The sequence below is a fragment of the Dermochelys coriacea genome, chromosome 16 (genome assembly GCF_009764565.3).
Source record: "Dermochelys coriacea isolate rDerCor1 chromosome 16, rDerCor1.pri.v4, whole genome shotgun sequence".
Taxonomy (NCBI): domain Eukaryota; kingdom Metazoa; phylum Chordata; order Testudines; family Dermochelyidae; genus Dermochelys; species Dermochelys coriacea.
The window spans coordinates 20539187-20763451 of record NC_050083.1 but is presented as its reverse complement, the minus strand read 5'-3'; the positions used below and the strand labels follow the sequence as shown (position 1 = coordinate 20763451).

At 44.7% G+C, this 224265-nt stretch overlaps 1 protein-coding gene across 9 annotated transcripts; it reads left to right on the top strand.

Annotated features, from left to right (window-relative positions):
* Positions 1–20865: 20865 nt before the first annotated feature.
* On the top strand, positions 20866–223210 carry KCNT1 (potassium sodium-activated channel subfamily T member 1). Of its 9 annotated transcripts, none has more exons than XM_043498810.1 (32): positions 20866–21157; positions 45345–45506; positions 138558–138637; positions 144245–144344; positions 151648–151707; positions 152781–152829; positions 156422–156481; positions 160122–160196; positions 161278–161361; positions 162596–162690; positions 166611–166791; positions 167975–168139; positions 169150–169286; positions 172957–173020; positions 177141–177249; positions 179906–180014; positions 182649–182798; positions 183120–183358; positions 191719–191935; positions 195250–195355; positions 197970–198142; positions 198419–198490; positions 199246–199380; positions 200001–200112; positions 204751–204852; positions 205891–205974; positions 206480–206608; positions 207920–207940; positions 208877–209174; positions 212593–212655; positions 219696–219780; positions 220386–223210. In XM_043498810.1, the coding sequence occupies exons 1-32, from the start codon at positions 21003–21005 to the stop codon at positions 220504–220506; spliced, it is 3792 nt and encodes a 1263-aa protein (XP_043354745.1). In that variant the 5' UTR covers positions 20866–21002; the 3' UTR covers positions 220507–223210. The 9 variants fall into 9 exon arrangements, with proteins under 9 accessions (XP_043354745.1, XP_038230766.1, XP_043354747.1 ...); XM_038374838.2 differs by having other exon boundaries at positions 20867–21157; positions 208871–209174; XM_038374832.2 differs by lacking the exons at positions 20866–21157; positions 45345–45506 and adding exons at positions 91506–91756; positions 120366–120407 and having other exon boundaries at positions 208871–209174.
* Positions 223211–224265: the final 1055 nt, after the last annotated feature.

The following is a 224265-nucleotide window of genomic DNA, read 5'->3' as shown; positions in this document are numbered from 1 at the left end:
ACTTTGTGGGTCACCAGCAGCCAAGCAGCATGTGTGGACATACATGAGAGACACGCAAAGAAGAAGCTGAGGTGTGTTTTTTCACCTCTCAACTCAGTGCTGGGTGGAGGGTGGGGATGGTTGCCTTAGTTTTTTATTGCTAGTTCTCCATTCCAGCTCCTGGCTACAAGTCTCCAGAGACACATAATTTGAAACACCAGTGCAACCCAGTATGGTGCCTGGCACCGTACCTTTGACCGTAGCCAGGATGATAGGCAAACTGGAGAACGCTTCTCAGTCACATTCTGACATTACTCCCCCAATTCCACATACAAAATACTGCAATAACCAAAACACTATCAGTTACATTAGGGTTTCGGCTATTACTATTGGTGGAGCAGGTAATGATGCCTATAGTTGCAGTTCCCTAACACCTTCCATTATCCCACACTTTTTAGTTTCCTATAATTTTGCCAAACTATAACTGCTTGGGCTGTAGGTTTCCATAAGAGGGGTCTGCCTAATCATAATGATGATATTAGTTTCAGTAAAAGAAATAAAATAAAAATAGTTCAGCCATTTCCAAAAACAAGGTTAGGGGAAAACACAAGGTTTTGCCCTAAAAAAATTCTTACAACTATTTTGTTGAGAAGCTCTAGCTCCAGGCATTGGAGCAGGGATCTGAAATCTGGCAGAGTGGGGGGTCGGGCATCACCCTGGTGTCAGGGATGTGCCTTTTGCCAACCCTATGAAAATCCATCCCAAGTTAGTCAAGTTAAAAACTTTGGAAAAATCTTCATTCAGACATGCTCAGTAGAGCAAGATGCTGTCTGCACTGAGCATGCTCCAGCCAAGCCGGCTTTTTTCGTGCAATTGGGCTTCCTGGCTACCACCACGATGCTGAGCGTAGCAATGGAGAGGAGAGAGACTGGCTCTCTCCTGCGCTCTCAATGGCTCCAAGGACAAGGAGCCAGACTGGAATGCAGAGGAGTGAGGTGGGGCAAGGGCAGCCTGGAGAGGATGGGCAGAGACAAGCTGCGATGGGTTTGGGGGAAGGGGCTCAGACAAACTGGGGGGGAGGGGGAGATTGAGGGAGGACAGAGTCAGGCTGGGGAGGAAGGATGGGGAAGACACAGGCTGCAAGGGTATGTTGTAGGAGCAAGGACAGAAGGGTGGTGGGGTCTAAAGGTCCAAACTCTGCTGATGACCCACTTGGGGGTTGGTATGGTTCCAAGTGAGGCCTTTTGATTTTTGTGATTTTTTTTTTAAATCTGGAAAATGAAATTAAAAAGCTACAGTTAAAGAACATAAAGGTTGCAAAGTCCAAGCACTCAAAAACTAGGGAATGTCAGAACTAAGGTTACCTGTGTCACCATAATTCAGTACTTGTGCATTATGAGAGAGTCTTATGTGATCACATACTATTTCCTCCCTCCCCCACCCCCCGCCACAAGACTGCTGCCTCATTCAGTGCACAGAATGGCTGGTGCTCAGGAAATGAATCCGAGCTGTTTAGTGAAGGAGGCTATTGTATGTAGGACTCCTGCCTCATTGATTACAGAAGTTTGTGCAGGGAACAAGGTGGGGAATTGTTGCAAGAGAAAGATGGTCTAGTTATTTAGGCAGTTGGAGAACTGAATTCTATTCCTGCCTCAGCCACATACTACCTGTGTGATGTTGGGCAAGTCATTTAAACCAAAGCTTTTCTCAGTTGACACTGCTTGTGTTCCTCGTTTTCAGAGACCCACTTTGGGATACCTGGGGTCAGATTTGCAGAAGTTCTGAGCAGTCACAGCTGCAAGTGAAGTGACTGGAAACTGCGCTTTGAACCTACAGAGTGCGATGGAATGCGAAGCACTTTGAAAAATCAGGCCCCAAGTGTCTCAAATTGGGCACCAAAATTAGTGGAGACTTCTGACAGTTTTGGCCTGCATTGCTCTGTGCCTCAACTCCTCATCTGTAAAATCATGGTAATATCACCTCCCTGGCTCACAGAGGGGGTGTGAAGATAAGTTCATTTATGTGGGTGAGGAAAAGGGAAGGAAGGGTGGGGTGAGGGGGACGGGGCGGGGAAGAGAGGGTAGGAGGGGCAGGTGTAGAGTTGAGCTGAGCAGTCGGGGGGAGAGGGGGAGCAAATAGCATAGGACAGAGAAGTCACAAAATGTTCTGCAGTTTTGACTGGAGTGTCCAAAGGTTCCATCTTTGGCTGCTTCTGTTCCTACCAGCTGGAGCCATTTAATTCCAAATCCGATTTTGGTCTTCTCATACATACCCTGGGATAGTCTGTCTACCGCTGTGCAGTGCTGTCCGATGGCTTTCCATGGGTTTTTATGACCTGCTGGTTTGCCTGGACTTAGAGTTGTTGTCCTTTCCCTCTGCGTATTTACTGAAATGCTTTTGATCTTTACCAAAAACTCGGGTCAGTTGTGAGCTGTGACAAAGTATGAATTACTACCCCGAAGCTGAGGAAGCAAAATGTAACTGTGAGGCTGCAAAGCAACCTTTTCTTAAACGCCATCTTTCAAGGCGTAAGGGAGCTGATCTTTTCTGATGGAAAAGAGATGCCCAGATGTGGAAATGGCAACAAATTGAAAGAAGGAGGCTCAGCATGGAGTGGGTAAAGTAAATACGACAAGTGACCTGTTTTTTATTTTATTAATGAGATGTCTATTGTTCAGAAACAAGAAGCTGCACCATCATTATTGTTTCAAAGAACTCTTACAATGATGCAGTTGAATGCATCCAATATTATGCCTCAGCTTGAACAGTTTCTGTAAAGACTTTGAACTGTGTTTTCACCACATACATTTTGCCTGCTCTCATCTGAGTTTTCTAATTTTAATGAAATGACTTTGAGAGTCATACTTGGACTCTATAAGTTTAGAGATCATTATGGCCAGAGATGAAATACATCCCGAAGCCCAGAGGATCTTAAAATTATTTAAACAGGGTAATGATAGTAATGTGCACATTCAGTACTCCTTTCATCTTGGGCTTTCAGAGTGCTTTACAAACATTAAGTAAGCCTACCTTCTTGTGAAGTAGGTAAGTATTGTAATATGTAATGGGTAGTGTGAAGATGAAGTGCTTTCCAGTCCATTAGTAATTTAGGAGGGTATTAAACAACATCTACTAGGGATAAACATGTTTAAATTGGCAAGCCCAAATAACTGGTATCCAAGAGTCATCAAAGAGTTGGCTCAGAAGATCTCGAGTCCACTAATGTTAATTTTGAACAAATCTTGGAATAGCAGGGAAATTCCAGAAGGCTGGAAGAGTGATACTATTGTGCCAATATTCAGAAAGAGCAGTGGCATGGCCTGGGTAACTGTCTGCCAACTGGCTGGGGCAAAATAAATGGAAAAACTTGTACAGGAATCAGTTGACAAAGAATCAAAGGATAGGTATGCAATTAATGCCAGTCTACAAGATTTTATGGCAAAGAGGTCTTGTCAAGAAATCTGTTTTCGTTCTTTGAGATTACAAGTTTGGCTAATAAAGGTAACTGTAAATATACAAAAAGAAAAGGAGTACTTGTGGCACCTTAGAGACTAACAAATTTATTAGAGCATAAGCTTTCGTGAGCTACAGCTCACTTCATCGGATGCATTTGGTGGAAAAAACAGAGTAGAGATTTATATACACACACACAGAGAACATGAAACAATGGGTTTATCATACACACTGTAAGGAGAGTGATCACTTAAGATAAGCCATCACCAACAGCAGGGGGGGGAAGGAGGAAAACCTTTCATGGTGACAAGCAGGTAGGCTAATTCCAGCAGTTAACAAGAATATCAGAGGAACAGTGGGGGGTGGGGTGGGAGGGAGAAATACCATGGGGAAATAGTTTTACTTTGTGTAATGACTCATCCATTCCCAGTCTCTATTCAAGCCTAAGTTAATTGTATCCAGTTTGCAAATTAATTCCAATTCAGCAGTCTCTCGTTGGAGTCTGTTTTTGAAGCTTTTTTGTTGAAGTATAGCCACTCTTAGGTCTGTGATCGAGTGACCAGAGAGATTGAAGTGTTCTCCAACTGGTTTTTGAATGTTATAATTCTTGACGTCTGATTTGTGTCCATTCATTCTTTTACGTAGAGACTGTCCAGTTTGGCCAATGTACATGGCAGAGGGGCATTGCTGGCACATGATGGCATATATCACATTGGTAGATGCGCAGGTGAAGGAGCCTCTGATAGTGTGGCTGATGTGATTAGGCCCTATGATGGTATCCCCTGAATAGATATGTGGACAGAGTTGGCAACGGGCTTTGTTGCAAGGATAGGTTCCTGGGTTAGTGGTTCTGTTGTGTGGTGTGTGGTTGCTGGTGAGTATTTGCTTCAGATTGGGGGGCTGTCTGTAAGCAAGGACTGGTCTGTCTCCCAAGATCTGAGAGAGCGATGGCTCGTCCTTCAGGATAGGTTGTAGATCCTTGATGATGCGTTGGAGGGGTTTTAGTTGGGGGCTGAAGGTGATGGCTAGTGGCGTTCTGTTGTTTTCTTTGTTGGGCCTGTCCTGTAGTAGGTGACTTCTGGGTACTCTTCTGGCTCTGTCAATCTGTTTCTTCACTTCAGCAGGTGGGTACTGTAGTTGTAGGAATGCATGATAGAGATCTTGTAGGTGTTTGTCTCTGTCTGAGGGGTTGGAGCAAATGCGGTTATATCGTAGCGCTTGGCTGTAGACAATGGATCGAGTGGTATGATCTGGATGAAAGCTAGAGGCATGTAGGTAGGAATAGCGGTCAGTAGGTTTCCGATATAGGGTGGTGTTTATGTGACCATCGCTTATTAGCACCGTAGTGTCCAGGAAGTGGATCTCTTGTGTGGACTGGTCCAGGCTGAGGTTGATGGTGGGATGGAAATTGTTGAAATCATGGTGGAATTCCTCAAGAGCTTCTTTTCCATGGGTCCAGATGATGAAGATGTCATCAATGTAGCGCAAGTAGAGTAGGGGCATTAGGGAACGAGAGCTGAGGAAGCGTTGTTCTAAGTCAGCCATAAAAATGTTGGCATACTGTGGGGCCATGCGGGTACCCATCGCAGTGCCGCTGATTTGAAGGTATACATTGTCACCAAATGTGAAATAGTTATGGGTCAGGACAAAGTCACAAAGTTCTGCCACCAGGTTAGCCGTGACAGTATCGGGGATACTGTTCCTGACGGCTCGTAGTCCATCTTTGTGTGGAATGTTGGTGTAGAGGGCTTCTACATCCATAGTGGCTAGGATGGTGTTTTTAGGAAGATCACCAATGGACTGTAGTTTCCTCAGGAAATCGGTGGTGTCTCGAAGATAGCTGGGAGTGCTGGTAACGAAGGGCCTGAGGAGGGAGTCTACATAGCCAGACAATCCTGCTGTCAGGGTGCCAATGCCTGAGATGATGGGGCGTCCAGGATTTCCAGGTTTATGGATCTTGGGTAGCAGATAGAATACCCCAGGTCCTGGCTCCAGGGGTGTGTCTGTGCGGATTTGTTCTTGTGCTTTTTCAGGGAGTTTCTTGAGCAAATGCTGTAGTTTCTTTTGGTAACTCTCAGTGGGATCAGAGGGTAATGGCTTGTAGAAAGTGGTGTTGGAGAGCTGCCTAGTAGCCTCTTGTTCATACTCTGACCTATTCATGATGACGACAGCACCTCCTTTGTCAGCCTTTTTGATTATGATGTCAGAGTTGTTTCTGAGGCTGTGGATGGCACTGTGTTCTGCATGGCTGAGGTTATGGGGTAAGCGATGCTGCTTTTCCACAATTTCAGCTCGTGCACGTCGGCGGAAGCAGTCTATGTAGAAATCCAGGCTGCTGTTTCGACCTTCAGGAGGAGTCCACCTAGAATCCTTCTTTTTGTAGTGTTGGCAGGAAGGTCTCTGTGGATTAATATGTTGGTCAGAGGTGTGTTGGAAATATTCCTTGAGTCTGAGACGTCGAAAATAGGATTCTAGGTCACCACAGAACTGTATCATGTTCGTGGGGGTGGAGGGGCAAAAGGAGAGGCCCCGAGATAGGACAGATTCTTCCGCTGGGCTAAGAGTATAGTTGGATAGATTAACAATATTGCTGGGTGGGTTACGGGAACCATTGTTGTGGCCCCTTGTGGCATATAGTAGTTTAGATAGCTTAGTGTCCTTTTTCTTTTGTAGAGAATCAAAGTGTGTTTTGTAAATGGCTTGTCTAGTTTTTGTAAAGTCCAGCCACGAGGAAGTTTGTGTGGAAGGTTGGTTCTTTATGAGAGTATCCAGTTTTGAGAGCTCATTCTTAATCTTTCCCTGTTTGCTGTAGAGGATGTTGATCAGGTGGTTCCGCAGTTTCCTTGAGAGTGTGTGGCACAAGCTGTCAGCATAGTCTGTGTGGTATGTAGATTGTAATGGATTTTTTACCTTCAGTCCTTTCGGTATGATGTCCATCTGTTTGCATTTGGAGAGGAAGATGATATAACCTACGATATAACCGCATTTGCTCCAACCCCTCAGACAGAGACAAACACCTACAAGATCTCTATCATGCATTCCTACAACTACAGTACCCACCTGCTGAAGTGAAGAAACAGATTGACAGAGCCAGAAGAGTACCCAGAAGCCACCTACTACAGGACAGGCCCAACAAAGAAAATAACAGAACGCCACTAGCCATCACCTTCAGCCCCCAACTAAAACCCCTCCAACGCATCATCAAGGATCTACAACCTATCCTGAAGGACGAGCCATCGCTCTCTCAGATCTTGGGAGACAGACCAGTCCTTGCTTACAGACAGCCCCCCAATCTGAAGCAAATACTCACCAGCAACCACACACCACACAACAGAACCACTAACCCAGGAACCTATCCTTGCAACAAAGCCCGTTGCCAACTCTGTCCACATATCTATTCAGGGGATACCATCATAGGGCCTAATCACATCAGCCACACTATCAGAGGCTCCTTCACCTGCGCATCTACCAATGTGATATATGCCATCATGTGGCATATAATAGCCAAAAATAGCCGGAGCCTCGCGAACCAGCTGAGCGGCAGCGAACCAGCGGAGCAGCGGGGACAGCAGAGCAGCTCACAGCAGGAGTTTGCCTGGGACTGGTAAGTATCCGAGTGTGTGTGTTTGCTTGCTGAGGAAGTATCCGAGCGTGTGTTTGCTGGGAGGGAGCCTGAGTGAGTGTCTGATTGGCTGCTAGCCTGCAGGGGGCGGGCATTAGGGTGTCTGTGTGTTTGCGTCAGGGAAGCCTGGCTGTTTAAAAATAGCCGGAGCCTCGCGAACCAGCTGAGCGGCAGCGGAGCAGCGGGGACAGCAGAGCAGCTCACAGCAGGAGTTTGCCTGGGAGTTCACCTGGAGTGAGCCCATTGAGGCTTACATCTTGCCAACGTCTCTGAGGAAGCTCCGTAGTAGGTAGGTGATATGGAAGGGGGGAATTCAGCTGTTGTGACCTGCACTGGATGTGCCATGTTTGTCTTTCTTCCACAGGACAGAAGCGACTTTGTCTGTACAAAGTGCAAGCTGGTCTCCATATTGGAAGAGAAGATTGAAGGTCTGGAGCAACAGGTAACGACCCTGCGTTGTATACGAGAGACTGAGGATTTTCTGGACCAAACTCAGGATAGCCTTCTAGGGGCACAAAGCTCTAAAGATGTAGAGCAGGTTGCACAGAGGAGCCAAGAGGCCAGTGAAGAAGCTTGGCAACATGTGACCTCCAGAAGAGGTAAGCGGAATGTCCGGGTTCCAGTAACACAGACACAGGTAACTAACCGCTTTCATGTTCTCTCCACAGGTACCAATGCGGAGAGTGGACCAGATGATATGTCTGGGGGGAGAAAGCAGAAGGAGACTCCGCTGGTTGGGAGGCATGAGATGCGATGTCCTGAGGTTGGAGGTTCCACGACCACCACTCCCAAGAGGAGAAGGCGGGTGGTGGTGGTCGGGGACTCTCTCCTCCGGGGGACTGAGTCATCTATCTGCCGCCCTGACTGGGAAAACCGAGAAGTCTGCTGCTTGCCAGGGGCTAAGATTCGTGATGTGACGGAGAGACTGCCGAGACTCATCAAGCCCTCGGATCGCTACCCCTTCCTGCTTCTCCACGTGGGCACCAATGATACTGCCAAGAATGACCTTGAGCGGATCACTGCGGACTATGTGGCTCTGGGAAGAAGGATAAAGGAGTTGGAGGCGCAAGTGGTGTTCTCGTCCATCCTCCCCGTGGAAGGAAAAGGCCTGGGTAGGGACCGTCGAATCGTGGAGGTCAACGAATGGCTACGCAGGTGGTGTCGGAGAGAAGGCTTTGGATTCTTTGACCATGGGATGGTGTTCCATGAAGGAGGAGTGCTGGGCAGAGACGGGCTCCATCTTACGAAGAGAGGGAAGAACATCTTTGCCAGCAGGCTGGCTAACCTAGTGAGGAGGGCTTTAAACTAGGTTCACCGGGGGAAGGAGACCAAAGCCCTGAGGTAAGTGGGAAAGCGGGATACCGGGAGGAAGCACAGGCAGGAAGGTCTGTGAGGGGAGGGCTCCTGCCTCATACTGGGAATGAGGGGCGATCAACAGGTTATCTCAAGTGCTTATATACAAATGCACAAAGCCTTGGAAACAAGCAGGGAGAACTGGAGGTCCTGGTGATGTCAAGGAATTATGACGTGATTGGAATAACAGAGACTTGGTGGGATAACTCACATGACTGGAGTACAGTCATGGATGGTTATAAACTGTTCAGGAAGGACAGGCAGGGCAGAAAAGGTGGGGGAGTAGCACTGTATGTAAGGGAGCAGTATGACTGCTCAGAGCTCCGGTACGAAACTGTGGAAAAACCTGAGTGTCTCTGGATTAAGTTTAGAAGTGTGTGCAACAAGAGTGATGTCATGGTGGGAGTCTGCTATAGACCACCGGACCAGGGGGATGAGGTGGATGAGGCTTTCTTCCGGCAACTCACGGAAGCTACTAGATCGCATGCCCTGATTCTCATGGGTGACTTTAATTTTCCTGATATCTGCTGGGAGAGCAATACAGCGGTGCATAGACAATCCAGGAAGTTTTTGGAAAGCGTAGGGGACAATTTCCTGGTGCAAGTGCTAGGGGAGCCAACTAGGGGGAGCGCTTTTCTTGACCTGCTGCTCACAAACCGGGTAGAATTAGTGGGGGAAGCAAAAGTGGATGGGAATCTGGGAGGCAGTGACCATGAGTTGGTTGAGTTCAGGATCCTGACGCAGGGAAGAAAGGTAAGCAGCAGGATACGGACCCTGGACTTCAGGAAAGCAGACTTTGACTCCCTCAGGGAACAGATGGCCAGGATCCCCTGGGGGACTAACATGAAAGGGAAGGGAGTCCAGGAGAGCTGGCTGTATTTCAAGGAATCCCTGTTGAGGTTACAGGGACAAACCATCCCGATGACTCGAAAGAATAGTAAATATGGCAGGCGACCAGCTTGGCTTAATGGTGAAATCCTAGCGGATCTTAAACATAAAAAAGAAGCTTACAAGAAGTGGAAGCTTGGACATATGACCAGGGAAGAGTATAAAAATATTGCTCGGGCATGTAGGAAAGATATCAGGAGGGCCAAATCGCACCTGGAGCTGCAGCTAGCAAGAGATGTCAAGAGTAACAAGAAGGGTTTCTTCAGGTATGTTGGCAACAAGAAGAAAGCCAAGGAAAGTGTGGGCCCCTTACTGAATGAGGGAGGCAAGCTAGTGACAGAGGATGTGGAAAAAGCTAATGTACTCAATGCTTTTTTTGCCTCTGTTTTCACTAACAAGGTCAGCTCCCAGACTGCTGTGCTGGGCAACACAAAATGGGGAAGAGATGGCCAGCCCTCTGTAGAGATAGAGGTGGTTAGGGACTATTTAGAAAAGCTGGACGTGCACAAGTCCATGGGGCCGGACGAATTGCATCCGAGAGTGCTGAAGGAATTGGCGGCTGTGATTGCAGAGCCCTTGGCCATTATCTTTGAAAACTCGTGGCGAACGGGGGAAGTCCCGGATGACTGGAAAAAGGCTAATGTAGTGCCCATCTTTAAAAAAGGGAAGAAGGAGGATCCTGGGAACTACAGGCCGGTCAGCCTAACCTCAGTCCCTGGAAAAATCATGGAGCAGGTCCTCAAAGAATCAATCCTGAAGCACTTAGAGGAGAGGAAAGTGATCAGGAACAGTCAGCATGGATTCACCAAGGGAAGGTCATGCCTGACTAATCTAATCGCCTTTTATGATGAGATTACTGGTTCTGTGGATGAAGGGAAAGCAGTGGATGTATTGTTTCTTGACTTTAGCAAAGCTTTTGACACGGTCTCCCACAGCATTCTTGTCAGCAAGTTAAGGAAGTATGGGCTGGATGAATGCACTATAAGGTGGGTAGAAAGCTGGCTAGATTGTCGGGCTCAACGGGTAGTGATCAATGGCTCCATGTCTAGTTGGCAGCCGGTGTCAAGTGGAGTGCCCCAGGGGTCGGTCCTGGGGCCCGTTTTGTTCAATATCTTCATAAATGATCTGGAGGATGGTGTGGATTGCACTCTCAGCAAATTTGCGGATGATACCAAACTGGGAGGAGTGGTAGATACGCTGGAGGGGAGGGATAGGATACAGAAGGACCTAGACAAATTGGAGGATTGGGCCAAAAGAAATCTAATGAGGTTCAATAAGGATAAATGCAGGGTCCTGCACTTAGGATGGAAGAATCCAATGCACCGCTACAGACTAGGGACCGAATGGCTCGGCAGCAGTTCTGCGGAAAAGGACCTAGGGGTGACAGTGGACGAGAAGCTGGATATGAGTCAGCAGTGTGCCCTTGTTGCCAAGAAGGCCAATGGCATTTTGGGTTGTATAAGTAGGGGCATAGCGAGCAGATCGAGGGACGTGATCGTTCCCCTCTATTCGACACTGGTGAGGCCTCATCTGGAGTACTGTGTCCAGTTTTGGGCCCCACACTACAGGAAGGATGTGGATAAATTGGAAAGAGTACAACGAAGGGCAACGAAAATGATTAGGGGTCTAGAGCACATGACTTATGAGGAGAGGCTGAGGGAGCTGGGATTGTTTAGTCTGCAGAAGAGAAGAATGAGGGGGGATTTGATAGCTGCTTTCAACTACCTGAAAGGGGGTTTCAAAGAGGATGGCTCTAGACTGTTCTCAATGGTAGCAGATGACAGAACGAGGAGTAATGGTCTCAAGTTGCAATGGGGGAGGTTTAGATTGGATATTAGGAAAAACTTTTTCACTAAGAGGGTGGTGAAACACTGAAATGCGTTACCTAGGGAGGTGGTAGAATCTCCTTCCTTAGAGGTTTTTAAGGTCAGGCTTGACAAAGCCCTAGCTGGGATGATTTAACTGGGACTTGGTCCTGCTTTGAGCAGGGGGTTGGACTAGATGACCTTCTGGGGTCCCTTCCAACCCTGATATTCTATGATTCTATGATTCTATGTGCCAGCAATGCCCCTCTGCCATGTACATTGGCCAAACTGGACAGTCTCTACGTAAAAGAATGAATGGACACAAATCAGACGTCAAGAATTATAACATTCAAAAACCAGTTGGAGAACACTTCAATCTCTCTGGTCACTCGATCACAGACCTAAGAGTGGCTATACTTCAACAAAAAAGCTTCAAAAACAGACTCCAACGAGAGACTGCTGAATTGGAATTAATTTGCAAACTGGATACAATTAACTTAGGCTTGAATAGAGACTGGGAATGGATGAGTCATTACACAAAGTAAAACTATTTCCCCATGGTATTTCTCCCTCCCACCCCACCCCCCACTGTTCCTCTGATATTCTTGTTAACTGCTGGAATTAGCCTACCTGCTTGTCACCATGAAAGGTTTTCCTCCTTCCCCCCCCTGCTGTTGGTGATGGCTTATCTTAAGTGATCACTCTCCTTACAGTGTGTATGATAAACCCATTGTTTCATGTTCTCTGTGTGTGTGTATATAAATCTCTACTCTGTTTTTTCCACCAAATGCATCCGATGAAGTGAGCTGTAGCTCACGAAAGCTTATGCTCTAATAAATTTGTTAGTCTCTAAGGTGCCACAAGTACTCCTTTTCTTTTTGAGAATACAGACTAACACGGCTGCTACTCTGAAACCTGTAAATATACATAGACTTTTGTAATGGGTTTGACTTAGTACCACACAACATTCTGATTAGAAAAAGAGTACTACACAATATCAATAGAGCACATTGTTAACTAGATTAAGAACTGGCTAACTGATGGAACTCAAAACATATAGTGCAGTTCCACAGGGCCGGATGCTATTCAACCTTTTCACAATGATCTGGATGTAATTATAAAGTCACTGCTGATAAATAATCTTTGTTGATATGCAAAGCTTGGAGGAATGGTAAATGATTCTGAGGACAGGACAATCAGACAGAGAGGTCAGGATTGCTTGGTAAACTGGGCCCATTCAAAAAAAATATGTTTTAATGTAGCCAAATACAAAGTTATACATCTAGAAACATGAAATACAGACCAAGCCTGTAGATTGGAGGACTGTATCCTGGAAAGCAGAGACTCTGAAAAGGATTTAGGGGGCCATAGTATGTCACACAACTCAACCTGAGCTCCCAAAGTAATGCTGTGGCAAAGAGGGCTAATACGGTCATTGGATGTCTAAATGGGGGAGTAGTCATAAGAAGCTGGGAGGTGATTTTATTTTGGTGTACAATATTGGTGAGACCATACTGGAATACTGTGTCCAGTGCTGTGTCCACACTTTAAAAAGGATGTTAAAAATTGAAGGGGTGCAGAAAAGAGTCACAGAAATGATTCGAGGTCTGGAGAAAATGCCACGGAGTGAGAGATTATAGAGCTCAATCAGTTTATCAAAAAGAAGGTGGAGAAGTGACTTGATGTCAGTGTATAAATACCTTCATAGGGAGCAAACGCCAAGCGTTCTTTAATCGAGTGGAGAAAGGCATGACAAAAACCAATGGTGGAAGCCAAAGCCAGACAAATTCAAATTAGAAATGAGGCGCAAACTGTAAGGGCAATTAACCACTGGAACAACTACCAAATGAATTGGTGGGTTCTCCACTCCTTGATGTCTTAAATTTAAGTTTGGATGCCTTTCTGGAAGTTATCCGTTAGCCAGACATGAGTTATTTAATGGCCTGTGGTATACAAGAGGTCAGACAAGGTGATATAAATGGCCCTTCCAATCTTAATTCATAGAGTTCATCTCCATTTGAAATAGAGGCAAACTGAGGCACAGAGAGTTTGGGTCTTGCCCAAAATTGCTCAGTGAGTCAGTGGTAAAGCTGAGATGGGAACCTAGAAGTCCTGATTTCCAGCCCCTTTTCCTAAATAACTACACTTCCCAACTAAATGAAGCCATAAATGATTGATTCAGTCTATAATTTTATTTTAAATTAAAATCAAACTCTTGCGTATAAACAACTACAGAAATAACAAGTAACTATAGGACTATTAACGGAGGGTACAATGGTAATTGGCCAAACAATTAGACAGAAGCCAGGATATAAAAATTTACCAATAAATCAGTCATCTTCACACTTTGGAAGAACAGTATCATGGAATCACTCAAGAATGCATGCCATGGTTTTCAGTTACTGTCAATTTTAGACCTATTCTGTCCAAGTTAGTTGCTGTAACAAAACCATGTTATTTTATAAGAGCCAAAATTGGTGTAGAAAAGTTTTGACTGTGGAGAAACAAACTGATTCTAAGGGAATGAGGGATGGGTGGGAAGGATATCAAGCAAACCACAAGGTATGTCTGAGCAAGAGAGAAGCTGAACTGTCCAAAGGAGGAGTGGGTAGATGGGAAGCTGCTAATATGAAGTCCCATGGCTCTCATTGTAAAGCAAGTGGCTTCTCCTGTAGAGATTCGATTCCTGGAGTAAATTGATTAGCTAGCTGACTTACTGTCACTTAGCAGGCTTCTTTGAAGGCTAGAGACTGGTTCTGGGAAGTCCCCTGGCTTTTAATTTTCAGAATCATGGTCAAGTATGGTTACGGGCAAGACCTGTCACGGGCAGGGGACTGACTTGCATACACCATGTTTGGTGTTAGGGGCACAACTCTCCTTCTGGCAAGTGGACTTTGTGGGCCAGATCTGCCCTTCGATGATGTGCACATGTGGCTCCTATTGACTTTGGCCCCAGCACTGCTACAGACTCTGAACAGGTGGCCCTTGCATCTGTATGGAGCCCCACTGAAGTCTGTGAGTTTGGGTTCAGGGATCTGCCCAGGCAGAGCAGCTTGCAGGACCAGGGGTGTCACTTTTAATATTTACTGTGCATACTGCTTACAGAACAAATGAAAAGGTAGGTGATTGTCCCAAGGCGTTCATAATCCTCTTTCTTAGGTGCTTCATTGGTGCATCTTGCCAGCATGCTCAGGGTCACACTGATCACCAGATCTGGAGTTGAGAAGGGATTTTCCTTCAGGTCAGATTGGCAGGGACTGTGGGGGTTTTTCGTCTTCTGTGCAGCATGGGGCATGGATCACCTGCATGGCTCATTTGGGCATATCTCACCTAATCAGTTCTCTGCCCCTGCAGTGGCCTCGGGCTTTGGTGCTCCTCGGTGTCTCCTTGTCTTGGCTTGGGATACGTAACAGTTTGGTCTCCTAGGGACTGAACTGCTTTGGTCTAACTCATTATTTGGCTCAGTATTAGGGGGATCTGGGTGGTGTTGGAGGCCTGTGTTAAACAGGAGGTCAGTCTAGATGATCTGGTGGTCCCTCTGGCTTTAAATTCGATGAAACCTAAGTGCCCAATCCTGCAAATACTTCATTAGGGGATTGATCACAGCAGTAAACACTGCTCCAGTTAACAAATGTTTGTAGACTCAAGGCCTAATTTCACTGGAATTTCACAAGGAGGCCACTGTAACCATCTGAGACCAGAATTTGACCCTGTTCTTCCTGCCTATAACAAAAGTATTTATTGTATACATGGGAGTCTCATCCCTACTGTATGTCATGTGTTTCCAACCAAAATAGGATACTGACAATCTAAACTTCACCTACTTTTTGGCAAGCTTCCAAAGCACCATTAAAACGCACAAAGTGATTGACTGCTTCTAATTTAACATAATTGTCCTACTGGCTGAAATTAATCATGCAGATTGCCATTAACATGTTAATACACAATCAGGACACAATCCTCTACAGATGGTTCTAAATGTTATAATTTAAAATAATAATCATTTCCATGACAAGGAGACTTTCCTTTGTAGGTTGCATATTTTTGCAGTGGCCGTTCTCTGAAATTAATAATTCCTATTGTCTGCTTGGTAAATTGGTTTTGTTTATGTTGGTTGTGCCCTAAGGTGCCAGTCAGGAGCAGAGCCCATTACCCTGTACAAAGTCTTACGGAGACATGCCCTGATCTCAGAGCCCTACAAGCCCTGACACCTTAATCCTGGCTGAGGGAACCATCGCCCTGGCAGCCCTGCTGGCCCTGACCCTAACCCTAACCCAGGCAGCCGTATGACCTCCACCCTTACCCTGCACCAGAGAGGGTTTCCTGCCCCGATCCTAACCTTGTCCCCAGGGCTGTGTCCTCTCTTTTCATGGTGGTGTCATTATCTCCTTTTCTTGTGAGATTTTGTCATTCATCTTTTCCTTCCCCTTTTCCTTGGCTTGTTTAGGGCGATGGATTTGGATTGCTCAGCTGAGTCCCCTGGAAGGTTTATTTGTAGGAATAATTCAGTCGCCCAGCCCGCGGGGCGTGTCATCTCTCCCTCTAATACAGGCCTAACTGGGCAAGTCACAGCTTCCCTTCCCATTCGTATGGAACAGGCAATCTTCACCCATTGTTACCCTATATCTGTGTATGAGCATACTAACCATCTCCCTGTTCATAAGCCCCCCCAATGTTCTGACACCAAACCTGCAGGTGGCATGGCAGAGCTGATTGAGGCATATGGGGAATGTAGGGAGGGATGTGGAGTATCAGGATTCACTGCACATCCAGGGCTGGGAAGAGGCCAGTCTGACTTGAGGTGGTGAGGGGAGCCAAGGCTCCTCTGAAGCAGCCCTCACAAAGTGCTGGGCTCATGCTGCAAAATGGGGATATGGGATTTTGGATGGGTTTTGGCTTGGGACCCTTTCACGAGAATGTTCCCTCCCTGGATCCCTTTGGGTGGGGAAGGAGGGATCTGAGGTGCATGTCCACACAACCCATGCTTGACTCCTTTGCTGCACTGACAGAAATAAAGCTGTTCCTGGACTGGAGCCGTCTCGTCTAGCGTCTTGATAGTGCAGAGATGGTGACCATTTTCACAGCACTTTCCCAGCATAAGACTTTAAATACCACCCCACGCACACTGCCTCCTTTCCTCAAATCATCTTGCGAGCCAAGCTGAATTTATCCCCTCCTCCTCCAGTTGCACCGCAGAAATGCACGGCTCTCCACAGAGGCTGGGCTGTGTACAACGGTGCATGGGCCAGTGAGTTCTTTGGTGGCTGCTGAGTCCGATATGTGAGTGACATTCCCGGCCACTGTTCCCTCTAAGCTGTGCACGTGTGCGCACGCACACAGATTCTAAATCCTGCGCACACGGCGAAACACTGCACGCACAGAAATTTGCACAGAAGAATTTTTTTGCGCACATAGCCTGTCAAAAATTAGAGGGAACATTGCTGGCCACAGGTAGGGGGCACACCCACGCACTAACGATACTCTGCAACTCGGATTCAGAGCATTGCTAGTGTGGACTGGATGCACTACAATCCTATTAGCGCTTCTCGTTGTGTAATCATCTCGTATAGGTCAGTGGGTGATTTCCGTTTGGATTCCTTATCTAAATTATGTCTTTTGAGGTCTGGGTGTCAGCCAATTCTTACTGCAAGGCTAAAGATGTTAATGGAATGGGCTGTGCCTAGCAGCAGTGCATGCTGAACGCTGGGAGCGTGATGGCGTCTGAGCGTGAACCCGCAACATGAAACAAGATGTCAGAAAACGAAAAGCAGAAAGGAGGTTTGCTCTTTCACTGCAAAAAAACACAGCCTGCCCTGCTGGAGCATCTTTCACACAAGCCCTAATGCACTTTACAGCATTAAAGAAGAGCAGAGTGGGAGAGAATCCCCAGATGACCACAAGAGAGGCTCAGTCTGAGGGAGAATAATGCTTAGCTTTTTTATAGTGCTTCTTGTCCACACATCTCAAAGCACTTTATCAGGGAGGTCAGCATCATTATCCCTATTTTACAGATGGGGACACTGAGGCTCAGAGCAGGGAAGTGACTTGTGCAGGGTATCTCAGCAACTTAGTGGCAGACCTGGGAAGAGAACCCAGGTCTCCTAAGCCAGCAGCCTGTCCACGGACCAAGATGCCTGTCTCTGTAACATGGGATTTTTCACAGTCAAAAATGGAATAATTCATAACAGGGAGAACCAGACCACACCACCTGTGTCATCCAGTCTGTCTACTGCAGCACAAGCCTGTAACCTCCTACACAAACGGTCTGATCCAACTCCTGCTGAAGCCAGTGGGAGCCTTTCCATTGACTTCAACAGGATTTGGATCAGGTTCTAAATGCTTTACTTAAACTGTATCTGAATCCAGTTAGAGCTGCTGGCTCCAGGATCTGTGTAAGATTTCTCTATAGTACCTAAGCAACCTGCCATGGAAGATCATTCCACTGTGTAACTGACGTGATGACTTGAGAGTCAACATCTGTGTGCAAGAGTTTTCTGGGGTTTTCTTGTTTTTATCCCTAGTTTCCAGCCATTAGTGCTTGTTCACCTAACCACCCCCACTGTAGCCATTTTAAATAATTCCGCCTCCACTTCTGTGTTATCACCTTGCACCTTAATAAGCCGTTACGTTACCCACCTCCTCTCCTTACAGATCAGCGCATTAACAGTTGGCACTTGATAATGTGAGGCAATTGGTGAATGAAGAATATTGTTGCTATTAGCAAAGCACCGGGAAAGATGTATAAAAACATGATGGGGCAGGAAGTGTCACATGGCTGGACTGGTCATGCAGCATTAATCACCTCTCTCTCTCTCTCACTCTCATTATTCCTAGTGTCAGAGAACCCATACAGACAGGAATGAGGAAGAAGAGAAATTGTGATGCCTTTTCCTTTCTGGCCCAAATTAGAGAGACACAATATACAGTCCCAGTAAGACTCATACACCCAAGAGCATTTGCGAGGGTGTTTTCCCCTGCAGCCAGTGGCTGATGCATGTCGGGAGTATGGGACGGCTGCCTCACGAGAAAGTGCAGGAACGAGGATGACGACGTGTCACTCTTGATGGGAAGCGGATGCTCTGAAGCTGGACAAGATGGCCATGAGTACACGGTCCCAGACTAGCCTCAGGAAGGCAACGCAGGTAGGTTTGGGGAGGGCTGCTGTTGCTTCCCAGACATTCTGTTCCAAGAATGTTAGTTGGATGTCTCCTGAAGCCAGACATCTTTGGTACCTGGCACAAATCTACAAACAATGACGGGCCCTATGTGCGTTGAGATTTTCCTGCGGCCTTCACCTTGGGACAGTGTCGCAGGTGCAATGGGTCGCAATACTTTAGCTGGCAGTCCATCAGGTGACATGGGGAAGGCAGGGTTTGCAGGGCATTTGTAGCAGCAGACCCTCAACTCTTGAACTTGCTCCCTCCTGGCCTGACGGTGTGGACAGAGCATGCTCGGAGGCCTAATTCTGTCTCAGCCTTTTTCTCTTTGGGTGTAACTGTACTGGGAAGTGGGGGGCGGGGAAGGGGCTGTTGTTTAAGCTGCTTTGGTACTTTAGTGGTTGTCAAGCCATTCTATCTTTGTGTGGGCTTTTTTCCTTATTATAAATAAGCTATGGTTTGGAATGGACATTGCTCCTCCTCTAATTGTGCACCTAATGATCCTACAGTTGTGAACTCACCCACACTCCTGAGAGAGTAACTGAAGTAGCATTAGCCCCTTTCTTAGTGGGAGGGAAACTGGCACAGGAAAGTGAATGGACTTGTTTGTGTTGAGACAGAAATGGACCCTGGCCATCCTGTTTCCCTGTCCCCTGCTCCGACCACTAGACAACACTCCCCTCCTTTTAGAGCTACCTCTGAAATGGGCTTTCTCAGCCACAGTTCTGTTTGTCCTCTATCTCTCACGTCTTCAAATGCCCTGACACCCTCTCCCTTCTCTGACAGCTTGTCTCTCTCACTCCCCTGGCTTTGTGACTCCTGCCCCTTGACAGCAACGATTCCCTGCAGCCATCTTCCTCTGTGCACAGCCACATTATTCCCTGTTGTCTCCAGGTGTCATTCCAGACAGCTCCCTGCACTTCACTCTGATACCTCGTAAGCAAGCGCCTTTTGTGGCTGGCAGCATTGGAAAGGTTCTTTCGCTGGCAGCTGCTCAGGTCCAGCTGTGAGACTTCCCATGCTCTTAAGTTAAGGGATGAGTCTGACTGTACGCTCTTTGGGGAAAGGACCCTCTTGTTGATTTGTGTTTGTACGCAGCCTATCTGATCTGTGATTGGAGCCCTTAGGTGCTACCTTAATACAAATAATATTTGTCCCCCAGCAGCATCTACAGTAGTAGGGTCCCTTTTCACAAGGACTTAGAATCTGAGTGATATTACCACATAACCAGCTGCAATTCCTGTGTTCATATCCATGTTCTTCATACCATTGGAACAACTGCTGCCCTCAACTGCACCTATACAGTGCCACTGGCTGCAGCGACCCGCTGATTTCAGTCGGGTCTCACAGGCATAATGAGGGCAGGATTTGGCTGACTACATCTGAACGCCCTTGGATTTGAAGCTAATTAGACCGAGCAACTTCTCAAAAGTGGCTTTGCTCATTGAGTGTCAGTATGTCAGACTGGGCATTGCAGCAATGTTCATGTTAGTCTGAACTTCGACTGGAGGGAAAGTGCCCTTACACTGGAGCCTTTAACCCTTTCCAGATCAAAAGTAGCTTTGTTTCCAGGGTTTCTTTTTTGTGTGTTCACACAAAGCACATAATTCAAAAAGGAATCCTCTGTCTATATCCCACAGCAAGGCAGAGACACTGTCCAGGAGTCTAGCAGCTTTTTGGTGGGGGGGGGGGACGGGGACAGAGTGTTAACCAAAATGCTAGGCTAGGCTCTAAATAAAAATATACTTTTCTCAGGACAGTGTGGAGTGGCATGGAGATACCATTAATTTGGTGGATGATCTTGTATAGCTCCCCAGGGAGAACCATAAGCAGTCCCAGTGATAGCAGTTCCACACTCTCCAGAAAGGAAGGAAAAAGGGAACAGATTTCTGCAGTCCTCTTCCTTTCCTGTCCCCTCAGCAACCTCCATCCCGGGGGCAGGGGCCAGGGCTACAACAGGCTACTCTCCACCCCCTCAGAGAAGGCAGCTAATAAAAACCACCATGGTAGGGGGGATGATTGATCAGAAACCTATATTCATATATTTAAAAGGGTCTATCCTGAGCTGGGAAAGGCCACGGCACTTTGCATGGCAGAGATGGCAAAGGGATGCTGGCTTTGTTGCCTATGCAATTCTCACAGTGGCCTGCAGATGGTGCCATCGTGCAGGAGAGAAATGCATCTGAAAAAGCTGTGAAAACAGGAGGGGAGAAAAATCAATTTTGTTAAAAAAAACACACACAAATATTTCAGGGAAAATGGAGCAAACTGGTATCTCCCGCCTCCTTTCCAGCTTTGTCTGGTGAGAGCAGCTGCTTGCAATGGACTTTCTCTCCTTGCTGAGCCTGCAGCTCTCCCAAACACCCCAGGGGAAAGTGGAGACAAGCTTGGGAGCAAAGATTTGGATCATCTATTGCATTTAAGGCAGTGAAATCAACCTGATCTCTGCGTTGTTTTTTTGTCCTTTTTTAAATTTAAATGAGGCTCAACTTTATGCTACTTGTTGCTTTGCAAGGAGAAACCCAGGCAGGGAAGACACCAGGGCCGTAAGAGCTGCAGCCACAGGCACTGCCTGCACCATGAAATCTACCAGGCGAGGGGGTAAGGTGTGTTAGTGACCAGTGGCAATGGCTCACCTGGAGCCGGACTCTCCTTGTAAACAATAGCCCTGGGCAGCCTCCAGCCACGCAGCACTCCCATGCTTGGCTCCGTGTCGCCTGACCGGGCACCCTCGCCGCTCTGCAGATGCCTTTCTCAGGGGAAGAGAGGAGCCTTCAGGGGGTCTACAAGTCAACGGTTCAGCAGCAGGATGGGCAAGCCCTGGCAGCTGGGGAGGTGTCTGTGTGCGCCGAGTGCTACACTAACCAGACCTTCGTCTTCGATGATGGCAGCTCCCACAGGTAGCCTCTTTAATGCATCCTGCCCCTTGGTAGAGGGTCAGACTAGATGTCCCTTGCAGTCCCTACGGTTCTGTGTGCCACTCCCCTCCCACCCCGTTTCCCTTCTGCTCTGGACACTCGGGAGATGGGCGAGCAGTGAACCTGGGAAGCCACATCAAGACTCAGAGAGACCCCTGCTAGCCCTAGAGCCATGCCTGGTTCTCTAGCTCAACCTCTTTGATACCAGGGACTGGCTTGCTGCCTTGCTAAACTGTGGCAGGGAGATCTGAGGGACCGGTGCCGGTTCATGGACCGGTCATGGAGAAACACTGCCCCGAGCTCTCCAGCAGCACAGGTGACCTCCTTGGAGTGAGCCCCTCTTCTTTGTAAGGAGTGCTGCAAACCCCTGCTGGGGGTGTATTTAGTTTGTTTGGTTTGTTGTCTTTTAATTTGAGCATTTGCTGAGCCAGACTCATGTGGTTTGCAAGAGGAGGCAGAAAAACTAACACCCACTACCAAAAACAATAAGCACTTTCTCTGCAACAACCTGCCCTAAGACATGCATATCCTGAGGGACATGCAGGACGCACTTAGGGTTGCAATGCAAGGGATCTCTAACTGCTTCTTGGTTCCTAACCATTGCCCTGGGCTGCAAAAGTGTCCTCAATTGTGGAAAAGAAAAGGAGTACTTGTGGCACCTTAGAGGCTAACAAATTTATTTGAGCATAAGCTTTCATGAGCTACAGCTCACTTCATCGGATGCATAGGAAGTGAGCTGTAGCTCACGAAAGCTTACGCTCAAATAATTTTGTTAGTCTCTAAGATGCCACAAGTACTCCTTTTCTTTTTTGCAAATACAGACTAACACGGCTGCTACTCTGAAATCCTCAATTGTAGAAAATGCCCTCATCCCTTTCCACCTTTCTGCCTTTAGTATTAATGTTGTGGAGGCATTGGTTGCTGCCCCATAGCTAAGGCTGAGTTGTTTTCTATTTAAAGCAGAGATTTGCAGTCTTATGTTTATATATTAGACATAGGAATATTTTTGATTTTTAAATATATAAACAGATGCCATGTTCCACAGCAGAGGTGGCTGCATTTCAATGGCTGGAGAAGTGATCCCTCATACAGAACAGTCAGGGTGAAAGGAGCTAGAGGAATGGAAAGATGCTGTTTGCAGTGGGCATTCATGAACTTAACACTAAGAATCAGGGTGAAAGACGGAGACATCATGCTTATTTTGTTCCTCTGTGCCTCAGAATTGCATCTGGTGAGGATTAATAGTTGGGATTTGTATTCTGGTAGCACTTAGAATGGACTGAGCACTGTCCACACACATGAAAACAAAAGCTTGAAATCCAAGGGAGTTTAGATGTAGTGCACCAAATCCTGCACTCCATTATGCCTGTGAAATCCTATGGAAACCAGCAGGTAAATCGAGCCAGAGGCATTGTATGGGTTAAATTGAGGGCAGGATTTGTTCCAGTGGTATGAAGAACACAGGTGATATTCACATAGGAATTGCATCTGGTTACATGGAAATACCACCCTGGTTCTAAGTCCTTGTGAAAAATGACCCTACTAGCTGTAGAGGCTGTGGGACAAATATTATTTGTATGAGGGTAGTGCCTAAAGGCTCCAATCATAGATCAGCTGACAAATTCTATCCTTCATTACCCGTGTAACCTTATTGCCTGAAGTTACACCACTGACCTCCAGGGGGTCGTGTAGGTGTAAGGGAGGGCAGAATCGGGTCCAGTGCTATCAGTTAGCGACAGAGTTTCAGTCTTAGCTGTCAGCTCCTTGGCTGTTGTTGGCTTAGGGCAGAATGAGGACATTTTTTGCCTCTGAATTGGATTAAAAAAAAAAGAGGGGAAGGAGGGGGCTGGAATGCTCTGTAACAAACAGATTGCAGACTGTTTCTATAAACTCCCATGTAGGGATTGGGGATTATGTTTAAGGCCAGAGCAGAGCTCACTGTGAGGGGATGGTGTATACCTTGACTTTTAAAAACCCATGGATTTTAACCATCCTGCTAATGCTTAGGTAGACAATTTGCATAACAAAGGTTATGAAGAACTTTCAGCTCCTTCTCATAAAATGCACAGTGTGATTTTTTCTACTGCGGACTCTTAGCTTAGATTATAAAGAATCCACACTCCTCTACTTCAGTGCTCAGACAAGCTATTCCGGCAGACTGTTAATTCAGATGAAGTAGGAAAGAGTGTCTAGGGATCCTTCATATTAAGTCTGTCCTTGGAGTCATTATAGAGAAAGTTGCTATTACCGTGTGTCACAGTCAATACTGAATGGTGAATTAAAAGCTTTGGTCCGTATTGAGCTAATGGCCTGCTGTACTTTATTTAAAGGTGCTGTTTGAGCTACAATATATGAGGAACACAGAACATCCCCAAAAGCCAAAGTAACTTTCTTTTTGGGGGCATCCCCACAATTTAAGAGAACAGCAGCTGTTAAAATCTACAGGGGAGGGGGAGGTGGAATGCAGCCTTTTTGCCAATAAGTTCCTGTGCCAGGTTTTTGCTTGGAACAATTTTTATGCCAAGGTATAAGTTGTAGCACAGAGGGGCATTGATGTAAATGCTGAAAATCGCTCACCTATGAAACAGTTAGGAGGCCACTCTGTGTGTGTGCAGTAGTAAATATGTTCACTGAAACTGAAGCTTGTTCTTGATGCATTCTACCTTTTCCTAGTAGATCCATTCTGATAACATAGATACAAATATTTACTGCATTGCTATTCAAATTGCCTTATACTCATCCGATGATAGGGTAATTAGGCACATTAAGCTTGCATAAAAATTAATTCTAATTGGACAAGGAAATCTGGATGTGTTGTGCCTACTGGTTTATCATTAGTGAGGATGGATTTCTTCAGAGCCACATCTGCTCATAACAAGTCAAGGAGATTTTCTTTCACTCATAAAAGGTTAAATGGGGGAAGAAGAAAAAATATTAAATAAGAAGTCAACTGAGCGAGTAATTTGTAAATGGGGCTGGACCCTGGATCATGTGAACGACTCATTTATTCGCTCTCCCCATTTTTCTCTCTCACATAACAGTAATATCTGATGAGGATAGGATACCATCATGTATTAGAAAAGGAGAAATACTTCCCCTCCTTCTCCACACCATGTGTGTCTCGGCAAACCCATGGTAGCTCGGCTTCCTCTTGCAGCTTCATCATTTAAAATGTTAACAAAGCCAGTAAAATGTGTGGGTTTTTTTTTTCGTTCTCTGGAAGGAAAAATGTCTTTCTCTGCTCCTAACCCTCTGAAGGTCCTGTTCAATTGGTTTTCTCTTTTGCAGGTGAGTCTTGTTTTTCCCTGTGGCTCTCTGACCTGTCAGGATGGCTGCATTGGCCATCTTGCCTTTAGCAAAAACAGATTCCTAAATTTGCAACTGGGTTCTGTATGAGAGAGAGATTGGGATGCCCCTCTAGTGGCTGCAATTTATGGAAGACTTAAATCCTAACATTACTTGCCACTGATAAGACTTGTACCTCAAGAGATGGACTCATTTGCTGCTGTTTGTATTTCAGTAGCACATAAGAATGGCCATAGTGAGCCAGACAAATGGTCCGTCTAGCCCAGTATCCTGTCTTCAAACAGTGGCCAGTGTCAAATGCTTCAGAGGGAATGATGAGAACAGGGAAATGTATTTAGTGATCCATCCCGTCACCCAGCTTCTGGCAGTCCAAGGTTTAGGAACATCTAGAGCCTGGGGATGTATCCCTGACCACCTGGGCTAATAGCCACTGATGGATCTATCCTCCATCAGCTTATCTAATTTTTTTTAACCTAATTATACTTTTGGCCTTCACAACATCCGTGAGTTCCACAGGTTGTGTGAAGAAGTATTTCCTTATGTTTGTTTTAAACGTGCTGCCTCAAAATTTCATTGAGAGATTCCTAGTTCTTGTGTTATGGGAACAGGTAAATAACACTTTCTGATTCACTTTCTCTACTCTATTTGTGACTGTATAGACCTCTATCATATCCCCCCTTAGTCATCTCTTTTCTAAACTAAACAGTCCCAGTTCTTTAATCTCTACTAATATGGAAACTGTTCCATACGCCTAATCATTTCTGTTGCCCTTCTTTGTACCTTTTCCAATTTTAATATATCTTTTGAGATGGAGTGATCAGAAGTCCATGCAGTATTCAAGGTGTAGCCGTACCAAAGATTTATATAGTGGCATTATGATATCTTCTGATTTATCCCTTTCCTAATGGTTTCTAACATTCTGTTTGCTTTTTTGACTGCCACTGCACATTGAGCAGAGATTTTCAGAGAATTATCCACAATGAATCCAAGATCTTTCTTGAGTAGTAACAGCTAATTTAGAACCCATCATTTTTTATGTATAGTTGGGATGATTTTTTCCAATGTGCCTTACTTTGCACTTATCAATGTTGAATTTCATCTGGCATTTTGTTGTCCAGTCACTCAGTTCTGTGAGATCCCTTTCCGCAGTCAGCTTTGGACTTAACTATCTTGAGTAATTTAGTATGAACTACAAACATTGCCACTTCACTGTTTATCCCCTTTCCCAGATCATTTATGACTATGTTGAACAGCACAGGTTCCAGTACAGATCCTTGGGAGACCCTGCTATTTACCACTTTCCATTGTGAAAATTAACCATTTATTTCTACCCTTCGTTTCATATCTTTTAACCAGTTACTTATCCGTGAGAGGACCTTCCCTCTCATCCCTTGATGGCTTTCTCTGCTTAAAAGCCTTTGAAGTGGGACCTTGTCAAAGGCTTTCTGAAATTCAAGAGCAATATATCAACTGGCTTGTGAGGCATGATTTCCTTTACAAAAGTCATGTTGACTCTTCCCCAACATATTGTGTTAATCTATGTGTCTGATAATACTGTTCTTTCCTGTAGTTCCCACCAATTTGCCTGATACTAAAGTCAGGCTCACCGGCCTATAATTGCCAGGATCGCCTCTGGAGCCTTTTTTAAAAAATGGGCATCACATTAGCTATCCTCCAGTCACCTGGTCCAGAGGCTGATTTAAGTGATAAGTTACGTACCACAGATAGTAGTTCTGCAATTTCACATTTGAGTACCTTCAGAACTCTTGAGTGAACACCATCTAGTCCTGGTGACTTCTTATTGTTTAATTTATCAATTTGTTCCAAAACCTCCTCTAATGACACCTCAATCTGGGACAGTTCCTGAGATTTGTCTCCTAAAAAGAATGGCTCAGGTGGGAGAATCTCCCTCACATCCTTGGCAGTGAAGACCGATGCAATGAATTCATTTAGCTTCTCCACAATGGCCTTGTCTTCCTTGAGTGCTCCTTTAGCACCTCTGTTGTCCAGTGCCCCACTGACTGTTTGGCAGGCTTCCTGCTTCTGATGGACTTACAAAAAGTAACTGCATTTTTTTTTTGGCCTTTTGATAGTTGCTCTTTAAATTTCTTTTTGGCCTGCCTCATTATACTTCTGCTTAACTTGCCAGAGTGTATGCTCCTTTCTATTTCCTCACTAGGGTTTGATTTCCAATTTCTAAAGGATGCCTTTTTGCCTGTAATTGCCTCTTTTACTCTGCTGTTTAGCCATGGTGGCGTGTTTTTTTGGGTTTGAGTCCTGTAGGTTTTTTTCCCGTTTGGGGTATATATTGAGTTTGAGCTCCATTACGATGTATTTAAATAGCTTCCATGCAGCTTGCAGCACGTAGGAGCTCCTGTCATGGGCAAGGACTGCCTGATCCTAGGCGCTACACAAAGGACGTTCCTGCCTCAAAGAGCTTACCTTGCATTCTTTTACTTGAGCAGCCAAGGGTCTTTGATTTCATTCTCCCTGTCTCACGCTGTGGCGTATTTGTCTGCCAGGGTGGCTGTAGATTCGTACCCACTTCTGTGTGCAGGGGAATGAAAGACGGAAGATGTTTTAGGAGCAGAGGGCAGCCTCCTGGCCTAACACGCCTGTCTTCCCCCTCCTGAGTTTTCGGTTTCTCTTAAATTCCCCTGCGTAAATGCTCCTGGGTATCTGTGTACAGAGATCAAACACTGGCAGGGCACCTCTCCCCCCAGCCCTCTTATTTATGTTAGAACAGCAAGGGAATGATCCTTTGCATTCACCATCCCCTTTATTTACATGACGGAGTTAGACCAGGAATACTTTGTCTTCTTGAGCCTTTATCTAAACCATGTAATCCTGTGTCATCACATTCCTGTCTAAATGGACTTTGGCTATGCTATCCCCATTAAGGTCAACAGCAGGCACCTGCCCAAATTCATCCCCATTGTCTTGAAATGTTGGGGAAAATAAGAGCAAGTGAGGAAATCGGTCATTTCCCTCTCTCACAATGTCTGTCTCAAATGCTATCCTGCATGCCGCTCTGGGTGCGTGTGTGTCTTTATCAATTTTTTTTGTTCCTCTTCGTGCAACAGTAATGGGATAAGAACCCCATTCCACTGCAATACTTCCCAAGGTATTTGCCCTGCGAGATTCCTCCAAAGAGAAAGCAAAGAGTTAATTGTAAGTGTGCTTTAATTTGTAAAATATGTCCGGCCAGGAACATCCTGCTCAGCAATTCTTGGCTCCCACAAGGCATAAGTAACTTAAATTTTGCCTTCCTGTCTCACGGGAAATGTTGTGAATGTTTATACAGCGAGGCGGTCAGCCAGCCAGGGGAGTGCACTGTCTCCTCTGGGTTAGAAACTCTTTTCTCCTTCTTGACCATGTAAGGGAACTCGGGTAAGTAGTGACGAGGACTTAGCAGCAATAAGAAAAGGCTCACACAAAAATAACCTACACAAATATAGAACCAGAGAGAGAGGGTGACTCAAGCAGCTGGAGAGTTGGCTTTTCTCTATACTACCTCCAGTGCATATGGTTTATTTCAGAAGAAAGAGGTGGAGCAAGATGACACTTGTGACAGGTGGTGAAGCCAAGGCTGTTTCTGCTGGAGAAGCTGTTTAGGAAAGTTGTATCTTTGCATAAGACGTATGTGGCTTTTTTCATGTCTTCTCACATATTTTTAGCCTCTCTTACCGAAGATATGTCAGTCCGTCCCGAAGATTTTGCTGATACGTCTCGGGGAATACTGGATGCTTCTATTTATATTTGGAGTACATTAGGTAGAATTATGTGTAGTCAGGAAGGATACAATTGGGCTGGTTTAAATACTAACCATTAGCTTGGAGAGCAGGGTGTTTTGGGGAGACGTGCAGCTGTACTGACTGAGTCAACTGTTCCAAAGTAACAGCTTGAGAATTAGGTCCCAGAGCGGCAATAAGAGAGGTCTTTAAGAATTATTGAAACTGCACCTCTGAGAATGGTGCTATTGACTACAATGGTCCTGCTTTCCCAGGATTAGATTAAAACATGTGGTAGGTTTTTCCCCTCTTTTGGTTTGGTTTGGTTTTGTGAAGTGAGTTTAACTGATCAAACAATCCTCTATATCAGCAGAGGAGATGCAGCAGTGCCCTTCCACTGTGTTTAACCCTCATTCAGAGGTCTGCTTCTAGGAGCCAGAAGGCAGTTTGCTTGTATGTTCTTCCATTTTTTGCTCTCTGTTGATGGTTGTGCCTATTAATGCTGGCTGTGGTTGGCTTTCTCCACTCGGCCACCATGAACTGGACAGGAACCCACTGAATTTATTTCATGTAGATCATCAAGCACCCAGTAGATGATTATGCTTTTTATTCATTCATGACCGTGGTAGGATTCAAAGCAGTGTCCTTCAGGTAAAATGCTCCATATCTCATTAGGAATTTCCTGGGTCATCCAGGTAAGGCTAATTATGGACCCCGAGGAAGCTGTTTGCCTGCTCTCCTAGCTGTAGTTGAAATTCTGCCATCACTTGAGTCTTTAAGTCAAGAATGAGTATCTTTCTGAAAGATCTGCTGTAGCTCAACCAGAAATTATGGACTTGATGCAGAAATTACTGGGTGAGGGTCTTGGAATAGACTCTCTGGTGCCCAGTTCATTAGACCATGCAGCTTCCAGTACTTTGTATTTTAGTTGAATATTTATCTAACTTGGAGTCAGAGCTGTGCCAAGGGCCTGAGTGGGACAAAGCAGCTGTTTTATAGAGTCTTGCATGCATGTTAGTGAAGGATAGTTTTAAAATTGTCCCTTGTCCCTCTGCTGTGTCTGGGCTGTTCAGTGAGGTATAGAAATTCCCTAGGAAGTCATCCTGCTCCTACTGAGGTGTGTCTCACATTCTGGGACACAGTGCAGCTGGTCTTGCACAGATGATGTAATAAACACCTCTGAATGGTATCTATAGTTGGGATGAAGGCACACTCAGTGGTCTTTAAATTTTCCATTTTCTGAGTAGCGCAAAGTCCATCTGGTAGAATTTGCACTGAATTAAACTCTGTTACTTGTTAGTAACTAACTATTCCAGGCATAATTACCTGCTTTCACCTTTATTTAAAAAAATAAAGGAAGATTTGTCAGCTTCTCTTCCTTTGGCTGGCAGCTGGGATCTCAGTTCTTGGAATGGAATCTTGGTCTTTTCTTGCTTCAGAAATAATTGCAACATAGGGGATTAGCTGTTGAGAACACCATAAAATTACAAGGCCAGTCATTGCTGAAGTGTGCTTGTAAAGCAGCGATAAAGAGGAATTGTGGTCCTTTCTGCCTGAGTTGGTTTTCTCAGTCATGCTTGAGATCACCTGAGCCATCTGATATTCACATTGCAATGAGCTCACCAGTAGGTGGAACTGCTGAGGCTGAAAATGGAATACATCCTAACACACATGTATATCTCTGGGAAAGGACTTCTGGGGTTTCCCTCGTATTGAGTTACTTTCACCATATTGGTTCCATAGCGTTAAATGTGCTGAGTTCCAGTTGTTGGGTATTGTTGGGCTCTAGAATGGTCTTGTAGCAGCTTCAGTAGAAGAACAGCAAAGTAGGACGCTGCCCCTGCTCAGAGTGGCTATGGCCCACAATAATGTTTTACACTCTCCCAGTTCTCCATGACAGTGACGTCTTCCACCCTGGCCTTCAAGGGCTGCCCGAGATTCTCTTTGAAGCCCATCAGTGCTGCCTTTAAATCAGCCCAAGAGGATGCTGGAACGACTGACTTATTCATTCTTCTCCGGCAACTTCCTGGGCTTATGTGTAGGTTAGAAAGCCAGCCTCCCACATCTTCCCAGCTTTGTTCCTTGCTGTAAAGCTGAACACACATGCCTGGTCAGGGAAAGCACTTCCCCCTCCCATTTCCCTCTATTATTTGCTGACTTTCAGTGCCCTTTGCTTACTGGAACAGGTTGCACACGCTGGATCTGTAGCTCTGAGGCATTGGCATGGTGCTCCTTGCCCCCATCTATGTGTGGTTACAGGGAGAGAAGGATTTTCCCAGCACAACAGTCACAGAATTGGCACTTTATAGCTTCTCTGGGTGTGTTTGAGTTAGACTGTGCATTGGCAAATATTACTGGAGCAAATTACCCCACTCGAAAAAGCAAGGCACAAGCAAGATGCTTTCTGTGCTGTGGGAAGTCAGACGTGCTCTTAGCTCCTGGAATAAATGACCCAAGGGACCAGGAAACTCCGTTTTGAGATGTGTTTGTAAACACTGCTGATAGAGCTCAGTGGTTTGAACATTGGCCTGGGTTGTGAGTTCAATCCTTGAGGAGGCCATTTAGGGATCTGGGGCAAAAATTGGGGATTGGTCCTGCTTTGAGCAGGGGGTTGGACTAGATGACCTCCTGAGGTCCCTTCTAACCCTGATATTCTATGACTTTCTATGGGACCAGTCAGAAAAATGGATGTAAATAGGAAGGCTGAGGAGAGCCAGGCCTGGTGGGAAATTGCTGTATTGCTAATAGGATTTATATCCCCTTTATCCTCTTGTGCAGGTAGTGGCAGCAAAAAGGTTGATCTTTGTGCCAAGGCTGTATCAGAAGCTTCTGACATGCGAATTGCTGTCTTTTTACCTTAATCATCTGTTTAGGGCTTAAATTCATTAGCAGTTGATTGGCATGGAACTTAATCCTGTTATTAGAGCAGCGCATGCTAGCACTCCTCTAACGAAAGGCCTGGCAGCATTTCAGTTCTGGACCTGCATGATTTTCAAAGGGTCTGGCAGCTATCAAAATCTTCTCTAGGGTTTAACTGGATCTGGAGAAGAGCTTGTTGGTAAGGAACGTGCAAATGGCGGCTTGTCTTTCAGTTGCAGCAATGTGAATCCTTTTCAGAATTTGCCTTCACAAGGTTGCTTGGGAATCAGCTCTTTATTTTTAAAATGAGCTTGTACAAACCTATTGGCTTCATTACAAACTGGACCCCATGCTGAGAACAAAGGCCCCTTGCCCTGTGCAAGAGGGCTACATGCACTGCACAGGTCTCTAGCTGCTCAGAAAAGGCCTAGAGCCACAGTGCTGTGCACAGGGCAGCCTGCATTTCAGAGGGTAGGCTCATAAAAAGCAGATTTATTTTAACACTTAAGTGGCACTCGTGGCTTCTAGGGTGGGCATTTCCTGCAGCCGCGCACCTTAGAGGGAACACCGGTTGTTGGCCTATTGCTCAATCCCCAGCATGGAGGACCAGTGGGCTGCTTTTCCTCTGGTCCCCCCTTTGACTTGTCTGGCTTGAGTGGCCCTACCAGAGTTAAAACTCCTAGCTGTCAGCGTCATGGGAACACACAAGCCTTTTTGCTTGCTTCAGGGTGCAGCCTTCAGGATAGGCAGGGATGGTTGAGCCTTATTCGTACCCTAAGCAATGTGTGATGTTGCGGGAAGGATTCAGATTTAGAGGTGATCTACACTGGTACTGCCCCTGTTGGGAAATTTCAGAGTGAAACAGACACCTAGGATAGACAAAGCCATGCCGCTGAGTCTGTGATGGTGCCAATATATGGTGCATTTCATTAGTCACCTTTTTGCCTAAATACATGAGCTGTGGACTGTGTGTATTTTTATTTCACTATTGTTAACCAACAAAAGGGCGTTTTATGGTTGAGATGTTCAAAGGATTAGTGATTTTGGGTGCTTCCATTTTTAGCTACCCACCTTGGGACATCTCAAAGGGACCTCAGGGCAGGAGCTCGCACCATCTGAAAATCAGGCCCCTTTTTAAGGTGTCTTGCATTGGGGTCTCTCACAGTCGAAGCACCTGGAATCCCAAGTCACTGCTGAAAATTGTGGCCTGAAGTTCTACCTGCTCCTTGTCATTACAGGGTGAGATATTACCTGTAATACGCTCCACTACAAAATCCAACAAAGCACTCTACCAGCCAGATTGTAACAAACCCCCAAAATCCCTCCCCCAAATGCTCTCCCTCTTCCTGCTGCAAGACCTAGAGAAATAAATGGTCTTTGCAGCCTGTCCAGAAGGCTCTTTTTGGGAATGAATCCCAAAGTCAAAGTCTTCTCCTGAGAAACATTTTGCCACCAATGCTTCCCTTTTAAACCAGGGGTTGGTGGCTGGATCTCTTATGCTGTTTGCTGGTGTGGGTCCAATGGGGGAATAGGTGCTCTCTGTTATATGGCAGAAAGGTTGGTTGTATGGATCCCTTTGGGCAGATTCCACCCTGAGCGTTATACAAGAATGATCCTTGTATGCAGATCTGCTGCACAATGAGCTTCCCGAATCAAGTACTCAGAACCTGATCTTGACCTTTCAAGGACAGAGAGAATTCTGCTAGGAACGTTTTAGTGCCAGGGCAGGTCAGTCAAGTTTTAATTGGCTCTAATTAGCATCCCTGCAAGCTGTCTTCACTCCAGTTGAGTTCCACTCAGCTGCAAAAGTGAGAACATCAGAGAAGTCCCTTCCAATCTGACCCAGAAGGGTGAAAGACAAACATATTAAGGAATGTGGCCATAGGAAAATAAGGGTGCAGGAATTGATCAGTTAAACTGAATTGCACTGTATTTGCATATTTACACAATAGACTATAATGATTGCGAATGAACCATTATGCGCTATTGTCTGCCTGTCATTCTGATCAACTGTATTAGGCACTTGCTTCGCTCTGTCATTAACTTTCCTGGGAGGTTGGGGGATGGAGGTTTGGCTGATTATTTAACAGTACACTGAGAAAGCTGTGTAGTTCAATGGATAACGCACTGGGCTGGGAGTCAGGAGACCTGAGGTTGTTCCCAGCTGCTGCACTGGTATGCGTCCTTGGGCATTGGTTTCATTGTTAGGTTGCAGGCTCTCTGGGGGAGGGCCATATTTTGGGCAGCACCCAACATGATGGGAGCTCAATCCTGATTGGGACCTTTGGGCGCCACCCCAATAGGGTCACGTAGAATCTATATAAAATATGCCAGGTGGAAAAGTTCAGGTTCAGTCATTTGGCTCCATCTCACTAATGGAAGAAATTAACCATGACTCCTTCCTCCCTTCCCCAGCTATATTCAAATAACATTCCAGGCCTGAGCCACAAAAGCAAAGAGGCTGAGAATTAAAACTACAACTCTAGAAAATCAGCAAGGCTGGAAATTTCTAGGCCCCTGTGTTAACTATTAGACCTTTCTGTGATGTTGCACTCCATATGTTTTATGGAAATGTGGTTATGAGAGTGAAATATGATGTAACTGGAATATGCTGTATGCAAAAGGTCTCTATCATAACGAAGGTTATAACCTACTGAATATATTCCTCCTATTTGTATGCATGTATCATTCTTGTATCTGAAGCTAGAAATATGAAGTATAACTCTGAGGTCCTATTGTAATTATGCAAAGTGTGGGTCATTAATGATGGTTTAGAATCTTGATGGCTCCCATTGACTCAGACAATTAGTTGTAAATGGTTTATTTACCTGCAAACCTTCCTGTGTACATATGGGCCAACCCAGGAAGAATGGAGACTAGGGGGTCTTACAGTGACACGTGACCATCATGTCACATGATGCTGGAAACCATTTTAATCCTTGTACTTTTCCATTGATGAGGCGGGGTGGGGACAAGCACAGACAAAAGATTCCTGCCTGATGCCAAAGCTATAAAAGGGGGTGGAGCAGGACAAAGGTGGTGGCCAGTCATGAGAAAATCCTGGCTTACCACCTGAGAAGTCTGTGGATCTAACAAAGACTGTACCGGGGAAAGGATTGAGCCCAGACTAGGAAGGAGTCTAGTCTGTGAAAGAAGCTTATTGGAACATCTTCAAGGGTGAGATATTACCTGTAATCAGTTTCTTAATGTATTAGGCTTAGGTGCTCGAGAGAGGTAACCTGCTGAGCTGTTTTTAGTTAAAGTCTGCAGCTTTAGGGGCATGGCCCAGACCCTAGGTCTGTGTTGCAGCATGTCTGTCTCAACAAGGCAGGGTTCTGGAGTCCCAAGCTGGCAGGTAAAATGGGCTCAGAGGTAATTTCAGTACATCTGGTGACAGTCCCAAGGGGGTCTCTGTGACGGAACCTGTCACACTTTCTTTTAGTGCTTTCCTACCAAGAAAGGTTTCTGAGCATAAAACACAGAGTCATTTACTTTTCAGGAGGCTTTTCATAATTGCTCTTACCCTGTTTGCTAATTGCCAAAGCCCTTTGGGTTGATTCCAGGGTATGCGTCTTGAATTGGCCTCAGGACTGCATCCACAGCTCCCATTAAGGAACGGGTGCTTTGTGTGTGCTCTCTAGATTGTATTTTTCCCCCTGTAATATCTGCTCCAATGCTGCCTAATGCTTTTTATCCATCCACCGGAACAAATGTCTTTTCCCTAAGAGCATGAATCTGCCTCCTTTAGGCAATTTGTGGAGATTCCTGCTGGGGCATGGGAGCTGTGCAGAACCTTTTCAGAGAGGTGGGGATGATGCATGCGGAGCCCATATCAGGCCTGTAAACACATATGAACCTTGGAACCATTATCTTAGTGGCAATTACACATCTGGGTAAGGCGCTGGTGAGGCTATACACTCTTGCAGATCTCCCATAGTGGGATTTCCTTAATGAGGTGGATAATGCAATGACCCCCCTCCCAATGGCATGTACAGTGAGGTCAGCCATGATAACAAGAGGAATTAGTCCTCATGCTGCAGAGCACAAGTGGGGTCAGGAAGGCACCTTGCACCAAATCACTGCCCTGCATAATTGGTGTGCACCTAAACAGTTACACCTGGGTGCCTGTGTGTAGGTCCCACTTAATAAGCACTTCTTAGGCTCTGATTCTGCCCATATGGATCACTATTGGAGGGGGAAGGAGTCTCACTGTTTGCTCCAATCAGCAGAGAGGAATGCATGGCTCGAGTTCAGTCTGCTGACCTCAGTAGTGTCTAGGCTTGAGGCTCTTGGGGAACAGCAGAGGCATCTGCTTTGCCTCTCCTCTCCACGCCCAGCTGCTTCTTCCATGGCTGCCCCCTAGCATCTGCCTGGGAGACCTGGAGAGAACTCTCTTCCCTGACTTCCCCCCAAATCAGTATTCTCAAATACCAGATGTGAGTGCCTGGGTCATTCCTGTCTTTTAAAATATTCTCTCTCTTTGGGAAACCCCAGGTATAATTTTCCTGTCTCCTTGACTTAGTCCGCTCTGATGCCCTGGGTGAACCTCCGTTCAGTCCAAACAGTGCTCCAAGGCTTTATAAGGGATTAGCGCTCTTTTCATCGGTATCTGGGGCATGCTTTTTATCTGCCTATTTCCCTTTGCCTTTTGTAGTGAGGAGCTGTTTATTCTTAAAGAGAAGAGTCCAGTCTGCTGCCACTATGCATGGACCATCCCTTAGCCGAGGTGGGAATTGTGGCGCCCATAGAAAACAGATCAGGCACCTTTTTAGTATTGTGCTTTCTTATGGAACACGGGGCAAAGGGTATATTTTCCTTCTCTTTGAAACAGGGCAAGAGGGACTGTAATGTGTAATAGGTAGAGGCGGAAACTGGGATTCAGGACTCCTGGTTTCTATTCTAGGCTACGTAGCGGACTCACTTTGTGACCTGGCAGGGGATGGGCACCAGGAAAGACGCTTAATATGACTGTGGTTTAATGTCTCTCTAGGAAAAATGGGGATAATAATACTGACGTGCTCCTTTCACCTGCTGGGAGATTTGATTAATAGCTTTTTGAAGGACCTTGAGATGAGGCACTCATACTGCTGTGGTGATGGCCCTGTAAATCCTTAAATGAAAGATGCTATGGAAGTGCATTTTGTCATTAGAAGTGAGTTAGCAGTGAGTTGGGGAGGAAGGATGCCTTTGGGGTTAAAGCACTAGGCTGGGATCTAGGAGATCTGGGCTTCAATTCCCTTACTTCACCAAAGATTTCTTTGGACAAGTCTCTGGTTGGTGCCTCGCATCCCAGTCTGTAATTGGCACGGTGAGCCATTCCTCCCACAAAGGGGTGTTGGGAGGCCAAATCCCTAAGTGTTTTGGAGATGCTTGGATACAATGGTGACGGGGCTGTTTAAGTACCTAGGCAGATCCTAACTGCCGCAACAGTGCAGTAAATTACCTTATCACTTGGACAGTAGGTAGCCATGAAAAATGAGTGCATTACTTATCATGAAGTGAGTAATGTACTCAGCTCAGTAGCTTTTTATATTCAATCCTAATTATGGCTCTTTAAATATTTGAAGACCTCCTCTAATAGAGTGCTGGTGGCAGTATTAGCATCAAGGCACTGGTGGACTTCTCTGCAGGAACATCATCATCAGGCACACCCCACTTTCAATCAGTGCCTTTACATTTCCCCCCCTCTTTTTAATAAAAACAGGTTTTACTCATTGGGCAGAAGGCAGGAAAGCCACAATTGTTTTAATTGCCTGATAGACAAGAAAATGTTTCCCAAGAGGGTGCTGGATTTCGTTTCCATTCCAGTATGTAATATATCAGCATGGTTTTAAAATTCCTGTGCTCTTCAGCTCTAGGTAGTTTCTTAATACCGTAAACTGACTCAAGGGAGAGTACAGCACAGGAGAGGAGACTTTTCTTCTCTTTTATTTTGTCTTCTTTTGGTGGCCATAGGTATTGGCCTCTGATACATCTCCGTGGTTTGCATATAAGTTCTGACCAGCAGGGACAGTGTCGCTGGCCACACTGCCTTCATCAGAACAGCCCTTCTGGGCACACACAGGCAAACAGGCATCTGTGTGGGAGGCTGACTGACCAGTGTGTGACTCTTGGATCTGGGCCATGTGGACTCGAAGCTTTGTACCATGCAAATGAACTCCATATGGCTGCTGGGAGCCTGGAGCATTCCACGCAGCATTCTGTGCTCCGGCTCCAGCAGCATGCGAGAGTCAGCGATGGGCTTGACTTCTGTGTGCACTACATACAAGAGAGCTGTCTGAGCCCAGACTGCCTTTCTGCTGACGCACCTGATGCTCAGACGGCCTCTGTGTTTTCATGTTGTCCGCGCTGTGTTTTGTCGAGCGCTTGCTGGGTGATGGGAGAAGAGGCGAACTCTGGATCTTCAAAGAGAAACTGGTAGGGAAGAAGCCATTTCTGTCTCTCCCCCAAACAAACAGCTGCACCTGTCAGCACACAGGGTTGTGTAATACAGCCCTGCCTGGCACTGGAGGCTGTGTGGGGAATCAGGCAGTGAGGATAAGAGCGTGGAATTCATTCCTGTGCTTCAGTGCTTGGGTGTGTTGTGGGACCGCTCGAGAAGTCCAATGCACTTAGCTGCTGGGGGACGGCTACAGTGGAAACTCCGGGTTCCAGCCTGCTGTGGGGCAGCTACGGGAGAAGCTCAGTGCGAGTGGAGACTGGAGTTTTCATTCTGAACAATTAAAAGGGAGGTGGAAGAACATGTCCTGCCAAGACAGTGACAGAGGAAACCTCTTTGTGCCCAAAATGATTGTAAGGAATTATTCACTGAGCAGTGATCCCTGTGGAAATCTCACTCCCATAAAGCTGCCAAGGTCAGTGTCTGTCTAGGTGACATGCTGAGGCTAAGCTACAGCTGCCCAAGGGGCTAGTCTAGCTTTCACTCTTGACTTTTCCATTCATTGTGTGTGTGTGTGTGTTTGCTGCTTTTCTCAAGCTTCTCTGCCCCTACCCCCCACCCCTTTCTTGTTTGGGCTGGTGCACCCCAACTGCCTTCTGGCATGCCTGCTCGTTGCTCCATTCACTGCCAAGGAGCCTGCATTGATGGTTTTAGCTAATGTGTGTCACTTACACAGGAGGAGGGTGCTGTCTCGTTTCCAGCCTAACAATTGGGAAGGAACGTGTTTCCCCTCCACACTTGGCCACTGAGAGACCCCCCACAAGGATGTCACTCAAAAGGAAGGGGAAAAGCAACTGTAATCAGGTAACCATAAGAGCCGTGGGAGGAGAAGCCAGGAATGATGGTGATTTGTACGTATTGTTTAAAACGCACAGAAAATTAAAGGCGGGGAGGCAGAATTTCCTGAATAGCTTATTGTTCATCAGAGAGGCCAGGGCCGATGATGACTTTTTGAGAGAGCCCAGCACCTGGAGGATCTATTTTTACCAAGAAGTCAGAGCGAAGAGTAGGTGGAAAGTGAGAGATGCCTTGCTGTGACGATGGAGAAGAGAGATCAAAAAGGAAGCCACTCCAGTAAATCCAAGACTCACCTGGCTTAGCATACCAAGGTGCTGAACATCTGCAGCTCAGGTGACTTCAAGAGGAGTTGACATTGTTCAGCATCTTTGAAAATCAGAATACGCATGTGGAAAGAGGACAGGGCTGGTGCATTGGTGTGAATCTCTTTGTAGGTACTCGCAGGATGTTGGGCCCGGTCTTGCAATACCAGAGTGCCCCACAAACACCTCTCTTGGGATAGGGCAGTATCATCCTCATTTTACATATGGGGGGGAAACTGAGATCCAGGGAGAAGAAGTGATTCCCCCAAGCTGACACAGATGGACTGGCAGAGCTTGGGACTGAACGTGAGTCACCTGAACTGCAGGCCGGTGCACTGACCACAAGACCCACCCTTCCTTAATGGAAGTGGTTGGAAACAAAGACCAGAAGGGGGAATCTCCATCCTTAGAGGTTTTTAAGGCCTGGCTTGACAAAGCCCTGGCTGGGATGATTTAGTTGCTGTTGGTCCTGCTTTGAGCAGGGGATTAAACTAGATGACATCCTGAGGTCTCTTCCTACCCTGATCTATGATTCTATGAAAGGTGATGGCGAAGCCCTGCTGCTGTGTGGGATCAGAATGGCCTGAGTGATCTCTGGTCCCGCTGACATGGCTGCTCTCTGACTGAAGGAAAAAGCTGGAGGGGCAGTTTGTCTAGTGAACACATTGGCTGAAATTGGGGTTGAGAGCAAACCAGTCACCAGGAGGTGTCAGAGTGTGGGGAGGGCTGCCGTAGCAAGTGGGCCATCTGAGAAGCCATCTTGAAAGGCCATGGCTGTGAGGGGTGATGGGAGGCCAGCCAAAGGGAACCAGAGCCTTGGAAGGACGCCCTATCTCAGGGTTCAGCCTAGTATTTCCTTCTAAAAAGACTAAGGTGGAAGACGGCCTTCTGCCCTGCAAATTAACCCTTCCATGACCACTTGATTAAAAGAGGGGTGGGTGGGTGTCTTGGGCTTCTAACAGCTGCCGTGTCTTAAAGCCAGGTCTGGCCATTTTGAGAGAGCCCCCGAGATCATATCTCTGCTCACCCTGCTGACATGAAAGATGCTCTCTGCACAGGGAATGGAGAGGGTCAAGGGCGGGCCCACAGCTGAATGAGCTGTTCTGTGCTGTCAGTGGGCTGGGGCCTGCAGAGGCTGCTTGCAGCCGGTGAAAGGCAGTCCAAAGAGAATATTCTCCTGCTGTTTGAGGGGAATCTGGACACGTTGCCCTGAAGAGTCAGCAGCTGCTGGGACACAGGTCCTGGAATGACACAAGAAGGGCAGTTTGTGAATGGGGGTGTGAACCCCTTACATCCCACCCACTAGGCAGACATCTGATGAATGTACCCCTTATGCCTAGCAGGTAGCTCCTAGCATAGCCGCTCTGCCAGCCAAACTAGTGAATTCAACGGTAACAGTGCTTTGTGCTGCAGACACAGAGACGTGTCTGTCATCAGCAGGGATGGAGGCCAAGCCGTCTGGCTCCAAACTCGGACACCCCTACTGCTCCACCATCAGTCACGAGTGACTAGCCTTGTCTCTCTGTAGGCTACAGCCAGTCATTAGAGGGTAACAACAGACACCCCGCAATGTGTCATAGCTTTACAGCATGCACAGTGGAATGAAGCCGAAGACAGTGGTTCTGTTTTGGCCAAGTAGAGCTGGGTTGGAGTAATAAGATCAGGTGTTGGGAGCTCACTTTCTATCAGATGCACACAGACTTCTTGGACTGAAGCTGGTGGAGGAGAGAGGGAGCAGGGCCCCTCTCCCTTGGCTAGAGGATGGTACATGCTGTCCCAGTGAGATAAGGCTGGTTAAGTCTCGGTGCTAGGCATTGGTTTCCCACACAATACTGGTTTTGTTCCTCTGAGTTCCCAAACTAAACAGGGTCATAACAGAGGGTTGTTTTGGCAGGTGCATCAGACTCAAGTCCAGAATGTTATTAGAAGGAGGCAACAGCCTCTATTCTGTTTGTCCTCTGGCTCTTGTGGAGGGGGGCAGTCTGGTGAGGTGCTCAGAGCTTTCTGCTCCCACTTTAAATCTTGTCAGGTGGACCCAGAAGTGCATTTATTTAACAGCAGTGAGGAGAGGGCACTTGACACTTTGCAGTATCCCCAGGCCCTATATTACTGTTGAGGATTTAGAAGCATGTCCTAACAATGGGCATGATCCTGAGAGGTGCTAAGCAACCCGGCAATGTTCATGGACATCCATGGAGTTGGAGATGGTCAGCCCCTTTTAGGAGGTGGGTCTGTTTATTGTGTAGATAAAATAGGAATTGCCAGACTGGATTAGACCAGTAGCCCATATAGTGTGGTGTTCTCTCTCTGATGATGGCTGGAACCTGATGCTTCAAGGTAAGTGCAAGAAGCCCTATAATGGACAATTATGGCATCTGTCAAGAGAGGAAGTTCCTTCCTGAGCTTAGGCAGCTTGTGATTGGTTTATGCTCTGGAGCATGAGTGCACATCACTCTGCATGTGGTTCACAGCATGCAAAGGATTGACTGAGATGGAGTCAAGGATTCCTTGTTCCTGTTTCACTACCCTTGCCTTCATCCCTTGTTACCGGTCAGTGCAACATCTGGATTAAAAAACTTCCCTATGCCCCAAAAGAATCGATGGCTTTTAAAACAACTGTCTGAGCCCTGAGATGTTTTCCTACAAACAAAATTGGACTATTGGGTCCTGACAAGCTCAGTGCTACTTTGACAGCACTTTAAGGGCTCCCGTTGGCATCACAGATGCATCGGATGAACACTCTGTGGGCCAGAATATCCTTGGCTCAGCACCAAAGAAGTCATTGGAGTCCTGCAAGGGATGCATGTGGTCCTTCGTATGTATTTTCAGTCTCTGATGATGGTGCTGTCAGCAGCATAGCTGCTGTTTGTGCCCTGTGTTCAAATACAGCAAGAGAGGAGCAGGATTTCTGCCAGCCCATACATGAGAAATTTTATTGACGAAAACCAAGGCTGATGCAGCAGTCAGTTTCCTCTTAAATAAGACTCTAAAAGATCATGTTTACAAATACAGGAAAATGACTGACTGTGTCTAGCTCCAGATCTACAATAAAACAGATTAATTTCTCTCTGATCATATTAGCTTCAGTCCAGCCATCTCCCTGCTCCCAAGACCTCAAGCTTCACTCTATCCCCAGTCTTTGTGTGAAGTTATCACTGCTGGGGAGTAAACAGACTGTGAGTCGGAGCAAAATTACATCTCATTAATCGATGTTGTTATAACTCCTTACACTGCATGCAAATTCTAACTTGCACATGGTTCTGGAAGCAAGGATTGAAATTAAACCACAATAAATCATGTTAAGTTGTTTTCCACTGCTGTTTGACTACTAGGCAATAAATGCTCTTGTCTATGGCACTTTGATTTTACACTCCACTAGAACTTGGAACACGATTTGACTATTTTGTGACATCCCAACATCGTGGAATTCCCAACTTGCTGGAGAGACTGGCATTATAAATTCCTTATTCTTATGAATGTTATGCAATGGACCTTGACAGGGTTATCCTTGGGTCTAGAAAGCTCTTGTATTGTGTTAGTAGCACTCTCTCCAACAGTGAGATGCACACAGCTTGCCAGGGAGTGATCTGGATGCGCAGGGGCTTGTTGTGGGGTTCTGGGTGCAATGGTAATGGGACTCTGCAGGGGGTCCAGGTGAAAGTGGTTGGGGCTCAGTGTGGGGGGTGTTTGGGTGTGGGGGGGATAGAGCTCGGCAGGGGGTCCAGATGCTGGGGGAGTGGGGCTCAGTAGGGTGGGGATCCAGGTGCAGCTGGTTGGGGCTTGGTGGGATAGGGATCCGGGTGCGGGTGGCTTGTCAGGGTGGTCCAGGTGCAGAGGGAGTGGGGCTTACCAAGGGGGGGCAGGTTCTGAGTGCTGGGGTGAGGTTTGACAGGAGGGTCTGGATATGAGGGGGTCTGGATGCATGGGGATTGGGCAGATGGGGGAGCAGCTCCCTGTACAGGGATCCCTTCCCCTGCAACTGAGGAGTGATGGGCACAGGAAGCGGGGGGCAGGGAGGGAGTTTGCAGAGCTTCCTGCAGCTGGGGGAGAAATCTGGGGCGTGGGTCTGACCTGGCCCCAGATGCCGTGTAGTGGAAGAGGAAGTCCCGTCCTCCCCAGCCCAGCCAGGACTAGCAGCTGAGCCTGGCGCAGAGTCGGAGCCACCAGCCGGGTCTTCCCCAGTCCCTCCCACTGCCTCTCAGTGATTTACATCTCTGCTGGCTGACCTGGTACCCAAAACATTCTGCTGGGGAGGGTCACAACGACCGCTCTTGTGGCTTCCCTTTGCTTCGCTGTCAGAAAGCCAGTTTTCTGCAGGGAAGCAAAGAAATATGTGGGGGACATACATTCTGTGCATGCACAGTGGTGCAGAATTCCCCCAGGAGGATTCTCTGCACCCTGAAGTCTTTAAACCATGATTTGAGGACTTCAGTAGCTCAGACATAGGTGAGAGGTTTATTGCAGGAGTGGGTGGGTGAGATTCTGTGGCCCGCATTGTGCAGGAGGTCAGACTAGATTATCATGATGGTCCCTTCTGACCTTAATGTCTATGTGTCTATGAGTAAATTCTGCATCAGCTCAGAGCTGCAACCACTTGCACACATAAGTAACTTTACACACGTGAGTAATTCCCTGAGTTCATGTATTTCAGTTGAACTCAACGGGAGTATATATGTGCATAAAGTATTTGCAGGATTGGGGCTTTTATTTGCCCACTGGAAACTAATTAGTGGAATGCTCCCTTTCTGCATGGCACTGTGTATATCTGTGTATGGTCTTGGAGCCTTAACAGTTTATGTGCCCTCTACGGAAGGGAATGTTCCTTTAAACAGGAACTTGTTCAATAGATTTCACCCTTTGAAAGAGGAAATGCCCTGCAGGTGGAATTGTAATCTTCCAAGACTGAAGAGAGAGCTTTGACTCGTCTAGTTTTATGTGTACACTATCCTATGCAGAGATGAAAAAATCAATAACCCTAGTATTTCCCTTAGCATCCATTCTAGGGGTGAAATCCTGGCCCCACTGAAGTCAATGGGAGTTTTGCTATTGGTCTCACTGGGGCCAGGATTTCACCCTATAATTATTAAATACAGCTAGGATGTGGCTGAATAAAAGCAACTTGCTGAACACCAGAGCTAAACTCTTCTTGTAGGAAAGCCTCAGCTTGGGCCTTTGCCATTAAATTATAATTAGATCTCTCCTTAGGTTGTAAGATGAAAGAAGTTGGAACAACTTCTGCTCTGACACCAGTGTAAACCCAGAGGGACTCCTTGATTTCAGTGGAATTTGGCTCAACTTCTCACTTCAACCTATTTCAATATACAAGGCCAAATTCTGAATTGATTTATACCCCTATATTTCCTTTCTGAGGCCCAAGGGATTGCATGGAGTGCAAATCAGTGCAGACTTTGGCTTTCATTGTGTGTGCAGCAGGTAAAAAGAGTTGGATGCTGGCATAGAGTGACTTCCTCGGAGAGCTGATTTAAAGGGACAATGTCACATAGTTTATATAGACATGATATGATAGACAGGATTTTTTAAAATCTGGGAACAATTTTGGCTTGGTTTAACCATTCGTGCAATTTCTGCAACTCAGACTCTTTAACTGGCAATTAGTAGCTCACAGCTGAATGGAGAGCAATTTAATTCCCCTCGTTTTAGCCCTAAAGTTTGTTTAAAAATGGCCGGGTTTCTTTTTTTTTTCCTCCTCAACCTTTTGGAGGTGGAGAGAAGAGAGCGTGTGTAGGCTACAGAGATCACGCACACATTACTGATGTGACAGGTTTCAGAGTAGCAGCCGTGTTAGTCTGTATTCGCAAAAAGAAAAGGAGGACTTGTGGCACCTTAGAGACTAACAAATTTATTAGAGCATAAGCTTTCGTGAGCTACAGCTCACTTAATGCATCCGATGAAGTGAGCTGTAGCTCACGAAAGCTTATGCTCAAATAAATGTGTTAGTCTCTAAGGTGCCACAAGTACTGCTTTTCTTATTACTGCTGTGCGCACTGTCGCTAGCTGCAGCACTTTCCTTCGGAATAGCCTGTTACTGCACATTCCACACAACCACAACTTTTGATCAGTCAACTGGCTTCCAGACAATCGCAGGGCAACCCCCCGCCCCATTCCCGTTGTCCGAGGCCGCGGGCTGCCAGCAACGGGGGGAATACACCCTCCGAGCCAGGGCGTGTGGCGGATGGCCAGGGGACTGACTCATGCCTGTTAGCGGGATGCTGGTTTGCTCGAGTGGCTGAAGTGCCGGCGGCGCCAGCGGGGAAAGTGCACCTCGGTTTCCCACGCTGCAGCTATGGCTCCCCCAGCCCCCCCTTCCCTAGGAGCGCGCTGCCCTGGATTTGCCGGCCGTCTTTGGTAGGCTTGTCCTTTCCCCTGAAGCCCGGCCCTGCTCACCGTGCCGGGGGAGGAGATGGGGGGGCCGGGCATAGCCACACAGACCTGAGCGGGAGCCGCCACTTTCCTCTCCCTCCCCACGGGGCCGTGCCGAGCGGGGGGCTGGGGGAAGCCTGCGCCCCCAGCTCTCCCCCCTCCCCACGTCCAATCCTACATCGCTGCTGTCCCGGCTCCTCCCGGGGCTCCTGAGCGAGGCGGGCTCCCGCGGGCCGGGCAGGCGAGCGTCCCGGCGGGGCTGGGAGGGGGGTAGTTGCCCGGTGATCCCCGGGCCGGGGGCAGCTGGGGCAGAGGCTCCCGCCCGGCTCCATCCGTCCCCTTCTCTCCGGCAGGCTCTCGTCGCCGGGGGGCTGCGGCGGCAGCAGAAGCGGGGTCATCCTGGACATCGCCTCCCTGAAGATGAACGAGCTGGAGTCCGAGGTGCTGCCCCTGCCGCCCCGCTACCGGTTCCGGGACCTGCTGCTGGGGGACCAGGCCTTCCAGAACGACGACAGGTAGGGGAGGTTCCCAGGGCACGGGGGGGGGACAGGGGGTGTCAGCCCCCAGGGCACGGGGGACAGGGGGTGTCATCCCCCAAGGCACGGGGGACAGGGGTGTCAGCCCCCAGGGCATGGGGGACAGGAGGTGTCAGCCCCCAAGGCACGGGGGGACAGGGGGTGTCAGCCCCCAAGGCACGGGGGGAACAGGGGGTGTCAGCCCCCAGGGCATGGGGACAGGGGGTGTCAGCCACCAGGGCACGGGGGACAGGGGGTGTCAGCCCCCAAGGCACGGGGGGACAGGGGGTGTCAGCCCCCAGGGCATGGGGACAGGGGGTGTCAGCCCCCAAGGCACGGGTGGGACAGGGGGTGTCAGCCCCCAGGGCACGGGGGACAGGGGGTGTCAGCCCTCAAGGCACGGGAGAACAGGGGGTGTCAGCCCCCAGGGCACGGGGGACAGGGGGTGTCAGCCCCCAAGGCACGGGGGAACAGGGGGTGTCAGCCCCCAGGGCAGGGGGTGTCAGGGACGGGGAGGCAGGGGGCTGGCACAGAGAGTATGGGGTGGGCAGGGCATGTTAACCCCCAGGGGATGGGGTTCCAAGAGGGAGCAGGATTGGGGTGTTGCTGGCCCATAGGGTAGAGAGAGGCGGGGGGCAGAGGGAGCATTGCCAAAGCTCATTGGGCTGGGGGGTAGTGGAGGAGAGGATGCTGGCTCTAAAGGCTTGTGTGTGTGTGTGTGTGTGGGGGTGGGGTTTGCTGGCTGCTTTCAGGGAACTCTCCAGGGTGCTGAAGGCACGTTCCCATCACAGGGAATCTTAAGTGGCATCGGCCGGCTGGAGACGAAGGGGGATTAACTGGGCGGTGGGGGGGTGGGACACCATCTTTTTATTGACCCACTGAGAGTGGGATTCCGTGCGGGATCTAATGGAGACGCGCGAAGGTTCTGGGAGCTCCCTTAGGAGCTCACGGTGGGTGGAGATCCCCCGGTGTATGGATTTGGAGGCCATGCGGTTATTAAGAAATCGTGGTTTGGGTTGAAGAGTTTGCATTTATTTAAGAGTACAGTGCTGGCTGCACTTAACTCCGAAGCTCTGTCTGCAGCGATGATGCTAATTTGAACTGAGCGATTGCAAAGGACTGCTGGAGATGTTGCAAAATTGTTTGCTTCTTAGACTGGCTTGGGATATAGCCTTTTGGATTTTATTTGAAAGCTTCCTTTTCCTCCTCACTCGCAGTGATTGATTAACAGGTCTGCAAAGCTAAATCAAAACGAAGAAAAGACTTAAGGGATCTCCTTAAGGATATCAGTGAAAACAAATTAATAAGGAATTGCCCTCCAGTGAAACGTAAAAAGAATCAAGAAGCTATAATGCCAGGGGATAAACTACAATATTGTAGGTTGTTTCCCACAAATTAGTTGAATGCCTAAACAGCTAGCCCTGTCATGGTGAAGCAAATCTTACGTTGCTGGGTTGTTAACTCTTGGATAGTTATGAATAACGGGGTGTACCTTTTTAAAGGCAGCCATGCAGTCATGTCACAATGCCGCTTGGAATACCTGAAATACTTAACAAGTGAAACTATCAGGCAACAGAATTAACTTATTAATGTCTGAAGTTGGGAATTAAAATCTCTTTCTAACAGTGTTTAAGATTTCTTTCAAACCTCTAGATTAAATTTTTAAAGCTATATTTTGGAGGTCAAAAAGGGAAAGGGTGTGTGCTGGTGTGTACTAGATATAATTCAGAAATTATATTTTAAATTTTAAAACAATATCCCTCACATAATAGCTGCATAAGAAGAACTGGTAATTCTCAAGAATGAATGCTTGATTCACAATGTTTTGAAAAGCCCTTAAAAGTCACTGCTTAAAACTGATGTAGATGTATCATGTCCATTAAGATGAATTTATTCAGGGAAAATGGGGATTTGATTGGAAATAGACTATCACACAATAAAATATCTGAATTTAAAAAATATGACAGTGATTTTTGTAAGGATGAACATTACAGTTCTACTGTTTTCCATCTTTAAATCATTGTAATGGATGTGAAATACCTTAATTTTTGAGTCACTGCAGATTTTGTGTTTATTCTTTATTCTCATTTGGCACTGGTCATTAGTCTCTGCTTTAGTCTGGATACAGGTGTCTCAGATTCAGAAGTTAGCTTGAGTTTTAGTGTGAAGTTGCTCGCTTGAGAGTGATGTTTCTGTATTAACTTGGCAAACCCATTAGCTTTGTTTCTCAAGATGTTTTTAATTCACTTGCTTTTGGTGCTGTTCTATCCAGTTGTTTGGCTTTCCACCTCAGCCTGGCAGTATTGAAAACTCTACACTGTAGTTGGAAATGTTTAACTTCTTTGATAGTGTCCAGTCCTATCATCCTTGCTCATGTCAATAATCCATGCTCACATAACAAGGGTCAAGTCAATGCTCTTATTGATTTCTGCGGCAGCAGTTAGATCACTCCAGAACACTTCTGAAAATTCTACTCTTCTGGACCAAGTACAGTTCAAGGGACTGATGACCATAGTATCTTGGAGATGAATCAAGCTCTCTAGAGTAATTTTGTCTAGTAAATTAGCCTATTCCAAACCAGGTTAATGTTTAGCTGAGTTAGACTAGCAGAGCAAAGTGGGGAAACATTTTTGGCATTCCTATACTTACTCATAAATACCAAGCAGTTCAGATATATGCCTTGAAATGCTTTGGTATAATTTTGACAGGAATGTGATGTTTTATATCAGATGAAAAGTCCCTGTGAGAACAGCCCAGGGCATTATGAACAATTTAAATAATAATGTATGCAGGCAACATTCCTGGTCTTAGAGTTGGAGTGTGAATAGCAAACTCTCAATGGAACAAACTATCTGATTATTTAAAAGAGCAAAGTAAAAGGATTAGTGTTGTACCTGCCTTTTTGGAAGCTCCCTCAGAATGTTAATGTTTTCAAAAAATGATGCACACCTATGGAGCAGCATCAACTTGAAAGGGCTACAAATACCCTGCCTCAGAAAGGAAGCCAGCAATTAGCTTTCTGTCTTATTAGAAAGCATTTCTGTTGGCTGGAGAATTATTGAACCATTTTCACCACAGAGGATGTTGGGGAGATACCTACACTGGGTTTAGGTAAGAAAGATGAGATTGAGGCACCAGAAGAGAAGGTGTCAGAGCAAATCACTAAGTAGCTAAATTAAAGAGCAGTAGGAGCAGAGATTGCGTCCAAAAATTCTGCAGGAATTTTGGAATGAAATGACTGAGCTGATAACAAATATATGCAAAATCTCATTGAAATCAACTACCAAATTGAAGGGTAGCAAATATTGTACCTATTTTAAAAAGAGATGAGGGGTTGAAGATGAAAATTCTACACAATAAGCCTTCAAACAGGTAAACTGGTTGAAACTGTAATTGCAAAATAGAATTGTAATATGCCTTGATAGAGGATGGGGATAAATCAAGCAGGAGATAAATAAGAAGAAATATTATGGGAGTAGAGAAAATAATGAATGATACAGAATTGTTATCTATATATCCTTTCTCCTTCTGCACAAGGCAAGGGGATATTTAATGAAAGCAACAAATTTAAAATGGAAAAAAGGAAATGCTTTTTCACACGACTCATAATTAATCTGTAGAACTCATTGCCACAGAGTATCATTGTGGCCTAAAGATTAGTGGGATTCAAAAGCAGGACTAGACATTTATATATATAATTAGGACATCCACAATTCCTAACATAGCATTAAATTTCATTTAGAAGGGACACAATCTCCATGCTTCTGGGTACAAGCCAACTGCTAAGTGGCGTAGATAAGAATTTTCCTCTTAGGGTAGGTTGCTCTATGAAGGCCCTTCCACTGACCTTAATAGATTTTGGGTCAGGCCCTAAATGCCCACTTGCACCTTATTCTGAGGGATTTGATGTTAGCTACTGTCAGAGTCAGGTTTCAGAGTAGCAGCCATGTTAGTCTGTATTCGCAAAAAGAAAAGGAGTCCTTGTGGCAGCTTAGAGACTAACAAATTTATTTGAGCATAAGCTTTCATGAGCTACAGCTCACTTTATCAGATGCATTCAGTGGAAAATACAGTGAGGAGATTTATGTACACAGAGAACATGAAACAATGGGTGTTACCATACACACAGTATGGAGAGAGATCACTTAAGATGAGCTATTACCAGCAGGAGTGGGGGGAGGGGGAGGAAGAAAACCTTTTGTAGAGATAATCAAGGTGGGCCATTTCCAGCAGTTGACAAGAACGTCTGAGGACAGTGGGGGGGGGGGGAAATAACATGGGGAAATAGTTTTACTTTGTGCACTCCCAGTCTCTATTCAAGCCTAAGTTAATTGTATCCAGTTTGCAAATTAATTCCAATTCAGCAGTCTTACTGGAGTAAACAGACCCTTGGTCTGATCTGGCATGGCATGGCAAGTCCGTAGTTTTATGGTTCACTGATACTCTGTTGCCATGCAGGCAGTCAAAACAATCAGAATATAATAAAGCTGTGCAATAAAACAAATGTTATTGAACTCACTTATATCTGAGCCAATGCCAAAAGGACAAAACCTGAAGGGAGTTGAAGTGAAATCGGGAGGGGGATGCTCATTGCTTATGTTTTGCTGCCTTTTAACTAACTTGGCAACATGGTAAAGTTCTGACGCTGCTTTACTTGGAATCCTCTGTTAGATGATATTGCAAGCATGGCCAGCTGGGGTGCTGGAGGAGAGGAGCAGGGACTGAGCGTAACAATCCATTGTTGATGTAAGACAGGAATTTATAATGAAAGTTTCTGGTTCTAAAGTGAAATTGATATTTACTGATTAAAGTCAGCTGAGAAAGCACATCTGTGGAACTGATAAATATGGATATATGACACAAGAGCTTCCCTCTGTATCTTTGTACTCTTGACTATATCAGTGTTTGGCCTCCAACACCCCACTCTTTGTCAGTTTTATCCTGGGCAGAGCGGTCAGCTGGGGGAGTGGGAAAAAGAAAAAAAAATCAGAACTGTGTCTGAAAAGCAGGTCCATTAGGATCATGTTCTTTGCCCAAGTTAAACAGCCAGCAATATTTTCAGAAAATCAATGCAGAGAGCCACAAGGTCCATTTTATAGTAGCAAGAAGTAAGGATGTCACTTTGATTAAGTGTCTTTTTCTGAATCTAATTATCAACCAAGAATCCTTTTGGTATATGCAAGGATTTTTATAACAGCTTTTTTGTGGAAGGTATGCAGTGCCATCTATATAAAAATTTCAGCATCTTCTGCTTTGAATCTGAGATTCTCCTGCTGCATAACCAAGAAATAGCAGCGCTCAGAGGGATTTAACATCAGGCAAACTCTTCTCATTTGTTCTTCCAGGTTAATGGGTCTGTGATGCATTTTCTTCCTCCTTTCTCGGGATTATCTACATTCCAGTTTTTAAATTTGTCACTAAGTGCTATGTCTAGATCATGGGCCAGATTATGTTTATAGATTCATTTATCTGGCTACAGGGACACCCTATCACTACAAGATCTGCCTCTTGCACTCTGCAGTTTTGCAAGTTATCCCTAAAAAGGAAATGATTTTCTTCTTGAATGCATCATTCAGTGTAATGCTGGACAGTACTGCACAATTCCTTATCCTTCACCAAAAAGAAAAGGAGTACTTGTGGCACCTTAGAGACTAACAAATTTATTAGAGCATAAGCTTTCGTGAGCTACAGCTCACTTCATCGGATGCATTATCCTTCACCAATTGCTCTGAATCCTCACTCATTTTCTCTGTAGCTAAAGCTATCCTGTATATACGTGATTGTCACTAGGCACACTGGCAAATTTCTGTGACTTATTTAGAGAATATGACTGCTTCTTTGAAAACACTGAAATGTATCCTGAAGTTAATGACATTTATTTCTGTGATGACACGGTACTGAACGGTGCTTACAAAGCTACATTTTAACAGTACTTCAGACTATGCAGCCTCTTCCTCATTGGTTAATGTCCTTTTTTATTAAAAGAGGCAGGATGCTCTTAGGGTGAAGGCCCTGGACTGTGACTCAGGGGATCTAGGTACAATTTCCAGCTCTGCCTCCTTCTTCGTGACCTTTTGGGCAATTCGCTTCACCGCTGTCTGCCTCAGTCCCCACCTGTAAAGTGAGGCTCACACTCCCTCTCTCCTGCCTCTTGTCTAGATGATGAATTCTTCAGGGGAGAGCCTGTCTCTTATAACATGTTGGTACAGTGCCTAGCACAGTGAGCCCTCAGTCTCATTTGAGACCCCTAAATCCTGTTCCTATACCAATACAAAATAATACAAATGACAGAATTAACAGTAAGATCATATTTTCTTGAATTTCAGATATAGTTCAAATCACAGTGTGCTGTCTACCTCTTATGGAAAAATACTGCCAAAGTGTGGAGAGATCACACAGCATGAGGTTAAAATGACTCTACTCCCACTAAACCAAAAATTATCTGCTATCTAGTAACTAGTCAAATGCTTTCAACAGCTGTCATGTAATGAAACATAAATAAGTTGAGAGCATTGCTTGTATCTATCACTGCACTTAAGACTGAAGTTTGATTTCCAGCTGTTTCTGAATGATGCATTTTATCAGACATAACAGGCAGCACATTTTAGAAGCTGGAACTGTAGGAGGTCACCTGGCAGGCTAACCTCCCCACAGAGAGGGAAATTAAAGGGAAGAATGAAGGGCAACTGTGCATTGAGACACCAATGCTTTTAATAATGTCAAGGTTTGTATTTCACAGGGAAAACCAGTAGCTTGGAAAAAAGCTAATAGAAGCAATTTAAATACCTGGAAAGGAAAATTTAGAACATTTATTAATAATTGAGATTATATTATCCTAAATCCTTACATCGTTGAGAAGGTTCTTATGCTGACAGTAATCTAGCAAGGGACTAATACTGAAAATAATTAAGCAAGTTTGATTAGTAATAATAAACTGCATGATATTTCCAGTTTAAGTGAAGTGGTGTATGGCTTATATTTCTTAATGTTTCCAAAGTCTTGTGAACAAGCTTCTGATACATCTGGTAGCAAAATAGAATAATAGAATATTAGGGTTGGAAGAGACCTCAGGAGATCATCTAGTCCAATCCCCTGCTCAAAGCAGGACAAACACCAATGAAATCATCCCAGCCAGGACTTTGTCAAGCCGGGCTTTAAAAACTTCTAAGAATGGAGATTCCACCACCTCCCTAGGTAACCCATTCCAGTGCTTCACCACCCTTCTAGTGAAATAGTGTTTCCTAATATCCAACCTAGACCTCCTCCACTGAAATTGAGACCATTGCTTCTTGTTCTGTCATCAGCCACCACTGAGAACAGCCAAGCTCTATCCTTTTTGGAGCTCCCCTTCAGAAAGTTGAAGGCTGCTATCAAATCCCCCCCACTCTTCTCTTCTGCAGACTAAACAAGCCCAGTTTCCTCAGCCTCTGTAAGTCATGTGCCCCAGCCCCCTAATCATTTTTGTTTCATAAATTCATAGATTCATAGATACTAAGGTCAGAAGGGACCATTCTGATCATCTAGTCAGACCTCCTGCACAACACAGGCCACAGAATCTCACCCACGCACTCCTTGTTGCCCTCTGCTGGACTCTCTCTAATTTGTCCACATCCCTTCTGTAGTGCAGAGACCAAAACTGGACACAGTACTCCAGGTGTGGCCTCACCAGTGCCAAATAGAGGAGAATAATCATTTCCCTCAACCGGCTGGTAATGCTCCTACTAATACCGCCCAATATGCCATTGGCCTTCTTGGCAACAACAAGCCACAAAGCAGTTAGAGTTAGTCAAACTGTAACTTTAATTTTAGCATCCTTTTAAAGATGCAAAAGGAATTTCTGATGGCATGATAAGAAGCCTTTATTGGATGAGTTTTGGATGGCTGCATTATGACTCTTCATAGCATTCTTTGTACCACCAACACAGGCAAAATCAAACTGTGTTATGAGTGCATCTATGCTGCAAATGGCAACATGGCTGTAACTATAATGCAAATGGCACCCAAGCAGTCAGGGAACTTCCAGAAATACACTTATGGCCTATCTTGCTGTAAGTAATGCCAAGGGCATACATTAATTTGCTGTACCCAACAAAGAGTACAAGGTACAGTGCTATCGTCTGTGGTGGGAGTGGGGAGAAGTTGATCTCAGCAGCTGTATTGACCCGGCACAGTGTGTCTCAGAAATAAAAGTTAAGACACATTTAAAAAACAAATTTCGTTGTGAGAAATACTGTACATTTTGTGGTATGCCTAGAATATTAGGGCAGGATGGTGAATCAGGTAGTACACAGGCCAGGGATTTGGGAATCTTGGGCTCTCAGCTCTGACGTTAACCTGCATCGTGACAAATCACTTGCCCTGTCTGTGCCTACCCTTTGTCTGTCTATTTAGATTGGAGCTGGGACTCTTTCTGACTCTGCCTGGCACAATGGAACCTCGTCTTACTTGGGGCCTGCAGGTGCTACTAAAATACAAGTAATTAATAATAACTGAGAGCTTAGGATGGAGTCATGGAAGGCCAGGAATGTTGCCTTTGGATCAAATAATGCCCCTCCATATTTCTATGTTGCACAGTGCTAAGTTCACACGGTAAACTTTTTATTATCGAGCTTTCTTTTACCCTTCTCTGTGTCCATATTAGAGATGCACATTTAACTTAATATCTATGTTCCCAATCAGTTCTGCCTCAGTTTCAGTCTTCAAAGCTGCCTTAACCCAGTGGGGCTCAGTCTTCCAGAATTGCCAGTCCTCTCTTCTACACCCTGCTCCCACTTGTGATGTTTTCTATTGCTTGTGTTATTATCCGTGTTTTGGTATCAGGGCTCCCACCTTTTGCCAGCTCCTTCTCAAACTCCAGCAATGTGGTTCTTAACTGTGCCTCATTTAACATGCTTGCACCTCTCACCGTTAATCTTCCTCTGAGAGAAGTGCTTGGTGGTGACAAGGGATAATTGTGCTGTTATCCTGAGTAAATACAAAGCTATTAGTACATTTAATATGGGCTACGGGTTATTCTTTCTAATGGAGTCACGAGTCATTTCAAGATCTCATATTGGGCACAGAATCTATGACTGCCACTGCAGTCTATGTGTTATGTACACATACATACTAAATGAGGCTAAAATTGCTCAATAAGTCATTGTGATTCTCTCCTAAGCAGGTTTCAGAGTAGCAGCCATATTAGTCTATATTTGCAAAAAGAAAAGGAGTACTTGTGGCACCTTAGAGACTAACAAAGCATAAGCTTTTGAGCATAAGATATTTGAGCATAAGCTTTTCTGAGCTACAGCTCACTTCATTGGATGCATTCAGTGGAAAATACAGTGGGGAGATTTATATACATAGAGAACATGATACAATGGGTGTTACCAAGGAGAGTGATCACTTAAGATGAGCTATTACCAGCAGGAGAGCGGGGAGGGGGGGGGAAAGAATCATAGAATCATAGAATCATAGAATATCAGGGTTGGAAGGGACCCCAGAAGGTCATCTAGTCCAACCCCCTGCTCAAAGCAGGACCAAGTCCCAGTTAAATCATCCCAGCCAGGGCTTTGTCAAGCCTGACCTTAAAAACCTCTAAGGAAGGAGATTCTACCACCTCCCTAGGTAACGCATTCCAGTGTTTCACCACCCTCTTAGTGAAAAAGTTTTTCCTAATATCCAATCTAAACCTCCCCCATTGCAACTTGAGACCATTACTCCTCGTTCTGTCATCTGCTACCATTGAGAACAGTCCAGAGCCATCCTCTTTGAAACCCCCTTTCAGGTAGTTGAAAGCAGCTATCAAATCCCCCCTCATTCTTCTCTTCTGCAGACTAAACAATCCCAGCTCCCTCAGCCTCTCCTCATAAGTCATGTGCTCTAGACCCCTAATCATTTTCGTTGCCCTTCGTTGTACTCTTTCCAATTTATCCACATCCTTCCTGTAGTGTGGGGCCCAAAACTGGACACAGTACTCCAGATGAGGCCTCACCAGTGTCGAATAGAGGGGAACGATCACGTCCCTCGATCTGCTCGCTATGCCCCTACTTATACATCCCAAAATGCCATTGGCCTTCTTGGCAACAAGGGCACACTGCTGACTCATATCCAGCTTCTCGTCCACTGTCACCCCTAGGTCCTTTTCCGCAGAACTGCTGCCGAGCCATTCGGTCCCTAGTCTGTAGCGGTGCATTGGATTCTTCCATCCTAAGTGCAGGACCCTGCACTTATCCTTATTGAACCTCATTAGATTTCTTTTGGCCCAATCCTCCAATTTGTCTAGGTCCTTCTGTATCCTATCCCTCCAGCGTATCTACCACTCCTCCCAGTTTAGTATCATCCGCAAATTTGCTGAGAGTGCAATCCACACCATCCTCCAGATCATTTATGAAGATATTGAACAAAACGGGCCCCAGGACCGACCCCTGGGGCACTCCACTTGACACCGGCTGCCAACTAGACATGGAGCCATTGATCACTACCCGTTGAGCCCGACAATCTAGCCAGCTTTCTACCCACCTTATAGTGCATTCATCCAGCCCATACTTCCTTAACTTGCTGACAAGAATGCTGTGGGAGACCGTGTCAAAAGCTTTGCTAAAGTCAAGAAACAATACATCCACTGCTTTCCCTTCATCCACAGAACCAGTAATCTCATCATAAAAGGCGATTAGATTAGTCAGGCATGACCTTCCCTTGGTGAATCCATGCTGACTGTTCCTGATCACTTTCCTCTCCTCTAAGTGCTTCAGGATTGATTCTTTGAGGACCTGCTCCATGATTTTTCCAGGGACTGAGGTGAGGCTGACCGGCCTGTAGTTCCCAGGATCCTCCTTCTTCCCTTTTTTAAAGATGGGCACTACATTAGCCTTTTTCCAGTCATCCGGGACTTCCCCCGTTCGCCACGAGTTTTCAAAGATAATGGCCAAGGGCTCTGCAATCACAGCCGCCAATTCCTTCAGCACTCTCGGATGCAATTCGTCCGGCCCCATGGACTTGTGCACGTCCAGCTTTTCTAAATAGTCCCTAACCACCTCTATCTCTACAGAGGGCTGGCCATCTCTTCCCCATTTTGTGTTGCCCAGCACAGCAGTCTGGGAGCTGACCTTGTTAGTGAAAACAGAGGCAAAAAAAGCATTGAGTACATTAGCTTTTTCCACATCCTCTGTCACTAGCTTGCCTCCCTCATTCAGTAAGGGGCCCACACTTTCCTTGGCTTTCTTCTTGTTGCCAACATACCTGAAGAAACCCTTCTTGTTACTCTTGACATCTCTTGCTAGCTGCAGCTCCAGGTGCGATTTGGCCCTCCTGATATCTTTCCTACATGCCCGAGCAATATTTTTATACTCTTCCCTGGTCATATGTCCAAGCTTCCACTTCTTGTAAGCTTCTTTTTTATGTTTAAGATCCGCTAGGATTTCACCATTAAGCCAAGCTGGTCGCCTGCCATATTTACTATTCTTTCGACTCATCGGGATGGTTTGTCCCTGTAACCTCAACAGGGATTCCTTGAAATACAGCCAGCTCTCCTGGACTCCCTTCCCTTTCATGTTAGTCCCCCAGGGGATCCTGGCCATCTGTTCCCTGAGGGAGTCAAAGTCTGCTTTCCTGAAGTCCAGGGTCCGTATCCTGCTGCTTACCTTTCTTCCCTGCGTCAGGATCCTGAACTCAACCAACTCATGGTCACTGCCTCCCAGATTCCCATCCACTTTTGCTTCCCCCACTAATTCTACCCGGTTTGTGAGCAGCAGGTCAAGAAAAGCGCTCCCCCTAGTTGGCTCCCCTAGCACTTGCACCAGGAAATTGTCCCCTACGCTTTCCAAAAACTTCCTGGATTGTCTATGCACCGCTGTATTGCTCTCCCAGCAGATATCAGGAAAATTAAAGTCACCCATGAGAATCAGGGCATGCGATCTAGTTAAGAAAACCTTTTGTAGTGATAATGAAGATGGGCCATTTCCAGCAGTTGACAAGAACGTCTGAGGAACAGTGGAGGGGGGGGGAATAAATATGGGGAAATAGTTTTACTTTGTGTAATGACCCATCCACTCCCAGTCTCTATTCAAGCCTAAGTTAATTGTATCCAGTTTGCAAATTAATTCCAATTCAGCAGTCTCTCGTTGGAGTCTGTTTTTGAAGTTTTTTTGTTGAAGAATTGCCACTTATTCAACAAAAAACCTTACAATTAATACAATTAATTTAGACTTGAATAGAGATTGGGGGTGGATGGGTCATTACACAAAGTAAAAAGTCTAAGTCTCTAAGGTGCCACAAGTACTCCTTTTCTTTTTGAGAAGACAGACTAACATGGCTGCTACTCTGAAACCTACATGAAGTAAAACTATTTCCCCGCCCACACACTGTTCCTCAGATGTTCTTGTCAACTGCTGGAAATGGCCCACCTTGATTATCACTACAAAAGGTTCCCCCCCCCACCCGCTCTCCTGCTGGTAATAGCTCATCTTAAGTGATCACTCTCCTTACCGTGTGTATGGTAACACCCATTGTTTCATGTTCTCTAGATATATAAATCTCCCCACTGTATTTTCCACTGAATGCATCCGATGAAGTGAGCTGTAGCTCACGAAAGCTTATACTCAAATAAATTTGTTAGTCTCTAAGGTGCCACAAGTACTCCTTTTCTTTCTCCTAAGCAGGTGTATAACTGTTTGGGACAGCTTCAGAAAAAAGATATTTTTGTTTTGTTTGTAGATTTTTAATGAATACATGGCATTCTTAATTGCTATTTACTTTATAAATTGTTGTGAAGGGTTCAGGTGGTAATTATTGACTTGAAGTGTTAATTGAAAATGCCATTTCAAAAACATTTTACTTGATATTTTCTACATACATACTGAATATGCCAGATTTCCCTTAGATTAGGAAAGCAGTTGTTATCTGTAGGAATATTAGTAAAATTTATTAGGATAATGGATGAATAATAGAAGTGCCATTTGCTTGTAATTATATATAAAATTCTTACAAGCAAGATACCATTATTCTTTTCATAAATATTGTTCACACTTTTGTTACTAGCAAGGGCCAGATACTGAGAATAAGTGCAACACCGAGTCCAGTGGAGTGAGTGGAAGTTGTCTTTTGAGAGATACCTTGTATACATCAGACACCATGAGGAAAAGGAAGAATATTGATTTTCAGTTGGTTAGTATGACCTAACCTAACTGGCTCAAATATCCCTCTTTCCATGGTGTATTTTCTTGGTACATCTAGCATTATTTTAGTTTTTATAATTTATGTTAAATTTGTTTTCCCCCCAATGAAAATCTAATGTCTCATATAACTGAGATCTAGGTCTAGATGTAGAATATTGGAAGACAGAAGGCTAGCTCCTCAACTGGGATAAACTGGCTAGTTCTGTTGAACTTATATCAGATGAGGATCTGGCCCCACCCATAGATCTGATAGGTTGAAGGGCGGAAGGAAAAGAATACAGTCATAGAAGTAAAGTGATAAAGATCAGATATGGACAAAGGGCACTTATGGTGCTAGAAGTACTAAGGAGTCAGGTGGCAACCTTGTGAAGTAACATTGCTGTTATATGTAATTTCTAATGGTTATTTTATGTCTGATTTCAGTAAAAACTAATCTATCTTGCATGAACAACACTGGAATTTTATTGTCCTTGGTTTTTATATAACATACAAAGAATATTTTAATTGGAGAGTTTAGTGTAGCAAAGCGTCCTGTAGCTATCACTGTGCATACAGAAACTATTGGAATGAAAACTGACAGCAAAGAAATCTTTTAGACTGATGCTGTACTCCCCAAGGTTAAATGCAGCATAGTAGTTAAATAATGCCAGACTTCCTCGATTGATTTAGGCATGTGATTACAGTCCATTGAGAGTATAATCAATGGTTCCAGCTGTGCACACTCCTGCTAAAGATGTGACTTTCTTCCTGGGACTTGTCAGAGCTGATGCAGTCTGAATGACAGCAGTTTAACTTGCTTACAAAAAATAGTGGATGATGGCACATTTCATCCTTGAGGCATGAAACATAGCCATGAACCTACCCCATAAAATGAAGCTTAAATGGTTGCACATAAGGTCACTGCGCAGATCTATAATGGCCAGGTGTGAAAGGCTTCTCTTGTGCCATAAAAGAATCCCGGGCACAAGGCCATATCCACAAACAGTGTCAAGGACAAACCTAGGTGTTTGCCCTTTCAACAATGTGTGAAATCCTGGCTTTATTGAAGTCCATGGAAGTTTTGCCATTGACTTCAGTAGGGGTAGAATTTCATCCCAGGACTCTTGTAGAGCTATGCTACTGGTGGTACACAAGGTAATTTGGTGGCAGTAGCTCTAACTTAGACTTTTCTCTTACTAAGTGGGAATAGTCCAAGGTATAACCCCATTTCCTCCCCCCATTTCACTCTAACTCGTAGGTCTATCCTGCCCCCCAACTTGTTCTCAGGAAAAGTAATTTGTTGCAGCCCTGAATAGGGTGGCACTTACTCCCCCACCTATTGAGCTGTTCAGATCTGCTGGCTGGTGTGTTGGGAGTGAAAACCAAGACCCTGGTCCCTCCCTAACCACCTGTTCAGTAGCCATTATGCAGCACCTGAACTTCCACCCTACTCCCACCTAGACTGAAGATGTGGGGAGCCCTACTACAGTCATGCAGGGGGTATGTGCGTGCATGGGTCTGATTCTCCCTTACTCCTCTGTGCAGCCATGTTGGGATGAGACACAATCTGGCCCTAAAGGAAATAACCAAATCCCCTCTCTCTGCAGAGGAGCATGTAGCCCTTGTACCTGGTTCCGGTGCATGCATGTGTAGAGGGGTAGGAGGACAAATAATTTGAATCAAAGGCCCAGTGTTTCTAGGAAGCCCAGCTAATAATAATCAAAGAATTAATATTCCACTTGTCTAAAACTGATTCCAGCGCCACTTTATCCGGAGAAAAGAGAACTTATTCCATGCTGAAGCCTTCCAGCTACTACAGCTTTCCATTTCCATGTTGCGGTTGCCTCTGATTCCAGGGGCACCAAGCTGGATCAATATCAAAGACATCGCTATTACTTTGCATAGCAAATATGGTGCTGTACTAAGAATCTCTTCTGCGGCACTGTATACAAGGACTTCTTATTAATTTAAATTTGATTAGTAGCAGTTACAGTAAATTATCGAACAGCTTTAGAACGCTGGACTGAGGTGTAACTTTCTGATTTGCTTAGCAGAGATCTAGTAAACAATTATCAAACACTTTCACAGTAAATTAAAGCAACACACTTTGCATTTTATAACATCAGTAGACACATAAGAGAATTAATCCTCATAGTATATCTGTGTGTTGGGTCATTATCTCTGCTTTAGAGACAGGGGAAACTGAGGCACAGAGAGGGTAGTGACCTACCTAAGGTTGCAAAGTGAGTCACTGGCAGGACTAGGATTAAGCTCCAGAGTTCCTGGGTTTTGGTTCTGTGCATGGTTTCTCCACTACCGTTTTGCCTCTCTTGTGCTATGCTTTTGTCTAGAATGCTGATTTGGAGGGGTTTTCCTTTGAAGGAGTTTCTCAGCTGGTTACAGTCCCTCAGCCACAGGCCTTTCACTATCTTAACGCTATCTGAGGTACCCAGAACATACTACCTGTGTCATTTTATGGTGTACTTGTGCTTCAAGTGCACCTTATCTGTCAAAAGAAAAGGAGTACTTGTGGCACCTTAGAGACTAACAAATTTATTAGAGCATAAGCTTTCGTGAGCTACAGCTCACTTCATCGGATGCATTTGGTGGAAAAAACAGAGGAGAGATTTATATACACACACACAGAGAACATGAAACAATGGGTTTATCATACACACTGTAAGGAGAGTGATCACTTAAGATAAGCCATCACCAACAGCAGGGGGGGGGAAGGAGGAAAACCTTTCATGGTGACAAGCAGGTAGGCTAATTCCAGCAGTTAACAAGAATATCAGAGGAACAGTGGGGGGTGGGGTGGGAGGGAGAAATACCATGGGGAAATAGTTTTACTTTGTGTAATGACTCATCCATTCCCAGTCTCTATTCAAGCCTAAGTTAATTGTATCCAGTTTGCAAATTAATTCCAATTCAGCAGTCTCTCGTTGGAGTCTGTTTTTGAAGCTTTTTTGTTGAAGTATAGCCACTCTTAGGTCTGTGATCGAGTGACCAGAGAGATTGAAGTGTTCTCCAACTGGTTTTTGAATGTTATAATTCTTGACGTCTGATTTGTGTCCATTCATTCTTTTACGTAGAGACTGTCCAGTTTGGCCAATGTACATGGCAGAGGGGCATTGCTGGCACATGATGGCATATATCACATTGGTAGATGCGCAGGTGAACGAGCCTCTGATAGTGTGGCTGATGTGATTAGGCCCTATGATGGTATCCCCTGAATAGATATGAATGAATATGAATAGACACAAATCAGACGTCAAGAATTATAACATTCAAAAACCAGTTGGAGAACACTTCAATCTCTCTGGTCACTCGATCACAGACCTAAGAGTGGCTATACTTCAACAAAAAAGCTTCAAAAACAGACTCCAACGAGAGACTGCTGAATTGGAATTAATTTGCAAACTGGATACAATTAACTTAGGCTTGAATAGAGACTGGGAATGGATGAGTCATTACACAAAGTAAAACTATTTCCCCATGGTATTTCTCCCTCCCACCCCACCCCACCCCCCACTGTTCCTCTGATATTCTTGTTAACTGCTGGAATTAGCCTACCTGCTTGTCACCATGAAAGGTTTTCCTCCTTCCCCCCCCTGCTGTTGGTGATGGCTTATCTTAAGTGATCACTCTCCTTACAGTGTGTATGATAAACCCATTGTTTCATGTTCTCTGTGTGTGTGTATATAAATCTCTCCTCTGTTTTTTCCACCAAATGCATCCGATGAAGTGAGCTGTAGCTCACGAAAGCTTATGCTCTAATAAATTTGTTAGTCTCTAAGGTGCCACAAGTACTCCTTTTCTTTTTGCGAATACAGACTAACACGGCTGCTACTCTGAAACCTGCAATTTAAATGAAGCTTCACAAAGGTGAAACTGGAAACTCCCCTGATATCAATGGAGTTGCACCAATATAAAATTGGAATAAAGCAGTGGTGAATCAGCTCTCCTTTCTTTCTATGGAGCTGTTACAAGCAGCTGTAGGGGTCCTGTTGCCAGCCGCAAATATGCTCATGAATGCCATTTATTTGTTAACTGGGCTTGTGCACAGTTTCTTCCCCCCTCTCCCCCCAGTCTAGTTTGACTGTTCTCCTAAGCGTGCCTCAGGTTCCTTCTATTTAAATGTCTCCTTTGTCCCCTTGACTAGCTCCCAGAATATGCTCTGTTGCTCTTACATTTTAGGAATAACTAAACAAAAGTGCAGTTGTTTGCTGCGGCTGGAAGCAAATGATTTTCTCTGTAGTGATGCCAACGCTGTTAGCTGACTCAGAGTGTGGGCAGCTTAAAAATCCCCCATGCTCACATTTGTTTTGTGCATCCTTCTTCCCTGTATAAACATTTACTCACTTGCCCTCACACTGAGCACAGTTATGTGATTATATTTTTAATCTTCAAAATTTATCCCTGCTGTCACTGTTTTAGTAGCTAAGCTACAACTTGACATTTTAGGTCTCCCAATATTATGTCCGGCCTCACCTGCGAGGCACCACTGCTCTGATCATATGGCACCTGTCCCATATATAATTGCTCTGTCTCTGCACCTTAACAAGGTCAGTTTACTTAACCATATTTCATGTCTACTGCTGCAGTTGTAATTTTTGTTAGAAATTATTTCTCTCTCTGTTCTTTCTTATCGTGGCAGAGCCCTCTTGAGGTTGATGCAAACATGACATATATGTCCAATTAAGCTCCCTGAATTTGTAGGAAGATTGCAATTTTTATTATAGTGTGCCTGACTCACTGCCATCTTGAAACATCTTTCTGGTTTTGGTTGTAGCTTTACACAACTCCAGTTGGATGTGCATGCATTTAAATGTTAAGCAGTGGATAGTCCCTGAAATGTTAGAGGCTCTTGGGAGATAACCTAGTGAGATTACATCAGCTTTCTCCTCTGTACTCCTCCAGGAATAATAGTATTTAGCACTTTCTCTGATACCCCTACTCAACCTGAATAGTCCCTTCCTCAGCAAGTAGTCCCATTTATTTCACTGGGAATAATCACAGCTTACTCAATGTGGGTTGGTGTGTCATGGTTTTGCCCATAATGCTTTCCATCTGTATATTTGAAAGCACTCCATGAAGTGAATATACATGATTGGTTATGGGTTGTTATCTTGGTCTCCTCTCCCACCTTATAGGGAGAAGCTGCTTTTCAAACAGGTTGTGACTGAGGTGAGCTTTGTTTTAACAACCTTTTTGTGAGACAGTAGTCTTGCTCCAGTTGCAGTTTAGCTTCTATTGTGCATCGGACATGCCTTGTAGCCTCTCCAGTGAGCAATATGAATAAGGCAACAAGTGTCAAAGTGCTTTATGTGGCAGATGCGAGGCCTTGGACATGTGGAGACTTAAAAAACCCCCCGATTATATTGGGATGGGCCAGACATCATAGGCACCAGGATTAGTCATAAACTTTTGTATCTATAAATGTTTATGAACTCAGGATCGTGTGCTAGCTCCGTGGGGGAGGGTTACCGAGCTTCTCCCAAGAAGTAAAATCAAAGGCCGTGGGAATTACTGCACATTTTGAGACTGGGAAAAAATTTGGATGAAATACCACTACCTGAGGCAATTGCATAGACTGATTCAGACCAGGTTCAAGAGGCTTACAATATAAAGAGGCAGCCTGAACTGGCTGAGCGTCCCTCATTTTTGATCCAAAAACTGACACATGATTGTAACTAAGAGAGCAAAACCCTGCTGGATGGGTCTGAAGAAATGGAACCTGCCAGGGTCTCCATGTGGAAGTGGGGTGACGCGTGGTAAGCTAGCATGCACCTAGGCTGATTATTGGTTTGTGAGATGTTTTCCCTGTGGTGCTTGTGTCCTAGAATAAATATACCATGCTCTGTGAAAGCTGACTGGTCACAGGTAACCCTGTCGTTGTCCCTGAGAGAGAGAGAGAGAGCCAGCTGCAGGTGCTGGATGACACTGGCAAAAAAATCCTATTGCTGATATAGCTTATTTCATTCGGGGAACTGGTAAAAGCCACCCCGGCAAAAGCGCTCTGTCACTGGTCTTAGGTATGTTACACTAGAAGGATTTGCTGGCATAACTATGCCAGTACAGCAATAGTGGCAAACCGTTTCAAGTGTAGACAAGGTCTTGGAGTGGCACCTTGCTCCTGGTCTCAGTAGTTACTGAAAATCCCTGGAGTTCAATTTTCATAAATTGTCTCATGTTCCCCATACCTGCTGATTTTGTTCATACATTGTGTGTTTTCATGAATCTAGATCGGGGTGGCCAACCTGAGCCATAGAAGGAGTCAGAATTTAACAATGTACATTGCCAAAGAGCCACAGTAATACTTAAGCAGTCCCCCATCAGCTCACCCCCCTGCTCCCAGCGCCTCCCACCCATCGGCAGCCCCGCCGATCAGCGCCTCCCCCTCCCTCCCTGCACCTCCCGATTAGCTGTTTCGTGGCATGCAGGAGGCTCGAGGGGGGAGGAGCGAGGGCATGGCAGGCTCAGGGGATGAGGTGGGAAAGGATGGAGTGGGGGCAGGGCCTGTGGCAGGGGTTGAGCAGTGAGCACCCCCCGGCACATTGGAAAGTTGGTGCCTGTTGCTCCAGCCCCAGAGTCGTTGCCTAGACAAGGAGCCACATATTAACCTCTGAAGATCCGCATGTGGCTCCCCAGCTACAAGTTGGCCACCCCTGGTCTAGATTGTGCGCAGTCATGAGACCGTCCACATCTCATGCTTGTTAGTACAGCCCCAAGCACAGTGGGACCCATATCCTTTGCTAGGGCCCCTTGGTGCTATATGTAATTCATAATAGATGGGATGACTCAGTCTCTTGCGGCCATGAGGTGACTTTAGCTTTTCAGCATTTAATTTGCACTGTTCAGTAACCAGCGTCAAATTGAGGGTTGTGTTGAGAAATGGCATATAACAGAGTCCTATGCAATAATATTGCATCTCATAAGATGTGATACAAAGCCAGTCCAGCTCTGTGTGGCTGTTTTTAAATAGCAAGTAAAAAAAAAAGGGTACAGGCCCTCTCCTTCCAAATATTTGCAGGGAGCTGGGTTGTGTTTAGAGCTCTGCTGAGTTTTGATAAGAGAATCCCTTTTGGGTGATTAGTCCAGTCCATCCAGGTGGTGGAATCTGGGACACATCCAAGTCAGTGAGCTTTGCACAGCTCTGGTGGTTACACACTTGACTGGGAGAGAATGAAAAGCTTGTGCATTTCATTCGTCACCGTGCATATGGTAGCTGGGATCTGGCCAGGTGTGTGTGGCTTGCAAATGCTTTTCATTGTTGCATTTCAGCCTCTCTTGCAAAGACAGGTAAATGTAATTCCTTTGTTTCCTTTGTTTTGGGGAAACTGAGGCACAGAATGGTTAAATGACTTCTCAAAGCTGCATGGAAAGATGACAGAACAGATAATAGAACACAGGTCTCCTGTTTCCTTGTCCAGGGTCCTGGCCCATGTTACTCCATGCTGCCTCCCTATCATACTCTTCATAAAGTGAAATGCAACGCACATTGCCAGAACTATGGGCATTCTCCAGGATGGGGCTACATATGAATTATCTGCAGAATGAACTACACTAAGTTCTTCTCTATTGGTGCAATGACCGGTGTAATATAAGAACTGAGAGAGATTTCTGAATACATATGTATGTTTCCCACACCTGCTATTTCACCAATCACTCTGCTGAAGTTCACTGTTATGTACATAAATTACTTCATCTCTGTTATGGTCTAATTAGCAGCTGGGGGGTTATCCCTTGTCGGGAAACTATTTCCAGTCTCTGCCCAGGCCAGGTTTAATTTTTTGTTGTTGCCATCTCAAAAAGTCTGTATGTAAATATTAACATGAGCTAAGAAGTTCCCCGTGGGGAGAGAGATTATAACTACCCCATAGTTGAAAGTGTTGTGTGATTAATATATGATAAAATGAGGGGCTATTAGACCTCATAATCCTTTTTGGAACGGATGCTAACATTTCTGCCTTTATGTCTTTTCCCAAAATGCTTTTAAAGCTCAATCTAGTCATTTTGTTTGGGTTGTTTTCACTCCACATGTGGCATCTTAGAATTGCCCAACGTCTGTTGAGAGGTTGGCTGTCTAGGGCTAGTGTGCCAAAACTGAGAGACAAGCGAGTTTTGGTCTCAAACAGGACATATCTCTCTTTGTTTGTAAATGTGTTTTGGTGCAGGGGACATGCTTTCTGACTGGGAGCATTGTAATACTGCAAAAAGGATTTACATGCCCAAAGGGTTCCATTCACAGATGTATCCAGAGCAGGGTCTGCTGGTCTTGAAGCCCTTTGCATGGTGTTTCCCAATAACATGAGTTGAGCAAAGTTGGGAGAGAGGACAAAACTCAGTGATCAGCGCAATTTTTTTAAAAAGCAAAAGCTTGCCCTTTAACACAGAGGGAGACTCCCCTTGACAGCTCTTGTGAAGGAGTTCCAGATGGCGGGGCTGTAATGCAAGGAAGGCTAGTCACCAATCGGTATAAATTTGGCTAGTGGAATTAAAGTGAAAAACAGAGCGCGAGCCAAATGGTGCTCCCAAAAGTAACGTATGGTGCTGGATCTGAGTAAGATGCATTATGTATGTCTGTACTTTGATGCATATTTTAAAATGGATGCAAGGAAAGAAGGCATTTGGGTGGAGCGTGTCCAAGGCCCATGTGTTTCTTCCCATTCCCCTACTTCAGAACAGCTCTCTGCTGGCAGTCAGAAATGCTCCTGATCTTTTCCCCACTGTGGATGGCGTCTCATGTCAATGACAGCAGGCGTGAAGGAGTGAGTGGAGGTAGCGCATGGGAAGGACCTCCCGCAGAAGACATGACTGTGACGCATGTCATACAAGCTGCCCAAGTCAGAACTGTCTTTGTCCAAATGGCATTCAGCTTTACGGAAAGGCAAAAAGCCATGCTAACAGATGGGCAAGGCGTGCCATCTGACAACTGACCAAATGAGGGCAGCAGACATTGTTTTGCTGATAGCAGCACTCCACCTTGGGAACATTCAAATGGCCTGAGGTGGTTGAATTGAGAACGAAGATTTTTGTGGCCCTGTGAGTTAGTGAATTGGCATTAGTGAAACAGGGAGAGAGCTCTGCTGAGAGTCAAGGCCTGGGGAGACCTCAATGGACTTCCCAGATGTGGCCAGGGCAGAACTTGCGGGGGAAAGAAAGAGTCCAGTAAAACGGCTGGATCGATTAACGAAATGAGTTCCAAGGCAGCCTTCTCATGGACAGATTGCTGAGCCTTTCTGCTGCAGGAAACCCCAGGGTTGCATGAGCTCGGAAAATAGTTGTCCAATCTGTTTGTAATGTGCAGCTTCTCTCCTATAGCTCTATGAAAGATGAAATTCTTCCCAGTGCCTGCCAATGTGGGGGTGGGGAAGGCATCCAGGCTTTGAACTTGCTGGGCTACATTTTATTCAAGGTATAACTGCACTGAAACAAATGGCATTGTACCAGGTATGAATTTGGCCTGCTGAATTGAACTGAAATTGGCACCCCCAGGGATAAATCTGCTCTGTGTGTGTGTGCATGCTACATAAATCTAGAGGGATTTTACTTCATTAACATAAACAAAACAATCAATAGAAATCTTTGGGGGGAGAGGAGTCCATTTTTCTTGGGGACGAATTGCAGTGATTGTGGAAAAAGCAAGATCAGAACACGTTCAGATGTGTCCCAAACCCTCTTAACTTTGTGGGTGCAAAACCTTTTGTGCCAGATACATTTTCACAGTGTGTAAACCTGGGTTTCATTTTAAGTGATGGCAGTGCTTTGAGACATGCACACTGGATGTGGCCACATTTTAATGCGTGAAAGTTGGTGTGTCAAAGCGAGGGCTTAACCCAATATTGGTGATAGCTGGGTTTTTTTTTTTAAACAGCTTGTCAAGAAACTGGAGCAAACTTTAACGTCTTTTACAGCTTTCTTTCATGTTGCCCGCTTTTCCCACAGCCAGATGTTAGGAGAATAATGGAACACAAATAAATAAATGGTTGACGTGACAATAGAACTTAGGCCTTGATCCTGTAAACAAATCAGCACACACAGATCCTTGTGCCCATAGGATGCCTCATTGTTTTCAATGGTACTACCCCCACCCCCACTTAACTTAGGGAAATAGATTTAATATGTGGTTTCAGAGTAGCAGCCGTGTTAGTCTGTATTCGCAAAAAGAAAAGGAGTACTTGTGGCACCTTAGAGACTAACACATTTATTTGAGCATTATTTATTTATTTCCACCGAATGCATCCGATGAAGTGAGCTGTAGTTCACGAAAGCTTATGCTCAGATAAATTTGTTAGTCTCTAAGGTGCCACAAGTACTCCTTTTCTTTTAGATTTAATATGTGTAATGGGTCTATGTGTAACTATTTCCCTAAGTTAAATATCCTCACACCTTCTTGTCAACTGTCTAAATGGGCCATCTTGATTATCACTAAAGTTTTTTTTTCTCCTGCTGATAATAGCTCATCTTAACTAATTAGCCTCTCACAGTTTGTATGGCAACTTCCAAATTATCTTTATGTGTGTATATATCTAATCTATCTATCTATATATCTTACTATATGTTCCTTTCTATGCATCCGATGAAGTGGGCTCTAGCCCACGAAAGCTTATGCTCTAATAAATTTGTCAGTCTCTAAGATGCCACAAGTACTCCTATTCCTTTTGCGGATACAGACTAACACGGCTGCTATTCTTATACATATTATAAGTAAGGTCCATTGTAATTACATATTGATGATGATGATTTATGTGGCTACAGTAATATTACAAAAAACCCAAACTGTGTTTTTTGCCCTTTAATTCCTCTGGCCCCGAGCCTGCAGTGAGCTGACTATGCAGGGTCCCTTTGTTCCAAATTCATTGCTGGATTGGGCCTTGCTTGAGATTTTTTTAGAGGCATCCAGCAAGTTACAGACATTAAATGCCTTTTTGTTTTACAACCTGTAGCAGAAAATTGGGCCATATCATGCTATTGATCTTAATGCTGAATTTCTCCATTGATGTAAAAAAGGTGAGTTCTGCTTAAAAATCAGTCACAATTCATTGTATGGCTCTGTCCTTGAAATAACCCTAAACGATCAGCCCCAAAACGTGCTAATAAAACTATTGCAAACTGGAGTGTTTATGGGTCACTTCTGTGAAATGCTGTGGGTTTTTCTTTGCAAGGGTTTGCTGCTTTCTATATCTTATATGCTGTCATTTAAAAAAGAATTACTATAGAAATGGGGAATGGATGGTAAAGGGAAACTAGAATGACAGAGGGACTCTAGACCTAGTGAGCTGGGGAGGGTGGATGGTGGTTGGAAAGAAAGCTGAAGATTCTGTGACCCAATACACGTGTCTAACTCCCATTACTAGAAATGATTAAATTTTTGTAATATAAGGACATAAGAATGGCCCTACTGGGTCAGACCAAAGGTCCATCCAGCCCAGTATCCTGTCTTCTGACAATGGACAGTGCCAGGTGCCCCCGGAGGGAATGAACAGAACAGGCAATCATCAAGTGATCCATCTCCTGACTTTGAAAATTGGCCTGTTTGCAGAAAAGCAAGTTTTCAAGAAAAGTTATCAAGATAAGTTTTCCATTTCTTGTGATTTTCCCCCCCTCCTGAAACTTCTACAAGCACTGTAATCAAAATCATACCTGAAAATCTGGTTCTTAGTTTAATTTAAAAGCCCCCCAGAAACCTTATTTTTGATTTAAAAAATGATAAAATTTTTGTTGAAAATCACTATAGAAGATTTAATTAAACAATGAAAAATGTGTCCTCTGCAAAATGGAAACCACTTTGATATTTTGTAACTCTTCATGAAATTATTTTTCCCCACCAGCTCTGCTCTTTAGCTTTAATGGGCTATTTAGTAGTTTCAAACAAACTGCCTGTGTCAATTGCATACTTGTTACAGCTGATATTAATCATTACCCCTAAAGATCTGATTAGCCTTCATTCATATCCTCCTAAGCAGTCACTTAGCTGGCATCCTGGAATATGCAAAGTGTCATAAGAGTGAATGAGAGAGGCTGTGTGAGAAGACTTAATGCCGCAGCCCAATATGCTAGATATTTACAGCTCTTGCTAACAAATTTATTTGAGCCTAAGCTTTCGTGAGCTACAGCTCACTTCATCTGAAGTGAGCTGTAGCTCACGAAAGCTTACGCTCAAATAAATTTGTTAGTCTCTAAGGTGCCACAAGTTCTCCTTTTCTTTTTGCGAATACAGACTAACACGGCTGCTACTCTGAAACAGCTCTTGCTGATTGTTACATGAGCTGAGACAAGCTGGGATGTGTCCCTGGGGGATGGGAGAGAGCAGAAATTCTTCTCCCCAAGCCAATGCTAGCTCTGTAATGCATGAGTACCATCTGCTGGCTGCCCTAGGAGCAGAATAACAAGGCAGGTGAGGAATATCTTTTATTGGCCCCACTTCTGTTGGTGGTGGAGACAAGCTTTTGAGCTTCACAGAGCTCTTCTTCAGGATCTCCCCCCCTTGTCTCTGTCATATCCTGGTACCGACATGGCCACAACAACACTGCAAAACACTTAATTGATAGAGGTGCCAGCACATTATGGAAGGATGGGTTAGACCAGGTTTGTAGCACATGTCCCACAAGATCCATTTGATGAGCTAGTAAGGTTAGAGCTTTTACGAGTTCATCAGTCTCAAAGGGTATCTGTCATTCAAAGCTGTTGTCACTGCTAACATATATGGGTGATGTGCATAACACCACTTTCCCCTGAGCTGCCACTAAGTGGCCTTGCTGTTGTTCTATTCTTCTGAAAGAAAGTGGGAAGCACAGATGGTGCTTTGGGGGGCTATAAATGCACACGGTCGCTGCATTGTGTCCATGGTACCCTATGTTATTACTGCAGAGCTGTAGGTGCCATACCCTGAAACCTCTGGTGGAGTCACTCTGCAAGGCTGGAGGATTTTCCCCTTCTATTACAGCAGTCCCTTAGGAGCTGTGTTACTAGATATTGGGTGTACGTTTGGAGAGTGTTGTAAAAACTCCTTTTGTTTTCTGATTTATTTATTTTTGTATTTAAAGATGCAGGTTTAATTAGATCAGTAGACATTGAGGTCTAGTGGTTAGAAGAAGAAGCTGGGAGATCAACTCCTTTTTTTCTCTTCACTTTTGAGCTATTGGCTTGCTGTGTAGGCTTCATTCTTTATTCTCTGTGTCTCAGGTCACGCTCTGTAAAATACTGGCGATAAGTCCAAGGTACTTGCCTGGAAGGGGAGATGCGGGGCTTAATTCGTTTACAAAATCCTTGACGAGCCTTGGGTGAAAGGCTTTACAGAACTGCTAAGTCAGTTATAATGATGTTTTATTACCTCCTAATGATTAGCAGGATGTGTGACTGTTGGACCTTTGAAATTCCAGGTAGATTTTTCTAAGGATAATAAGGACTAACTGAACCAGTGTGGGGCACACCAAGACTGCCTCTAGGCTTTTCATGTGCTAGGTATTGTCCTATCTGAACAAAAGCCAGGTCCTGCCCCTTTATGGTCATTTGATGATCTTTGGCACTTTCCAATAAAATACGAATGTCAACCCTGTGGTCCTGGCCAAGTTCTAACTTGGATAAGTCTGTTCTGCCTCCCTACATTTCTTCTGCATTTGTTCCATTGGATATGGTATTCTCCCCTGCTTATCATAAAGTGTACTCTAGCAGTGCTGCAAGCGGTGTGCTATTAAACCGCATCTACGTTCCACCCCAGAGGTGGTTGCAGTTAAGTTGCAAGTGAAATAAAGCTTCTTCTGTAGATCCCTCACAGAGGTATTGTAAATATTAATTAGTTAATGTTTTCATAGTGCATTCAGACCCTTGGCTGAAAGGTGCTATAGAAGTGCTTTGTATAAAGAACTCTTATTGCACGATGGCCGTGAATTGCTCCCTAATAGTAGTTAGGGCCAGTTATCTGATTGGCTGCTGGTCAGTCCAGTTGCCTTTGGGAAGGAGTGCCATTGGGAGGTACAGAGTCATGGAAATATGAGGGAGTGCGAGAACTTGCCACTCAGATTGCAGGTGACAATTATGAAGAAGTTTTTGCTGTGCACCAATGTGGGCAAATTATAGTATGTACTTGTTCAGGCTCTTGAAAGATGCCTCAGGCTTGCAAATCCGAATAATACATGGTGCACTTGGGAATGTGTGTAGAGGGTCTTATAGAATCTGTATCAGAGGAGTGGCTGTGTTAGTCTGGATCTGTAAAAGCAGCAAAGAGTCCTATGGCACCCTATAGACTAACAAGGCTAACAAATGTATTGGAGCATAAGCTTTCGTGGGTGAATACCCACTTCGTCGGATGCATGTAGTAGAAATTTCCAGAGGCAGGTATAAGTATGCATGCAAGAATCAGGCTGGGGATAACGAGGTTGGTTCAATCAGGGAGGATGAGGCCCTCTTCTAGCAGTTGAGGTGTGAACATCCAGGGAGGAGAAACTGCTTTTGTAGTTGTCTACAGATTATAGAATCTGTGGCTAAAAACATTTGTGCCCAGATCGTGAAGGGGTCTGTTTGCCTCCAGGAGAGACTGCAGAGGTTTGAATTCAGACGCAGCCCAAGACACACTTAAATGTTCACTTGCTGGCAATCTCCAGGATGCCAGTGATCAGAGGTAATGTGTGCACCTGCGTCCCATCAGTGAGCTGTTCACAGGGCTGCACAGCTTGCAGAGCGTGCATGGAGGGCGGAGAGAGAAATGGACTGAGCATCATTTCAGTTTTAATGGCGTATCGGCTCCCCAGTGTATTCAGAGAGTCAGCGTTCTGCTCACAAATGTGGTTGCTAACGGTCTGTGTGTCCCATGAAGAGCGGATCTGTGTGGATGGTGAGCTGAAATGCACTTTTATTTTTCATAGTGCAAAGTCCCAAATATTCAAGGTTGATATTAGACTCAAATTAAGAAGGGTTCACAAAGCTCACAGGAGCTGCTGTGTTGTTCCCAGAAAGATCCCCTCCGACCATGTGATGGTGCACAGAAAATATAGGATTCTACTCTAGTGGAAGTGGTCACAGCTGTTTGGCCCATAAAATCAACAACTGCTGGGCTCTGTGTGAGTTGCCAAAAGCATCGCCCCAAACCCCTATTGTATTGGCTGACAAATATGACACATGAAAAGTCCAGGGGTCTGCTCCAGATCTGTGGTGTAAATGGATGTAGCTCCATTGAAGCCAATGCAGCTTTGCCCAGTTTATAGCACCTGAGGATCTACCTGAAGGTTTTAAAGGTCACATTTATATTTTATTGGAATGGTTTAAAAAACACAAAGAGGTTAGCGGAATAATTCTGTAGTTTTTAAGGCTATCCCATTAAATGTCGATAATACCCTATAGATTTCATCCCTGTTCAGTTCGATAGAATTCCTCCAGAAGGGTGTTTTCCTCCAGGTCAATATTTAAAACAAAAAGATATGAGAATAATCTGAAAGTGAACAAGGCGCAAAGGCTGACCTTCCCAAAGCTGCTCTGTCCCTTTGCCTTTGTCTACACACAAGCAAATATTGCAAATGTTTCCCACCGTTGCTTGCAGTGCTAAAAAGACACCCATGGCCGCAGAGCGCTCAGCAGGGTGAGGCAGTCTGGGCTTGCCCCAGGGAGCTCTGGCCACACTTGTACTACCAGCATTTCTACCAGTGGTGGCTCACTGCCTGTGCTGTGCCATTAGAGTGGTCCCGTGGGTAGGCAGGGCACTGGCCTGGCAGTTATAAGATCTTAGTTCTATCCCTGGCTCTGCTGCTGGGATACCTGGGGAAGTCCCTTCCCCTCCCTGTGACTTTTTCCTTTTCAAACCTGTCTCTGTCTTATCTGTTAGGAGTGCAAGTTCCTCCGGGAAGAGACTGCCTCTGATGCAAATGTAGACACCCTACTGTTACTCACACCTTCTTGTGAAATGTTTGAAAGGAGCCATCCTTATTATCAGTACAAAAGTTTTTTCTCTACTGCTGAAAATAGCCCACCTAATTTGTCTCATTAGAGTTGGTAAGGCAACCCCCATCTTTTCATGTTCTCTGTGTGTGTGTGTGTGTGTGTGTGTGTGTATATATATATATATATATATATAATCTTCCTACTGTATTTTCCACTCCATGCATCTGATGAAGTGGGTTTTAGCCAACGAAAGCTTATGCCCAAATAAATTTGTTAGTCTCTAAGGTGCCATAAGTACTCCTCATTCTTTTAGTCTGTGAAAGAAGCTTATTGGAAGATCTCGGAGGGTGAGATTTACCTGTGTTCAGTTTCTTAAATGTATTAGGCTTAGACTTGTGTGTTTTGTTTTATTTTACTTGGTAACTTACTTTGTTCTCTCTGTTATTACTTGAAACCACTTAAATCCTACTTTTTATACTTAGTAAAATCACTTTTGTTTACTAATTAACCCAGAATAAGTGATTAATACCTGGGGGAGCAAACAGCTGTGCATATCTCTCTATCAGTGTTATAGAGGGCAGACAATTTATGAGTTTACCCTGTATAAGCTTTATACAGAGTAAAATGGATTTATTTGGGGTTTGGATCCCACTGGGAGCTGGGTGTCTGGATGCTGGAGACAGGAGTACCTGCCGAGTGGTTTTCAGTTAAAGTCTGCAGCTTTGGGGGCATGGTTCAGATCCTGGGTCTGTGTTGCAGCAGGCTAGCATGTCTGTCTCAACAAGGCAGGATTCTGGAGTCCCAAGCTGGCAGGGAAAATGGGCTCAGAAGTAGTTTCAGCAAATCATGTGACAGTCCCAAGGGGGTCTCTGTCACAGGGATGTATTCTCAACCAGCACAGAGGGTTTACTCAAAGGAAGGAATCCACCTCTGTGCAGAGAGCCAGCAGATGGCTGCCACCTAGGTCCCACTGAAGCCCTGTTTGGAGGGCTACATTGCGTCTTGGTTTTTGGCATTTTGTACTACAGATTTGTGACTTTTCTCCCCCTCCCACATCAGCTGGGTGGAACTTTTTGCACATTCTGCTATGAGGAGCCACTGTGAATGGTCCTCCATTCTGCTCCTGGTGCTGCCACTGATGGGAGAGCAAGTTGGTCAGGGATCTTCAGTGAGAGGAAATTTTCATAGCTCCATTGACTTCAAATCCAAGGCGAAACTTTGACTTCTGTGGAGCTATGGCAATTTACACCACTTGAGGATCTGCCCCTCCACCTCTGTGTCTCAGGTTTCTCTCGCTCTCAATTACAAATGATACTTACTTCACTGGCAGGAGTGAGAAGTGATGCAGAGAAGGCCGATCGCTTATTTATTATTCATGTTTACAAAGTGCTTTGAAAATTTAAAATCGATAGTCGTGCTAAGTCTCGTGACTATTGTCCTGTGTCCTAAGGTGCTGAAGGGGCTAAGGGAGAGAGATGAAAAAGCATCTTTATATTTATTTAGTTGGCTGAGTGCTATCCACCCTGTGGATTACACACTGGAGCCAGATCTTAAACTGGTGTAAATTGGAGGAGCTCCATGGAGCTCAGGGGAACTTTGGCAATTTACCTACCTTGAAGATCCAGCCCTGGATCTTTTTGGTTTGTTTTTATATTGACAATTCTTTCTATGAAATACAGTTAGTCCTTATAAATGTGCTTTTTTTTTTATCCTGCCCTTCACACCGGAGATCGAGCTATCTCCCCTGTTAATCACAATTCTACACTTCAGTTTCATGGCGCCATTTAGGCCAGAGGTACTGAAAACCTGTTTAGAAAGCTGCATGCAAAGATTCACCCATCCATCTTGATGGAGTCCCCATCTCCATATAAATAAATCCTTCTCATTTGTTAATGAGACTTTTATTTGCTCACCTGTAATTGTGTTGAACTGGCAATGTTTGACTGCTTTGCATTATTTGTGTGATAGCACAGAGAATATATTTTTTATTTCCCTTGCAGATGTATACTGAGGGTTACCCAGAGGCTCTTTGTTTTCATCTGTGCAGCAAGATGTCTGTTCTGACAGTCGCCTGGATATCATTCCTTTTATTTTTCCCTCCTGCAACTTTAATCTGTCAGCAGCTTTGTTAAGAAAAAGTTGGAAGACCTTTGCTGACTCAGTGAAAAGCCCTGAGATCCGAGTGTTTTCCGTGGAATTATGTCAAATGCATTATAAAAGTAGGAAGCTATTGGCTGGATCATCATGAGTTTGTAGTGGATATTTATCTAGCGTATAAGCCGGGTCTTGTCTATTTTTTCCCCCAAAATGACTTTTTTTAAACAAGTCCAAGCCTTATATACTTATTTCACAGCTTTTATGTGCATTATTGTTGAGCCAGACTCCAGAAGGCATAAATGCATTTGTAATGGGTGTGATGATGGTTCTGTGTTCATAATTTATTCAATACCCAGGGCACTCGCGTCTCCATTATATAATGACTTCTCTCTAACTTTCCTGCTAGATGGGGAGCTGTTTTAGAAAGTGGAGCATGTAACACACCCGCGATAGCTAAATTCAGTCATCCGTTAGCTTCTGCAGCACCAGTGCCTTTAATGAAATCCAGTCCTGCTCTCAGTTACACATGGGAAGGGAGGTGAGGCCCTCTTCTAATGAATACATTCGGGGAGCCTCTCAGAGCACCCCGTGATGAGGATTGTCTTTGATACATTTATAAAACCACATGAGCTGTGAGCTTGCAGAGCTCAACCTGGCCCCTCTAATGACTGTTCAGGGAGCCAGGGAAGATGGGTTTGTGGGTCTTGGCATGTTTTCAAACAGGACAGATCTTGACATCACAGAAAGCACTAACTGGCTCTCTTTTGCATAGGTGGCCTCAGCAGAAATGCCTGATTAGATCTGGAGACTGAACTGTTATCTTGCTGAAAGATTTGATCCCCCTGCGTGTATACTGAGGCACATTGGTTGCCCTGGTGGAAACTGAGTGGTGGACAATGTTCTAGTATTTTTACCATCATGTTTATCCCCTTGGGACTCTTTGATTGCCAGCGTAGATGCACTCTTCAGCCTACCCCTTGCGGCTCCCTCTGTTCTGCTAACTTCACCCCCTCTGTCCCATGACAGAGCCTTAGCAGCGACAAAGTGAGAATCTTCTCCTTTGCAACTCCTGTGCCCAGAACAGCTTCCCTGTATCACTTCGCCTCATAGACTCTCCATTTCCTTCCAAATCCTTGCTCGAATATCTTTGCTTCCTTGCAGAAACTGCCTACACATGCACTGTCTCTGCTATTTTATTACTTTAGCTCCATGATGATATTTATTGGATGTTTTACAATGTGCTGGAATACTGTTTACGTGAATGAAGTTGTAAAATACCCAGTTGTATTACTGGATTGCTAGGAAAGCCCTATGTTTTGTAAATGGGATGTTCTTCCCCCGCCAAGCAAAAGTCCTGAAACAGCATAAGATACCTGTGTGGAGAACTCTGAGTAAGTAGCAAGATGCACCTGAAATAAGAAGCTCTGCTACTGGCAGACACACCCTTCCCTCCTGCTTATCTGCACACTCTGTATACGGTTTCTCACTTTACGTAATTACCCCTACTCATCAACCCAATTCTTCAGAGACCTCCTTTAATTTCCAGCTCCCTTTGCTATCACTAAATAAACCCTGCAACCTCTTCCAGGTTTTCTAAAATGTCAGGTCTTTCCCAAACTGTCCAGTGCTCCAGTTTTTAAGTGGAGGGAGGGGAAGAAAGAGAGACAATCTGTGAGAAATTGACAATGACCCTTTCTCTGCTGATACCTCCTTGCTGTGTTGCCCATTAACATTCTACTGATATCAGTTCCCACTGGCACTGCTGCTGCGATCAATGAAATGTTCTGGGGGCACAAGCAGAGAAAGGGTGAATGTCAGTTTCTTACAAGTTTTTTTCCGCTCTCCTCCCCATGGTTAGAAACTGGAGTACTGGACGTTCCGGGGAAGATCTGACATTGTAGAACACTGAACATGAATTTGTGGATGAGGAGTGAGGATTCTCTCACAGTGAGCAAAATAGCAGCATAGCCATCACAAACTGCAGTTTCAGGAGAACGGAAGAGAACTGATCTGGATCCAGAAGCAGTCTTTGCACAGAACCCATGCTGCAATGGCTCATATATTTTTCATTAGCACTAACTTGAGATATGCATAATGTCAATGCAAGATCAAATGGCTGTGGCAGTGAATGGGATTTTTTCCCCAAATGCTTTTGAATAAATGTAGCTTGAAAAGCATTAGGGAAAATGACTGTCTTCCCGACCTCTTTAGGGTTCTTTCCAAGTTTCTCTGATCCAGTATTTTGTTCTTGGTTGAAGTGTTTTGTTTCTGGCCAAATGCATGTGACACTTGGGGGAACTTGCAAATACTCCTGTCTATGCAGGTTGACAGTGGTGGGCTAATGAAGGAGGTCTTTATACAGCACCTAACACAGTGGGGCCCTGGCCCATGACAGGGACTCCTCAGCATTAGTGCAATGTTAATCACAATGATCTCAAGGTGTCACCCTTGGAGGTCAGTCTGTGGAACTCCCTGGCACCTGAGGGGAAGACAGATGTTGGTGGTTATTTGGCCAACACATCATATATCATGATAAAATGTAGCCTCTTTTTATATAGCATTCTGCTGTTTCCAGGTGCTGAAGTATTAACATCAATGGGCATCTGCCCCTCTATAGCCTCAAAGCTCTTCACATACATCATTGAATTACTGCTTCCAGCACCCCCATGAGGTAGATAAGAGTGGTGCCTGGGTTGGGGGAAACTGAGGCCCAGAGAGGGGAAGTGACTTGCTGAAGGACATCCACTGAGTTAGCAGCAGAGCTGGAAACAGAGTTTGGGAGTTCCTGATTCCCAGACTCAAGCCCAGTTTGCTAGACCTCTCTGCCTGGAGGGAGCTCAAATGAGGCTCGCGAGATAAGTCTTGTGTTAGCCCGATCCAGCCGTTTTTTTCTCTGTCTGTATAACTTCCCCCTCCCCCCATTGTTGGTACTGCTTTGATTCACTCCCCCGATGCTCAGCACCTTGTGGGAAAGTTCTTACCATACGTGATTCTGTGTAACTAGTTGGGGGTGACCCTGACAGCTCCTGCTGCCCTAGCTCATAAGTGTAAGAGCCAGAATGGGCAGCAGATGCTATAAACTTTTTTTAAAAAGGCCTAGTCACTAATTCTTTTGCCATTTCTTGTAATAACTTTCAATTGTGGTTAGCTCATTCGATATTGATGCTGTCTTCTCAAATGACTGTTTTGTGGTATTCCTGCAGGAAATGTAAACCTTTATTCACTGGTACATCCATTTAAAACTGTAACTGAAAATCCACTGATCAGATGTATTAAACCAAATGTAATGGAACACTATAGTGCTTGAAAGCAGGTTTCAGAATGTAGCACCCCATTACAATTACAATTGGCAAGAGCCAGGTGCTTTCTCTTTAAAGTTGCTCTCTGAGGGCTTTGCAATTGTTTTCAGGATAAGCTGCAGAAAAGTACATAGGGCAAGTAAGCGAATGTCATTTAGCCAATTAAGTTGCCGCTTGCATATAGGTCTGTCTTGAACGCCTTCACACCTGTGTGGTGCTATTCATCCAAAGATCTCAAAGTGCCTCAGAACAGTGGGAGATTACTATTATCATCAAGTTACCGATTCTGTTCTATTTAGCGTCTTATACCACTCTCATCACCACAATATCTGATTGTGTTTCAGAAGGACGTTAAGTGACATGACTAGCTTCTCCCCCACAAATGGTTTACGGCTGTGTCCCTATAGGAAGGGAATCACCATAGAGTGCAAATCACTAGAGGTGATTGTTCTTCCAAAGGGCACCTAGAGATAGGCCCTGGCATTTAACTGTGCAGTAAACAGAACCATTGTAGGCTGCTAAATGGAAACCCAAGTCTCCAATATGGTTCATATTTTTAGCAACAACCATTCAGGTTAATCGCTGTCTCCTAAGGTTTTGTACTTTCCCCTGAAATGTTTTTAATGGCAGTTGAATAATAAATAATACTTTGCACTTCATACAGAATTTTCCCACCCATAGATCTTAAAGGGCTCCGCAGAGGTGGATAAAAACAATTATCTCCCATGTTCGCTGATGAGGAAACAGTGGGATATTATTTGAGAGCATAATTACAACCGGTAAAATCAGTCAGCCTTTAGTGTGGGTGATGGCAAATGTGAGGGAAAAGGCCCATACTCAGAGGGCAAATCACAATGGGCAGAGACCCCTCTGGTTTACAGTGAATTTTTAGTGGCCTGTTGTGCAAAAGAAACTCACTGAGCCTCGGCAGCTTGCTGGGAGAATTGAACTGTGGGGAGAAATGCAGCAGAGAGCATAATCTGCACTCGGCATGATGATCGGCAGAGCACCGCGGGGAAGCTGCACTTTCAGCCATTAAAGTATATATATATTCTTTAATTAATTTAAAGAGAGAACAGCCTTTTAAAAGTGCATCTGTTTGGGAACTCTTAGCTGGCTAACGATGTGACTTAACTGCCTTGGGCGCATTGTCTGTGCCTCTCTTTCTGCCTCTGCTCATTGCACAACGTGTTAAGAACCAAAACACACCTCTGGTGTAATTGCTTTATCTATTTCCTTGATCCACAGGCTAACACCCACCAGATGCCAGTCACCCTTGTACCCTTAGTTTACCCCCCACATGACCAGTACAGTTACCCTTGTCTTTCCTTTCCTTCACCCTAGTGGTCTAGTAGTATTATATGCATTACTATCCCAGCACGTCGAAGAAGGGACTGGCTCTTCATTCATCTTTGTACAGAGCGCAGCATGGGAGGGCCCCATTCCTGATGGGGACTCTGGGTGTTACTGTGTTACAAATTTGGGATTCAGGTAAGCGGCCAAGACATGGATTCAGCTCAAGACTGCCTGCCAGGGACACAGAAAGGGTCTGACCCAAAGGCCATTGACGTCAATGAGAGTTTTTCTGTAGACTTCAGTGATGTTTGTACCTAGCCGTAGTAACACAGCATCATGAAAGGCCATAGCAATGCCTCGTGAATACAAGTTATAAAGTGTAGCTTACATTTAAATGCAGTTCACATGCAGTACTTCAAATAACAAACCAAAACAATGCCCTAAACTTGCCTGGAGTTGGGAGGAAACTGGGTCAAAGCCATAGCCAATGATTTTAGTTTATTGTTCATTTATGATCATTTATGATTTATATAGCCTGCTACGGCCTATATAATCTCTGAGTGCTAAATAGAGTTAAATTGTAGGATTATAGAAGAATAAGACTGATCAGTAGTTCCGAGGCCAACTATGTATTATGTATCTAAGTATGGCTGAAATGCAAGGCCTACAGGCTGAGGCTTGTAAGATTTTAACTTAGCCATACTAGTCCTTAGTTTAAGAAATGCTTGACATAAGTAAGTGACCAAAGAATGACCTTATGACACAAGATTACGGGTTTTAGAATTGTGACCCTATGCTGCAAGATTAGTGTTTCTATATGCTTGGGTGATCATAACTTTAACTGTAACTTTAATAAAACTTGTAAAACAGAATAGACCTTGTAAATGTCTGTGTGGTCACTATCCTTGGGCTTTATGTGTTCCTAGAGACTCTAAATCTGCAGTAAGTAGCAGAGGTGACTTTCACTCTGAGCTTGAAACTAGCCACCAGAGCCGAACCCATGGTGGTGTCATAAATTCACTTTAAATAAAATAAAGAGCTATAAAGTTTTGTCATTTGCCTTACTTTTCCTGGAGGATTTCTCTCTCTCTCTCTCTCTCTCTCTCTCTCTCTCTGTGAAACCCATGGCAGTAGCAGGATTCTGTTTGTCTGTCCTGTTGAGAATAATTGGTTAGCTATTCTGTCTGGGGATTTTAGCTTCTTATCTCATTCCTTCTGCTCATTTCCTTGAACTTTGTTGTGTGTCATACTCAAATACAAGATGTTTTTTTGCCACCAGTTTGGGGAAATTTGCATAGCTCACATGGCAGCTGAAAGGTCCTTGTGAAAACTCCCTGTACAGTGGGTGTCAGGCTGTTTGCTGAGTGACCTCCTGCTGCTATTATGTGCACACTCATAACCCAGGGCATTGGAGCAGCTGCCTCGCTAGTCTGCTCTGGTAACACCTCTCAGTGGCACCCTAGGACTGGGATGATGGCAAATCTATGTGACTCTGTTTTTGCCTTCTTCTCTTCTGCATGGCATGTTGCCAGCTGCCGCAATCCATTCATGGCTGCGAAGTGTGGGTTATGACACCATCCCAAGGTTCATGTCAGTATGCTTGATAGCACTCCACACAGTAGTGCTGGAACAATTTTTGTAGTGGGGGTGCAGAAGGGGAAAACCATGTATTTGGGTTGTTCCTGTTATTTCAAGCCAGGGGGTGCGGTAGCACCCCGAGTTCCAGTCCCTATGACTCCACGCCATGTCAATCCTGGGCATTCTCTCTTCTTCCTCCTCCGCACATCATACCCCTCCATACCTAGCCTAGGCAGGATTGTTCTTTACTACCTATATGAAGAAGATTTTCTCATTCCCCACCTTATTCCACAGCTCACTCTGCTAGGGCCAGGGGACAGAAGCAATTGTTAAGCTACACATGTGTACACTTGCTAAGGGATTCCTGCTGAGCAAGAGGCAGCTTGATTCTCTCTGCTGCAAGAGTAGAATGAAATCCTTGTTAAGACGCTGATACAGAATGAGGTAAATATTTTTACTCCTGCATACTCGTTTCCCTTGGAATTGACTTTCATCTTAAATGATGTGTGGATATTAATTAAACTGCTTGCTGCAGCCACTTGCTCCCATTAGCAAATTTCTTCACAGCTGGAAATACCAGCCATAATTTTTCCTCCAACAGAATTCTGGAGAAATTGGCCAAGTTAGATATGCCCAAGCGCTCCATCCTGCTGTGGAGAGTAAGCAGCTGGGGCCAATGAATTTACGAAGCTGTGATCCTGGTGTCCGGCATGTCTTGTGTGAGTGAAGAATGGGGGGGAAGAGAGTGAGGAGAAATGTAGGATTTATAAGAAATGAAGAGGATATGTCTCATGCTCTGTGGGAACTCTCTCTTCAATAACGACTTTTAACCTTCTGTCCCAACAATTGCTCTGCACGCATCCAGTGCATGCAGGGACATTTACAACCTGCATTTTTAAGACATTGCTTTATTTTAAATTCCTTTTGCATTGATTTATATCAATCCTTTCTCACACTGCCAGTTTCTTTATTGCAGGCTATATGTTCTGCAGAATCTCGTGAGCGGTTCCTTCCCAATCAGATATTCACAGCAGTAAGTTAAATTTCTCTGCCAATAAATATTACCAGCATCTAAGCAATAAAGTCTCTCTTAAAGTCACATTCATCAGCTGGCTTTGGCTGAGTAGCCAAGCAACTTCCAGTAACATCAAAGGCCATGGAAATTCTCTGTTTCCGTGGCATGCCACATACACATCCTGCGTTGCGGTGCAAATCATATGAATTTGTGGCAGTTCCCTGATGCTGCAATAGGAGGTAGTATAATGCTGACTTATAGAGTATTATGATACAGATTAAGTTGACTAGCTGATCTTCCTGGGATGGCAGAAGGAGATAGTATGCTGCAGAAATAGTAGTAGTTTATTATTTATTTGGGGTATCATAGCGCCTTGTTTTAGCCACGGTGAGCTTGCACTGGCTATTAAAGGTCCACAAAGAGATGTCAGAGAGATGGGTGGAGATTTTAGTTTGGCCAGAAGGTGACAGTTCTGTAGTAGCTAAGTAGATCTGTGATTATGATGTAGTTAGTGCTGTCTTGTTGCAGTTTCTTGATGTTCCAGCAGAAGGTGGAAAATTGCACGAAGGCTGTGTCTAGGAGAGCATATTTTTATTTTAAGTAACAGAGAACTTCCTAAAGATCTTTCCTTCTACTACACAAGAAAACACACTGAGGTTTGTACTTTAAAACACAAAACACACCCACCTCCCCTAAATCATCACACCTGAATGAAGAATTTCTAAATGAGAACGCTGACTCATTTCTGTCAGTGGCGGAGCTTCACATTAATAGACACCGACAGTAACTTTTCTGTTGCTTTAGATTGTCTCTCCAAATGCAAACCAAAATGTCCTTAAAGACCCAGCTTGTCATAATTTTGTGTCTTGTGCATATTAAAATACATACACTAGTAACTCTGTAATATCCACTCAAGTGGCACACATACCAGCATCAAGAAAGAGAACAGTCTCCTGGTGCAGCAAACAGAGGTGAAGTATGCTTCCATTCTGAATGTTGCAGGGGCTGCTGTTGTTTTCCTAAAAACAATAATATATTCCAAGGAGAGAGAATATTTCAACAGTAATCTAAGAAGCACACTGATGTGTTTTCTTCCATTTATGCATGGCATCCATTGGAGGACAGAGCCCTATAGCTGTTTAAAAAAATAATTGCATGAATCCAGGATTCTTATGCCAAATGGGTCAGATTCTGAGGAGACTTTGTGGGTTCTTAGCACATTTGAGGATGTAGCCTATTGATAACACATTCTCCAGCGTGAGGTAAGTGCAAAAGTTAGGCATCTCTGCAAATTGTGCTTTTTAGCAGGTTCATCCTTTTACAATGTGCTGCTGATGAATTGCATATTTCTGACTATGTTGTGCATCACTTTTCCTGTCAGTTGCTTCTGTGCTTCATTTGTTGTAACCATGAGGAAAAGTGTTGTTACACAGAAGAATAATTTGTTTGTAGTTATTTTATCATACTGCTGGTAACCAGCTCAAGTTCAGGGGTTAAAGTGATGCCAGAGTGTGTGTGGTACTTTAAGTAGTCATTAGCCTGATTGCTGAAAGCTAGAGAATGGTTGCATTATTGCTGTGATAAGTCTTGATTTATTTAGTAAGGATCTTGGAAAGTACAAGCACTCACTGAAGATTTCCATTGTCTGGATGTCAATTTTCCTAGTAGCTCAGCCTAAAGTTTGGTTTCTTAATGTTCTCAGGCTTCTTACTGCCAGAAAACCTTCTTTCCACCCTATTAGAAACAGGGCCGGCTCTAGGTTTTTTGCCACCCCAAGCAAAAAAAATGTTGCCCCCCACCCGCCTTTTTTTTGGCTTTTACACGTTTACACTTTTCAATTTTGTTTTGTTTTGTTTTTTGACTGTTTAAAATTTAAGAAAAAAAAAGAAAACAGAGAATTTGTAGTTAGTGAAATAAAACAATTTCCTACTAGTGTGCTCATTTACTCACTGGGCCAGCCATGGAGTGAGCTGGGCAGAGCTAGGGCTGCCCCTGCACCGGAGGTCTTGGCATAGGCAGGATGTCAGCGCCGACCCCAGGGTTCATGTGGTCCCCGTGGGTCGGACCAAGTCACGCTGCTGGCGGGGTGCCCAGCCTGGCTGTCACTGCCGAGTAACCAGAGGGGCCTGGAGCTGCGTGGAGGCACCAAACAGCTCTGCCTCCTGTCTCCTTCCCTGCGAGCATGCCCGGGGGCTTGGCGCTGCCCTCCGGAGCTGAGCGTTGCAGTCCCGTGCCGGCAGGAGCAAGCAGCGGGCGTGGGGGGGGGGCTGCCCGATCCCTCCAGCCAGGGCACAATCATCTCTGCTCCCCTGGCACCAAGCCCAGTCTGAAATGACTGGGATTGGTGTCGGGGGACACTCCTCCCCCACGCTGCATAGCAAGACATGAGGCCGTGGGAATGGCTGCTACAGCCATTTCAGACTGGGACTGGTGCCGGGCGTGTTAGTGGTGCCATCCACCAGTTGTGTTTGATATACAGGCAATTGCAGAGGTGCTTGAAGCAACGACTGTTCCATATGCCCCCCATTTTCCACTCTTTCAGTTTTCTGATATCGCGCCCCCCCAAAAAAACCCCAAATGAATGGAGTTCTGGCCATTGGTGCCTAGAACATTTCCTGAAATTTTGGAATTGATCAGATGTGGCGTTCAAAAGTTGTTGCGAAGTAGACACAGAAATGCTGTCATGCTGAGTAGGAAGCTTTCTGCAAGTTCAGCCAACCAGACTGTTCTTCTCTGCCCATACCATGTGCTTTTACACAGTTCCTTTTTTGCAAACTTACTTGACGAACCCAGCCAGGAAGTAGCTGGAGCACAAATGATAAGAGTCTGTAGTTATTTTTGCAGGGCTGCACACTGGCTTTCACAAACAGCTTGAAAAACTCATTTCAAAATATATTCTGAAAGTCCAGGACACTGTACCTGGTCAATAAATGGCCAGTACAGTATGGTATGTACTTGTTGCAAAATTCTTGAGCCAATGGGTAGCACAGAGTGATTTAGGCCAGTTTTTGAAATATTTTTAGTAATCGCTGATGTGATTAAGTATTTGCACGTCACTGTTAAATTTGAGGCACTTTGCCAACATAGGTAAGTCGCATTCCCTGTGCTGAAGAGCTTGCAGTTAAGTGAAATAGTGTGCAGTTTTGCAGCAGGGCAGCAAAGCAAGGCAAAACCTTCTCCATGAATACGATGCCAATGCAAAGAAGACTGACTGCAATGGTTGAGTATGTAGCATATTCAGAGGTGACAGTATGAACATGAGTCGACAGTGATGGATTCTTTTGTAGACCCTATGCTATGAAACCAACTAGCTGTTCTGGGCTGACTTTTTGTAAATGTAGATTGCTGTGTGTGGGTGAAGACATAATAATACTCTTAAAATGTGGGAGCAGGAATGGTATGAGACTATTCAAATGACTGTCTGTCTGCCTCATTCCATATGAATGATCATATAAAGGGAGATCTGCAGATGTTGGATTTGATCTGAAGCCCATTGTAATCAATGGGAATCTTTTTGGTGACTTCAGTGGGCATTGGATGAAGTCCTGAGTTAGCCAGCATGTTTCACTGCTGTGACTGTTGTAGGTAAAAATCCAGTCTGGATTTTTCTGCACTGCTGCAGGGGATTCTTGCTACAAACCACATTGCATTCCAAATTAATCTCACTGGAACTCTGCACTCCTCTTGGCAGCTGCCAGTCCCCTTCCCAGTGCCAAGACCAGCAGTCCTATGCGACAGATTAGGAGTTTGTTTTTCTCAGATGACTTGTGGGAGGTCAGCCTGAATCTTAAGATTTGCTGATTATTTTTTCTCTCCAAATTAGTTATTTTAAACTGCGTATAAATGTTTTAATTTTACTTTTCGTCCCTCCTTCCAAGGCTAAGCCTCTGATCTGGTCAGAGCTGTGCTTGTGTCTTGGGTGCCTTCACTGCCCAAGACTGCAAAAGAAAACTGGCTTCCTGGGCTCCATTTTCTTGTTGATGCTTCCAAACCAGACCTTTGTACAGAGCACATTTCTAGCTAGCCAGGCACGTATCTCTGAGTAGAGCCAAAGGAAGATTTTAGTATAGCAATGGGGTTCGGGTGGGGGAAACCATCCAATTCTCTGGCTGTTCAATAGAGTTTACATTCAAATTGAAGCGTGAGGCCAGTTTTCAGTTTCAGATAAGTTATTCTAATGAGTCATAATTAGAGTATCTCTTTAAGAGTTTGTAATATCTATTTATTTTGGACAAAGAACCCAACCTTCCTCCATGGAGAAGCACACATAAGAGAAAAATATATGACCACAAAGTTAAATACTAATGAATTCAGTTGCATAAAAGTATTCGAGCAAAATGTAGTATATAAAGGAAAGTTCTTTGTTATTGCTTAAAGTTTTGCTATGGGCTATATAGCTTACTTAGAGCTCCATATTTTTAAAAGATTTATTTTGAAGTTGCTGTACTTGCTGATTTTTAGAGAATTTCTCCATTCCAACAGCTTTCAATAAATACTAAATGCATTTATCATAGTAATTTTTAAAGCCCTCTTATTTCATTGAATAGCTCTAACATGCATGATCACATTTATTATTAATATGTTGAATGGCTGCACAAAAGGAGTTTTGACAGCCAGTATTGGAAACTACTTAAACAAAAGCAAAATATTAAAGGATGCATTTGCCATGGATTCAGTTGAATCTAATGAGAAATCCTTTCTTTTCAGTCACATTTTCAGCAACTGTTATATCCATCCTGACTTTTTCTGAACAATTCCATCTCTTTTCTCCAGCCTGCCACTCAGCAGTGTGGTCTCAGGGTAATGCAAATGTTGAAATGAAAAATTAGCAGTTTGTATTGCGCTTGCAAAGTAATAATTAAGCATTAAATCCTGGTTTGCAGTGTAGCCAGATGCTAACCCCAGAATGGCTTGGCCTCCTCCAGGCAGCAGCAGCTCCTGCTCATGGGGAGGAAGGGAAGCCCATGCCCCCGCGCCTCCAGCATCTGCTCTTTCAAGCAGTCTGAACAGCTTCCTGTTATGCCAGTTACCTTGCTCTTGAAGTCGGTTTGCACGGTTTCCTGTCAAAACTACAAACAGCAGCAGAAGTCCCACTGATGTTAGGTGCTTGCTTAAAGATGTATATCACCAATTGTATTCATGCTTATGAATATGTAATCAATTAATGTAAGGAATGAGTGGATAGTATGAGTGTAAGAAACCAATTACAAGGCTTGAACAGAAATATTACCATGTAAGGATGATCAAGGTGTATATGGGACTGTTTAAGAGCTGGCAAGTCAGTAACTGGCATTGCTTTTGTATCTATTTTATGTTGGGGGAAAAAACTTTTATAGAATATGCTTAATAGTGATGTCCCATTAAGGAATGGGGATGTGGTCTTATCGTTAGAGTAGGGAACTGGATTCGAGCTCTCATCCCAGCTATGCCATGTACATCCCTTTGTATCTTAGTAAAGAGCCTCTCTGCACCTCAAAATAATAGGAATAACAATAACCAGGGCTTAAGTTTAATATTTCACAGATGTAAGTGAAGGAGGGTGAGGAGTCTGCATTTTTCTCATGGTTTTATTTGAATCTGTTGTAGGTTGGTGCAAATCCACAGTGGTTTATAAAGTCATGTATAGATCAACACTCCTTTATTATTCTCAGATCAAATCCAATAACTGGAGCTGGCTGGAAAATGTCCCCCCAGCACATTTTTGACTTTTCATTGAAAAACAGCAAACAAAACCTTCCGTCAAAACACCAAGATTCAGTTTGTTGGGGTTTTAGATTTTTGATTCAACATCAAACTTTTCTGGAGAAAGCAGACACCTTATTGTGAAAACTCTTGATTATTTGGGAGCCCAACTTTCTTTCTTGAAATGTTTCAACCAGCCCCGCAAATCACCTGCAGTGACAAAAGAAATATAATCCCCACCAGAGCTCTACACTGCAGCTCTCTGGCCCTACCCATTCCTCCTGTCATTCCGGGTGAGTGAGGAAAGATCGCCTCTGCAGTATTCTCCCTTCTCAAGCTCTTTCCTCATCTTTTCAGATATGACTGGACTAAGCCGCTCAACCCTCCTGTGGAGGAGGGATAATTTTGACTGCCAATGCAACCAATCCACCTTTTTGCAGTGAAACAGCACAGGGCACAATGGTTTCAGGGCAGGGAGCATAGAATAACTTGCTATAACACTGAAATGGCAAAAGGAATTTTAGGTGACCCCAGTGGAATTACCAGAGTGGGAATTTGGCCAAGACAATGGATGAATGAAAAATGAAGTGGAAGCTCTAATAACCACAAGTTGGTTTTAAGTCTGCTCCAGAAAAGCACCTCTTGTAGCACAATGCGCCCTGGCATGGTGATGTCGCAGTGGCACCGCACCGACTCAGAAGGTAGACCACCATCTACTCTCTCAAGGATATTTCATACAGCACCTACGTCTTCCTAGAAGGTCTTCCATCCAAGTATTTGACTCGCATTAACCTTGCTTAGCTTGTGGAATCTTGATAGCAGTTCAGCAACACACAGGATATGGTAGGGCCTCAGACTTGTTCTCACATATCATCTTAAATATTTGTTTAAAGTAAACAGTGTATAAACGTTCAATAGGCGCCCTCGACGCTGTCCTTGGTGCTGAAACTCCCACTGCACACTTGGCTGGCTTAAATATATAAATTCTGCACAAACCTGGCCAGAGTTCTTTAACAGAATCCTGAAGGCAACTAGGGCTCCTGCCCCTGTTGTTTGATGTTTCAAACTGACCTATAGTGAGGAATATCAGTGGGAACCTCCTGGATGATAACTAAAATGTGAGTGACATTTTTATTAGTAATTAAGATTTATTTACTTTTCTGCATTCTTGGAGAACTTGCCTAACAAAGTTATATTTTAACCAAAGAAACACAGGTTACATTGGTAGTGGGATGAAGAGCGAGTTACTTTAAAAGTCATTGGTTTGAATCCAGCCTAAACCAGTAGTGTCTGAAAGCTGTTAGCAACTGATGGTAGCTCAAGGGACAAGGAGCAGTGGGGTTGATGGGTGAAAGTCCAGTTTCATGGGGATAGTGCCCACATCACCAAAACCACCACTGTGATGGGTGCTAATGAATGGTAGCATTCTCAGTAGTCAGACCAAGGACTTAATGGCCCATGTTGAATGGACTTCCCCTTCACCCACAGAGGTGCTCCTTTTGAGTCCGGATTAAAGTGTGTAAACAGGGCAATGTGGGGGAAGCCTGTGTTACTTCTCCTTGTGCTGTGTGAGGACTCCGCCTCTGGGAGTGTCATTTACCAGCATTAAATTCACACTCTGACATTTTACAGAAAGAAACTGGGGGGAGGGAGGGGGAAATAACATCTCCCATGTACTGGAATGGAGAAGAATTTCTGTGATCCCTTGCCCCACAAGCCACTGCTGTCTTGAGCGCAGTCATAAAACCAATCACATCATTTTAATAATCAGCCAGCCAAGGCAAAGGATATACTGCACTACACAAATTATGCTTTTTATTTATGAAGTGAAACCATTATACAGGCTTCTGCATTATGAATCTCTTGTCATCTCTGCTGTTTTACTGGATGGCACGCGATTCATAACAGCAGCACAACCATGGACTTTTCCTTAATTTTCCTCGCTACCAAGATAAATCTACAGGGCAGGATTGTTCCACTGAGCAGCTACCAGTGGGGAGAGTGACTAGAGGAAGGAGGTGGTACATGCCGACAGCTCTGAACTGCAGGCAGTATGAAGATTGCTATGTATGAGAGATATCAGGGGGAAAAGAGGAGGAAGTAGGAGTCATCCAAAGCTCTTAGAATGGCAAGAGCCAAGCTGAAGAATTCCCCATCCGAGATCAATTCGCATGTAAAAACTGTCCCACCAGCAACGACAGAGGATGTCCATGGGGTCAGCCCCTTGTTACCAGCTCGGAGGATGGGATCCTTGGGGAGTGATGTCGGACAAAGGTATTGCAGGGCTGCAGTGTTGCATGAGGTTTAGGGGTGGGGGTGGTGGCACATTTTTGTTTAAATATAAGGAACAAATCAGTGCAGTCAACAGCTCTCGGGGGTGGCGGAGTGCATTGCTTTTGGTAGACATGTTAAAAACCCACCCCAACCCCTAATGTTCAATTGTGAATTAGGCAGCAGGATCAGGAGAAAGCCAATTGCTTTTGAAAATTTTATAGGCACTCACATCTCTTTGACTAGCAAAAGCAGATCTGAAAGGCAGCACTGAGACCTCCAATGCTGCTACCCACAACTGTTAACTTGCACTGCACCTTATCTGTGCAGTATAAAAATGAAGCTTATTTTATGGTGATAACACAATACTGTGCTTTGTCCCTATGCACCATATTTGGAACTAGAATCAGAGATGCATGATCCCACATCTGAGGAATAATTTATGTACAATCACACATGAAAATAATCAAAGTACTTGCATACACAAATGCTGCTGCCTCTTTCTGTAAGCACACAGCTGCTATGTGCATGGAGCTATGAGCCATTTCTTAGACTGGTCAGAATACTGTTCTATATTGCACTTGCATTATTCAGTTCCTGGCTTCTTCCTCCATAGTGTTTCCTGATCATGGTAAAGATGCAGATGTGGTCCCTCACTTCCTGTTCTGTTTATTCTGTTTTGTATTCCTTTTATTCTCCCTTTATTTTCAGCCTTTCACCCCATCAGCACAAATGGGTTATCTCACAGTAGGAAAGCTTCTGCCCCTGTCAGGTTTTACTTGTTTGGCATTTGCTTGGGAGGAATTAGCCATTTCAGAAGCAACCTTTCCCCATATGTCACTGGGCAAGGGGGGAAATAGCAACACTTGTGGAATTAGCCGACGTGGTCCCAGTTGGAACAGACGGAGAAAGTAACATACCCTCGAAGCAAGGCTCCTCTCACTGGTGGCACGAACGGGTGGGGGATACCATAGAGAAGTGTGCTGTGTGCACACTGCACTCCCGAGGGTCCGGAATGGAGGGCTCAGTATCTGGCTTTCTGGCTGAGCTCAAGTGCATGTCTTGGCTTCCTGTATACATTCCCTCTCGGGGGAACATGTGCCCTCCACCTGGTGATCTAGCGGGTCTTTGCCATCTGACTTGGTGAGGCATGGTCTTAAATATCTGGGAAGTTGCAAATAGGCAGCACGCAGGTAGATTAGAACCAAAGCAGGCATGCTTCTTTGGTCTCAGCACGCTGTAGCCATCTGAGCCTCTCTTCATTTGGCACCGTTCTTCCACGCCCTCCGTGGTGCAACAAGGATCGTTTCTTTCCCCTCTGCCAGTTTGCTTGTCTTATGCCCCCTTCATCAAAGGTGCTTACAAGCTCTGAATGACACATAGTCCTGTGGGAAGTACACCTAAACGCCTAGAAGGGTAGGTCTGATTCTGTGTTGGCAGAGCTGCCAACGCAGCTAGCTTCACTCTCTGTGGCTGTTCATGCCCTGCCAGCTTATTCTTCCCAATGGTGGTGGGGCTCTCGGGTTACAGCTGTATTGTGGCCTTAAAGGGTCTTGCACTTACTGCTGGAATGCCCTTAGGAGCCCATCTGCTGTGAATCAGACAGAAAGATACCAACTGAGAAGTACAAGGGGCATCCTCCCTCTGCCAGGCTCTGGGACTCAATGCTCCGCCTGCCCATCACTTCTGGCCCAGGGCTGGGAGCCAAAACCAGATATCCAACCCTTCCTTCCTTGTGTGATACGAACTCCGCACCCCCCTTTGGGGCAAACCTGTCACAAGGAAGGAATGTGTGTGGGGGCGAGATCCAGTGTCCCACTGGGGGGAAAAGAGCCATTTCAGAATTAATGAAACTGCAGGGGTTCTAGAGGAGACCATCACATGTATCAACATTCCAGAGGATATCTGTGGGGGCGCTGCCTCTGGGCAAGTGGGAGGGGTAACAACAAGAAAACATGTTGGACCCAATTCCCCTTGTAGGCCTTGTCAGTGGGCTTGCAGCTGGTCAGTTCTGCAGTTTGCTAAGGTAGGCATGGGGTCCCTGCACCAATGCCAATCACAGGGCCTCAAATCTCAGTATAAACAAGGGCTTAGCTGCAGTTCCACTGAAGTGAACTAAGAGATGATTTTGACGTTCTGTAGGTTAGATGTGGAGCGTGAAGTATTAGCTGGAAACTGCTCATAGCCTGTGGGAAGAATGGATTGATCTCTTGAACCCTTGTCTAGCCCTCAGAGCTTGTACTGACCATGGCTTTCTGAATTCTGTCTCTGATTTGCTTCCTTCCTGTGTGTGCCACTTCCTGATAACTAAGTTGGCAGTTTGAATCAGGAGTTTTACACATCACTGTTGCTGCTTACAGGTAACAAAAGAGGGAAGATTGCTTTGAAGTGGTGAATGGCGGATTTAAGATATTCCATCTCCTCCAAAGGCAGATGCTGCACAGTCTCTGGCAGTCCTGCTAAGCCGAGCTATGAGAATTGTTGCTGGGAGTCTGGGCTGAAATAATAAAGTGGTGGTGGAAGTTAAAAACAAAAATATTACAGACTGTTCCCAGGGGTGCAGATTAGTTCACTGTGAGACTGAAGCCTGTGGCTTAGACTCGTAGGCTTTATTTTTCTCTGAATATTTCACATTTCAGTGATTTCAGCCGTAACAACATGGTGGCTCGGGATCCAGTGCAGAAAAGTGGAGATGGGGCTTGTTTCAAAATAATATATTCTTCAGTTGTTTGATATCTGAACATCTAAAAGTGAAGAAGTGGGAGACCTGTATTTTCCCTGGTGTACAGAACTCAGAGCACTTTTTGTTGGGACATTGAAGGATTGGCTCAGTTCATGCCCTAGTACATAGGAGAGTCATTGGAGTTATTTCTATGTCTCAAAGGGCTGATCTGGGCTGATTGTATTCCAACCTGGGCAACCTCCCTGAGCCCAGCAGGGTGGAACAGAGTGCAGAATCTGGCTCTGTCTAGGACACGTGTCTTTAACTGTTCCTAGAAACAGAGTTTTGTGGAGCTTGGCTATTGAATGTGGAAACCAAAATGGGGAACTTTAAACAGATTCAGCTGCAGCCATTCATTCCTGTATTGAGTGAAGTTAATGGTGCAGGGAGGACTTCACAGAAGGGAACATATGACAGGAAAGAACACTGAGAAGCCACAGTAAGAATCCGACCAAGTTTGTGCTTTAAATACCTAACTGCATTGGTGCAGGCTTAAGGCGGCTGTGTTTGGTAGGCAGCTGCTGGCAGGCTGTAGGACATAAAAATACCTGCACTTGGATGTACCTTCCCATTTCATGTGCTGCTGATTTCCCTGACATACCAGATACATGGATTTTTTTTTAATACAAAAAAGCAATTTTGCAACAGAATCCTACCCTGTGCATGCACCTGGTAAAGAGGGAAATTTTTGGCCAGTTGCCCTGAGGCAATCTTAGGAGATCAAAAATGAGCATACAGAATAGTTAGTTTTTAAGGCTTCTTCTGAAATACCCTCCCTTCTCTCTCCATGGCACACTGGAGAGAGCTCAGTTTATTGGCTTGAAAAGGACAAAGGGCTGAGCAGAAGTAGCTGTGAATTGAATCCGAGGACTCGGAGCCATTGTTTAAACCCCCTTTTCTAACAAAAGCTAAATTCTAAGTGAAAATTTGCTTTTTCTTTTTTCAAAAAAAAGCTTTGCTTTGGCCACTTGCCACCATGAGCAAAACAGCTAGATTCCTGGCTGGCATCTTCCCAGCACTCTACTGAGGAAAATAGCAACAGTCTAACCTCTACATCCCTTAAAAATCAAGCACTTCAGCGGAAGGGAGAACCATCCCAGAGTGTTTGGGTAGCGTAATTTCTAAACAGCCAGTGATGACTCCTCCCCCAGGGAGCAGCCAGGCATTAACAAATGGCTTGTACTTCTCTGCAAGCTCCCAAATGCAATTAGACCAGCAGAGAGGTTCACTGTGACTGTAAAGTCCATTAAAGCCCTTTTATATTAACAGCCAAGCTGCTGAGTAGATGTGTGTGTGTCTGGGTGTGTTTTCCACCTGCTGTCAAACACATTTCCATGTCACAGTCAGTGTTAAAATTCCCTTTTTTGGGTAGTAACCCCCAGAGCTATTTTTTTTTATCATTTCTTGAGCAGAAGGTTTTCTCCGGCAAATGTGGTCTTGTAAGATTGAACTCTATTTGCAATATATTAAATGGACTCTTTGGCTTTTTTAATATCAGCCTAGGGCATTTGGTGCAGAAAAGAGAAACAGGATCACCAGCAACTGACAGGTAGAATCCTGCTCCCTCCCCTGCCCCTTACAGAGTCTCACAAAAGCTGGAGATAGGTAACAGGTGTGTCACACAGTTATGTCAGCTGCTGAGCTCCCTAGAGATGGGCCCTTAGAGCAGCAAGTATCTTGTTATGTTACAGGGTTCACATCCAACTGCATCAAGACACTTTGGGAACGACACCTTGCGAACAGAGACCCATACAATAGCTACTCTTTGGAACCCCTAGAGGACTGAAACACCGACACCTGAACAATATTTAGGTTGCTGAGTCAGGAGGTATTGTGTATCCCAGCTCTGACCCTGTGTTTGGTAAGACTTCACTATATACATTTGCTTTGGCTTTCCTGAGTCACGTTCACTGAGCTGCATCTGGCTGGTAGAATCATGTCTCTCTTCCCGTGTCTTTGGCATTTCACCTCCCTTTCCCCCAGGCCCCCATCTTTTCGGCTTTGAGGCAATGGGAGACTGGTCTGAACCCACCCTCCTGAGCTTGGGGAATGCGGATGTTGGAATCACAGCCCTGATTGGGATTTTGGAGCTGGGTCTAGCACTGTTGTGGATCAAGGCTGTGACAAAGATGGCTTTTTAATTTGCTTTTTTAATATATCTGTCAGACAAGAACCCTGCAGCCCTTCCTCTGATGCAGGGGCAGTCACACAGGTTTGTTCCACCTCTAGATTAGATTTCATGCAATGCAATGTTCATACACCTCTAGATTAGATTTCATGCAATGTTCCAACTCTAGATTAGATTTCATGCAATGCAAGGCTGCTCAGAAACTGAAGTGAGCAAAGAATGCTGTAGCCTGCTTCCTTCGTGTGGTCTCCATAGCAGGAATTTAAGTAGATTCCCATAGTGTCTAACCTACAAAATGGATTTGGCATTGGTTATTTGAGAAATTGCCTCTCCCCCTGGGCCAGATGGCCCCAGTTGAGATCAGCAGCGATGCTCAAGCTGCTGGCAAAGTTTTGTCTGTGAGAGTTCTGTTTTGGAACTTGCTTCCCCCCTTGGTTCTCCAGAGTTCAGATCTGTTAACGAGGCCCATCTTTTTCTCCAGGCTGTGGGGGAGGGCATGGGCTGAGCATTGGAAGAGTTGAAATTTATGACTGGTAGATATTTCTGTGTGCAGGTCAGGTGAGCCACCCTTTATGTTTTATTGGTTTCAGAGTAGCAGCCGTGTTAGTCTGTATTCGCAAAAAGAAAAGGAGTACTTGTGGCACCTTAGAGACTAACAAATTTATTAGAGCATAAGCTTTCGTGAGCTACAGCTCACTTCATCGGATGCATTTGGTGGAAAAAACAGAGGAGAGATTTATATACACACACACAGAGAACATGAAACAATGGGTTTATCATACACACTGTAAGGAGAGTGATCACTTAAGATAAGCCATCACCAACAGCAGGCGGGGGAAAGGAGGAAAACCTTTCATGGTGACAAGCAGGTAGGCTAATTCCAGCAGTTAACAAGAATATCAGAGGAACAGTGGGGGGTGGGGTGGGAGGGAGAAATACCATGGGGAAATAGTTTTACTTTGTGTAATGACTCATCCATTCCCAGTCTCTATTCAAGCCTAAATTAATTGTATCCAGTTTGCAAATTAATTCCAATTCAGCAGTCTCTCGTTGGAGTCTGTTTTTGAAGCTTTTTTGTTGAAGTATAGCCACTCTTAGGTCTGTGATCGAGTGACCAGAGAGATTGAAGTGTTCTCCAACTGGTTTTTGAATGTTATAATTCTTGACGTCTGATTTGTGTCCATTCATTCTTTTACGTAGAGACTGTCCAGTTTGGCCAATGTACATGGCAGAGGGGCATTGCTGGCACATGATGGCATATATCACATTGGTAGATGCGCAGGTGAACGAGCCTCTGATAGTGTGGCTGATGTGATTAGGCCCTATGATGGTATCCCCTGAATAGATATGTGGACAGAGTTGGCAACGGGCTTTGTTGCAAGGATAGGTTCCTGGGTTAGTGGTTCTGTTGTGTGGTGTGTGCTTGCTGGTGAGTATTTGCTTCAGATTGGGGGGCTGTCTGTAAGCAAGGACTGGTCTGTCTCCCAAGATCTGAGAGAGCGATGGCTCGTCCTTCAGGATAGATTGTAGATCCTTGATGATGCGTTGGAGAGGTTTTAGTTGGGGGCTGAAGGTGATGGCTAGTGGCGTTCTGTTGTTTTCTTTGTTGGGCCTGTCCTGTAGTAGGTGACTTCTGGGTACTCTTCTGGCTCTGTCAATCTGTTTCTTCACTTCAGCAGGTGGGTATTGTAGTTGTAGGAATGCATGATAGAGATCTTGTAGGTGTTTGTCTCTGTCTGAGGGGTTGGAGCAAATGCGGTTATATCGTAGCGCTTGGCTGTAGACAATTGATCGAGTGGTATGATCTGGATGAAAGCTAGAGGCATGTAGGTAGGAATAGCGGTCAGTAGGTTTCCGATATAGGGTGGTGTTTATGTGACCATCGCTTATTAGCACCGTAGTGTCCAGGAAGTGGATCTCTTGTGTGGACTGGTCCAGGCTGAGGTTGATGGTGGGATGGAAACTGTTGAAATCATGGTGGAATTCCTCAAGAGCTTCTTTTCCATGGGTCCAGATGATGAAGATGTCATCAATGTAGCGCAAGTAGAGTAGGGGCATTAGGGGACGAGAGCTGAGGAAGCGTTGTTCTAAGTCAGCCATAAAAATGTTGGCATACTGTGGGGCCATGCGGGTACCCATCGCAGTGCCGCTGATTTGAAGGTATACATTGTCACCAAATGTGAAATAGTTATGGGTCAGGACAAAGTCACAAAGTTCTGCCACCAGGTTAGCCGTGACAGTATCGGGGATACTGTTCCTGACGGCTTGTAGTCCATCTTTGTGTGGAATGTTGGTGTAGAGGCTTCTACATCCATAGTGGCTAGGATGGTGTTTTTAGGAAGATCACCAATGGACTGTAGTTTCCTCAGGAAATCGGTGGTGTCTCGAAGATAGCTGGGAGTGCTGGTAACGAAGGGCCTGAGGAGGGAGTCTACATAGCCAGACAATCCTGCTGTCAGGGTGCCAATGCCTGAGATGATGGGGCGTCCAGGATTTCCAGGTTTATGGATCTTGGGTAGCAGATAGAATATCCCAGGTCGGGGTTCTAGGGGTGTGTCTGTGCGGATTTGTTCTTGTGCTTTTTCAGGGAGTTTCTTGAGCAAATGCTGTAGTTTCTTTTGGTAACTCTCAGTGGGATCAGAGGGTAATGGCTTGTAGAACAACAACATTCTACACCAGTCCACACAAGAGATCCACTTCCTGGACACTACGGTGCTAATAAGCGATGGTCACATAAACACCACCCTATATCGGAAACCTACTGACCGCTATTCCTACCTACATGCCTCTAGCTTTCATCCAGATCATACCACTCGATCCATTGTCTACAGCCAAGCGCTACGATATAACCGCATTTGCTCCAACCCCTCAGACAGAGACAAACACCTACAAGATCTCTATCATGCATTCCTACAACTACAATACCCACCTGCTGAAGTGAAGAAACAGATTGACAGAGCCAGAAGAGTACCCAGAAGTCACCTACTACAGGACAGGCCCAACAAAGAAAACAACAGAACGCCACTAGCCATCACCTTCAGCCCCCAACTAAAACCTCTCCAACGCATCATCAAGGATCTACAACCTATCCTGAAGGACGAGCCATCGCTCTCTCAGATCTTGGGAGACAGACCAGTCCTTGCTTACAGACAGCCCCCCAATCTGAAGCAAATACTCACCAGCAAGCACACACCACACGACAGAACCACTAACCCAGGAACCTATCCTTGCAACAAAGCCCGTTGCCAACTCTGTCCACATATCTATTCAGGGGATACCATCATAGGGCCTAATCACATCAGCCACACTATCAGAGGCTCGTTCACCTGCGCATCTACCAATGTGATATATGCCATCATGTGCCAGCAATGCCCCTCTGCCATGTACATTGGCCAAACTGGACAGTCTCTACGTAAAAGAATGAATGGACACAAATCAGACATCAAGAATTATAACATTCAAAAACCAGTTGGAGAACACTTCAATCTCTCTGGTCACTCGATCACAGACCTAAGAGTGGCTATACTTCAACAAAAAAGCTTCAAAAACAGACTCCAAGGAGAGACTGCTGAATTGGAATTAATTTGCAAACTGGATACAATTAACTTAGGCTTGAATAGAGACTGGGAATGGATGAGTCATTACACAAAGTAAAACTATTTCCCCATGGTATTTCTCCCTCCCACCCCACCCCCCACTGTTCCTCTGATATTCTTGTTAACTGCTGGAATTAGCCTACCTGCTTGTCACCATGAAAGGTTTTCCTCCTTTCCCCCGCCTGCTGTTGGTGATGGCTTATCTTAAGTGATCACTCTCCTTACAGTGTGTATGATAAACCCATTGTTTCATGTTCTCTGTGTGTGTGTATATAAATCTCTCCTCTGTTTTTTCCACCAAATGCATCCGATGAAGTGAGCTGTAGCTCACGAAAGCTTATGCTCTAATAAATTTGTTAGTCTCTAAGGTGCCACAAGTACTCCTTTTCCTTTATGTTTTATTGTATGATGTGATTGTTGTGCTGAACATATCAGCCTTATGTTACAGGTTGCCCAGAACAAAGAATGGTATCTATGGAGCTTTTTAGACCTATATAAGCAAACAAAGGGTTGATCCAAAAGCCCAGATCCAAACAGCTCTGAATTTGGGGGGCATGAGTGGTGTATATGGGTACATGTTTGCCCTCTAGTTCCTGATCCAGAACTGAATTTAGCAGCTCAACTCCATCTCACTTGAAAATATTTTTAATTTACCATTGTAAAATTAAGCTCTTGTATAGGAGTTAATTCCTAATGGTGTCAGACTTTCATGCACCTCCTCTCTGTCAGGTTCTGTCACTGACTCTTCCCTTGTGAAAGTTTCTAATCCTTCCAGATGCAATGCCAGGAGTAAGGACATGGTTGTGTGGCTAAACCCCTGCAGGTGGAATCAGAAAATCTGGATTCTTTTCCTGGCTCTGAAATGGACTCACTGAGTGAACTTAATCCTTTGCAAGGACCAAGCCGCTATTCCTCTCTGCAGCTCAGTTTCCACCTCTGAAAAGTATTTCTCCACCTTACAGGGATATTGGCAAAGGGATCTTGGAGAGGAAGGACAGCCCAGTGGTTATGGTGGTAGTCTGGGATTTGGGATTCCCAAATTCAGTTTCCATTTCTACCACAGACTTCCTGCATGACTGTGGGCATGTTGTTTAGTCTCTCTGTGCCTCAGTTTCCCAACTGTAAAATGCCTCACAATGTTGTGAAGATGAATATTCAGGCAATCAGACACCTTAGGATTGGGGGGCCACAGAGTGCTGCGGACGTTTATAAACATTTTGAATATGCTGCTGCAAAGGATTAAGAGCTGTTCTAGTGTTCATACACATTCTTCTGTTTTCAGGCTGCATGTTAGTGATGGGCTTACAGACCATTTTTTCCACAGTGGCTGAGATGGCTTTTTTAAAATTCTGCTTGATCCAGTTCCACGGGGAAAATTGAAGAGAGTGAAAACTTTCTTAGTCACCCTTAACGAATTTGCTGGTGCATGCTTGCCACCTAGAATCTAAACCATGTGCTGTCAGACCTATATGGCGGAGGCAGTTAAAAGATGGGTATGACATCAGCAGACCATGATAATACTTGTAGCCAGTCAGAATGCATCTATGAACAGTTAGTGCTACAAGCCAGGCATATGGGAGAAAAGGGGCAGCCAAGTTCCAGGCTTTGTCAAACTCTGAGGAGTTGACATTTCAAAGGTTATCTGCAACTTGGTTATTCCGGACAGAGTAACCCAGGTGTTTGGGTTATGATCAGTGTAAGTTTATTTCAGATGCTTGTTTATTTACTCCCCACATGTCTCACCCCAGTCGTTCTGGGCAGGAGCTGTACTGGAGACCATAAGAAGGCCAGACTTTGGGCCCAGAATAACAGTGTCTGCTGTGTTGAAGGTAGGCCTGTCACACAAATGAAGAAGATGCTTGGTGTCTAAAGTCCGGTTATAATATCTATGTATACACTGGGTAGGTGGTAATGAACAGCAGATAGTCTAAGTTTCTGGCTATAAGCAGAGAGAGATGACAGCCATAGTAATTCACACTAAGAACAGTTAGTAAATAAGATGAAGGATTTCATCACCTGCCGTTGACAAGCATATACAATACAATGGTTTATGGTATCTATTAAACGATTCTTGGTTATGAGTCTGGCTTTCACCTAACATCCATCTCATTGCTGTCTATTAATGGGCACATTTCCATATAGCATAGCCTGTGCATCCTCTCATTATGTACTTCATTGCATGAGAACTATATGGGATATTCAAATATATGTGACCAAACCTTGGTTCTGAACTTTCTTTCCTGAGGATTTGGATCTAGGCTCAGTGATTTATCTATGTTAGTACTTATATGGCCCCTAATACTATAGGGTCTGTGTACCTCACAATATTAAATCCATTTATCCTGCATTAGTGTGAGGTAGGGAAGTTCCGCTGTTTTGGGCCAAGGTGCTCGAAGCACCACAGGTCCGGCAGGAGGACTCTGAGAAAAACGAGGCTTACACACAGCTGTGAGTTACTGGCTTTATTGAAGATTAGTGACCCACCTGCAACAGGGACTTCAAGCGTTGCAGTTACGGAGGCGAGGAACCCAGCACACCAGAGTTCTGCCTGGGACGAAGTCCAACGGAGGGGCAGACAGTTAGTGTTAATAAGCACTATACAAAAACAGCTCATGAATATAGAATTAGGTACTTTTTAAAAGGGGCTTTTCGCTACCTGGCGAAAGGCCATGCAAAGCAGCTGGGACCGGTCAACGGCCGGTTCCAGCTGTTTTTTTGTGTTTTTTAGTAACTTTTTATGTTTTATAGTAACTTTTTGGCTCAAGAAAGTGGAAGTTTCCTAGCTAGGCCGTAACGAAGTCTTTTGCAGTCCCTTACACCCGCTATCCCCATTTTACAGAGGGGGAACTGAGGCAGAGGCTAAGGGACTTGCTCAAGGTCACACAATACATCGGTGGCAGAGCAGGGACTTGAACTCAAACCCTAAGCTAGTGCCCTGACTACTGGACAGTGGATTGCTTTCTGGGATCAGTCTCCCTCTCCTCTTGGTATAACTATGATAAAGGCAATGTGTCAATTAAAAACCCCGCAAGTTAAGCACAATAATAGTGCCATTTTCTGTACTGGGGCTTTTGTCTGGTAAACAGAATCTGGTAATGAACTGAAGTATTGAAGACAACACTGGCAAGTTCGTATAACCCCTGGAGAACCAGACATTTCTGCAAAGTAATTCAAAACCATTCCAAGAGCATTGGGAAACATAATTTTTTGCTTAGCTAGCTTGCACAATGCTGTTTGTAAAAATGAATTAACATGAAATATTTTGAGTAGTAATTTACATTTATGACTGAATCCCAAGGAAAAGGGCAAATTTCTGACCACTTCTTAAATATCTAAATGTCAGTGTTTTGTGGCAGTAATGCAGCCTTGTCTTGCCCCCAGTACTTTGTATTGATATATTTTGGTGCTGGTGCTAAGATTGTTGTCTGACACTTCTCAAAATGATCAGAGAATTCTCATTTTGTTCCATTAATTGTCAGCATACTTGATTGATGTATTGTAAACCTAGCTTGTTACACTTCCTGGTGGTGTACAGTTCCACTAGACCAGAGAGGCATGTGACTGTCAGAAATGATAGCTGTGCATCTGAGGCTATGCATATCTGGCCAGGGAGTGGTGCACCAAAATGAGGTCTCTTGCACAGAGACGTGTGAATCAGAATGCCCTTTGAAGAGTACATATCTCACACAAAGCCTCATTTCATGGCAGCTGTGTAACCTTTCACTTGTAAAGCCCCTTCCATAGGGCCAAATCCTCTTGCCAGCCCACACCCCGTGGGTACTAAGGAAGTCTCTAATGAACATCTTTGTGGGGAATCTGAGAGACAATAGAATTATGGCTCCAAAGGACTGTTTTCTACATCCCCTTCTTGTAAGATGTTTCCCTCATCCTCCTCTTTCCTTTCTTTTATGTCGTCTTCTGTCCCACACCAAGCTATTCTTTTGGACAAACTACTGGCTTAGAACGTGGTGAGGTCCATGGTCCATCTAATGCTTTAAGGAAATGGGTTTTTCAGCTGTAGGCAGTCTGCAGTCTGATGAAAGCAACACCATTTCATGTGCTGTTCCCCCGCTCCCCTCCCACACACACATTGGAGCAGAATTCCCACAACCTTTGTATGCCTAGAAGGACTGGGAGTTTTACGATCTCCTGACTGGCATGGTTCTGAAACTAGCACTGGTGTTCTCTTATCTTTGAAAGTACCAGGGATACCAAGGTGTAAATTTCTCCTTTGAAATGAAGGCAGTAAATTGGAGAGTAGTTGTTCTGCAGGAGAAGTGTTTTTTTAATGTAATGAATTTACCAAAGTGTGTCTTGGAGCATCTCTAGGAGAGTGGAGAACCTCCAGAGTAGTAAGAAAATGTATTGCGGGAGGGAACAGCCTTCTTGAACAAGAGCAAACATTGTCTGTTTGCAAAAAGATACTACAGATGTTCCAATTCCCCCCTTCTTAAATGGAAAGAAGGCCAAACGCTCCAAAGTTAGCCCACTAAAATGTATCCAATGGGCAAGATGTTGGAGCAGAAACCTTGACTCATCGTAGCAGAAGTGCTTCTTTATAGATTCATCCCTGGGATTGAGTACTTGACTCTTAGGAGGGGTTCTTTCAGATTACTGCTCTCTGAACCTCTCCTCATTTATTGGGAATTAATTTGTTTTATGATTGCTACGTTGTATTTCTGTAACATCTGCCATCTGAGGATCTCAAAGCACTTGGAAAAACACTGAGGAATTTAGCCTCCAAATGTCCCTATGAGGTAGGCAACTGAGGTACAGAGAGATTCATGTGACTTGCCTGAAGTCGCATGTAATTTCTGGCCAGAACCAGGACTATAGTCCAAGTCTCCAGAGTCACAGTTCAGTGATCACCGCCCTTAAATGAAGGAGTGTCCTCCGTTAGCCTTTTTAAACAGAAATGTCCCCGTGTTGCTACTACTGATGTTGCAATAGAGGGAGCATAAGTACTCAAGGGCTAGCTGTGTTTTGACCATCATGTCAACTAGCCCTGTTCAGAGCAGACATGGAAGTTTGGACACTGCTGCTGCTCCCATCTTGACTATCCCCACAAAACCTGGGTGTGGAGGGACCCACAAAGCTGGGCTCTGTGATGCATGGCATTTCTTTTCTCTCTGCTGCCTCGATTCTGCCCCAGAATCAAATTTGTTCTGCTAAGGCAGGGCTCTCCCTGCTTTTGGGGTCTCAGAGCCTGGGCTCCAGCTCAAGCCTGCAGTTTTATAGCCCTGTGAGCTTGAGCTGGCTGAGCTGGGCCAGCCATGACCATGCCATGAGTCTTTTATCGCTGTGTAGACATGCGCATAGCCACAGAATAGGGGGGCAGAATTACCCCAGTGCACTAGTGATGGTACAAGGCTCCCAGATACCGAGACACTGCTGTGCAGTGTGGGCAGAGGTACAATTACTTTTCCTCATCCATAAGTGAGGTTTTGTTGTTCCTTTTGTTCTAATAATCACCTAGTTGTTGTCTTTAAGCTTATAGTAAATCCCAGGCCTTGCAAATGACTGCCATTCGGAATGCAGCGGACAGCATTCTCTCTTTACAATCTCTCTCTGAGTTCGCTGCCCTTGTGGCTTCATCTACCAATGGTTCTCATGTCAGCCAGTAGCTACAAATTAATCTTTTAATGTTTGTCAGCAATGGCTTCAGAAGCGACAATGCCTTCTGCTTACTCTAGGCAGCAGTTAGCTGTCAAACCTTGGGACCCTTTCAAGTAACTTTTCCCTCTGCTGTGTCCTGAAAGGCAGGTTTTGATCTCATGCATTCCAGCCAGATGCAGAGACCTGGGCTTGGCTGACAGGGTGGCATGGGACCAACGGATTGGCGCATCCATTTTTCTTTCCTCATAGTGCTGTAAGGCTGCAGTTATGGAAGGGTGGAGGCAGGTTGCACAGACACCCAGTAAATTCAAACCGCATTCATGTTCTCCCAGGACATCTTAGCAACCCTGAGTCTGTGTGTTTAGGAGCTGGTGATTCTATCCAGCAATGCTAATTGATTTTGAAGCACGAGGTAGAAGAATGCCCAGTGTTACCTCCCGCAGATCTCCAAAGGTGGGAGGTGTCTGATGTAGAATTAACAATTATTCTATATTCTAACAAGAGACAAGGTGGATGAGATAATATCTTTTATTGGACCAACTTTGGTTGGTGGGAGAGACAAGCTTTTGAGTTTCACAGAGTTCAGGTCTAATAAAAGATATTACCTCACCCACCTTATCTCTCTAATAATCTGGGACCAACATAGCTACAACAACACTGCAAACAGTACTCTAATAATGGCCACAATGCGGAACATGGCAGCTGTGGCAATAGCAAGTAGTTGGATAAGGTTCCCTCGCCAACACTGGATAATGCTGGCCCTCAAAATCTTTGAGAGAGCAGATGAATTCAAGCCAAAGGAAAAATCCCCTTTGTTTTACAATAGTTTTCTCTCTGGTGATTCCAAGACAGAACTTAATTTGCTTCATGGCTGGATTTTATTTTTATTTTTGTAGCTTGTGAGACTTGCTATTTAGAATTCCACCCCTGAATTCTACTGCTCAGGGCATTTATCTGGAGGGCTCATCTGGGCATGGTTTGGATGTGGCTAATGTAGTTGTAGGATCCTATAAACTAGAGAGGGAAAAGACCTCCCAGATCATCTTGCTGAGTGGCTTGAGCTAGTCTCTTGTATCCTCAGTTTCCTCACAAGAATTATTCTGCTACACCTACCTTTGCAGAGCTGCTGTGAGAATCAGTTGTGATTCGTTTCTGGGACAGCTGCAAGGCAGGAAAAGAGCCTTCCCTGTAGCCCCAAACTGGAAAACTTCAGCTGAAAAATGAAAAAAAAATTGAGGGAAGGAGACACTTTTTTACATCCACATTTTTATTTAGCTGAAAATTTAATTTTCAGATAGTGGGGGAAGTTTTGATGGAAAATTTTCAACCAACCCTAATATTTTTCCAATATTTTTTCCAGTTTAATGTTGACCTATTTTTTAGAGGGAGAGGAGGGTCTTGCGTCCGTATTTTTAAATCTACCTGTGGTCTCAGAATTTGTCCCGAGAAAAGTGGCTAAAGCAAGCCCAGAGAGAGTTACTTTTCTATCCATTACACTCAAGTACCTGTTCAGAGGTGCCATTTTCTGAACAAGATGTTCTTTTGCTTCGTGGGCCTGTTCCCGTTGGCATTCTGTGAGGCTCACAGAAATGGGCACTTGGCCATACAAGAAGCTGGAAATAAAATAAACTGTAATGGATAATTTCTGCCTCTGACTTCCCCCGCACACACCTCGGTGGCACGTGAGAGGACTCCACAATTCAGCATTCACCCCTCAGGTTATTTAAGTGTCAGTTTTTCCTTGCAGTTTGTATAATAATTTCACTCCTGCTAGATTTTTTTCAACTTGTTTAATTTTCATCCATCTCCGTCTGTTTGGGATTTGGACAGTGCTGGTCAGTGGCTTGAGTTAGGCTTTGATAACGCTGAAAGAAGGGGAGTCGTTAAATCAAGATTTGTATTGGAAATAAAGCTGCATAGCAGCTAGGTGAAGGTGCATATGTGTCAAATCTAGTAGAGAAATCCTGGCAATTGTCATGGCTTATCCTGATAGTCTGATGGATCTGCCTCAGGGCTGGACAGATGGGTTCTCAATTTTTTTCAATTGTGTTTAGTTTATTATGAGCATTTTTCTCCTTCCTCAGGAAGCTAGGGCTGATATAATCCTCTGATTTTATAGTTTTCTCATTGCATATTAATTGCCCAGGAATATATTTGGAGAAAACCAGATCATCTGCTGTTTTGTCCCCATAAATGTGTCCCTGTGGCATTTTAAAAAGTCAGTGGAAAAACGAACACAAATGGAGGGCCTGGAAGAGACCCTGACTGCCAATGTGTATAATCTAATTTGCAATGAGGATGGCTGAGCTTGTTGGATCATTTCATACATGTGTATTTGTCTCTGTTTACAGCTGGGGAAATTCCATGTGGCTTCTCATTAACAAATTATGGTTCTCCTTTGAGTGCTCTACTAATTTACTGAAACCCTACACTTAGGTTTATTATCTCTGTGAGTAGTAGCTAAAAAGGCCAATTTTTTATATGAATTAAAGTACTTTTTCTTGGAGCATCACAACAGCAAGGCTAGTGTTTCAGCTGCATGGGGCAGGAAAATGGTCAAGTCAATGTGAATGTATTTGCCAAAGATACTGAATTCACAGGCTCAAGGACTGATGACACGTATAAAAACAGCTCAGGCTTTGTTCATGTGTCTCCACTGATGTGCCTCAACCCTGTTGCACCGGAATTACCTCTAGAAACAACAGGGGAATCCAGGTTCCTGTCCTCTTGTTCAGAGACTGCCCACAAAAATGCCAATTGAGAGATGAACACCTAGCCTTTCGGAATCAGACAGGTCTTGTTATGTCGGCCAAGAGCCAGTCATCTCCATGATGACTTCCAGCCATTTTTTACTATCCTTCAACTCGCTAAAGAAAATGAAAAATTATCTTTAGTTGAGTATGGGGCAACTGGATGCTCTGTCTTATTTTGGTTTGTTTTTCTTGTACATTGAAATCCATCAGAGGAAAACTATTGAAATCTCAGTAATGGATCAATACTACTCTCCTTGGTGAAAAATGTTTCATTTCTTAATAGCTTATTTTAGTTACCGAGGCTAATCGAGTGACCATTCCACAGCTGTTTTAAAGCATCTACATTGACAAACTTCATCGCTGCAATTCTCCATGAATGCCAGCAATAGTGGAGACAGAATTTAAGCATTTACACAGTGGTAACAATGCTTGAGCCCTGCCTATTCTCTGGCTTCCACCATTGTTACCTATCACCAATGCAGAATTATAGCTACAATATTTGGTAGTGTAGGTAAGGTCTTGGAGTTAGGAGATCTGCACCACAGGAAGCCAGAAGTTCTGGGACTGATAAAGGAAGCTTTGTTTATCCGGGAAAAAAATCATTGAAACTTCTGTGCAAAGAGGGTCCTTTGGAAGTGGATCAGGGTGTCTCTGTCACATCACAAAGAATAATTGACCCAGCGTGTTTGCTTATTACAGGAAGGGAGTTTGGGGAGATTAAACTTTCTGCTGGCTTCTGTTTGTGGATTATACATCATATAAAGACTAAAACCTTCCCGCAATAAACTAAGCAGTTCTGAGGAGAAGAGAAATTAAGGCCTGATCCCAAGAAGTGCCATTCCCCTCAACTTCCATTGACTTCAGCATTCGGTACCTCTCAGGATCAGGCCCATAGTTTTGAGCTAGGTGAGCTGGATGATTGGTCTGCCTGGGGAATCCTGCTCCGTAAAAGCTGTTCAGTCTGACTGACTTCCTGACCGGCATAACTCCAACACTGTGTCCCTAAATGCCCTTTATTCAAGGACCCTAGATTTTTTTCCTTTGCCGGATCTTGTGGCCTGGAGTTGCCTGTTAATTAATTTGTGTATATTTTAGTTTGACAGATCTTTGTCTACCTTGATATATCTTTGGAAATGTGTGCTGCAGGAGAAGTTTTGATTAGCATGGGCTGGTGTGTGAATGGAACTTAATGATGAATGACTTTGTCAATGCAGTAAATACTAAATTGGTGGCAGGGCCTAATATACAGCTTCAGGCACTAAAGAACTTCACCGTTCAAATGGTATGTTTAAGCCCTACTGATTTTGGGTGGCTACTGTAAGGGGCTACAAATGATTTATGGAATGAGATTAGTGGGCTATACGGTTATCTCAGTGCAGTCAGTGCACCATGAAGGATTGGTAGGCCTGGATCACGTTTTAATTCTTGGCTAGCATTTACTGCTGCTGCTGCAGTTTTTCAAGAGGCATTTGCTGGACAGCTACCTGTTGAGCTCCAACCTGACAGTGGCCTGGAAACAGTTTGAGAAGTGTTGTGCAACTCTATGGGATTTTCAAAAAAAAAAGAAAAGGAGTACTTGTAACACCTTAGAGACTAACAAATTTATTTGAGCATAAGCTTTTGTGAGCTACAGCTCACTTCATCGGATGCATTCCGATGAAGTGAGCTGTAGCTCACGAAAGCTTATGCTCAAATAAATTTGTTAGTCTCTAAGGTGCCACAAGTACTCCTTTTCTTTTTTGCGAATACAGACTAACACGGCTGCTACTCTGAAACCTATGGCATTTTGATACCCTGTTTCAGAAGGGACAGAGCCTCTTGTAATACAGCCATCAGCAGTACCCCTGTGGCTTCCCCTTTACATTTTGGAATGTGCTTTATTTAAGTAGTAGTATCAGGGCTGAAGTGATGACCCTCCAGTGCAGGATAGTGCTCCCTTTTCTACCTCCAGCTCCAAATCATTCATCATTGCAATGAAGTGTTTTCAATAGCTTTTGATTAAATGAAATCAGCCACTTAAATGCTATAGGCATTGCCAGAGACCTACATACAGCAAGTGCCTGTGTTATGTATTTGTACAGCACCTAGGACAGTGGGATTCTGGTCCATGACTGGGGCTTTTAGGTGCTACCACAACACAACTAATAAAAGACAAGAATAATATTAACCGCAGTGACACTAGACCAGGCAGAAAAGCACTAACATGCCCGCTTGATGCCCCCAAATTTCCCAAAACCAAGAATCAAACTAGCTTTGAATAGAATTCCACTCCACTCGCTCCCCACTAACAGCAAAAGCGGGGCTGAGAACTTGCTACATTTAATATTAAAATACAAAACAGTGTAAAAAGTTTGCAAGGAGGCAGGAGGAGAATGAGTGCTATGAAGAGAAGTGATATGGAGGTGTCAATATTTACCACTGAGTTACCGCTCTAATCTCCCCCCCCCCCCCCCGTTTCTCAGTTCTAGTCACGGATCGAGCTGCTATCCCGCTGTGAACCACAGAGCTGGGTACTTGCATTACTTTTTAATGTAAAGAAATTGATGGCTGCTGCTGGAGATTCTGGGAATAGGGAAATAAGAGACTGACAGACCGTTCCCCTTGATGGCAGAGGGGTTCAAATCCATAGGCCAACCATAGGCCGGAGATTCTAGAGGCCACTGCCTTTTGTTATACTCTCATAGGCCATTGCTGCTTTTTAAAGCCCATGTTCAGCAAAGCATTTAAGCGGGTGCTTAGCTTCAAGCATGTACTTGATTTCTGCTAAAAGTCAATGGGGCTTATGCACGTACTTAAAGTTAGGCACGGGCGTAGGTGCTTTTGTTATTCCAAGCAAAGCACAGATGGCATTAATAGCGGTGCTCTGAACGGAACCATTGACACTGAAAACGCTGAAGACCACACTTAACAAAAGCAGCTAAAATGTCAGCGCAGCAAGTGTTTGCAGTTGTCTCCCTGTTTGTTTTCATTTCAGTGTCCATTCTCATTCCAGCATCTGCCTTTCAGTGGTCCCAGCTTTCAGAAGTGCAAACGGCTTCCCTTTAGGTTCCCCGTGATGTAAGGGTTAGATCATTACTCTGGTAACATACCCAGGGAAGGGCGGAAGAGAGCAGATGATTTGATTCTACTCTGGCTGTATAGACCTTGCCTCTGGGCACATAGGAGTAGGTGGCATTATGCCACCCACTTCCTCCCTGCCCAGAGTAGATGAATGGGGAGAGAATTGTCTCCACCCAGCTTGTCTGCCAGAGTAGCTGAGCCAACGTGGAGAGAATGGTGATTTCTGCTGGTATCAGCCTCTAGAGCAGGGAGGAAACAAGGCAGGAGTTGTGACTTACATGGGTGTCTGAGGCTACTCCCGGAGTGATGCAGCTCACGCACCAAGCCTTGTTCAGGGCTGTGTCTAAACTCACGCTCTAGCCCCAAGTGTGCCACACCAGGGTACAGCATTTCTGGCAGACTTTTTTTCTCCTGTAGAAATATTGGGGGCCTCTGAGTGTCTTGAGGGAAGCAGAAGTGGGCTGGTTTGTCAAACTGTAGGCAAGTAGAGTCTGGAACAGGTACCCCAGAGCTCGGTGTCCGTTGGCTTCCTGCATCCAGTCCCTGAAAGCACCAGCATTGTGCCTAAAGTGCCTGGAAAATCTCATGCCATTCAAAAAGTTCCTCGAGCATTGCTGGTTCAATACTTTGGAACTGAGCTGGGGATATGGCAGCAGTCTGGTGGAAAGATTAATCGCTTGGCTGCCCAGCAGCCAAAAAGCAAGACCGGAAGATCCATTCTAGACCAAACACCCATTCAGCAGCCCTGGGGTCTGCTACTCAAGGTCTTACACCAACTGTGACTCATGGGCTGTTAAAGCCTCTGCGTCCCTCATCACCCAACAGCCTGATCATTGAGGATGTCAAGTCAAGCGCACCATCCTGTCGCATCAGGAATATCTGCCTTTAGAACAATTGCTACAGCCGCATCTGTTGCCTTGTTGGTGATTATTACCCACATGATCAAAATCATCACTATTCATGTCAGCAATTGTGACTCTCTTGCCACCAGAATTAAAAGCGGTCACCATGGCTGGCAAGCATGGAGAGTCATAAAGGCTAAATTAAACCACAAGGGGGCACTTCTAGAACCCCTAGATTCCATTTAGCTGAAGAAGCTATTATCTTTCCCTTTGACTCACTCTTTTTTTTTTTTTAATGCAACTTTGTTTTTTTGTTAGTTAACCTAAACTGTGCTAGAGGGAATGGCTCCTAAAGCACAACTCAACGACACTAAACCTCCCCCAAATGGCATTGTTATGTCTTCTCTTGTTGTTTTCCTTGATGGGTCTGTCATGTGTTTGGTACAGCTGCTATTCAGTAGGGGAAACAGAATAAAGCGCGTTTTCCAATATTGATTGTCACACGGAGAATGATGAAAGGGAAACCAGCAGAGAACAGTGCAGAGTCCTTGCTTTTGCACAGACAAGATGTCTAAAAAATATCAATTAACCTCTTCCCCCCCCCACACACACCGTCTTATGGATTTTTTTTTCTTCCTTCAGGAAAAAGCAATTGTCTATTTCTTTTCCTCTCTAAACTGATGAGTGTAATTCTGCAAAAAGAATTAATTTTTCCCCTATAGCCTGAGTCACTGTATTTTAGACACCCAGGCTGTGGTGTTGGGCTTGCAGCAATTTAGAGCACTAAAGGAGGGATGAAGTATCAGGGGGTAGCTATGTTAGTCCACAAAAACAACGAGGAGTCCGGTGGCACCTTAAACACTAACAGATTTATTTGGGCATAAGCTTTCATGGGTGTCACCTCTCTGAGCCGTGGAGGACCATATGGGGGAACCTTGTGCTGTCAATTTCTCATGGATGTGAGCTCAATCCAAAGCCTCCTGGAGTCAATGGGCACCATCCCATTGACTTCAGTGGGCTTGATCAGTCACAAAGTGACTCTTCTGGAGATGGAAGCTGAGTACCTTCTTGAAAGCACCAAATTTATAGAAAAATGGACTTTTTGCCAAGTGCTGTATGTTCCGGGGACACTCCAGTAGCATGGGACACTGGAGCATCCCTTTCATCAGAAATTCCGAGCACTGTCTGAACAACAAACCCTGATGTCTTTTGCATTTCCTCCTTCCAAAACCACCTCAGTATCTTCTTCTGTGATACCCCTTATGCCCAGAACACTTTCCCCCATCTTGTTCACCAGCCACCCACCTCTTCTCATTCAGATCCCATCTAAAAACTCACTCCTGCTGGTCTCCTATTAGAAGTGAGTTAATTAACATACATGTGTGCATGTTATACAGTAACGGAGCCATCTAGAGGTACCCATAACCGAACTAGTAACTGTCTAATGTTAGCACTTACAGCCCTACTTTTTTTTCCCCACAGCCCTTCCTGGTCTTTTGTTTGTCACTCTCATTTGTGGTATCACATGTAATATTATAGTGTAAGCTCTTCATAGTAGGGACCTTGTCTTGTCTAAAGCATCTAGCATGCTTCTGGGTGCTGCAATGATCACAGCTTACCGTGAAAGAATGCCAACAGGAGAACGTACTTGCAAAGCTAATGGTGCACTGTGGTGATCAGAAAGTAGAATGGTGCAAATTGACAGGACATAAAATATAGACAGGAGAAGAAAAATGACACAGTTTTCTGCCTTTAATCGCTCTTATTTTCTCCTAAGGGAGGAGGAAAGAAAAAATCCATGAGAGCATGGCTGACTGGCTGCTATTTCCCAGACATCTAAAGTATACAGAACCAGGTGATCTGTATAGAGCTCTCTTTAGTCCTAGTGAGATCACTTCATGGAAAAAAAAATCCTTTTTCCCTAGTAACTGATGTAACCTTACAACATATGACAGAACAGCTGGGAAACAGAATCAGAGTTAGAGCTGGATAAACTTCATCTCTTCTAGTACATACATGAATAATAATGAATGGTAATACATGAATCCAAATCTCTGGGGGCTTTATTTAAAAACAGCATCTATAGGAAAGTGATAATGACATTAAAAAATTCCTTAAGACAGATTCATGGTTTGTATAGAGATTTTATTGCACCTAGATCTGGAAACATTCCCTTGTGGTTTAATTTAACCTTAATAAGGCAGTTACCATGTTAAAAAGGCCACCTGAGGAGTCCGACAGTGGCCGTCAGAGATGCTGGTATTACTGAGCCATATCCTGGACACAAGCAAGTAGGAGGTATAGGTCTGGCTCTGAACATATTACTCCGAGATTAGGGTGTGTATTCTAACTCCATCTCATTGCTGTGTTACCTTTGAAATATCCAGAGCTTTGTGTGTGCTGGGCTGGAACGAAGTATCAGTACAATTAGGTATGCATAAACAAGATGACTTGACATGTCTCTCAAATTCCTTTTCATGCTGTGCTCGTATGGGACACATGAATTATTTTGTATCCTCATTTAGGGTTACTAATGAGTGTTGACACCAGCTCCGGGTTTTATTCTCTCTCTTGTAAATGACTATAACTCCTAATAATTATGCGCAGCAGTTTAGCTCAGCTCGTAGCATTCTCATTGTTGGGTTTGAAGGTCCTGGATTCAAGTGCTCTGCAAGGAACTGAGCTCATTCCCCTGCCACTTGCTGGGATGCTTCACAGCCTTCGAAGGAGGTATTAAAAATGGGTCCTTTCTACCTACCTCTGGTTACCATCTAGGAGGAGTTAACCCCAGGATTCCTGCTGAGCCCATTCTCCCTGAATCATGAAGATTCTTATGTCCAAAAGTAAGGAAGAGCCATGGTGAAGAGACAAAGGCTTGGTTCCTAATCCACAGGGAGTCTGGGATGCCATTGTAGCAAGGGTCAATCCTGCAACCTACTGGTCTGTGTTCTGAACTGATGCTGAAGCCATTCCATGGCAGACAAGGCAGTGAGCTGTCGCTAAGGTTTTATAGATCTTGGTCATCCGAACATCCCACCGCCTTAGGCATTGGTTAGGTGTGCTCCCAAGACTCTAGTGCAGGGGTGGGCAAACTTTTTGGGCCAAGGGCCACATCTGGGTGGGAAAATTGTATGCAGGGCCGGGGCAGGTGGTTGGGGTGCAGGAGGGAGTGCGTGGTGTGGGAGGGGGTGCGATGTGCAGGAACGGGCTCAAGGCAAGGGATTGGGGCAAAGGAGGAGTGTGGGGTGTATGAGGGGGCTCAGGGCAGGGAGTTGGGGTGCAGGAGGGGTGTGAGGTGCAGGCAGGGAGCTCAGGGCAGAGAATTGGGGGGCAGGGGGCAGGAGGATTCGGGGGCAGGCTCTGACCCAGCACTGCTTACCTAAAATGACTCCAGGGTGGCAGCGGCGTGCACCAGGGTCAGGGCAGGCTCCCTGCCTGCCTGCCCTGGCCCCACACTGTGCCGCTCTGGGAAGCGGCTGGCACCACAATGCTGCGCGGCCCATGGGGGAAGGGGTGGGGGCCACAGGGCTTGGCGCACTGCCTTTGCCATGCCTTCAAGTACTTCCCTCGAAGCTCCCATTGGCCACGGTTCCCTGTTCCTGGAAGGCAGTGCCTGGAGGCAAGGGAAACGCATGGAGCCCTTTCCCCCGCCCCTCGGGGCCCCAGGGACATGGTGCCGGCCACTTCTGAGAGTGGTGCAGGCCCTACGGCACCCAGGGGGCAATTCCGTGGGCCGGATCCAAAGCCCTGAGGGGCCAGATCTGGCCCGCGGGCCATCGTTTGCCTACCCCTGCTCTAGTGAGTTGCAGTCACATTGGGCTCAGTGGGACATTAGCTGTTTGTGCATAAGATAAAAGGACTCTGGTATTAGATGATGGTAAACAGTGACCATATGTCATTGGAGGGAAATGATGTAGAAGGTTTCCAGAAGTGGAGCAGAGCCCATAAATGGTATATAATCTTGGATGGAATTGTAATCAGTGTCCTGTATTTCTGTGGTGAAGTGGCAAGGTTCAGTTGGCAAGAATGGAAGAATGCAAAGATCAGTGAATGGAATATGCAAGTATCTTTTATTCGGCATGATCCTTGCATGTTCTTTGCATGTGTGACTCTCTTTTGCCTTTAAGAGCAGGTTCCTTGGCCTGCTGCACCGAGCCCTATGGGCTGTCTGTTCTTTTGCTGGCAAAGAACACACACACAATGCTATCTGTAAAATAGTTTTAGTCCTTGTAAGACCTCATTTGAATCTGTCTAACAGAGACGTGCCAACTTGGGCTCCAGGCAGGAGAAATGCTGCCCCTTTCTGGCTAACGCACTTAAGTTATAAATAGTTCACATAGGTGGAGTTTTGCAAGGTACTCATCTTACTAAGAGGCTAGATGCCAAAGCACAAACAGCTAATTCAGCCTTCAGTGAGAGTCAAGGTGGGTGAGGTAATATCTTTTATTGGACCAACTTCTGTTGGCGAGAGAGACAAGCTTTTGTCCAGCACTTTGTCTCTGTTGTGACCACGTATACAATCTCCAGATAAAATCGTATGTTGTTTTGTGTAATTTTGCTTGCTTAAGCCTAGGGGAAAAAACTTGGAACCAGGTATTGCCAGAAGAAAGAGGAGGTGATGGGGCCGGGAGGTAATTTCTATCCAAACCAGCTGTGAGCTAGTGCTGTGTATCATAAGGAATGCATGAATCAATAGATGGATTGTTCAACCAACAATGGCATCTACTGCCTAACAGAGGGCTTGTCTATGTGTACAGCACTGCACCATTTAGTGAAGACGCTAGCTGTGCTGACGGGACAGCTTCTCCTGTCCGTATAGTTAATCCACCTCCCCAGGGGATGGTAACTATGTCAGCGAGAGAAGGCCTCCCGTTAACATAGTGCCATCTCCACTGGGGGTTAGGTTGGTATACCTACAGTTCTCATGGGTCTGGATTTTCCACACCCCGGAGCGGTGTAGTTATACCTACATACATTGGTAGCGAAGCCCAAGCCAGAGGCTCAGTGGCCTCTGGTAATACACAAACACTGACATGCTTACTCTTTTATCACACAATTCTTATGTATTCTGAGTATTGATCCGTGTGTGGTTTGTGCATTTGGCGTGAGGACTTGCAATCATCTGAAGGGCGCTGGCCCATTTAGAATACAGGCTAGAGTCGAATAGAGTGGTGCTGGTGCTCAAAGCACTATGTTCCACTTACCCAAACACTACTGCATGTACTACAAAAAGGGCACCCGAATGTAGTATCTGGCCTCTACTGGGAATTGCTGGATGCGTCTGGCCCTTGTCATGTGACAGGAAGAGCTGGTTGAAATTGTTTTGAAATTTTTCCTTCTGAAATTTTCATGAAAACAAATTGGCAGATTCTTTACCGGGATACAGGGCGGCAGAAATATTTTGAAATGTCAACAAAAATGTTGAGTTTTCCTTGGCATTTTCTAACCAGCTCCCGTGGCTCGGCTGGTAGCCCTGACCCAATCAGGAGTCTGTATCCACTGACACTTATCCCAGGGGTCTCATCTCTGCTTTGCTTACTCAAGACTTTCTTCACTCTCTCTCCCTGGGACTCATCTGGCCCCTGTTACTGTGGTACCTGAGCACCTAGCAGTCTTTAATGGATTTATGTTTCTCTACTAACAGCATGGGGCAAGTTGGGGTGTAAATCTACCTCACACTGGCCTGCCAAGCTGGCGGGGACCCCTCACTGTCTGGGGGGACCCCATTGCCACACACACAGTCCCCTAGCGCACTTTGAAATGGAGAAGATCCAAGTGCACTAGGGAACAGTGTGTGTGTGGCAGGCTGGTGTGAGGTAGATTTACACCCCAGCTTGCCCCACTCTAACTGTACAGACAAGCCGAAAGTGACTTGCCCAGGGTAACGCAGACAGTCTGAGGCAGAGCAGAGAATTGAACCGGGGCCCCCCACATCCAAGCTAGCATCCTGATCAAAGAGACCATCCTTCCTCCCTCACTTGTACTAATCTACCAGGGACTTCAGTAATGACTGTAGATCCAGGCCCTTTCACTCACGGTGCTTGGGCTACAGCCATGTGAGATGTGTCTCTTTCAAAGGAAATGAAGCCAGTGAAATTTTACCCTGATCCCACAGTCCTTACTGGAATTAACGATCATTTAGCCAGAGTGAACTCAATTTCCTCCCACACACATGCTAGGGAATGAAGAGGAAATGGAGAGCAGTTTATGGGAGATTCATCCCAGCTCTGTTTTACAGCAGGTGAGGGACATGGGAGGAGTGTTGTGTGGGGACTGGATTATTGGGGGAATCCCCCAGTTGTGCTAATGGAAGCCCATCATGGAGTCTTTCCCTGAGATCTCCTCTTTACCTTGGCACTTTTCCTTGGCACCGGTTTATGTGAAATTCAGCTAATGGACTATTTGAATTTAAGCTACTCTCCTTGAGGGAGATTGTGTTCCCAGGAGCCAGTGATGGAGCAAAAGGCCATAGTGTGAGCTCTGCAGGACCATGTTCAAAAGGATCTGGGGAGATGAATCTTGCCTGGGTTTTGTGGCAAACAAAACTGGGCCCCAACTGTAGCAATCTTAATCTTTGCTACGTGGAGTAAGTCCTCAGCAGCGTAAGATTGTTTGTCAATTTTAATGTTCTTCAGCTTTTCCTGAGAAGTATTAAACAAAACCACACCAGTTTTTAGGTCCTTGTGGCAACTGATTGATTACGGTGTTTTGCTTCACACATTCTTCAGGGGGCTGGTCCAGTTTCAGCGTTCCTGATTGTACCAAGCAGAATCTTGATTAAACTAATAGCCAAGGGATGGCAGCCCAGAAAGTGTGAAGACAGCATAATGGTTTGAATGCCCTCTGGAGCCAAATTCAGCTTGGCTTTGGGTTTTTTGAAGGCCCTGGGCTGGTGCAGACAGAATGCCTGGAGACTCTGTCATCCCCAGAGCCTAAGAGCCCAGTGCAGGCTGTTGGTTTTCTGGCAGAAGAAGCAGTTGTGTGGATCTGCCTACAGATTAAAGATAGTGGGGACTTGTATTAATGTAGCAGAGCCTTCTGATCTGTGACTTTTTATAGTACCCTACAGTGCTGAGGAATAGGAGCTTTTGATGGAGCTGGATTCTGAACAGAACCAAGACACTTAGCCATTACAAAAAGAGAGATGGGTACCTGAAAACTGGCACAGGTAGTGCTTAGCTACACTTTGGAAATGTACAGTACATGAACATTCAAATCCCATAAGGGCTGTTTGGAACTGAATGTTTCCTTTGACTCCTACTCTCTCTTTCGTGTGCCTTGTGTTCTTACCCCATCTCCTCTTTCTATCATTAGTGCCATTAATACCACCCTCATTGTTCTTCTTTGTTCTGTTACTTGTCTGTCTTCCTTTTGTCTAATGCACAGTGAATGTAAAATAAAAACAGATGCATTCAGGATCAATCCAGTGTGTAACCCATGAGAAACACCGAAAAGGGCAAAGTTATTCCCAACAGATGTGACGTATTAAAATAGTGCAGCAATATAATTTGCAAAAAATATAACATTTTATTTTTTTCATGTGTAGGAATATAGTATAGCTGGGCCTTTTTTAAAAAAAAGTAAACACCCCCCACAAAAATCTCATTACATAATATTCTTTGATGCCTAACATCCAATACAGAGTAAATAGTATGTTCATCAGGATATTAAGAGACACATGGCCAAGTTCTACCCCAGATAATTGCATACAGCTCCATTGATCTTGATAGCATATCTTTGAATTTGGCCCATTATAATGATTTGGTTTTGTCTGTTTTATGTTAGTTTCCTTTAACAGATCTGTACCCCTCAGCCCTGTCCATTCCCCCGGTAACCCTTATGGTATAATTGATGTTTGTCTCATTTGTTATGATGCTTTTACTCTGTGTCTGTAGGCCACATGCAGAAGATTTCAATATGGATTCCTCACTTTCACAGTAAGTTTGCAGCTGCATGAATTTCATGAGTTTCTTGGTCATGCAGGAGCTGTGTTTAAGAAACTTTTTTAGGGGTTTTAGTCTCCTTTTCATGTGTGCCTTTCACTCCCCTTAATATTACTGGGGATTTGACATGAACGTTGACTGGACACTAAGCCACCCAAAATGGGACTTCTCTTTGCCCTCAACTGCCAGTGCTTTGTGTTCCCACACAACTGAACCTATGCCATTTCAGGTTATGAAAATATACAAATAGAAAAGAAATGGATGATGTGGTTTTCCTTGTGACTCGTGTCTGCACATTCTTTGCTCAGTCAAGTGTTTATGGTAATAGCTACTGCAGGCAGCAATGGTCAGTTTTAATTTTAACAGCTTGTAATGGATTATTCTGCTTTTAATAGAGTCTTTGTGAACCTGATGACAATAGCTGCTGTGCTCTCGTGACTGAATCTATGCAGGTATTTCATGTGAATGCACCAAACTTAAAGAGACACTGAATGTAATACTAGGGGCCAAATCCTGCTTAGTGCTGAAAACCAAGGATGAAACTTACCCGTGGGCAAAAAGTCAGCACAAGGCTCATATATTGCTTAAGTACTTTGCCGAGTATCCACAACTCACAATGAAGTCAAAATCAGGTCACAAGAATTCTATGTCACTTCTATGCCACTTTACTGGGCAAGGGTGGGACTGCTGATGTCTGTGGCTCTTTTGTTGAAATTCCTGTAATGAGATCCAGGAACACATCGGACATGCCCGTCTCCAAACTCACCAGTAGGCAGCATTATTAATTGACAGCTCCACATTGTAAATTCCCTACTCTTTTCATTCCACATGGTACCGATTTCACAGTGTCATTTGTTTTTGTGGTGAGAATGGTTCCTTTATAATTAACTGTTGGTACTGCAGTAGCACATAGGAGCTAGCACCCTATTGTGCTAGGTGCAGTACAAACAGAACAAAAAAGAAGCTATTTGCTATTAATGAAGCTTGCACATGCTCAAAAATATTCCAGTAAACTGTACAGGCGTTGATACCATGGTGGTGGGTGATCTTATAAAAACTTAGATAGATGGGCCATCAAGTTAGAGTCCATTGAGACCTTAAAGTGAGGTCCAATCTGCCTTTCCAGGTGGAAATAACAGGTCCCCTCCTAAGAGTTTTTTCCAAGAAGAGTAACCCTGAATTCTGGCAAACGTTTTTTTCCTTTACTAAAAAGTATGCAATGGCCAAAGCTATTCATGATGAATTCCTGAATGTATAACAACATCTTCATTGTTCTCAGCCAGTGCTCTGCCTATAACTGACTTATTACTTTGTAAATGCTTTGGAATACTGAGCACACGCGAGTAAATATAGAACATCAAAATCTTCTGCTTAGTACCACTGGTTTACATTTATTTGATCATCTAATAGCCTTTGATCTCTTGGTTCACAGAAATTTACTCTTTCCTCTGAAGTACTGCAGAACTCCCAGGCGTTTGCCAAAACCTAATTATTCATCATGCTAGATGGCTGGAGCCATCGTTGGATTTAGGAAAAAATCTAAAGGGAGTTAGCTGGGAAAATGAAAGGAAAGCTACTTTCAAACTCTTCAGGCAGAGCTGCACCAAAGCTGTCAATTATGAGGCTCAGGAGGTTTGGAGTTTAAAGGAGCAATTTCTGCTCCCTGAGCACCCCCTCCAAAAGTCTCTTCCTCCCTCCCCCCAAAAAATCACTTAATAAAAGGCATTTTTATAGCCTTATAGCTTTCTTTATAATAAGATTCTGCCCACAAGCAGCCTACAGATGCAACAAAGCAATGAAGGCTAGTTATTTAATCACGTCAATGTTGTTTCTTTAAACTAACTGGATTTGATATTGGCCAATATACACTGATCTTTTTGCTTGTGCAGAAGGGGAGCAAATACCAATTGCAACCGATTAGTAGAGGGTGGCACTTCTTCAGACTATAGAATGTGTTTTTGCTAACCAATAGCCTAGGGGTGAAATCCTGGCTCTATTGAGGTCCATGGGCATTTTGCCAGGATTTCACCCTATAGAATTTTAGGATTATTTATTATTATGATGTTCATTCATCTGCTTTGTGGTGATATGTAGGAGCCCCAGTCATAGACCAGGATCCCACTGTGCTAGGCGCTGTACAAACACAGAATAAAAAGACTGTCCCAACTCCCAAAGAGTTTACAATCCAAGTAACATAAGGAATATGCATGAGTGAGGGAACTGAGCTCACCAGAAGAGCTGGATGCAGACCCACAGCCCAGTTAGGGGTTTTTGCTTAGGCCAGGGTTGGAACTGCAGAGTTTGCCTCTGTATCTGAGCTTCCTGAAAGGACAGGCTCTTTGGATTCAGTTTTTTGGATTAAGACTGACTTTAGTATAAATATAATAAGCACTCACTATCTTTCGCTGCGTAATGCCTGGGAGTTAGCGATAGTACTTGTATCGTTACCATTATTAGAGTGTCTGAGCTCCTCACAACCTTTATTGTATTTCTCCTCACAAGGCCCTGTGGGGTTGGGAAGTGCTGTTAGCTCTATTGTACAGATAGGGAGATGAGGCCCAGAGAGATTATGGGTCACGTTTTTCAAAAGCACCTGAATGATTTATGAGCCTCAGCCCTATTTTCAAAAGCAATGTAGGGATTCAAGAGCCAAATTCCCGTTGACTTCCAGTTGGCTCCTAAATTGCCTGGGTCACTTTTTAAAATGGGGCTTAGGCTCATAAGTGTTTTTGAAGATGTCATGCTCAGTGACTTGCCTCAGGTCACATGTGGAGCAGAGAACTGAGCTCAGCTCCTAGACCTCCAGGCTGGTACCCTCACTGGGGAACCGTCACCTCTGAAAGCTCTCTTTTGAAGCCCCGCTTGTAGCATGTCTGTTACCATGAGGAGCTGTCGTCTTTGGGCTGAATGAGCTGATTTGGGCTTGGATACGTGCATCAGCTTTAAGTTTCCTTTTAGTTCAGTTTGCACTGTGCATGTGTGTCTGTTTAAATGCATCCCAGAGATTCAGTGGAGAGACTGCCGCAGTGAGAAATGTTATGGGCTCTTTATGGCACTCCTCTAGGAGTCGAGAAATTCAGAGTGGATGGGAAGGGCTTTGGTCTGGGAAATGTCCATCAGTATATTTGCTGGGTGGAATGGTTCATTGAGAGAGAGAATACAGCCAGGGATTCTGAGTTCCTCACAGACGCCATTCTCTGCAGACTCCCTGGTGAGCCGAGAAAACCCAGGCATCACACCTGTTTCTATTATTTTTAAAATTGCGAAATGCAGCCACCAGCACTACAGAAAGAGGAGTGTGAAGGTGTCACACTCTGGGGCTTCAGGGAGTGAAAAGTCTCGTGCACCATGGACCTGATCTAGCAGAACAACGTAGTCTGCAACAACTGAACCACAGCAAGTTCATGGGCCTCCTGAGCTAGGCAGGACCCACACAGAGCATAGGAGGCACGGAGTAATGTGTATGATCTCTCCCTGTGTGCCCCCAGGTCCCACTGAATCTGCACTCTCTGGCTACACAGCCAGCACGGGGGAGGGGGGGAGGAGGGAAGGGCAATGGATATAGGCCTGATCCGGCAAATGCTTCATCGTGGAAGTAAGCCCATGGATTTCATGACAGTGACTTCAGTGGGGCTGTTTGTGTGAGTGAGGACTGCTCATGAGAATCTGCTTACAGGGTCAGTCCTTGTATTTCTCCTTGATGGCTCCTATGGCCTTCAAGGGGGGTATAGTGAAGGCAGGTAAGGCAGCATTCTGCTGCCTCCAGATGCCAAGGCTGAATGTATTCCTGACACAGTGGAGGGTGCGTGGGCTGCTGAATGGGGGACAGGGCTGGGCTCAGGAGAGTTGGGTTCTATTCCCCACTTTGCCAGTGATGATGGTGAGCATATCACTCCTCTCTCTGGGACTGTTTCCTCTCCCAACCCTTGGGTATTTAGATTTTAAACTCATTGGAGCAGAGACTCTCTCTGGTTACAGAACTGTACATCTCCAAGCACAATGAGACTCTCATCTTGGTTGGGTCCTCTAGGTGCTACCGTAATACACCTCATAAAAATGTATCCTATGTCCCACTGCTTCTGTCAGTTTGCCCTTTAAATTTTTTTTTCAGTGACACTTTATTTGAAGCTGTACCATAGCGAGTTGATGTAATTTCATTGAAGCACATAGCCTCCTTTATTTCAATAATTGTTCAATTACCGCTTATTTAAAGTGTGGGCAATCTGCAACAGTGTTTTAAGCTTTGGCAAACTCCCAGGTTTGAAGGCTTTTTTTTTCTTTTAAGTCTTAAAATGTGGATTTGGAAAGGCTTGTTTAACAAAAGACTCTGAAAGTGGGATTGCGTGGGCTTGTGTGTCTGTCTGTCTTCCCCCTTATACTCCATTCCCTCTGGGTTAATGTCTCTTGTTCTCAATTTCCCAGCTTGTGCTCCTCCAATCATACATCTTGGCATAAGACTTGGCTTAGTTGGCTATGTCCCTGGCAATCCCCTTGTGGGTTCTGAACGTTTCAGCTTACGCCTTGTGCCTCTCCTCCTGCTTTTTCTCCTATCTCTGTACTGTCTTTCTCCCTTCATGTTCTGCTATGGGATGGTATAATGAAACTGCCTACAATTGCACATAGCCGATCTGTGACTGCTAGCAGCCAATATCTCCAGTTCAGTGTCTTGGCTTGGTGCTTACATCCCAAAAATCACTGCTGTAGTTGACGCTTACTGGCATTTCCCATGGCTGCCTCCACCGAAGCCAAATAATAAATAGGCATGGAGACTATCTTTTCACTTCAGAGAAGGTCAAGGCAAGCTTCTCTACAGAGCGTTAGTGATGGGACGGGATCTCAGGTGATAGGCTGCCAAGCTGGGGCCTTTCACAAGCATAAACACATGATATTTCTCAGAATGTTTTCTGTTTTCCCCTTTGAATTAGACTGCCAGTGCTCGGTGAACATACCTGCTCAGGTTGGAAGAATCCGATCCCCAGATGGAGTTTGAGATGCCCAAGGTTTTTGTCTTTCCTTGACCCCCTGGGATTATGAAGCCACTGCTTAGCAGTGACAGGATCAGATATAACCTACCAGCTGCTCTATTAGAGTTAGAGCATGTGGATGATGTTGTGCTTCATGGAGGGTTATACTGACACTTGATAGAGCCGCTGCTGTTGTACATGGATGTGCCGGCCATGACCAGATTGCTCCCTAATGGAGCTCTGTGGGATTGAGCTGCCTCTCTTGGGAAATGACAGTAGGTCTGACTCTCTCTTTCTGCTCCATCCTCGTTTCCACCTAAAACAACCTGGCTCTGCCCATAAAATCGGCTTTTAGAAGTCATAAATTCCTTCCTAACCTGGGAATCACTAGCTTGGAAGAGAAATTTCCCCTGGCATTTACAAACCATTATAGAATTTTGCTTGTGAGAGGAAGCCTTAGCTGCAGCCCATCACATATCAGACAATAACAGATTAAGCTTCACTTGCCAGGTTTTGCAGTATTTACATTTTAGAACTGGGTGATTGCTGCTTGGCTTTGACTATCAGTGACGCAAGTAACAGGGTTGCAAGCTGTTGCTTTGCAGCATGGTGTAGGTTAGGGGTTCTGAAACTGGGGGTCATGACCCCTCAGGGGGTCATGAGGTTATTTTGTGGGGGGTCATGAGCTGTCAGCCTCCCCCCCGCCAACCGTGCTTTGCTTCCAGAATTTATAATAGTGTTAAATACATAAAAAGTGTTTTTAATTTATAAGGGGGGTTGCACTCAGAGGCTTGCTGTGTGAAAGGGGTCACCAGTATAAAAGTTTGAGAATCACTGATGTAGGTAATATCAAGAAGCTGCCATGCAGCTTCATGCTTGGTGGCACCATCTCATTTCAAACAAGCTCTCTGTTTTGGTCTGTAGTTGCAAACTCAAGGCTAGGCTTACATTACGTGTTCAACAAGTGCATTGCAAAGCCTCAGCGTATACAGCAAGCAGCTCACCTACTGAATGCAAACAGCACAATTATTACAGCTAAAACAGACAAACAAACAAACCTAGTATATATCCAGGCACAAATTTCAATCTTGTGAAGAAACAAGAATAAAACCATTTAAATAATGGTTAAGCTGCAGTGTACTGGGGCCCTCTTACACCGAGGGAATGGAGATCCGTTCATATGAAAGGAGACTGGAAGAGCTTGGCTTGTTTAGCCTAGCAAATCAAAGGATGAGAGCAGATATGATTGCTCTCTAGTCTCGATAAATACATGGAGGGAGGAAGAAAGGCTGGAGGGCGGGGGGAGCTATTGAAGCTAAAGGGCAATGTTGGCAAAAGAACAAATGGGGATAAACTGGCCATGAGTAAATTTAGACTGGAAATCAGAAGGTTTCTAACCATCAGAGGAGTGGGGTTCTGGAATAGGCTCTCAGTAGAAGTGGGGGCAAGAAACCTAACTGGTTTTTAGGGTGGAGCTTGATAAATTTTAGAATTGGGTGATATGCCAGGATTGCCTGTGATAGCAGAGGACTGGACTCAGTGCCACAGGAGAGCCCTTCCAGGCCTATGTCCCATGTTCCCACACACTCACAAAGGCTCATGTATCTCTGCTCCTCCTTTCTGGTTGGTTAACTAACCAGCACAGTTCCCGGATTCACTGTGTTGGTAACTTGCCCAAGGTAATACACAAAGTTGGTGGCAGAGCCAGATCTCCTGAGTTCCAGTCCTGTGTTTTACACTCAACACCTTCTTTCCTCTTCTGAGAGTATTATAAAAATTGAATTTAGAAAACATCGTAAACTAGGGATTAAATGAACCCCGTTGGCTGTAGCTCACGAAAGCTTATGCTCTAATAAATTTGTTAGTCTCTAAGGTGCCACAAGTACTGCTTTTCTGTGTTGCTAATATCAGAGGATGATCCCCAGTGGTGAGATAATGGGATGATTTGTTGCAGAAAGATGTTGTGTGAACTGCTTGTTGGTGGTGTAATTAAACAGCCATGTGCATATGAAAAAATGTTTGAACTAGAGAGAGGAAAATTTCAGTGTTTGCCAAATTGGGAGGGGGGAAAAGAGTCTTTTAAGGTACAATAATGATTCTTTGCATTTATTCCCTCTCACCTTCCAGTCAAGAACTGCAGAGAGCTTTACAAATATTAATTAAGCCCCACAATGCCCAGTGACAAAACTTCTCTGTAAAAGTGGGATAAAGTAACTTGCCCAAGGTAATACACAAAGTTGGTGGCAGAGCCAGATCTCCTGAGTTCCAGTCCTGTGTTTTACACTCAACACCTTCTTTCCTCTTCTGAGAGTATTATAAAAATTGAATTTAGAAAACATCGTAAACTAGGGATTAAATGAACCCCATTGCAGCTCCACTGGTTTTCTAGGAATGAATTTCCCCCTGTCTTTTTAAAAAAATCTGTATCCAAGACGAGCAGTATCCAAGGCGAGCTGGCATTATATTAACCCCACTCTTTTAATTGGTCAGTAATTTTTGGAGCCTTCTAGGTTTTCAAAACCTCCCCAGCTGTCATTGCAGTAAGGGAATCAATCTGATGAGGGTTGTGCTGTGCAGATCTGCCAGTCAGTCGTGGCGCAGGGCCTGAGGTGGGACAAGTTTGTAAGCAGATTTTCCAGTCTGAAATATCCATGTAAGTCTCATGGAAATAAAAAATCCTGGATTTCATGTTTCTGCTGGAACAGTGCATCTTCTTTTTAACCCTCTCTTTCCCATCTCACCTGGGAGAGCTCTGCTGTATAGCTTTATGTGCGGTGTCCTGCTATTGTTTGTGTTGCATATTAATTTGTATTAACTTTTCAGCCCCATTTTTCCTTAGGAAAGAGGGCTACATTTTTTTTGTTTCACCTTCTCCCGAAATATCTAGGGATGATACTGTTATCATACAAGAGATCTGCAGAGATATGAAACTGCTTATTTTTTGTAGTTATCCAGACAGCTCCTTTTTAGTTCCTGAGATTGGAGCAGTGCTCATTTATAGCTTGTGTTCTGTACTTGTTAGGATATGTAAATGTCTTTTGTTGGAAGCTCATCTTCTTGGAACAAATTTCCTGTAATCCTAGGTTAGTAAAGTACAAAAAACAAAACAAAACCCTGAAACAGAAACCAAGCCTGTACTACGAAAATGAAGTTGCTCAGGCCTTATGAAGTGCATAATGACAGTAATTACAGTACTTCCAAGCAATTGGCTTTTAACTAGGCTTGTTTTGATTATTATCCGAGTGGGTCAAAACAAGTCCAGCTAGGGTAGATCCAGGCTGGAAAGACTGGGGGAGATGCTGCAAGATTTCTCCCAGAAATAAAATCTCCATGGGTTCAATTTCAAACTCTGCTTGGTCAACAAGTGAAAGTGAGTATCCAGATCTTTAGATGCATCTACATCGAAAAGCCATTGCATGGGTGGAAAACACTGTGGGTTTGCGATGGCAGGGGGACTGTATGTCTAGTTTGAGGTTCATTAGGAGGTCTATGTTGTGGGGTACTTGTCCACATGATGCCCAGCTCAAGTTGATGATGTCAGATCCTGATTTACATAGGGATTAAATGTGTCATTTAAAAAAAAATCTTTCTACAAGCCTCTGATAAATAATCAGTAAAGATAGATAGGAGAGTCCAAGGACAAAATCCCATCCTGGTGTAAGTGAGCACAATGCCACTGACCCCGGGACTGAATCACTGCTCCAAGGGTCTGGTGTTGTCATATAGGTACCCTAATGTCCTCTCATTGTTTCCCAGTGCTTTTGTTGATCAGGTGAATCTTTCAAAGCGCTAGCCATGAGCTTTAAAAATGACTATAGTGATTTTAGGCGTCTCAGGTTTTTTTTTGGGGGGGGGGGGGTGTTGGTGCAAAGTCCTGTGGGTAGCTCAGGGCAAGGAGGCTTTTTTAACCTTAAGAACACAGCTGCCCTGTTGTCTTCAAATCGCTGAGTGACAGTTTGAGGAGACTGGTTTGGTGGGGGTATTTTACTGATTATGGTGCCTACTCTCTTTGCTTAGTGCTGTACGTGGGAGGCTCTAAGCAGTGATTGCCGGATGCCGGCTGGGGTTTGTACAGGAGCAGTGGCCCATGTTTGCCTTCCTGATGCTGCTAGCTGCGGGCTGCAGGAGTTGCCTTGCCTGGTGTAAATGTCAGCCCCTTGCAGGTACTTACCCCAGCCAGCCTGGGGTAGAGGAGGGTGCCCAGAACCTTCTGCGCCTCAGTCCCCTTTACCAGGCCTCAAGGTGGGTGCCCAGAGAGGGAGGCACCTGCAATAGCTGGTCCCTTTCGCTCAGCTCTCTCTCTTTAACTCAGCCCGAGGGCGTCTGCTGAAAGGAGGGGGCAGAGATTGAGGGGAAAGGCAGCCTAGCAGCTCCTGCTATTTATGGTGACTTACACTGAGCTACCCACAGGACTTTGCACCTTTTCCCTTTTAAAGTTCTCGCCTTGTGGCAGTGGCAGCCCATTCATTTGAGTTGGGCGCTTAACGTAACTGTTAGATGGTAACCTGCCAGCTTGCAGCTGCTGGAAGTGACCTTCAGCTTCCTACCTGAACAGGTAGCACCAGACAGCGCACGTATCCATGTGTGCATTAGTCTGAAAGCACCAGGTGATTTAACAGTGGGGCCTGTTTTTTTTGCCCTGAGTGTGCTGCTTTATTTGCCATGCTAACTCACCTTCAGAAAGATTGCCCCCGGTTCCCTCTGAATGCATCAATAATATACCCATCACCTGGCAAATCCTGTCCGTGGAAGGGGCGTGGTGACTTGGAGCAAAACCTTCCTCCTTGCTGCATCTTGGGCTTTGCCTTCTTTCTTTCTGAAAGACAGCTCGATGGTTTTTCTCAGCCAGCGGTGGCAGTGATGGGAACCTCCCCACCCCATGTCATTCTGCCCTGGACTGTATTTGCAGCAGAGGTGGGTTTATATCTCTGCTTTTCCCACCCCCCAAAAGAAATCCTTTCTGAACAATCCCCTGTGTGCAAATGACTCCTAGAACAAAGAAGCTGCCTGGGAGCCTCGATCAGGCCTTTCGGCTAACTGCTGATGTGCTTGAAAATGCCTGCTGAATGTGCAGCACAAACGGTGCCTGGCGGTATTTGTATCTCAGAATTGTGCAAACCCCACCATTGTGTTATTCCAAATCAGGACATACCTGGTTCTGGGTCAGACCGAGCTCGATGCCTTTGCTGGGGCTGCTGCCCTTGGCATGCTTGAGTGTGTGTAGAGTACCCATGTGAGGATTTGCCCCCTAGTTCAGGGAGGAGGGGATCATTTGCCCAAGAGGTAGACCTTTGCCTTTGCAAGGGATTTAAGTGAAGTCAAGCAGAGGTGACACCTCTCATTTATTTTCCCACCTAAATGCTTACTAAACAGACTCATCAACTTTGTGCTGAATGTCGCAAGAAGCAGCGAGTGGCAGTTTGTGCACCTGTGGACCTCTGGGAGTCTGTTTTCATTGTTTCCTCCTCTATTCTCCATCTCCCTCCCAGCAGGTTTATACCTTCAGGGAGTTGAGGTCCTGCTGCCCATGATGCTCGAGCATTTATGGGGGAGCACCTGCTAATCCACTCATCCCTGGTTGCAGAGTGTAAGGGGGTACAGACATTTGGGATGGGTTTTAACTCCATTTCCCCTCCAGAGACTGTGTGGGGTCCCTTCACCTCATCCCTGTCATTTCCCTTATATATTTGAACACACTCAGTGCTGCCTGATCCCAGAGCCCAGGTTGTGTGGGTTGCTGGGATGGCCTTCTCCTCTTGCCCAGCAAGGTTGGGGTGCTGAGATTTCAGCTGCCACCTCCTCCCCTCTCCCATAATTATGTCAATAACTTTCTGATGATTACCCCACTTCTAAATTCTCTGCTTCTGGTACAGACATGAAAGGGGGAGGGAAGGGTCTGTGAGAATTCTAAACAACTCAGCTGTTGAATGATACAATTTAATTATTCTATTTATTTAAGAATGGAGAGGCACTTGAACTGCCAGTGCTAATTTCCCAGGGCACTTGGAGTTTTGGTTCAGGAACTTAGGAGCATTACAACTGTGAAATTTGGTTCCAGACCCAAAGAACAAGAGTGTGTAGACCCTGCGATTTTGTCTTTCTGTCTGCCTTTCTTTGTCTTGTTGAAAGAAAGAAAGAAAGAAAGAACAGTCGCTGCTGCAGAGATCTTGTCATTTTAGCTTGCCTTAAGAGCATTTCTTTGTATAGTTGCAGTTATAACTGATGAATACATACAGTCATTTGTCACATAGAGAAATATCTTCTATAATCATTCAGTGCTTTCATCTATAAGTGTTTATATTCATAATTTTTAAGTGACTAGTACTGCCATAGATCAGCTCGCCATCTGTCTGAAACCTAAGAGTGATATTGCTGCTGGTTTCTTCATTACTAACGCAAATGTTTCTGTAAGACAGGCCACGTTTTTGGAAAGCGTCTCTTTTGTACAGACGTGTTTAATTCTCTGCAGCTCTGATGAATTAGCATATATTGATCAGTGCCCTAGCTGGGGACCAGATGCTTGCCATGTTCTACGACAAGTTTTAACAAAGACAGAGAGCAGTGAGCTCATGCATGCCGTATAGTGAGTAGTTCCAGCCATCTGATTTATTTGTAAAAAAAATGTGCCCTGACATAGATAAATTATTTTGTGAGTCTAACTTTGGAAATAATCCATCTTAACACGCCTGAGCTTTCTTACGAAGCTTCTGATTTATTTCTGCTTGGAACTGACGCACCATTTTGACTGTACTGATGTAAATACTTTCAGAAATTCTGCTGATATTTTTTCCCGGCAGTTTTTCTGTGTGCATGTTGTTTAGCAGCATATGGTTCTCGGAGTTCTGCTATATTCATCATCTCAAAAAACCCATTACAATGGGAGTGATGTCACATTTTTCAGAATTGTATTGTACCATCTGAGCATTGCAGGCTGTTGGTCTGTTCCCTGTCTCCATTTCTAACGTGTGAGCAACTGACAAACAGGCAAAATGGGTTTTAGGACAAAGTTGCTTGCAGGTAGCTTCTATTATTCCAGCTGTGTTCAATTCAGATCCTTCTTTCCATTATAAAACTGCAAACTGCTTGGAGTTTCCAGGAATTCTGTTTGCTTTCTAAACTCCAGCTTCTCAGCTTTGATTATGGAGATTGAGCGGTGCATGGTGCTTGTAGTCACAGCTAGCCCTGTACGTTTCTCCTCCTGCCTTCTTTCAGGGCATTAATATTTTGGGCCTGCTGTACACTGGGAGAAGCTCCATGGGCTTACAGCATAGGTGCATTTGGCTCTTTGCGTGTCTTATAGATTTCCTTGCTTAATGCTGTAAATTTTCCAGCCCTTACTCCTGATGGGGCATAAATGTCTGTTCAAATCTCTTTCCACCAGTTGCTCAGTTCACCCAAAGCTGAGATCTGCAAACTGTCTTAGTGAGCACATCCCGCCTTGCAGTATGAGCAGTGTGAATGCCAGATCTGCCAACTGCTGTCTATTATTTGTTATCACCTGTGCTATGGAGTCCATCTTTCAGTAATATACTGCCAGTGAAATGGCATATTGCGCAGTCTCTCTGCCAGCATCATTGGAGTCACAAGTGTATATACAGGCAAGTTAGCGGGGTGGTGTTTCTTTAATTAGCTCGGCCGGGAAAACAGCATCTGCTCTCTTATAAGGTCCTTGGGTTCTTCTCCCCAGTTTCCACCTGCTTTGGCTGAGGGACACAGAGAGGTGAAGTGATTTGCCCAGTGACTTGGTGTCTGAGGCTGAATGTAGCTTGATGGCCCAGAAGCCTCCGGCTTTGCCTTAAATGCAGTCTTTTCAGCAGTAGCTTTGGGGATGTGGCAGGATTAGCAGCAGTGTGCTTTGGTCTAACTTGAGGGCTGATGCCTTTAACTCCCTCCGGGCCTGACTTATCACTGTGTTATCTAGTTCCACGTGGCATAACCCAATTACTGCCAAAGGAACTGCCGTCCTAGACCAGACCAGTAGTCCATTCAGTCCTCCAGTCTGTGCTAGTGGCTAGTCCCAAATCATTCACAGGAAGGTGTGAAGTGATGAGGCATAACGTTCCTGAGAGGGAAGAACGTTTCTTCCTGGGCCCAGGAAGTTAGTTGGCTTGTGGCCTGAAGTTTGTAAGGTTTTCTATCCCTTCCACATCTTCATCCTGGCTACTGTAACTGGGGATGATGATCTTACCATTAATACAGTTATATTTATACATGAATTGAACAGTCATAAATTCACCAACAATCCTTTTAATTTAGTAAGAGAGTTTTACCAGAAAACAGCTCAGAGGAGCTGATCTCTCATTCACTCCAAAGGTGACCTTTGCTTCCTATACGTCTCGTGACTTCCCAGCAGAAGGGTTGGGGACAGTAACATCAAAATGTCAGCGCTCACTGGTAGACCCCTCTGGCTGGATAGGGATTCTGAAACAATGACAGGGTTTTCTAAAAAATCCCTCTTGCTCTCCACTCCCTCAGCAGCTTGGCATTCTTGCCTAGTAAGTATTTATTTAGCTGTTAGAGCTGATAGCCCGGCTTCCTTTTAAATCATCTTCCCATCCAGGGTATGCCAGGCCTTGAATTTCTGGCGAGAGCTAACCCCATATGTGCAGGCGGTTACATAGGTGCAAAGGAATGGGATAGTGGAGGATGGCATGACAACTGCAGCTCTCCGCTTTCATGCCCGGGTCATTTCATTCCTCGTCCCCAATCGTATTTCAACTATCTCTGGTAATTTGTTGTTGTTTTAAAAAATAATAATAATAATAATAAGACGAAGAAGAATAGCAGTTATTCTAAGGACAGCATGCAGTGAAGCACAGAGATTGCTAATTCACTGCACTTGGCTGCTTTGCTAGGTTTAGTAATAACTAATGGGCTCCTTCTTACTTATAATATAAAACACAGAGCCATTGCTAATCTGCAGAACAATCCTTTATGCTCTGATTAGCAAATCTAACTGTAATTTACAACCTGGGAAGATGCAGTAATGCCAAAGAGAGGTGCTTCAAGAGTGTTTGTAAAGGCCTCTAGGTACTTTTACTCGAGTTGAACTCTGCTTCACACACAGCCTTGGGCAACTTAGAACAAGTCTAGGATTTCAGTTCCCTCACTTTTGCAGATAAAAATGGAAATAGTTGCAGTTGTCATGCAGGTATTGCAAGGGAGGGAACTGTCTTTGGTTGCACATCCTGGATAACAGAGCGATGGATTCCCAGATCTGCACCCTCAGGTTGGTTCTTAGGCTTGTGACTCTGACTTCTGCCAGACAGTCTCAGTTTTAGCACCAGCATCCAGGCGTGAGATTTGCATTTCATATTAAAATCACCTCCCTTTTCCCCATTGTGGCATTTATTCAGGTGACTATAAAGTCAGCCAAAAACAATGGCTGAAGTACAGGGCATTCACTGAGTTGCCTTCTTGATCTTTAGGCAGAGGAGCCAGGATAAAATTCAGACTTTGCTTGAGCCTTGGCTTTGGGTTGGACTTTGGCCTTATAAATTCTGAAATAACACATGTAATTGAAGAGAAACCTTCCTTCCCACGGCTTCTGGTGCTTAGGTATTGACCTGCCTGACTTTGATCTCTGCATTTGATGCACTTGTGCTTCCATCTCCCTTTGTCATGAGGCAGAACAATCTGCTGAGTTCTCCTCTCTGTACAACTTAGAAACAGGGGATGTTGAGCCAGGCCTGAGTGAGCTGGGGTGGACTGGGACTGACCAAGTGAGAAAGAAGCAAATCTATAGGTGGGGACAGGAGATAGGATTTGAAGGAAGTATCTTTCAGGGGTAGTAGAGGAGAAGAAGGTGGCCTGAGAGGTTTTGTGGTAGAATAGTAGCTGTTGTGGTGAATCTGGTCTTTATTTAACATTAATCGCTACTCCTTCCCCTCAGGGCCTTTAAGCAGCATCTGTAGCCGTAAGCCTGATGAAGGTCCCCTGGAGACTCCCTGCCTGTCAAGCGTTGTTATTCTCTTGATACAATAAACCATCAACATACCCAAATGTCAAGTAAAATTCAGAGGCAATTGGCAGCAATTGGAGGTTTGGTTGGAATGGTCAAATAAGGTATCTTAGCAACAGAGGTAATTTTGTCTTCTTGTAGACTGGGTTTGTTTTGTAATAGCTTCAGTCCTGCTGAACATAGCTGCTACAAGGGGCAAGCCCTGCCTTTCATACGAGGACGTTCCTTCAAATCTCTGACGCCTCATGACCACTCTCCTTCTGTTGCAACAGTGACAGTGTTAAAGACCCTCTAAATCTTTTCAGCTTTGAGTGTACAGGAGCAAACTCAGAATCCAGAGCAAGGCTGGGTGGTCAGGAGAGATGAGGTATGAGTTGGGGAGGTTGTAATGGAAATGAAGCTATTTGGAGAAGATTTGAATATGGTAAATCTTGCAATAAAGTGAAAACAAAACAAACCAAGCCCCATCTAGTTTTACCTGGGTGAAAGTCACGATGCAAAACCAGGCACCACCCTCTACCTGAAATAGAAAGACATTCATATTTTATATGTAGTACTTTGGAAGTCAGTGTGTGAAGCAACAGTGCTCCAAATTTTTGGCTTGAGGTCTAGTATTTCTTGTAGACTGTTGAGTCCCTGGAAGCTCTTCAAATCTTGGATGGCTATTTGCACTGCACTCACTCAATTCCTAAAATCCTTTCCCAGCTTGTCTGGGCTCAACGTAAAACCTGGGGGAAATTCTCAAGGGAAGCAGGTTTCAGAGTAGCAGCCGTGTTAGTCTGTATCCGCAAAAAGAAAAGGAGTACTTGTGGCACCTTAGAGACTAACAAATTTATTAGAGCATAAGCTTTCGTGAGCTACAGCTCACTTCATCGGATAGCTCATGAAAGCTTATGCTCTAATAAATTTGTTAGTCTCTAAGGTGCCACAAGTACTCCTTTTCTTTTTTCAAGGGAAGCAGTGTTTCTTTGGTTGCTCCAAAGTTCTGGTCAGGAATTCAGAAGGATTATCCCTGGAACATCACACAAAAAACAAGTTATTGGTGGCCTTTAACAAGATTAGATCCGCTATCAACATGCCGTGTTAAAGTATGGCATACAGTGAGTTGAAGCAATAACCTCCTAATGGACTGAATAGTAGAGAAAATAACTGACTACATGATGAACAAGCAACAATATAATAACACTGAATCCAGCCAGTCTCATTGGAGATTTACATACCATTCTTGGGCAGAGCAGTCTCATCAGACTAAACATTAATTGTGTTTCCATAATGAAGTTAACATGTAGCTAATTATGCTGAAAATGGCCAGCAAAGAAGACAGCTGCTCTCCTTAGTTTGGGTAACAGTGCAATTTTCTGGTTAAACTATAAAATATTTTCACCTGGGAGTCCTAAAGGAACACGGGCAAGTAACTTTTAAAAACGGTTTTAGCTCTCTGGTGGGTATCCTCTTAGGAACTTGAAAATGGCACATGTTTTTCTTTTTGAAAACAAGACATGGATGTATTATTACCTGAACTTGCAGTCCTCACACAGGCAAATCCTCCAGTGAAATCCATGGGGTTGGGTCTGTAGATCCTCTCACATTCCTCTCACCCACTGATGCTGCAGCAGCTCCCTTTGTGGTTGAACTGTCTTCACAGGGAGATTTATTGTGCTGTGTTTCAGAGGGCTTCAGATAGCGGGAAGGGCTTGGTCAAGAGGAAGGCACTTGTAGTTTGCTCCAGAGAAGATAGAGGTAATGGTAGGGTGTGGGCAGGAATGGGGACCGCCTCCTCTGAGTGGGGTGATCTGTCCTTTGCCCAAGAAGTTAACAGTTATGCAGAACTTTTGGATTCCCAAGTGACTTTGGTTGACAAATGCATCCATTTTTGTTTCATTTGCCAGTTGTCAGGCAACCAGGGCCATTTCTCTGTGCTGTGGCCCTTGCCATGTGTGACATGGTGCTGGGTCTCTAACGGGTTGCCAAGGAGTGAGGGGTTATTGGTCGCTCTCTTTGCCCAGGTGCTGTAGGAAAGGGCTGTGAGAGCAAATGGCTGTTGGAGGGCAGAGAATGCCTTTGGGAAAGTCAGGCTCCACGCTGCAGCAGGGAGGTCTTTCTTTACTCTCTGGTTATGTTAAAACTTATCCATTATCAACACTAAGGGCCAAATCTTCAGCTGCTGCATATCGTCATGACTACACTGATCTGTGCCAGCTGAGGAGGAGATCTCATCAGTTAGGGATCCTTCCCCTGTATGGCCCATGGATTTTTCCACCCGGGCTAGCCATGTCTTTGTGACTGCCAGACTAGGCCACTACAGCGTGGCCTGCGGGAGGCTCCCCTTGATTACATGGCAGCTGGAAGTGAGTGCAGAACATGTCTGCCCACTTGCTGTGAAGTGATGGCCATAAGGAGCTGGTCACACCAGTTTTCTGAATGCAGCAGCTTCTAGGTGCCACGCTCGGTATTAATGTGGATCTTCTGACTTGCTGAGGAACTTCCTTTCTTCCCGTGTGCTGCTGTCGCAGGTCAGCTGGGGCTGGAGTCAGGGCATTCTCGCTGGAGAACTTGGTCATTTGGGAATTTGCTTTTGCCTCCTAGCTTAGAGGAGCTAGAATCTGTTGTCCTGCGGGACATGATGGAGCGGCTTATACCGACACGGGGTGATTGGGTTAACCACACAGATTGTTTGTTTAAGAGGCCGTAGTCTGTCTGGTATGATACAGGTTAATGCGTTGCTATGACTTTTTAAAGTATGTGCATGCGGGTAATTATCATGGCTCCATTTTGTCACCGCAAGGTCTCATTTCCAGTAACTGATCAGTGCAGGAGGGCCATCTGCAGCTTCCCAATTCTGGAGCCAGCATAGTTCAGCATAGCCCCAGGCCAGACCTTGCAACACCCTGGCACATCTTCTATTTTTCGGCTGTAAATATTTGCGTAGGAGTTTTGGCTGCTTTCCAGACCTTTTGTGCTTTAGGAGCAGCACAAATTGAGCAGAATCTGGCTTGGGATCGGGCCCCAGAGTAACATCTGGTTACTGCTCTGTGCAGCATTCTAATGGTTTCTTATTTAAATCTTGTTCACAGGGTGGATTGTTGGAAAAGGTGGGTGAGAAATATAGAAACAGCACCTGGTGGTATGGGACATATTTAGAGGTGGGAAGATTTTGAGATGAAACCTTTACTAACTACAATCCCAGTTAATTCAGTTCTCTTTCCTTTCTGCTCACAGGGTACAGGTTGAGTTCTATGTAAATGAAAACACCTTTAAAGAACGTCTCAAACTGTTCTTCATCAAAAACCAAAGATCAAGTAAGTGTTTGTACCAAGACACTCCATGACAGTTTTATTTTCCAGGTAATTACAATAATAACCAGGTTGTCTGTAATGAAAGGGATGAGGGGGGAAAAAAGAAAAATCTAACTAGCTACAAAATAGAAAGAATCTCTCTCTCTCTCAGGTCTATTAGCCACAGCAAATCTGTTTGAGCAATATTTGTATGGAGGTGATGGATAACAATGTGTAGGGTAATATATTTTTTTGCATACTTATTAACTTGAGCAATAAATTGCTGCTCACGTTGACCAGTCTCCATCAGTCCTAGGATGGAAAGTAAGTGCCATCTAGTGGTTGCAACGTTTCAGCACTGCTTGGTATCCTTGGCACTGCTGCCTCAAGGATTCTTCTGTATCCTGATGTCAGAGTGCCGGTTCCCAGCACTGAGGGCTCTCTTTTTGCGTGTTAGCCTGAGACGGAGCTGGGTTAACGAGTTTCATCTGTGAAAGCAGACTGGTGTGGGAGTGGGTTTCCTTTCTTGAGAAAAGCGTGATTCCACAGGGAGGATAGGAAAGAGCACCCTATATTTCTATTGTCCGCATCACCAGCATTTATAGAGTGTTCACTACTATGGCACCTAGCTGCATTTTACAGGGGTGATGCTCAGCACCTCTAGATTTACAAGCGAAATGACTAGCCCTGTAATATGCAGTATTGTTGTAGCCATGTTGGTTCCAGAATATTAGGGGCAAGGTGGGTGAGGAATTATCTTTTAATGGACCAACTTCTGTTGTCGAGAGAGAGACGTTTTCGAATTACACAGCTTTCAAGCTCTTCCTCTTCCTATTATCTGATCAGAACAACCCCCAGCCTCTCCAAGCTCATCATCAGAGCATAAGTAACTAGCAGATATTCTGTCTGTTCAATCTTGTATTTAGCTGTGACACTCTCAGTACCTTTCCCAAACCTGAGGAAGAGCTCTGTGTAGCTTGAAAGCTTGTCTACCCCAGAAGTAGTGAGCCACTAAATTCTATGATGCCCACAGCTTAGAGGGAGACCCAAGACTAAGGCATTTGTTACTGGGATATCAGATCTGGCAGCTTATCAGAAAGGTTGGACAGAGCAGGGCAAGTTCCAGTGAGAGGGAATATTGCAGGTGATGGCAGTGGTGCAGGACAAGATGTAAAGCGGTTTTAGTCTCTGCATTGCTTCTCACCCTGATTGTATACCCGATCAGCATGCAGGGCAGTGCAACATCTGATGGTTGTGCCATCAAGGTGGCGCAGTGATGTGTACTATGGGAGCAATCTTCTGATTGGGGTGAAACATACATGTACGTGTGAGTCAAGGAGCATGTGCACGCAGTGAAGCTGGAATCTGGCTTAATGTCCGCAGGAACAATATTCATGGAAGCTGGTACATAAGTTCCCTGGCACTATCTTGTAGATGGCTATACCTGTCCCAGTCACTGTTCCCTCTAAGCTGTGCGCATGTGTGCACGCACACAGATCCTAAACCCCGCGCACACGGCGAAACACCACGCACTCAGAAAATTAAATACTACATCGGAGCCAGGCTGAAATATCATTGACTTTTAACATTGTTTGCCCACCATCTATCAACACAGCCAGATTCTACTAGCTGGCAAGGGGAGGAAAGGGAAAGGAAGTTAAATTTCCTTTTTCTAAGTATTTAAAAATTACATTTACAAAATAACATGGTGTAGAAGTATTATTATTACAAATTGCAAATTAAAACTTTTTAAATGTATAAGCATTTTACTCGCTTGGGTGCATTTGCCTCATGGCGCACAAATTTGAACTCTGCTTCAAAAATTTGCACATAAGAAATTTTTTGCGCACACGTCCTGTCAAAAATTAGAGGGAACATTGCTCCCAGTGTCAGCCACGGGTCAGCCATCTGTCTGTTTACTATTTTGTAATTAACTGGTTACTCCAGGTGTTTAGGATAACCACGTCTGTCCCATGCTTATTAAAGCTGAGGACTTCATGTCGATCAGAGGCAGCAGAATGGGAAACTAATTGATAATTACAGTTTTATTTGGGCATAAGCTTTCGTGGGTAAAAAACCCACTTCTTCAGAAGCATGGAGTGAAAATTACAGATTTTCTGTAATTTTCACTCCATGCATCTGAAGAAGTGGGTTTTTTACCCACGAAAGCTTATGCCCAAATAAATCTATTAGTCTTTAAGGTACCACCGGACTCCTCATTGTTTTTGTGGATACAGACTAACATGGCTACCCCCTGATAATTAATAATTAGTTACTGTGAGTAATGACCACCCATAGATATAATATAACAGAGATGAAGAGGGTGATGTGGGCAGCTAGATGTGCAAGAACCTCAATATTACATCACTTAATATTCACTCATGATGATAACCACAAATCAATATTCTGTATATATGATACAGCCAGGTTACAGTACTCTGAAATGCATTTGCTGAGTGGATCTTTGACAAACTCATTATGAACTTGTAATAAATTTGCATCCTTTAAAGCTATTATGGGGCTCTCGTTTCTCCTTGCTGTGTACACCTACAAGTTATTACCCAGTTCAGGGCTCCTGTGTCTTTCTGTCTCTTTTCTTCAGGGATTCCCAGGTTAATAGGAAGTGATTTTCCATGTATTTCCCACCCACCCCCCTTTAAGCTATACATTCTTGTACAAGTGAAAGAGCAGTACATGTTAGGACATCCCTGATTCCCAGTTTAACGTTGTGGTTGTGTTGTCTTAAATGCCATGTTACAAAGGGAAGCTCTGCAAATGTTAGGTTGTCTCGATGAGGTTCTATTCTGTGTGGGTGAAATTCACCCCTGTGCGGAGAGGCCAGCACAAGGTATGTCCACTAATTAAATCCTTTTAAACCCTCAGAATAGTGTTTAAGTGGGCAGGTCATGCCCACCTACCTGAACTAACTTTAATGTGGCTAGGGCAGGTACTGGAAGAGTGAAGCTGTAACAGCGTGAGATGCAGCGTGGGCAACCCTACAAGTCATTACCCAGAGTTTTGGGTAGGTTTGTACAGGCCAGGCTGCTGCAGCTTCACTGCTCTGGTATCTGAGTTAGCTAGTTTAAAGCTAGCTCAGGTACGTCTGCTTGAGCAGCCATGACACCAGTGATGGCCGTCTAGACATACCCTCACGAGAGTCATATGCCCTCTTTCACCCTTTATTAAACTTGGCACAAACATTAATGAATGTGCCCTGGTCACTTCCATCAAAACAGAAGCACTATTATGTCTGCTGCTTACCAATCACTAGTGAGACCTCAGAAAGTCTCCCAGATGGGATTCTGAGTGACAAAAATAAAATAATTGATTGCTCCTGGGAAGTTCTGGCAATGGACGACTTCTTGTGGGATGAGAATGAACTGACCTGCTGTAAATCATTATACAATATAGCATGAAGCTGGATTTATTTTGTTAAAAATAGTGGCATGTTTATAGGGCTGGGGCACCCTGATTGAACTTCCAACAGTGTTGGAACTCTACGTGACCTCCACCTCCTGAATTTTCTTGTCTAGGGACAGGAACCTCCAGCCTGCTGCTGCTCCCACCCTTCTAAACATTTCAGGCCATGGATTCCTCTCGTCTGTATCAAAAATATCACCTATTTTCTTTGACTCCCCAGATTAATTCCACTCGAAGAATCAGGCTTTTATTTTCTGCCTGAGGGAAGGCATTAGCTGCCCGCAGGGAATCTCTAGGAGCTAATTTTATAATTTCACGCTTTCTTTTGTTCTCTGTGGGTCATATACTTGTTAAATAGCTGGTGTGTAGCATCAGAGCGGCTGCCCAGGAGAGGAGGGTTTTAATGGAAATGTGCTAAATTTCTCACTGGTAATTTGAGTAATAACCTGCTAAACTGGCTGTGAAGAGGAGGGAGTTGATAAAGTGGCAATTTGAATGTTCTGTTCCTCCTCCTACAAACCACTGAGCCATGTGATGAGCAAAGATTGGACCCTAGCTTGGTTGTATGAGTCTTATTAAATGGATGCTAGTTGATTCTGGGGATAAAAACCTCAACAGCCCACATTCCTTTCTTCCATACTAGGGAAGGGGTTTGCAAAGAGCCAGCTCTTTTTGTTTAATTATTTATGTTGGTCTTGTAGTTATTTGAAGCTGTATAGGATGTGAAATGCACCCTACAAGACTCGAGCAAAGTTCGTACAGCATTCCCGGTCTCCTGCAAGCTCTACTAATAGCCAGAAAAGCAATCATTACCCATCCTACCACGCATGCTATAACAAGCAGCATAAATTACTGTGTTTGTTCATTCTCATGCTTAAAGGATAATAGGTGTTTAAATACTATTGAAACAGATGTTCCAAGGATGCAGTAACATTGACGGGACCTCTGCTGCATTGTTCTCCCTCTCCCCATTATGGGCACCATGTTTTCTAAAGATTTGGGGCCAAATGATATCCAATGGCCCCTAATTGTGTGTCCATCACCAATTCCTGGCACAATCAACTGTGGTTGCAAACAACAGAACGTAGGAGTCTATTCAGACATATAGGGCTAGAATGTGGAACTATGCCATTGACACAGATCCAGCACATTACAGGAAGGATGGTCCAGTGATTAGAAGCTAGCTTGGGACTCAGTAGGCGTGGGTTCAATTCCCTGCTCTGTGAGGTGGAGATCCTCAAAGGTATCAAGGTGCCTTACTCCCATTGAAATAAATTGGAGTTAGGTGCCTAAATACCTTTGTGAATCTGGACCCTAGTCTCTCTGTGCATGTTCCCCACTTGTACTATGGGCATAATAACAATTCCCTGCCTCACAGAGGGGTTGTGGGGATAAATACAGAAACCAATTAAGATTCTGGGGTGGTAAAGAAACTGTGGTAATGGGGACCATACAAGTTCCTTAGCTAGATACATTGCTATCATTTGCAGTTGATTGTGGTTGCAAAATTAGATGCCTGGTTGAATTCAGCTTTTTTAAAAATATGTCCCATAATAATGGTTTCCCAATGCACCCGATGACAATTCCACAGTCTTGCATGTGGCTCTCCTGGTGGAACGGGACCATAGTTACACTTCAGGAGAGATTTTGTAGTCACCAAGGAGTTGGGATATTCTTTTCAAAAATGAATGTTGAAAGGGAAAGTCTGTAAATTCAGATCAGATCAAGGCAAAATCCTTTTTCACTTGTTACGCAATCAGCCTGTGGAACACACTGCCACAAGATATAACTGAGGACAAGAGCTAAGCGTGATTAAAACCAGATTAAACATTATTGCGGGTAATCAGAGTTATAACAATAAAGGTTAAAATATTTGGAAGGAGATATAAAACCTCTTGCTTCAGGCCTCTAACTAATGGGAGTCATGAGAGAATTTTCCCTGATAGCAGGTTATCTGATAACTACCTAGTGGGAGGGTTTCTTGTGTCTTCCTCTGCTGCATCTGATACCTCTGTGAGTGACAGGATATTGCATTAGGTGCTGTGCTAGTCTGATTCAGCAATTCCAACTTTCTTATGACCCCCCTCTTTTGCTCTGAATGAGTATTGCATCTTTTTGTGTGTCTATCATACATCAGAAGCCCTGCAGTACAGTCAGAGGAAGATGTTTGTTTCTTTTTAGCCTCTTACCCTGTTGTCTTTTCTATTGCAGGCCTAAGGATACGGCTTTTCAACTTCTCCCTGAAGCTTCTCACCTGTCTTCTCTATATTGTACGTGTTCTGCTTGACAACCCAGCAGAGGGAATAGGATGGTGAGTGTCTATTAGCCGCAGTAAGGTGGATTTTTATCTGTCTGTCTAATCCATCATCGGATATTTATTAGGCTCCCATCATGATTGTTTCTAAGCATCTTTCAGAGTTACTGGTCTCCAGACAGCACTTCTTCATGTTAAGAGCCGGTTTACTAGCAATTAAGTGGCTGTGAGGGTGACGATACCCTCAGAAGTTCCACCATAGTCCAGTCCCAGATAAAGGGATCTCATGTTCTGCTCTCCTCACCGTAGAGCTGAGTCTCAGTAGCTGCTGCAATGGGGAATAGTACACAGCGAACCGACTTTCCCCCTCAAAGAGTGGTTTCTGTCCAGAGGCGAGGAGATTTCTGCGGGCAATAGCCGTGCATCTGCTCTTGCTTCTTTTCCTTTTACCAAGGTGAAAAGAGTGCTGCTTCTCCAGCCATGTTGTGTGTTCTCTTCTGAGTTGCTATTCCTCTTATCCGATAACTTATTTCACTCCCTTTCCATTTGGACGCTTAAATGCTAACTTAAATTTGAGGTACAGTGATATGGCTGGAAACAGGACACGATCACCAGCTAATCGCACACCTGTGGCATGGGGAAACCTGAACTCGTGTCCCGCTCCAGAATCACAGGCCTTCAAACTTTGCTAGCTTGTTGATCAAAGGGAACCTGCTGGTCATACATATAAGCAGGTCACGTTTTGTCTACTAGAGGGCAGTAGTGGACATAAACGGGAACATTTCACCTTCCTCCACCTTGATTGAATCCCACAACAATTCAATGAGCAGTGGTATGTGAGGAGTGATATTATCACCTTCTGTCTTTTCCCTGCCTATTGTAAACATTATTTCAGAAAATTGCTAATTCTTCCTGCTCTGTTTTTTCTTCATTTTTAATCAGTTAATTTAACAAATTTGTCTGATAGAATTGAGAATTCCTAAAAACCAAACTAATGACAATCCACCAGTCTATATCTGCCCCTCCTACCTCTCAGAGTTTGTTCTGTCTTATTTATTCATCTATTTACAGCAGTGATGGGGGGGCTGTAAATCTGGCTGAGTTCTTCTGCTCTGAATGCATCCTTTATTATTATTATTAGCATACGCTGCAGAGGGAACAAAGCAGGGTATTTTGTTTAGGCCTCTTGTGGGATCGCTGAAACTCTTAGAAGTTGTGGCATATTTTTTAGTGTACATTTGTTATCCTTATACTACTGTTGACAGTGAGGGGTCCCAAAGAATGCCATGGGGAAAGCAGAAGGGTTAGAACAGGCTGGTGGTGGTTGTGTTGGAGGGTTGGGCTGGGCATTGGGACCCCAGTCCATAAAATGATCTGTTTCCATATGTTAGTCTAACTGAACTAACACAGAACGATTAGTCTAAATGTATTTTGCAATAGAGCTGCCATTGCACATCCCAGGGTGCCTTTATTGTAAGCCAATGTTTCAAACTGGCTTGATTTCCCAGAAAACACTATTGATTTCCCAGAGCCCCTAGAAGTTCTGTCTGAAATCCATATAGATGCTTCTGATATAGTTTGACAAAATCATCTCTTCTTCATCTCATCAGAACTGCCAAAATATCTGTGATGCACTGAGATGAAAAATAAAGCTGTGAGCTTTACAACTAGAGATAAAGAACTGTCTCAAACAGAACTCTGTGCAGTGGGAAATAACTCTTATGTGTGTGTCTATGGATACCTGCGTACTGTGTTACTTTATCAATTAGCTGTCAGGTCACCATCCTTGCAGATGGTTAATAGGAGAGGCAATAGTGAAAATTATGTTAGTACTACAGCAAAGATGAAGGGTGGATGTCTCAAGAGGTCTTGTCTTGCTTCATTGTTTGAAACTCTATGATGTAATAACCTGTATGTTCACTAGCCCTGTTCAACCCCACTGGAAAATAAAGCTGGTAGAGAAATTTAGAAACATTTTCACAGAAAATTTTCCAAATGCTCTGGGAAAAATTTTCATCTGAGTTTCAGAAATGGAGATTGCCCTACAAGCTGGCTGAAAAACAGCAACATGTTTTGGTAAATTCAATCAAAAAGTTGAAACATGTCTCATTTGAGTTGTATATCTCCAATACTGAGTGCCGATGGCACCACACTGCTCTCTGACAAAGAAAAGATGCTGCAAAAGTGGGCAGAACACTTTAACAACATCCCCAATCAACAATCATCTATTAATGAGGAGGCAATTGATCGACTGCTGCAGATCAATATCAAAATCTCTCTTGCTGATCCCCCAATGCTGACTGAAACTGTGAAAGCAATTGACCTGCTGTCAAATGGTAAAGAACCAGGAGCAGATGCTATACGAGCAGAAGTCTACATGTCCAGAGGCTCTCACATGGCTCTGAAGCTGACTGAATTTTTTCAGTCAATGTGGTCTCAAGGAACTATACCCTAGTTCAAGGATGCATCCATTGTCCACTTGTACAAGTGGAAGGCAACAGATAATCCTGCAACAACTATCGGGGCATCTCCTTGTTATCAGTAGCTGGAAAAACTCTTGCCAGAATTCTGCTGAATTGCTTTGTGCAACATATTGAACAAGGGCTCTTACCTGAGAGTGTGTGGCTTCAAGAGAAGACGTGGGACCATAGACAAGGTGTTTGCAGCTCATCAACTTTAGGAGAAATGCCAGGAACAGAACTCCAACCTGTATATGACATCGTTCACATTACTGTTGTGCTGCATTACCTCCCCTCCCCAAAAGAGGAGACCCTGGTGCATCATGGGAGATGGGTGTTGACCAAAGAACTTGGCCTGTAGAAAAGAATGGGACCATGAAACTGCAACTCCCATGAGGCACCATGGTGGTATTTCAGAATCAAAATACTTCAGATTTCTATTTATTCACGGACACCTCTGCATTTTCCATCGACTTCCCTCCATTTTCTGACCAGCTCTACTTTGTATCCAGCTCTTAAGTGATGCTGCTTCATGTATTTCAGGTGGGGTGGTAACTTCAGTGCTTTGTAACTTTCTTCTGACAGTATTAGTTTAGCAATGCCAATAACAATATTCTAAGTGTGGATTCCTTTCATCTGTAGCTTTAAAAATTACTCTATTACCTTGCTGCAGACTCACAGTTCAAATTGCCTTCAGACATGAGACAAATGTTCAAGCCTTCAGTGTAGCCTGCAAATGTTTTCTATATGTTGACATCCTTGAAAGCACTTGCCCTAAATCCTGTTTAAGTCTTTCGGGAGGAGATCAGCATTGTCATTTCAAGAGCTGAACTGACAGATGATTAGATATGTCAGCTTTGCTCAGTATTTGAATGTGTGCCGTCTTTGCGTGTGTCCTTTTTTTGCCTTTTATCTGTATATAATTTCTCCCAGCACAGAATGCAAGTCAATTAGCATTTTGATTCTTCTGTTTGCCAAGGCTGCAGGCTACTTGTCTGGGTGTGAAGTCAGGGAAAGGAGAAACATCTGACACTTAGCACTAATACAGAACTTTTCCATCTTCTGTCCTATCCCTCACAACCCCTGTGAAGGTTTCAGAGTAGCAGCCATGTTAGTCTGTATTTGCAAAAAGAAAAGGAGTACTTGTGGAGGTGAGTAGGCAGAAAGTGAAATGACCAGAGTCCATGTCGGAGCCAGAACTAGAACTCTGAGTTCCTGGATTCACATCCTATGTTTGGACGATACCTCTTATTTTTGACAGTATTTCACCATCTGGGTTGCTGGGGGATGTTGATATCAGGCCAGTTCTCTTAGGAAGCTGGCAAATCAATTGACTCTTGGAAGAAGGAGAATGTCTCCACATGTCTCTGAGTAAAATGAATCCCAGCTTCTCTTGCCTGTGAAAACCCAGCCCTATAGAGATCCTGGTCTTTTAAGATGTTCTCACTCTTTCTAGATGGATACAGTTCCTTCTGTTTGTCCATGCCAAAATGTGATTTTAAAAGAGGCATTTTATTGTCAGATATATTTGCATTATCTCAGGGTATCTTAACATGTTTAGGCCTCCATTGGCATGAAGAATGAATATTAACTGGGGTGAGGCTTAACATACCATACTCAGTGAAAGAGGCTGAATTCTTGCATTCAATTTCCCAGACTGCTTGCAGCAAAACTCCTTTCCAGTCCAGAGAGAGTCTTCAGCCTTGTGGGGGTGGGGTGAAGTATGTGTGCAATAAATGTTGATCAGCATGGCTGCATCCTCCCATGGTAATAGTGCATGGCTTCAATACTCTGTGTGTGCCTTTCATTGCTGTCTACCTGGCTAGTTGTTCTGAGGAGCAGCTGGTTTGTCCTAGAAATGCAAGTTCAATGGCTTGGGCTCTATTGTGATCTCCTGTTTATTAATTTAGAGGCAGCTTCTGCTATGCTGCATTTTTTAGTGATAATAGCCATCAGTGGGGAACATTGGTATGGTACTCTGAGCTCCCCCTTGCTCTGCCAACTTATTTTGGATCAGTGGCAGTGGAGAGTAGGTCTGCGATTTGTTTCAGTGCCCGTGTTAATGATTTACTGATCGTTCCTTCAGTCGCCATGGGTAAAATTTCAAAAAATACTTCTGTGACTTGGGCCCCAAAGTCCCACTAACTTTCAATGGGATTTAAGCATCAGTGAGAGTTAGGCACTTCTGAAAATTTTATCTCGTGACATTCCTCAGCATAATTATATAACAGAGATAACATGAGCCCAGAGGGGAAATCACACCTGCCACTCACTCACCTCCCACCCTCAGGAGTTTCTAAGGATGCCCTAAAATGTGCAGGAGTGAATTTCAGTGAAGATGCAAAAGTCTCTTTCATTCTTGTATAGTCAGTTTGGACCCATCTACTGTATTATTTATAAAATAAATTGCTATCAAGAGTCGTTGGCCCTTTAAAATTCTTCTGACCTTTTAGGATGCATTCCACCAGATAACAATACTGAATTCTTGTTGAAAGACACCTCTGTCCTCTGCAACAGGAAGACGTTTAAAGAGCTTTGTATATAGAGGGGCAGCACCTCAGCTTCACTGACATTGGTGGAACTATGACAATTTATGACAGCTGAGGATCTACTGAAATGAGTACATTTCAGAGGGCATCAGAGTACATCATGGAAATGTAGCTTGGTTGAAAATATTGGTGTTAGACTTTTCTGGGCATGGGGAGGAATGTCCCAAGAAGCTCCGATGCAAGGCAGGTGGTGATTGGTTTTGGATGAGGTGTGACCAGTTGGATGTGGAGAGTGGTGACAGACAGATGCGGCTTGATTAGACGTTTCTCTAGATGTTATTGCTTTACAGATGAATTGATGTTTGTTTCCAGAACTCAGCCCATGGCATAATTTGAGATGAAGGGCTTTTATATTTTGAGATGCGAACATGTCACAGGAGGACATTGATACTAGATTCCTTACTATTGTGTTGCTAGACAATGGCATTTGGGAGGTATTTTCTAGGACTGGCTGGAGAACAATATTCCATTTTGCAAAAAAAATTGTGGTTTTGACATTTTGTTTTCATTTCTCATTGGAACAAAAATGAGACCTTTTGAAATATTTCATAAATAAACATGAAAAATGGACTCTCTAGCCTGTGATTAGAGAACTCATCTGGGATATTGAAAAACTCAGGTTCATATTTCTATGCTGAATCAGGTAGAGGAGGGACTTCAAGCTCAGTCTTTCATATGCTAGGTGAGTGTCCCAACTGTTGGGCTATTGGCTATTCGGGGGGGCCAATGACAACTGAGTCAAAATCAATATGTTTCCAGGAGACATTTCAGTTTTGCTGAAAACTTTTTTAACTATGTCAAATAGACTTAGTGCAATGCACTTCAAATCCAAGAAATGCACCTTATACCCACTTATCTCTGACTTCAGTTTTTAATGTTATTCAACCTAACCTTGTACTTTAAATTTTTAGCTGGTCTTTTAAGTCCCCATTAGAATAATAAAAGTATCCTCAGAAATAACCTACTTCATCAGGCAGGTTCATCAGAGTCTTGCACCTTATGGCATCTTGCTTGGCGTGTTTAACATTTTACAAATAAAAGGCAATGGTCCAACAGTAATGAAAGACCTAGCTGATTAATGAGCCTAGCTTCTGCTAGACCTGAGGTTCCAGCAACAGAAAGTATATTTGTAATTAACTTTAGCCATTGGTGCTTTTATGCAGGAAAGCCCAAGGTTTAGATGGGACTTGACCCAGGAGAAATTTGTTTAAAGTGCGTTCCAATGGTCTTTCTATATTATGTACCCTCTCTCCTGTAGTATCTAAGCACCTCTCAGTCTTCAGTGTATTTAGCCTCACACCCTCCCTGTCAGGTAGGGCAGGGCTATTATCTCCATTGTAGAGATGGGGAACTGAGGCACAGAGAGACTCAAGTGAGTTGCCCAAGGTCACACAAGAAATCTGTGGCAGAGCAGGGACTTGAACCTGGTTCTCCCATGGGCATGGCTAGTGACTGAATTACTGGGCCAACGTTCCTCTTGGTAAGTCAGTAGCTCACTTTGAGCATCAATACCAGAGTCCTTTTCCCATTTGGCGACTTTACCTTTCCAGACTTGTGCAAAGCAATTTGGTACCATCTGAAACATTGCATTGTTGCTTTGCAGTCTTCTTCCCTCCCCACCCATCCCAACCCAACCCACTTGTCCAGGATGCTTAACTGTGAAGAGCTATGCTACCTGGCACCCACACTTGTGTTTCCTGGTTGTGCAGTATCGTCACTCTGCATTGTGCCAAACAGAATGATTAATGACTCGCATTCATTTCTGTTTCCACTCATTAACATCGTGGCGGTCCTTGAACTTAGCTCTTGGTTAACTGTTCTGGAGAGCGGGGAGCAGAGGGTTAGTTTTAGTGCTACTGGTCAGAATTTGAATTGGTGGATTAGCTTTTAACCCAGTTTGTCCTAGAAGTCTTTTACCTGAAGTTGGTTGGCTTTTATTGATTGATTTTAGCCTGCCAGAGTGATAAAGCAAAACTGCCTGCTTTAGCCACACCTGGGGGCTGGTCTTTATAGGTGCAATGTCTGCAACTCGCAGTGAAGTCAATGGGCCCTGGCCCCCTGGATTAAAACCACTCTAATTGCTGGGTATTATTAATAATATTATTATTACTAGACTGTGCTGTATATATCAGCTGAAAGCACAGCCAGCACCGACAACCAAGTTGGTTTCTGCAGCTTCCAGGCTCTTTCTCCTTTGGGGAACAATGGCTTTGGTATCATCCTGCATCACTTTCATGAAGTTAAGAGGCAGGCTCGGACTTGGAGTATTCTTTATCTCTCACTGGCCCCTTGGGCTGCTCTGTTGCATCATACTGATTGTCTCCCTCTTAGTTTGTGTTTCTCTTGTCTTAGCTGGGGATGCGAAAAGCAGAATTACTCAACCTTCAACCAGTCGTCTACAGAAATAAACTGGTAAGTTGCTAATAGTACTTAAATCCTGCTCCACTCTAACCAGTTGTTGGGGAACCTAGTAATATGAATTTCTGATGTTTGTGGCTACCTGTAGCCACTGGTTGTCCATAGTGATGCAGCTGACAAAGGAAGAGAGAGAATATGAATCTCAGTAACAGAGGGATTGAGATGCACAGTTAGAAAAGCATCCACTGTTCTGCTTTTGGAAATGAGTAATTCTCCATGCAGAGGGTATTCTCAGTAATCTGTTTAACAAAACTCTCATACAATTCAGCACGCTCACTCTTGCTTGCAAGGGTAGGACTGGTTGTGCATGGGAAATGAATTTCACCTCAAGCGGGTTTGTGTTGTCCAGGGTCAAAACCATCACGTAGCCTGTGACAGGTTTCATACACAGGTTTGCAGTTCAAATTCTGTCTAGTTTCTGCTAAACAAGTCTAATGGACAAAGTTGTCCTGGAGTGAGAACAATTGATGGTTCCAGCTAATGGATCCTGTCAGTCTTTCCCACTGGAATATGCAGGGTTTTAGGTGGCTGAGCCTAATTGTAGTTCACCAGACATTCTGTTCTGGAGCTTTGTGAATGTCAAGATTTACAGTTGAGGGTTCTGCAATCTTCTCCAGTTTGATTCCCTTTGCACCCTGAGTCTTTGAAATTTGCAGGAGTTATTCAACTCATTCAAAACCTGAATTTACTCTCAAACTGCTTAGTCCTAGATGGTTTTTACCTGAATCCATCCATTGGTTCAGGTTCACCAAAAACTCATTCCACATTCATGTATCTGGCCTAAGTTTGGGATTTCTAGAAGTGAGTCTCACCAGTTTACAGTTTTATTACTGAAGTTTTGCAAAAGGGAATGACACAGAATTAGCTGGTCCTGAACCAAACTCTAGGCTTAAAGCCCCATGATTCTGAGGAAATTCAGATCTGGATGCAGACTTTGCATTTTTGAATAATAATAATGAATTTGATAAAAATATAGATCAGTAAAGGTTGACATCACACCTGTTGTGTAAAACATTGAATGGCTTGTTTAAAACATATTCCAATTTAGGGCCACTTTTTCTTTATAGGGCTCCAATCTTATGGGTGGACAGAAAAATGCCATTATGGGCAATACAGGTAAGTGTCTGAACCTCTAAGGCACTGTCACACAAAATCCATCACACAAAAGGCATACAGTATTTATTTTGTGCAAGGTTTGTTTTATGTCATCCATGTTTCTCTGTGCATCTTTCTTCCTGGAACAAATCCTTGAAGACTGATAAACAGAGGACACTGATTTTCCTGGTGAGTGGAAATAGATTGTGTTTTTCTGCTGTGAGCAACTAGATGACCCTAGGTGAAACTTACAAATGCCAATGGAAAAGATAAGAGTCTGTTTACGCAAATGTTTGTGACGATAAAACAGTGAGTTTTGCACAGCTCTACTCTCCTGGCTCAATAAAGCCTGGGATAATGTGGGTCTACAGTGAGCCAAATAAGGTTCAGGGGATCAAGGACCTCTGGGAAGGTTCATCCCCTCCTCCCTCTCCCCCATACTGCCCCAGTCTTTTTATCTCTGATCTTTAGATGTTCTCGGCTGGGGGAAGGGACGGCTTCATGGGTCCAACATGTTTGGCTATTTTTACTCTGAGTTATTTTATTGGTGAAAAATTTCCCTGTGATGAATTTTTAAAAAAAGGTAAACTCCCATCTCCATTAATCTCAATAGTAAAACTCCTCTTGTCATCAGTGGGGCCAGGATTTCACACCACGGATTTGTCTAACCCCGAAGTGGCACTGCTTTATCTATACCCGTACGATTAAAACAGCACAGGTCCTTGTGTGGATGCAGTTTCATAGATTCACAGATACTAAGGTCAGAAGGGACCATTCTGATCATCTAGTCTGACCTCCTGCACAGTGCAGGCCACAGAATCTCACCCACCCACTCCTATGAAAAACCTCACCCATGTCTGAGCTATTGAAGTCCTTAAATCATGGTTTAAAGACTTCAAGGAGCAGAGAAGCCTCCCTCAAGTCAACCATGCCCCATGCTACAGAGGAAGCGAAAAACCTCCAGGGCCTCTCCAATCTGCCCTGGAGGAAAATTCCTTCCCGACCCCAAATATGGCAATCAGCTAAACCCTGAGCATATGGGCAAGATTCACCAGCCACATACTACAGAAAATTCTTTCCTGGGTAACTCAGATCCCATCCATCTAATATCCCATCTCAGGGGATTTGGCCTATTTACCCTGAATATTTAAAGATCAGTTACTTACCAAAATCCCATTATCCTATCAAACCATCTCCTCCATAAACTTATCAAGTAGAATCTTAAAACCAGATAGATCTTTTGCCCCCACTGCTTCCCTTGGAAGGCTATTCCAAAACTTCACTCCTCTGATGGTTAAAAACCTTCGTCTGATTTCAAGTCTAAACTTCCTGGTGGCCAGTTTATACCCATTTGTTCTTGTGTCCACATTGGTGCTGAGCTGAAATAATTCCTCTCCCTCTCCTGTATTTATCCCTCTGATATATTTATAGAGAGCAATCATATCTCCCCTCAACCTTCTTTTAGTTAGGCTAAACAAGCCAAGCTCCTTAAGTCTCCTTTCATAAGACAAGTTTTCCATTCCTCGGATCATCCTAGTAGCCCTTCTCTGTACCTGCTCCAGTTTGAATTCATCCTTTTTAAACATGGGAGACCAGAACTGCACACACTATTCTAGGTGAGGTCTCACCAGTGCCTTGTATAATGGTACTAAAACCTCCTTATCCCTACTGGAAATGCCTCTCCTGATGCATCCCAAAACCGCATTAGCTTTTTTCACAGCCATATCACATTGGCAGCTCATAGTCATCCTATGATCAACCAATACTCCAAGGTCCTTCTCCTCTTCCGTTACTTCTAATTGATGCGTCCCCAATTTATAACTAAAATTCTTGTTATTAATCCCTAAATGCATAACCTTACACTTCTCACTATTAAATTTCATCCGATTACTATTACTCCAGTTTACAAGGTCATCCAGATCCTCCTGTATAATATCCCGATCCTTCTCCGAATTGGCAATACCTCCCAGCTTTGTATCATCTGCAAACTTTATTAGCACACTCCCACTTTTTGTGCCAAGGTCAGTAATAAAAAGATTAAACAAGACTGGTCCCAAAACCGATCCCTGAGGAACTCCACTGGTAACCTCCCTCCAACCTGACAGTTCGCCTTTCAGTAGGACCCGTTGCAGTCTCCCCTTTAACCAATTCCTTATCCACCTTTTGATGTTCATATTGATCCCCATCTTCTCCAATTTAACTAATAATTCCCCATGTGGCACGGTATCAAATGTCTTATTGAAATCTAGGTAAATTAGATCCACTGCATTTCCTTTATCTAAAAAATCTGTTACCTTTTCAAAAAAGGAGATTAGGTTGGTTTGGCACGATCTACCTTTTGTAAAACCATGTTGTATTTTGTCCCATTTACCATTGACTTCAATGTCCTTAACTAATTTCTCCTTCAAAATTTTTTCCAGGACCTTGCATGCTACAGATGTCAAACTAACTGGCCTGTAGTTACCCTGATCACTTTTTTTCCCTTTCTTAAAAATAGGAACTATATTAGCAATTCTCCAATCATTCGGTACTACTCCTGAGTTTACAGAGTCATTAAAAATTCTTGCTAATGGGCTTGCAATTTCAGGTGCCAATTCCTTTAATATTCTTGGATGGAGATTATCTGGGCCCCCCGATTTAGTCCCATTAAGCTGTTTCAGTTTCGTTTCTACCTCAGATATGGTAATATCTACCTCTATATCCTCATTCCCATTTGTCATGCTACCATTATCCCTAAGATCCTCTTTAGCCTTATTAAAGACTGAGGCAAAGTATTTGTTTAGATATTGGGCCATGCCTAGATTATCTTTAACCTCCACTCCATCCTCAGTGTTAAGCGGCCCCACTTCTTCTTTCTTAGTTTTCTTCTTATTTATATGGCTATAGAACCTTTTACTATTGGTTTTAATTCCCTTTGCAAGGTCCAACTCTACTCGACTTTTAGCCCGTCTCACTTTATCCCTACATGTTCTGACCTCAATTAGGTAGCTTTCCTTGCTGATCCCTCCCATCTTCCACTCCCTGTATGCTTTCTGCTTCTTCTTAATCACCTCTCTAAGATGCTTGCTCATCCAGCTTTGGTCTACAACTCCTTCCTATGAATTTTTTCCCCTTTCTTGGGATACAGGCTTCCGATAGCTTCTATTGGAAGAGATACAGATAGATACAGATAGATCTCTCAAGTATCGACAGTTCTATGGGTATAAAGGGAATAAGCTATATCAATATAATTGCCTCCACACTAGGGACCGTATCAGCATAATTATTATTTGTTAAATCAAAATAATCACCCCCTCCCCCCAACCGGCATAGTTGCACTGATACAAGCACTATCTAGAGCAGGCTGACACCTCTGAAGTTTGACAAAAGAAGTGTGAAGTGGAAATGGAGGATTTCCCATTGTGATCCCCAATCTGTGCCACTCCCGTATTTTCCTGGGGTTCAGTAAAGTCCTCACAGCCTCCGTGGTTGGCAACTTTCATATTTGTTGTTTTGTAAACCAGGTGGGAATTTCAGTTGCCGAGACCATTTAAGTGGCTGGATAGCCTCAGACCTCTTCGATGATGCTTCAGATCAAACCAAGGCATTTATATTCTTTTATATTTTTTTTCAGGTTAGCGTAGCTTTAATCAGCTTCCTAGAGACCATGCTTCTCATCTATCTCAGCTACAAGGTAAGAGCCCTCCAAGTAATGGATTTAAATTTTAAGGCCCAATCAAACACTCCTTGAAATCAATGGCAGTCTTTCCTTTCTCATTCCCTCTCACTCTGCAGCAGCTGCTCTTCTCAGATCACTCCCTACACAGCTTTACTGTGGGCATTTGAAATTCATCCCTGGACAGGTCTCGCTAGCTGAGCTCTCCCAGACCTGTATGGAAATCACCTGGCTTTTTTTTTTTTTTAATAGGTCTAACAAATCTCAGATCCAAGCACCCACTGAATATCAGAATATTAAAAACCTGGATCTGAATTCTGCAGCTTGAATCTCATCTCTAATGCGCATGAAAGTCTCCTAGCTCTCGCTCATCACTGAGCTCGCTGAACTGAAACAAACACTCTTCGGTAGGCACACAAGGGAAATATTCCTGCAAGAGAAGGAAAGTCAATTTGTTTCATACAGCAAATAAAAGATGCTTACCAGCATTTGGCCCCTGACACCTCCAAGCAGCTCTCTTGCTGAGTCCTGTCACAGGGATTGATCCTGTATGGTGCTGAGTGTTGTGGACTTCACCAGCAAAGCCTGGAAGCAAGTGACTGACTTTAAGCTCACAATGAGTCTCACTGACTTCAATCCCATGCTTTCTTCAGGCCAGAGTGTGCTGCCCCTTGTAGGACTGAGCGGCGTGAATGCTTGTTGGAGTACATGAGAACATAAGAGCTGCCATGTGGGGACAGTCCATGGCCCATCTTGTCCAGGATCCTGTCTCCAACAGTGGCCCATCACAGAGTTTCAGGGGGAGTGTACAGAACAGGGCACTCATGGGGTGATCGTCCCCTGTCTTCCATGCCCAGCTTCTGGGGAGTCTAGCCGCAGCCATCAACATGATCCGAAATGGGTGGAAGATCTGGGAAGAAGTGGTTCCCAATGGACGGACCTTTGTAAAAGGGACTGTGGCAGCATCAGCCCCCACAGCATGCCCTGGTGTCCGGTCTACCTTCCCTTAGGGAGGCTTTGTCTGGCAGCTGTCCCACTCAGTCCTGGAAAGGAACTCAGCAAAGGAAATGAAAGGGCCTTCCACTCTCCTGGGTGACCTTTCACTCTGCTGTCTCACAGAGCTCTGTCCCTTTGGACCCAGCCCCTACCCAAGCCACTGACCTCAGGACTCCCCCCACAAGTCCTTCCCCCCCACTCTGGATCCTTATTCCCAGTCTGCCTCCGTGCCACCTGCCTTTTCAGGAGCCTCCTTCTCTACTGACACCCTCTCCCTTCAGAGCTAGATCCTGGAGGCAACCTGCCTCCTGCAGCTGTCTCGATAGCTGAGCTCTCCCAGACCTGTATGGAAATCACCTGGCTCCTTCCCAGCTAGGTGTGATAACCAAACAGCCACCTGATCCCAGCCAGTCAGGGTCAGCTGCAGGTGGGTAGCTTAGCCCTCAAAGGCGAGACTGAGCCCAGCTCCCCGTAAAGGGCCAGCCAGCCTGTGACAGGAGCTCAGCTGCGATGTTAAATCTTCCTTGCCTTCAGAAGAGAGGCTGAGCACGCCAATGTCTGTAAATTCCGCTTTTGCCACAGAGCTATTAGATTCATAACAGCCATTTTATCTCCCTTCTGTCAGGTGCCTGAAATCCCCTTGGGCCAGTTTTCTGCACATTGGCATAGCTGTTCACCGCTATTCTCATTACAGCCCAGGCAGAAGGATTATGTTTTGTATCATTTACTGAGCTTTCCTACAAAGGTGTCTCCAAACTAGCACAAATGGGGCACTTTTCAAACAACATGGATTTTCTTTTCGTTTTGTTGATTGAACTTCATTCTCCCTTTCTCCCCCAGTCACCTTGTGTGCTACCCTTCCGGTCTGTGCAGTGGCAGAGTCATTTGGTTTCATGCTGTCTCATAACTGCCACTTTTTGTGGCAGCCTCAGCTTAGAAGCCACTGAAATAGAAATACCCTCTTACCCATCGCGGTTCTCCTACCAGCTGAGGGTTGGGGGCAGCATGGTGGGGACCATTCCCTGTTTCATCTGTTCTGTGTAGGAGAAGAGGACTTCTACCTACCGGACTGTCACTCTGGCTCCTTTTACCCTCCGAGAAAGAAGGCCTCAATAAAAGTCATCTCAGAGTCCTCTGGAGCATTTTTCTTTTGTTCTTTCTAGCCTGTGATATTTTTCTGGGCAGCTTAGTCATGCTGTGTGTAGATGGGTACATCAGCACTGGCCTTTTTAGCCATGTGTTCTTTAGAGGGAACCCCATCTGGGTTTTTAATAAGGTTTGCAGAACACTGGATGCCCTCTCTCATCCTCAAGCTTGTAGGCAGATGAGCTGATCCCTAAAATCCTGTCGCTTTAATCAGATGGTTCTACAGTCTTGTGTCTGGTGGGAAGGCTCTGCAAACTGGCTGCAGAGAGAGGGAGACAGGAGCGGCCTGATTCTCCATTGCTGACCCTTTGTGCATCACTTTCACCAGTACAAAGCGGATGCAAGACATTGATTTTTGATGGCATTTGCAACCACTTTGTGCTAATGTAAATGAGGCAAGAGGGAATTAGGCCTAGAAATTCTCTTCTCGTCTCTGTTGTAAGAATTTTTCAGCCAATATAGAGGTTATTTGTCTTTTCTTCTATACCTTTCTCTGAGGCATCACAAGTTCAAGTAAATATATTGCAGTAGCTGGGCAGAAAGGGAGTTTTTTCCCTTGCTCACATTTGATTTCATGTCCTGCCTAAGCCCTCCATTGACTCTTGCTGATGCACCCACCTGAATGAAGGAAAGACGCACAGAGCACAGAATATTTTGGAACAGGGGGAATCCAAAGAGATATCAGTATAAAATTGCCTATGGCCAGCCAGGAAGAACCATAGAAGTGCTCTCATTTTACTCCTTCTCAAATCGAATCTGGAGTGTCTCTAAAATAGAACACCGAGGAGTCCTGGGAAAGCTTGTCTGTCCACAATCAGGGGCCTCCCAAGTTAGAATTCAATGCTTGGTAGTGAGCAGGATACAATGGTTTGTCAGAACAGGGCTCTGTTGTAAAAAGACGTCTCCCATTCTTTTCCAATGCTCAGCCCACCCCAGAAGGGAACAGAGGGAGGACAACCCTAGGGAGGCTTTTAAAAAGCTCTAGTTACCTTGAAAAAGACAGAGCTGGGAGAATTGCTCCTGAAAGCAGAATGGTTCCCTGGAAATCCAGAGGCCTCTAAACGGGGTTAGAACCTGCTCCATTCAAGGTGAAAGGCTAGTGCACTGGCACTCTGTTCTCCTGCTCTTCTTTATAGTGTCCGTTGCATTGTTGTTGTTGTGTGAGTGCTGACAGTGTTCTGGCAGAATACGACATGGTCCTGCTTCAAGGAGGTGATAGCCTAATGGTCTTTGCTGACTGTGTCATAAACTAAGCTTCACTCAGAAATAATCCATAGACCTCCCACATCTCGTCCCCTTCCTGCTCGCTCCTCATGTCTTATCTAAAATGTAGATCATAAGTTCTTTGGGAAAAGGACCAGGGCTGCTTCTGCCGTCTGTGAAATGCCCAGCATTCTCCTGGCTGCTACAACATCGTAATAGCTGGAAATGACCCAAATCGGAACCTTTTAAATTGTCCTTTTCAGTATTCTTCTGGGATTATTTAATTAAACGATTAATTTTTTTCATTCTGCAGGGAAACATCTGGGAGCAGATTTTTCGTATTTCATTCATCCTTGAAATGATCAACACGGTGCCCTTTATAATCACAGTAAGTGTTTGCTCCTGATATTTTTAAACCAATCACATTTCAATAAATGCTATGCTACAATGTTTTCATTATGAAACCATGATTAATGGGCATCTATTCAATGACAGGAAATGTTAAGAGTGGGTCAAGTCCTCTCCCCCAAATCTCTTTTTCAGTAACAAATGACTTTCTGTGGAGAATGTTCATTTTTGTTTACATTTTCCAGTTTCTTGATGGGTTCAAAATGCTTTTCATGAAATTCAGCTGGTTTCATTTCCATGTCAGAACCCAGGACTGGCTGCATTTCTCCTGGTTCCATGGTTGGTTGTGAACATTTTGCATAACTCTAGGATTGTATGGAAGACGGTCTGCCTGCCATCAGCCCTGAGACCGCAGTGTTTGTGACCTACTCAGATACTGGCAGATGTAATCAAGACCCCTGCACCAGCGCAGAGCTCACTGCAGGATCATGGCCAAACTTGGTAGCCATAATTCAGCTCCACCAGTGTCAGCAACTTTGGAAGATGTAGCATAGACCAGTCTCAGGTGTTTGCATCTAACCTAGTTTGCAATGCTGCTCAATTATAGCCATGCAGTTGGCTAGTAGAGTCACAGCTACAGAGACTTGGGCCAGATCACGAAAGCTCTATTCTAAGGTCTGGAACTTGAACTGATGTAAATCAATGTAGTTCCATTGAAATCAGTAGTGTTATGCCAACTTGCACCAACATAAAAATGGCCATACTGGGTCAGACCAATGTTCCATCTAGCCCAGTGTCCTGTCTTCCGACAGTGGCCAATGCCAGGTGCTTCAGAGAAAATGAACAGAACAGGTAATCATCAAGTGATCATCCCCCATCACCCATTCCCAGCTTCTGGCCAGTTGATGATCTGACCCTAGCTTTGCAACAAGCAAAGTAATCTGTAATCTTTTGAGGCCAATTATCCTCATATATTCCTCTGCCAAAACTTTGGAATTTAGATGCTTAGGAGTAGGGCTAACAATTGACTAACTGTTAATGACTTATTTAATAAAGGAGCATTGATTTTTTGAGCATTGAGTGTTTTTCAAGTAAACCCGCAAATAACTATTGTTTTCTAGATATTCTGGTCCCCTTTACGGAATTTGTTTATTCCAGTTTTTCTGAACTGCTGGCTGGCCAAGTACGCCCTGGAAAACATGATAGTGAGTAGCCAAAGATCACCCGCTCCCTTCCAGTATAACCAGAAGAGAAGCCTGGCAGTCTCCTTACTGTTGTTTTCTGCATGCTTGTTTTAAACTAATATTGAGAGAGAAACTGTAAATTTCAGACGTCCTTCACCATGCCCCATCTTTGGAGAGTGTCTCGATGCTCTCCACTTGCCACCTTAAATCAAGAGGTAGCAGGCTCTGATGTGCTCTAGGACCTATTGTCCTGTGGATTATGCTGCCAAGAGGGTGACTCAAAATTATACTTAGGGCCAGATTTTCAAGTGCATGGGACCCACAACTAGGGCCAAATGCTTAAAAGACCCTGGCACCCACCAGCTCCCATTGTGACCCTTAGTACCAGATTTAGAAGCTTTTCTGAAAATCTGGCCACTTACTGAGGTGCCTAAATGGGATTTGAGTTCTACTGGAGATCTGGGTCCTTCTGAAAGCTCTGCCCATGGGGACTATAGATGAATTCTTAAGACTTTGTTCACAGAATGCTTCTAAATTGCATGTTAATGGGTACTTTGAAACTGGATCTTAGCCATGTGGCACAATTCTCTGTGCATTATTTATTATTATTATTTTATTTAGTTAGTTAGTTAGTTATTGGTTTATTTCATGTTTATTATGGCTGTGTATAAGGGCCAACCAAGAATGCAGCCCCACTGTGTCAGGCATTGTACAAACACAGACCCGTAGACAGTCCCTGCCCCGAAGAGCTTGCAATGTGACAACACGACAGAAACGGCTTTTCCCATTTATCTTCCCATTTCCCTCCATCTGCCATCTCTACATTCTCCTCATCACCCAGGCTTGCTACCTCAAGGCCTTAACTGCCTCCTCCTCACCTCCCATGCACAGGATCGCTCCAGTCTCTGTCCCTAGATCTTCTTCATCATTGGTCTCTTCCACACCATCCCTTGCACTAATGCCCTTCTCCGTGACTTGCCCCCCCCCAACTTGGCTGCATTCAGAAGTGATGCCTCACGATGCCATTTTCAGAGCTGCACTCTGCAGTGTTTTAGATTCGGGGACAGAATAGGCCAATACTTATTCCTTACAGAAATGCATGTGATACTTTTTAAAAGGGACAGATTCTGGCCTGACTTGCTTCCTTCACAAACTTTTGGAAGTCAGCAAGGTTGCAAGGGTATAACGGAGGGACAGGTTTGCACCCAAGTATTTATCCTTGTCATCCACCAAGTGTGACTTCTCCTTTTTTCAGAATGACCTGCACCGAGCAATACAGAGGACGCAATCCGCCATGTTCAATCAGGTGCTGATTCTGATTTGTACCCTGCTGTGTCTTGTTTTCACAGGGTAAGGAGTTTTGTTTGGTTTTTCTAAACCCTTGACCTGGCTGCGTGCCACATTCATTCATGAAATAAATAATGTGACATAAGGCAGTGATTAAATAGATCGAGGGAAAGGCTAAGGCCCTGATCCTGCAAAGGCTTACATATGGGCTCAGCATTTTACTCTGTGAGGAGTCATGTGCATGCCTGCATAACTTTGCAAGATCGGGCCCTAACAGAGAGTGGTGGACTGTGGTGGTCCGAAATGTGATAGGCAGAACTTTATTCTGTGGGTGTCACTTACTTTTATCCTGTTGTTGTGGCAGGAAAAATCATGTTAGAGGCTCTTCTGGCTGCAGGTTGCCTAGCTTTCTGGAGCAGAAAGTTGTGTAGGGAGGCTGCTTAGCAGGCTGTAAGTTTCACACCCATTTGACGTGAAGATCCAGCCCAATGTGCAATGAGACAAACAGACTCAGTCATGTCATAGGTCAGAGGAGCTGCTCAGGATAGTGAAGTCCCATAAAGGCTTTTGACCCTCTGCTCCAATCCTCACTATTCTAGGGCCACACATTCAGATTACTTCAGTAAAACAGCTTTTGTTTGCGGCATGCTGCTGTGGTTCTGGAAGGGGAGGGAACCAAGTCACAGGAGAGAGCAAAATTGCTAAGGAATTAGCTCAAATGAGCAGCTGAGAACCATAAGTTTATTATGGGCTTTAAAGAGCTGCCTCTTGCAGTGTTTTTGGCTTGAATTTCATCAGTTTCTTTCATGTTCTTTCAAAATATCCAGCCCAGAAACTCATAGAAGCCTCCAGACTTTTGTTGCTCATCTGAACGTAAACTGAGCTCCAGACCTTTTGAAGTTCACAAATAACTTGGGCTAGTAGAATTTTTTTCTGCTCCATTAACATTTTTAGCAGAACCACAACACTATTGCACTGGGGTCACTAGGCATGAGAGCACCATATCTAACTATGTTATTGGTTGGCCACAAAGGTCAGGGCCAGATTTTCAAAATCATGTGATTAAAATATCTGCATGCCTAATTTGCATGTATAGTTAACAGAATTGCATCTACACATTAGACACTTACTCCTATATCCGTTTCAAGCACTATTACTTTTCTGTGGCTCCTCCTCTGGATTTATCCCAGATTTGACCTTGGCAAGGTGAGAGATGGGGCCGTGCTGCAAGCCAAAACTGGCACACCTCCTCCATCTACGTAGACAGAACACCAGCCCTTCAAGGTCCTTTGCTTTCTGCTTCTCTAGAGCATGGGGTAAATGTGACTTAAGAAAATAAAAACCCTCTGTTGGATGCATGATGTGTTATGGGGTTTTTTTTGTTTTTGTTGTAACACAACCAAGTCAGCCCAGTAGAGAGTGTTTTTCAATCACTCTTTGAAGTATGGCCCCTCGGATGATGACATGTGGCAAGATACACGATAGACCAATTACACTGCTGTTCCCTGTGGATATGATCTGAGGCCAAGTGCTCTTCTAGGTGGTTAGAATCATCATGTGGCCGCACTGCTAACAGTCAGACACAAAGGCAGAAGGGTTGATCTATTGATTTTTTTCCTTTTTTTCTGACTCCTTTCCTTTCTCTTCATCTTCATGCAAAAATATTTGTTTCCTCTTTAAGCAGTGGGAGGAAATATTGTTCACCTCTGGAGAGCAAAGATGTCAGTGTGCAGATAATCTGTCATGTATTTGCTAATTGGCTGTTGCTTCTGTTATTGGAGGTGGGGGGCAGGGGGAGAGACAGAAGCTTCTTTACTAAAAGCAGCATTGATTCAATGGTGTTTTCACCCCCTTTTGGTTACAGTCCCTCCTACTTGGTGCTCTTGGGCTTGGGGGCAAAGAGACCCCTGGAGGGGGAGCACGGCTGAAGGACCTCCATAGCAGAAGCTGTCTTCCTCTCAAAGGTCTAATGGAAAAGTCAGCTAAACCGACTTGATAAGTTACCATGTGCACTTTGTCTGTGCTATTTCCTGTTGATCTGAACAACGGAGAATAGAGTGTTTGGGGTAGGGGTGAATTCTTATGCCCCTGAGTGGGTGCTGGGATTGATTAACTGCCTGGCTCCCATTGGCTTTCATTGGAGGAGTGCACCAAAACCCCATACTGTGATTTGGAAACTTGCAGGAGATTCTGCCCATGGCTGCAGCAGGAATTTTCCAGTCTGATTCCAGTTGGATTCTGTAGAGTCCTGGAGAGGACTATATAAATATATATATTGATCAAAGCATCATAGTTTAGGGCTGTTTACCCAAACCAAACTGAGCTCCCAAGCCTCTTTATCTCCATCCATCACAAATTATACAGGGCCAAATCCTGGGTCCATTGAGCTCGAGAGGCACTTTATCATTGGTATCAGTGGAGTCAGTATTACGTTTTATGGGATTAAGGCCCAGATCTGGTATAAATCAGCATTTTACTTTGATGGAGCTATACCAGTTTACACCGCTGGAAGTGACCCTAAATGTTCAGAACACTTTTTTGCAGCATTTTGGGTTGTTGTTTTTTAAATTTTTTTAGAGCCTGATTTTCAGAAGTGCTGATGGCTGATAAAAGAATCAGACATGCTCCATTGACTCAGGGAGTCTCCTTACTTTGCTTTGTCTTCCTGATCATTTAGCTTCAGGCAGATCAATTCCTATTTTAGGAGCCAATGATTGTCTCTAAGTACACGATTTTAACTGAAACTTGTTAATTGGAGAATGCCAGGATCATGGCTGGCTTATGTAAGTGTACATGGCTCAGAGCAGGTCAGTAAGTGCTGTCATGTCCAGGGAGATGCTGGTGATTTTCGAAGGGGAGATATTTGTTGGACACTAATTCAGCTGTGATGGCTTGTACATTAAGGCCATTGCATTTCCTAAATATGCTATTCAACTGGAGGAGGTTACCATGGTTGCTCGATTGCCATTTGTCTAATGGGCCATGGAGGCATCTGCTAATTAACAGAACCCTTTACCCCGTGCACTTAGAACAACATGGACTTCTTTCCATTGTTAGGTATTTAGTGTCTAATTAGACTTTTGGCATTTTCTTACATCTCCACTGATCTGGACTGTGAATGTAACATACCAGTTAAGCTGTAAGTGGACACAAAGTAAAGCTGATGAGTATGATAGGTCTAAACATCCTGACAGGTCTTTTTACATAAAAACAAGCCACAGTACACTTTGCCTTTAGCAGCTAATGCCCTCTGTGACTCTATATGTATTTCCTGGCCTGTTGGATAGCACTGGAATTCAATTCCAAGGCTACTTCTACATTACTTCTGTTCACCAAGATGACTTTTAACCTGCATGCCTCTCAAGTGATGCTGACTGACTACTGAGGAGATAAGCTACTTGGTTCCAGAGGGTTTATGTTTCCAAAAAGAAAAGTGGTGGGGTGCGGAGTGAAATGTATTAGCAGCATCGTGCTTGCTGAAGAACCTCACTTGAAGTCAGTCATGAGACTGAGAGCCCTTAATGTCATATCAAGGATGGAATGAGCTTCCTGTTTTCCTTTCTGCAACACTTTGTCGGAAACATAGGGCCTCGGACTCCATGCTGCCTACATAAGTGGCGTTGCACTACTGGAGTGTGGTACCTGATGTCAAGGGTTTGGGGTCAAGTTCTGATGAGCATGTTAATTGATGGGGAGGGTTATCTGAGCCAAATTGAACCTCTAAACTAGAAGTGCTGTCAAGCTGGCCAGATTTATCCCACTGACAATACTGGTGATACACCAGGGATTAATTCTGCCCGTGAGCCTGGTAGGTTCAAGGCTTCTTCTAGGGCATTCTCCTGCAAGCACCAGAGGGCCCTCTTCCCCCACTGGCGCCAGTAGGAGTGGAGGGCATTACACATTGCAGTATCAGGAACCTGATATTCATGGAGTGCCGTGTGAAAGCCTAATTGACACATGCTCCCTTTTCCCTCTCCTTCCAGAACCTGTGGCATCCAGCATTTAGAAAGAGCAGGTGACAACCTCTCCCTCTTCAAGTCCTTCTACTTCTGTATTGTCACCTTCTCCACCGTGGGCTATGGAGATGTGACCCCAAAGATCTGGCCCTCGCAGCTGCTGGTGGTGATAATGATTTGTGTTGCCCTCGTCGTGCTGCCCCTCCAGGTAAGCGACACAGCCGTGAAGAAAAAGATGCACTCAGCCTACATTAGAAATGGCAGTGTTGCTGGCATGTCATGGCTCATGGGAAGGACCAGCAGCAGGGTGATTTCCACCGACTAACCAGTTGACCGGGAATATGATTTGAGATTTCCAGAGGAGACAGAGGAATTCTCAACCCAGGGTATGGAGGGAACTTAGTTTCTGCTCTGAGGCACTGTCAACCAGCGGCTGAGCTTTGGCATTTGATGCATCACGTCTGAGAGCAAACCAGCCAGTGCTCCTTCTCTGCCAGCCAGTCGCATGATGTGACAATGATAGCCTGTTGTCTGCAGTTTTCACTGTCTGTCACTGCTTAGTGTCAGATGAGGGGAATAGGGAAATGCTCTTAGAAAGGTTTTCTTCTGGGATTGAATAGCCAACATGAATTTCCTTCCCATCTGTCCTTAAATGGAACAAGCAGAAGTGTGTGTGTGTGTGTGTGTGCGCACACACACATACTAGCAGGATAGCTAGAAAACACATTGTCACCGTTTGCAGGTACCTCCCAGAAATGGCTAAGATGGCATGCGAGAGAGCTGTGGGGACGAATTTTGTCACAAAGGGCCATAAGCAAAAAAGAAATCTCAACCATTGCCCCAGCACAAGAGATATTCACCAACATAATTGGAAGTTCTCTGTATATGCTATGCTGTATGTTCACATACTGTGACGTGAGTTCATTTTAACATGTGTGTTGAATATCCGTATGTGTGACAATACAGGCATGCCTAGCACTGTACAGGGCATGTATGCTACAGAAAATTTCAGGATGTCTGTCATTTAATGTTTCTTGAAATGAAGCAACCCATTTCCAAGAGGGTGTACAGGTTAACACACAACAGTCTGTCTACCCTATCTGTGTCTTCTCCATTCTATCTCTCTCTTACAGGCATTTGCATGATGCCATCACCCTAGCATTAAACACAGATTACATTCCTGTATATTACACACAACATTGTACATATATAAACTCAATTGTCCTTTATTCAGAGCTCTCTTAACCTTGCACAGGTGTATGTGGCTAACCATGGGACATTATAACTATGGATGTGGAGTTTGTAGCTGTGAAAGTGTTCTGAATGTTTGAATGTATTCAGCCCACCCCACAGTCTGTCTCACCCCAGGAGCTGTCTGCCTTTGTTTGCAGTTCGAGGAGCTTGTGTACCTCTGGATGGAACGTCAGAAATCAGGAGGGAATTACAGCCGCCACCGAGCACAGACAGAGAAACATGTTGTCCTTTGTGTCAGTTCCCTCAAGATTGACCTCCTGATGGACTTTCTGAACGAGTTCTACGCCCATCCCCGGCTGCAGGTAACGGCAGTGATGTCTTATTTCAGTGCGACCATTGTTAGCAGTTGAATAAGTGTCCTTACTGAGCTCTCGGTGCCACTAGACATTGCTGAAGGTAATGATAGCACCACCCGGCATTTAGCACATGGAAGAGGAAGCAAAGGATATGTGACAGGAACACATATGAGGTAAAAAACATCAGTTTGACCAGATTAGTCTTCAGTATGGTCTGGTAATTGGTTTCAATTCACTGTATAGAATGCCTGAATCAGTATATGGAAACAGCACAGAAGAAATACATATTGTAGTGGTCCTGGTAGATTCAATAGCCTGCAGTACATACCTGCCTCTATGCCACAACAATGGACACACTCTACAGGGGATAGTTCAGGTTTTTCTGCAGTGCTTGTTGCTGTAGTATCCAAGGACATTGAAAATGCCTATATAAATGTGTTATTTTTTTGTTAAAAGGTGTTTACCGAATTGAATGCCTTATACTATATAAATAAAATATTTGTTTGTTGAACCCCAGATGATTTACCCAGCTCCTAATGGAATAATCAAGTCTAATCAGCGCTGTTTTTCAGTGAATGGGTGTAACTTTCACCCCACTACTATTGAGAACAGCTCACATGCATCCTGTATTTGCATTTAATTCAAGAACCAATCAAGATTTCACTGTTGTCATTGTTAGCCTTGGCTCAATATAGATTTCATTTTTTAAGTCTTGTTAATTTCTCTAAATACACAGAGCCCCACTTTTCTGAGCCAAATGTTCAGTCCTTTAATAATTCAATTGTCAGATGTTCCTACATTAGAGCTATTGTGCAAATGTGATTGGGGAAAACTCTGTGTGTGCTTCCAAATGCTTGTGACATCCCAGCACTGGTGCAAACTGATATCACACCATTAATAGTGTAATGCTGAAACCTGTATAGAATTGTATGCTCAATCGGTGAGTGAAATGATCTTACCAAGCTTACTTATCTTACTGTCAGGCTGACAAGCAAACACTAACTTTTCTCTTTCAGGATTACTACGTAGTGATACTTTGTCCAACTGAGATGGATATACAAGTTCGGCGGGTCCTTCAGATTCCTCTGTGGTCTCAGCGAGTGATATATCTTCAGGGGTCTGCATTGAAAGATCAGGATCTCATGAGAGCAAAGTGAGTATAGAGCCAATCCTAGCAAGACCCACAGAGGTACTGGAGGGGAATAGCTCTCCAAGACTCCAGTTATAGCTACCAGCATATATATGTTATTCCGAGCAAGAACTGTGCATGTCTGTATTGTAGCATTGATTACACTGTTATACAGCTTCCTTGATAAGCATGAGAGAGTCAAAATACTCCAGCAGGGAAACTTTTCTCACTGATGGGTGGCCCCAATAGCCAATCTAAGCTATATAGTTTTTTAAAAGAGGAATGCTGGACATTACAATGCAAAGCTCCAAGCAGTGGCTACAATCCATCGTTCATTAAAATGAATGGTATTTTGTATTCTATTGCCTAAAAATTTGGACAATTCACATCAGCCAGACACAAAGGTGAAAAGATGCCATGAAGAAAAGCAGCTTACTAAGGCCTGGTTTACACTAGAAAATTAAGTTGGTTTAACTACATTACTCAGGGGTGTGAAATATCTACACCACTAAGTGGTGTAGTTAAGCTGACCTAACCCCCAGTGATACAGTGCTAGGTTGCTAGAAGAATTCTTCCTAGCCACCTTCTCTCGGGAGGTGGATTAGCTATGCTGATGGGACAACCCCTCCACCCCGACCCCATCGGTGTAGGTATGTCTACACTGAAGCATTACTGTGGCACAGCTGTGCCTCGGAAGCATTCCAAGTGTAGACAAGCCCTTATTAAGGACATCCATTTCAGGACTGACAGCTCAAGATATAACAATAACTGATGCAAACAGTAAAGCCCACATTTAAACATCACTGTCACCATTCTCTCATAGGCTGTCATATTAGTCTGACCCCAGTTTAAACAGTCATGAAAGATTCATGCACCACAGATGTCAGTTTTCTCTGCCATCACTGCAAAATTCTGAAAAATAGACTTCAGATAACTGAACTCTAGCTAGATGTCCTTCATTTTGTGGATAACAAGCCTTGAGGGGTGGACTGGAAATGTAATATTGGGGCTTTAAAATTCTTTAAAGGCTGCCAATTACTAGTTCCTTTTGAATCCAATCCTACCCCAGTAGAACTCTCTTAAGAAACTCTGCACTTAGCTGGTTGTTAATGTGCCTAGAATAATGGATTGAAATTTGTTCTTATTTCTGGATTCAGCAGCCAGTAATAGAAATTAAGAGCAGGAGCCACAGAAACCAGATTTATCATCTCCTGCGAAATGCAAGAGCCTGGATGCCCAATGCCTCCTTCTCCCCAAGAGCTGGAGAAATAAAAAAGAGAATAAAACCTCCCAAAGAATCTGCTTTTACTAACTGTGTAACTCTAACTGTATCCAGTAAAGTAACTGGTAATAATAGTTGCCCTTCTAGATCTGAGGATCTCAAAGCACTTTGCAAATATGAATTGTGACTCGCAGTGCCTCTGAGAGGTAGATTAATTCTGTGTTTATTTTTCGGGTGACCTGCCCCAGGGCACACTTGAGTTAGCAGTAAGGGCAGAAGTGGAGTTGAGGAGGTGCAAATCCAAGCCTCCTGGTCCAACTATTAGGAAACGTTTGCTAGTTAGAGCGAGACATGGCCCCTGCACAAGTAAGGGCTGCATGGGGCAGGGGGACTTGGTGCCAGTGCAGCAATGTGGTAAAGCTTCTTGCTATTTAATATTGTGCATTTCACATGGATTGCTCATTTCTGGAGCAAGAGCACTTACAAGAAACTATCACAGCCAGGACTCTTCCAGGATAAAATGTATGTGGAGGGGCACCTGTATTTCTTTTAAGTGTGGGGTTCACTCCCTGCTCCCACCCCCAATCCACGCAGTGCCACAAAGGGAGACTGGAGATTTGTCCTCGCTAAGAGGAGCTGCACCGGGGCAAGCCACTAGTGTAGACACACTTGAAACCAGAGTACACTACACAGGTGCAAGTCACTTTTTACACCTGCACGACTCGTCTGTTGGGGGTTTGCTCTGGTGCAGCACTTTGATAAAGTTACTCCGGTGCAAAAATCCTCAGTTCGGACAAGCCCTGGGAAATGCATTTCCAGAGGCTCCTAGCACAGTTCAAGCAGGCAAGTTCTAGCATGTATAATTGTGCAGATTTGTATATACATTTGGCAGGCCTGTCCCTTTGCCCAGTGCTGTTCTGTGTGGTTCTCCCCATACAATGGACTCTCTCATCTCTGGTGACTCAAGGAACCACCTGTGTCCAACAAGTCTGGGTAGGATCCTGGTGCAGAGTTGCTTTCCAAAGCAGAATGTTAAGAAGTAATGACCCATCCCTGCTGCCCTGCCTGGTGCACGTTTATTATTAATTGTGTTTATTACAACAGTGCCTGGGGCTGGCCGAGAACTGGCACTATTTGTGCTAGGCACTATACAAACCTAGGGCATGTGTTCACTGCAGAGTTAACTCCAGCTTTTACTTGGCTGTAGCCCCTTATCTGTCTCCTGTCTTCATAGAAAACTCTCTCCCCTGAGTATGCTGGTGCTTTGCATTCAGGCTACCTGGCCTGTTGTGGGGTATAGGCTAACCCCATGGTAGCCTGCCCTCTGTGCAATGCAAATGCAGGCTACCATTTGAGCACTGATAGTCCTCTAGTGCCTTCTCACATTCCCCCCAACCCATGTGCCAGACAAGTTCTCCCACAATTCACTGGGAAAGAATCATAGAGTGGCTGAACTTTCTGCAGAGCTAAGAGCTTTGGGATATGCCCCAAAAGTCCTAGTGCCTCACACGAGGGCGCGCAGTGGCAGTGTGGACGCAGTCAGTGGGCACACTCAAGTCTGGCTCTGCAATGTGGCTGCTCCGACCCATGTGCTGATCACCCGAGTTAACTTTGCAGTTGAACTAGACAAGACAGATGCAGAGATATGACCGATGGCAATTAGAGGTGCTTTCTACTGTTCACCAAGTGTTTCATGTCTGTCACCTGCCAGAGCCAGAAGCTCCCTTGTTTAATTACCTGAGCCTTGCCAAGTCCTCCCACCACTGAAATAAAACTGTGGAGAAATACTGGATGGCTTTCTGTGGCATTCACACCCACCTGTTCAGAGAGCTAGCCATCTGCTCGCAGTCCTCTTGGCTCCCTCCGTGAGGGGGTGGCATGACGCTCCCCAGAGATATTCAGGGTTTGAGGCACCTCATCGCTACCTGCCTTCATGTGAAACAGCCTCATTTCTGCCCGCTGTAGCTCAGCTCCCTGAAACCAAAAGCCTCTAGCTATGCAAGCCACCGACTGTGTTGTCTCTGTGCTGGCTAGTGACAGACACACACCAACCCCAGCGTCCCCTGGAGGCATTCCCCTGTGGTGTACAGCCCGTAACCACAGGACGCTCACAGACATGATCAAGTCACTGTCCCCAAGGGAACAGTATGCACATGGTTTGACTGGTACAACTGGGATCAGGCCCTTTATAACACCCCTGCTGTTCCCAGTCTGTTGTATTTAATTTGCTACATATTTACTAACAGCAGCATGAAATGGCCTTCTTGCAAGTTACCTCTGCTCCTTCTTGTAATGTGACAGGGATGGGAAGGAGGGCTGGTTACCTGATTCCCAGAAAACGTTCGCAGTGCCCACGTGTGCCATCTTTTCTGACCACCCAGAAATCAGGCCAGGAGACTCTCTAGCTGAGTGCATGTCAGATGAACAAGCTCCCTGGCTGTGTGTAATTCACAGAATCCTTTGTGTTTTCAGGATGGATAACGGAGAGGCCTGTTTCATTCTCAGCAGTCGAAACGAGGCGGACCGCACGGCCGCGGTAAGACACGGCTGGGCTTATTGGCGATTCATAGCTGTTAAAGCCAGAAAGGACCATTATAATCTAGTCTGACCTCCTGCATAACCCATGCCAAAGACCCTCCCTCCGAAAGGAGGTGGCAGTTAGCAGATTCTGGTTTTGATCTATGGACCTCTGATTATAGGTGCTAACAAACTTTATAATGCTAATACTAATTTACATTGCCTGGGGCAAGTTATCCCATCCCTTCCTAGGGCAGGGATTCTTGTTCTTTCCTCTGAAGCATCTGCTCTTGAAGACAGAGAGAGATACTGGACTGGAGGGAGTCCTAGTGTGAGCCAGTATGGTAATGCCAATGTTTCTCTCCTAAGTGTCAAAAACAACAGGTGCATTTAGCAACAGGCTGTCTACCGCTCCCCAGCCAGGCAGACCATTGTGACATTTTGCTGTCTTGTGATGCTTTTGTCATTTGTGTTCATGGTGCATAAGCTGGGATTGGCAGAGCTGGGGCTTTGGGGATCACCTTGAACTGTGTGAGTTAGAAACATCCCCACCCTGCATGCAACAAAAAAAAATACCCAAGAAGAGAGACCTAAAGAAATCGGAATTAGGAACTGAGGTATCTGACGGTGATCATGAAATGCATGTTCTGAAGTGTGGGGTCTCTTACCATGCCCAGATAAAGCTGTGGGAAGGAGACTAGCTGGAAAGTTAGATCACAGCTGGTGGGATTTTCCACAAGAAGGGTCAGGTGGCAAAGAGATCATGATACAACAACACAAGACACTGAGGTTGGAAGAGCAGTCTGAGAGGTTGGGGGGCCAATTTGGTTGTGCAACCAGAGGGGCTGACCACAGGGGCTGACTCCATACCCAAATGCCTGCCACCAGAATTAGTCAGACCCACATCTAAACAGGGGTGCACTGAAACAGAGGTTCTCAACCCAGGGATCATGACCTGCTGGGGTGGGCCATGAACAGCTATCAGGAGGTCACAATTCACTCAGCTCTCCCCCAGGTGCTAAATAAGAGAGAGGTCCTGGCTGGATGGAACGGATAGTCCTTGGGGGTGGGGGAATGCTGGTATACAAAGGGGATACTCGTATGGCAAAGGACGAGAACCACTGCATTAAAATATGGTGACATTCTGCACCCACAGTATTTTTCCACGTTCATGCATGTGCCAAGGGGCTGTGTCCGTATTGCTGAAAAGATTCCCATGTTCCTATTTGCTGGTCTTGCTGCTTTCATGATGGTCTGTGTGTGTCAGATTGTCTCATGGGCTGGTGCGTGTTTACCAAGATGCATAAAACTGGAACAAAGCCACAGTGCTGCCAGTTTCTCCAGACAGGCTTGGGGAGACCACATGTGGCTAGGTGCAGCTGCACCAGCTTTTCAATGGCAGACTGTTCTGTGTGGTTCCAGGACATGTTTCTCCTCTGTCTCGTTTTATTCTGGACTGAAACTTTGCTCTCACTATTGGCCTGAATGGGTGGGAAGAGCAGAACGTCCCTGTCGAGCAGTGAACTCCTGCTTGCTCTATGTTCCCATGGGGCAAGAGAGATGCTTTAGCTGGGATTTACAGTGAGGTCACAGACAGGTTTACAGTCACGGTTGCCAGGCAAGTGTGTGGGCTGCCATCAGGTAAGGGCTGTGACTTTCCCATGGCCACAGGGAAGGGGAAGAGGATCATGAGAGAGAACACGTGGGCTTGAAAAAACCTGCCAATGGGCCAGGTCCCCAAGGTGTTCTCCTGCCAGGCTAACTCCTGAGTAAGGAGACAATAAAGACTTCACCGTTTGGCCCTGTGTGAATCACCAGAAATGTCAATGGAAATCGTTCAGAAACGAGGGGCTGCTCTCAATGGATCTAGAGTCTCTGCATTAGAGTTCCCCATTGAGAGAGCCTCTGAAGGCTGAAATTTCATCTCCAATCAACATCATTGTGCCAAGGTCCTTGCTACCCTGTGTCTAGGCCAGCATGGCACCTTTGTAATAGGGAGCTGGGAGATTTCAGGTCAGGGTATGTCTACATTTCAATAAAAGACCCACGGCACGGCCAGCACAGATCAGCTGACTCTGGCTGGGGCTGAAAATTATAGTGCAGACTTTTGGGCTTAAGCTCAGAGACCCAACCCCTTCCAGGCTTCCAGCCCAAGCCCAAACATTTACCCTGCAGCCTGAGCTCCACGAGCCTGAGTCAGCTGATCCAGGCTCCAAGACCCAGTGCTGTGTGTGTGTGGGGGGGGGGAGGGGGGGTGGTTATTGCAGTGTAGATGTAACGTTACAGAGAACAGGCATAGGGTAACCACTCCCCATGGTTCAGGGAATAGCCTGAACATCTGTCTATGGAGTCAGGCGACTCCCCTCCAATGTTCCCTCTAATTTTTGACAAGCCATGTGCACAAAATATTTCTTCTGTGCAAATTTTTGTGCACATGGTGTTTCGCCGTGTGCGCGGGGTTTAGGATCTGTGTGCACATGTGCACAGCTTAGCGGGAACAGCGGTCCCCCTCCCATGTCATAGACACTCAGGTGACTCTAGACAGTCGCTGCCTAGCCTGCTCTTCTGTATGTTTTTAAAATGAAAAGTAAAGTGCAACATGTTTCCTTTGGGCAGTTTGGTGTGTTTGACTGGTCAAGTGACTCTTTACTTGCTCTGTGAAACTCTGCGCTGATCCGATTCCTATCAGGTTATGTCTACACTTCAAACACTACAGCTGCATCTTTGTAACTGTGCCGCTGTAGCGCTTCTGTGTAGACACTGACTACACTGCCTGGAGGGGATCTCCTGTTGGCGTAGGTAAGCCACCTCCTTGAGAGGCGCCTAGTGCTATGTAATCCAAAGGTTAGGTCACTATTGCTACGTCTCTCAGGAGTATGGATTTTTCATGGAAATGTACTCTTTAATTACTGAATCAATTCAAAGCTTACTAAAAGCCTTGCAATAACAAATTGGTAACACAGAGATTGACGAGAAGGCTGCTAACAGAGATGGCAGTAGAAGCTTGTGTGTTAAGATCAAGAGGTCTGGGGTTCAATCATTTGAATTTAAGCACATCCTCTACAAAATTCTGAAGGGAAATGACGATACTAGAACCAGCTAAATGAGAGGCATGGTCTGCCTGCTGCCCTCTGGTTGGAGAATGAACAGAGGTGCCTGGGGAAGGACACACCAGGTTGAAGTGGGAGGAAGTGACCTGCAGAGTGAAAGTCAGGGTCTCTTTAGGACCCCTTCTAGGTCTGTTTTCTTTAGCCAGGGAGGAACCCGCCCTTGACTAGTGGCCACAGAACAAGTTCAGCATAGGGTGGCACTCCTCACATAGTGGGAATAGGTTTCAGAGTAGCAGCCCTGTTAGTCTGTATCCGCAAAAAGAAAAGGAGGACTTGTGGCATCTTAGAGACTAACAAAATTTATTTGAGCATAAGCTGTCGTGAGCTACAGCTCGCTTCATTGGATGCATGTTCATATTGAATTATTTACCAAGATTTCAGGCATATCTTCTCATCAGATCCCTGGGGAGGTGGGCAGGTGTGTAACTCTCCGTGCTGGTATTGGGATGACCCAGATTCCAACATGTACCTGGTGTGTATGGCCTTTATCAGATTCTGTGTATATAGCAAATCAGTTACTGATCTAGGATATCAGGAGGTTAAGGCTGGGCTATTCAAAGGACCCCACAGGAAATCTGCAAATCCTAGACTGTTATTTTTCCTAAAAAGAAAAGGAGTACCCGTGGCACCTTAGAGACTAACAAATTTATTAGAGCATAAAGCTTTCGTGAGCTACAGCTCACTTCATCGGATGCATCGGATGCTGTAGCTCACGAAAGCTTTATGCTCTAATAAATTTGTTAGTCTCTAAGGTGCCACGGGTACTCCTTTTCTTTTTGCGAATACAGACTAACACGGCTGCTACTCTGAAACCTATTATTTTTCCTGTTTCACTTCCAGATTCCACATTTGTTCTGGAGGGGCAGCTTGGGAGGGTTGGGTGTTTGCAGTGAACCTACCTGTGCTTGTTTCTCTGTGATCACAAGGCACTATTGCTTGTGAATTAAGCCTAAAACATGGAGGTGCTGGAATCTACCGAGCTGCCGGAGAGATGCTTATAGCGTTGCTCTTGCCTTTCTCTTTCATCAGGACCATCAGACCATCCTGAGAGCCTGGGCTGTGAAGGATTTTGCGCCTAACTGCCCCCTCTACGTTCAGATTCTAAAGCCTGAAAACAAGTTTCATGTCAAGTTTGCGGGTGAGTTTGGTATGAGCAAATATGGGCTTCCCCCGGATGGCCAGATCCGCCTGCCTTACTCACACCAGGAACCCCGAGGGGAGACTTATTGCTGAACACAGACATCAATCTACAGATGTTCCCGAATATTCGCTACTACTCACCACCAATGGGTTCCAGTGTTTCTTCCAGCCACCAATCTGAACCTCTCACTGCCAGTGTCACCACTGCCCTGATCTCCTCTAGTTTTTTGGTCCTTCTAGCAGCTATTTTAGGATATCCATCCTCTGCCTGTTGCAGCACTGGAATTAAATTTAATTAAAAAGAGCTCTGGAGGTGATCTGGAAAGCCTAACTTAGGGACTGGGCAAATTGGTAGAAACTATAGTCAGGGACAGAACTATCAGACTCGTAGATGAACAGAATTTGTTGGAAGAAGCAATGCGGCTTTTATAAAGAGAAATCATTCCTCACCGTTTTATTTAGAATTCTTTTGAAGGCATCAACAAGCATGAAGATAAGAGTGATCCAATCGATATAATGTACGTGGATTTTTAGAAGGCTTTAGACAAAGTCCCTTACCAAAGGCTCTTAAGGAAACTAATTAGTCGTGGGAGAAGAGGGAAAGTCCTCTGATGAATCAGCAACTGGTTAAAAGAGAGGAAACAAAGGGTAGGAATAAATGGTCAAGTGTTATAATGTAGAGAGCTAAGCAAGGGAGTCCCCCCATGTACTGGAACCAGTCCTATTCAACATATTCATTAATGAGCTGGAAAATGTGTTGAACAGTGAAGAGGCAAAGTTTGCAGATGTTACAAAATTATTCATGGTAATTAAGTCCAAAGCTGATTGTGAAGAGAGGGATCTCCCAGAACTGGGTGACTGGGCAGCAAACTGGCAGATGACATTCAACACTGATAAGGCAAACAGAAAGTTAGGAGCTATTAGGAAAGGGATAGAAAATAAGATGGAGAATATCATAATGCCGCTATATAAATTCATGGTGTGCCCTCACCTTCATTGCTGGGTCCAGTTCTGGTTGCTCCATCTCAAAAAGGACATCGTGGAACTGGAAGAAGTTCAGAGAAGGGCAACAAAGATGATCAAGGGGATGGAACAACTTCCGTACAAAAAGCGACTGGAAAGATTAAACTTCAGATTAGAAAGGAGACGCTTAAGGAGGCATATGCTAGAGGTCTATAAAACCATGAATGGTGTGGGGAAAGTGAATAAAGAAGTATTATTTACCCATTCCCACAAAAGAAAAAACAGATGAAATTAATAAGCAGTGAGTTTAATAAAAACAAAAGGAAGTACTTTTCCATACAAATGCACAATTAACCCATGGAACTCATTGCCATGGGATGGTGTGATGGCCAAAAATATAACTGGGTTAAAAAAATAACTAGAGATGGTCATAGAGGATAGGTCCATCAATGGCTATTAGCCAAGATGTCCAGGGATGCAATCCCATGTTTTGGGTGACCTTAAACAATTTGACTGCCAGAAGCTGGGAGAAGACAGGGTGGATCACTCCAACTGCCCTGTTCTGTACACATCTCCTGAAGCTCTGGTACTGGCCATTGTTGGAGACAGGATACCATGCTAGAAGGACCTTTGGTCTGACCCACTATGACAGTTCTTATGTTCCTACAGCTAGTAATGCTAATGTGAGTCAAGGATTTAGGTTACTGGCAGAATAGTCCCCCTGGACCATTATGAGGAAGGGCAGATACGTATCTACCAATTCAAAATACAACCAAACTTTTAAACCTTGCCAAAAGTTTCTGAAAACCTTTTAAAAATGTCGAGTTTGTATTTTTAGGTATGGTCCTTGTCTTTTAAGTGTTTTCCTGGGGAATCTCCCGAAATGGGATTGTGGGCTCGACAGTGTTGTAAAGTGCAGAACAGTTTAGAATCTGTGATCAGGGAAATTACAATGAAGTGAGAGAGCTTTTCTTATCTTCTGAGCATTTGTTTATCCCCATGATAAACTTGCATAATCTGGACTGTGAATTCTGCCATCTCTCTGCTCTCAAACGACCATGTGGGATCAATGGCAGGATTGGGCCTAAATTCAAGTATGTTACCAGATTATTCCTTTTTTGGACAATGATGAATTTTTTTCTTGAACGAGAACACGAGATCGAGTTCAGCTCATCAGGCTGTCAGTGTGATACCTCATCCTCTCTAGAATGAATCTGGACCAGGCCCTGGGGTTTGAAATTCATCCCTCTCCCCTTACTCTGCCTTGGGGGGTAGGCAGTGTCTGGACTGGGTTCTGTTTACTTGTCAGGTTTCCATTCTGTGAATCTGTTTTTCCTCCCTGCATTTATTCTCGTTTTCATTGCTCCCCATATGTCATCAAGGATGGGTTTTTGATTAGTTGAAAACATCTATGGTACATACTGGAAACAAGATGCTTTTCCCTGTGGCCGCTTATGTGCTTAATCAATCTGCGCAGACTTCACAGGGACTGGAACATAAAACAAATGATCTCCAGCATCCTCAAATAGTCATGCATGCTGTGCACCCCCTCCCCCTCCATCCTCCCATGCATAGCAACTGGCTAGCTAGAAGATCATCCATGGGACATTACCAGTTGTAGGAGGTGTGTAAATCAGAAAAATGAAAGTGCTGCTCAGTGGGAAGCAATTGCACTGTCTCTGTACTTTCAGATCATGTGGTCTGCGAGGAAGAGTGCAAATACGCCATGCTGGCTTTGAACTGCGTCTGCCCAGCAACTTCAACGCTCATCACCCTGCTGGTTCATACATCCAGGGGCCAGTGAGTGCTGCCATTTTACTCATGAACTGGCTTCTGTTTGCGGGAATGATTTTTGCACATTCTTCACTCTGGGGTTGTCTTCTTAACATTTGCATTGGGTTAAAAATAGAGATTGGGCCTGAGCTACAAAGTTTAGATCTGGATCTATATTAACTTAAATCTGCCTTGAGAGAACAAATGATCTTGTGTTAAAGGGACAGAGACACAGGAGCTCTGGGGGTCTATTCAGGGCTCTGCCACAGCCAACCTGTGTGACTGTGGGCCAATCACTTAGCCTCTTTGTGCCTTAGTTCCCCATCTGTCAAATGGGGACAGTAATGTATCCTTTCTCCTACCTTTTTTCTATTTAGATTGTATGTTCTTTGGGGCAGGGACTGTCTCTTATGATATGTTTGTACAGTGTCTACCTGATCTTGATTGGGATCTCTAGATGCTATCAGACTACCAATGATCAATAATAATTCTAGCACCAGCTGTGTATCTGATCACCTTCTCTCTGGCGCCTTGTGCCCTGGGCCTTGGTCCTGTCCCATCTCTAGTTAAAAAGCATAAATCTTACAAGAAAGAATAATGCTTTTGAATGTCCTCAGTGATCCACTGAACTGGGGCAGTGTCACTTGCCTTGTGAGTACAGAAGTCACATAGCTGGAACTGAAATCTGCACACACTTTATTTGGATCCAGTTTGAGAGGGGAACATTAGGTGATGAATGGTGGAACAGAGAGACCCAGATGGCTGTCAGGAAGTCATAGGGGTGGTAATCGTATCTCGGCGAATGACCACCCACAGACTCTGTGCCATTCATGGGGGATGCACCCTCCCTGCAGATACACGACTTAAGGAGTGGCACCATTTGTCGCAGGCCCCAACACCATTCAGAACTTGCCCACTAAACTCAGCAACTGAAACGAGACCAAAGTCAATGAGACCCACAGGAGACTAGGTTATGGCATGCCACAGGCAGAGAATAGGAGGTACCGAGGTGCACCAGTGCCCAAGGCCCCTGCAATGGCAGGGAAATGATTAAATGAGAGATACCCAGATAATTCTCACGCTGCAGAGGAAGGTGAAAAACCCCCAAGGTCCCTGCCAGTTTAACCTGGGGGAAAATTCCTTCCCGACCCCACATATGGTGATCAGTTAGAACCAGCCAGGCTACCATCTGAGAGAGAGAGAGAATTCTCGGAGCCACCTGAGAGCCTTGTTCCCCACCATGGCCCCAGTCCAGTGTCCCACTTCCAGGCGTGATGTTTCAGAGGAAGGAGATCAAAAACCCTCCCAGAATACAGTGGGGAAGAAAATCCCTTCCTGACCCCTGCCAATGGTCAGCTGAAACTCCGCATCAAAGCTTTAGGAATATACGTCATAAACCAGAAGGGAGCCCCAGGACTGTTGAGTCCTGCTCGCACCATTACAAGCACCCCCCTCATACAATTGCACTAAAACGTTTTAAAACAAATTAAGTTGTTTGACCCCCACAACTCCTAGTGGGCGGCTGTTCCAGAATCTCCCCCCTCTGATGGTTAGAAACCTTCGGCTAATTTTCAGCCTGAATTTGTTCCTGGCCAGTTTATATCCATTTACTCTGGTGTCAACATTGTCCTTTAGCTCCACTAGCTCTTCACCCTGCCTGGTATTTACACCCCTAATGTAGTTATATAGAGCAATCCGATCCCCTCTCAGCCTTCCTTTCCCCATGAAATAGGAAGGCAATTAAAATCAGAAATTAAAATGAGCCTGGGAAACTTGGCAGGTTATTGAAACACACAGCCATGATCTTAGTGCTGGTGGCCTAAAATGCAGCCTCAGCTTTAAGGGGTTCATTCAGTGAACCTCATAATAACAACACTGTATTTAGAGCAATGCAGTCCCAGACATTGTTCTCTCCTCATCCGGCGTAAATCCTCCTTTGAGGAGGATTTGGTCCAGAGTGTAGCTGTAGGGAGGCTGGAGTCCTTCACTGTGGTGGGATCGGGAGGGGTGGGGTGATCTCCAATGCTGAACCATGGAGATTAGTTACAATGCAGAGAGGAGTCCTGCCACTTCTGCCCTCCCCACACCCTTTCCGACCCCATCGCTTAGCCCAGAGAGGGGGCCCTGTGGCCTGCCCAGCGTATTTCAAAGGCCCTTCTGCTCAGGCACTTGTGAGACAGGATGACAGCAGAGCAAACTTTGGGTCATCTTCAGTCATTCCAGGAAGCTGTTGTCAATAATCTGCATGACACATGGAGCAGTTGGGTCAGGGGGCAGAGGTGTTCAGATGTCCTTCACTTTAGTCTGGGGTGGCAAACACAGCACCCACCTCTCGCTGCTGAGGGCCTGTCGAGCCTGACTCTTTAGGCACGGATTTTGAAGGTGCAGGCTCATCAATTCCCCCCTGCAATTCCCTTCCTGGCCACCAGCTTCCCCACTGACATCCTTGGAAGGGCCCATCTGGACTGGGCCCATAATTCCCACAAGAACAGCTTTAACCTAAACAAGGCTCCCCCACTTGGTTTGGGCTCGGAAAGCATACTGGCCTTCAGGAAGTTGCCCGATACCACGGTGATGGGGGAAACCCTAGTGAGATCGCACTGTGGTGGTGGAGCTGAGCACAAGCCCCTAACAGGCAGGGTTCTGTTCCTCTGGTTACAGAGAAGGCCAGGAGTCCCCGGAGCAGTGGCAAAGGATGTATGGGCGCTGCTCAGGCAACGAAGTATACCACATCCGCATGGGAGACAGCAAGTTCTTCATGGAATACGAAGGGAAAAGCTTCACCTACGCTGCCTTCCACGCACACAAAAAGTGAGAGCCAGCCTGGTTCGGTACCTTGAAGCCTTGGTGTGGGGATCCCTTGGGGCTTTTGGTACCGGTTTCACGGGTCGCGGTCGTTTAACTCTCTTGGTAAATAGCAGGGCAGTGGGGACTGGATTAATCCAATTCCCTCCGATATTGGTTTGGAAAGTTACAAAGTGAGAGGAGAGTTTACATTTGCTTCCGTTTTCCTTGCGCTGGGTCAGTGACGCTGGTGTGAAACATTCACTGAGGCCCATGCAGTAGCTTTGCAAAAGAAAACAGTGTTTTCTAGGGAGTGCCTTGAATGTCCACATTGTACTTCTGCCTTAGGTATGGCGTCTGCTTGATCGGCATCAGGAGGGAAGAGAACAAGAGCATCCTGCTGAACCCTGGGCCGCGGCACATCATGACTGCGTCTGACACCTGCTTTTACATTAACATCACTAAGGAGGAGAACTCTGCCTTCATATTCAAGCAGGAGGAGAAGCAAAAGAAGAAAGGGTTTTCAGGGAGAGGGATCTATGACGGCCCATCCAGGCTGCCTGTTCACAGCATAATTGCAAGTATGGGTGAGTCCTTCTAGCCCTCCCAATGGAAGAGAGGAAAGCAGCACAGGCTGTGTGAATGAGCAGAGTAATAGTATCTCCCACACACCTCACTCTATTCTTCATGGTGGTTTTTGTTTTTGTTTAACTCCTGTTGAGTCCACTGTGAGTAATTCATTTTGTAGTAGAAAACCAGGCCCTCTGCTCTGAGTGGTAGATGTCTGGTAATGAGCACATGGCTACTGGGATGTGACACACCTTCACAACTAAGAGTGAGTGCTTTGCGATCTTTTTTCTGCTGAACACAAATGACCCAGCTCCTTTGGGTTGGATGAAACCAGAAACTTCACCTAAGACCCAAACCCAAACCTGAATTTGAACTGTTGTGAAAGCTGGAAAAAGTCAGCCTACTTTCAGTGGTTTCAGGAAGTTCTGTCTAATGGTTAGAGTACAGAATGGGGAGTCAGGATTCCTGGCTTGTACTCCTGCCTCTGCTAGTGATGCGCTGTGTGACCTCGGCCAAGTCACTTAACCTCCCTGACGTACGCTGTTTGCTGGCAAAGACACTTTCTCACCTCCAGTACTGTTCTTCCATTGAGAGCAACAGAGGAGGCTGCAGGATCGACAGGTTTCCAGTTGTACTTGTGCTTTTGTATCACCCAGTTGTCTAATCTCACTCAGATCCATGTGTACACTGTTGCTTCCGCTGGTGCTATCATGGGTGGGAGCTGTACTGATGGAGAATTGTGGCTATGGGGTTTGCAAGCATAGATGCAGTTTCACCATCTGTATAATGGGATAACACCACCTACCTCGTAGAGAGCTTGGGGCTTAACTAATTTTGCAAAAAGCTTTAAGTGCTAAGAGTGCATGCTATTAAGCATTTCCTGGTTGTGCTAACTGCTACTAACTTCTAAGTAGTCATAACAATATGACAGATCCAGGATATTGTACTACTTCAAAATATAGTAGGAACAAATGCTGCCCTGAGTTACACGTTCATTGATTTCACTGGGAGCTCTGGGCTTAGGAATGAGTTGATCCTATTACTGATCCAGGCTGCCAAGGAAACAGCAAGCTCTGTACAGTTCTGTTACCTAAGGTAATGAATGAACACTCTCCCTTTCCCTTCTACCTTCCAAATTATCAACATCCCTTCGCTGCAGAAATAGCCGCTTTCCATGCTCTTCTGTATGACACTTCCCTTCCCCCTCTTGCTGTCTATTGTTCAGTATCCGAAGAGTCACAGGGGAAATTAACTTTCTCTCATTTCCCCTCTGCAGGGAATCCAGCCCCACCCTTTTTGGTCTCTGGAGAAATGGAGCCAATTTCTCTTTGACAAATTTGTTTTAATCTGCCCTGAAGGATCTCGTACTCTGCAGCGGTGCAGATGACAAATGAATAAGTCAGTAGCACTCGGCTTGTTGGCTTCTTACAAGGAAAACAGAAGCAGGGAGAAAAAACAGTTGAAAATATTGCCAGCAATGGAATCCCACATGGCCCTTCGCACAGCAGATATCTGTGTATCCACCCTTTTGAAATAGCTCAGACCAGGTGCTGTCGAGCAAAAGGGAGCTCTTTTCTCTCATCCTTTTGCACATGCTATTGCTGGTCTTCAGTTTCAGTCCCCAGACAAAGTGAACCCCTGAAGTGGTTTCTTGAGCATTCATGTTCCTACCTTTGGCAAAAGCAAGCAGTATAGTGTATTGGGGAGGGAAAGCTCTGTAACTGCACCTGCGTCATCTCCCTGCCAGCGCAGGATCATACGTGCTCTTGCTGGGAAAAGCAGTCGGTACCCAACAAACAGCTAAGTGAAATCATTAAGAGAAGCTTGTCTTGCCATCTGCTTCTACAGTACGAGAATGTAGAGAGAGGCCACTGGGACAGAGCAGTAGGATGTATCCTTTCCTGTTATTTCCCCTAGTGATTGACCGTTTGTTTAAAATTGCTCTTAGCAGTGAAATGCCATAAGCAGGTTATTAAAGTGTTTTATGTTTCTGTCATTCAGCTGGCCCCTGCTCTCGCCCTGGCTCACAGCTATTTCATAGCCGAACTGAGTGCTAGGAAAAGCTGCAAGGCTTGGGTAGAGGTTTTGGTGCATGGGGCTCTCTGTCTTCCACACACTGGAGAGTCAGAAATCTGGGAAGCTGCCCGGGGATGCAGGGGATACTTAGGGCCATGTTGTCCCCTCTGCCGCAGCTCCCCGTGCTCTACAAAGATCCCTCTTTGGATGCACAGTGGGAATTAGGAAGGGTGGATCCAGGGACCAGCTTCTCTAGAAGGCATTGTGGCCAGCTGCCTCTGGGACACATCCATTGAGAGTTAACCAACCAGATTCTGCTACTCTACGGCCATGAGAGATGCCTCCAGTGGCAGCCTGGCTCCTGCTGGAGCCTCATTGCCAGGGGAGCGGGGGCCCAAGCACTAGCAAGGAGAGGAAGCCATTCCTGGTGGGAGATGTCCATTACTTCTGCCTCTATCCCCTCTCTCATGGGGCCCCAGGATCTGCCGGGTTGGACGGCCAGGCCTCATGTCTGCGGGAGCGCTTGCTTCCCAGAACTGTCCCTTTAAGGAAGGTTCGATCAAACCCGTGGTAACGTCTGTGTCTGGCCGGCCTCGCTTAATGAAGTGCGAGAACATGCCCGGGCGAGGCTGGAGTTGCAGCAGCGCAGGGTAGTTCTGAGCGGGGGTTAGTTTGCCTCGGACATATTTCTACTGGGGCTGGGTCATTGCTCTGCATGGGAAATAGGATTTGCAGCGTGACAGAGGAGTGCACTGGGGTACTGTGTGAATCGGTCACAGAGAGCTCAGCAGCCACAGCCTGCAGAAGGGAAAGTCTGCTCTCCTTTTGCAGTCGTTTTGGCTACTCCCTGCACTTGGCCTGCAAGGTGCTCTCCGGCTCTGCCGTTATTGCAGAGGGTGATAGTCAGCAGCTTTTCAGTAGTTCCCTGTAGCCCTCTGGTTTTAGGCTGTGCCTCCATATTTCACTGACTAGTTTCAGGGCTTATAGTAATGAAGCTCCACTCCTTTGCTGCGGAAAGCAGTGAGGCTCTGTCACTGATGGCTTTTTAACCTCATGGCAAGAGTGGGCTCAGCTGTATCTGCTATGATTCATCCTCCTCCCTGGTCTCTGTGAGCTGTAACCTTGCCATCAAAATTCACCACTAAGTACTATGTTGAATTATTCCCAACGAAAAAGGCTTGGCTGGATTGACCTCTCCTAGATGTAATAAAATGATAGCAGAAGAAAGTATTTTTGTTCTGAGTTTGTACTGCCCTGAGCACAATGGGGTCCTGCTCCCTGACTGGGGCTCTCAGGCAATGCATACAACTATAAATAAAAAGGGTAGGGTGCCCATGGCTTTACCCACATAGCTCCCTGTACACAGCTGACCAGAATTTCCCTCCTAGGATTCTATTCCTGACCCAGCTACTGTCTGGCTGTGTCCATGGACAGCCCGGATTTCCTTATCTGACTTGCTACCACACACAATTTTGGTGAATAAACTAGCGTGATACAGAATCAATATGGCACACATTAAATGGATTAAATGCTGGCTCACTGACAGATCTCAAAATGTAATTGTAACCAGGGAATCCGGGTGAACTAGGTGTGTTTCCAGTGGGGTCCCACAAGAATCTGTTCTAGGTCCTACTCTATCTAACTTTTTTTTTTTTTTCAACAACCTGGAGAAAAACATAAACTCATCACTGCTAAAGTTTGCAGATGACACAAAAATTGGGGGAGTGTTAGATACTGAAGAGGACAGCCACCAGATACAGGATGATATGATCTCTTGGTAAACTGGCACAAACAAACAATATGTGGTTTAATACAGCCATGTGTAAATATATACATCTAGAACAAAGAACGTAGACCATACTTACATGTTCCTGGGATAAGGACTGGAGGTCATGGTGGATAATCAGCTGAAGATGAGCTCCCAGTGTGATGCTGAGGCCAAAATAGCTGAAGTACTCCTTGAATGCATAAACGGGACGATTGAGTAGGAGTAGAAAGGTTTTTCACCTGTATTTCGCACTGATGCAACCACTACTGGATTTTTGGGTCCAGTTCTGGTGTCCACATTTCAAGAAGTTTGCTGATAAATTGGCGAGGGATCAGAGAAGAGGTACAAGCATCATTAAAGGATTGGAAAACGTGCCTTATAGTGATAAGACTCAAGGAGCTCAAGTATTTAGTTTAACAAAGAGAAGGTTCAGGGGTGACTTGACCACAGTCTGTGAGTACCTACACAGGGAACAAATATTTGATCATGGGCTTTTCAGTCTAACAGGCAAAGGTATAAAAAGATCCAATGGAAGCTGAAGGTAGACAAGTTCAGACTGGAAATCAGGCAGTGGGAGTAATTAACAGAGAGTGTAATTAACCATTGCAACAACTTACCAAGTGTTGTGGTGGATTCTCCATCACTGGCAATTTTAAAATCAAGATTGGATGTTTTTCTAAAAGATCTGCTCTAGGTCAAACAGGAATTATTGTGGGGAAGTTCTCGGGCCTGTGCTATAGAGCTCGGACTAGATGATCACAGTGGGCCTCTCGGGCCTTAGAACTGTAAAACAGGGATAATGGTACTTCTCTCCCTCTAGATTCTCAGATGGCAATTACTCCCTGCAAGTGCTAAGTTGTGTTACTGCCCAGCATGTCCATTAGCATTAGTTACTTGCTCCCATAAATACCCCATGCCTGGGATAGGCTCTGTTGTCTGCATTTTAAATCATGTTTATCTTGCATAACTTGGCAAATGGCACAGGTCGCTCTGAAGTGCGTGATGCACTTTCTCCAAAAGACCAGGAATCATTTTTCCCAGCTTCTCTCTGGGCAGCCTGAAATGGGGGGTTTGCCGGGAGAAGCCCAGTCACAACAGGAGATGGTATTTCAGACAAATCATTTATCCATTTACCCTCGAGCATAAACTTGCAAAAATTCTCCCAGCAGCAAGATACAAAGCTCCTCGCTGAACAGCACTGGCTAATGTTCTTGTTCCTTGGCTTGTTCTCAGTGGGAGCTTTTTCAAAAGTCAGATGAGAGATAGATAGAAATTATATTCTTTAAGTAGGTCACTCGGCATTCAGCTAGTTGGCTAGCAACAAGGGGGAGCGAGCCGAACTCCTACACTTTTATTCACTGTGACATTCACCACTTTTGTAGCTATTTAAAAATATTTGCGTTTGATGAAGAATCATGAAACGCTGATGGTCACTATTTCCAAAAGTGATTGCTGAATTTGATTTGCCAACTCAATACACCTTAAATGCACCTGATTTTCAGAAAGTGCTGAGCACCTCCCCCCCCGAAAAGTCTCAAGTAGGGCACCCAAAGAATGTAAGAGGTCTCAAGTTGGGCACCCAAAGAATGGAGGAACCTAGAATCACTTCTGAACATCTTGGCCCAAGTAGGTAGGAGAAAAGAGGTGGGATTTTTTTCAAGGATGTGAGGAAGAAAAGTGCCCAAGTCCCACTGAAAGTCATTGGGTGCCTAATTCTCTTATGTGGGCTGAAAATCCCACCCAGACCCTCCATTTTGAATATTTAATGAGATGGCAACATTCCAGAGTAAAGTTCTGGCCTTGCTTTGTTCTGGCTTTGCATGTTTTGGCACCACACATTAAGCCACATTTATTTTACAAAATGGATGGAGCTGACAGGGGTTATAATGGGTGAGGAAGAGGCGCAAGCACGGGGCTGGAGGTGCATTGTCTGTGTGAGACAGCAGGAGGCTATGAATCAGTCAGGTTAACAGCTCCCCGCTGCTATGAATTACAGCTTGGGAAAGAGAAAGATTCGTAAAGGTAAAGCTGAAAGAGTTAAGAAAAATGATCCTGGAGTTCTCTGGACAAATGCTCCTCTTAAGAGCCGTCAGCAGTGTAGGTGGAGAGCCATGGATGGTGATGTTAATAATACCACTCTGAAAATCTTTAGGCCCTTCCATCAGCAGATTGCACCATGTTTTACAAATGTGAACAACTGTGAACTAATCATCTGAACTCACAACAACCCATGATCTTGGTAAGAGGGATGTGTTGATAGTAACCACCGAGATGCTGCTGCATGTGGGTTGCAACGTGATATAAACTGCCTCTCCTACAGGAGGTTTGCCAGGATACCTAGATCAGTGTAGCTGTGCCACTGTACACATTATAGATCTCCTTTCCAGCTCCTGACTACATCCAACCCACCCAAGCTATTGTGTAGATACACAACTAGGTTTTTACTGGCCATTTGGAAAGATACAAAGTGTTCCACTTAAACATAAAAGGATATGAGATGTATTAGTCTGGCATGGGTATTTTGCCTGGGACTTCTCATTGTATTTTTTAAATTCCCAGGTGTCTGACATTTTCATTTGACTATGACTAATCCATGTTTAAAACAAAAACCCCTTTCCCAGTCATTCTTGTAATATTCTCCTTGGATCCCTGCTCCGGTTTCTATTGTGGCCAAAGCTGTACCCACATTTTAACAAGAACTTGGACATAGTTTAGTGAACTTGGAATGTGGAACTTATTTATGAATGCAAGAAGAATTAGAGGTTTTAAACTTTTTTTTCTTTGACTCAAATATTTGAGGATTCTTTGGTGAGGAATGTAGATGGCAAGGGCGTAATTCGTAAGTGTGAAAGGGATTGAAGAGACTTGAAGTTCAGTGGGATTTACGCTCCTAAATCCCTCAGCGTTTCTGATCATCTCTCCCAGGATAAACAGTATGGTGACCAAAAGCCTTGTAGTTCTACAGCTAAGACTTTTCAGAAAAAGACTAGCACAGACTATTCGTTATAGGCTATGTTTTAGTCACGTGTATTTTTAGTAAAAGTCATGGACAGGTCGGGGCAATAAACAAAAATTCATGGGCCGTGACTTGTCCATTACTTTTACTGCATATCCCTAACTAAAACTTGGGTGAGGGGACTGCAGGTGCTCTGGGGTGTGTGGAATCCATGGCTTCCATGACCTCCGTGACAGACTCACAGGCTTAGTTATAGCCCATAATGCCAGTGGCTGCTTGCTCCATCGTGGGGTCACTGCTTCAGCATCCAAAAAGAGCACAAGATCTACTGATGAGCTGCTTGGAAACCAGGCCACGTGAGGAGGGGCGCAGCTGCCATGTGGGGATAATTTCACATTGTATGTCATGATGTGATTTTTCTGAACCAAGCTATTAGGACTCCAGAATGTTCATAAACAGCAAAATACTTACTATAGCAACCACGCAAGCAAACAGAACATTCCCATTTTTGAAACTACGGGAGACGGTGGTTGTCCTCAAATGTTCCGGTCAAGTATGGGGTTTTTTGAGTTCAAATATAGTAAGAAAATGTATTGTGCTATCCAGGGAATTCAGTGAGTTGAAAAAATAGCAATTAGAATCACAAATAAGAATGGGTCGTATTGAGGGAAGACATTACACCTCCTAAACCCACCCCCAAAATCCAGCTCTGTCCCCGTTATATACCACAATGAGACTTCCCTCACACAAGAGCTCCGTAATCTGATCATCCCTTGCCTGTCATGTGAGCTCTGCCGAGCAATGAAATTGTTCATTAGTGTGTATACATGTTTATTGTTTGGCTTCAGAATCAATGTCTCCTTGGAATTGAATAGGATAAACTCAGGCGTAAATGTTCTCCACATTTTCAGAATGGGTTGGTTCAAGTTTTGGCAGATGTTTTTCCCCAAGATTTTTATAAATCAAACCAATTTTATAAATTCCCAATGAAGGATGGAAATCTTGTCTGTCGATGGCTTTGGATGTCATTGTGAATGTGTCAGACAGCCTGAGAGGTGCAAATATTTCCCAGCTATACAGTGAAGGGAGCACTTTATATACTGATCATTACCCTGATGAACACAGATTCAGTTTTGCTCTATAGCAAACCTCGGTCAGTATAAGGGCTCGATCCTGCAAGGTTCTGGCCCTGATGCAAAACACATAAGTACATGCTTAACTTTAGGAGTGCAAGCAGTCCTATTGATACGGCAGAGCTAGTGAAAGCTCCCCGTCTTGTGTCTGGGATGTAAGTGTTTGGCTACCCTTTATATCAAGGTTCCATTTAGAAATTACTAATAGCTGTCTTAATTAAAGAGGTAACCAATTTTTAGAGTCCAATGGGTCAATAGGTTGCTTAGAACCATCTGTAACATATTATGCTGATGTGCTTAGAACCCTCAATAAAATGTCCTACTGATGTCTGTAACATGCTTATACCATCTACTCATCATTTATTAGCTGATTTTGTAGACTGTTTATAAATAGAACCTTAATACAAAATGCGACTGGATGTTCTTCCTGTCCTTTCTTCCCTGCAGTGCCATTGGATTTATTTATTGCTATTTATATTGTCCTTCCTCCCTCTTCTTTTCCAGGTACAGTAGCCATGGACCTGCAGAACACGGAATGTCGCCCTGTTAACAGCAGCAAGCTGACCCTGCCAGCTGAAAACGGATCAGGTAACAGACGGCCCAGCATTGCCCCGGTCCTGGAGCTAGCAGACAGCTCTTCCCTCCTGCCCTGTGATCTGCTCAGTGACCAGTCAGAAGATGAGATGACTCAGTCAGATGACGAAGGACTTACTGTTGTAGAGTGAGTTGCCATTTGAGAGCATCATCTCTTAATGTTAGTGTTGCTGCATCATCATAAGCAATCAACTCTATGGGGCTTGGGATTTTCAAAAGACTTTAAGGGGTTTATATGTCCAATTACCATTGTCTTTCAACTAATTCCGTTATTATTATTATTTCATTATTTATACTGTGGTAGTGAGTAAAGAGTCCTGATCATGGACCAGAATGGTGGTGGTTATAGAAACACATGCCAGAAATGACACCTGCCTCAAATTGCTTACAATCTAAGTACCTTGCGTTCCTTTGAAAACCCCAGCTGTGAAGTTTAAAGTTGGTGAGCTTGCTATGATTATTATTTACTATTTGTATTGGGATAACCTCTATTATTATTTATTTGAATTATTGTACCTACCTAAGCAAGCTGCACTTCTGAGCTGTGCTTTGAGTTGATACAATGAGACATCTCCCAACAATTTGCAATAAATACATATTCTTTGCGGTTTTTTGTTAATCCTCAATAATCACTTGTAAACGATCCATCTGAGTTTACCATAACCCTGTCTCTAAATCTAACAGTTACCATTGATCTTGTCTCTTCCTTCTTCAAAGCACTGGGCACACATGTATTCTTCTAAATCTCAATTTAATTGAATTAAAGATTCTCTGTAAAAAAAAGTTTGAGAGTTGCAGAAATTACTGGAAATTAAACAGAGTTGCAAGCCTATGTTAGAGCTACAGTAAATACTGCAGGTTGTTCAGAAGAAAGAAAAATTTAAAGGAGAGAAGTTTAGAAAGACAGGAATTGCCAGACTAGCTCAGATCAGTGGCCTGCTTCTGACAGTGGTCTGCACCAGTTGTTTCAGAGGAAGGTGCAAGAAACCCTGCAGAAGGCAGTTATTCAAAGAAGAAAATATTTGCGGTGCATAAACTATATTGGAGCTATAAAAGCACCAAGCTGCAATTTTTGAGCATGCATCTTTAAAAGCAAAGATCCTGTGCTGAAGGGTGCTACTCTCTATGATGCCATTGGGTAATTCGATCAACCCCAGGGTGGCAAGGAGAAGGAATGAGGAATCATGCCTAGAAGGCCCTAGCTAAAATACAGTCATACAGTCCTGCCTATATGGATTGGAGTTACGGAACAATAAAATCAGATCTAAGGGAATTTGCGATCTGAGCTGCATTCTGTGGGGTTTTTCTTTTTCATCAAGGGACACCTCAGTTAAATGTACAGCAATAAAATGATTTCATGTGGCAGCTGCTTGAATAATACAAATTAGGGATGGCGGAGATCTAAGAGGTAAGCTGTCTCCTCCAACTTGTAGCCAGTGCACAGTTGTTCCCCACAGTGTATTGTCGAATGTTTTTTCTGGTTTAGTTCAGGTGACCCAAGCATTGGTTTTTCTATCACTTCTCTTGGGTCACCATTCCAAAGTCTAATGTCTTCACTACATTAAGGATTTGCCACCCCCTAGCCTGAGTTAAGCTCCATCATTATAAAGTGCAGCTTTTCTGGTTTACACTAGTAGTTTGTACTACTGCAGTGACATCCGTGACTGAAGGCAGGAACTGGGGGTACATCCCTAAGGAAGACAAAGCCCAATAGGCTTCAGCATTAGGGATTTTTTCCTGCTTTCCAGCCTAAATTTTCCTTTGGTCAACTTTTCTCTTGACTACTACTTATATACTTGAGCTGCTAATTTACACCTGTATGAAACACACAAAGAAACAATTAGTCTGCCCTGAGATGGACAAAGGGAGAGCAGTGAGCTTGCTTAGCTTTGAATCAGGGACTTTTTCAGGTTAGGCACACCAGGCTGTTGCCTGCAGATGCTGTAAAAAAGGATCTTTTTTTTTATTACTGATAAGCTACAGGCCTGAGAGTTCAACAGTTAATACAACAGTAATTTGTATGTACAGTCCCTGGTTCCATGGGCTTTGTTCCTGATTGAGGCCACTGGGCACTCCCATACTATGAACGTTAAATGATACTATTGAAAGCACTTGCTAAGGCCTTGATCTTGGTCCTGTCAAAATCAGTGAGACTTTTGACTTCAAAGAGAGCAAGGCCAGTATTGAAGTGCAATGCAGGAGTCACCAGCGAGAACGGAAAAAAGGCCTCAGATCTGTGTTGTCTATTAAAATAGCCAGCAGGGCTCATCTTGGTATTTTGCATTTTCCAGTGGAGTGGAAGAACAAACCCAGTGAAATTATTTTACCCTTCACTGAAATCCTGTTGGCATAAATTAACCTCCCAAGAATAGTTTTTAGTCTGCTTCTGCTATATTGCTGTGGAAACTGTGATTGAACGTTATCAGCAATGACATGCTGAGCCGAGCAGAAATTATGTCAACGATGAATATGTTTATAAAACAGTGCTAGAGCAACACCATGCGGTCAGTTCGGTGTGTTCAAACATTAGCTTGTCAGACACTGACGGTGAAGCAGTTTTGCCTTATTCCCAGTTCCTTGCTTGCAGTTTTGGAGAAGCATCCCTTGACCTCTGAAGAAGTTACACTGAGCTAGAAGCACTCTGTGGACTTAGCAGAATTTCTCCACCAGCTCCCTTTCCTCTGCTACCTCAGGGGCAGGGAAGGGATTGTATTCTGCATTCTCCATCATTAGGGGAGTAAAATGTTGATTCCAGCTGCAAAAATATTAATTTAAAGTAGCAGTCAGTATTGCATTCATTTGTGACGTTGCTTTAATAAATCATTTGTGTGTGTGTGTGTGTGTGTGTGTTGGCTCTTACAAGATAAACAATTTGTGCAGATGCATGTGTCCACACTCACTCCAATTTATTTGGCTTATAATTTAACGTATACTTTTAATTACTTTGTAAGCTAAAAGCTTTCTATTCCTTCTGTTATATCAGGAACACAAATTACAGCATGTCCAGTATGTTTAAAAAAAACCCTCCTACAAATGTGCTGTGAGGTTGTGAATCTGTATCAGGCTTGGAACTCTGTGCCATTCTGTGAGGTTTAGATTTAAGATGTGGATTCAGGCCCTTTGCTGTTAAAAGCTGCTAGATGCCTTTATCTTCCACAGTCTGCTTAGTTCTCTGGCTGTCCATGAGAACAAAGTCTTTAAAAGATATTCCCCGAGCCTGGAAATGGCAAAAGTATATTCAAATAAACTTATTTTGAAAAATTCCTAGGCTGTTTTGGAAGAATTTATAAAACATCCTTACTGTGATCTGCATAAAACCATGAGGTTCCAGTGTTTCTAAACAGTCTGTGTATGGACAAATGTGTTTGCCAGGGCAAATAAGTGTTCCTTGTGTGTGTGCAAAATATACACATGCCCTGATGCATGTTGTCTCCTCTGCAGATATGTGAAAGGCTACCCCCCGAACTCGCCCTACATTGGGAGTTCTCCCACTTTGTGCCACCTTCTACCTGTAAAAGCCCCTTTCTGCTGCTTGAGGTTGGACAAGGTAAGAGGCTGCTGTGACAGTATTTAAAGGTTCCAGTGATGTTATTTGCACTTGCATTCATGGCAGGGGCTTGAAACACTTTACTAAGATAGGGCAGCATTATTACCTCCAATGGTGAGAACACAAGCCTGGGTGTTCAATTCCCAGCTCCACCACAGATTTTGTATGTGACCTTGGGCATGTCATTAAATGTGTGTATCAACTTCCCATCTGTAAAATGGGGACATTAGTATTTTCCCTAGTCCCAGGGGTGGAATGAGGATAAATACATTATAGATTGTGAGGAGATCAGTACGGCTATGGGGGCCATATATGCAGCTTAGATAGATAGAAGTGCAGTTACACTGGGTCAGTGATAGGGATGAGAATAGACCCTACATCTGCACATAGCCTCTTCGGTGGCTGCCAGGGGAATAGGTGTAATGCTTACCTGGGAAAACGAGAATGTGAAAACACCTGCTTCTTGGCAGCAGCTCCAGTGCGTGATCCAAAACGTGCCAGGCCAGTCCTGTGCAGACCCCACCGTGCAGCAGAATGAGTCACGCGGGAGCTGTGATTTGACACTTTGCCTGTCGGCTGGCGGCTACTTTGTGGCTTTGTAAAGTGTTTGCTTTCCTCACACTGTTATCTGTGAGAGGGCTGGCAACATTTTATTGAAAAGATGCAGGAGCTTCTCTAGTTTTCTGGGGTAAACTTTTCCTTTTAAGCAATAATTACATGGCTCTGTACTGATAACCTGGTTGTTTTTTGTGTATTGCACCTTGAAGAGCCCAGGGGATTGGTGTCTTCAGTGGCAGCTGCCATGTGAGGCGGCATGTTACAGAGCAGACACTGTGCTCATTCCCAGTGAGACTTTACTTTTGTTCTTCTTTTGCTTGTTTTTCCTTAATATAAGCTAACTCATTCTGAGGAGGGGCCAAACTAGTACAGTTTGGCTGCTTTTCATTGCCCTGCCAGTGAAATTTAGTCTGAAAGCCTGAATAATGGAGCCTGGCAGAGTGACCCCCATTTAAGCATTATCTTCCAGCAGCATGGAGCCAACTTATGGGCTCTCACACCTGTCGCCAGGACATCTTCATGCATCAGTCCTGCAGCTGTAGTTTGGTCAATTTGGTCTTTTTCAGCTAGCATAAGTTAGAGCAGCAGGTTAACGGGAGTGCAAAAGTAAGGTTGAAGACACCTGTGGGACACATACTTAGCTGGTGTGAATTGATGGTTCCCACCAGCTGAGGATCCAGCCCTGTGTAGGGGAACCATATTAGTTTTAACTTAAACTCAGAATTAGTCTCAGTGTCGTGTTAGAGGCTTGTCGATCTCCAGGCGTTGATCCACAAGGGAAACATCTGAACTTCAGGGCATGCCTGGTGGGATTCCCCAAAACCAGCTTTGATTTCATTGTTGGGAACTGGTCATGTAAAAACAGGTTTCAGAGTAGCAGTCATGTTAGTCTGTATCTGCAAAAAGAACAGGAGTACTTGTGGCACCTTAGAGACTAACAAATTTATTAGAGCATAAGCTTTCGTTGGCTACAGCCCACTTCATCAGATGCATTGAATGGAACATATAGTAAGAAAATATATATATATAAATATATATATATATATACATACACAGAGAAGGTAGAATTTGTCATACAAACTGTAAGAAGCTATTAGGCTAATAGCCAGGCTAAGAGCCTCTTACAGTTTGTATGGCAAATTCCACCTTCTCTGTATGTGTGTATATCTATCTATCTATCTATCTATCTATATATATCTATAAATCTTCTTACTATATGTTCCATTCAATGCATCCGATGAAGTGGGCTGTGGCCCATGAAAGCTTATGCTCTAATAAGTTTGTTAGTCGCTAAGGTGCCACAAGTACTCCAGGTCATGTAAAAAGGCACTTTCATGTTTCTGATCTAAGTCACTGGTTCAGACACGTCCCAGTTCATCTGTCACTGAAAGTTGTTACTCTCTGACAACCAGGGGTCTATGAAACAAGTCACTGTTCTTGTCCCTCATGGGCAGGAGTCCTTAGCGCTAAACCCACTATAATAACTGTCCTCCTTTTTAGAAGTCTCAGCTGTGAGACCAAAGACTGAATAGACCTGGAGACTGAACTCCCTGTGGGAGAATATCCCTGAGAGTCAGGTTCAAGGCACATGTGGGGCAGTTTGGGAGAGCTGGCATTGGGTTAGGCCTGGTTAGTAGAGAGCTAACCTCTCCAGGACTGGTTACTCTGATCCCTTCCCGCAGCACAAAATTCACTTTCAAAACTTAAAAAAGGAAAAATAGTGAAAGTGAGCCAGGATGTGGGACCATCAAAGCCCTCAGGCCCAGACTTGGAAGGTTGAAATTTGGATACATTCCAAATCATCTCTAGATCAACTGTTTGCAGGATCATTCTCTCATTCTGGAGGATCATGAGCTTCTGCAAAGCTCACAGCTCAGAGCCAAGCTGGCTCAGTGCTTTTGCCATGTCTGAATGTTAGAAAATTCTCCTTTCCTGGGGGAGAAAACAGCCTTTTATCCTTACTTTCCTAACAGTGTCAGTGTCAGTGTCAATCCTAACAGATTGGCAGCTCTATAGACTGATCACTGAGCCTCGGTGCTTTTCTGTCTCTGCACAGGGCTGCAAGCACAACAGTTATGAAGATGCCAAGGCCTATGGGTTTAAGAACAAATTGATTATAGTTTCAGCAGAGACTGCTGGGAATGGCCTGTATAATTTCATCGTTCCTCTCCGTGCATACTATAGGTCCCGGAAAGAGTTAAACCCAATTGTATTGCTACTGGACAACAAGCAAGTACTCTTCCAAAGTTGTTTTCCATTGCATCAGATCTTTCCTTGCATTCAAATGGATGTTTCATACTATGTATATATGGGAGGAGTTAAATGGGTGATTTTAGCATTTTTAATATAATACCTAAAATCTAATGTATCTGATGGCCTGATTCTCCTGTCACATCAGTTTTTCACCATTGACGACTGTGCATTCACTCCTGATTTATACTAGTAAGCAAGAGGAAAAGAAAATGCCCCTATCAATCTTCTTGCTGTTTGCCTCTCTTCTTCCAGGCCTGAGAACCACTTCTTGGAAGCCATCTGTTGTTTCCCCATGGTTTACTACATGGAAGGCACGATTGATAAGTAGGTGTCTTGTTTACAGCTATCAGTATTTACAATGTGTTGCAAATCAAATGAGAAAATAGCCCTGATTCTGCAGAGGAAAATTAAACAAGCAAAGGGATGCTATACTGCGAGTACCAGGCATACAATGACTCTGGCAATAAGGACCAGTATTTACCAAGAATAATTGGCTTCACATGCAGCGTCATACAGCCTAATCAATGGTGTGTAGCTGCTCCCATCCTACTTAGCTGATCCCCATGTTATAGGCATGGACAGCAGCAGTGAAGTTTGGATTCAGAGCTGAACTTCCCCAGGGCTTCAGGACTTCGGAGATGGTCTTCTCCATCTCTACTTCCAAGACAAGCACTGCTTTTCTATCTGTGTGTCCGGGTAGTTATGTGGACTCCCGTCACTGTAGCATTGGAGCACAACCATCTAGAATTAGGTTAGACTCTTTCTTACCTAGCAGACATATCATACATTTGATTTCTCGGGTTCTCTAACTGGCATAGCTAAAGTTGGGAGATTGTCACATTTTAAGACCCTGCAACTATACAATAGTTTGGGCTTCATCTCAAGTTTTTCCCCCTCCTAGAACTTGTTAGTCTGTACTGGACATGGTTATAGTTATTTCAGTAGAATTTTGCATGCACAGGATTGCCTGGGCATTTATTCTGTGCAAATATGTGGGTATGTTTGAAAACTATCATTCAGCATCTTATTTTCCAATGGATTAACACCTCACAACCTTTTGTCTTGGGGGATTGTTCCAGCCTAGACAGTTTGCTGCAGTGTGGGATCATTTATGCTGACAACTTGGTGGTTGTGGATAAGGAAAGCACAATGAGTGCAGAGGAGGATTACATGGCAGACGCAAAAACAATTGTCAACGTCCAGACCATGTTCCGGTAAGAAGCAGCTATGGGTTCTGCTCTGTCGTTTGCACCTGCCTCTCTTCTTATAGTATTTTATTTGTCTTAATGGAAGCAAAAGGCTCAGAATGCGCCCAGGCAGAGGGTGTGAGCTATCTGATGGGAGGTGCCTATATTAGCTGGCCCTTTCTGCAATGAATTGAACTGTCCTTGGTGTGCGTGGGGACTCTGCACAACGAGGGTTTGCAGGGTCAGGCATCTACAGGGGATATTAGGTCTGGGTTCCCAGGTTGGGCTCCTGTGTTTGACATGGCCTGCATCTGGCCCTTGCACGCAGGCATACTAGTTAATAAAGAGAGTCCTTGCACTCTATCCCCAACTTTGTGCATCGCCAGTCATGCTGTCGGTGTGCACCTATCGTCACTCCAGTTACTATACAGAATTAAAAGGGGGAGGGGTCAGTGAGGTGGTACGGGGGACGGCCTTGCTTGTACAGCTTTTGGTGCTCTAACCCCAGCCTGTTTCGGATCTCGGATGGGGCACAAGGCCGTTTCCACTCTTTATTTGGCCACATTTCAAAGCTGAAAGTTTTCTCCTCTCCACCTTCCTTGGAATGCACATGCATCAGACATTGACAAGTCTGCCTTCCATTGCAGGCTGTTTCCAAGCCTTAGCATCATCACTGAGCTCACCCACCCATCCAATATGAGGTTCATGCAGTTCAGAGCAAAGGACAGTTATTCCTTGGCCCTCTCCAAACTTGAAAAGGTAAGGAAGCCCCTTCACCCCGAGAAGGGTCTATGCTTTTCCTCCCAGGCGTGTTAGCTAACAGGAAGCCTGGTGAGTTCCTGCATGCCTGTGTTTGAAGGAAGGGTACTGTAATGAGTAATTAATTTACAGTTCTTCATAGTCCTGTGCTCTCCTGCTGTGCACTGCAGGCACCATAGTTAATGAACATCCATCCAGGATAATCTGAGACACGCAAATATGCAGGCAATTGACCTTTAGGGTCTCTGTGGTTCCTTCCTTAGTGCGACTAGCATCTGCACTCTTCAAAGCTGTCCCAGCTGTCGGTCTGATTTTAGTTACTCGGTACAATGCTCCCGCTGCGGTGGTGGGTTAAACAATTCTGTGAGAATAGACTCCTGCATGAAACTACATTCAATGTTTATATTACATATTTCTTAGGCATTTTTGTGGGGTAGAAATAATAGCTGATGGGAAGGGGAAACATTCAAAGAATAACTGAACCAGACCATTTGAGTGTCTGAGATGCTGCATTGACCCTGTCAGACTGCCATAACAAATTAAAGAAATAATAGTTTGTCACGGTCTTCTGCTGAGTGTGTGCCAGTCAAAACAAGGACAGTTGACATGTCTGATACTACTGCTTGATCTGAGTGCCTTCTCTTGAGGGGAAGGTAAAAGATTTTCATTTCTTTCTGACACGCACGCACGTGCGCACACACACACAAGTATGTTGTACTGCATTCATGGTGTTGTGTATTAAGGGTGGTTGAACCAATTCAGAGAGAATCAAAACCAGCATAAACTCAATGCTGAACTATATTTCCCACCTCCCCATCTCTCTCTGTGTTTTCCTAACTTCCTCATAATGACCGATCTCTATGGGCAATCTCTGAACTGAAAGGGCTCTAGGGGCTGTTCGTAAAGATCTGTCATAGAAAAGCTGCCCTGCTATACCTTATTGTCATTGTGGCTGATAGAGCATCTATCCAGTTACTACTGGGCAGATTCTCCATTGGAGAAGAGACCTAACTCTCTGCAAATGAACACTGATGTTATAAATAAGCCGCAGGGATCAGAGAGGACAGGACAAGTGGGCAGGGGCTCCATGTGCATCCTAAACTTCAAGAGAAACAGAAACGCCCGAAGTTCTGCAATGGACCAAGATGCCAAAGGAAGCTAAGGGATTCTCCCTCACAGGAAAACAGCTGAATCAATCAGACTTCAGTGGTGGAGTAAGTGCGAGGCTAGCTTTACTGCGAGAGATTACTGTCTTGGTAGGATGCAATTACATCAGCAATGAGTGTGCTGTCACTGGGCTGATGTGAAACATACCCTGTTGAGAAGGAGGATCATCTTATAGCTAAGACACTGGAGACCAGAGTTCAATTCCCAGCTCTGCTATGGCCTCACCATGTGACCTTAGGGAAGTCACTTAGCCTCTTTGTGCCTCAGTTTCCCATGGGGACAATAGCTCTATCTTGTCTATTAGACTACAAGCTCTTTGGGGCAGACACTTACTCTGTGTCTGTGCAGCCCATAGACTGGTGGGGTCTAGCAACATTACAGCAATACAAATTGTAAGTATCAGGAGCTTACATTGACTTTTATTCTTTTAAAATAACAAATGGATATAATGACATTTCTATTAATTTTATGGCAGGTAGACCCTGCACATGAGGTACACTGCAGTTTCTCAGGAAAGCTGTTAAATGCACTAGTGTTTTGATCCCCAGAGTTCCCTGTGGTGAAATGAGAAGCTTCATTCTCTCCCATCCACAGCCTTGCCTGACCATTATTACACTCTACATACAAGACTCCCTCTCTGACCACTTGAGGAAGCTGAGATTCAATAGCAGCTTTTATTAATTCTGAGCTGCACTCAGAGCCTGTTGCCAGGGGATCCAGGATTAATCTTAAGATCTGAGGTTTCGTGTTAATAATTATCTGAATGGCCCCAGTGTTAAGAGAGAGAAATTTGTCACCCAGTGCTAGAATTTGCCACCCAGGGAATAAAAGGTAATTATTAAGTTAACACAGTTTCAAGATAGCCATGTCTGCAAATGCCAGAGCTGGGCCCTTGTCTGTCTGTACTGTGGTATCCAACAGGGGGTGTGTAATGGATGTTGTGTTAGACAGTTAGACAATACAGCCGCTGTTGCCTTCAAAGGGAAATTGGATCTGAGATGCTGACTGCATCGGGCTAGAAAGGCAGGTCTGATGACTGCATTTGTACATGCTGCAAACCTATACTGCTTAAGGGAAAAATCTTTCTCCCAACCCTCCCCTGCACCCCCAAGTTTCACTGATCATGGGAGAGGAGAATGTGTAACTAGTACACAGAACTCACCTCCGTGTGTTCCATGCTGGGGGGATGATCAAGGCAGGAACTGACCAGTGACGCTGTGTTCATAGATCTGCTAGCTATTACACCCTGCATAATGGGAATGCATCCCTGTTGGACGTTGCTGCAGGAGCCCCCAGGGTGCAGCCCCAAAGAGTGGTTGTGGTGCTAAACTATCAGCAGCCTCTGGAGAATGGGATCCAACATCAGATCATGGCATCCAGAAACGTTGTTTGTTGCTAGCTGTGAGCTTGGGCTGGTGTGTAGGCTCCAAGATAATAGCAGCCTTCAACTGTCAGAAGGGGGGTTCCAAAGAGGATGGAGCTCGGCTGTTCTCAGTGGTGGCAGATGACAGAACAAGGAGCAATGGGCTCACGTTGCAGTGGGGGAGGTCTATGTTGGATATTAGGAAACACTATTTCACTAGGAGGGTGGTGAAGCACTGAAATGTGTTACCTAGGGAGGTGGTGGAATTTCCATCCATAGACGCTTTTAAGACCCAGTTTGATAAGGCCCCTGGCTGGGATGATTTAGTTGGGGATTGGTCCTGCTTTGAGCAGGGGGTTGGACTAGATGCCTCCTGAGGTCCCTTCCAACCCTGATCTTCTATGATTCTCACTTCACCACCTCTGCTGCTGCTTGTGCCTTGCTGGTTCGGGGACTCACCCAGGCACCTAAATGCGAGAGCTGCCTGAAGGAGGCCAATTATTTTTGTGGGGATTTTTTTAATTTGTTTTTTCCCCAAAAATTTCCTTCAGGGGAAAAAAAAACAATTTTTCAATGAAAAATACAAACAGGCCCCTTCCCCCCCTTTCCCGAACCTATGGTTTTCAAAAACCAGTGTTGGGTTAACAAAAGGCTTTTGAAAACTGCAAATCTAAACTTTTTACCCAAAACTTTTTTACCACAACTTTGCCAGTTTTCAGTTTTTGGTTTTTAGTGAGGAAAAATGGAGAATTCCTACCAAGAAGAAAATGTTCATTTGGATCAAAATGCCATTTTTCATCCAAAAAGTGAATCGATGAAAAAATGTCAACCATCTCTCTACTAAATTCAATGTTATGGCATTATTTAAAAGAAGGAAGAGCCCTGGCTGAAATCCCCAGGGGCTGGGGCTGGGGCTGTTGTGTGGCTTGTTTCTCTGAGCTCATTGCAAGCAGGTCCTCTTGTTTTTTCAGAGCCCCTTGGCATCATTGTTTTCACCATCTCTGCATGTGGCATTGCCCAGGGGACAATCTGGGCAGCTGAATACCTGTGTCTCCTCAGTTTTCTGGCCTGGGATGCCTTTTACACTGCTTTACTGGGGAACAGCCACTCCTGGCCAGTTAACACCCAGCCTTCAGCATGTAACTTGCTCCCAGCTACACAGCATTGAGTGGTGTTAGCTCACCACTCATGAATTACACTGCAGAAGAACCCCAGCAGATTCTCTAGTCCCAGAAATGTGCATCTTGTATCGCCCAGTACATTACTCGACAAAACAAACTCATAGGAAATCTGTCATTTCATCAAGGGACAATGATACATACCAGCCTCGTTATCCCAAACACACTAGTTAGTTAAAACAGTGAAACACATTTATTAGCTACAGAAAGAAAAGAGAGATTTTAAGTGACTATAGGTAATGAGACGTAAAAGTCAGGACTGGTTACAAAAGAAATAAAAAGATAAAATGCAAGCTAAATGCCTAACTTAATTTTAAAATAAGTGAACTTAAAAGCAAAAGGTGTTTCTCACCATGAGCTTAGGGCAGTCTGTACCAGCTGAAAAACCTCCCAGCCAGGACTCCGCCTCCTGCCCCAAGTTCAGTTATTTAAGAATTGTTGTCATGAGCAGAGATGGAGGAGGAGAGTGAAGTCAAGCGTTTTTCTCCCCTCTTTATAATTCAGTTTCTTGTGCTAGAAACATCCTTGCTGAGTCATGGTGACAAACAGTCTCTTATGGACTTGAGGTTTGAACTGTCCTTGTGATGAAATGCAAAATTCTTGTTCACACCTTCCCCAGAGAATGGCTGCTTAAGCAGGTGATAGTCCATTAACACCTGCTTGGGGGTGCCAGTGTGTCTTTGTGTCTGAAAACTGGTTTGGACTTCCTTTTCTAACTTGGAATATGTTACAGTAATGTTGTATAGTAAAATTTTGTAACTTTACATACCATGTCGATGCACACATTTTGCCAGAATAACAATGTTCAGCAGATTATGAGTTTTAAATGATACCTCACCAGACATACTTTGTACAAAATGTATCATAGTCTTGTAAAAGTGTTGAACATAATGGTAAAAAATGCCACACCGTGTTCTTTTCTGTCCATAGAAAGAGCGAGAGAATGGCTCCAACCTGGCATTCATGTTCCGGCTCCCGTTTGCTGCCGGCAGAGTGTTCAGCATCAGCATGTTGGATACATTGCTCTATCAGGTGAGAACAAGCTAACAGGTTGTGTGGTATTGCTGTGAATGCTTCAGAGGGCTAAGCTGCTTCTTCCTTGCAGCTGCTGGTGTATTAGGGTGGGGGTTCTGAACATGCATCCAACACCATATCCCTATCTATCCGACATGGGGTCCCCATCCAGAGAGAGGTCTTACCCTAATGCACGGGGGAAAGCGCTAGAGGCCCCAGCAGGGGTCCCTTCCTTTCAGTCTTCTGTGTTAGAGGATTCAGGTAAAACCTCCCAGTGGTTCCCCAGGCATTCATTGCAATCTCACTCATCCTCAGGACTCTGATAGATGGCTAGAGCCCAAGTGGGGTGAATTAAGACATGGAAGCTGCTTCCATCAGCTTCCCCAAAGGAACGTCTGCCAACTTAAAGCAAAATAGAAATGGGGATATTTGGAGAATAGACAGGCCTTATAGGTCCAACCCTTCCATCACCTGCCTCACTCACACTAACGAGAGGGCCCTTCCATTTCTGCCATCAGCGTCCTCGCTCTATACGTGCTTCCACCGCTCCTTTAGTATCCTTCTCTAAAACTGTGTGGCATCCCCCGGGTTCTGCGTATGGTCTGGTACGTGGTAAGTGTCTAGTTTAGGGACCCTTGATCCATTTGGATGCATAAACTACTTTACATTGTGCCCACATTATATCCCTCTTCCCTTTTACTTTCTTCTTGTTAATGATGTTGGTTTCCTGTATTTTAGAGACTCATTTAAAAACCGAGTGCAGCATGAGTTAAAACAAATAAAACTTAAATCCCCATGCCATTTTCCCCCTTAAGAGAGGCAGAGAGAGAAGGAAGGAGCCACATGTGACAGATGTTAGTCACATCACTGAATTCACCTTTGGAATGTGCCCAGATACCATAGTTGTGGGCACAGTTTAAGAAGCAAACAGAAGAGAATATAGAACATAATCTCACCTTCTTTCCAATTTGTCAATACATTTGTACACTAAAGTGAACAGTTGAACAAGTGAAACCTTTTATCTGGCCTGATCTCTCTCTGAATTTCTCCTGTCAGTCATTCGTGAAGGACTACATGATCACCATTACGAGATTGCTGCTGGGCCTTGACACCACGCCGGGTTCTGGCTACCTCTGTGCTGTAAGTGTTAATGTTTGTCTCTTTCAAGCTATAATGCAATGGGGTCACACAAGCACGCGGGTGTGCGCGTGAACATTCTGTGGGGATTGAATCTGGGACTTTCAGCCCCCAAACACAGGCCTCTTGAGCCACAGTAAAGAAGAACTTCTGTCACTGAATAGCAGACTGTTGTAGTCACGGGGGCTGGCCTCTAGAGGGAGACAAAAATCACAGCAACTGGGCCAGTGTATTGGTTTCTCCATGTCATGTGAAATAAGCTCTACCCTTAACTCTGAACCTTACAACAACCTCCGTCCCTAGAGAGTTAGATAGGAACCTCACAGACCCTCCCTGCCCTTCGTGTGGGATCAAACCAAAGCCCTGGTCACAACATCCCTGAGCCTGGGAGAAGTTTAGAACAGGATCCAAGCTCTGCAGCTTTGGACCTTATCAAGACAGGATTGCCCTGTGGCCAAGGGGTCCCTTCAGTGGGAGCAAAGAGACATTTTTCCCCCCTGTTGGTCAGATGAAAATCACTGAGGATGACCTGTGGATCCGGACATATGGCCGTCTCTTCCAGAAGCTTTGCTCTTCCAGCGCAGAAATTCCCATTGGGATCTACAGAACTGAATCACATATGTTCTCAACCTCCGAGGTAAGAAACATAGGGGTCAGAGAGTGCAGAAAACCTTACTGGCTGCAGCCCTGGTGTGAAAGGTCCCAGCAGGGATAAATCACTGGATAACATGTAGAAGTACTTCCAAAATGTGTGCAATGGCGTCAGTCAACCTGCACCCTTGCACTGTCAGCTTTGACCTTATAGCTGTTAGTGAACTGCATTATAGTTACAATCATGTCTAGCCAGGCAAGGAGAAATCCCATCTGAGCAGCTGATGGAGTAACATTTCCATTAAAGGACCAGCTGGGCCAGGCTGCCAGCAGCCAAAGGGGACTCCCGATTGACTGGAGTTGGTGCTCAAATAGTGGGATTGAATGGGGAGGGTGTAATAAATTTGCATGCACTAGCCCAGTGTGAAACAGCTACGAATGCATATTGGAAAGGAGGTTGGCTTGCCGATTCCCTGGTCTTCTCTTCTAATTTCTACATAGCACAAGGGTATGTGTTAAAAGACAAATATGCACTGGTGGCAGAGGTGTTTGTGTTTGTACGGCACCTGGCCCAAGGGGATCCTGTCCTGTGCTAGGGCTCTTAGGCACTACCACAATACCCATTTGAAAAATCTTCATATTATTTAGTATTGGCACAGAAATAGGGCAGGTGGGGCTCATCAGACATGGCAGGCAGCCACCTAGGAGAAGGAAACTCCAAGTTTAAATCAAGAACACCAGGCCTGGCCACCCAGTTTGTAAAAGTTGTGCCAATCGCCCATACTCTGTGGTCTGCACTGCCCAGCCTGGGTAACTGCACAAGGCGAAGGTGAAGCAAGCACTGGCATAGAAAGTAATGAGTACTGTTTGGAGTTGGGTAACTGTGGGATCCTATTCTTGCCACTAGCTCACTGTGTGACTACAGACAGGTTAATGACCTTCTGTGCGATGCTTTGAACTGGGGAAGTGCTATAGAAGCCGTGATTAATTATTATTATGTGTTAACTGTGGTCAGGTTTACAGATCTTAAACAAAAAGAAAAGGAGTACTTGTGGCACCTTAGAGACTAACAAATTTATTGGAGCATAAGCTTTCGTGAGCATTCGGCATTCGATGAAGTGAGCTGTAGCTCACGAAAGCTTATGCTCCAATAAATTTGTTAGTCTCTAAGGTGCCACAAGTACTCTTTTTCTTTTTGCAAATACAGACGAACACGGCTGCTACTCTGAAACAGATCTTAAACAGTGGCTCAGACTGGGGGACTAGAAAGAGAGAATTAGGATGTGATGGACACTCAATGATACATATTCACCACTAACACATATTGCAACTTGGTTTTGTTTTATTTCCAATGCAGCCTCATGACATCAGAACTCAGGTGAGTAACATTTGTATTGAACCTGTGAGAACTTTCTTACAATTTTGGTTTTCTTTAAAATTTAGTGCCCTACTTAATGTTCAGCAAGGTAATGATGATCTGTATCCATCACGCATTGCTGTGAAAAATTCAGCAATACCCAGCATGGGCAGATAAGCATAGTTGGTTAGTGACTCAGTCTTAACTTTGAAACCTGTTTAATGTTAAATATGAATTGAAAGCCATATAGAAAACTGCCGCAAGGAGCTGAAGGTTGACAATTAGTTCAATCCAATCTACCCCTGTGTCAGAGGTGCTGCAAACCATGGCGCTATAAATGAATATATGTAATTAGGGTTCACATTTTATAATGGATATATGCTGTCATATGTCGTGAGGAGGAAAGGAAAACTTGGAAGTTCAGCTGTTTGGCCATCATGAGATAACATTATTCCATAAAAACTTCTGTGCCAGTGATGTTACATGCATTTATTATTATTATTATTATTATTATTTATTATTAAATTCCAAGTTCACCATCTACATAGCTTCTAGTATTAGAGGTTTTTGGGGTGGAGGTGGGGTTCGGCGATAGGGAAACAGTCCCTTGGTGTGAATGTTAGAACACTACCAGATAGTAGGAAAATGAAATGTCAGCATTGAATTGTCAGGATCCACCTAGCATCATGAGGGATCCAGGAGGTAGCAGTCTCAACATGCATATTGCATAATATTGGGGAATGCTGATTACTTGGCCGTTGGTGTAAAGGGGTAGACCAAGGTGGAGTTCCTTTTTAAGAATGGGTAGTGATCACAGTAATACATTGTCCAAGTAAGTACCTGGTCCTAGGAGGAGGTGGGCACAGCCAACTCCAGTGGAGTCAGGTGTGTAGCGTGTTTTCAACGGAATGGTGTTTAGTGCATCCCCTTATGTACTGCTGGGACTTCCAGTCGCAGATCTCAATCAATGTCGAGGATTGCGAGGACACAAAAGATGTCAAGGAACACTGGAACATTAAGACAAGCCATCACAGGAACTCCTGTTCGAGTGACCAGTCGGAGCACCCCTTGCTACGGCGTAAAAGCATGCAGTGGGCACGCAGGCTGAGTAGGAAAGGAAACAAGCACTCAAGCAAAACAGCGGAGTGGATCAGCCAGCAGAGGTTGAGTCTATACAGGAGGTCGGAGAGGCAAGAGCTTTCAGAGCTTGTCAAAAACCGAATGAAACATCTGGGTTTACCTACAACTGGATATGGTAAGTAAGTTTCGTTCTTGCTTACAGTTAATGGCTTTACCAGCATTGTGCCCCATTCACAAGCTGATCATGTAACTTAGCATCTATCCGAACCAAACCAGACACATCCAGGGTATAAAATAATTCCAAAATGAAGTCTGATCCTCTAACTTGTTCCATAGCTCTGGATAGTACATTCAAACTTGGCATTCCCATCAACCTGCAGTCCTCTTGCCTTATAAATCCCACAGCACTGAGACGGTAAGGGGCTTGTTTTCAGACACTGGCCTTTATTTCAGCAGTCACAAATAGCTGTGCGCACATCTGTAATTATTTGCAGGTGCAATAAATATCTAAGTACCAGGTATAACAAGGGAAATAAATGTCTAAATGACCTAAATTACAAGTGCAAAATTTCACTCATTAATTATTTGTGCCTGTAAAATTGATGACTGGCTAAAGAGAGGTTGAAAATATTGGCCTCCACTCTATCATCAAGATGACCAAAATATTCATTTGTAATAGTTGCTAATGCTATTGTCTAAGAATTCTATCCCCTTAGCAAAGCAGGGAAGAAAAGAGCTCAGGCTGGTGCAATATCCTATCATTATATTTTTCTAATCCTTCAGCAAATTCTCTCCTAGAATTTTTTTTCAGCTATAGAGCTGAGTGGTTCACTTCAATGTGTGTAGAACTTAATAACTCTTTAATTATCTCATAACTCTCAGTAAAGCAAGTACTGTATGATATAACACTGTGGCATAATGTAAGAATCTCTCAGTGCAATGATTATTTCTTCTAAAGTATTTTAATTGGCTGTTAACCCAAGAGCATGTCTCACCATTTTTGAACAACAATCTATCCCTTGGTTATGATGAAATCTTTAGCCCACGGCATGCTTGCTTGTTTGTTTTTCTTTTAAGCCATCCTGTGCTACAGCTTGTTTGCGTCCATGCTACAAAAGCTTCTACCCTTCATGTTCAGGAGATATCTCCCTACACACACTCCAATGGGCATCTAGTCTCATACAAAATAATGCAGACCAAGAGCCAGATAACTGGAGCCTTTGGGCCAGGACTGTTGTGCACAGTGGGATTGTGGAGCTGGCGTGAGCCTGGCAATACATTTCGGGAGGGATTTTAGATTTCTGGTCTCTACGTTGTTTGCATCATTGCAACTTTTCAGACATGTGGAAGAGAGGGAAAAGAACTTAGAAATAAATTTTAAAAAATTGGGGTGGGTACTTTGAAAGAAAACAAAGATTTGCCCAATGCAACAGCCACTTCCACAAGCCTACTTAAGGAAGAAAGTATTGTTCTGAGGGACCCTTCACGAGCTGGTAAGTTCTACAGTTGGATGTGGAATTGTGGAGCATTTCTCCCTTCTCTCCTTCTGCTCCCTGCTTTTGGACAATGTTCCAATGGCACAATGAGTTCATTTCACTTCCTTGGTAGCTAATCAAATCAAGAAGAGGAGAGGGGATGGCTCTTTAGGCTTCCATCCTGTAACTTGGCACATTCTGAGCCTGTGTGCAGAGCCTCGCTGAAATCATTGGTAGAGTCAGAGTCTTACAGAGTAAAGTCTGAGTGATCACCAAGCACAAACAATATTATTATTGCTGTCGTCTGAATCAGAGTGCTACGAGAAACATAGAGACAAACCGCTACATCTGCGTGATTATGTAATGACATTGTGTTGAACAACCAAGTGGCTACAGAGACGACAGTGTCGTAATCTTCATGCCCTGTCACTCAAAGTGCTACCATACCTGAATTTAGAGTCTACTGGAGCACGCATCCCCATGCAACTGGTTTACCTGCGTACAAGATCTCACAGCAGGTCATTTGCTTGTGTGCCATTGTTCCTCAGGGAAACAGGGGTGTGAGTGGAGAGTTTGCAGTAAGAGAGATTAATGATGTCCAAGTTAGTCTCTCACTGGCAACATGCCAGCAATATGTATCATCACTGAGCCTCTACAGCCCAGAATTAGAACTAGGAGTGACGTCCATTCTCCAGCAAGTTTGTTTCCTTAAAGAGCGGCAGAGAGACGTATAATGAAGGATCTAATCTAATATCCAATGAAGTCAATGCAAAGATTCCCATTTTAGCATGATAGGTTTGAAGGATTGCCTCACTACATTCTTCTCAATCTGCTGTTCCCCCACAGTTAATATCCCAAGACTTTCTGCTGCTTGTTCTGTTGAACTAGCAGCCCTCCCTCAGCCAGGACTCAAAGTCTGCAGCATAGATGTTGGCATTTCCTCCCCCTTCACATGCAAATGCTCAAAGAATTACTCTTGTAGATGATCACCAGTTGTTGGCCATTGTAAGCTCTGGAGCCTTCAAGGCAGATCCAGATTTACTGACATGGATTTAGTATAATAATGCTCTGGGATATTATCTGAGGGTCAGCAAGAGAGTGTGTCAAGTAGTAGAATAAGAGAACCAAGAGAACATGTTTTCTTTTAATATTAGACAAGCAGGAAAATTGGATTTGTCCTAATGGAAAGATTGTTCCAGTAAAGTTACCAAAGGCCAGAATGACTTTGAAATACAGGCTATCCAAGAGCTGGTCACGCAGGTCAGAGTGCCTGAAGGTAGTTGTCACTTGTACATCTGCCTTTTCTTAGCAGATGTCTAGGGTTTTTACGAACTTTGTGAATTTCTACAGTTTGCTCCTATGGGCTTGCACAACCCTCTAGCATTCTCTGGAGATTCATTCTGAAGTGCAGCCAAATGTCCAGGTGGGTGAATACTTGTAAACTGGAAGGGAAACTAGATCCTCTCACACAGTGGGAGCCATTAGACTCATAACAGCTCAAGGTAGGGTGCTGCACCCCAGAGTGTGAATGAAATCCAAATAATTGGATGTGATATTTTGGATGGTGGGGACTAGGGCTAACTTCTGAAGTTTGATACCCTGCTTATCCTAGATTGTATAGATACTGCAGCATACACGGTTTGCAGGATGGGTCCATGTTTAGAGCTCTCTGCGACACCTAGGCCCCACTGGACTCTTGGCCTTGTTCAGCTGGAACGCTACATTTCCAGGCTTGAGGAGAGTGGGGAGCTGTTAAATTAGATGTTTAGAAGACATGGAGAGGAACAAAAGAGGAGGAGGCTGAAATGTGCTGCTGACATGCTGTGAAGTCGAAGGCTCCTTTGGACCCAGTGATGTGTCAGTGGACCAGTCATGTTTGGTACAGTGCTCTGAATACATTATCACAGCATGTCACCTGTTAGTGTCTGAATATCTGTGACCTCACAGACAGAATGCATTGATCTGCCTTCTTTTCTCTTTCCTTTATTTTTTTTTCCCCATTTTTTTCATGAAAGCTCAGGAGCTCATCTCTAATACTTGCCAAATCACTGCTTGCTGATCTCTCTCTCTCTCTTTCTCTTTGTTTATGTCTGTACCTTTTCTCTGTATCTTCTGTAGAGGATGTAGCAAATTTAACAGCCAGTGATGTGATGAATCGGGTAAACCTTGGATATTTGCAAGGTAATTCTTTTTCGCTGGGAGTCCAGCTTGACTCGCTGCACCCAGCATAACAAGATCATGCCAATTAAGTCTAACCCACACCCTGTTGCCAGTTTTCACCTTAGACCGATTTGAGCCTTTTAAGCACTTATTTGTGGGAGAGGATTGGGAAAGGACTATCCTGTATCTGCACCACAAATGGAAGATCCAATAAACTCACAGAGAGACAAAATTCTGTGACTGTTTGCTAGTTGAAAATGTTCAAGGAAATTACAGCTGTTAATTGCCTCTTTAAAAATCCCTCCTTCCAAAGTGAGCCACTGCAACTCGATTTATGTCTGTTGAAACCATTGGGAATTTGAGACCCAGATTTTTTTTTCCTCGGCAGAATAAAACAGGTTGGGGATAAACTGAGACCTCGCTTGAAGCTATGGAATACGGGCCTCAGTGTTGGATTTAACTAGCCCCTGGACTTGTATGCTTCTCCAGATGCAAGAAAGACTGAGTCTGAGACAGTTTACAAAGCACTTTGGGGCTGTCCAATGAATGTCACTATAGAAATGCAAATATTTCATTATCTTCTTTTAAAATATGTGTACCGGGATCAAAATTTAATAGCCTCATATAATTTCTTTTAAGAACTGTTTTCTACTAGGTTTTGTTGCTATTTTATTTCAAAACTCCTGTAGGAGAAGCTCAAAGTGTAACAAAACCATTCAGGTGTTCTTAATGGTTAGCCCTAAGTCATCTGTGGATGCTTGACTTGACTCAAATGAGCAAGGACCAAATTCTGTTAGCACCCACATTTTACCTAGTCCTCTGAGCACCTTGTTTAGTCTCCAAGAGGACAGTCTCATTCCAGCCCAACGGGATTTATTTGCAATTACCTCCTGACTCAAATCTCTCAGTGCGAGCTGAATTTCATACTGGGTTAAACAGTAACTCAGCTCCTGACTGAAGCGTGCCCATGCTGTGTAGCTTTGTAGAAAACAGGCCATGCTGAAAGAAGTTTAAGCATTTAAGGAGAGGTACCTGTGGGAAGGGATTTTAACTACAGATTACAGTCATCAAAGTTCATATGATTTTGATGGCTATAGCAAAACAAAATATAAAGCAAATCTTTATGTAGCAACCCTCTGCCAAGACCCTTTTAAATCAAACCCAAAGATGAGCAAAAAAAAATTACCTATTTGAATTTCAGGCCTTTGTTAGACAACACTTAAGGTGAAAAGTTGGCATTTCCCTATAAATTGTGTGCTTCTTTAGAGAAATGGCCCCAAATGTGGTTTCATGGAAGTCCCACTCAGTTACAGTATATTGCCAGCTAGTCCATCCATATTTGTTAATCCATGTCTCGGTGACATTTTTTTGCCTGAAGCTCCTTTGATTTATTATCCCGTAAAGGTGTAGATTCCTCGATGGTCATAGAATTATGAATTCGTACTTATAACCTTATAAGACAGGAGAAATTAAAAAAATATACCTACAGAAAATTTGTTAATGTTAATATTATTTTTTGGCTCTTCAGCCAATCTGAATTCCATATTTATCTACAAGCTTATAGGTTTTTAGTCAGAAGAACAAGTTTATATCTGGACACTCTCTAAATTGGTCTAGCGAGCATATATCTGCAAGATGAGCACAACAGAGACTCTAATCCAGAGAAGACAATATGGCAATATACTTTGTGGGTTAGCAGTGTTTTGGTCTAATGCATGGTTTTGCTAGGAAAAATGGCTTCCATGGAGCAGGAGAACCTGCCTCTACCAAAGGTATGCCCATTCCTTCCCCAGTCATATGGCAAACTGTGCATTTGTAATGACCAAACTGTAAGAAGTTTTAAATGTCTTTCGCCCTGCTCTCATGGCATTACTATGCTTCTGCTCCCGTTTCACTGTAAGGCTAAGCATTGGGATGTGATCAGCTAAAACCAAACCGTCTGACACTATAAATATTGATCAGTTGCTCAGCGCTGTGGTATTCTGGACATAGGTTAGAATGGTACCAAACAGCATTATCCCAAAACGGAGTGCATGATTCACAACCCTCCATAGCAACTGACCCCTCTTCCTTCATCACCATGGAGATGGTCAGCAGACCCCCCAAGGCCAGCAGTTAGTGGGAAACCCAAAGAGGGAATGATGTGGGGTCGAATCCCAGAGGTGGGGACCCGCTCCTGAGAATGCGCTTTGGCATTCATTGACTCTGCCCTCAGGACAGATAGCTGAAGAGTTTATTCTGAGCGGAGACATGCTGAGGCAGAGGGGAGCAGAGAGCTGGAGAGCAAACTAGGGTAGGTTACTTAGGGCTTCACAGGATTTCATCCATGCAAAAGTGAATTGGCAGCCAATGTAGACAGTGAAACTCAGGTGTAACCTGCTATTGAAAAGGTGCCCACTTGTATTATGCATCGTGGCCATGTGTAGTGCACTAGCTGAAGGTGTGGCCTTCCAGGTTAATCTTAGCCAAGGTGCTTTGCTCCACCCTTGAGCTAAGAGGAATAGGTAGCTGTGATGCACCTGAGAGGAATGGATGCTGGCTCTTGGCCAGCTGAAGATGAAAAAAAGTTGCTCCTGGCTATTGCTGTCTGTGTGCCTAGGGGCAGAGAGGGGACTAATAGGGGGAACACTGATTAGACTCAAATTTTAAGTAATACCCTTTGTCCAGATCTCAACTGTCTTTGGCTCCTTGGAGACTCCTCTGTTCACAAGCTGTGGAAATAAAAGCACAACCGTTTTCTGCTCCTGGTGGCAAGTGTAGCCATTTTCAAGGCTGGTTGTTTCTCCCAAATTGCCTGGAGTAAGAGATGTTAAAAAGACAATGCAGCCCCAGATCCAGCATAAACGTGGAGCTCCAGCGTGTTCCTGGATTTTCACTGTAAGGAGACCTTGACAGCCCTGAAGGAGATGGGGTGGCAGGCAGGTTGCGTGGGTCTGTGTTTCTGAAGGGGGGAGGAATGAGAAGGTTCAGGAAAGAGGACTGCAGTGCGGGGCGTCATTAAACCGTTCAACCTCTGAGGTTTCAATGTCTCTATCTCTAATGTAGAGGGACTGAAAGGACCACTCTTTGCCTGTAGCACAACATAGTGTTTACATGGCTTAGGGTCTTTAAAACAAGCTATTAGTGATACCATAGGAATAGCTAGCCTGTGTAGTCATTACAACCAGTTTATAGATCAATCTCTGATCTAGATATTAGTTTTCACAAAGCTCTGTACAGTAGCAGATAATGCATGAATGTTATGGCTTAGCTGATTTCAATTAGCCTCAAGCGCTATGGGCTGTACACACATACCCATCTGGAGGCCACTGATGCAATGATTATTGGTAACTGGAAAGTCTATTATTACATCCATACACAGGGCATCAGTGGTGCCAACTCTGCAACATCACTTTGCCCAGCATCCCAGGAGGGGACAATTGCATACTATTTGTACATACAATTCTGAGCAATACTTCTTTGCTGACCAGGTATGCACAAGCTGCTGTGAGCGTATTTAGGTGTGCATAAATTCAGTTGGCACATCTGGCCTGGAAATCAAACATCTGCTGTCCGTTGTGGTCATGCATCTTTGCATACGCATTTGGCCGTTTGCTCAGGCAAACCTCTTTCATATTTTGCTTGACTTGCTTTCATAGAAGTCTTGGCCTGTTATTTTATAAACCAGTTTTTCAGGAATATTCTGGAATCCCACTGGAGAACACATTTTAAAGGAACAATCAATTATATCGTAATAATCAAAACCAAGGGAGATGTAACAAGAATTGAAAAGACTGGGTGGTGGTAGGGAGATTCAGGCATAGAAGAAGAAAGAGTAAAGTGGAGAAAACAAATGCATGAGATAACTTCCATCTAGGCAAGGTCTGCTATTGCAGTCCAAGAAGACTGTGGCACCATTGAACATTCTCTCTAAGATAAAACCTTTACTACGATTTCAAAAATTGTGCAAAAATCTAATAAGCACAGTAGATGGTTTTCTGTGCTGATGGAGTATTTCAGATTAATATTAGAGATGAAGGCCCAGTGAAAAGCCTTATAGTGATTTCATGTGACTGTTTACGTCATTACTCTGCCCTTGACTTACCTCTCTATTAACTTGTCATCCCTTTTTCCATCCTGTACGTCACGCATCTTGTCAGTGACTGTGTGACAACTGTTAGTTGTTTGATAGCCCCCAATCCCATTTACACATATGGAGCTACACGTTTATGAGCATAATTTTCTTGACTGCTGAAGAGATGTACTTGCATGCGTTTCACTCATGATTTTGTTGCTCAGTTACTTTAAAAACAAGCTGGAGCTACCATTTAGAACACTGATATTTACGCTGTGCAACATGAACATGATGTAAATAGACCATGCAAATAAATATACCCATGCAATTATCTTGCTGTCCGCATCGATGAGGCTAGTTCTATGGAGTATTATGTTTTACAAGGTAATTTATGATATGCATGTGTTGATGGCCATGAATATTTCCTGATGAACTTGCTAGTAACTCAGAGACTTTGCTATTGAATTCTGTCATTATTAAGGACCTAACTTTGCTACAGTCCCATATGCTCTGAAACGACAATAGGTAGAATAAAAAAATAATCCTGTAAATAAATCCTGCCACTGGATTAAAATAATGAACAAGGGGAAACCTGAGAATGTGGTAAAAATCATACAGCCGAGGGGTATTATAGTTGCATTAGAGAGCGTTTTGGAGTGCATATAGTGCACTAAGAGTAACGTTACATTTCTTTTTGCATTAAAACAAGGTAAGACCAGTGTCACGGAGTCCCCGGGCGATGCTCTGGAACTACTACATAGGAAGCCAGTCAGACTCTGGGGGAGCCTCCTCTCTGTGAGCAGACTGTCTCCAGGGCAAGAAGCTCACACAGCTTCAGCCTTCCTGGGTCTGACCTTGGAGCACTCAGCATCCCCTGCCCCATCGTGCGTTTCCCACAGCGAGTCTGCCCAGGCAAGGCTCCTGGGGAAGCCAGTGGGTCTTGCACCCCACCTCCGCAGTCAGACGTGTCTCTCAGCCAGCCAGTAAAACAGAAGGTTTATTAGATGACAGGAACATGGTCTAAAACAGAGCTTTTAGGTACAGAGAACAGGACCCCTCAGTCAGGTCTGTCTTGGGGGGGCAGGGAGGCCAGAGCTTCCTCCATTTCCCCAGCCAGCTCCAAACTGAAACTCTCCTGCCCCTCCTCTGGCCTTTATCTTTTTCCCGGGCCAGGAGGCCACCTGATCACTTTGTTCTCCAACACCTTCATTTGGCACCTTTGCAGAGGAGGGGCCCAGGCCATCAGTTGCCAGGAGACAGGGTGTCAGCCATTCTCTGTGCAGACAGCATCACATTGGCCCTCTAGGACTCTGCAACAATCACACCCCCTTATCCCATCACCTAGATACTTAAGAACTGCATAGGAGAAACTGAGGCACCCACACAGTATTCAGCAAAAACATTAAGAACATTCCCACTTCATCACAGCCAGTTCTTTACTTTTCTTAATGATGCCTTATGGTCTGAGATAGACACTAAAAATTGTCCAGCACTGAAATACCTGAGCTGGGTGGCTGCCATCAAGTGCTTTCAGAGCTCGCATGTGCTCAAGCAGCCTGGCGCTTTGAAAAAGTGATGGTTGAAAGTTCAGGAGCCAGCCCCAATGTCCAGAGGAACAAATGAGGCAAGCGTAGGACCTTGCTCTGGTGAATGCCTATAGACTTGGAAGATGTTCATTTCATTCCTGGGGACAGACGAGGTTTTGGCATAAGGATCACCGATGGTAGGGGTCGTGTGGAGTGTGTGAGGGACAGCATGCTCTGGAGTGTGACTATAGGATCCTGGGGGAAAGGAGGCCCCAGACAGGCTGGGTGTGCGGTTGTCAGGAAACTCTATAACAGAGAAAATGGGTGAGGTAATATCTTTTATTGGACCAACTTCTGTTGGTGAAAGAACCAAGCGTTTGAGGAACACAGCTCTTCTTTTTCAGGTCTGCATGGTTGGCAGCTTGGACTAGCTGTCTGAATATGGTCCAGGCAGGTATATATTTGAGCAGCTCTCACAACCAGCCCTTTGTGCTACCCTGCTATTTTTAGCATGCTAGGTCAAGCAGAGCTAGCGTGGGTACATCTAAGTGAATGGGGAATGAACCCCCCCCTCCCAGCTCAAATGCAGCCATGCCCGTAAGTGACTGCTCAACTGTGGTCCATGACCCAGCCCATTCCAGGAGCAGGATCAGAAGGGGAGCCCTTCAGCTATCAGATTAAGGTGCTCACATATTATGAGCTAAATCCTGGCTTTAGGGGTGGGGCTCTTATTCTCCAGAAAGAGAACTGGTGCTCTGAGGATTTAGTGGGTCGCAGGGCTCACTTCTTGTAAACCAGCCTTGCCATTCTGCCTGGCTACCTTACAGCCCCCTGCTAACCTCCTGTCTCCTGGTCTATGCAGAGGGGAAGGGAACCTGCTCTCCTCCTACAGTACCTTTAAAACATGCTACCATAAGCTGATGTTCAAATGCTTTTTCACATTAATGCATTATGGACTCCAAAGGCAAGATGCTCCTCACAAGCCTGTTTGTTGCCACCTGCTTTTGTGGTGCTGTTTGTCATGTTAGTGAGGCTTTGGCTCGTCTGGTGGGAGGCACCCAGGTACAAAAGCAAACTGGGTTGAGCCCATCTTGCCCATATTGTTTGAAGTGCTGCTTTCATTGGGATAGCTAGAGACAGGCTTGGATGAGCCAAGAAGGCCTGGTAGCGTGTAAAGTAAACCAAGCCAAAAAGAGACATGAGCCACCAAGCACTGTTGTAGCAAGACTTGTCATAGGGCTAACCTGGCAGACACGCTGGAAGTGTGATTTTAGAGCACCATTTCACACATATTCTTTAGCACATCTGCTTCTGTAATTGTAATGCATTGGGAAGAATCGGGAAATGTCCAATAGCCCCTATGATTCCCCATTTTCAAGTGCATGTGTGATTTAAAAAATGTTCCCTAACTAATTCAGCCAAGAGTTACCAGTGATCACTCCAGCCAGGAGCATAACGACTCCATTTTTCACCCCTTGCAGATGAAATGAATGACCATCAGAACACATTATCCTATGTCCTGATTAATCCGCCACCGGACACACGACTGGAACTCAGTGATATAGTGTATGTATGAACTTAACACAGAGTGTTTGTAGTGCAATGCAAACCTGTGGGAGAAAATTGCTAAATGTCATCTGAATAGCTATATTTTCGCGATTTTAGCTGACACAGGTCATTCACATGCTCTGGGGACCCTGCCGTGGAGGAGAGATGTGGTGAGCGGCGGGAACCTCTCAGTGGGGGGGGTGGGGTGGGGTGGTAGAGTGGAGGAAGACTTACCAGGCAGCGGCAGGCAGTGGGAGCCTCAGGGAAGGGGCAGAGCAGGGCCTCCACCACAGCCTAGGTGTCCAGCGGGGGTCAGCGGCAGCTGCACCAGGGAAGGCTAAGCCTATTATACCCACCCCCCCATGATCGTACTTATATTTGTGTAGCAAGATATACACAGTCTGCCTGAAGATGTGCTGCGTCATATCTGCTCATTTATACTGGTGTAAATCTGGAGTAACTCCACTGATGGCAAGAGAGTTAAGGTGGGAGTAACTGAGGGTAAAGTGCCCTGTGTAGCTTTCCCCAAGAAAGCCTGTGTACTCGGAAATGATAGTGACTCGTGAGCTAGGTGCCTACCACGTACATGTAACACTAATGGACTTGTTCTGTGTTTCTCCTAGGTATTTAATACGATCTGACCCTCTAGCGCATGTATCCAATGACTCCCACAGTCGAAAAAGCAGCTGCAGTAACAAGTTGGACCCATGCAATCCTGAAACAAGAGATGAAACGCAGCTCTAAACAACCTTGCCACTGACCATGTCTTCTTCTCATATTGCTAATGCATGGAATTGTAAGGGAATTTGCTATAAACTTTACCCAAAGGGATGAATTCTTTGGGGACAAAAATGGATTCCAGGTGGAATACTGAAAAGACAAAGTCCAGTAAACATTAATTGTCAGTGGGTTCCAATGCCCTGGCAGATTCCTCCGCATTGCACTAAGAAAATGAAATTCCCAACCTGGATTCAAGCTGCTTAGAAAGGAAGCTCCTCAAACCTCGGAGTTAAAGGACAGCTGGCCAAATAAAAGGCTCGAGGATTCATAGAGTTATTTGTTTTTAACTTTTTTTTAAAAAAATATATACCGCAACTAGTGAAACAGTCATCGTCGGTACTAGCAGATGTGTCTGAAGTGAACAGAGACTACCACTGATTGACTAGAAGGATTGGGCTGAAAAAACCCCCAAACACTGCAGGTCACATTCAAGTGGAACGGGGAAGTGTTAGGGCAAGAGAGAAAATGATTATGTAGCCTTTTTATTTATGTTTTCAATGGTATCCGTCCTGCTACAGGCTACCGCATGTTCTTCAGCATTCGTTGCCTTGTTTTCCATTATGGGGAAAGAGAGAGAGATGGGGAAGGGAGAGAGGTGACTGAGCCATCACTCACTTGATTAGCCATATCCAGTTCTGGTACGATAGCAAATCGTACCATTGGAAGCTCCAGCAAGCGGCTGAGGTGGGGCAAGAAACCCCTTAATCTACAGGGCTGCTGGAAGTGTGTGATTTGTCCTTAGGCACTGCGGCTTCATGCCACAGTCATTAATCATTCTGTCAAAAGGCTGTGCCAAATCCACCGCTTCTTTTAAACTGGCAAAGGGAGGACCCGCCCTGTGCCATTTATCTGTATTCATATCTACATGGAAACGCTGGTCCAATAGGCTAGTGCTGCTAGGCCCCCAGGCTCGCACCCACGCCAAGACTTTGCCACCTCACTGCATATCAAATACCAGCTCTGTCTGGCAGGCAGTATTATATAAACTGGCAACCGTCCTAGTCTAGCCATACGTAGTTGAGGATTAAAGTATCCTGGAGGGCAAGATGCAGTTTTACAAACAAGGCTGCTGTATTAACACACAAGTTAGGATAACCGAAGAATCTCTTACCTAGCTAGAAGATAAGTACAGCTTTAGTGCCAGCTGGATCGAACGTGGCCAGCACCTGTCTTCTAAATACTTCATTAAAGCCACAAAGGGGGGGGGGGTCACTGTTGCCATCGCCAATTAGCACTGCAGGCCAATGGAATGGGGGCTAGGGCTGAGCTACAATGCTTTACTTTACCTTTTCCTAAGCAGTTGGTTACAAAAGGCCATAGGCCACTAACTGCCATTTTAGGCACTAAGTCTGCTATTAGTGACCCCCGGGCCCTCACAAAACTCCTGCTCAGCTGGTGCCACAACCTACTCGGTGCCTAAATTTTCACTGTAAAAGACCCTACATGCCTAGTATTGTGCCTTGGAGCATGTGTGCTGTTGCCTTGCTCTGGGGGGGGGCCTGGATGCCTGTGCCCGTGCCCCCGCGCTATTCACAAACCAGGGCAAGCGAGACATTCCCTCAGCTCACTGGCCAGGCCCAAGCTAGTAGGTGCTCAGAGAGCGCCCAGCAGAGTGGCTCCCTGGCCACAGGACCTAGTGCTGCTGGCCCCCACATTATTGCTTAGCACACACACCTAACCTAGGAGACACCCCCCCCCCAGCTTCAATCCCCGTCTCAGCTTGATGGGGCAAAAGGCTTGGCACGGGGTGTGTTCTGACACTGAGCTATGGGATGGGGGGCGTCTTTTGCTCTCTTTTTGGTTGCAGCTCTTCCATGCTGGATAACTATTTAGTGTCATTGGTAGAAGGGAACTGGATCTTGGATCTCCCACCACTCAGCGGGGAGGCCCGAGGCAGCCATCTCAAGCACATGTGCTCAGTGGGCCAATGCTTATTTAATCCCAAGTGGCCCAGGCTTTAACAAGCTAGATAGTGGGAAACCCACATGAGCATGTCCCATAGCTCAGAGGGTAGAACACTCCCCAGGGAGGTGGAAAATCCATGTTCAAACCCTTGCTCCCTACTAAGCAGAAGGGGGGAATTAACCCTGGGGAATGTGGGTCTCCCACAGCCTGGATGAGGGCACTAATCACTGGGCTAAACCAGGGGTAGCAGCATCTCTGCCTGTAGGAGGGGGTTTGCGCCTGTGGCTTCCCAGCAGTGCTAGGTGCCTCATTGCAGCCCAGACTTAGGCACTGACCTCCTTGAGAGAGGTGCGGGTCTAGGGCACCCTTCTCATTGCTCTCTCCCATTGACTAACCTCCTGCTCAGCATGCCTGCTTTTGTGGACTCCACTCCTAGGTGCCTCTCTTTTCCCCGTCATTGTAATAGAGTGTCAAGGCTTCGAACCGGCCTTTGTGATGCCCAGTGATTTTTTTTTTCCCTAGATGCTTAAAAGCGACCCTTGCAGTGCTCGACAGGCAATGGCCAAGTCTCTGCAACTCTGGTCCAAAATTTAGTCAATAGGCCTCATTTCATAACTGAGAGTCCACGTCTACAAACACTAACACATGTAGGTAGGTTATGCCAGTGAGCTCATGTCATTACAGAACTAGGCCGTAAGAGAAAATCTGGGGGCTCCAGGAGGGAGTTTGGGTGCAGGAGGGGGTTCAGGGCTGGGGCAGAGGGTTAGGGTACAGCAGTGGGTTTGGGCTCCAGGAGGGAGTTTGGGTGCAGGAGGGGGCTGGGGTATGAGCACTGGGAGGGATTTTGGGTGCAGGAGGGGGCTCAAGGCTGAGGCAGGGGATTGTGGGGGTCCAGGGTGCATGCATTTGACAGGAGGCTCCCAGAAGCGGCGACATGTCCTTCTGGCTCCTAGGCACAGAGGGGGCCAGGGACATCTGCATGCTGCCCCTGCAGCTCCCATTGGCCATGGTTCCCTGGCAACAAGAGCTGTGGAGCTGACGCTAGGGGCAGGGGCAGCTCCCCCCCCCCGGCTGCCCCTGAGCTTAGGAGCTGGAGGGACATGCCGGCCACTTCTGGAAGCTGTACAGAGCCGCTCTCTGCGGCAGCCAAGAGGTCCCTTGTCAGTAGGGCGGTCCAGTCCAGAACTGGACATTTGGTGACCCTCCAACCTGTAACTGGTCACAGACAAGTTGGTAAATTCATTTTAATTCCTTTTACTGTATCACCAAATCTTGCCCTTCACTAAGTGTCCAACTGCTGTAGTCACAGAGGCCCACCTGAAAGATGCTGCTGAAATTCAACATCCCTCCTACACCCTTCTTTTATTGCCCCCTTAGCACCCCTGTGTAGTAGATACCCTGCCCCCCCCAATTCTGGCCAGACCCCCACTGGGACCTCATTTCTCCATCAGGTGAAGTCTGGTGAGGCGCCTGTAATCTGCCTTGTTTCTGCTCAACCTTTCCCAGCCGTGGGCATGGCCCCATAACAATGGCTCCTGACAGCTACAGCTGTTTTAAGCTCCACATCGTCTAACCCCTCTCACTGCAGGGGCTACAGGACGTGGTGCATAAAACCACCCGCACCTTGTCTGTGGCTGGTACCGGGGGAACTGGATAGATGACAGCAACAGGGAGAAAACAGGTTATGCAAAGACCAGACCATGCTGCTCCGTGAGCATGCTCAGCATCTGCTGGCCTGGGGAACACAGAAGGTAGCTGGTGGTTTTTCTCCCAGCACTGAAATGGAGTAAGTGTTGGAGCAAACACCCGGCCTGGCTC

Excerpts from the sequence above, each read along its gene's own strand:
- KCNT1 (XM_038374838.2), top strand. The coding sequence starts at position 21,003 with ATGCCTTTCTCAGGGGAAGAGAGGAGCCTTCAGGGGGTCTACAAGTCA. Across the intron at positions 191,936-195,249 it reads GAAGGACTTACTGTTGTAGA|ATATGTGAAAGGCTACCCCC; the intron begins GTGAGTTGCCAT and ends TCTCCTCTGCAG. Across the intron at positions 207,941-208,870 it reads CTCATGACATCAGAACTCAG|TCGCAGATCTCAATCAATGT; the intron begins GTGAGTAACATT and ends TGGGACTTCCAG.